The sequence below is a fragment of the Hevea brasiliensis genome, chromosome 15 (assembly GCF_030052815.1).
Source record: "Hevea brasiliensis isolate MT/VB/25A 57/8 chromosome 15, ASM3005281v1, whole genome shotgun sequence".
NCBI classification, from domain to species: Eukaryota; Viridiplantae; Streptophyta; class Magnoliopsida; order Malpighiales; family Euphorbiaceae; genus Hevea; species Hevea brasiliensis.
In genome coordinates, this window is record NC_079507.1 from 61,957,830 (window position 1) to 62,246,187 (window position 288,358).

General features: G+C 32.4%; 20 protein-coding genes, 4 long non-coding RNA genes, 3 other non-coding genes and 4 pseudogenes across 38 annotated transcripts in view; 12 read left to right on the forward strand and 19 right to left on the reverse strand.

Annotated features, from left to right (window-relative positions):
* Window positions 1-9,863: 9,863 nt before the first annotated feature.
* On the forward strand, window positions 9,864-18,485 carry LOC110638269 (probable LRR receptor-like serine/threonine-protein kinase At1g53430). Its single transcript, XM_058136905.1, has 24 exons — window positions 9,864-10,025; window positions 10,318-10,468; window positions 10,549-10,623; window positions 11,000-11,071; window positions 11,225-11,296; window positions 11,417-11,488; window positions 11,597-11,668; window positions 11,853-11,924; window positions 12,035-12,106; window positions 12,190-12,261; window positions 12,420-12,491; window positions 13,261-13,332; window positions 13,871-13,942; window positions 14,488-14,556; window positions 14,652-14,732; window positions 15,096-15,158; window positions 15,370-15,425; window positions 15,667-16,028; window positions 16,116-16,440; window positions 16,572-16,702; window positions 16,825-17,176; window positions 17,376-17,601; window positions 17,761-17,905; window positions 18,008-18,485. Exons 1-24 carry the CDS (start codon window positions 9,899-9,901, stop codon window positions 18,314-18,316), a joined length of 3,192 nt encoding a protein of 1,063 aa, XP_057992888.1. The 5' UTR covers window positions 9,864-9,898; the 3' UTR covers window positions 18,317-18,485.
* Window positions 18,486-35,066: 16,581 nt separating this feature from the next.
* Window positions 35,067-44,247, forward strand: LOC110638277 (phosphoribosylaminoimidazole carboxylase, chloroplastic). Of its 3 annotated transcripts, none has more exons than XM_021788780.2 (16): window positions 35,067-35,348; window positions 37,048-37,276; window positions 37,358-37,573; window positions 39,113-39,224; window positions 39,993-40,055; window positions 40,168-40,306; window positions 40,848-40,977; window positions 41,117-41,264; window positions 41,375-41,548; window positions 41,780-41,867; window positions 41,964-42,080; window positions 42,628-42,725; window positions 43,113-43,230; window positions 43,313-43,407; window positions 43,604-43,710; window positions 43,854-44,247. In XM_021788780.2, the coding sequence occupies exons 2-16, from the start codon at window positions 37,071-37,073 to the stop codon at window positions 43,945-43,947; spliced, it is 1,905 nt and encodes a 634-aa protein (XP_021644472.2). In that variant the 5' UTR covers window positions 35,067-35,348; window positions 37,048-37,070; the 3' UTR covers window positions 43,948-44,247. The 3 variants fall into 3 exon arrangements, with proteins under 3 accessions (XP_021644472.2, XP_021644473.2, XP_021644474.2); XM_021788781.2 differs by lacking the exon at window positions 35,067-35,348 and adding an exon at window positions 35,855-36,290; XM_021788782.2 differs by lacking the exons at window positions 35,067-35,348; window positions 37,048-37,276 and adding an exon at window positions 38,448-38,480 and having other exon boundaries at window positions 37,448-37,573.
* A 222-nt stretch (window positions 44,248-44,469) lies between these two features.
* On the reverse strand, window positions 44,470-46,594 carry LOC110638267 (MDIS1-interacting receptor like kinase 2). The gene is made up of 2 exons (XM_058136235.1): window positions 45,230-46,594; window positions 44,470-44,945 (listed from the first exon to the last, which is right to left on the reverse strand). The coding sequence occupies exons 1-2, from the start codon at window positions 46,425-46,427 to the stop codon at window positions 44,572-44,574; spliced, it is 1,572 nt and encodes a 523-aa protein (XP_057992218.1). The 5' UTR covers window positions 46,428-46,594; the 3' UTR covers window positions 44,470-44,571.
* A 10,061-nt stretch (window positions 46,595-56,655) lies between these two features.
* LOC110638283 (mitochondrial dicarboxylate/tricarboxylate transporter DTC) lies at window positions 56,656-61,547 on the forward strand. Its single transcript, XM_021788792.2, has 6 exons — window positions 56,656-56,908; window positions 57,172-57,255; window positions 57,729-57,790; window positions 58,033-58,394; window positions 60,719-60,933; window positions 61,072-61,547. The coding sequence occupies exons 1-6, from the start codon at window positions 56,789-56,791 to the stop codon at window positions 61,126-61,128; spliced, it is 900 nt and encodes a 299-aa protein (XP_021644484.2). The 5' UTR covers window positions 56,656-56,788; the 3' UTR covers window positions 61,129-61,547.
* Window positions 61,548-63,167: 1,620 nt separating this feature from the next.
* LOC110638266 (uncharacterized) lies at window positions 63,168-65,110 on the forward strand (annotated as a pseudogene).
* A 3,438-nt stretch (window positions 65,111-68,548) lies between these two features.
* On the forward strand, window positions 68,549-71,425 carry LOC110638270 (tubulin alpha-5 chain). The gene is made up of 5 exons (XM_021788768.2): window positions 68,549-68,855; window positions 69,333-69,547; window positions 69,643-69,842; window positions 70,202-70,710; window positions 70,913-71,425. Exons 1-5 carry the CDS (start codon window positions 68,743-68,745, stop codon window positions 71,223-71,225), a joined length of 1,350 nt encoding a protein of 449 aa, XP_021644460.2. The 5' UTR covers window positions 68,549-68,742; the 3' UTR covers window positions 71,226-71,425.
* Window positions 71,426-72,315: 890 nt separating this feature from the next.
* On the reverse strand, window positions 72,316-73,400 carry LOC110638291 (ethylene-responsive transcription factor ERN1-like). Its single transcript, XM_021788799.2, has one exon. It carries the CDS (start codon window positions 73,356-73,358, stop codon window positions 72,504-72,506), a length of 855 nt encoding a protein of 284 aa, XP_021644491.2. The 5' UTR covers window positions 73,359-73,400; the 3' UTR covers window positions 72,316-72,503.
* A 5,784-nt stretch (window positions 73,401-79,184) lies between these two features.
* LOC110638261 (uncharacterized) lies at window positions 79,185-93,743 on the reverse strand. Its single transcript, XM_021788759.2, has 20 exons — window positions 92,292-93,743; window positions 91,252-91,455; window positions 86,547-86,651; window positions 86,369-86,434; window positions 86,124-86,288; window positions 85,852-85,926; window positions 85,598-85,752; window positions 85,113-85,248; window positions 84,949-85,018; window positions 84,727-84,854; window positions 84,566-84,622; window positions 84,118-84,303; window positions 83,933-84,025; window positions 82,785-82,870; window positions 82,627-82,693; window positions 82,482-82,548; window positions 82,224-82,360; window positions 81,063-81,154; window positions 80,900-80,966; window positions 79,185-79,773 (listed from the first exon to the last, which is right to left on the reverse strand). The coding sequence occupies exons 1-20, from the start codon at window positions 93,519-93,521 to the stop codon at window positions 79,612-79,614; spliced, it is 3,348 nt and encodes a 1,115-aa protein (XP_021644451.2). The 5' UTR covers window positions 93,522-93,743; the 3' UTR covers window positions 79,185-79,611.
* A 9,853-nt stretch (window positions 93,744-103,596) lies between these two features.
* On the reverse strand, window positions 103,597-109,029 carry LOC110638287 (uncharacterized). The gene is made up of 3 exons (XR_009144134.1): window positions 108,752-109,029; window positions 104,652-105,314; window positions 103,597-104,130 (listed from the first exon to the last, which is right to left on the reverse strand). It is a non-coding gene; the product is annotated as an uncharacterized LOC110638287 (long non-coding RNA).
* On the forward strand, window positions 103,822-105,537 carry LOC110638285 (transcription repressor MYB5). The gene is made up of 2 exons (XM_021788794.2): window positions 103,822-104,141; window positions 104,582-105,537. Exons 1-2 carry the CDS (start codon window positions 103,822-103,824, stop codon window positions 105,276-105,278), a joined length of 1,017 nt encoding a protein of 338 aa, XP_021644486.2. The 3' UTR covers window positions 105,279-105,537.
* An 820-nt stretch (window positions 109,030-109,849) lies between the features above and the next one.
* LOC110638293 (uncharacterized) lies at window positions 109,850-113,129 on the reverse strand. Of its 4 annotated transcripts, none has more exons than XR_009144246.1 (5): window positions 112,790-113,129; window positions 111,970-112,199; window positions 111,657-111,847; window positions 111,067-111,177; window positions 109,850-110,205 (listed from the first exon to the last, which is right to left on the reverse strand). It is a non-coding gene; the product is annotated as an uncharacterized LOC110638293 (long non-coding RNA). The 4 variants fall into 4 exon arrangements; XR_009144245.1 differs by having other exon boundaries at window positions 109,850-110,607; XR_002491656.2 differs by having other exon boundaries at window positions 109,850-110,657.
* Window positions 113,130-113,916: 787 nt separating this feature from the next.
* Window positions 113,917-136,488, forward strand: LOC110638273 (uncharacterized). 2 transcript variants are annotated; one of them, XM_021788774.2, is made up of 7 exons: window positions 113,917-114,430; window positions 115,217-115,309; window positions 118,286-118,497; window positions 118,964-119,004; window positions 120,832-120,978; window positions 121,063-121,188; window positions 136,185-136,488. In XM_021788774.2, the coding sequence occupies exons 1-7, from the start codon at window positions 114,150-114,152 to the stop codon at window positions 136,272-136,274; spliced, it is 990 nt and encodes a 329-aa protein (XP_021644466.1). In that variant the 5' UTR covers window positions 113,917-114,149; the 3' UTR covers window positions 136,275-136,488. The 2 variants fall into 2 exon arrangements, with proteins under 2 accessions (XP_021644466.1, XP_057992034.1); XM_058136051.1 differs by lacking the exon at window positions 115,217-115,309.
* On the forward strand, window positions 132,770-132,877 carry LOC131174282 (small nucleolar RNA R71). Its single transcript, XR_009144530.1, has one exon. It is a non-coding gene; the product is annotated as a small nucleolar RNA R71 (small nucleolar RNA).
* A 2,532-nt stretch (window positions 136,489-139,020) lies between the features above and the next one.
* Window positions 139,021-142,434, forward strand: LOC110638276 (cytokinin riboside 5'-monophosphate phosphoribohydrolase LOG1). The gene is made up of 7 exons (XM_021788779.2): window positions 139,021-139,245; window positions 139,353-139,450; window positions 139,693-139,729; window positions 139,823-139,922; window positions 140,086-140,156; window positions 141,809-141,952; window positions 142,232-142,434. Exons 1-7 carry the CDS (start codon window positions 139,150-139,152, stop codon window positions 142,322-142,324), a joined length of 639 nt encoding a protein of 212 aa, XP_021644471.2. The 5' UTR covers window positions 139,021-139,149; the 3' UTR covers window positions 142,325-142,434.
* Window positions 142,401-146,699, reverse strand: LOC110638275 (uncharacterized). Of its 3 annotated transcripts, none has more exons than XM_021788775.2 (2): window positions 144,620-146,699; window positions 142,401-142,664 (listed from the first exon to the last, which is right to left on the reverse strand). In XM_021788775.2, the coding sequence occupies exon 1, from the start codon at window positions 146,298-146,300 to the stop codon at window positions 144,624-144,626; it is 1,677 nt and encodes a 558-aa protein (XP_021644467.2). In that variant the 5' UTR covers window positions 146,301-146,699; the 3' UTR covers window positions 142,401-142,664; window positions 144,620-144,623. The 3 variants fall into 3 exon arrangements, with proteins under 3 accessions (XP_021644467.2, XP_021644469.2, XP_021644468.2); XM_021788777.2 differs by lacking the exon at window positions 142,401-142,664 and adding an exon at window positions 142,932-142,948; XM_021788776.2 differs by lacking the exon at window positions 142,401-142,664 and having other exon boundaries at window positions 144,356-146,366; window positions 146,526-146,670.
* A 648-nt stretch (window positions 146,700-147,347) lies between these two features.
* Window positions 147,348-155,435, reverse strand: LOC110638284 (dihydroorotate dehydrogenase (quinone), mitochondrial). 3 transcript variants are annotated; one of them, XR_009144108.1, is made up of 14 exons: window positions 155,226-155,435; window positions 155,027-155,137; window positions 153,411-153,849; window positions 153,122-153,204; window positions 152,665-152,988; window positions 152,237-152,492; window positions 151,177-151,257; window positions 150,964-151,071; window positions 150,856-150,885; window positions 149,855-149,992; window positions 148,786-148,823; window positions 148,579-148,678; window positions 147,845-147,999; window positions 147,348-147,731 (listed from the first exon to the last, which is right to left on the reverse strand). XR_009144108.1 is itself a non-coding variant. In XM_058136050.1 (13 exons), exons 3-13 carry the CDS (start codon window positions 153,543-153,545, stop codon window positions 147,925-147,927), a joined length of 1,368 nt encoding a protein of 455 aa, XP_057992033.1. In that variant the 5' UTR covers window positions 153,546-153,849; window positions 155,032-155,137; window positions 155,226-155,434; the 3' UTR covers window positions 147,348-147,924. The 3 variants fall into 3 exon arrangements, 2 of the variants coding, with proteins under 2 accessions (XP_057992033.1, XP_057992032.1); XM_058136050.1 differs by having other exon boundaries at window positions 147,348-147,999; window positions 155,032-155,137; window positions 155,226-155,434; XM_058136049.1 differs by having other exon boundaries at window positions 147,348-147,999; window positions 155,226-155,434.
* Window positions 155,436-168,782: 13,347 nt separating this feature from the next.
* LOC110671516 (protochlorophyllide-dependent translocon component 52, chloroplastic) lies at window positions 168,783-173,626 on the reverse strand. Of its 2 annotated transcripts, none has more exons than XM_058136684.1 (7): window positions 173,004-173,626; window positions 172,728-172,915; window positions 170,606-170,696; window positions 170,288-170,497; window positions 169,977-170,177; window positions 169,675-169,859; window positions 168,783-169,142 (listed from the first exon to the last, which is right to left on the reverse strand). In XM_058136684.1, exons 1-7 carry the CDS (start codon window positions 173,559-173,561, stop codon window positions 168,887-168,889), a joined length of 1,689 nt encoding a protein of 562 aa, XP_057992667.1. In that variant the 5' UTR covers window positions 173,562-173,626; the 3' UTR covers window positions 168,783-168,886. The 2 variants fall into 2 exon arrangements, with proteins under 2 accessions (XP_057992667.1, XP_057992666.1); XM_058136683.1 differs by having other exon boundaries at window positions 169,977-170,180.
* A 688-nt stretch (window positions 173,627-174,314) lies between these two features.
* On the reverse strand, window positions 174,315-178,211 carry LOC110671525 (protochlorophyllide-dependent translocon component 52, chloroplastic-like). The gene is made up of 7 exons (XM_058136828.1): window positions 177,636-178,211; window positions 176,664-176,851; window positions 176,238-176,323; window positions 175,955-176,139; window positions 175,390-175,578; window positions 174,772-174,959; window positions 174,315-174,684 (listed from the first exon to the last, which is right to left on the reverse strand). Exons 1-7 carry the CDS (start codon window positions 178,164-178,166, stop codon window positions 174,429-174,431), a joined length of 1,623 nt encoding a protein of 540 aa, XP_057992811.1. The 5' UTR covers window positions 178,167-178,211; the 3' UTR covers window positions 174,315-174,428.
* A 2,599-nt stretch (window positions 178,212-180,810) lies between these two features.
* LOC110671517 (G-type lectin S-receptor-like serine/threonine-protein kinase SD3-1) lies at window positions 180,811-183,662 on the reverse strand. Its single transcript, XM_021833999.2, has one exon. The coding sequence runs from the start codon at window positions 183,465-183,467 to the stop codon at window positions 181,026-181,028; it is 2,442 nt and encodes an 813-aa protein (XP_021689691.2). The 5' UTR covers window positions 183,468-183,662; the 3' UTR covers window positions 180,811-181,025.
* Window positions 183,663-184,843: 1,181 nt separating this feature from the next.
* LOC131174081 (probable LRR receptor-like serine/threonine-protein kinase At3g47570) lies at window positions 184,844-187,667 on the reverse strand (annotated as a pseudogene).
* A 4,721-nt stretch (window positions 187,668-192,388) lies between these two features.
* LOC131174082 (putative receptor-like protein kinase At3g47110) lies at window positions 192,389-197,034 on the reverse strand. The gene is made up of 5 exons (XM_058137135.1): window positions 196,116-197,034; window positions 195,193-195,264; window positions 195,034-195,105; window positions 192,900-194,897; window positions 192,389-192,809 (listed from the first exon to the last, which is right to left on the reverse strand). Exons 1-5 carry the CDS (start codon window positions 197,032-197,034, stop codon window positions 192,460-192,462), a joined length of 3,411 nt encoding a protein of 1,136 aa, XP_057993118.1. The 3' UTR covers window positions 192,389-192,459.
* A 17,562-nt stretch (window positions 197,035-214,596) lies between these two features.
* LOC110671490 (receptor kinase-like protein Xa21) lies at window positions 214,597-228,264 on the reverse strand (annotated as a pseudogene).
* Window positions 217,942-218,049, reverse strand: LOC131174283 (small nucleolar RNA R71). Its single transcript, XR_009144531.1, has one exon. It is a non-coding gene; the product is annotated as a small nucleolar RNA R71 (small nucleolar RNA).
* Window positions 227,826-237,150, reverse strand: LOC110671489 (LRR receptor-like serine/threonine-protein kinase GSO1). Its single transcript, XM_058137136.1, has 3 exons — window positions 237,060-237,150; window positions 234,097-234,377; window positions 227,826-228,251 (listed from the first exon to the last, which is right to left on the reverse strand). Exons 1-3 carry the CDS (start codon window positions 237,148-237,150, stop codon window positions 227,826-227,828), a joined length of 798 nt encoding a protein of 265 aa, XP_057993119.1.
* Window positions 237,151-247,040: 9,890 nt separating this feature from the next.
* Window positions 247,041-247,148, forward strand: LOC131174201 (small nucleolar RNA R71). Its single transcript, XR_009144449.1, has one exon. It is a non-coding gene; the product is annotated as a small nucleolar RNA R71 (small nucleolar RNA).
* Window positions 247,149-260,323: 13,175 nt separating this feature from the next.
* Window positions 260,324-263,316, forward strand: LOC131173804 (uncharacterized). Its single transcript, XR_009144141.1, has 3 exons — window positions 260,324-260,511; window positions 262,702-262,742; window positions 262,871-263,316. It is a non-coding gene; the product is annotated as an uncharacterized LOC131173804 (long non-coding RNA).
* LOC110671967 (receptor kinase-like protein Xa21) lies at window positions 260,738-264,989 on the reverse strand. Its single transcript, XM_058136270.1, has 5 exons — window positions 264,018-264,989; window positions 263,838-263,909; window positions 263,573-263,647; window positions 261,282-263,276; window positions 260,738-261,192 (listed from the first exon to the last, which is right to left on the reverse strand). Exons 1-5 carry the CDS (start codon window positions 264,937-264,939, stop codon window positions 260,825-260,827), a joined length of 3,432 nt encoding a protein of 1,143 aa, XP_057992253.1. The 5' UTR covers window positions 264,940-264,989; the 3' UTR covers window positions 260,738-260,824.
* A 6,890-nt stretch (window positions 264,990-271,879) lies between these two features.
* Window positions 271,880-275,001, reverse strand: LOC110671964 (IQ domain-containing protein IQM2-like; annotated as a pseudogene).
* Window positions 275,002-278,703: 3,702 nt separating this feature from the next.
* On the forward strand, window positions 278,704-281,763 carry LOC131173772 (uncharacterized). The gene is made up of 3 exons (XR_009144092.1): window positions 278,704-278,913; window positions 281,104-281,144; window positions 281,273-281,763. It is a non-coding gene; the product is annotated as an uncharacterized LOC131173772 (long non-coding RNA).
* Window positions 279,135-283,531, reverse strand: LOC110671495 (receptor kinase-like protein Xa21). The gene is made up of 5 exons (XM_058135961.1): window positions 282,508-283,531; window positions 282,328-282,399; window positions 282,011-282,085; window positions 279,684-281,678; window positions 279,135-279,594 (listed from the first exon to the last, which is right to left on the reverse strand). The coding sequence occupies exons 1-5, from the start codon at window positions 283,427-283,429 to the stop codon at window positions 279,227-279,229; spliced, it is 3,432 nt and encodes a 1,143-aa protein (XP_057991944.1). The 5' UTR covers window positions 283,430-283,531; the 3' UTR covers window positions 279,135-279,226.
* A 3,379-nt stretch (window positions 283,532-286,910) lies between these two features.
* Window positions 286,911-288,358, reverse strand: part of LOC110671961 (IQ domain-containing protein IQM2) — a 3,867-nt gene continuing 2,419 nt past the window's right edge. The window contains exons 6-8 of the mRNA XM_021834604.2: window positions 288,275-288,358; window positions 288,051-288,152; window positions 286,911-287,940 (exon numbers count right to left, since the gene is read on the reverse strand). The exon at window positions 288,275-288,358 is cut by the window's right edge and continues 147 nt beyond it. Of these exons, the coding sequence (XP_021690296.2) occupies window positions 287,116-287,940; window positions 288,051-288,152; window positions 288,275-288,358 (1,011 nt within the window). The 3' untranslated portion in view covers window positions 286,911-287,115. The remainder of the gene's footprint in view (window positions 287,941-288,050; window positions 288,153-288,274) is intronic.

Genomic DNA, 288,358 nt, shown 5'->3' on the forward strand with positions numbered 1-288,358 from the left:
AGGGTTCCTCAGGTGTCCCTTCCATGGGTACTCCGGACAGTGGTAGCCAGGGTAATTACAGAGGAAAAAGTAGGAACAAGAAGAGTGGTTTTAGACACAAACTTCGAGGATTCAGACCAGGGTACGGATCCAACAGTGGTCACAGTTCAGGGTACAGCAGTTCTGGGTCTGGTTCAGGATCCTCCTTGGCACCTTGTGCACAGTGTGGAAGAGGACATTTAGGACCTTGTTTGATGGGTTCAGGAGTATGTTTCAGGTGTGGCCAACCGGGTCACTTTGCTAGAGAATGCCCCGTTTTCAGTGAGCCACAGATGGGGTCACAGGGTTCAGTTGCAAATGTTCCTCGCCAGTTGTATCCGGGTACTTCCAACATGGCAAGCAGTCAGTTCAGTGGCCAACAGGGCCGAAGACAAGGGGGACGTGGATTTGGAGGCATATCAGGAGGTAGAAGTCAGTATCAGGGTTCTGCCACTCAGGGTAGGGGTCAAGCTCGGGTTTTCACCCTGACCCACCAGGATGCTCAAGCTTTAAATGCAGTTGTGGCAGGTATTCTTCTGGTCTGTTCCTATGAGGCTCGTGTTTTAATAGATCCGGGTGCTACGCACTCATTTGTCTCCCCTGTGTTTGCCATGAGATTGGGTAGAAACCCTACAACTTTAGAGTGTCCTTTGTCGGTAGCTACCCCACTTAGTGATAACATAGAGGTAGATATGATTTTTCCGGGTAGCCCAGTGGTAGTGGATGGAAAGATCCTCCCAGCAGACTTGGTTCCTCTACCAGTAATGGATTTCGATGTAATCCTGGGGATGGATTGGTTGGCAACTCATTATGCCACCTTAGACTGCAGGAACAAAAAGGTGTATTTCCACATACCTGGTGTGGAAGAGTTTAGCTTTGATGGTGACAGGAGCGTGGCTCCATATAATTTGGTGTCAGCAATTAGTGCCAGAAAAATGTTGAGGCGTGGATGCCAAGGGTATTTGGCATTGGTGAGAGATACATCTGTAGAAGGTGTCAGCATGGAAAATGTTCCTGTTGTCAGAGAATTCATGGATGTCTTCCCTGAAGAGCTTCCAGGGTTGCCACCAGAAAGGGGAATAGAGTTCTGCATTGATGTTATTCCGGGTACAAACCCCATATCCATGCCACCTTACAGGATGGCACCAGCAGAATTGAAAGAGCTGAAGGAGCAACTACAGGAGCTTTTGGACAAGGGTTTCATACGTCCGAGCACTTCACCCTGGGGTGCTCCTGTTCTATTCGTGAGAAAGAAGGATGGGTCATTGAGGTTGTGTATTGACTATAGACAGCTGAACAAGGTGACTGTGAAGAACAAGTATCCACTTCCTCGGATCGATGATTTGTTTGATCAGCTCCAAGGAGCTAGATTCTTTTCCAAGATAGACCTGCGATCAGGCTACCATCAGTTGAGAATCAGGGATGAGGACGTGTCCAAAACGGCTTTCAGGACAAGATATGGTCATTATGAGTTCTTAGTAATGTCTTTTGGACTCACTAATGCACCAGCAGCCTTCATGGATTTGATGAACAGGGTGTTCAAGCCATTTTTGGACCGTTTTGTCATCGTATTCATAGATGACATTCTGGTATACTCTCGGACCGAGGAAGAACACGTGTGGCACTTGAGGATGGTGTTGCAGACCTTGAGGGAGCACCAGCTATATGCCAAATTTTCAAAATGTGAATTTTGGCTAGAAAGCATCTCATTCTTGGGACATGTGGTTTCTAGTGACGGTATTCAAGTGGATCCCAAGAAAATTGAAGCTGTAACTGATTGGCTTAGGCCTACAACAGTCACTGAGGTGCGAAGTTTTCTGGGTTTAGCTGGCTACTATAGGCGTTTTGTGCAAGATTTCTCCAGGATAGCGGCTCCCCTAACTAAGTTGACCAGGAAGAATGTTCCATTCATTTGGACAGATGACTGTGAGGTGAGTTTCCAGAAGCTTAAGGAGTGTCTAACCACTGCCCCTGTGTTGACACTACCTGTGAGTGGTGAAGGATACACCGTGTATTGTGACACCTCCAGAGTTGGCCTAGGGTGTGTCTTGATGCAGAATGAAAATGTAGTGGCTTATGCTTCAAGACAGCTGAAGAGGCATGAGCAGAACTACCCCACCCATGATTTGGAAATGGCGGCTGTAGTTTTTGCACTGAAAATCTGGAGACACTACCTGTATGGTGAAGTGTGCGAGATATACACCGACCATAAGAGTTTGAAGTACATCTTCCAACAGAGGGATTTAAACTTGAGACAGAGGAGATGGATGGAGCTTCTGAAAGACTATGATTGCACCATCCAGTACCACCCTGGGAAGGCCAATGTTGTGGCAGATGCTTTGAGCAGGAAATCTTCTGGCAGTTTAGCGCACATTTCAGCAGAGAAGAGACCGTTGATTCAGGAAGTACATGAGTTGATGGATCAAGGTTTAATCCTAGATCTTTCAGATGAGGGGGTATTGTTGGCTCATTTTTCAGTGAGGCCAGACTTGAGGCACAGAGTTAGAGTTTCCCAGCACAGAGACCAACAATTGATGAAAATCATAGAAAGAGTACAGCAAGGTGAAGGTGGTGAGTTTGGATTTGCCAATAATGGCGCCCTAGTGCAAGGTTCTAGGATATGTGTGCCCGATGTGGACAACCTCAGGAATGAAATCATGCGAGAGGCACACTACACACTGTACAGTGTCCACCCAGGTTCCACCAAGATGTACCATGATGTGAAAGATAGCTATTGGTGGAATGGCATGAAGAAAGACATAGCAGACTTTGTGTCCAAGTGCTTGACTTGTCAGAAGGTAAAGTTTGAACACCAGAGACCGTCAGGGAAGCTGCAAGAGCTCCCTATCCCAGAATGGAAGTGGGAAATGATCACTATGGATTTTGTGACTGGGTTGCCTCGTACCACGCTAGGATATGATTCGATATGGGTAATTGTAGACCGCTTGACCAATCAGCTCACTTCTTACCTGTGAAGACTACATATTCTATGGCACAGTATGCCCGGCTCTACATTCGAGAAATAGTCAGATTGCACGGAGTTCCGGCTTCCATAATATCTGATAGAGGGCCCCAGTTCACTTCTCGGTTTTGGAGAAAGTTGCAGGAGGCACTTGGCACACAGTTGAACTTCAGTACGACTTTCCACCCTCGCATGCACGGACACCGAAAGGACAATCCAAACATCGGAAGACATGCTTCGCATGAGTGTCTTGGATTTTGGAGGTCAATGGGATGAGCAACTAGCTTTGGTGGAGTTTGCCTACAACAACGATTATCACTCCAAAGATAGGATGGCACCCTATGAGGCACTTTATGGAAGAAAGTGTAGGTCTCCTCTGTTGGACAGAAATGGGGAAGCGAAGGTGCATGATGTAGACCTAGTGCAAGACACTTGAGGTAGTTCCTTTAATCGAGGAACGATCAAAACAGCTTTTCAAGAGGCGTAAGAGTTATGCACTGCAGACGGAGGGATGTGGAGTTTGCAGTGGGCGACTATGTATTCCTGAAGGTTTCTCCAATGAAGGGAGTCATGAGATTTGGAAAGAAGGGCAAGTTGGCACCTCGATATATCAGACCTTTTGAGGTTACGGATAGAGTTGGAGCAGTTGCCTACCGGTTGGAGCTACCACCCAACCTTTCTCACGTTCATCCCGTGTTTCACATCTCCATGCTCAGGAAATACATTCCCGATCCTTCTCATGTACTGCAGCCGGATGTGATAGAGCTAAAAGAGAACTTGACATTTGAGGAGCAACCTGTAGCCATAGTGGACTACCAAGTGAGACAGCTAAGATCCAAACAGATCCCTATGGTTAAGGTTTTGTGGAGGAGTCAGTCGGTGGAAGAGTGCACCTGGGAGTCAGAACGGGACATGCGTAGCAAGTACCCTTATTTGTTCAATGTATAATCATGTGCTTTATTCTGCCTTGTGTAAAATTCGAGGACGAATTTTCTGTAAGGGGGGAAGAATGTAACACCCCAAAAATTTTAAATTTTATTATTTTATGAGCATTTTTAGTATTTTAATTTTATTAAATTTTTGGAATTTTTTTTGAGATTTTTCGGATTTTAAAAATCGGGTTCGATTTTCCGAAAATATAAACTTTGATGATTTTTAAAAATTAATTTAAAGACCACGTGGCAAAACTAAAAATATATTTGGAGTCTACGTATTTTTCTGAGTTTTCTGGAATTTTTTCGGAATTTTTGGACCTCGTTTTCGGTCCCGAGGCAGAGTAAAAATTCAAAATTTTGTATTCTGGATCGAACCGGCCGAATCGAACCGGACCGAATTGGACTGGTCGAATCGGACCGGCCTTTTCCTTCTTCCCTTTTTCTTCCCCGCGCGCGTCGTTCCCTCTTCCTTTTCTCTCTCTTTTCTCTCTCTCCTCCCCGCCTGGCCACCACCTCCCCCGCAACCTCACCGATCGGCGCCACCCAGCCTCCTCACCGCCTCCCAAACGACCGGAACCGCGCGAATCCTCTCCCTCGCTTCCGGCCAAAATCCGGCCGATCCGGCCACCAATTGGACCGGGCCTTGTGTCTAAAATCATCTACTCGGCGAGAGCTTTCCATAGACACCAAGAACGCCGAAATCCATCGAGCGGTTTGTCCAATTTTTTGCTCGGGAAGTTTTTAGCCCATTTCGAATTTTGGGCTAAATTTCTCGAAAATCGTGAATCCCACGAGAAAACCGAGGGTACCAGCACGCTCCACTCGTTGAGAGCTTCACGGCGACATAAATTTCAAATTTTTTCGACACTGTTTTTCGGTGGGTCCCACGGAACTTCGCAGTGTTTTTCCGAGCATTTAATGAGCTTAGAAAATTCTGAAAAATTTATGTACTAACCCCCGTATTATGGGCTTCGTGTAGGTATCCTCGATTCGCGGAAATTCGGCGCTGACCGGTTCATAAATTCCTACGCATGCACTTCATCGAAAAGTCTCCGAATTGGACCAAGGTTTTGGTTAGCCCCCCCATTGTCAGACGTCCCGAGCGCGTTCCCGAAGTCGGAATCGGCAATGGTAAACCCGAACCTTGCTTTTTCGTAATTTTCTAGTGCTTAAATAGGATTAAAAATCCATAAAATATTCGTGGTAGCTTAGAAAATTATGATTCTTTTTACAATAGCTTAGTAATATTGCTAAGGACCGCGGGGCAAAGTTTTAGAATTTTTAGAGCTTATTTGGGCAGTTTTTGCAAAAATGATCAATTATAAGGACTAAATTGAAATATTACATACTGTGATGGATGATTGATTTGATGGGCCCAGGAGGGGCTGTGTGATATGATTGAGTTGTGGATATATGGATTGTAAATATAGAAGTGTGTTTTGAGCCATTTTGCAGGTTGGGTAGGTCCTAGGTATAGGGGAGACTCTGCCGGATTTTCGGCACGACTTAGGACGTATTGGTCTTTTTCTTTGTTTGTATTGAGTCAAATTTATTAAATGATTGTAATAAAATTGTCGTGAGCCGATGCCTTCTTCCTCCGCCCAGCCGCCACAGTGATTATCGTCAAGTCTGTGAGTAAAATATTAATTTTAATTGTAATTTCGCTATTATTATATGTTCAAGCATGCCCATGCATCACTTATATGCATATATTTATGTAGTTAAACTCTAGGCACGATTTATGTTGCATTGATAACTGTTAAAGTGTCATGATGTTGTTGTGGTAATTTAGAGCAGTGTGCGTGCGTTGGTGTGCGTGTGATGTGGTGTGGACTATGGACAGGACGGGTAGTCACGGCTTGAGTTCTTTGCTAGGACCCGATCTTCGAGGGGTAATCACGGCTTGAGTTCTTCGCTGGGACCCTCGATTTGGTTTATTAAGCGAAAGTCCGGCTTGAGTTCTTCACGCACTGAGTTGGATTTAAGAGAGTCAGATAGGGGATCAGCTCCCATATATTATGATTGATGCTACAGGGTGCGTGAGTGCTCCAAATTACCTTTTTGATGTTATGATGTGAAAATGTTGCTGCTGTTGCATTTCACTCCACAGGTTGCATTAGTACTAGATAGTTATAGAGATTATGGTTAAAATTGATATTTTACTCTCTGAGTCGAACGCTCACTCCTGTTCAAAAAATTTTACAGGCCACAGGAGGATATTTTTTGAGGTTAACCTGCTTTCTCCCTCGCAGGTCGATTACTAATGTTTGTATAAACTTGTTAAATCTTAGAATTTTCGCATGTGTTAGAAATGTTTATTTGATTTGGGTCTGTAAACTAAATTATTATTTTGGGACCTGTAAACTTAATATGCTATGCATGTTTGATGGATTGGATGAGGGAGCTGAGCTCCCATTTATTTTTATGCTGATGAGTATGTGGAGGGTGAGCTGAGCTCCCAATTGAGTATTTAATGTGTTTACAGGTCGGGTGAGTCGAAAACTCCCCATTGAAAAGTCCATTTTATGGCTGGACTCTGTCCGTTTGATTTCTTGAATTTGGGCCCAAATGGGCCTTAGAGTTGGGTTAATGAACAGTTAGGCTTACTACGGGCCTCAGGGGCTTTAGGCTGGCCCAGGTCCTAGTGCGGGTCCGGCCCATAGGTTGGGTCGTGATAGAGATTATGGTTAAAATTGATATTTTATTCTCTGAGTCGAACGCTCACTCCTGTTCAATATTTTTCCAGGCCACAGGAGGATATTTTTGAGGTTAACCTGCTTTTCTCCCTCGCAGGTCATTTATTTATGTTTGTGTAATTCTATAAACTCTTAGAATTTCCGCATGTGTTAGAATGTTTATTTGATTTGGGTCTGTAAACTAAATTATTATTTTGGACCTGTAAACTTAATATTCTATGCATGTTTGATGGATTGGATGAGGGAGCTGAGCTCCCATTTATTTTTATGCTGATGAGTATGTGGAAGGTGAGCTGAGCTCCCCAATTGAGTATTGACTGTGTTTACAGGTCGGGTGAGTCAAAAACTCCCCGTTGGTAGGTCCATTTTATGGCCGGACTCTGTCCGGTTGGTTTCTTGAAATTGGGCCCAAATGGGCCTTAGATTTGGGCTAATGAATAGTTAAGGCTTACTACGGGCCTCGGGGGCTTTAGGCTGGCCCAGGTCCTAGTGCCGATCCGGCCCATAGGTTGGGTCGTGACAAGGCCCATCAATAGCACAGAGGTGATGGTTGATTTCTGCCTAGAGATTTGCCTGTTCTTGTACGCAATGTCTTATTAAGTTGTTGAAATCCAATGAAATTTGTTGCTTCAATTTGTTATTATATATTGTGACAGAATGCTCTAGGTGGGAATGATTGAACAACTATTTTAAAGAATGGATTGAATGAGGTAAATTTGTTTGCTGCTTTTATAGCTCAAGTAGTCTTTGAATAAACTAAGACTTTCTGATGTTTCAATTACTCCTTCTTACCTGTTAAGATATTAATTAAAGAATTTTTTTTTATTTAAACTCGAGTTGATTTATCTTAAATGTATAATATATAGATCTATGTAAAAATTTTCCTTCTATTTTAAAAAATTTTTATTCTAAGAATCTATTTAGTATTACTGTTAAATTTATTCTTGAGAAAATCATTTTTTCAAATATACTAGTTAAAGAATATTAAAAAATAAATTTTAGTTATAAAAATATTAAAATAATAAAATAAATTTTTTTAAACTATTTTTTTATAATATTTAAAATAATATTTTTATTTAAAAAAATAATGCCAAACAAATCTTAAGAGTATTTTTTGAAAAGCATAGTGAGGTTGTCGTCACAAGCGTGATTCTAGCTCATTGACGTCACGATGTTATTGGATGCAAGTCGTGCTTGGCTGTTTAGGAAGAAAGTGAAGAAATATTTTGAGTGAATTAAAGCTAATCATATTTCATTGCTCACTTTAAATCTGAAAGTTAATTTACGATTAAAAACACACCGATGAAAATTCAAATGTGGAAAATGGGATTATCTTGTCGGGCAATCGTGGCAAAGCCTGAGCCCATACAACTGGGGATTGTGCAGTGTTAATTATTGTGATTTAAATCAGACAAAATTAATTAGATATAATTTTATCTGAATAACGACATGAAAAATTAATGCAGTCATTAGTCAGGAATGATGATAGTTGAGATATTGATAAAAATTATTTTATTTAAATTTTAATTTAATTAATAACATTAATATTTAAATTTAATTAAAATTTATTCAGATAAAATCGGATACCAAAGGAAAAAGTACTTTAACATCTATTGCGTTTTGTTCATTCAATTATTTACTAGTGGGAATACCACTGGAGAGAATATATATATATATAAAAACCTCGAACAAAAAAGATGGCAGCTCATGTGACACACATGCAACTTAAAAAACAAAAAGCTGAACTCAATGATTTACTCATTTGTTTCTATTAAAAAAAATGCAAAACTTTTCTTTCTATATTACTGAATAGATTGCCAAGCACTTGCATGTGAAAATTATTAAGGAAAATGCTAAATTATGACAATATTTATATAAGAGTTATATAATTAATGATTATAATATAATCATTATATAAGATAATTTTATTATAAAATTTCTCCATGAAATACCATATAAAATTTATTACATAGCACAATTTAATTAATAAACTTATATTTTGAAACAAAATAGATTTCAAAATGAAAAAAAAAAAACCTTTGTACTTTTTCACAATTACAACTCAAATTAAAAATTTTTATAACTACGCATTGTTAGTGACAACTTTTATTAGTGGCTAACAACTAATACTAACATTAAAATATAATTAATCTGTAAGCCAAAGTATAGGGTGTGATTCTTTGAAAAAAAAATATAGGGTTTAATTAATTGCAGTAATTTTTTAGTTCAAAGGGTAATTGTAAAAAATAATAACGTTCATATTTTTTTACCATTTCCACGGCTATAATTTTTGTAATAGAATAGGCCTATGCGACAGAAAGAGTTAAATGTTCTCGTTAATTTGTAATTATTATATTAAAATAATTTAATTTTAGTTTAAAAAACTCTATATTTAAGATTAATAACCACTATATCCAAACCTTAAAATTAATTTGATGAAATTTGAATTTTGTTAAAAAAAAAAAGAAAAAAGTAGTTTATAGTCAATTTATTTTATTGTGATAACAAAATAAATAAATAAACAATTTTAACATTCTAAAATTTGTATTTTGCTCCTACAATTTTAAGAATTGAATACAGTTGCTCCTAATTTTAATAGTTATATTGCCATGGATTTTCTAGATGTTGGATTTGACTGGATTGAAGGTCTCCTAAAACTCAAAAAACAAGTGAGGGCTAGTGGTAGTTAATAACCACTCTTACGCTCAAGTCAGTAATTAAATTATGAATTGAGTATTCAATATGATAAAAGTGATAGTGTTTTGTTTGCATACCTGTTTCTAAAATTTTACGTGATTGGGATGAAATTTTAGTCAGATTTTTACTAATTTTCTATTTAAATTGTAACGGTAATTATCCTCAGATTATACTAGGAATTATGAGTGATTGGTGATGTGTTCTTCATTTGGTCCGAATTCAAAGATAGTGTCGATCTCTTCGATTTATCCGATCTCACAAAACAAGTTGAAATGCTCTCAGAAATCTCCTCAGAGCTGATGGGTGAGCTCTGTCCGGTTCTAAGCTCAAATAGGTGAGTTATAACCGAGTCGATTTATTAGCCTTTTATATCAAATAGTTTAGCTTTTTCTAATCATATCACATCTCTTTCAGTATACTATTGCATTTCACATGTATAATTATTATTTAAAAAAAAAAAGAAAGTAAAGAAGAAAATGAAAGGCATTATTATTATTTTTTTGGCATGAGTCCTCAATTATTATCTTGTCTATTTATATGTGAGAGCTGTATAGAATTGCTTGGAAGGGGTAATTAAACTACAAAAGAGAATGGTTCTTGCTAAGGTTGTTTCCTTCCTCATCCTTCTTCTTTGTCTGTTTGGATCTGGGAATTCGGATGGAACGTTGTGTGACGATGTATCTGGGAATTCGGATGGAACGTTGTGTGACGATGAAGGTACTGAACTACTGATGGTCTATTCGATTTTTCTGCATTATTTTCCATTATCTTTAGGCTTTGAATATAAACACATGATAAATAGCAGAATACAGAGCAAAAATTTAAAGCCAAAAAGCCTATATAATAATAATAATAATTATTATTATTATTATTATAACGATCGATAAAGTCCTGAAACCATTTATAAGTCAAGGCTAGTTTTCACACTCCCTCAACATTGACATAGAATCTTGATTTTCCTTTTCATCTCTGGCTATTTGTGCTAATGTTGAAGTAAATCATTTTGCAGTGACTGCCCTTAACGCGGTGATATATAAATTGGGATTGGTGCCGACACCAACCGTTTCAACCGATTATTGTGCGCTGTATTCTGGTCGCCGTGCTTTCAGTATTTACATTGAATGCAACTGTAACGGAACAACTTGTCACATCACACAAATGTATGTTACTTTTTTTTTAATTTTATTAAATTTTTTTATAACATAAACAAAATAATTTTCTTTTGGCTTCTGGGTTGCAGAAGGACGGACAGCATAGATTTGAGTGGTGGAGGTATCCATGAAATGATCTCTAAACTCAAGTGCCTGAAGTCGCTGTGAGTATTTTATTCTTTTATATATTCTCAAATTCGTGAAACTTTGCTAAAATAAAATCTCTGTATTTTTTTTTTCTTTTGACTTAAATTGAGACTTAAAATCTAAGTCTATCTTTATTGAAGCGCACACATATTCTACTTTATTATAATATAATAGAAAAATAAAATAAGTATTTCTCTCAAATTTAAGCCTCATTTCATTCAAAATGGAGTAATTTCATTTGATTTTTTTAAGAAATTACTTTATAAAGAGATCTGACATGTTAGATGATGGCCATCTCTTATATGAATATGTGTGCACTGAAGCATTCGTGCACTTGTTGTTTATGGTCATTAATTCTGAATGATAATATACTAATAATTGTTGTATCATCAGAGATCTTGGAAGCAATCAATTGTCTGGTTCCATACCAGCTACCATAGGAGACTTGCAATATCTAGAAACACTGTAAGTCTATTGTCAATAAAATCTTTAAGCATATCAATTTTTAGTGATTGAAAATTTTGAAAGTAAAGTTTTTTGTAATATTGAATAGCTTCCTAAATTTGGGACTCAGTCCTTTTGCCTAAAGAGGACTCTCTTGTTTTCCCAACTTAACAGCAATTTGTACAAGAACTTACTCACAGGCCCAATACCTCCATCTTTAGGGAAATTGTCATCCCTCAAAGAGCTGTAAGTATCAGTCTCCTAAGTCATCAATTAATGAAATTCTGGTTGATTAATTATACAATTTTTTATTAATTTTTTGAAATTTTTAAATCATTTACAATTTGTTTTTTATTTTTATTTCAGTAGATTGTACAGGAACATGCTGTCAAATGAAATCCCTAAACAATTGAGCAACCTCTCTAAGCTGGAGACATTGTATAACCTCATCTAAATCTGCTTTCTTTACTAGTTTGCATGTTCTATTCATTTTGTTTTTGATAATTTTTCTTTTTTTTTTTTTCATTTTTAATTTGGTCTAAATAGGAGATTGGAACAAAATCAGCTCAGCGGTCATATTCCACCGGAGCTTGGAAACTTATTAAGCCTTAAGCAACTGTAAGTAAATCAATAATTTTGTAGGATTTTAAATCTCATTTAAATATTTTTATTTTATTTTATTTCATTATTAAAATTTGATTTAAAATGATTATTGGCTTCATTAGTCTATTAAACTTTATCTAATCAAGTATTTTTGTATATATAAAATTTATGCTGAAGTCAGCTTTGTTGATTTAATTAGAACATTGGATGAGAATCAACTGATCGGTACTCTTCCACCAGAACTTGGAAAGTTGGGATATCTTGTGGATTTGTAAGTTGATGACAAAGACAAAAAAAAAAAAAAAAATTGAAATGAAACAATTAATGTTTAAATTATAAAACATATATAAAGATACAAGAATGATTTTGTTATTGATGCAGTGATGTAAGGTCCAACTATCTAACTGGGGAATTGAACCAAAGTTTTGCAGGACTTCAGAATCTCCAATTTTTGTAAGCAAACTATGGGGTCTCTCTTTAATTATGTATGTATTATATATAATTTTTATTAAAGGGAAGTTTTCTGGTAAATGCAGTAAAGTGGCTGGGAACAATTTGACTGGTCGAATACCCAACTATATAGCAAAATGGACTGCACTCATTTACTTGTAAGCATATATATATATATATATATATATATATATATATATATATATATATATATATATATATATATATATATATATATATATATAAAGTAAAATTAGCACTAGTAACAATGGATTGCAAAATAATGTAACATAATGGATGATTGTGGAAATGGCAGGAATCTCATGGGAAATCAATTCGAAGGAGAGCTGCCTCGTGAAATTTTTAACATGAAAAGTCTTCAATATTTGTAAGTACAGTTCCATGCCATCTTCCATATATATGTTCTACATTTCTTCTGGGCTAATGGCCAATTAAATACTATATTTTGCATTTGTTAATTATATTTGACGTTTCAGTTTTATTAATTTAGTTTATATATATATATATTATTTCGTTTTAATTCACTATGAAAAAAATTATGGTATTAACGACGGATTGACAAATTCGTCATTAAATATATTACTAATAGGTTAATAAAGAATCAGCGACAGATTTATCACTTGTTAAAATTCATTAGCGACGAGATTTTTAACAACGAATGTAATCCATTACTAATTCATAATTAATTAAAAAAGTAACTTTTAACGACGGATTTTAGTTCGTCGCTGAAACTATGATTACTATATTACAACAAATCCATTATGAATCAATATTTCTACGACAAAATTTTAATTCGTCGCTATATCCATCTCTGAAACTTGTATTTTCCTCTGGTAATTCTGTATTCAATAAATTTAAATCATGTGTAATTGTTGATGTGATAATATAGCGTGCAAAGTAATTATTAATGTCATGAAAAATAATAGTAGAATATCCATAAAAATTACTATATCTAAATTTAATTATTATTTTCAATATTTTTTAAATTTAATTAAAATTTATTATAAATTATTCAAAACTCATCCCAACTGATTAATACATATTGCTAATTTAAATAATACATATGTATGGTGGCTTTAAAAGCAATACGTATACATCTTGTTTCAATATTTCTAAAATTTTATTTTTTGCCGCAGGTTGGTTAGTGACCTCAGCAACACCAGTTTCTCTTTCCCAAAAGAAGCAAAACTGTCATCCATATATCTTTTGTGAGTGCTTTGTTTCTTATCGCACATAATTCATTCTAAATTACATAAAATAAAAACAATTTTAAAATCAAGATGGAAAATTATTTTTATCAACTATATATTAATTATATTGCATAGTATTGTACAAATTACATATATACATACACATGTAAAATCTTTTATTATTTTCTACTCTTTTAGAATTCATTATTTAAATAATTATTTATTATTATGAGTTATATAGATGTAATAAATATGATTCAACAATAAATTAATATTCAAATTGTGAATAAGTTGTTGACATATAAATAAATAAATTTACAACTATAATTTTATTATATATATATTATTATAAGTTGAATATTTAATTAAATAAAAACAATTAATTTTGTAATTAATTTTTACAATCGACTGAAATCGGTTAGTTATAATTTTTAATAAAAAGGTATTTGAATGATATTATCTAGTGTTATGATTTTTTACTTCAAACAAAAATTTATGTTCACATTCATTTTAATTATATATATCCATCCAAAGTGAACTCTTGTTTTTTTTCCAGGGTATTGAGGAATTGCTCAATTAATGGTCCAATCCCAGAATATATTGGTAATTGGTTATCACTGGATCACCTGTGAGTTCATTTCCTCTTTGTCAATATTTATACAAAATAAATTTTTGGATATGTAATATCTCCTTGCAATTATATATATTTAAAATTAAAAAAAAAAGATAAAAAAACTTTTCAATAAATTATACACTTACTTCCTTAGCAGATATAATTATCTTATACTTTTCATTTGTCAAAAAATTTTTACTTACACCTGATTTATCATAAATTTAAAATATATACATATGAGACTCACATATTTAATAAGTGAATTCTACCATACGTCCTGTATATTGAATCTATGATAAATCAGGTTTAAGTAAGAAAAATCCTTATTTATATGTCTCTTATTTATTATTGCAAAAATGTTATCAATATTTTAATTTTGCACATATAGGTACTTCGTGTGGGCTTGTGCTCTGTATTTTTCATATGTTTTTATCAATTTATACATGTTATATTAATTATATAGACTATTTCTGATGGATATAATAATTAAGGACTATCTACAAGTAATTAATCAACTTTCTCTCTTTTGATTTTATTATTTACATTTTTTTTCCCTTCAGTGACTTGAGCTTTAACAACTTAGCTGGTGGGATTCCTGAATCATTCAAGAATCTAACATTAACAAAATTGTACGTTACTAAATCTATCATATTGAATAATTTTCATATCGTAAATATTTCAAACTATTGATTAGATATGTTATTGATTGATGGATTTTACTTAGGTTTCTGAACAGGAACAGGCTTACTGAAATACTTCCTCCCTGGATTTTCGATACCGTGTATAATTTTTCGGAAAGTACACTGTATGTTCCCATGATCTAATTAACGTTTCTTTATAATTATTTTTTTTAGAAATATATTTTTACGAAAATATATTACTTACTGTCTAGATGTATAAATTACACAATATAAAGTAATTTTTTTCTTATTTTTTTTTTATTGTAATTAAGAGTAAAATTTTCAGTCTCTTACTAATAATTAAATTTAAAATTATTTTTTTCTCATGCCATTGTCACATTGGTTTAAAATAGAGATTTTGTATTAAATATAAAACTTTATCATTTGTGGAAAAAAATATGCACTTTATGTCATTGGCTTATACCATGCATGTAAATACGTAAGTTGTCCTATCCTATTATGCCAAATTGCCAATTGTTATGATGTAGGGACTTGACGTATAACAATTTTTCAAAGATTGAAAAACCAAAAAATCTTCTGCAAGAGCTAAACATGTAAGCAATTTTTTTTTCCTACTTGTCTTTTTATATTGTTCCTTGTATCATAATTAATTCTTAAATTTCAACTAATTATCATTTTTTTTTAACTTGTTTTGCGTGTTGCTGCTGTGTGCTTAACTAGCGAGCCAAACTGGTACAGTAATATACTCTTTATTTAGTGTTAAAAATAATATGCCATGAATGATTACTTACAAATTTGCTTTTTGGTTTTTTCTAGGAATGATATATTTGCAGTGAGAGATTGTCAGGGCAAAAAGTGTAAGATTATCTGATAAACATTGAAAATCGTCATTACGTATTTGACCCTTTCAATAATTTAAAAGTGATTTAAGATTTCATTTTCGATTTCTGTGGTAATCTCTTCTTCTTCTTCTTCTTTTCCCACTTATTATTCTCATATATATTAGAAATCAAATTGCAACCTTAAGCATTTAGGTTCCACATAGATCTACAATAAATAATCCAAAAAGGGATTATACAGATGATCATTCCTTTGCAGACAATTCCCTGTTCATCAATTGTGGCGGTCCAAATTTAACAGTTGATGGGAATGAATACGACGGAGATCTTTCCATGACAAACTTTGCTAAAGATCCAAAAGGAAAGTGGGCGTATACATGTTCTGGCGATTTCTGGTCAACAACTAGCAATTCAAGTGATTACCATAAAAACATGACATGTGGAGTTTCTGAGAATTCTTTATACAGAACAGGTCGTCTTTGCCCTGTTGCTTTGTCATACTATGCGTTCTGTTTACAAGATGACCTGTACAATGTCACACTTCACTTTGCTGAAACTGTTTATACAAAGGAAGAAGATTATAGTATTATGGGAAAACGTGTTTTCGATGTGTATATTCAGGTAATTAATTTCTCTTTTAAGAACATTATTAGTTTAATTATATATCATCATAATTTTAAGCGAAGACCTACTTGTTTTAAATCACAGGGGAAGAGACAGCGAAAGGATTTTGACATAAAGAGATGGAGTGGGGGTCCAAATCAAGAACAGCCTGAAGTGTTTCCTTATACAAATGTGGAAGGCAATTTATTGCAGATACATTTATATTGGGCTGGCAAAGGATCTCTGGACAACCCACCTGCTCTTAATGGCCCACTTTTGTCAGCCATTTCTGTGATTCCAAGTAACCCTCCCAGTCCCAGGAAGAAATTAACTCCTGGGCAAATAGCAGGGATTACACTGGGCTCTGTTTTCACGCCCTTGCTTCTATTGGCTTTCCTCTGGAGATGGCTGCGAAACAAGGAGTTGGACGGTGAGATTATATGTTGCATAAAAAAAAAATAAAAATCATTTTGCATGATTTTATGATCTTGCATGGAGAATTATTGCTGCAATAGTGCAAGTTATGGATTAATTTACTCTTTTTTTTTCTCCTTTGAATAGAAATAATAAAAATAAATGTTCAAGGCAAAGTTGTCACCGTCACTCTCAGGCAGGTCATAAATGCTACTGGAAATTTTAACCCTAAGGCGAGGATTAGTGATTATGATGGACGTTTTGGAGAAGCATACAAGGTCAAAATTCTCTTATTTCTTGGTATTTAATTTGAGGGGGGAAAAAAAAGAATTCCATATAGCTCTTTCCAATTTCTAATGAAACAAATTTATAGTATTACATCAGTTCTTTGTGGATACAGGCTGAGTTGAAAGATCCGCAAATTATATTAGTGGTGAAAAGAATCTCTTCAAAATTTGAGAAGAAACCAAATGTTAAAATGCAAAAGGAAATTTTGAAACAGCAAAAGGAAAATTTGGAACAGCGCAAGGAAAAAGGAATTTCGAAACAGCAAAAGGAAGAGGAAATTTTGAAACAGCAAAAGGAAGAGGAAATTTTGAAACGGCAAAAGGAAGAAACACAAAAGGAAATTTTCAACTTGACAATTTATAGGCATGACAATCTTGTTCAATTACATCATCGCAGCTCTAAAGAAGGCCTGCATCTGCTAATATATGAATACATGGAAGGCTCGCTTCATCAATCCTTGTTTGGTAAGAGCTCTACGTGATTCCTTTCTGGCTATAGATTTCCGCTCAATATTAGGGAGTTTCTTTTCTTTCATTTCAGTAACTCAGTTTTTTAGTTTGGAATTCCTTCTAAATTGTTTATAGATATGGGATTTTATACTGACATAAATAAATAATCATTTTTAAGTTGATGATCATGAGAATTACTTGCTTGGATTTGCAGAATCTGAAACAAAACCAGTTTGGAAAGACAGATTAAATATCTGCCTGGGAATAGCAAAAGGTTTGAAGTATCTACATGAAGAAAATAAATTCAAAATTGTCCACGGGAATGTAACATCCAAAAATATCATGCTTGGTAAAAATTATACAGCTAAATTATCAGATTTTGGGCTGGCTGTGCTTTATGATGATGAGCCATTCTTGACCCTGGAAAGAAGACAGGATCTGTAAGTTGTCAGTTGGCAAGTTGGCGTATCAAATGTGCTTTACATGAGAAAGTGTACTAAATATTATAACCTATTATTAAACTCTTTAACTATGATTATGGACTTTATAATGTGTCACCACAACTTGATTTTGGACTAATCATGAATCTTTTATTATAGAGTTACCATGGCACCTGAATGTGCATATAAGCCCATAGCCATCGAAGCTGATGTTTATAGTTTTGGGCATGTCATGCTTGAACTTGTCAGTGGAAAACCCAGTGTACAATCAAGACCAAATGAGGATGTATTTTTGATGAACACTGTAAGTGAACTTTACAGATCATGCTCTCTAAATTTTTTATTATTATTATTATTATTATTATGATATGATTAGTTAGCTAGCTAATAATGATTGTGATTGCAGGCTGGTTCTTTAAAGAAACAGGGGAGGATTTTGGATTTGGTGGATGGTGATTCGCCAATGACAAGTGATGATAAGGACGAAGCCAAGAAAATTATAGAGTTGGCCATGAAATGCTTTAACATCGTTCCTGAAAATAGGCCTAAAATGTCTGAAATTGTTATTGAGCTTGAAGAAGTCAAGAATTGCTTGAAACCCATCCCAGAAAGTAGGTCTACAATGTCTAAAATTGTTGGTGAACTTGAAGAAACCATTCCAACGGAGGAGGAGACAGAATCCATACAAGAAAGTAGTTCCATGGTTGATTCTTAATTATTCCTTAGCAAATTTGGAGGTTGTTTTGTGCATATTTGAGTGCATAATCCAATGTGTATATCTTTTATATTGTTTGTGATTAGATGTGAGTAATATTTGGAAAACTTATTATCATGTCTGTGAATATTTTAGTGATTTGGCAATGTGGTAATTAACCTATTTACCTGTATAATTTGTTGCACATAGGGCTGAGTAGTTTTAGGTATGAATCGAAAAATCAAATCAAATCGAATTAATTCGATTTGATTAGTTTGGCTTTTAATTTAATTAGTTTGATTCAATTTTAAGTTTTTAATGATTTCAGTTATTTAATTCAGTTTATTTATTCTCATAAAAAAAAAATCAATCAAATCGAAATCCTAAACTATGTCATTTCAAGCATCTATTTATATTATCATAAATTGAATCTCTAAATCCTATTTCTCTTTTCCTTGGAGACACTTTGGTCACTAGCAATCGTCCTTCCTAATCTTGCTCTTTTTTTTTTTTTTCTTCTTCTTCGCACTCTTTGATCTTTCTAAATATAAAGGTTAAAGCTACATGTAATTTCTGTTTTTGGTCTTCATCACATTGTTCTCTTTGATCACTGCACCACGTCACTGATGCTCACCTTGACACATCAAACAAAGACCCAAACACATCCTCATCTTGACACCGTCCACAAGATTATTTGCCCATGCTCGCTTTGATGCCATCAGATATGGAGACCTATAAACTGTAATTTTTCAATGATTTTTGTTAGTGTTGTTGATTGAATTTGTTGATGTTGTTGATTTAATTTGTTGAGAATTTGAGCTAGGAGGAATTTGGGATTGAGGCAGGGGAATTGAACGACACCGTTCGGGGCTGGAAATTCAGGATTTTTTCAAACTGATGGTTTTGAATTAAATCAAACCAAATTGATTTAATTTAATTCTCTTAATTTGGTTTGATTTTAATTGAAATTTTACATTAAATTAGTTATTCGGTTTTCTAATTTTAGTTCAGAATTAAACTGACCAAATGCTATCTTCTAATTATATATATTATTGTCATTTCTATTTTTAAAATTTTATGATTTTAAAAATAATTTTAATATCACTATTAAATTTTAAAAAATTATTATGAATGCGTGTTGCTAAATTGAAACATGGGATCCGAATTGACTTCAAACATGAAATTGTAAGAATAATTTAGAAATCTAGTCAAAAAATAATTAAAAAAATGTATCAAACACTAAAAAGTTAAAATTAGTTGTTGGATGCTTTTAGGTCGAAGCCCTCAAGCGAACGCTTACTGAGAGTTTATTCGCTAAAATCTATGTAGATAAATGTATGAATAGAGGATAAATTTTTTAAATTGAAAAAAATATTTTATAAATATTAATTAATTATATAAATTAAAATTTTAATTTTTATAATTTTTTTTATTAAAAATAGAATTTACATAAATTCTTTTATAATTTTAATTTAGAATTAAAAATCCTAAACTCCTTTAAAAAAAAAATTAGAAATCCTAAACCAATAATAATCCCCAAAAACTCTGCAACCAATTTATTAAACTGTTTCATTAACAATCCATCAGTCCCATGATATAAGCATACTTATTTTATCTTGAGAATAAAATCAGAGCCATAATAGAGATAATAATCTTACACATCTCAATTCCATTTAAAAGTATATAGTCAAAACAATAATAAAATTATTAATTAACATATACTTATAATTTAATATGAGGTGAAATTAGGATTAATTTATTAAAATTAATTAGAACTCATTTAAAATTTTAAATAAATAAAAATCCAATTAAATTAGTGACTAAATAAAATTTAATGAATGATTTAATAATTAAATGTCAATAAATTAATAAATTATTTAAAATTACATGCAAGGTAAATAAAATCCAAGTTGACTAGGTTGAATAAAAAGGGCTAGTTTTTGACAGATATATGGTATAAATAATACATTATTAACTTAAATCAATTAAACATTTCATTAAACTCTTTTGAGTTAATTCTATTTTATATGAGGGAAGGGAAGAATTTATAAATTGGCAATAATATTTCTTAGTAAATATTAATCAATATTAATAATATAAATTAAAAATTTTGAACTATAGTAACAAATTAGCAAAAATTTCATTGAAAAAAAATATTTATTATGATGCAATAAAAAAATTTATTTTCTAATTAAGGCTTTGTCTCTTTAATTTAAAAATATTTTCTAACATTTGGAATACTCTAAGAAACAGAAAATATTTTCTTAATCAAAGAAATATTAAATCATTTTTAAAGAAAATGACTTCCGTTTTTTCAAAAGTGAAAGAGATTTTTCATTTTATAATCTTTGATAATTTAATTAAATATGAAAATATTTATACATATATAAAATAAACACATATCATTAATTTAATATTATAATTAAATAATAAAAAATATTTTCATGAAAAATAAAAAATATTTTCTATATATAAATTATTTTTCGTGAAACAAACGGAACCTAAGTTATATAAGTATTTACAAAATTTAAATTTGAATTGTATATTTAATATATATATATATAAGTGGGAGAAAAAATAATAGGATTACAAAAATACCCTTAATTTTTTATGTTATTTACAATATTGCTACTCAAATTTTAAACCTTAGCTAATGTTGTTAATAAAATAAATATAAAAAAAATTAACCTTAAATTAATTTGAAGAGAAATTAAACTGAAGCTTATCTTTTGATTAATGGCCTTGAGTGGTTTTTCACTTTCTTTAGTGTGTCTATGTAAGGAGGATGGCTTCAAAGTGCTAACATACGCACAACACACACACATACACGTATGGGTGACCTTTGAATGGATAAAAATATCTTTAATTTTTATATTATTTATAATATTGAAATTTTAACATAATAAAAAAGTAATTAAATGAAAAAAAATAAAAACTAAGAAACACATTACTAATGTTAAAAAAAGATAAAATTCAATACAAATAGTATTTTAATTTAATTATAATATAAAATATACTAATAAAAAAAATTAAATACTCCTAAAATTTTTAATCCCTAAACAATGCATTAGACTAGAGAGGAAAATCAATATTAAAACAATATGAAATTATGATGCAAATAGTTTTTTAATTTAATTATAATATATAAATATTTTAATAAAATAATAAATAATCCCAAATTTTTTATTCCCGATCGAACTAGTAGACTAGAGAGGAAAACCATAATCACCACTACCTAGAAAAAGAGCATCATGATATTTTTGATATATTTAGAAATATAGAAACACAGAGTTATTCAAATGAAAATCTAATATCGTTCATCTATCATTTATATTATAAAATAATTATTAAGTTACAACTAAATTATTTATTTAAACATTTTTAATTATTTATATCAAATTTTAAATTAGATTTTAACTATAAATATTTACAATAAACATAAATCTTTTTACTTGAATATTATACGATGAAAAGCAAATTCTTTTTTTATTTGAATTGAAATTAAACAATTGTGTTTATAAGTATGATATTTAATTAAATATATTCTATTTTAATTTGAATTTATTGTTATTTATAATACTGCTTCTATTTGGTTTACCTATAGTCTCATATTTAATTTTTTTATTATTTATATTATATTATAAAAAATAAATTTTAATTACAAATTTTTATAATAAACATAAATCATTTTGTCACGACCCAAATTATGGGCTGGACCGGCATTAGGGTCTGGGCCAGCCTAAAGCCCCCAAGGCCCGTAATAAGCCTAACTATTTCTTAACCCAATCCTAAGGCCCATATTGAGTCCAATTTCAAGAAATCAATCGGATTGAGTCCAGCCATAACATGGACCACCCAACGGGGAGTTTTTAACTCACCCGACCTCTAAGCACAATATATATCAATTTGGAGAGCTCAGCTCACCCTCCACATATTCATCATGTCATAAATCAAATGGGAGCTCAGCTCTCTCATCCAATCCAATCATACATGCATTTAATAGATTTACATATCTAATATGGCATTATATCACAGACCCAAATCAAATAAAATACTTCTAATACATGCGGAGTTCTAGAATTTAGTAAAATTATATAAAACACAACACATATTACTAAATGACCTGCGAAGGAGAGAGGCAAGTTAAAATTCAATAAGAAATCTCCTGTATCCTGAAAAAATAAGGTGAAGAGGAGTGAGCGCTCAACTCAGAGAGTAAAATACTAATTTTAAGTATAATTTCTATAACTATCTAAGGCTAGTGCCCCCCTAAGGGATGGAATGCAACACCTTCAAAGATTTTATACAAGTCACATCACAGATAATAAGAAAGTAATTTGGAGCACTCACATACCCATATAATATTAAATCAATATATATATATGGGAGCTGATCCCTTAAACAGCTCTCTTAAATCAAAACTCTGCCAGTGAGTACATCTCAAGTCGGATTTTCTCTTAATAGTTCAAATGCGAGGGCTAGCGAGATCAACTCGAGCCATGCCTACCCTGTCTTAACCACAATAGGATCGGGTCTCAGCGAGTCAAGCTCTAGCCGCGTCTACCCATCCTGCCCATATCCAATATCACCACACAGACACACTACATACACACACAGCTCCAAATTACCATAAAACAACATTCATATTTATTTCATCAATTAAAAATGCAATATATATAGTGTCTAGTACTTAACTACGTAAATATATATTTATAAATAATGCATGGGCATGCCTTGAATATGTATAGTATTGAAATTATAATTAAAATCAATATTTTACTCACATACATAAATCGAGATCACTGTGGTGGCTAGGCAGAGGAAGAAGGCTGTCCTGACTCACTTGACAATTACATTATAATTATTTAATATAATTGACTCAATGCAAGTTTAAAAAGAGCTAAAGACACCATAAGTTGTGTTGAAAATCCGATAGAGTTCCCCCTATACCTAGGACCTACCCAATCTGTAAAAGGGCTCAAAAATACACTTTTATATCCACAAGTCAGACAACCATATCTCAATCACATCACCTGGCCCTTTCTGGGCCCATCCAAATAGTCAACCACCATGATTTTGGAAAATTATAGTTTAGTCCCTACAATTAATCCTTTTGCAAAAACTACCTAAATGAACTTTAAAAATTCTAAAATTTTGCCACGCAGTTCTTAGCAATATTACTAAGCTAATACAAAAGGAATTATAATTTTCTAACCACCCACAAATATTTTATGGATTTTTAATCTAAACCCGAAACTAAATAATTAAGGAAACTTAGGGTTTAGGCTTACCTATGCCAATTTTGATACTGGAAACCTATATGAGACGTCTGACAATGGTGGGAACCCGAAACTAAATAATTAAGGAAACTTAGGGTTTAGGCTTACCTATGCTAATTTTGATACTGGAAACGTATATGAGACGTCTGACAATGGTGGGGTGACAATGGTGGGGTGACCCAATTCTGAAGTAGCTTTGGCTGCCTGTCTATCCGGCTCGAAAATGCAGACCTGATCGATAGTCGAATTTCCTCGAATTGAATGTACCTACTTGAAGCCCATAACACGGGGGTTAGTCTATAATTTTTACATAATTTATTAAGCTCATTTAATATCCAGAAAAATATTGTGAAATTCTGTGAGACTCACCAAAAAATGGTGTCAAAAAATTTTGAAATAAGTATTGCCGTGAAGCTCTCGTCGAGGGTATCACTCTAGTACTCTCAGATTTTTCATGGAGTTCACGGTTTGCGAGAAATTTAGCCCAAAAATCAAAATAGGATAAAACTTCTTGGGCAAAAATTTGACAAACCGCTCAATGGATTTGGGTGTTATTGGTGTCTATGGAAAGCTCTCAAGGTGTAGATGAGGTTTGGGACAAGACCTGATCCAATTGGTAGCCGGATCGGCCAGAATCGGCCCTGGAAGTTGGAACGTCGTGCATGCGCGTGCTAGGGAGAGTTTGGAGCGACTTTTTGGTGGCTTGGAGCGTCGGCCGGTGAGCTGGGACGGCTAAGGTGGTGCACCAATGATCAGGGAGTGCTGGGGTGGTGGTTGGCCGGCGAAGGGAGGAGGGAGGAGAGAGAAAATGAGGGAGAGAGGGAGGAGGTCAGTGAAGGAGCGGAAGCATGAAAATTGTTAGATTATAACATTGAATTCAAAAATTTTCTTCTAGGGTCTCATGCATGCAACATTCATTATATACCTAATTGATTTCAATGTTCAATTGCATATTAAAACACTTTTAATATGTATTAGGATCTACATTTGCCATTTAAGATTTTTTGAATTAACAAATTAATTCATTAGAACCCTAGATTAAAAGAATAACATGTGCACTAACTTTTTGATGCACTGTAGATGTAATTGGTGCTTTTGGGAAGCACCTAGGACCCCAATTGTTGTCCCTCTAGCTTGTCCACACCAAGATCACCAATGGGCAGCCCCTAAATCAGCTTCTCAAGCATTTCCAACCAATTGTAATTTAGGTTTTTGCCTTTAGAGAGGTTGTAGATGTATATAGGACACTAAAAATAATTTCTAGCAATTTTAATTCAAAGAATCTTGGATCATTCTCTTTGAATTGATGAGAGAAGATGAAGAAAGGAGAGAGAGCTATGGGTGGCGGCACACTTGAGAGAAAATGAGAAGAGTGGCTCATTTTTATTTTCTCATAATATCACTTTATATAATTAGGTCATCAGTTAAAACCCTTGCCACATGTCATCACCTGATTGCATCTTAATATTAATTGACCTAATCACATTAAGCCAAGTGTCAAAGCTAGATTTAATCTTGACTTTGATCACCTTGCATGATCGGAAGACAAATGGCAAACTTATATGGTGCCATGTGTCACCATCTCATGGTGCCACATGTCACCCTGTGAAATGACCAAATTACCCTTGTGTTTGAATTTTGAGTTCTCATTCCAAAATAATTATTTCTCCTCTTCTAATCAATTTATATCAAATATAAATTAATTAATTAATCTCTATTAATTAATTTCTCATAATTAAATTCATATTTAAATACTTTAAATATAATTTTAACTTATACTATACATCAAATAACCTAGATTTGATTTTAAGCCATGCTAGGGATTTTGCAATCTTATTGCAAACCAAACATATTTAATTAATCAATTAAACTCTTTAATTAATCAATTAAATCATATTTTGCTTGGTGATTATCTTGTGTATGTGTGTGACTTACTAGGCTCATCACTAATTGGCAATGAGATATGATATTAACTCTTAATATCATTAGAACTCTTTCTTACTATAAATGATTTCTCTAAATCATTTTAGGCATCTCATAGACCATGGTTGACACCTAGCATAGCATGCCATGGCCACCCAATCAGTAACAAGGAATACCTTTAAATGAACCTAAAATCATATATTACCATGCACTAGAATCTTTCTGTTACAAAATCTCAATTCGAGCTGGAGTCATGGTTTATGTCAAACTCCATTTGCTATGAATATTATGTTCTCTTTTAATTCCAATTCTTGATTAAAAAGATTTTCTCATCAGAAACTCTTTTCTGATTAAATCTATCTGTCCTGGCCAGGAACTTGAAACATCAAAAATAATTAAATGAACATAGGATTTTATCCCTATTTACTTAGGGTAACAGATTCCATCTTGATCAACACCTACCTCCATATTTAACTAGTAGGAGCCAATACATGCCCATGTAACCATACACAGTGCAAGTATGAAAGCAATATCAAACTCAAACCGCCTATATACAAGATAAATGTGCTATCACAGGTCAAAAGATTATATGCACTGATATGATTTATGACAATGCATTGACAAGAGTAAACTCCATGTGCTTATCATAAATGTCACTGGTTCGACCTACTTATCATGCATAAGTGCCTATCATGTTTGTTATATGGCATGAGACTCACCATTCCATCTTATTTACATCTCATATAAATACCTTAGGAACAAACATGATTACAATCTTTCTGGATAAGTCATGTCCTTATTGTGAAGTATCCTCGATTGTGAACCAATTTATGATACTTTGTGCTAGAAATGCTATCACTCATATTCTTAACAACTTAAGAATTGAATTTCTAACAAAATATCAATGGACCTTTTCTATTACACATAAATACATTATGTAAACGGAAAAGTGAAAATGCCTTTTTATTAATAAAACATGTACAATATACATACTAAATGATATGTTCTAGGGCATACTACTAACAATCTCCCACTAGCACTAGAGCCATTCATTACAGTATCTCAAACTCATCTTCTCAAGATGTCAGTCTAACTGAGCTTGTGACATTGCCTTAGTGAATGGATCAGCTGAATTTTTAGCTAATGCTATTTTTCTGCATGGCTATATCGCCTTGCCCAACTATCTCTCTGATAATGTGGTAGCTCCTTTCTATGTGTTTGGATTTCTGGTGAGACCGGGTTTCCTTAGCCTGTATGGTTGCTCTATTATTATCATAGTAGAGTGGAACTGCTGACTCAATGTAAGGAACTACTGCAAGTTATGTCACTAGCTTTTTTATCAAAATAGCTTCCTTTGCAGCATCTAATGTAGCAATATACTCAGCCTCTGTAGTAGAATCTGCAGTCGTATTTTATTTGAAACTCTTCCAACTGACTGCACATTTATTACAAATGAACACATACCCAGAGGTAGACTTTCTATCATCGATATTTGATTGGAAATCAGAATCAGTATAACCATCCAATTGCAATTCACCACCTCCATAAATCAATAATAAATCTTTAGTTATTTTCAAGTACTTAAGGATATTCTTGACATCTATCCAGTGTTTCAAACCTAGATTGGATTGAAATCTGCTAGTCAAACTAACAGCATATACGATATTCGACCTAGTACACAATATTGCATACATAAAACTTCCAATAGCCAAAGCATATGGAATCCTGGCCATTTTATCTCTTTCTTCAGGTGTTTTTGGAGACATCTCTTTAGAAAGGTGGATACCATGTCTCACCGGTAATAATCCTCTCTTGGAATCAAGCATGTTAAACCTCTTTAACACCTTTTTCAAGTATAGACTTTGGGATAAACCAATTATTCTTTTCGCTCTATCTCTATAGATGCGAATCCCAAGAATATAGGTTGCCTCCCCTAAGTCTTTCATGGAGAATGTATTTAACAACTATACATTTACAACTGTCAACATACCTGTGTCATTACCCATCAACAAAATGTCATCCACATATAAGACAAGAAAAGTGATAGCACTATCACTAACCTTCTTATGTATACATGGCTCATCCTTATTTTTGATAAAACCAAATGACTTAATGGCTTCATTAAAGCGGATGTTCCAACTCCTCGAAGCTTGTTTCAACTCATAAATAGATCGCTTTAGCTTGCATACTTTGGAACCATCTTGAGATTCAAAACCCCTAGGTCGTTCCATGAAAATGTTTTCTTCAATTTATACATTGAGAAAAGTTGTTTTAACATCCATCTACCAAATTTCATAATCATAGTATGCAGCTATCGGTAATAGAATCCTAATTGATTTAAGCATGGCAACAGGCGAGAAAATCTCTTCATAGTCGATTCCTTGCCTTTGGCGAAACTCTTTCGCTACTAGCCTTGCTTTATAGGTCTCTACCTTTCCATCAGAACCAATTTTCTTCTTAAAAACCTATTTGTTTCCTATAGGTACAATACCTTCAGGTGGGTCAACAAGATCTCAAACTTGATTCTTATACATAGAATCAATTTCGGATTTCATAGCATCTATCCATTTTGAAGAGTCTATATCTGATATAGCTTTTTTATAGGTAAGTAGATCATCTCCACGATCTACTTCTTCATGAGTAAACAACTCTTGTTATTCTTCATGAAGAAAACTATATCTCACTGGTGGGTGAGATATCCTAGTTGATCTGCGATGAACAGCTGTAGATGTTTCATCAATAGGTGTAGGTTGACTAGATGGATCTATATCCATCTGATCTATTGGTTGATTAGAATTCTCCAATTCTAACTCTATTTGCCTTCCTTTGCCTCCTTTTTGAACAAACTGTTGTTTAAGAAATGTGACATCTCTACTTACCATAACCTTTTGTGATATAGGTAAATAAAAATAATATCCAAAACTCTCTTTTGGATATCCAACAAATCGATATTTTTCTGATCTGATTTCCAATTTATCAGTGTTCAGCTTTTTGATATAAGCTGGACAACCCCAAATCTTAACATGCTTAAGACTTGATTTTCTTCCATGCCATATCTCATAAGGTGTGGAAGATACTGATTTTGATGGAATCCTATTCAGAATATGCAAAGCTGAGTCTAATGCAAATCCCCAAAATGAGATTGACATATCAGTATAGCTCATCATGCTACGTACCATATCTAATAGGATACGATTTCTCTTTTCAGATACACTATTCAGCTGTGGCGTTCTTGGAGGAGTCAGCTGGGAAACAATGTCATGCTCTTTCAAGTATTCATCAAATTCAGTACTCAAGTATTCACCTTCACGATCTGATTGAAGAGCTTTAATACTTTTTCCTGTTTGATTTTCTACTTCAGTTTTAAATTCTTTGAACTTTTCAAAGGATTCATGTTTGTATTTCATCAAATATAAATACCCAAACCTTGATTTATCATCAGTAAAGGTAATAAAGTAATGAAAACCACCTGTAGCCATTTCTTTAAATGGACCACATACATCACTATGTATTAGCTCCAAAATATTTTCAGCTCTTAGCCATTGTCTAACAAAGGGTGATCTAGTCATTTTGCCCTGAAGGCAGGATTCACAAGTTGGAGTAGGTTCAGAACCCAATGAGGATAGAATCTCCATTTTCTTCAGTTTTGTAATCATATCTTCTGCAACATGACCTAACCTTAAGTGCTAAATATATTTTGAACTTGAGTTAATTTTAAAACTTTTCTGAGGATTTAATCCAAAATCGTTTAGAGTGGAGAAAGCAAATCCATATAGCCGACCCCAAATTTTTGGGATAAAGGCTTAGTTGAATTGAGTTGATTTTCATCATGGCATTGCATTCTTTTAGATTGCTTGCATTCATTTTGTGTTTTTCATTATTATCCAAATAATAAAGACCATCATGCATATAACCTGAGCCAATATATTTATTTCCAAAATAAATATTGTAAACATCATCTGTGAACTGAAATTCATAACCATTTATAGTCAAACTATATATAGAAATGATGTTCTTAAAAGTATCCGGTACATATAAGATATTATTCAAACACAAAACATGCTCAGACATATAAAAAGATTTAGATCCTATGGCTAAAGATTCAACAGTTGAGCCATCGCCAATCCAGAGTCTAACATCTCGAGAACGCAAGCTGCTACTGTTTGCTAGTTCCTGCATATCATAAGAAATGTGAGAACTGACACCAGTATCTAAAACACAAGCTGTAGATGAACTATAAGCATCATCAACATCTAAATAACAAGATATAGGCATACCTTTTGAAAGTGTATCCTTCTTGTCCTTTAGAGAAGCAATATACTCTGAGCAGTTCCTTTTCCAGTGCCCATCCTTTTGGCAGTGGAAACACTTTCCTTTGCTTCCATCAGCTTTGGTCATCCCTTTCTGTTTAGCTATCTTCTTGGAAGGACCAGGAATTTGAGGTTTCTTTTTTTTATTGCCCTTCTTCTTGTTGGACTTTCTAGTAGAAGAAGATGCAATCAAAGCTACCTCTTTCCCTTTATTGCCCGACATATTCTTTTGGGCAATAACTAGCATGTTAAGTAGACCAGCCAAGGTGTATTCCTGCTTAGTCATATGAAAATTTGTCATAAAATTCCCAAATGACTCAGGAAGGGACTGAATAATCAAATCCGTTTGCAGTTGGAAATTCATGTTAAAGTCAAGATGTTCCAGCTGCTAAATAAGTCGAATCATCTTGTGGACATTATCCCCAACATTTTGTCCCTCAGACATTCTCATGCGAAATAGCTGCCCAGATATCTCATACCTGGCATTCCTGCTATGTTCACCATATAACTCTTATAGGTGAAGGAGGATCTCACTGCATATTGCATGTTCTCGTGTTGCTTCTGTAACTTATTACTCATAGAAGCAAGCATGTAACACTTGGCTCTCATATCATGCTCCTTCCACTTGTCCAAAGTTTCATGTTCCTCTTGAGTGGCCTCTGGAGGTAAGGGACCAGGAACCTGTGAGTCTAGAACATATCCTATATGTTCAAGGTTCAGGACAAGTTTCAAATTTCTTAGCCAATAAAAAAGATTAGGTCCTGTCAACCTATTGTGATCAAGTATGCTCGCAAGGATATTGGATGGTGGTAGTAGTGGTGTGCTCATTATTATCAGAAAATTAACTGCAGAAAATAACCAGATTAATTAGTAAATGTATAATGTATTTAACCAAAATGATTATGGTCTTTTAATCAAATTGGTTATCTCACTAACTTAACGAATCCTACACTTCCAAAGTAGAAAACGAAAATCCTAGTTGGATGGATTTCTAGTGGATGATTAAATTCTTATAATCTTATTGATCATCCTCAGGCACATCCATTATGAATGAGCGGAAGCATGAAAAATAAAAGTTTAGATCATTGAATTCAAAAATTTTTCTTCTAGGGTCACATGCATCATGCAAGATTCATTTTTATCTATTTGATTTCAATGATAAACAGCATATTAAAACACTTTTAATATATTTTTGGACCTACATTTGCCATTTAAGATTTTAGAATTAACAGATTAATTCATTAGAACCCTATATTAGATCAAGAATAAGTGCACTAACCTTTTGATGCACTGCAGTTGTGTTTGGCACCTTTGGGATGCGCCTAGGACAGCAGATGTTGTCCTTTTAGCTTGTCCACACCAAGATCACTAATGACAGCCCCTTGAACGGCTTCTCAAGCCTTTCTAATTAATTAAAAATTCAGGTTTTGCCTTTAGAGGTGTTATAGATGCATACAGGACACTAGAAACGATTTCTAGTATTTTTAATTTAAGAGAATGTTGGCAATTCTCTTTGAATTGATGAGAGATGAAGAAGATGAGAGGGGAAAGGCTCATAGGTGGTAGCGCCAAAGAGAGAATGAGCAGATTGTATTTTTTCTTTTCATTATTTCCCTTATATAGCTAGGTCATCACTTAAAACTCTTGCCACATGTCACCTTCTGATTAGCTTTTAGTTTAATTGACCCAATCACATTGTGTCAAGTGTCAAATTAAGATTTAATCTTATCTTTGATCATCTTACATGATTAAAAGACAATTGGCAAGCTTATATGTAGTGCTATGTGTCACCATCTCATGGTGCCACATGTCACCTTGTGAAATGACCAAAATACTCTTGTTTCTTAATTTTGAGTTCTCAACCCAAAATAATTATTTTCCTTCTTCTAATCAATTTATATCAAATATAAATTAATTAATTAATCTCTATTAATTAATTTCTCATAATTAAATTCATATTTAAACACTTTAAATATAAATTTAACTTATACTATACATCCATTAACCTAGATTTGGTTTCAAGCCATGCTAGGGACTTTACAATCTAATTGCAAACAAAACCTATTTAATTAATCAATTAAACTATTTAATTAGTTAATTAAATCATATTTAATTTGGTGATTACTTGTGTATGTGTGTGACTTACTAGGCTCATCACTAATTGGCAATGAGACATGATATCAACTCTTAATATCATCAGAACTCTTTCTTATTATAAATGATTTCTCTAAATCATTTTATGCACCTCATAGACCATGATTAACACCAAGCATAGCATGCCATGGTTACCCAATTAATAATAAAGTTTACCTTAAATGAACCTATAATCATATGTTACCATGCACTAGAATCTCTCTGTTACAAAATCCCAATTCGAGCTGGAGTCATGTTTTATGTCAAACCCCATTTGCCATGAATATTATGTTCTCTTTTAATTTCAGTTATTGATTAAAAAGATTTTTTAATCAGAAACTCTTTTCTGATTAAATATATCTGTCATGGCTAGGAACTTGAAACATCAAGAATAATTAAATGAACATAGAATTTTATCCTTATTTACTTAGGATAACAGATTCCATCTTGATTAACACCTACCTCTATATATAACTAGTAGGAGCAAACACATGCCCATATACCTATACATAGTACAAGTATGAAAGTAGTATCAAACTCAAACCACCTATATACAAATAGGGGTGTGCAAACGGTCGATTCGATTTCGAACAAAACCGAATCGATAAAATTGAAAATCAAAAATTAAAAATTGTAAAAACTGAACCAAATCGATTAATAAAAGAAAATCGAACCGATAAATATCGGTTCGGTTCAGTTTTAAACCGATCAAACTGAAATTTATAAAATTTTATATTTTTAACATTAAATCTAAATAATAAAACACAAAAAAATAGAAATCAAAACTAAAAAATCTTAAGGTTCGGTTCAGTTTTCTTTGATTTCAATTCGGTTCGATTCGATTTGGTTCGATTTTCTTTGATTTCCTATATATATTAATAATTTTGGTTCGGTTTAGTTCAATTTTTTAATGAAAATAATCGAACCGAACCGATTAATCGAAATTATCAAAATTATAAATCAAACTGAACCAATTGAATTTTAAAATCGAACCGATTGAACCGAATTGAATCGGTTTAGTTCGGTTTAAACCGAAAACTGCTCTCCCCTATATACAAGATAATTGTGCTATCTCAGATTTAAAGATTATATGCACTGATATGATTTATGACAATGCATTGACAAGAGTAAACTCCATGTGCTTATCATAAATGTCACTAGCTCGGCCTACTTATTATGCATAAGTGCCTATCATGTTTATTATATGGCATGAGACTCACCATTCTATCTTATTTACATCTCATATAAATAACTTGGGAACAAACATGATTACAATCTTTCTGAATAAGTCATGTCCTTATTGTGAAGTATCCTAGATTGTGAACCAATTTATGATACTTTATGCTATAAATATTGTCACTCATATTCTTAACAACTTAAGAATAGAATTTATAACAAAATATCAATGGACATTTTCTATTACACATAAATACATTATGTAAACGGAAAAGTAAAAATGTCTTTTTATTAATAAAACATGTACAAGATACATACTAAATGATATGCTCTAGGGCATACTACTAACAGTCAGGCGCGCGACGGAGAGGGAAGAAGAAAAAGATGAAGGCCAGTCCGATTTGATCGTTCAAATCCGGTTCAGTTCGATTGGGCTGGTCTAATTCAGAATGCCCAAATTAAATTTTTTCTCTGTACTGGGACGAAAAACGAGACCCAAAAATTTCAAAAAAATTTTAGAAAACTCAAAAAAATTTGTGGAGTCCAAATATATTTTTATTTTTGTCACTTGGTCTTTAAATTAATTTGTAAAAATTAGCAAAGTTTATTGACTTTGAAAAATCAAACCCAATTTATAAAATTTGAAAATTTTCAAATAAAATCTCAAAATTTAAATAAAATAAAATACTAATATTTATACATAAAATAAGTATTTTAAAAATTAAGGGTGTTACACATTTTTACTTTAATCCATAATAAAATTGTATGCATGGAAATAAGAATGGTAAATTTTAAACATATTTAAATTCGAATCAAATTAATGTGTTTATAAAATAATATTTATTTAAGTAAATTTTACTTTAATTTAAATTTAATTTTATTTCTAATAATATATTGATTTATAAATAACAATAATAATGTAATTAAATATGAAAGTAACTCTTATAATCTTTTCAATTATTATGATTTTAAACTCAATTAAATCTAAGAAGCAATATATATATATATAATCTTAAGATCCTGATGTAGATATCCTAAAATTATAGTTTGGATGAACAATATTTGATTTAAATTAAAATAATTGATCAAATCGAATTAATTTAAAATTTAGTTCAATTTTATAAAAACTTTATTTATTTTTTAAATTTTTATATATTTCAATTTATTTAGTTTGATTTTATTTCAAAAATAAAAATATTTTGATTAAATTAAACTGAATTCCCTAAAAATGTAGTAGGATTAATAAATTAAACATATATTTGATTTAATAGTTAAATATAACTGATAACTAATAATTATTATTAATAATTGATAGTTAATTATAGTTAATATATCCTAAATATTCAGTAAAATTATACATAACTTTACTGTTATATGTAAAATAATTAATAAAAGTATATACTATATTTTTTTTATTTTACTATTGAAGTAGACATATAATAACTAATTTATTATACAATATATTAAAAGTATAATAATTTTTTTAAGTATATATAAAAATAACATTATAATTATTATATTTATAATATTTTATATTATTTATTATAATTTAAATAATTTATTAATATAAAAAATTATTTAAAGATAAAAAATATTATAATTAATAAATTTTTTTTAAAATAATATAATTTAAAATTAAATTAATTATATAAATTATAGCTGATGAATGCCTATTAATTATTTAAAATTTATCAAATATTTGGATTCATTTATTTGAGTGTTAATTATTTATGAACCATTCACTCCTTCAAAACCTCTTTTGTAATTACTGTTGAATTTATTATTAAAAAAAATATTTTTTAAAATTATTAATAAAAAAATATTAAAAAATAATATAAAATTAAAATTAATAAATTTTAATAAGAATATCATTAAAATAACAAATTAATTTTTTTCCAACCTGATTTTTATTTATTTTTTTATTTTAGCTCAGTGGAAACGGTAACTGAAACATCGCCTCAGTCCCCACTTCCGTCACTGTCTGCTAGTGCTTCCCTAATCCTTTTCCTTTATTCTCTCATTTCGTCGAGCCTCCACGCCCCTTAAACCTCCTGCAATCTCATCCTCGACGGCCTCAAATCTCCTATTCTCCATCTTGGTCTGTTGCGTGTTTCTTCAACCCTCGACTGCCATTGAAGTTGAAGCCGTCTGTCTACATCGCTGTTGAAGCTATTCTCTCCTTCTCTGTTAAAGCACTGCTTTACTTCAATCCTCGATTGTTTGCTCTGTTTGGTGGGTATACTGTACAGATTTGAGGATCTATGTTTTCTTTGATTTGAGGATTTAATTCCTGTTTGCTTTAATCTGATTGCTTTGATTTCATCTGCCGATGGAAGTCGTTGTGTTTCTGATTGTGGTTATGTTTCTCTTTCTTTGCTTAAATTCCTGTTCGATTTCAATCCTTTGCAAGTTTGCATGCAATTTTACATTTTTAATGGGTAATGCAAAATGTCCACTGGTCCCGTCGAAACTCTTTTTCATGGTGAAGACAAGAAGCATGAAACAGCCTAATGGGCTGTTTGTTAGCCCTTTTTTGTTAACTTGTTGGTTTGAAGAGTTGAGAGGTTTCCGTCTTGCAAGCGTTGATGGACTGCGACGTAATCTCACATATTAATCAATTTAATTTTCTAATACGATCTTTTTCCCTTTTATATTTACATTTCGCTTACGGAATAATCTTTTCAATTAAACTAACTAATTAAGCCCAAACCAGGGAAATCGAACCGAACCGAACCGAACCAGACCGATGCCTTGTGGTTATAGCCATTCCAGCATTTTGTGCCGCCTCTCTTCGACTCCCTCTCCAGTCTCCACCCTCTCCAATCCAACCTTTTCGGCCTCTCCATCTCACTAGACACCAGTCACATCCCATCGTTTCTTCAATCGTCACACCAATCTGTTTTTCCTTTGAGCAGCCAAAAGCATAAAAGGGAGAGCGAAGGAAGAAAGCTTTATCTCAGCTAACTCATGCTCAAGCTACCTCCTTCATAGCTACTCTGTCATCTTTGGTGAACCCCGAACATTCTTCAACTTCAACGCCTCCAATGGTGGTTCTACACTTGTATTACTTTGCAATCTATTTAACTTCTTTAATCACGAAGAAGTGAAGAAGAAACTGGGGAGTAGTTTTCAATAGCAGTGGTCTTCAATTTCATTTTTTTTTTCTTAAGTTGAGTAAGTGGTGTTTCAACTACTCCGAAATTAGTAGCAGTGCTTTTCAATTTCATTTTTTTCGAGTCGGATAAGTTTTGAATTTTTCCCAATTTGATGCTTTCATTTTGTATTGTTGTTTTTGTTTTGATTTCATTTTATTTTCTATTTTTCTCAATTGGCCACTTGTCTGAAGGAAGTGGGAGCACCTCTTTAGCTTTGTGAAACAAAATGGATTTTAAATCCATGACTGTTTGTTTTGATTGTAGAGATGAGTTGTGGCATTTTTGGCTATAGTAAATGGAATTTTTGATTCTGGTGATTGAAGCTTGTTGTAGTGCAGTGCCTACTAGCAAATTTAAGGTTTATTTATTTCTTAAGCCCTAAAATCAATAGCAGTAGTCTTCAATTTCTTTTTTTTTTTTTTTTTGGGTAAGTGGGGTTTCAACCACTCCCAAATTATTAGCTGTGGTTTTCAATTTCTTTAGTTATTTTTTTTTGTTTGAGTTGGATAAGTTTTGAATCTGTCCCAATTTGATGCTTTAATTTTGTATTATTGTTTTTGTTTTGATTTCATTTTATTTTCATTTTTTCTCAATTGGCCACTTTGTGAAACAAAATGGATTTTAAATCCATGACTGTTTGTTCTGATTGTAGGTATGAGTTGTGGCATTTTTGGTTCTGTTAAATGGAATTTTTGGTTATGTTAAATGAAGTTTGTTGTAGTGCTGTGTCTATTAGCAAATTTACCATTTATTTATTTCTTAAATCCTAAAATCAGGTATCAATTGGAACATTCGCATAATGCTGCTGCAACAAACTTCTCCTATAATCAAAATTGTTGGTTCCAATTGCAGCTTCTTCAACAATTCTCCACGATCAACACCAAAATATCTCAGTTTTCTCATGGACAAAGAGAAGCCTCTACCTGTTCTTTCTTCTTCTTTGTTGCTGAAGCATCCAGTCTTCCATTGCCAAGCTTCGCATGAATCTCTTGAGACTTCTCTCAGGTCAGTAGCTGAAACGCTAAAAATTTTAAATCAGTTGCCATGCCATTGTAAATTTTAACAGTTATTTGTTATGGATTTTAGGAATGAAGAAATACCTGTCCATGGATTATCTAAAACGATTGTAGGTGTTTTAGGGGGCGGGCAATTGGGTCGAATGCTGTGTCAAGCAGCTTCCCAAATGGCCATTAAAGTAATGGTTTTGGATCCCCTTGTGAATTGCCCTGCTAGTTCCCTCGCTTATCATCACATGGTTGGGAGCTTTGATGATAGTGCTACGGTTCAGGAATTTGCCAAAAGGTTAAATCTTAACAATTTTTCTTTATATTTCAATCTATATTTTATTAATTGTGGGTGTTTTAAATCCATTTTCATGTAATTACTTTTAATTGTTATCGTTAACACTTTCTATGTCCTAGCACTAAAGGGGTAAAAACCTTTCCTGCTAAGGCCATTGACATTGTATCACTTAAAGACTTAGAACACAATAAAAGCACTGCTAAAAGGTTTTCGAAATACCCAAAAAACAAATTAAGAACCCCCTTCAGAAAAAATTAGTAGCATAAGTAGTCTAAATAAAATAAAAGTCCGCAAAAGCTAGCTAGCCCCAAAGACAAGATTCCCTCTAGAAAAGATTATTTGACATCACTAATTAGTCCTTTGCTTGAGTAGCTGCTTCAGTAGCTCCTTCGTCGAAGAGCCACTCCTCAGTCCTCCTCCTAGCCATTTTGTTGAAAGAATTCTGAGTAGTTGATGGTAAGTTAGGTCTATTTCTCATCCACCCTTTAAGCATGTTAGCTATGTTTTTAGTGCTTGATGCATAGGTGGATGCTAGTTTTGGACAAGAGTGGTCTGCACCAGAGTGTTTCGACTCAATTATTAAGCTGCTTTGTTTCTTTGGGGACATGGCCTCATGTAGAACTTGGCTGGCTGTGTGGATGTCAGTTTGAAGCCTTCTCTCCCATTGACTGTCTGTGAAACTGTTGATTATAACTCATCCTTAGAGTGAGCTTAATGGCCTGTAGTTTGGAGCTTTATGAGCTCCTTCTTCAAATGGGTATCCAATAGTTCTTAATGCCATTATTTGTTCTGTGTGGAAGGTATGCAGCCATGGCTGCCTATCTACAAGACTGCAACACTATCAATTAATGCTTCCCCATTAATTTCTTTTCAGGAACCAACTCAATCCAGCCCAACATAAACAATGGTACTTAGGTCATTTCAGTGTCACTATAATATTGATTTTATTGCATTAATTTCTACTAGTATGATTGGATAAGAAAGGGTAAATACATATGATTGAAAAAGCAAAATAAAGGTACATTTATAAAGCAACAAAATAAAGGTACATTGATATGTTGACTTTTACTTGTTGTCTAAAAGGGCTTGAAGGTGGATTATCTTCTCCTCATGGTCTGTAAAATTGCCACGCTTATTAACTGGCCTGAGACAATTAGTCCATCTAAACCTGCAACTCTTACTGCATCTAAGCAACCCTGAAAAGCCTCACAGAGAAAGACATACTAAGTAGAGATCCTGCATCAAAATAAAACTACTAAAGTCATTTCAACATGTTAATCCAAGTGACCCTTAATTTCAGTGAGTTTTAAAAGGTTTCTATTTTGTACCTTGAGTATATATACAACACTTGATTGTAAATAAAATTAAAAAAGGAAAAAAAAAGATACTGCAAGCATTAATTATTTTAAGTATCTATTTTGTATATTCACTATATTTCTATTTATGTTATTACGTGTGGGTTTGCAAAAGGTTAATTGTGTTTCTTTATTTATTTGGAGGTTATTTATTTACATATGCTAATTCCTTATTGGAAATTAGATGTGGAGTATTAACCATTGAGATTGAACATGTTGATGCTGCTACGCTAGAGAAGCTTGAGCAGCAAGGAGTTGATTGCCAACCGAAAGCCTCTACTATTCGAATTATCCAAGTATATCTCTTTTCATATCAATAGATTCCATCTTGCAAACTATGCTATTCTGTTAGTTATGAGCCATTTATTGTACTTTCTCAGGTGTTTGGATTTAACTTTTAGGTAGTGCTTATGGTTATGGAATGGCGCTATTCTTGATACTTGTCTTTAGCAAAACATGAGTTAATTTTGGTTTAGGACTGAATGATTTAACATGCACATTACTGCATTAGTTTTTTGATGGTTAAGTTTTATCTATTGAACCTTGCCTCTAATTTTACTTTGACATATAATAAACTGTTCTATTTTATGTTTGACACAATCTAGTCAAATGGTCTTGGAATATCATTGTCTATGTAGATCTTTTTGCTTTTTGTTGACTTACGGCTCAGTGCCTTGTTGGATGGTTGTGTTACCTCCTTCAAGACCTTGTTCCTCTATCATGCAATCCAATGATTGATAAGTACCCACAGTTATTGGTTTGTATCTTAGAGTATAGGACTCCTTGCAGTATCATTTTTTCCAAAGCAATACCTTCTTAATTCTTAAAATTCTATATTCTATTTATTTGGTGTCACACTCTTTATTTCTTGTTCTAGTGAAATTTTTAAGAAATCCTCTTTAGATGTGTATTCAATTCAGTTGGCAATTTGTTAGAAGTACTTGTTTTGGTCTTATTAATTTTATAAATATTGAGCCATTGTGTTTGTTTATTCATCTTAGGCTAACATGAATCTAGTTTCCTGATGAAACTTATTTAGTTGGACCATTGCTTCAATCTTACAGGATAAATATCTCCAAAAGGTTCATTTTTCTCAGCATGGAATTCCACTACCTGAGTTTATGCAGGTGGGAAATGATAAAGTTGTTCATGAGTATATCTCTGAAGGACATTACGTGATTGCATTTTTGTGGTCTATTAGTTGAAAATATTTTTATTCACTGGTAATGAAAATGACAGATAGGTGATCTAGAAGGTGCCAAAAGGGCAGGTGAATTGTTTGGCTATCCTCTTATGATTAAAAGTAAGAGGTTAGCTTATGATGGGCGTGGAAATGAAGTTGCTAAGAGTGAAGAAGACATTTCTTCTGCAGTAACCGGTAATATTTTTATTAGTGAAGATGCAAATATCCAAATTTTAGGGATGCTATATAAGTTATTTTCTCAATCGAGTGTTGAGCCATGCTAGACTATAATTTGCTTTTCTGGATGTTATTAGTTATTAGAATTTTTTTTAATCTAATTGATCGCCATTCTATATGTTGAGGACCCATCCATCCTAGAGCTGTGATTGGAGAGAGGGGTCCTTGCAATTTTACATAACACGCACTTATGGTTGTCTGATATTTAGATTGCAAAATTATACTAGGTGAAGCTATCAGATTCGGGGTATTGGAATTAAGTTGATGTCTGAACTCTGAATTAATTTTGGGAAAGGTCAATTTGTTTAAAGTTCATTGGGTGTTTCTACCTTTTTTTTAATGATGTAGACATCATCTTATTTTGAGCCACCAATACTCGCGCGTTATGCTTTTTCTATGTGGACATTAATCTTGATGAATCCTTTGCCTTTTTAGCATGATTTCATGGAGTTTCAATGTTTACTTTTTATCTAAAAGTTCATGATTTTTTTCGCTTCAGCTCTTGGAGGTTTTGATCGTGGTCTATATGTTGAGAAATGGGCACCCTTTGTAAAGGAACTAGCTGTCATTGTGGCAAGAGGAAGAGACAACACCATCTTGTGTTATCCTGTTGTTGAAACTATTCACAAGTAAGATATAAATCAGTGTTTTCATGCTCTGATCATAACTATTTGGATGTTGTGTTGCACAAGTGTAACTATTTGGTATTGATATGCTAATAATAACTCTGCATCCGTTTACAGCTGACTGACCATTCGAGTATTGTAGGGAAAACATATGTCACATAGTCAAGGCACCTGCCGATGTGCCATGGAAGATCAGGAAACTTGCCACTGATGTTTCTTATAAAGCTGTTAGTTCACTAGAAGGTGCTGGTGTGTTTGCAGTTGAGTTGTTTTTGACAAGTGACGGTCAGGTGATTCTCTCTTATTATTGATTCTGCGTAATGAAATTTCATTTTCATCCTAGTGTCAGCAACTTGCTGCAGCTGCTTAACTAATTTGTTATGTTTTCTCATTTTGATAGATTCTACTAAATGAAGTAGCTCCTAGACCTCATAATAGTGGTCATCACACAATTGAGTCCTGCTACACCTCACAATTTGAACAGCATCTGCGAGCTGTTGTGGGTCTTCCACTAGGTGATCCATCAATGAAGACTCCAGAAGCTATAATGTACAATTTATTGGGTGAAGATGAGGTGAGAATGGCTTTTGTTTCCATTTTCTTTTCCTGCCATATATATATGTAAAGAATTAAGAATCTGGGGCAGCTTTTGTGAGAAATTCAGTGTGGGCTGAGAGAGAGAGAGAGAGAGAGAGAGGAGTGTGTATGACAGTACAGTGTGCTTGGTGACATCAAAAGCTGGTGCACAGAAGGCACCCAGTTTCAGTCCAAAGTTCAAATATAATTCCAATATTTATGCTTGCAGGGAGAGCCTGGTTTCCACTTGGCTCATCAGCTTATTGGAAGGGCATTAAATGTGCAAGGGGCTACTGTTCATTGGTATGATAAGCCAGGTTAGTTTTTACTTAGTATTTAGTTCTTTACTCATGCCCACAATTAAAATTCTCAACTATGTCTCTGTTTCTTCATTGGTGATATTGATTTCACAGAAATGCGAAGGCAAAGAAAGATGGGGCATATCACTATTGTTGGTCCTTCTATGGGCATTGTGGAAGCACGGCTAAATTCAATGTTCAAAGAAGGAGGTTCTGATAGTCAATCTGCAGGTAAGTTTCCTTTGGTGACTTGGCAACATTTTCTCATTGCTGCATAGTATGATGGAACAATAAAAGAAAGCTGAACTTATGGCTTATTCTGCTCTGTCATTTGTGTGACTTTTCTTCACCCTCAATTTAAATTTTCTAGAAGGTGAATATAGATGTATTCACAAATGGGATGAGTTAGCATAGCATTTTATGCAGTGTTCTTAGCAAGTTGACTTCTGCTCAATCAAGTTAAATTTTTCTTCACCTTGTCTTGATGCAAATTTTCTAGAAGTTGCATATAGAAAAATTCACCATTCTAATCAATTATAAAATAATCACAAATCTAAACAGTTGTCTGCTCCATTTGGCTTCCGAACTGCTTGGAGATAGATATTTTTTAGTGTTGCTTGCATTCTATTTCTGGGACTCCATAAGCATGGTTCAACTACAATGTGTATATTTAAAAAGTTACTGTACTTCATTTGAATATTTAACCGCTAAATATATTTGCTTTAGGAAAATTTCATTTTATTCATCGACTATTTGCCCATGTTTTGCTAAAATGCAGTTACACCACGGGTTGGGATCCTTATGGGCTCTGATTCAGATCTTCCTGTAATGAAGGATGCTGCAAGGATTTTGAATATGTTTGGTGTGCCTTATGAGGTTTAGCTATTTAATACTACCTCCATTCATTTTGATCCGTGGCATTTGGGTTTTGCACGGTGATTAAGGAAATAATTGGATAACTTCATTTTTCTAAAAACATTCTAGTAATTGACTACATTACCCTTTATTTCACCTAGAAAATAGTATAAATATTTATTGTATTTAATAGAGATAAAGGGTAAAATTGAAAAAAAAAAGTTAACACTCGTTGATTTTCTAAATGCGATATATAATTTTGGACAAAAGAAAAACCCAAATGCGACAAATAAAACTGGACGGAGGGAGTAGTTCTCAATTTTTCTCTGGAATTCACTGGCACTGGACTTTTTTTTTTTTTTTTTTTTTTTAAACTTCATCATTAGTAATTACACTTGACCTTCATAGGTAAGAATTGTGTCAGCTCATCGAACTCCTGAGATGATGTTCTCCTATGCCTCGTCTGCTCGAGATCAAGGGGTTCAGATCATCATTGCTGGGGCTGGTGGTGCAGCCCACTTGCCAGGCTAGTTTCTATGCTGTATATAAATAGTATTGCCCCATCAACTGTCTTATTGATCTTAAGGAAGTACTGGTTTGACTTTTAGGGATGGTGGCTTCACTTACTCCTTTACCTGTTATTGGTGTCCCTGTACGTGGTTCCTCATTGGATGGAATGGATTCACTCTTGTCCATTGTGCAGGTACAACTTAATCCCTGTAATTTAACTAGTAGCATGTTTCTTCAATTGGATGTATTGAACTTAAGAAAAATCCATTTTCTTCTGGTCTTTATGTCTTAATTGCTATCTGAGATTTGGTGGGATTCTTTTCTTTTGTGACATTGTTCTCTGATTTGTCTGTGCCTTTTCATGACGCCTCCCATATATTATCATGCAGATGCCAAGGGGTGTTCCAGTCGCAACTGTAGCAATAAACAATGCTACAAATGCTGGTTTATTGGCTGTAAGGATGTTGGGAGTTGGTGATTCCGACCTATTAGCAAGGTCATCTCCCTCTCTATTTCTCTTTTTTCCTCTATTTTTGTGTCTTTTGTCAGAAATAATGTAAGATATGCATGATTTATGCAACAAAATGATATATTAATTGTAGTTTTCCTTTGTATGATAATCTCTTTTTGTATGTGCAGAATGAGCCAGTATCAAGAAGACACCAGGGATGAAGTATTAAAAAAGGCTGAGAAGCTACAATGTGATGGATGGGAATCTTATTTGAATCCTTGAGTACAATTTCACCACTTTCTGTATGCCTTTATTTTTTGAACTTAATAACATACATAGAAGAATCTGATATCAAAAGAGGATTAAGAGTCAAACATGTTGGGTACAACAACCTGTCCTAACCAAGTGTGATCGGTAGGGGAGCAGATTGTATTGGGGTGCAATTAGAAAGTCCATAGCAGATTGGAAAGGACAGAAAGGGGACATGGATCAAGTTTGGAGAGAGAACAAGTTTTGTAGCCTTATGAGATCATTAAATTTTTCCTTGATTGATCAATCAATTAAAGTTAATTCTTTGTATTTTCTTCATCTCCAAAATGCAAATGAAGATGACCGAATCTTTGATGGTATGAGAATATTATTTCATACTCCTAATCGAATAGATTAGGGGGGAAACTATTGCCCATAATTAATTGCTCAAACTAGAGATAATATCGGGAAAGGTGATCCAAACAAAATTTCATGTGAACAATCTTCCTTGTTTCCAAATAGTTGCATACTTATACTGAGGTATAGGGCCTAGAATATTAATTGAGCAAAGGTAACTTGATCAACAAGACCATTTATTATATGTTCGTGCAGTTACAAAGATGATAAAAATTTCAGACTGTTGGACGATTCGTGATTTTAGTAACCAAGCAGCTCTCCTATTGTAATATTGTGGTATTGTATCTGCAAAGATGGCCTCTGATTCTGAATTGATAGCTCCTGAGAAATATGTTGCATGGTTGGACGAGATTGTGGATTCAAATGCAAACATGATAATGCTAGTTTCATGATACAGACTATTTCTCTTGCCATTCGACTTCTTGGAGGTGTTAGTCGATTGTCCAACATTTCCTTCAATAATGATTGATGAACTGATGGCTCTGAAGCTGATGACGGCGATGAAAAAGATGAGATTAGATCGCCTGGATGACTTCCCATGATTGTTTCCAATGCTAACACTCCAAAGCTATATACATCACATTTTTCATTCACCTTCATCGTGAAAGCCAACTCTGCAAAGACAGATCAACTCATGCCCAATGTTTCCAAACTTTAAAATGAATGTTTTCCAGTGAAATTTTATCGAAAATAATTTCTTTACTTTTTAAATTAAGTTTCAAAATAATTGAATTAATTGTCAGTCTCATTTAAGGGCTAAACGTAACACTACTTTGTCATAGTTTCATATATTTTAGCTATTTAATTTGGCATTGGGATATGAAAGAATCATATAGATAATACTTTCTTCATATGAAAAATTAAAATAAAAAAAGAAGTTGAAAAAGGAAAGACAGACCTGGAGCTATATATCCCAATGTGCCTGCAACTGAGGTCCAATTAAATGAATCAGGCTTCAGAATCCTAGCAGTGCCAAAGTCAGACACGTGAGCCTCATATTCTGAGCCTAGCAGAACATTCTTGCTTGATATGTCACGATGAACTATAGGAGATGAGCATCCATGGTGCATATAAGACAAAGCATTAGCCACACATTTCACAACATTTACTCTCTTCATCCAGTCGAATGCCACTGCTTGTTCATCACTCTTCAGCAGAGTTTCAAGGCTCCCTTTTTCCAAGAACTCGTAAACCAACAGTGAGTGATAATTATTTGAGCAAAAACCGTGAAGCTTCACAATGTTGCGATGCCTTATTTCTGTTAAAGCTTGAATCTCACTCTCAAATGCTTTTGAATTGGCAATTTCACTTTCCAAATGCTGGTGAAGTTTCTTCACAGCGACAACCTTATCTCCTGGCAGCATAGCTCTGTAGACAGTTCCGGATCTCCCCACTCCAATGCAAAACTTGGAGTCGAATCCTTCTGTTGCTTCGACAATGCTTTGGTACACCATTTTCCCATCATAGCTCCATACTGCAAAAGGATTTTTATTTTCCGCCTCCTGTACCTTGTTGCCTCTTTCATACACTTTTGGGCAACATGTATATATAAAACCAGCAATGATGAATGTGAGAAACAGTGTGCATAAAACAGGAACCATAATTATAACAACAATTTTGCTGCCTCTTTTGTCATTTAGATTGTGGCTCTCTAATGTGGGACAGGCTTTCAAACCAGAGGCCCTTCCGCACAAATCTTTGTTATTTCTGAATGCCTCAAATGGAGCCTCATGAAGGGCTTTGACATTAGGAATGGGGCCTTCTAATTCATTGTTGGATAAGTCCACAGTTGTCAAGCTCAGCATAGCATCAAAAGCAACTGGAATTGAACCAGATATCTTGTTGTGGGAGAGATTCAAAATCTCTAGCCGCTGCAACTTCCCAAGTTGTTGTGGTATCCCTCCAATCAATGAATTTTGACTCAAATCAATAGATTGCAGTGAGAGTAAATTACCCATGTCAGGAGGAATTCTGCCAGAAAAATTGTTGCCGCTGAGATTCAAAAACAGCAAATTGAAGCAATCTCCAAGCTGTTTAGTTATTGATCCACTAGGATCATTTCTTGCAAAGTTGAGCTGTTGGAGTGTGGATAGCATTTTGATTTGAAACGGAATTTCACCTAACAGCTGATTATTGTTTAGAATAAGATCAAGTAGCAACTTCAAGTTTCCTAGTTCTTTTGGAATCTCCCCAGACAAATGATTTGATGAGAGGTCAAGCACACGGAGTTGAGTTGCATCTGCAAGCTGAAGTGGAATCTCACCAGAAATATTATTATTGGAAATGTTAGAAGAAAGAATACAAGTAATGAAGGAAATGATTGTGTATTTGTCTGTGTCTTATTTACAGAGATATTACATCAATTTATACATGAGAATATGTGCTAATTTAGACAAGAATAATAGTGGCTGTAATTATGCTATACAAATCTCCTATAATCATGCTAATTGCTGTAATTATGCTAACCCCCCCCCCCCTCAAACTCAAGGTGATAGCACATGTGCCAACTTGAGTTTGCTTAAGAGATCCTGAAAGCGAGCGGGAGGATGCGTTTTGGTGAATATATCAGCGGTTTAGCTGACAGAGGAGACAGGAATCAAACATATGGTGCCATAAGCAACATGATGACGTACAAAATGACAATCAATTTTGATGTATTTGGTACGCTCATGAAATACATCATTATGAGAAATCTGTATGGCACTTCTATTATCGCAATGAAGCATTGTGGCAGAAGAATGGGTGACACCCAAATCAATTAATAACCACCGTAACCAAAGTAATTCAGATGTAGCATCAGCAAGAGCACGATATTCAGATTCTGTGCTAGAACGTGCAACAACAGTTTGCTTTTTGCTACGCCAAGAGAAAAGAGAATTACCTAAGAAGAAACAATAACCAGTTGTAGAGCGATGATCTGTCAGATCACCAACCCAATCAGCATCAGAATAGCCAGATAATACTAGGGAGGAGGTAGCGGAAAAGTGCAAACCATGAAAAAGAGTGCCTTTGATATAACAAAGGATTCGAAGTACTGCAGAGAAATGAGTTGAGTGAGGAGCAGACATAAACTGGCTGACCAGATGAACAGCATATGAAATATCAGGTCGAGTAACTGTGAGATAAACAAGACTCCCGACAAGCTATCGATAAAAAGTAGGATCATTAACAGGAGTGCCATCAAGAGGTGTAAGTTTGCAATTGAGCTCCAATGGGGTTGATACTATTTTGCTATCAGTGATGCTTGCTCGAGAAAGTAAGTCAGATGCATATTTGGCTTGAGATAGATAATAGTCATCAGAATTTTGAGAAACTTCAAGACCCCAAAAATAGCTGAGAGAACCCAGGTCTTTCATTTCAAAATGCTGATTGAGATAATGTTGTAACTCTGAAATACCAGATGAATCATCTCCTGTTATTATCATATCATCAACATAAAGCAATAGAAGAACAATACCACTGTCAGTTCAGTGAGTGAATAATGCAGAATCATGTGGACTAGAAAGAAAACCAAGTTGAGCAAGAGTGGAACTAAATTTGGCAAACCAGGCCCTGGGAGCTTATTTTAATCCATATAAGGCTTGCCGAAGTTTGCAAACCTTATGAGGAGAATGATAACCAGGAGGAGGATGCATATAAACCTCTTCTGTTAAATCACCATGAAGAAAAGCATTTTTGACATCCATCTGAAAAAGTTTCCATTTACGAACTGCAGCAATAGCTAAGAGACTGCGAATAGATGTTAATCGGGCCACTGGAGCAAAAGTTTCTTCATAGTCGATACCATACTCTTGAGTGTACCCTTTGGCTACTAAGCGAGCTTTGTAGCATTCAATAGTTCCATCAGAACGAGTCTTGATTTTGTAAATCCATTTGCAACCAATAGGGGTCTTGTTTGGTGGAAGATCAACTAAATCCCAAGTATGAGTTTTCTCTAAAGCCTGAAGTTTGTTAGTCATAGCTTGCTGCCAAAGAGGGTCAGTACTTGCCTCACGATAAGAACGAGGCTCATGAAGGGTTGCAATAGTAGAGTAACAGTGAAAATCAGAAAGATAATGAGGAGTTTCTCTTACACGGGTAGAACGACGAAGAGTAGTGCTAGGAGGAGGTGCAGGCGTAGGTACTGGATCAACAACTGGTGCACATTCAACAGGGGCAGGTGTAGTTGGGCTAATATTTAGCACATCACAATCACCTGGATCAGGACTTGGAAATAGCTCTTTGGAGGAGTTAGTGAAAAATAGAGAGTCAGTATCGACAGAGTGATGAAATTTGGAAAGAGAAGAGAACATAGTATTGTCCCAAAAGGTAACATGATGAGAGTTGCGTAACTTATTAGAAACAGGATCCCAACAACGATACCCTTTGTGTTCAATGCCATAACCAAGAAAACAACATAGACGAGCACGGGGTTCTAATTTGGTATGTTCATGAGGTTGTAAAAGAATAAAAGAAACACATCCAAAAGGTTTAAGGATGGAATAGTCAGGAGGTTGTCCATACAATTTTTCAAAAGGAGATAAATTATGAAGAACCAAGGTAGGAAGATGGTTAATAATATAAATAGCATGAAGAGCTGCTTCTCCCCAAAATTTTTCTGGACATGAGGCAGAAAAAAGAAGAGTACGTACAGAATCAAGAATATGGCGATGCTTGCGTTCGGCTCGCCCATTCTGTTGAAAGGTGTGAGGATAAGAACGTTGAACAACGGTGCCTTGTTGACTAAGAAACTGAAGTAAAGAAGAATCTCGATATTCCATGGCATTGTCTGTTCGAAGAATTTTAATGTAACAAGAGAACTGAGTTTTAATCATTTTTGCAAATGTGATGTAAATTTGTGATAACTCAGATCGATATTTCAAAAAATATATCCAAGTAAACCGAGAATAATCATTAATAAATATCACAAAATAACGAAAATTATTTATTGAAGAAATAGGAGAAGGACCCCAAATGTCAGAATGAATTAAACAAAAAGAAGTATCTGAAGTAGTATTATTATGAGAATGATAATGCAGGTTATTTTGCAAGTTGATAATTTAAACAATTAAATGACTCAAACTTAGTAGATCCTAATAATCCATAAGAAATTAAAGGTTGAATTTTACTGGCAGAAGCATGACCAAGACGAAGATGCCATTGGTGAATGGAGGAATTAGGGATTGTAGCTGCAGACAAAAATCTCTGAGGAAGATGTAAAGATGCAAGCTCAAATAATCGACCCACTCTGCGACCCTTCCCAAGAATCTGTCCCGTTTGTGGATCCTGTAACTGGACACCATGTGGAGAAAAAATAACATTTAGTCCTTTTTCACACAACTGACCAATAGAAATAAGATTGAGTGCCAAATTAGGGATATAATAGGTGTCAGGGAGATGAAGATTTGAGGTAGACATATGACCAGTATGTGTGATGTTCATTTTAGTACCATTTGCAGTATGGATTGGTGGTAAGGAAGATACAGGTTTTGCAGAAGACAAGAATTTAAGATTAGTGGTCATATGATTACAACATGCAGAGTCAAAAAGCCAATAAGAATTACCCGGAGTGGCAAACATGGCAGCAGGAGAATTAGAAGAGATAACCTGTTTGAATAGTGCCTCAAGATCACTCATGGTGATGGCAGTAGAACCCTCAGTAGCAACAACAGCAGTGATAGAGGAAGATCCAGGCTTTGATACATTCTTGAATTTAGAATGCCCTTCTTTTGGTCTTGGAGGGCGTGTGGGACAATGTTCAAGAATATGACCGTAACCATGACAATATTTGCATTCTATAGTAGGACAATATGCAAGAGCATGACCAATTTGATTACAATTCTTACATAGTTGATTGCCAGATTTCTAATGTGAGGATCGAGTAGTTGCAAGAGCAGTTTCAAATTGAGAAGTTTTATCCAAACTGAGACGAGTCTCTTCAAAAATAATCTCTTGAATAGCAGTATCCAATGATGGGAGTGGATTTTGATGTAGCAGGGAGACTCGAACGGCCTCATATTCTGATCGAAGAGCCATTAGAACTTGAATGAGATGAAGATGATCTTCACTGATTTTGGCCTAAGATATTTGATTCCAAATGGGTTGGACCTGGGCAAGAAAATCATTCACAGATTGACCTGCTTCTTGTTTCAGATTATGAAGATTAGTCCACTACTGATAATAGTGGATAAGTCCAGTGGTCTGATATCGATTAGCTAAAAAATCCCAAATTTCTTTTGCAGAGTCATAATTAGCAAATTGGATGTGGATGGACGAGACAGAAGTATTGCGAAACCAGATGATGATCTGATGTTTTTTACTATCTCAATCCTCAATACGGTCAGCAAATTTTGTATCAGTTTCATCGTTTTCTCTTGTCGGCGTAGTGATATATCCGGTAACAATACGCCAAAGCTTGCGACCTATCAAAAAACTTTTCATTCCTTGAACCCAAAGATTATAGTTGGAACCAGTCAGAACTGTTGCAATAGGTTTTTAAATATCAGATTTCTCCATTGATAACAAGATGAGGAGGAAAAAAAAATGGTATAATAACAGGAATGAAAGAATGAACCAGAACAAGTTGTAGAGAGAGAAGAGAGACCCTAGAAACTAGAAATAAAAGTTTTATGGCTCTGATACCATGTTAGAAGAAAGAATACAAGTAATGAAGGAAAGGATTGTGTATTTGTCTATATCTTATTTACAGAGATATTACATCGATTTATACATGAGAATATGAGCTAATTTAGACAAGAATAATAATTTTTGTAATTATGCTAACACAAATCTCCTATAATCATGCAAATTGCTGTAATTATGTTACACAAAATCTCCTATAATCATGCTAATTGCTGTAATTATGCTAACAGAAAATTTTTAAGCTTGTTAAATTCCGACATTGCCCCCAATTCGGAGAAAGCTGACCAAAAAATTTGTTATTACTCAAATCAATGTAGTTGAGGTGAGGGTATACGCCAAAACCTTCTGCTATATTTCCAGTTAATTGATTTCTTTCAAGCCTGACTCTCAACAAGCTGGTGCAATTTTTAATGCTTTTCGGGATAGGACCTTTAAAATAATTGTCTTCAACTACAAGACATTCAAGTAATCCACCACTGCATATGTCCTCTGGTAGAGGGCCAGTGAAATCTATTTTCAGACAATTGCAAAGTTCTCAAACGTGTAATATTGTTCATCTGTGGGAGGAAGAGAACTAGAAAATTTATTGGTAAACATACTTAGGTCAACAAGAGATTTGAGTTGTCCTATTTCTGGAGGAATAGGTCCTGAAAGATTGTTGGCAGATCGGTCAAGACCTGTTAACTTTGTTAAATTTCTTATGGAAGCAGGGACTCTGCCAATTTGAAAATTTTCAGACAAATCAAGAATTTTGAGAGAACTTATCAATCCAACTTCTTCAGGGATGGATCCTGATAATCTGTTAGTATAAAGGTAAAGTTCAGTTATGCTACTCAAGTTTCCTATGGAAGCGGGGATTCTACCTGTGAGTTCATTGCATTGTAAACTAATGTAATTAAGATAACTAAGCAAACCGACCTCTTGAGGGATGGATCCGGAAATTTTGTTCTTATGAAGGCGAAGATAGGATAGCTTGCTTAAGTTTGCAATACCTAGAGGGATTGAGCCTGTGAAACTATTTATTGAGAAATCAATAAGCCGAAGTGATCTAAGCATGCCTAGTTCTTCTGGGATGCAACCACAAAAATTGTTGGCGCAAAGCCAAATGTTCCGTAAGTCGACCGAGTTTCTGATTTCAGATGGAACATTTCCAGAAAGAGAATTGAAGGATAAGTCGAGGAAAGCGAGTTTAGAAAGGTTACCAACGTGCACAGGTCGAGGATAAGGAGGTGAGGGAAGGCCGAGAAGTTGAGACCTTCAAGTGTACCCATTAAACCGTTACGAGAAAGGTTGAGGTTAGAAACACTTCCAAAAGCATTGCACATGATTCCAGTCCAAGTTGCAGGGATTGTTTCCAACCCAAGAAGATAAGAGAGTTTGGCTTTGGTTGTGGAGGCTGGCTTTCCATTTCAAAAGAGCTGTTGCTTCCTCCGCTTGGCTTGTGGCTTCAGCCGCAAAAGTCGCACAAAAAATAGAGACAGCCAAACGAGTCAAAAGCAGTAGCTCAAGAAAAGCAACACTGAGAGACAAGAATGAAAGGAGCTTGGGGGGCAATGCTTCTCTTAGAGAAGTCATTATCATTTCAGTCATATCGCAGGAAATAGATCAATATATTGACCGAGAACAAACATTGTTCCAATGCAATCTATTTATGGAACAATTATCAGAAATTTTTTCCGTCCAAAAATATTTTTTTTTTTTGCTTATTGATTGATTACCGCTTAGCAAGTAAAACAAAGACTTCTACTCTTCATGTCCATTTTTTTTTCTTATATTATTAATTGTGAGATAATAATATTTTTTTTCTTTGATTGATTCGAAGAAATTAAAATTAAATCTTATATGTGCATAATAATAATAATAATAATAATAATAATAATAATAATAATAATATATTTTTTACAATAGACGTGCAAAGCTAGGCAATTTGTCAAAATGTAATTACCATAACATCTTTTACGGTCTTCCACCTCCACATGTTCCCACCTTTCCTTTCCGCGGTTTTGAAGTTTGAAATTGTTTACACGTTTTAGAATAGTTACAATCTTCAAACTCCGCGCGATGCGGTGAATTTTTTTTTTTATATATATTTATCATGTTAATATAATTAATAAGTAAAAAAATATTTATATTAAAAATATATTTATTTTAAATTATTATAAATAAAATTATTATTGATTAATAATTATCAAAATCATTTAATAAATTCAATTAAAGTAGTGTTTATAGTAAAAAAAAATAAAAATAAAAATAAAAAAGATGTAAGAAATATTGGTAAAATTGATCAAAAATTTGTTGTTAAACTTTCTTTGTAATGAGATAGAAGTCTGATATTCTATAATATAATAATATATAAAGAAAATTAATTTTATTTTAAAATAAAATCATATCAAAATTGGTTTTATAATAATAATAATAAATTTAATGATTAAATTTTTAAATAATTCAAAAATAACTAAAATGACAATAAAAGAAAAATAAATACTAAAAAATAATCTGAATTCATATATAAATTGTTATTATTTTAAAAATTAAAATAAATAAATGTAAAATTGAAATAATTAAATAAAATATCTAAACAAATTAAATTTGAGGGAGATTCATACATTTCTTCTAATTTAAAATATTAAAGTCATTAAAAAAATAGGATAACATGTTAAAAGATTTCAAGATATATTATATAAAAATAAAAAAAAAATTAATTTTAAAAATAAATTAAAAATTATAAAAATAAAAAACTGAAATAATTATAATATTGTTATTAGAACACCGAATTACACTTTATTTTAAACAAAATTATTTCAGTGAAAATAATAATAATAATTTAAAATTAATTAGAATTAAAATAAAATTTTGAAATGTTTAAAATAATCTGAATATATATATATATATATATATATATATATATATATATATATATATATATATATTAAAGTAAAACTTAAAAGAAAATAAAACAGAGGACGATTATTTATTATCAAATTAAATTTATGTTTATCATTATTTATGTTTATAAAGTAAAATAAAAAAAAAAAAGTATAGTGTAGATGAACTTATGAAAATTTGGCTCACGCTGCTTTTCAAGCCATATGAGAATACGTAAAATTAGGGGAAACCAGATTTTGATTTAAATTAAAAATTTGAATTGAATCAAGTTAATTTGGTTTAAATGGTTCAATTTTAAAATTTAATTAATTTAGTTTGGTTTATAAATTTAATAATTTCGATTAATCAGTTTAGTTCGGTTATTTTTATAAAAAAAAAAATCAAATCAAAATTACTAATATATATAAAAGAAATCTTAAGATTTTTGAATTTTAATTTTTAAGTTTTTTTTTTATATTTTTATTATTGAGATTTAATATTAAAAATATAAAATTTTATAAAATTTAATTTGATCGATTTAAAATTAAATTAAATTAATATTTATCGATTTAATTTTTTCTTAATAATTGATTTATTTTTTTTTTAATTTTTTAATTTTTAATTTTATCAATTCAGTTTGATTCAAAATCGAATCAACCATTTATACAGTCCTACGTGAAATCATATAATTAGGCAAATTAGGAAGAAAAAGCAATTAAATTAAAAATTATAGGAAAGAAAAGAGTAGAAAGCAACTTTTACTGTTTCCTAAGGACAGTAAAAGTGGCGTGACTTTTAATATAGTATATTAATTATTTATTAATTTATTATTACTTTCTATAAGCCATGAAATAATTATGTCTAGTGAATTAAAAAATAATAACAATAATTATCTTCATTTTTCAAACTATACAGTGGCCATTTAGCAAATTTGAGCCTCCAATCTAGATCCACCAGATGGGATTAAAGGGCCCTTGCTGTTTGGGGTGGCCGTATGGAAAATCTGGACAAGGAGAAACAATTTCATTTTCAATAATGAGTCAATTGTGGTTAGCTCTCTGGTTGATGAGATTGTCAATTCACCCTCTAGATAATGTAAAATTTTCTATAAATCGTCCTAATTATATTAACATAAGATTTATCTATCACTTTAATAATTGAATCTTGAACAATTAAATTTAGAGAACGTATCTAATATAAAATTAATTTAAATCATATAACGTAATCATGCAGAGTTAATTTAAATCATATTAACTTTAATTGAATAAGTTGATTTTTCTTTCTCAATCGAATAAACTGATTTTTCTTTTTTGATTAATACATAAAATTTTAGTAATTAAAATTTTTTTCGAAATGACTCTAATATCTTTAATTTCTAAAATAATGTGTATAAATTTAATGGGTAAAGAGATGGTCAATTTGTATAATTTAATTTGGTATGACCTATCAAATAACCAATGTATCAAATAAATAAATATTTAATAAAACTATACTTTTTTAATCTCTTATATATATCAAATGTGAGACATTTATTGTTAAAAACAATTTTTTTTTTTTTAATCTTGTTATCTACATATCTAGTGAAAATGGATGTTACACTGTATTCATAAAAAGAAGCATTTATATTACATGGCCATGGCCAAGTTGCCCGGTAAAGGTTGCTGGCCATGGCCAAGTTGCCCGGTAAATTTTGCACTTGTTTAAGACAAGTATGCAAACCCTTTTCTCGGCCATACCTGCCCACCAACTTAACGGGTCAAATAAAATGCAGTCCTAATGGATTGGGAATGGAGGCCTTATAATTCAATTTCAGAAAAGCCCACACTTGTCAGGCCAAATTTGAATTATAAAAATATTAAACTAATAATATTTTTTTTATATTATTATTTTTTCAGTAATATATGAAATAATTTTTTAAAAATGATTTTGACCCTTTAACAATAATGTCAAATGGGCATAGACTGGAATTGAACCAGGCAGATTATTGTGGGACAGGTTCAAAAAATTTGGCAGCTGCAATTTTCCAAGTTGTGGTGGGGTACTGAAGTAAACGGATCCTGAAAGACGCTTGTCGTTACAATGAAATAAATTAAAAATCATTTGTGGATTTTGGCTATTGTGGAGTGGCGTTAGCTTAGCAACGAGACAACTTAATCTTGTTTTTATCATGAAAAAGATACGTAGAAAGGAGAATTTACGTTGTTGCCGAAATTAGGAGAAAATCTCGAGAGGGATGTGAGTGTAATTTGATGGAAAGTGAAAGAATAATATTGCAGTGCTGTTCTATTATCAGAATCTGCCGCAAACTTGGCGTTGCAAAGGTAAGCTGAGGTTCTCTAGAATCGGCCAACAACAGCTAACGCTCTTGAAATCATCGCTCTTCTGCTTTCTTGGTGTCGTAAAGGAAAGCTTAGCTTGGAATATTGGATACCTTTGAAGAGAGTTTTGCACTAAACGAAGGTCAAATTTGGTTGCACACTAACCAGCTTGGCACATCATAAATAAAAAGCAACTACCACAATGCCGGTAATTACTATACTATCCAATTTTAGTAATATAAATTATGAAAAACAAAATTAATGAAATATTTCAATATGTATTTTTTTTTTAATTGAAGTTTTATTAAATTTGAATGATAAAAGGAAGGGTAATATCGTCCACAAAAAAATCCACCACCCAAAATTTTGATACCCAGTCAAATTGAGTTGGTGTTGCATTTTAATTGAAACAAATCTGATGCCATACATCTTAAAATTAAAATATTTCCTTTTCGTCTCTTACAGGAAAGCACCACATATTTAAAAAAATAATAATAATAAAAAATAAAAAATTTAAGAGTTTATATTCATTCCTTTTCCTTCTCACGCGTCCTCGCCTCCCTCCACAGCTCACTCGAATTAAACCCTTCTCCCTCTCCCTCTATCTCTCTCTCTCTCTCAGTTCGTTGGAATCAAAAGAAGAAAGCACAGTAATGGGAGAAGAGAAGAAGCCTCAATCAGCTGGTGTTTGGCCTACCGTTAAGCCTTTCGTTAATGGTGGTGCCTCAGGTATGCTTGCCACCTGTGTCATCCAGCCCATCGATATGATTAAGGTATATTCTTATACCTGTTTGCAGGGATTTGTTTATGCATCTATATGGATTTGTTCTTGTATTTATAGACCGGTTCTGTGTTTTGCAATTATTTATGATTTAAAGTTTGTATCTTTTTTGAGCTGTAATGTGTCCTTTTGGTGGGTTTTAGATCTGGGATTTGATGGTTTTCTTTGGCGAGGATTTGTTTCGTTTTTGCTTTCAATTGGGTGAGTTTTCTTTGTGTTTTGATGGGTGGTGTTTTTTTCTGGGATTTGGTACAGGTGAGGATTCAATTGGGTCAAGGCTCAGCGGCTCAGGTGACAAAGAACATGCTAAAGGAGGAGGGTGTTGGTGCCTTTTACAAGGTATGCTTCTGTTAGTTAAAGTGAATTTTGAAAGTTGATGTTACGAACTTTTGATCTGGTTGAATGACTAAATTTAGATTTTGCCGTTATAAGATCTGTGTTAAAAGGCTTGATTTTTGCCGATGCTTGATTTGGGTTTGTGTATGTTTCTTGTGGAAAGTTTGAACTTGCCAATACTAACGCTTTAGAATATGCACAATTTGGGCCATTCAACGCCTAATTGAAATGTGTTAAGTAAACCAGGTCTAATTTTTTAAGTTCTGACCTTGTCTATCTTTTGGTGTAATGGGGTTGTCTATGGAATTATCAGTTAAAGAATAGATATGCAAATTGCTGTTCTTGGAATAGATTAGGTGACAATGACACAATGAAATTGTTGAATTTTTTCAATTTGAGATGTGGCCTGTTGTTCTGACCGAGGATTTGGACTTGCATTACTTATGTACTGTAACTAAATAACATATTTTTATCAGGGGCTGTCTGCTGGACTACTCAGGCAAGCTACGTATACAACTGCCCGACTTGGATCATTCAAGTAAGTGTTTGACAATATTTGATATTGAGCAAGCCACTTTTCACATCTACATTTCATTAAAATTTCAAACCTAACCTGTCATGGTGAAATCGGGGTGTATGTGTGTGTACTATGTGCATTGTTTTGAGTATTTCTTCTCCAACTCTTTCAAGTTGGTTTATCTTTGTGAAATTGTAATAATTGACCTGTTTCTGAATCTAACATTTGCTAATCTTGTTGGATTATTTCCTTGTTTTTCTTAGGATTTTGACCAACAAAGCAATTGAAGCCAATGATGGAAAGCCTCTTCCTCTATATCAGAAGGCTTTGTGTGGGCTAACAGCTGGTGCTATTGGAGCATGTGTTGGCAATCCAGCAGATTTAGCACTTATCCGTATGCAGGCTGATGCCACTTTGCCTGCGGCACAGCGCAGAAATTACACAAATGCATTCCATGCCCTTTACCGAATTGTTGCAGATGAAGGAGTTTTGGCACTCTGGAAAGGTGCAGGCCCTACTGTTGTGAGGGCAATGGCATTGAACATGGGGATGCTTGCCTCCTATGATCAAAGTGTTGAGTTTTTCAGGGATTCCCTTGGTTTTGGTGAAGCTGCTACGGTGCTAGGTAAGATTATTGCATAAATGTACATGTGGATTGATGTCATTTTCTTTTTTCTGTAACCATCGCATTGAACTCAACTTTGTTTCTATTGCTTAATCCTTGCAAAAATTTTGAGTTAGCCAAATGCATAGTTCTAGTCAGTGTTGTTAAAGGCACGCCTTGGGCACTAGGATCACAAGGCTCCAACCCTAACACATTTGTTGGAGAAAGGTAGGCATCCTTTTACAGGCTCTCATCTTATGCGCCTAGATGGCACTCTAGGTGCAAGGCTTAGAAAGGTACTCCTTTATTTCTATCTCCGACGAGCACTTCCATGGACAAAAGATGCTACCGCTAGACTCAGGATTTGCCAATCTACAAGAATCTGGTGTTGACACATTAGGAAGTTGCTGGAATTAGTTGAGTTGGGTTGATGCTAAAAAGTCATTGGAATCCCAATGAACTGTGGATTGTAGACCTCTCATATTTCCATTTTCAACACTCATGCTCCTTTAATCCTTCTCCTCATACCTTTTTTTCAATCTTTTCTCACTCTCTCTCATCTTTACTGCTTGTTGGACTTCTCTATTTGTAGTTTATCCGAAATTGTCCTCTTTTTCTTTTAACTCCACAAACAATGCTATATAGGTCCTTTGTTTTAGGATTTTTCTGAGATTGCTTCTTTGTTGTTTTTTCCCCCTTCGAAAAAGACAGTAACATGCTATTTAGGTAATCTATTTTGTGACTATTCTTTGTTTCTAGAAAAATGAAACACTAACATGTTATTTAGGTCCTTTGTGTCTTGGTCATCCAAGAATTTTTCCCCGCTCCCTTCTCTCTTTCTTCTTCTAATGACACTAATAGTGCTATTTGGGTTAGTTTGTGGATATAAAAAGTCTGGTGTCTGTTTCTAAATGTCTAAAATTTGGGTTTATTTTATTTTCTAACAAGTTCTTTTAGTGTTCTCTTAAAGAGGGAAAAAAATTATTACTGTTGAACTCTTTATTCATTTTATTTTTTTTATGCCTACAAATGCTTTGTTTATTGGTAATTTTGATAAGTTTGGTTAAATGGAGCTATATCTATGATTATTTTAAATTTTATCTTTTTGAGCCTCAACTCAGTCAGGCACATGCGTGCGCCTTGCACCAAGGCTTTTGGACCCCTTTGCATTTTTAATAACCATGGTTCCAGCAACAGCTAAGAGTGACTGAGAACTGATACATACAAGGCAGATTTTTTTAATGATTTTGAAAGTTTTTGAAGCATTTTTTCAATTAGATGAAGTTTTGAAGCATTTTTTCAAATAGATGAAGTTTTACTCTATTTATCTATGTGAATCATGTCCTTCATAAATGCTGATATTCCTTGAACCTTGAAGAAATTATACAATAAGCAGGGTCTGTTATATAGTTAAAATTTAATATTTGTATTTGTTTCAATTATTCATCCATTTCTCTATCACAATGAGAAATTACAAATGAGTTTCATATAATAAATGAACCAAATCTATTTCTTGAATCTTGTAGCTGTAGTTTAAAACATCTTTGTGATTGTTTACGTTGTAAGGTTGTACTATCGCATGGACCTCTTGGAGGAGATGCTTTCTAATCTGTGATTATTGGTTTGCAATTCTCTCTTTGTGCAACGTGTATTTGTAAGTTGTATGCTACAATCTCTAGTTTACCCAATTCCTTTTGGGGCTAATCTCTATGTAAAATTGTCATTTTCTATTGAGAAAGTTGCACTGTCTTCTGTCCTTGTATTAGAGATTTTGCTGTTGTACACACTAGTTGTGCAAGTGCCCATGCGAGTGTCAGGTGTTCATATTACTGAATGTTACTGTGAAATGACAGATGCCTTGTTGATGTATAATAAACTGCAAAGGCTAGAGTTGCCTGATGGTTGGATTGCGATCAGATTTTTTTCATAGTTCAGATAACTTAAAAATAATTCTTATAGTAATATGTGGGAGAATTTTTGTGATGTCTTAGCAATCAATTCAGGTAGAAGAGTTGGTCCTTGTGATCTTTGTTGTCCTGTTATGTTAGGACATTCTTTTCATGGAGTTCAAATTTTTGTTGTTAGTAGAGGTCATTGCTGGTAGCACAGGATGGAGAGGTCTCAGTTGATTATTCTTGTTAAATTTTAAAGCAAAATGCTAGAAGTTATATTGCTCTGCTGAATAAAATTACTCTTTAATTGTTACATTTCTCCTTTGAAACTCTAGTTTGGATTCCCCGAAGCAGAGTTTAATATTAACTATACCTTGCATGTATTTTGAAGTTTTAAATGTATGGCAGGGGTATGATAAAATGACTAACAACTTCTTTTGTCCTTCTCCTCAGGTGCAAGTTCCGTTTCAGGGTTCTTTGCTTCAGCCTGCAGTCTTCCTTTTGATTATGTTAAAACTCAAATTCAGAAAATGCAACCTGATGCTGAGGGAAAGTATCCCTACTCTGGTTCTTTAGACTGTGCCATGAAGACTCTCAAGTCGGGAGGACCATTCAAACTCTATACAGGATTCCCTGTCTATTGTGTTAGAATTGCTCCCCATGTCATGGTAATTATCTGTCTCTCTATCTTAGTGCTTGTGATGTGTGTGCATAGAAATACATGAGATAGGCATGGATGTGAGCTGATTGATTGAGCGAAGTGTATGCTTTCTAGAGTTCTGATTATTGGTTGTTTCCATTTGCAGATGACCTGGATATTTCTGAACCAGATCCAAAAGCTGGAGAAATCTGTGGGATTGTAGTCTTCAACAGAGGAGATTTTCAGTTGACTAAAGCTATTAAATAATGATACATTGCCTGTGTTGTAGTTTATGGTGGTTGTTCACACCCTCTCACATCCAACCAATTTATTTTGAAATTTTTACAGTGCATTGGAGTAGGATCTCAAAAATTTTATTGAACTTTTTATTTCTAGGGCAGTGGCAGATTTTGGATTTTTTTTTGAGTTCAACAAGAATTTCTCATTGAAAAGTTCTTTTGAAGAGAATATTGAAAGCTAAATAAGTTTTGTACTTGGATCTTAAAACAGTTGTATTACATTTAGCTTCTGTTGTTCCTGAAACGAAAGTTGCCATTCTTTCTTGGCTATTGTTGGCAAGTTGCCATTCTTTTAATACAAGTGCGAATTGCATGTGAGCTAGCAATGCTATTCTTTAACAAAGATGGCTAGTTTTTGTGGGTATTTCTTTTTCTTTCAACTTTTCTGTTGGTACGCATAACATATGTGAAAAGCAGTTTTTAATGTTACTTTCAGTAATTGAGAGTCATTTGTGCTTAAAATTGCATAAATTAAATTAAAATTTTTAAGTCATAACATAATATTTAATTAAAAAAATAAAGTTAATTAATAAAACTATTTTTTTTTACTTAATCAAATTTCATGTATTATCGTCTATAGAATGATTTGATTATCAAAATTAAAATAAAAAATATTAAGGCCTTGTTGTGTTTTGCTTATATAAGAATTTTTATTTTTAATTATATTTTATTGAGCTCTTTAGAATTTAGGCACACCAAAGATTTATTTAATATATCATAAATAAAAAAATTCATGATAAATTTGATAATAACAATTTAACAATATTAAAAAATTACACTGCTTAACTGGTAAAATTCTGAAATTCAGGATAAAAAAAGAGTTTGCTTTTCTCTAATTTTTTTTTTTTAATTTCCACAATATAAAAGAATTGCAATTTCTTAGATCACCGTTACTTCACTTTTTTTTCTTTTAAAAATAATTGTTATAATAATGTCTCAGTGTGCTTTTTAAAAAAAAAAAAAAAAAAAAAAAATATTAACTCAATATAGGGGCTCAGGGCTCAGATTTTTTTTTTTTTTGAAGTGATCATCAAATTAAAGGGGATGACCAACGTAATGCAAATTAAAAATAATTTTAATTTTCTTTTAAAAAAATTAAGGGTAGGTTAATCAGACAATGCCGTGTATAGGTATATATTTGCATTATATATATTCAATCAATTTTTAAAACTTTTTTAACCATCCATTGGACAGATTGTCTGATGAATATTAAAAAAAAATAAAAAAAAAATATTTTTAATACTAAATTCTTATTTAGACTTATCATGAATCTAAGATATAATAGCGAGACTCACATATTTATATTAATAAATCTAGATAAATTTTCCTCTTTCTATATATATATATGCTTTAGCAAAAACTCGTAATGGGAGCATGTTGTAATGAAACAGCCTGTCACAAAGTTAAATGTGTTGCTTGGTGTAATCATTTTTGTGATGGATAACATGTTTACAAGGAAAATATGAAAAATATATAGACTCTGGTAAGACTATATAGCTACTAATTTTCATATATATATATACCAGTAATAAGTACAAAGAAAAACAAGTTAAGGGAGTGCAATTTTTATTATCGAACTATATTGGAACCTCACTTCATCTTCTTCTTCTCTCTGCAGTAGAGCTAGCTACTGCCATGGCTGCTGCTCAAACTTATGCACTGAGCACCACAAAAAAATTCAAGCAACTTTCTCCATTAGAGGTTGCTGCTCGCAGTTTTGTTAACGTGTTTTTTTGATAATCATATTGATCTATATTGAATTGTAATAAAATTAAAAATTAAAACTAAAATCAATTTTATATATCTTCTATATATATATATATAGAAGATATATAAAATTGATTTATATATATATATATATAATTCCAGCCAGTCCTAAACTGGTAGGCCTCCTCTAGAAAAACCCAATTACACAATTTCTCTTATACGCCAAATGTCTTCCATCCCTTAGCTTTATACCAAAATGCTTGGAAGAAATGAGCAGGCAGCCTGTGATGCCCTTGCCAACAATCCAATCAACAAATCACTGCAATTGGCCTGTGCATCCCTCCTTGTGGTATTTGATGGTGAAATTTTTATTTTCCAGTTGTTGAAGCAATTAACATGATTCTTGGACGCTTTATCTCTGCTGGCTGTTTAACGTGAATTTCCCCATGTATAGCTTTGTCACTAATATTATATATGTACATTCTCTGTCTCTCTAGCTAGTCTTGGTTGCTTTGTGATGATTTCCAAGGTTATTAGAAGGATCCACAAGTATTACTTTTGAGAGAAGTAGCCCATATGTACTTTAAAAGTTGTTCTGCAAGTTCATGATCCTCAGTTTTACTGGAAGGTTATATGCTCTTTTGTTTGGTTTGCTGAAATTGTCCAAAGGAAAAAATTTGAGCTTGATAAATTGCTATTTTTTGTCAGGTAATGACTCGGGCAGATATAGGTCTCGCAGGTGCTTACATTGATGGAGATTTTTCTTTTGTTGATACTAATGAAGGTCTCCTGAATCTTATCCTGGTGAGTTAATTGAATCGACTTCGTACCAAATTCTTTAATTTTTTTTTTATTATTTTCCATCTTGATATGAGAGAACTTCCCTTGCCAATTTATGATGCAGCTGTTGATTGCCAATAGCAATGCAAACAAATCTGTCTCAAAATCGAATAAGAACAGGTAATACTGCGAGTGGAAGACATAATCACAGTAATTTATCTCTTGGATTAATAAGTATTTTATCTTGTGTTGGTTTTAAGGGCTGGTGGACACCAGTATTATTCACGACTAGTATTGCATCTGCAAAACTTTTTTACAAGCATGTTTTGAGGAAAAATACGCTTACACAAGCCCGCAAGAACATATGACTTGGTATGACATAATTACGCATTAATTTCCCAGCCTAATGGTGTCCTTGGAGGATTTCATAAAACTTGTCCTAAGGAATTGAAACATGTAGAATTGAAGTGAGCTTCCAATAAGGGTAGCCTGGTTGGTCTCCTCCCTTTTGTGGTAAGTGGGCATCTCCAGTTTGAATCCATCTTCGACAGTGAAATTATTGGATGGGAATCTTTCATGTCGAAGCTTATGTTATGTTTTGGTTTGTGTTTTCAGAGTAATGAAATGTTGGCTTGGTTCTCGGATGAAAGTATGCTTTACTCCTGTGCAGTATTTGAGGTGAGAAAAATATGAATGAAGTGATCTCATCCATAGTGAAGGATTTAGTTTTTACTGGAATTTTTTTGGTAGACAGAAGATGAAGACTTGCGAGCGGCACAGATGAGGAAAGTTCATGCTCTCGTAAAAAAAGTGAGCTCAACCCATTTTCATTTAATTAAATTTCAACTGAAAATTTATGAAATTTATACCTTTTTTTTTTTGTATCACCTTTAACCAATCTAGGCAAGATTTGATGAGATGCATCACATTCTTGAGATTAGATGTGGCTGGGGAACCTTAGCCATTGAAACTGTGAAACAAAGCGGATGTAAATACACTGGCATCACTCTGTCTGAGGAGCAGCTGAAATTTGCAGAAATGAGAGTGAAAGAAGCTGGTCTCCAGGTTCTTTTTCATTCCATAAATTTTTCTATGGAAATTCCTGGTGATTATTTGTTGTTGAGACGTTGTCATGGAAACAAAGAAATCTTGCCTCGTAACATATATATATATATTTTGGAACTTATTTCCGATTCCCATATCAGGACCACATCAGATTTCTACTTTGCGACTATCGTCAATTGCCTGAACATAAGGAGTGTGACAGAATCTTATCTTGGCGAGTTCCATTAGTTGATGGCCACAAAAATTGATACCTGACCTCATCAAGCATAACAAAACTATGAGTTCGAATGGAATTTTTCAGTGAAGTGAGAAGCTGTGCCACATTGAGACTCTGGAGAAAACATTTCCTCAAGAACCAGAGGTAAAAATAAAAAAATAAAAATCGTATGCTTTTCAGCTTTATGCAAAGATTCAATGAAAACTAAAGCATACTTTTGTTCTTAGCAAAATTGTTTCCATTGGATTCGACGAGAAGTTCATTAGGACGTGGGAAATATTACTCCGGCTCTTGTGCTTCAGCATTCAAGTCATATACGCTCGAGGATTACCAGGCAACACAAAATGTTTAATGTATATCAATACTATTTAATACGTTTCGTTTCGCATTCCACATTGAATTTTGAGGCTTTATATTGCTGAACACGGCACAGTTAAATATTAGAACGTTTACAAGATGTTAACCAATTCCCTGACAAACATTTCAACTTGATGTGATGATGCGGATTGTATTTTCTCGTTCTGGAAACATTCTGTCCTTTAGGCGATCTATACAAAAGGTTTCCATCAGCATTCCCAGGAGAGTGATCCAATAATGCCATCCAAGCTGTTGTCAAATTTGTTGCTGCTTCGCTTGTTCCCCGCTTTCCGTAGTAAAAGTTTTGTTCTTCTAAGCCACTATGATCCGTCTAGTAATCACACTCTGAATTATGAGAAACTGAAGGGTTAGAGACGACCTCTAATTAAATCCAATGGTGCTATTTGGCGTCCAGAATCATTACTAATCTTAATAAATATAATCATAAAGTTAATGATGGATATATGGATTTCTCTTGTGGAAAATCTCTAATTAGGCTAGTGCAATAGTTATAGATATACTCTAATCATTTATTATGATTGAACCCACATGAGATCTACCATGATTAAATAGTTATAATACAACAGTTGCACATATAACAAGTGTATTTTAAAATTTTAACCCATGAAAGATTGGCAGAGTGGTGATGCCTATTTGTGCTCCATGCTTAGACGCAGGTTTGAGTAGTAAAGTATCATTCATGGGGGAGTGCTTTAACATAATCGCACCTTTAGCCATAGGATATTAGTCCTATATCCAACCGTAAAACGGGGATACCCTAGCACCCTAATAATAACTAGTGACGTGTACAGTGTTCCTACCTCTGCTTCCTACATAGTCTTTCTGAGCACTGATTCAACATTAAGATGCTAATATTAACGATTTATTGTTATGAGTTTACAGAAAATGGCAAATGTGGTAAAGTTGATCAAATGATTTTTTATAGTATTAGCTAGCTAGGTTCTGTAAAACTGATTAGTTTGCTAAATTATATACATGTTTATGAAAAAAAATATAATGAATTAAAAAAAAAAATGCTCCGAGAGGTCAAAATTAAACCTTTTTATGATTGGATGCAATATGAATCATCCATCCTGCTTCGCTCTTTTTTGTCGTGCGGAGTATCTCTTTATTTGAGGCTTTTAAATATTCAGTAATTCTCTTAATATGAACCACTCTAACACAACAAATGCAGCTATTAGTCTTATAAAATGAAGATGGTTAATTAAGAAGACGGGCAATTATCTTGGGAAGGTATATATAGTGATAGAAGTGGGGATGTTATGGTGGTGGCAACGTTTAAGAATAGGAAAAGGAGAAGTTGGTGGAGTAGGGGACATTGGTCATGTTTTTCAGATTAATTATATGGTTTTCTTTGCCCTCAAAATCAAGTGAAAGTGATAAAACATGCAATGCAAAGTTGGAAGATTTTGTACGTTTAATTATATAATCCTATAATAAGCAAATGCTTATTTGTGTTAGGAAGAGAAGACAAATTGCCCAAGAATATGAGTTGGGTTCTCTCTGGTATTCATGTGCACTGACTTATAATTTTAATTTCTTTTATATATGTGATATATACGAAAGGAGGGTGATTGTATGATTGAACCTAGAAGCTCGTGGCTTTGCAGATATGAGGGGTTATATATATATATATATATATATATATATATATATATTCTGATGGAAGAGTTAGTTTTGTTAATAATAAATGTTGTAGGCAACTTTGCTGCTCCAACATCAGGCAAGGGAAGGATAGAATGCCAAAACCTCAGGATTTGGAGGTTCACGCCAGGATTTTGCACGTTTCATGTTTGCCCTTCTCTCTCTGTGCTTTCGGTTCTATGGGCTATGGCTGCTGGAGCCAGCTCAACTCAACTGAGTGTCCTACTGTTTAGCACATTATTTTGCCCGTTAGTGAGGCTCCCAAAATATGGAGGTCCCAGATTTTATTATTATTATTATCATTGAATTTGTGTATTTATTTATCTATGATCACTGGTTTGGATTAATTACGTTGACCCTTTACAATTAAATATAGAGAAAATTATTTTTTATATTTAAATATTTCAATAGAAAGAAAATTTATTTATTTTTTATTTAATAAAAGTTTGATAGATCTAGTAGTGAATCACACCGTAAAAAGATTACTCTTTTTATGTTATGAACTCTTTTTATATTATAAAAATAATTAATTTAAAAATAAGTAAATGGAGATATGACCTAGATTTTTTCAGTAATATATAAAACGATTTATACAAAAATATTTTTTTATCATTCATTTAGTGGAGAATATATATACATATATACAAATTCAGTTTAATAAAAAATGTCCAGTTACGTATCCTACCCCTTGAATTATACATAATAAGAGTATTAAGTTTTTTTTCGGCTCGGAGTTTGTTTAAGAATTAAAATTAAATTAAAATTTGAATATAATTTTAATTCGATTCTTTATTATTTGAGTTTTAGTTTAGTATGATTTTTGATTCTTTAATTTTAGTTCAATTTTATATTATTTTTGTTCAATCATCAATTTTTAAAATAATTTTATGTAATTATTTTCTTAAAAAGTTATATAATATTTAAGTTTTAAATCGAGATATTAATACATAATAATTATATAATATATATTTTAATTATTTATTAATTATATAATATTTAATTATAAATTATAAATATAATTAAGAATATATATATATAATTAAAAATTATAAAATAATTTAATGTTTTTATAATTAAAATTATTAAAAAATATATAAAAATAAAATATAATATTAAATTATATTTAATTTATAATTATATATTTATATATAAATATATATAATTATATTAAAAATATATAATATATTTTAAAAAATAAAAAATATATACATAAATTTAATTTTCAATTTAATTTTAATATAATTTTAATATAATTTTTAATAAAAAATTAAATTAAATTAAAATATTAAAATAAATTTAAATCGATATAATTTTTATTGATTTAATATGATTTTTTTAATCGATTTGATTTCCTAAAAGGATGCACAGCCCCAATGCATAGTTCCTAAGAAACTGTGAGAAACGGAAGGATTAAAATAGTATTTTCACAAAAGCCGGCAAGGAAATGTGGGACCCGAACAACGCTGGATACAATAGGTTTACACATTACAGGGTCCCACAATCTCTCTTTATCGGATTCCAAATAATTTATCAAATTGCATTCATTTCTTGTCTTTGGCTTTCAATAAAAAAGAGGAAAGTGGGAGCTGTGAGAGACAGAGACAAGGAAATATCTTTTTTTGTAATTTTTATTTTCCTTTTTCTCTTCTCTTCTATCGCAAGAAGAAGCAGAGAGATAGTCTATAGGCAGAGAAGAGATCGTTGTAGTTCATAGCTAAAGAAGCATCTGAGAGAAAGAGAGATAGAGATGAGAGAAATAATAAGCATACACATTGGACAAGCGGGAATTCAGGTGGGAAACTCATGCTGGGAGCTTTACTGCCTGGAGCATGGCATCAATCCAGATGGCATGATGCCCAGGTTAAATACCCTTTTCTTTTCTTCAAAATATTTTTCCCCTTTTATTTTAGCTTTTGATGCTTGATTATGGTGTATAATTGGTTGTTGAGGTTCTAAGATCTAGATGTGTTTCACTGTTCTATTTGTATTGTATCTATCTGTTTCTTAATATCTGTGCCTGTAATTCTGCGATCTGGTCTCTATTTATTTTTGGGTTTTCCTTTCCCCTTAATTGGTTTATATGTTTTCTTTTTTGCATTTAAGCCTTAAAGTGGAATTCTGATTGGATCGTGAAATTTCTTAACAATTTAAGCCTTAAAGTTTAGTTTCCCTCCCACCCATCTAATGAAATTTTATCCTGTAAGTTTTAGAGTTGATTCTATACAAGTTAGAAACTCACATTTTCTGACTATTGATTCGATTGATTCGTGTTTCTCTCTCTCTCTCTCTTGATTGTACTTCGTGTTGGGTGCTTATGAATGTATATATCTTATGCAGTGACACTTCAGTGGGTGTTGCACATGATGCTTTCAATACCTTCTTCAGTGAGACTGGTTCTGGCAAACATGTGCCCAGAGCTGTTTTTGTTGACTTGGAACCAACAGTCATTGATGAGGTTAGGACTGGACCTTATAGGCAACTTTTCCACCCTGAGCAGCTTATTTCCGGGAAGGAAGATGCTGCTAATAATTTTGCTAGAGGGCACTACACAGGTGAGTGAATTTGTTCCAAAATCCCACGTTATGTTTGTGGCTTTTCTATTTTTGCCAGTATTGTTGGAATGAGATTATGTGGTTGTGGCCTGTAGTTGGGAAGGAAATTGTGGATCTGTGCCTTGATCGAGTGAGGAAATTGGCTGATAACTGCACTGGCTTGCAAGGGTTTTTAGTGTTTAATGCTGTTGGCGGTGGAACTGGTTCTGGTCTGGGGTCTTTGTTGTTAGAACGCTTATCAGTAGATTATGGAAAGAAATCAAAGCTTGGATTCACCATTTATCCTTCTCCACAGGTACTTATAATACTCAAAATTTACCATTTCAATTCCTCATAAAGTGGCATTGGTTAGTTCTTTTTATGTGAGATTTCACTGGAAGCGAAATTATGAGAACAACTAGTCATATGCATTTCTAGTCCAATGCATTATTGATGGACAAAATACGGTTCAGTGTTCTGTTGGAGTCACCATAGTGTATGGAACTATGGATGCTCTTGCTATTTGTTTTAATGAAGGCTGCTTTGTTCAGTTTTGGATACAACGTTATTATTTCAAATTTAGTATTTTACACTTAAAGAAAACGTTAAAAAAATGGAGAGATAGAGAACTGAATTGTATGGACTCAGCGATAGCCAACTTCCTTTTGATTGCAGGTCTCAACTGCAGTTGTGGAGCCTTATAACAGTGTACTCTCTACACATTCCCTTCTTGAGCATACTGATGTTGCTGTGCTTCTGGACAATGAAGCTATATATGACATTTGTCGAAGATCCCTAGATATTGAAAGACCAACTTACACCAATTTGAATCGATTGATATCTCAAATTATATCATCTTTGACAACTTCATTAAGGTTCGATGGAGCCATTAATGTCGATGTTACTGAGTTCCAGACTAACCTTGTACCATATCCTCGCATCCACTTCATGCTTTCTTCATATGCTCCTGTCATCTCAGCCGAAAAAGCATACCATGAGCAGTTGTCAGTACCTGAGATCACAAATGCTGTATTTGAGCCTTCAAGCATGATGGCTAAGTGTGATCCTAGGCATGGGAAATACATGGCTTGTTGTTTGATGTACCGAGGAGATGTTGTTCCCAAGGATGTCAATGCTGCTGTTGCTACCATCAAAACTAAAAGGACTGTTCAATTTGTTGACTGGTAAGGAAATATGCTTGCAACTATCAAAAAGAAACTTCTCTTTTGATGTACTAATATTTTGGATTTCATTTTCTATAAATGATTTTTAACTTTCCCTTTTGCCCTTTTTCTTCTTGGTTGATGCCTGATTCTTGAAATCTTAAGCTATGTCTATAATCCTATATAAATTTGATCCAAAAAATTGTTTTACTTAATTTTACAGGTGTCCAACTGGCTTCAAATGTGGTATCAATTATCAGCCTCCAACTGTAGTACCTGGGGGTGACCTCGCCAGGGTGCAGCGTGCTGTTTGCATGATCAGCAATAACACAGCTGTGGCTGAGGTGTTCTCTCGCATTGACCACAAATTTGATCTCATGTATGCCAAGCGGGCATTTGTTCACTGGTATGTTGGTGAAGGCATGGAAGAAGGGGAATTCTCAGAAGCCCGTGAAGATCTAGCTGCCCTTGAGAAAGATTATGAGGAAGTTGGTGCTGAAGGTGGAGATGATGAAGAGGAAGGTGAAGATTATTGATAACTTGTTGAAGGAGCATATATATTTGGAGTTCAGTATGTGAGGATTTGCTACCATCCCTGTTATAATTAAATTGTTGTTTCTGATGTGTAGCACTGCTGCTGTAAAATTGTCAAAATTGTGTCTATGTTCTCATTAAATGTGTTTTTGTGGTATCAAGTCTGATATTTGAAAATAAAGAGTTTGTCATTTTCATGAGATATTTATGACCTGTATGCCACAGGAGTATGTCAATTCTTTTTCCAGCCACATCCTTTGGTACATAATATCATTAGTGGTTCTCTGTCAGAGTCTGCCAAACATTTCATATTGTCATCTTATTCCCTTCTAAAATGAAGGCTGTGGAAATTATCCATCTTTAGATGCTGAATGCCATGCCGTATAGCGTTAGGTGATTGGGACCGCATGTGTGTACTAATGAGAACTGTTATTTGTTAAGATGTGGTGGCAGCATAATTAATGGCCACAATCAAAATGTAATAGGGATGTTTGCTTTAGTTTGTAGATGTCACATAAGATTATTAGGCTGAATTGCCTTTGTTTTTATTAATTTTTACAAATGTCGAGGAAAAAAGACTTGATTACACAACATCTGAAGCTGATTAAATATCTCGAGGAATGATTCGCCTTGTTCAACTGCGAATCTGAATACTGTTCTGCATGCATTTACTGCTTCAACAACAAAATTGTGCGGTCCTCATAAAATTTAGGGGAAATTTAAAAAAAAAAATGTGATTTCATTTATCTTTTACTTTAAGGTTTGAGGTTTATTTTATGATAAAGTAATATAAAATTATTTTTTAAAAATATATCAGCAAATTTTAACGGAGAAGGAAAATCATTCTTTGTTAATGGAGTAAAACCTTAGGTGTCTCTTTGTTATAAAGTAAATTTCAAATGCTGATATGAAAATTTGTGAAAACACGAAATATTTTTTTTTTTATATATAATTTCTCCTAAAATTTAATGCATGGTTTGCATTGAGGTTGAAACTGCATTTTAAAGCACCCTTTCAATAGAGCAGCAAAGAAAATTTGGAACTTAATAGAGAAGGCAATATGTGAAGATGCCAAGCAACTGAGAAAAGAAATTTAGTGATTCAAACCATAAAGTTAATTTCACAAGCATGAAACAAAGTATTCTTATAAGAATTCTTATCAGTTTCCTTATAGCTTCATTAAAAGCGTTCATTAATTCGTCGAAAATAGCAGTCTACCGTTCTCTACCACCCTGCATCAAATATCAGAGAGAGAGAGAGAGAGAGAGAGAAAGAGAGGATCAACTAGGATAGAAGAGGTGGCTCAGAGTGGGAAGATCCCACGGAATTTCACTGGGATCATAATTAGCATTCATCAAGTACTCATTTACTCCAGTCATCGCATAAAGTGATGCTGATACCTGCCTTTCTACCTTCATTCTTTCAAATTCAGCTAGTTCCAACTCATGAACTGCATCAGGCAACAGACCAACATTTTTTGGCAACTCCATCCCTTCTTGCATCAATGGAAGCTGATCAAAGCCAGTTGGGAATGGCCATGAAGAATAATAGAATTGAGTTGAAACTGCCAGCTCAAGTCCCCCAGCGCAGCCGCTCATGCCTGGTCTGTATACATCATCAAACATCTGGTAATTTTCTTGCTTCACACCATTGCATAGTGAATCGAGATTGCTATTACCAGATTGAAAACTATCACTACTACTATTGAATAGAAAATTTTCGCTGCTGCTATTGATACTAACCATAGTGCTTGCTTTGATGGTGGTTTTTGAGGTGGTATTTGCAGGGCAGTTTTGTTTCAAACTCTTTTTTTGATTGAGGAGATTTCTAATTTTCATTGAGATATGAGAGTTTGTAAGGAAGTGAGTGGTGAAGTTAGTTCGAGTGTTGGAACCACGAAGCAAGCAAGCAGCTTCATCGTAAGCTCGAGCAGCCTCCTCTCCTGTATCGAAGGTTCCAAGCCACATTCTAATCTTGTGTTTAGTGTCTTTGATCTCTGCTACCCATTTCCCGGAAGGCCTTTGTCTGACCCCAACAAACTTGCTTTTGCAATTATTGGTTTTGCTTCTCTCTTTGAAATTGCTTTGTTTGTCGGGTGAGACCCCTTTAGGCTGCTTTTTGAGTTGGTATTCCATATTTGTAAAATGTTGAAGAAGGGATGTGAGTGTAGGAAAGACACAAGGGTGATTTATATGGTGAAAGACCAAGAATGACTCCACCAAGCAGTCCTAAGTTGTGCGAAGTGTCCCCCCAGTGAGGACATGGGAGCCATTTTCGAAAGAGTATAAAAGAAACAAGAGTCAAAGGTTAATGGTGTAAGCAATGAGTTGTTGTCCTCACCCTCGTTTAGTCAACGAAAAAGCAAAGGGAAAATCGTGAAAGCACGAAGGAAAGACACTTGGAGTCCTCCCATTCAAAGAATTCAAACCTTTCAAAAGCAAACCCCAATACCTGATGGAATCCAATCCTCAAACTCTTGGGCTTTTCATAGAATCTCCATTCGCGTTATCAAACAAACCAATCTTAATCTGCGTTGCCTTTCTTAAGCTTTGCATATAAATAATTGGAATGTCAAGATGTTATAATAAGCACGCAAATCTAAGACACACATGCAAATTTAACGTGGTTCAACCGTAAGGTCTATGTTCACAGGCAAGACAAGACAAAAAAGTTCTGCCATGATGAAAAGAGCAAGATAATCAATCAGAACTCTCAAACCCTAATACCAATGTGTTTCTCGAATATCTCATAATTCTATCTTAGTAGAATATTACAATATTTATACTGGTTTATATCACATGGGCATTGCCCCCATACCCCCAAGGAGATCAGTGATGGGTTTCGAGCCCGAGCCCTATTGGCTCGTGCCTCTACTACCAGCACAGATCTCACTTTTTATTTCAATTGAATCGCAGCACTAAACTTTCAGGTCGGGTCATAATTCGGGTCCATAAAAAATATATCAAAAATTCAAAGCCATAAAAATAACACAAGATTTCTAACATTATTTAGTGCATATGTTCGTTCGTTGACTTGCACTATGTTTAGTTTGGAAGAATACAATGGAAGGATAGAAAATGGTAAGAGAAAAAAAAAATCCCTCTTTGTTTGGGTTTGGTTGAGAAAAAGAGTAAAATTAATGAGTTTCGATTTTTAACTTAGTAGCGTAGAAACAATATTTGAAATAATAAAATTATAAATTTAATTAAATTCAATTAAAAAATAGAGAAAAAAATATATAAATCATCTGATGAATAAATTATGAATATATATATACAAAATTTATGTTTAAATACTTGATTAAAACAATAAATAATTCTAACTTTTTAAACTGGAGCTTTCCTTTAAATATGTAAAAGTTAAGAATTATTATATTATGAGAGATGGTGCATGTGCGCCTAGTACACCTAATAATTTTTCCGTTATATATTACTAAATGAGGGCAAACTTTTACTGTTCTTAAGAACAATAAAAAGTCCCTTTTACCCCTAGTTTTTTTTCTTTTCACGATGTATGTTGAAAGTAAATGAGGGCAACCTTTTATTGTTGTTAAGAACAGTAAAAAGTCCCTTTTACCCCTAGTGCAATTTCAATGTCAAATGATGATCAATATATATATATGTGTGTGTGTGTGTGTGTGTGTGTGTGTGTGTGTGTGTAAACAGGCCTGGGTTGTAAGTCCCTTCTTTGTAGCCAAGAGGGCGTATTTAGGGCAATGATTTTTTTGGCGATTACCTCACTTAACTCAAAAGATCAACCTAGAAAAATTCTTTAAGTATGAATCCAATTTTTTGTAGGATAATTTCTTCTTCAAACTCTTTTACCTCGTCTTCTAAGTAGAGAAAGATTGTTAATAGTGAAGAAATAATAGTCGAAAATTTTAAAAAATGTATAGATAATTGAGAAGTTCCAAAAGTATAAAAAGATCAAATCTATCAGACTATAAAACTTAATTTTTTCAAAACTGATTTCACAATCAAAACTGAAGAGAGAGATCTTCAAATTACAAAACCTTTTGAGATGATTTCTCTTCTGTCTCAAAAATCCTTACAAAAATACCGTGAAAAACAATACAAATACATCCATATAGGTTTAGTCCAAGTTGGAATTAAACCACTTACAAAAGAAGGATTGAATATCAAATTTTGCATAGTCTTTTGGCTTGAAAAATGCCCCATCAGAGTTCCAGAGAATTATGAATGAAATCTTTAATCCATATTCAAAATTTTGCATAGTCTATATAGATGATGTTCTTGTGTTCTCGGAGTCAATTCAACAACACTTCAAACACTTGAGAACATTTTTCTCTGTTACAAAACGAAATAGTCTTGCCGTTTCAAAATCAAAGATTTCTCTCTTCCAAACTAGGGTTAGGTTTCTAGGCCATTAGATATCCCAATGAACCATTACTCCAATAGAGAGAAGTCTAGAATTTTCAAACAAATTTCCTGACAAAATCTTGGATAAAACCCAGCTACAGAGATTCTTAGGTGGCTTGAATTATGTCTTAGATTTTTGTCCAAATATTAACCGTTTAGCAAAACCCTTGCATGATAGGTTAAAGAAAAATCATGTTCCATGTACAGATCATCACACTTAAGTGATCCGTCATATTAAATAACAGGTCCAAACCATTCCTTGTCTGCATTTAGCGGATCCATTAGCCCCTAAGGTAGTCGAAACAGACGCCTCAGAGTTAGGTTATGGTGAAATTTTAAAACAGATTCAAAATGGAAAAGAGCAAATAGTTCAATTCCATTCTGCACATTGGAATTATTGTCAAAAGAAATACTTTACCATCAAAAAAGAGATTCTTGCAATTGTCATGTGTATACAAAAATTTCATTCAAAGTGATTTATTAAATAAAAATTTTTTTCTTAGAATTGATTGCAAATCAGCCAAAGAAGTTTTGCAAAAAGATGTTCAAAATCTTGCATCAAAACAAATTTTTGCACGATGGCAAGCAATTTTAAGTATTTTTCATTTTGAAATTGAATTTATAAAAAGAGATACAAATTCCATCACAGACTTTCTAACCAGGGAGTTTCTTCAAAACAGGCCAATGCCTATAAAGAAAAATACAAAGGCTGGAGCCTCAGCCTCTACAAAATCAAAAATCTTCCCATTATCATATCAAAACAGGATTGACCATTGCCAACATTTCAATTACTGGGATTACCAACAGGCATGGTACAATACATTTCTCATACAAAACCACAAAAATAGTCATTCATGACTATTTTATTTCCAAAAAACATTTGATCCTTCCAAAAAACATTTGATCATTTCAAAACCCCTTCATGGTTTGCTCAGTGGTAGAAGTATTTTGGTGCACTATCTGAAATTCTTACACCAGAAATCTCAAAGAGTTTAAACCTTTTCAAAACCCATTACAAACCTTCACCCAAAGAGAAAATGTTTTCGCCTCTTCTCTTATTTTCTTCAAAATTGTTTTTACCCTAGGTTCTTATCTGATTTTTCAAATTTCAACCCCAAGATGGATTGAACTCTATTAACAGAAGATTCAAGGTCAAATGGTGGGATTCATTAAATGTCCCTGAAGCAATTACAAATCAAGGAATAAAAAATTGGCTTAAGGGGAAAAACCTCTTGCCACAAAATCTAGTACAAAACCAGTTATTTTTAGCCCAACGATCACATGCTATGGCTAGATTGGTGGGAGCTAAAAATGATGAAGAATATTTTGTAATAATGCAACAGTTATTGCAAAACAGAACAAACTCCTCTACAGCTGATTCTGATTCAGAACCCATAATTGATTTGGGGGATGATAATGAAAAAGGTTGTGGAACCTCTTCACAAATACAAAATCTATTATAAAAAAAAAAAAAGACCGGCAAAAGAAATTTATGACGGCAAAATTATCTATTTTACTTTTCATTTTCTTCATTATTGTTTGAATTTTCCTGCGTTTATCTTTACTTTTGTAATTTTGAATTTTTACTTTCTTTCTTACAAAAAATTTGACAAGATATTGTTCACTTGTCACTGTTTCACTTTTACTGTTCACATGTGAAGACAGCTGGAAGAACTGTTCAAAGCACTGTTCACCCGACAAGAAGAACTGTTCAGACACTGTTCACACGTGAAAAAGTAAGTGCTAGATATTGTTCAAGGTTTCAAAAATTACAAAACTGCCCCTGATCACTTCTATATAAGGAGGCACTTATCCAAGGCAAAATTCAAGCTTCTAAAATACAAGCTTTAAAGCTTCTTCAACCCAAGCTTCTTCACTTCAAGCTTCCTCAAGCTGCGAGAAACTCCGAAGAAGACTCTAAAGAAAGCTCACCCGAGGTGAAGAAATGAGCAAGAAGGTCGATTCACTTCCCATCCTGCCATACCTTACAAACCTACAAACCCTGTAACTTTCTTGTAGTAGATCTTAGGAAGCTCATGTGCTGAGCAATCTTTGTAAGTCCTACCTGGAATTACATCTCCAAAACTTTTGTACAAATCTTATAAAATTTATAAGATTTTGAAGTAAGTTTTCTTCAATTTCTTTTACAAAATTTCAAATTTATTTTGCATATATATGGTCGATTCAACCGCCTATCCTGCATAAATATATGTATATATATTCATAAGAGACTGGCTCTACCGCCTATTGAATAAATACATGTATATTCATATTTAAATTTTACGCTTATTTCTGATAAGTATATATATTCATAACGGACTAGCTCTGCTGCCTATTGAATATATATATTTAATCTTTAATTTACAAATTTAATTTTCGTTTCTGAAGATTTTCCTTTCTAGTGCATTTTGTTTATTTCTTTAATTATTTATATATTATTCAAGATTTAGATTGTGGTTTCTTCCCTGTTAGCTCATTCCCCTTTCGATCCCGGTACATCCTTGGTTATATATATATATATATATATATATATATATATATATATATATATATATATATATATATATATATATATATATATATATATATGTTTCCTATTTCAAATAAAATTGATAGAAAACAATTTCCAAACTTTACAAATAAAAAAAATTACATAATTGAGATTATATTTCTCGATGCATAAATAAATTTTTTTATCATAAATTTTATATTATATATGTAAATTGCTTTGTTAAATATTTAATAATTTTAAAATAATTTTATTTATAATAAAGTGTAAGTCACAGTTTAATAATAGTGTTATGATCATTTTAGTCTGTTGCAATTCTTCATTTGCATCGTCTTATTTTCTTAAAATTTTTTATTTTATTGTTAAAAATAAAATTTATTTTTTAATTTTTACATTATATATCTTAAAATTTTTTGATATGATTTTTTTTTTCTTTTTCAATTGAATTTTTAAAAAACAAGGAACGCTGAATGCCTTTAAATTTTTATTTAGATTTTTTATTTTATTAATTGAATGTTCAAATTTCTAGTTGTTTATTTCAATATTTAAATTAACTAAGTGTTTGTAAATAAATTGGATTTCTTTTACAATTTTTATTGTTTTGTTATTTACATTTTAATTGTTTTATAATTCACTTTTTTTAGAATGAATTTAATGCATATTTATTAAATTAGAAAATACAATGTAAAAATAAATGCTAGCTCTGTTCTGTAATTCTCAAAATAAATAACCTTAAATTGGTATATTTCACAAACATACTTACGAAGAGATCGAGGCTGCGCATTTCAAGACAAATTAATTCTGTCCTGTCCTGGGAAAGATCGATACACAGGACTACCGGCTACCCCACCATTATATCAAATATACTAGTCTATAGAATACCTAAAGTGTCACTTGTAAAGGGTCCCACTTATTTGACCACCAGGGTGAGACTCCTACTCTTTTAACCATGCTGTTCATTCCCATTTAAGATAAGATTGGACACAGCAATAAAGTGAGCATCATTCATGCAAACGGATGGATCAAATTACACGGTCCATTTATTTTCACCAACCACAGTGAGAAATCGCAAATATAATGAAAGAATCACGTTGAAAATTTCAATCCATACATTATCACAATCAAGAAAGCTTGTTATGAAACCTAAAACACAATACGACCAAAACTGCGACAAGAATTGCCCCGTTTACAACCCTCCAACCTCACGCACCAACCCAAAAAGTAAAAGCAAAAAAAAAAGACCACAAATGCCTACACTTTCTTTCTCTTCCTCATTGACTTGATTCCAACTATAAATAATATACACATTCTACAAAAAAGATTCATCTCAATCTCAATGACCGACTTTCACACTCAATCCAACTGATGCCAGGTTGCTGCAGAACATCGTGCAAAAACAAATGATGGAAACCATCTTATGGGAAAGAATGGGTAATAAATATACTTCCACACAGACTGAATGGAGACTGAATTTTGAGAAGGGCTTGCCAACGCCAGGCACTATGATGACAGAATGGATTGCAATGCCATCTGTTGCTGTGGATGCAACAATGACCAAGTGGAAGCCAATGTTGCTGGTGGTAAAGTCTGCTGAAGGTGTCTCAACAGGTTAACCATTCGGCTTGCAGTTTGTTCTGTTGCCAGATCCTTACCACATAGAACCTATAATAAAGGTAGTTTTCTTGATAAGAAAATACAATTTGCAGGCAGCTTTCACTTGCAATTGTACCACATCAATATTTTGGAATAAATAATTAATAGGAAAATTTAATCCAAAACAACGGGGGTCATGATTTAAAAAAGCAATTCCAGTCATTGAACCAGAAAATTAGCCACTAACCAGCAAATGAGAACTTGAAACAAAAATAATACGGGTGCTAGCTGTTACTTGGTCAAGCGCATTAAAATTCTAACTATAATTTTAGTACTATGGCTAATAGAGGAAAGAAACTTGAAATAGATATAGCGATGAAGTGTCCAACTGTAACTTTGCAGAATTTCCAAGTTATGCAAAGGTTTAAACTCTATATTTAATTGTGATTTGATTAAAAATAGGCTAATAAGCAGAAGGGGCAAAAAATAATACACAGCCACACTTAACCTGCAATCAAGGGGTCAAGCATTCAAGAAGAGATGAAGAGGGGAGGGGAGAGAGAGCATTGGTAAATTCATTAAACCTCCAATCAAAAGATCAAGAGTTCTAACCATGATAAACTGTGCAATTTTGAAAGATGATGCTACAGCTTAAGAAGCCACTACATCACCTGATTTAAATCTACTCCAGTCCACCAGCCAAACCTAGGTTGGTTTGACCAGCTCATGGTCAGAGTGTTAGGATCAATTGGTCTCTGGTCAAGACCATTTGTAGGTTTAGGAATACCCATATCAACTGCTAGAGACTAATTCGCAGCTGACCTTGTTAGACCAGCCAGTTTGATCCAGGCTTTAGAGTCTAGACTGCCGAAAAGAGAATTGACCACCAGTAACCATATAGTATAATAAAACCAATGAAAGTTTAGTAGAGTGATTCAAAACTTGGGTGCAAATGGACATCAAACTAGCTTGATTGCCAGATGACATATGGAAGATATAGGACATAACCATATGGTTAGTATGTCCACATTCTGGCGTACATTAGATCAGACATTGGGACAATGGAATCTCGTCACCCTGATAGAACCATAGATCACACATACATGAAGCCCTAGGATTATTTAAAAAAATAACAATTGCAATATTTTGACATTTAGGAATTGTACAGGTGTAAATCTACTCATGAATAACTAACCTCGGCAAATACCGAAACAATCTTAGGTAGATACTGATTGTTGGGGCCCAGAAGCTCACTGTCTGACCTGTAGATGGAAGCCAATATATGGGTTCATTACTAAAGAATAAACAAACTGAGGAAACAGATCAGAGGAAACAGCATAAAGAACCTATGTCCCTACCTCTCCACCATTGAACAAAGCTGTTCATGAACAACTTTTGCTTCAATCAAATCACCCTTTATTGGCAAACAGTTTAACCATGCAGGAACAACCTGCCAAACATGAAGGCAGTTACAAACCACAAGAGAACTGCTAAAAATACCAGCAAATTCCACAGTGAGAAACCGAAAAACAAATTTCCAGAAACTACTTCAATATATCATAAATCCAGCCAATTCTGGGTAATGATACTTCATTCACCAATGAATTTCTTTCAAATGTTCAATATTTTATCCACCTTAAATCAATGAAATTCCCATATTTTTGCAACCACAGCAAAATACAAGGGAATTAATTTTCCAGTTCTCAGTTTTTACATGGGGTAGATATCAAGGAAAATTATAAAGATCATAGATAACTGATTACACATGTTCACGTTCCACATACATTCTTTGACAGTCACAAGGAAAAGGTGAATTACAACTAGAAAGGGAAGTCAAAATACCTCTGACAGCCATAACTGTTAAGGACAAAAACAGAAACAATGCATCCGACAAGATGTTTAGATGTAACGCCTAATAATGACATTTGATGCATGAAATCATAGATAAAGTCATGTACGAATGCATACAGTAAAATAGTTAACAAGCTCTTTCCATCTCCCATTGAACAGGAGAGAAATTCTCCCATTGGTTTGGATTTATGGTTGCATTTGCACAGAAGTAAATGATTGACCAGCAACAGTTCCAATTTCTACAGACTGTTGTAGAGACATTATTAAGTAATGTTGTATTTGCATCCAATTTGTGAAATTGCATGGACGATTAGAAATTACTGAAGGATTTGTAAACTAGTAAACATTCAGATTCAAAATGCAAAATTTGTTAGCATTAGAAATTAGCTATATATCCAAGGTACAGCTGGAGCCTCAAGGTTCTCATGCAGATGCAACCATCAGCATCATGCCTCTTGTATGGAAGCAAATACAGACATTAAAAGAAATAATAGGGGGGGCACTAGTTGCATCAATGACAATGCAGGTGTAATGGTAGCCAGCTGCTACTGTGACATCATTCCCACTTTTTGATGTTCATCCACCAAGCATCTTGGGATAATTGGATATCCTCTAACACTCTAATATAATTTACAACATAAACAGATACAAAATAAATACTGAAGTACCTGCGCTGAATCAATACTTTCACGATGAAACTGGCAAATTTTCCCCAAAGCAGAAACAGCGTTATCATATGCCATGACATTTTCAGGTTGCTTAGCAGTAGGATGTCGTATCACAACATTTAGTCTCGAAAGAGCCTCTGACCAAAGCAAGTAACAAATGTTAGCGCACAAAAAACATCAAAAAGAAAAGTTCTCACTAGTAGAAAGTAGCAACTAGCAAGGAAATCAATAGCTCAAGGATGCGTGCAGGCAATTTACCTCCAACAAGAGGTTTAAATACAGATCCACCAAACTCTGCACAAACCCCAAGTCCATATACAGCTGCCTGAGAAATAGTCATAAAATATGATGAGAATATCAGCAACCAGAGACATATAATTGCCAGAGCTTAGTAAGTACAGACCTGTCGAACATCAGGATTATCATCATTGCAAGCCTCTAATACGAATGGAAGAAATGTATCATAGTATCTGTATCAACACATGGGAACAAAATGCATTAATAAATTGTTATTAATTACAACAATACTACTTCCACAATATGCATTGTAAAAGAGCTTACTTAAGTGCTGTCTCACGACATTGCTCTGCCACATCATCAAAAATGCAAATTGCAATCCTCCTCTCCTCAGCTGTCTTATCCTTGCCCTAAACAATGAAACATATCAGGGGTAACAGCTCAAGTATAAGATTTAAAAATAAATAAATAAGAAATAACAAAACATTTAACATAACTTAGGTCAATGAATAAAATTTAATCAGCATCTCTTAAGGTTTCAAATTCCGACTCATTTAACCTTTTCCAAAGCAGAATATGAGAGAGGAAAATTTTCCTTTGGAAAAGGAATAAACCACCACGAGACCCCTGAGCTTTGTGTATTTTGTCTATTGAGCCCCCTAGACTTCTATTACTCCACATGAAGCCCTTGAACATGTATGGATGTCTTTTTTAACAGCTCTTAAGCATGTAAATTTCACACATTGATAATTTCATCACAGACCAATTTAGTGCAGAAAAAGGAGTCTGACTAGACACTAGACAGTAAGAACTGTCACAAGAGCGCTGAACTTTGCATATTTTGACTATTCAGCACCTGCACTTTGTGTGTTTTGTCTATTAAGTCCCTGAATCAGACCCAATAGATCTTTAGGGGCTCAATAGACAAAACATGCAAATTCAGGTCCTTAGGATACTTTTTTCCTTGGGAAAATTGCAACAACAATTTTGCACACTAGAAATGCTCCTTAGGTAGTAAGAGCCAGAATTTGAAGACAATCAAATAACAATACTGACTTATAAAATGAACATGACTCAACTTGGCTGCTAAAGTTGTTAGTTAGTTAGATAGAAATCAGATAAACTTTCATGTCTAATTAAATTCTGTTCAGTTCCAAGATTATTGAAGAATTAAAGCCAACAAAGCATTCCAATATAAGGCAGCTCCAGTTGCTGATTTCATGCATGCAGGAAACAACAGCGCCAAAATTCACAAGCAGCATACCAACTAGGTGTGGCTTGTCATAACAAGTAAGAACTATGGATTCAATACCCTGGTCCTTTCCCTGAGAAACTCTTCTCCACACACCCCCCCCCCCCCCCCAAAATAATAATAATAAAAATAAAAATAAAATAAAAGAAAGAAAAATAATGTGAAACAAGCATAAGCTAGGACATCCATTTTATTGTTGTAATTTTGTTGTAGAACTTACCCACATAGGAGTTAGATAGGTTGATAGCTCATCAAAGAAGGGCAAGAAAGAGGCTTTAAATGTTTTTATCAAAGTTCCCAAGATTTCACCCACCTGGAAAAATAAACGGGCATTAAGGTAAAGAAAAATAAAATCCTACAGATCATAGACAAACTACTTCAAACTGGTCTGCCATATATACTAACTTGGTCAAAAACATCCTCCTCTTGCTCATTTTCCTCTTTAATCAACTCTCCCTCCTCAACATCAAAGTCTTCGGCTTTGGTTCTCTCTGCCCTCTCTCTTTTCCTACTAGAACTAGCTGTGATCACCTGTTTTATCTCATCTATGATAGATCGCACCTGACCTTCATCAACAAGTTGTCCAGATATCTGAAAGAGGAAACCAAAGAATTTGCCATATGTATTCAGAGACTTCACAATACAGGAGGGGCAAAAAATCACTTGATTCCTCAACAACATTTCTTATTTTATCTTAGCAAAAGAAACTGAAGATTCTAACAAATTACTTTTAAACCAATAATAATGTTCAGGTGCTATTTAATGTCAAATATTTCCAATTATTTATTACTGTAGTTAACCACATGAACCCCCAAAGTGACATAATAAAACCTCAACCTACAATATGCCGAACCTGTAAGCATTCATTTAGTGCATCCAACATATTTGCACAAATCTCGGTATCAGGCTCCTGCAAGTGAAATTGCAATTGAACTCCATCAACCACAATAAGCATTATGATAGCAGTAAAAATATGTGTTATGCTAATGCTGGACATACAGAAATTATAACAACCTTATGTAATGCTTCTACCAAAGCTGGAATAATATAGTCAGACAGCTGTTTTACATAGGACTCATTGCGACCTTGAGAGAACCCCTTCTCTACAGCTAATTTTGCAGAACGCAGTAGCTCTGGCATGGCTACAGAAACAGATCCAGTGTTTCAGTTATGATTTCCGATGCCCAACCGACAGCATGAAGGGAAAAAAAAAATAAATGTGAATTAATGTGATACCTGAAACAGCTGCTTTCCTGACCTCTTCATGGAAATAAAATTTCAGAAGAGGAACTAGGGTTGGGGCAACCTGAAAGGCAAATGCACCATTACATATTTACATTATTGTCAATATTGCAAGTAATGTTAAGGGGGAAGACACACTATGTTTCATTGAAACAAACCTGATCAATCCATGGAAAGAATCCTTCCTTAAGCTCATCTGCATAGCAACATAACATGTTACATGCAGTTGCTTTTTCTTCCAGGACACTAGTCTTGATCCCTATTCTTTTATCCCCAAGGGTGATAGTCTCCATGCTGTGACATGGCCACAACTCTTAGTGAAATGTTACAAGAGTTTTCATGCAAGACAACCATCAAACCATGTGTTTCAACGCACATACATAATTGTCTCTAAGCATGCTTGTGTGAGAGTGTAAAAACCTAAGAGAAGCCATTCATGCTACAAAAACTGGCAAACAAATTAAAAAAGTTTCTGTACAAATCAGCAGATCCATACTTGGCTGAAAATTTGACTCATGCAATTGGAAGTAGAGAAAAGAAAATCATAGAAGTCACATTTATATGCACACTAAAGCACATTAATGCATATGCATTTCCCATCAAAGGTTAATCAAGTTCTAGGGAAAAAAAAAAAAGTGAATACCTTTCATCATCTGAGTCATCAATATCATTATCTGAATCTGCAGATGTAATAGTTACATCTGGCTTGAGTTGAGCAGACTGAAGCAGCGGTGGCATGACAACTGTCATATAAGGAAGGAAATCTTGCCCCAAACATTTGCAAAGTCTGGCCCAAGCCTATAACATTATGAAGTAGTTATTATAAGATAATTTAAAAAAAAAAAAAAAAAAAAAAGAGCAACAAGCAGAACAATTTTTTTGGAGATAAAAGCATACTTGTAACATGTAACTTGTTGTTGGATCATCTGTCTCCATTTGCGATCCTTGCAAAGACATAAGGACTTCCATAACCTTGCAAAAGCAGAAATTAAAAACAAGAAGTCAAGCAAAAAATTAAGGAAAACCAAACAATTCCAGTATATGGTAGTAAGAATCCCACAGAAAAAACAAAGAAATCAAGGAAAAATCATCAACATCTTCTCACTTAGAGAAAATACTCCATGGAAGAAGGCTAATTAGAAAGACTCCCCTTACATAATTGTACATACCTGCTTAGCATCCTCTCTAAATTTATCCTTCCCAACTGCCATTCCAACCAGACTAATGCACTCCATGGATTTGGCACGAAGCATGCGATTGGATTTGTCTGTTGCATTCACTAAGATAGCCTTCAAGTATGGCATTACTGCATCATAGTATTTTTGGAAATGCTCCTGCAATACCAGATACTGTTAGATCAAGTCTAACACAACACAAAATAAAAACAACGCCATTGTTATTGTTATTCACTTACCTGGGATGAGTCGGCAACTGAGGCCAAAGCAGTCAAGGCTCCCTCTTGCACCATTTGTTTTCCATTCTGCAGTACATGGCATATACAATCAATATTAACAGAGAAGAATATCTGCTTCCATCAAAGCAAATTCAAGTAGATGATTAAAAATGTGTTATTAACACTTTCCTTGATATACCTGTAATAGTAAAAGCAATTTGCTCACTATACCGTCTAAGTAAGGCGTTAAAATCTCTGGAGTACAGTTCTCGCTAAAGTTGAGCACTGCTGAAGCAGCATGAGCCTGCCACAAAAGAGTACAATGAATAATCCATTGGTGCAGCACTAAGCATAATCTTCACCACAAACCAGCTATCATAAACTAAAATGTTGTATGGAGTTGACACAAGTGCGCATGCGCGCGCACACACACAGAGCAATCATATGGTAATGATAATAGTGAAAAGGATATTGCAGAATAGTTAGGAGAATAAGCAAAAAATGAATGGTGATCCTTAGAGCGTTCACAAATAAACTCCAGCCAGCATGAGCAATGATAAAGAAATTTACCAACAGGGAAAAATAAAGAAGAAAATAAATGAGTGGGGGAAAAAGGCATTTCACATTCAGTCCAAGGTCAACATTTGAACCTTGTGAAATGATTTTATGCTTCTTCATTCCTGTCATCTCAAACTTAACCTAAAATGAGCACAACATTTTTTAGTAACACATTGTGGTCTCCCAATGTGTAGTGATAAATATGCAAGGGTGTAGTGATATAAACGTTGGGGCGTCCTCTACTAACGACGCGCTACATCGGAGCCCGGGTGTAGTGATAAATATGCAAGGGTGTAGGGCGTTCACCGAAAGCGACGCGCCATGCCGGCGCCCGGGTGTGGTGTTAAGTGAGCAAGGGTTCCCACATCATGGACGGGTGTGGGTAAAGAAGTTAGTCCATAAGACAGATAATAGAACAAATAGTGGAACAGAACACAAGATAGACATAGAAAATAATAGAAGATATCATAGAAGGAGACCAATTAGGAAGGAGCAGGATAGGAGGAGGATCAGGGTTGGTACTTGGAATGTTGGATCACTTACAGGAAAATTAATGGAGCTTGTGGATACCTTGGAAAGGAGAAGGGTGAATATTGCTTGCATTCAGGAGACTAAATGGGTAGGAGAGAAAAGTAAGGAAGTGGGTAATTCAGGGTATAAATTGTGGTTTACCGGAAAGGAGAGAAACAAGAACGGAGTGGGTATAATCATAGACAGGACATTGAAAGACGCAGTAGTAGCTGTGAAAAGAGTAGGAGATAGAATTATACTAGTAAAGCTAGTACTAGACGGAGAAACAATAAATATAGTTAGTGCTTATGCCCCACAAATAGGACTAGACAGTGAGAGTAAACAAAGGTTTTGGGAAGATATGGATGATTTAATGCAAAGCATACCGAATGAAGAGAATGTTTTCATTGGTGGAGATTTGAATGGACATGTAGGAAGTGATAGGCAAGGTTATGAGAATGTTCATGGAGGTTTTGGTTTTGGCAGTCGAAATGAGGAGGGAAAAAGCATCCTGGATTTTGCTATGGCATACGACCTAATACTAGCAAATACCTACTTTATAAAAAGAGAGTCACATTTAGTGACTTTCAAAAGTGGGCAACATAGAAGCCAAATCGACTTCCTCTTAACCAGGAAGACAAATAGAGCTCTATGCAAGGATTGCAAGGTCATTCAAGGAGAGGCTTTAACAAGTCAACATCGGTTAGTGGTCTTGGATGTCAAGTTTAGGAACAATTCAAGTAAGGTCGGAAGAAATAGTGTAGCTCGAACAAAGTGGTGGAAGTTCAAAGGAGTAAAACAAGTGAAGTTCAAAATGAGCTTCTTGAGTCCAAGTATGGAAGCTAGATATGGAGGCCAATGATATGTGGATACAGATGGCATCAAAGATTAGAGAAGTAGCTAGAAAAGTACTTGGGGAGTCTAAAGGACATGGACCACCCTCAAAAGAGAGATGGTGGTGGAATGAGGAAGTACAAAAGGCAGTGAAGAGAAAAAGGGAATGGTATAAGAAATTACCTAAATGTGATAATAATGAGGCATATGAACAGTACAAGATAGCAAAGAAAGAGGCAAAAAAGGCAATTAGCCAAGCAAGAGCACAGGCCTTTGAAAAGTTATATGAGAAACTTGGAACTAAAGAAGGGGAGAAAGATATTTATAGATTAGCAAGGAGTAGAGAAAGGAAATGTCAAGATCTCAATCAAGTTAGGTGCATTAAGGATAAAGAAGGAAAAGTGTTGGTGAAAGATGAGGACATTAAAGAAATATAGAGAAATTATTTTAATGATCTCTTTAATAATAGTCAAAATGGAAATAGCGTGAATATAGATTATAGAACAATAGAAAAGAATGTAAATTATACTAGAAGGATTAGATCTTTAGAAGTAAAGGAAGCACTCAAGAGAATGAAAGTAGGTAAAGCCTGTGGACCCGATGAAATACCAATTGAAGTGTGGAAGTATTTGGGAGATATGGGAGTGGCATGGTTAACTAAATTATTTAATAAGATTCTAAACTCAAAGAAAATGCCTGATGAATGGAGGAAGAGTATTTTAGTACCTATTTTTAAAAATAAGGGAGACATACAGAGTTGCTCAAACTATAGGGGAATTAAACTCATGAGCCATACTATGAAGTTGTGGGAGAGAGTTGTGGAGCATCGACTATGTCATGATACTTCTATCTCTCCCAATCAGTTTGGTTTCATGCCCAGTCGTTCAACTATGGAAGCGATCTTTCTCATTAGAAGCTTGATGGAGAAATATAGAGATGGGAAGAAAGATCTACACATGGTTTTTATTGATTTGGAGAAGGTTTATGATAGTGTTCCAAGAGAGGTCTTATGGAATGCGTTAGAACAAAAGAGGGTATCTATTAGGTACATACAAGTATTGAAAGATATGTATGAAGGAGCAACTACTATTGTGCGCACAGTGGGAGGGGACACAAGAGATTTTCCGATCTCAATTGGATTACACAAAGGATCGACCATAAGCCCTTACCTTTTTACATTAGTTTTAGATGAACCGACTGAAACATATACAAGAGAGTATTCCTTGGTGCATGATGTTTGCGGATGATATTGTTCTGATAGATGAGACACGAGAAGGAGTCAATAGGAAGCTAGAACTTTGGAGAAGTACTCTAGAGTCAAAGGGTTTTAAGTTAAGTAGAACGAAGACAGAATACATGCATTGCAAGTTCGGTGAAGGCCAAGCGGTGATAGGGAAGGAGTTAGTTTGAATGGAGTGGCACTTGTCCCAAAGTAATCACTTTAAATATCTAGGCTCGATCCTTCAAGTAGATGGGGGATGTGATGTGGATTTTAGTAATAGGATTAAAGCCTGATGGTTGAAGTGGAGTCGTGCCACGGGTGTTTTATGTGTTCTTTAGATTCCCTATAAATTAAAATGAAAATTTTACCGTCTGACCATACGACCGGCTATGCTATATGGTAGTGAGTGTTGGGCACTGAAAGAGTCGTATGCATCTAAGATAAGAGTTGCAGAGATGAGAATGTTAAGGTGGATGAGTGGTCATACTAGACTAGATAAAGTCCGTAATGAAAGTATTAGAGAAAAGGTAGGAGTGGTGCCAATTGAAGATAAGTTGAGAGAAGGGAGATTGAGGTGGTTTGGTCATGTGAAGCGTAGACATACGGAGGCTCCAGTTAGACAAGTAGAACACATTAGGCTAGAGGATAGAAAGAAAAAAAGGAGTAGACTTAAATTGACTTGGAGGAGAGTAGTACAGCATGACTTAGAAGCATTACACATTTCTGAGGATTTAACCCAAAATCGTTCAGAGTGGAAAAAGCGAATCCATATAGCCGACCCCAAATTTTTGGGATAAAGGCTTAGTTGAGTTGAGTTGAGTTGAGTTGAGTATTGTGGTCTCCCAAATATATTACAATGGATATTCTTGAAATATGTATTTCAAGGGAAAATGCTCCGATGAAATATAAGACAGTAGACACACCAATCAAACGTAGAGACCACTTCACTCCATGTGGGAATGTCCACACAATTTTCTACCTAAAAAAATTACACAAATACAGCTAAACAAATTTAAAACACATATGTAAGTCCTTATTTATTATTGATGTTGATGCATCATCACATCCTATGTTTGAGAATTTTCTACGTCATCTTCGTATCCCTGTATTATGCACAACATTCCAAGTTGTACCTCAATCAGCCACTTTATACGATGATTTAATCTTTCTTTATTCCCAATGGAGGGGCAAATTATCAAATAAGACTCATAAGAGCTCCCACCTTCACAGACTTATGGTACAAACAATATCTGATATTCAATCATTTGTGCATGAGATAGATTTTAATATACTAAAACCTACTACAACACAATTTCCAACTTAGCTATACTACTAACAAGTTGGGATTACATCCAACAAGAAGAAAAGACTCACAAAAGCAGAACATCTGAACAGATGAATACACCAGATACCTATCAAACCTTTAAACAACAAGAAAATAGAATGCAATCGACATCTGTAAAGGAAGACAATGGTAATGGAATGTGGAATGATGAGAGAGAGACTGAGAGAGTCAAGATAAAGCCTAGAAAAAACATAATTGAGAAAATCATTTTTATTAACTTTATATTGTGCATGTTATATCGTGCATGTTAGTGAAGTGATTAAGATCATATGAGCACCAAGGAGACGCAACCAACAGTATTGTAATTTGTGAAAAAGGGCTTAATCATAATGAAACTTGTATAACATAAAACAAATTCTTTTCCATTCAAAACTTCCATGCCAAATACAGAATTGATAAGCCAGAAAATAACTCAAAGTGATAGCAGTAACTAACCTGCACTCGAGGATTCGGGAAATCATCCATTGCACTAGCAAGTGCTGGCAACACTCTTTGATGATATTGATTTTGCAAATCTGGACCCAAATCAGTAGACAACTGTCCAATTGCGTTAATAGCTGCCCATCTCACGCGAGGATGGGGATCATGGAATGAGTTTAGAACCATTAAGACCACTTGTTCCAGATTTTTTATCATTACCTACAGCAACATATACAAGTAAAAATCATGAACATCACCATGGAGTATCTATTTAATAAATAATAGAAAATAATAAATTTAATTATATTTAGCAAAATTATAATAATAATTTTAACTACATTTAACCAAAAATTGTATTACAGTAGCACTTAGAAACCTTGAGATTTTAAAGATTGATCAAATAAAACTAACAGGTAAAAATTTTTAACAGTTTGCCTAAGTTGTTCATATCAATAACCAATTTGCTCCCAGACAGCAAAAGGCAGATACGTGGAATAATGTTACTAAGCAAAAAGTATTTTCTCTAACTGGCAACGAAAACAAATGCATATAATAGTTGTTGTATGTTTGGTACATCATAAAAAGGAATGTAATGGAACAAAATTCTTATTCATCATGCTATTGTATTTGCCTTTTTACTATGCATTGAGCTTTGTTACGGTCCACAAAACATGATAGCAAGAAAATAAATTTACCAACTATGAAAGTATGCAACTAATTTTTTTTTTTTTTGTCCATAGTTTATTTGGTTTGCATGCCTCGCTTAAAGCTAAATGAAACAAAATATACATAGTGATCATGCAAGTATGCAAATCATTTTTTTTTGTCCATAGTTTATTTGGTTTGCATTGCAACAGAAAAGACTGAAATGCTATGAATCAAAGCTAACTAAGCATTTTACTTCCAATCTCAAAACAATTCTAGCAATAGCAAAAATACACTTAACATTAAGAATATGATTAGAAATTAATCTTAAAAGAATTCATATTCCAATTGCACCTCATGTAATTTAAATCAGGCAAACCACAAACACAAATGAATAACAATTTCTATACCTTGGAGCAACCCTCAGCAATTTGAGCAAGAGCAATGAGGGCAGCATGATGCTTCTGCCATTCTGGAGCAGCCAAATATGCAGGCAACTGCTCAGAAGCGACTGGAACAATAGTATTCCCACCCAATGAAATGGCCAGCCTATCCAAACACTCCTGTCCAACACTATAATTACTGGTCTCTCCCGCATCTTCGTCCTCAGTCTCCGCACTATGCCATGCAGGATCATCCTCAATATCCAATAACATCCTCATCAATATGGCGAACAACCTGCTTATAAACTGTGGCAACTTCCTCATCATCCCTGGCGCCCTCTCCCTAGCCTCAGCTAAAGTAATAACAAACTCAATAGCCAAATGCCGAGTCCCTTCTTCTAAACTCTCAGCCTCACCAATCTGCAACATGGAACCCACCACATCCACCAACTGTCGTCGCAGAAACCTTGGCTCTGTACCTGCCAACTCGATAAGAAGCTCCAAGGCCTCCTGCGCCGTAGCCTCATTCCCATTATTCAAAGCTTCAGTCAACGTCCTCATCATAGCCGGCAACAAATCCTGAAACCTATCCCGATCCGATGAGCTACTCAAGCACTGAATAAAATTGATAACCGCGTTCAAAGCGGCAATCTTCACATCAAAATTTGGGGACGATCCCAAACACTGCAAAAATACCGTGTGTAAATCCTTAATAAATGGAATTAAGGTCTCGCCAATATACTGTGACAATTGAGCAAAAATCAAGAACGCCGATTCCTGTAGTTTTGGAGAATCAGAAGAAACGCACTGAAACATAAAAGGCAAAAGCTCAGGCCAGCCATTCTCAGGCAAAATACCAGAGGCAAGCTCAGAAACAGTATCGCACAACTTCTTAATGATGGATTTAGTCTGCTCGTGCTGAATACAAGCCAAGAGAATAGATTTGATTGAAGACTGAGTGGCGAGCGAGAGACGAGGCCAGAGATAAGCATCGTCACGGGTAAGAAGCTTGCGGAGGAGGACGGCTGACATTGCCCGAGCCTCAGAGTGAGGAGAGAACTGAAGTAGTTGAGCGAGTTTGAGGGAAAGAGAATCGGGATCGGTCTGCTTGCAGAGGTTAAACGCAAGCTCAGCCTGCGATCGTTGTTCGTTGGAGGAAGACATGAGAGAAGAGATTAGGGTTTCAAAAGGGGCAGGGTCCTGGCCAAGTATGGCGGCGAGTTGAGCCTGTTGAAGTTGCTGAGTTGAATCGTCCATGGTAGACAGAATTAGGGTTTGGTGGCTCTTGGGGGATGAGTTTTGTAGTGAGGGAATAGAAGTCCCTCTCTTTTGGTTTGTATTTGGGTTTGAGAGAGACTGAGAGCGAAAGATGGGTAAGAGCAAGGAGAGAGGAAAGAGAGAGAGGTATTATAAGAAAGCAAACGTGAGAGATTTGATTAGGGCGAAGTAAGAGAGAGAAGAGAATAGGGATGGGTGGGAGATTAGCTGGAATTTGTGTGTAATGATTAATGGGGTTCACTTTATAGTTGGGGATTTTTCTTTCTTTTTTTTATTTTTCACATTGATTAATGAATTTTCGATTTCAAATTGAGCACATGATATGAAAAATATATTTTTTAAAAATTTAAGTATTTAAAATTTTTTTAACTTATAAATTTAGAATAATATAAAAAAAATGATATTATCATAAATTATTATGGTCACAAAAGATAATAAAAAATAATCTATAATTAATAATTCATATGTGATAAACAACGAATTAAGGAAATCTTAAATCAAATCTCCAATAAAATAAAATTTTATTTTATAAATAATATTTTTATATGCATAAAATTTAGGTTGTATATGATATTTTAATTTTGAAATAAATTGAAAGATTACATTATATTTTAAAAAAATTATTATAAAAATAAAATTAAATTTATATTTATTAGTTTATATTTTTTAATTCAATTATGATTCTTCATTGATAATCGAATTAACATCAAACTGATATTTTTTATATTTTAAAAATATATATTATAATATAAATAAAATTACATATATTTATATTAATTAACTATACATAACTTAATTTATCTTTAATAAGAAAAAATAATTTATCTTTAATTATAAGAGTATTTTTTTGATATTATCTTTTATCTTTCTCTTTTTTTTTTAAATAATTTTAACTATAAATATATTAAATTATATCACTTATATCATTTTTAGTTTTTAAGTATATATGTATATATCTTTTAGTTAATAACTGTATAATTAAAAAAATATATAGAAAATAATATAATATTATTGTTAAAGACTATATATAATATATTTTTATATCAATATTATTATTTAAATTTTAATATTAATATTTTTTATTGTTGTTTTATGTTAGAAAAATAAGATTATTTTTACTATTTTTAAATCAACACAAAAATATCATAATTTTAAGTGTAAAAATCAAGTTTCAAACTAAAATTAAAATTGATATAAAATTAAAACTAAAATTAAAATTAGAATCATACTAAAATTATTTAGAACTGCAATTTAATTTTAAATCTGATTTTTAAAATAAAAAACTAAAAATTTGGTTTCCATATCAACTATTATGTAAAATCATTCCGAAATTGAAACAGAACACCCTATTAGAACTAGTGTATGTTTAATTTATTTAAATATTTCTATAGTGTATTATTTTACATTGATTTGATATATTCAACAATTTTTTTTAACTGTAATTGAATGATTAAAAAACTAATTTTCGCAAAAATTATCATTCTAAATTTGTTATAAAAAAAATTATTTAATTATTTTAAAATTTTATATTTGAAATATGTTAAATATAATTTTAAATTAATTTTTACTACTATCTAATTAACCTATTTAATGAGATATTTTAAAAAAAATCAACAGTAATATCAAATAAATTATAAATCATATTAGAATACATCAAATTATAGTTAATATTCTATTGGATATAATTACATAAAACTAAATAATTAAAATTTTATAAAATTAAATTATTAAATATAAAAGCGTGAAGAATAGTTAAGTTTTAAATTTGAGTAAATAAATCAAAAAATTTTTAATTTTTTGAGGGTTAGTTTAAGAAAAAGTGAAATATTTCTCAATTTTAAAAAGCTGCTATAACTGTTAATTCAGTGTTCAAGTCCAGCTGAAATAATGAAACTGAATCAACTTGATTCCATTTTTGCTTCTCCATAGATTACTCTGTCATCGTTACTTTGACAGTTTCCACTCACTGCTCCGTGCTTTTTTGCATCGCCTCCGCCGTCCAAGCCTCTCCGTACAGTTGTCGGAGATAATTGTTATTTAATGACTAGGGATTTAAATATATTTTTCATAATTTGAGTAAAATAAATATATATATATATATATATATATATATATATATATATATATATATATATATATATATATATATCTTTATCATGTGAAGATCTATGTAATGTAGAAATTATATTATAATATTATTTTTAGATTGAATAAAATTTTTAATTAGATTATGATTGAAGTAATTAATATTATAAATAAAAATATTTATGAGATACTATTAGATTTTACCCTTATAAGTAAATTTGTACCTATTATAGATAAATATTCTTACCTATTATAGAGAAGCTTTTTCATTGAAAAGAGTAGCTTTTACCTAATAAATAATAGGCTTTTGCTTATTTAGGATAGTAATATTTCCCAATTTTATGGACAAAGAAATGGTTCGACCTGGGCATAATTCAATAGTAAGTGATCATATTATTTGTAGATACTATATTTTGGTTCAGTCAATAAATTCATCATTTGTAAAAAATGACAATTCTAGTTTAATTAATATGTAATTGGTTTACATCTGTTGAAATTTTAATGTTCGTCAATTTCATGAGGTTAGTTTCTGAATCGGGGTTCGATCCCAACATTATCCGATCTCGATAAAGGTTACAATTCTGTCATAGTCCAATCTCGGGATTGCCAGAACTCAATAATACTGGTTTTTAAGTTTCATTAAGCTCAATCCTTTTTAGTTTCTCGAAAGTTTGAGTGCCGATTATCCAATCTTCAATCTCATTCTTGTTTTAGTTTTAATTGAAGTTTGATTTCCTGGTTTAGGTCTAATTTTCGTCCACAAATAACCCAATCTCAACAATTGTTTTTATTTTGTTATATAGTCTGGTCCTCAAACCATCCGATCTCAATAAATTTCAATTTTATATACTTGCTTAAATTTCAATTTTGTTCTCGATTGAAGTTCGGTATTATATTTTATTTTCAATTTCTATGCTGTTAGTCTGATCTCTAAAGCTCATTACATATAATTGAACTTGTAATTTAATCCCAGTCACGTGATTATCCAATTTCGATAAGAAAATGAGAAAGATCAATCTTAAAGAAATATTTTATTAAACATATTTGATATTACATCACTCTGCGGGCGAGTCCTCCCTAGCCCGCTCATCAGTTACATTATTTGCATCCTCTCCCTTCGGCTCGCTCTCGCTCTCAGCCCCAACACCCGAAGCGAGCTTCTCGAGCTAGGTGAAGTCCTCTTCAGGATAGTGCTTAATAAGCTTGGCTAGGAGATCGTTATGGGCCTGCATATAGGCGTCGGCTTCCCTCTCCAAGGCTTCATTCTCCTTCGCTTTTATCTCCTCAGCAAACTTAACCAGGTCGGTAGCTTGACTGGCTTGGGCATCTTCAAGTTCCTTACATAGTCGAGTTGTTATCTCTTCAGAAGATTTTGCCTGTTGCTCTAATTCTATAATCCGAGCATTCGCAGTTGAGAGTTGGCTCTTAGAAGTCATGGCCTCCTAAACCGCCTTAGAGATCTCCCTCCTCAGAAAGTTGACCTTCTAACTGACCATGTGTTGGGTAGTAACCACTTCCAAGCTCAAGCTCATTGACTGGTTGAGGAGTTCATTGATGCTCTCCGGGGCCATTCAAGCTCAGTCTTCAGGGAAACAAATTGAAGCGCCGATGACTCGGGCCAGGTCTACGTTGCCTCGCATGTTGCGATTCCTCTCTAATGAGCTAATTAGTATTTGAGCACCTCGGGAGAGTGGTTGCCCAGAGAGACAGCTTACCTTGAGGATCTACTATCTAAAGCAGTAGAGATCAAAGGTTTAATAGTGGGTTGTTGTAACGCCCCCTCTCCAATCACTAGAGAAATTATCTATTTTGGCCCACTCCATCCTGAGCCTCAAGGTTTTGTCCCATAGGTGAAATAAAGAACTTTTTAAGAGGTCACCCATCCTAGGATTTCTCTCAAACGAGCACGCTTAATCTCAGAGTTCTTCTAACTCTCTAGACCATTCTACTAAAAGGCGCCTCTAGTGATTAGCTTCCCCCATTTCAATGTATGATTCGGTTCATTCCTACCCCCCATTTGGACAAGGGTACCAGGTAGCCTTGCCCTCTCAGAAGACTGCTCCAGTCGAGACCTTCCTTTTCTGCACGAGATGTTACAGGCCCACCAGCTTCAACCTGGTTCATCCTCGAACCACACATCTACTAGAGGGGGTCCGGCTTTGATACCATCTGTAATGCCGCTGCTCCAATCACTAAAGAAATTGTCCATTTTGGCCCAACCCATCCTGAGCCTCACGGTTTTGTCCCATAGGTGGAATGGAGAACTTCCCAGGAGGTCACCAATCCTAGAATTTCTCTCAAGCGAGCATGCTTAACCTCAGAGTTCTTCCAACTCTCTAGGCCATTCCACTAAAAGGTGCCTCTAGTGATTAACTTCCCCCATTTTAATGTATGGTTCAGTTCATTCCTGCCCCCCATTTGGACAAGGGCACCAGCAAGCCTTGCCCTTCCAAAGGACCGCTCCAGCCGAGACCTTCCCTTTCCACATGGGATGTTATAGTTGTTCCGGGGTAGGGACTAGCCCATCAACAGTAGGTTTTGCTTAAGCTCGGGCTGGGGAGTTCGCCCCTTCCACTTGGGCTCGTTTCTAGGCCTCGAGCTCGGCCTTTGTGGTAGTAACAGCAGCCTTCTTTTTCTCCAAAACTTTTTTAGCGAGCTCTTTTTTCCTCTTTTAAGCTGCCTTATCAGCATCGCCTCCTGCCATATCTGTATAGAAAAAAAAAAAAGTTAATGAGTTCATGATAATCATAGAACTTGAGACGAGAAGCTTTACCCTTCCCAGACCTGAGATCAGAAAGCTGGAGTGGAACGTCTTTTTGGGTGATCACGTTCATTATCCACCACTTAAGCTTAGCCTCAATAACGTCTGAGCACAGGTATTTGTGAGTGTTCACCTGACTCTTGGGCTCCTTCACCATAGCCTTCTCGACCTCGTTGAAATCGATTTTCTTTTCTAGCCTATCGGCCAAGTAATTCCAGCTCTGTGGGATGCCTTCGAAGCCACAGGGATCTCAACTCTGCAGGATAAAGAACTGATATTTCCAATTCTTCAACGAGGAGGAAAGATTAGCGAAGAGCCCACAGTTTGGCTTCGCCTGAAAAAACTAATATTCATCATTCTTTTATAGAGCGAGTTAATGTAGTTTGGCAAAGACTTTCACCATGGGCTCCAAGCCTTTAACTCAACATAAACCTTGGAAGGCCACTAGAGTTCACCATGAGTTCGGATGTAGTTGAGCCACGCAGACTCGATGGTATCTTAAGACATCCTTATAAAATTGATCTAAGGGAAATCGCAACCTAGCTTTGAACTGTTCTTCATAAGTCATAATCTGATCTCCCTCCTCGAAGTGATCATCCTAGAGATCCCCATGACATCTAATGAGCTCGATAGCATCAGTCGCGAGATTGTACTCCTAACTGATCTGTGCTAGCTCAGAGCGGTTAAGAACTGACACTATCTCATCGACCAGGAAAGCTTCTTTCCTTGGGATCGGAGCTTGTCCCTGGCTCAGCCTGGCAGGCTGGTTAGAGATTGGATGGACCGCTATTTCAATCTTAGGTCGCCCACTTGGTCCGACCTCTTCACCTTCATCGGAGGTCCATGAAATGTGTACTGATGGTAGGCTCCCCGCTCTCTAACCATCAGTGCTACTCATTTTCAGTTGAAGAAAGAAAATGTATGACGAAAAAAGATCAAATACTATAACTTCGATGAAAAATGTTACTAGAAATTAAGAACTAAGAGAGAACTCGTCGAAGATTTGAGAGAAGAGAGAGAATGCAGAAACACGAAATGTGAGAGTGACGGCCTTCCCCCCTATATATATATAGCCTTGAGCATTTAATGCTTATGAGACCCGAAGCGATACCTCAGTTAACAAGATATTTAATGTTTTCCTAATATTCAATGCACACTAAAAAAGACCGGATAAGGATAGATAATATAAAGGAGATTGGATGAAGGGCTTTTGAGTGACCACATAGATCGAATTGAAAGAATTTGAATAAAGGGTGATGTGAAGAGACCACAGGTTTCTAAGAGATCGAAGAAAGTAACTTCATAAAGGAAGACAGGACAGATCAAGAGAGATCGAATGAGGATGTTTTAAATGACTGAAGATCAGTTCAGATGGAGGGACCTGATAAAGAGATTAGAAACCACCAGATCGGAAGGACATCAAACTAAGATTGGGATAGAAAGGTTGTGTGAGGATTTCAGAGACATCACTTTGAATCCTAGCCCTTGATTTGCAATATTGAATTTTCACCATCAGATTTGAGTTAGTTAAAGCGATTGGGGTATGATTCAATCTTCACCATTAATCCTACTTGTAAGGATGAATTCGGGCCATTGATTCAGGGCAGTTAAAGCATTTTAGTAGGCTCCAGTTTCCATCGTTGATTTTATTTGTAAGGAAAAATCTCAGGCCCTCGGATTAAAGTAACAAATACAAATTTGGTACCTTTCAATCCCAACCCTTAATTTGATTTAAAAGGCATAACGCCCAACCATTGGATCAAAGAGGAAAAGGATGGAGAAGTCCTGGATTGATGGTTGCCCTTAAATCCTTGGTCACTTTAATTCTTGACCCTCGGATGTTGTCCTTTTAAATCCAGACCTTTCTCTTTTTTATCTTGAATCCTGGCCCTCGATTTTAAGGCCTCTGTTTCCTATAAATATCCAAAATGTTCACTATTGAAGGGGTCCTTTTTCCAAAAAGAGCTGAGAGAATATAAGGAGGAGGCTATAGAAACATTAGTTTTTTTAAAGAATCCTCATTGCAACATCAGCATCAAATAGCTCACTTTTTCCAAAGTGCCCTAACCCATCACTTCTAAAAAATCAATTTGATAGTGCTTTGGCTTCGTTATAAGCTTCATACATCAGAACTCACTTTATCCTGTCATTGCTAGAGCCCTTTCACAGGTAAAACTTTTAACGTCTACATGTTTCTTCTAAAGGGGATAGTTTGAGTCATATCCGTAATGTTACATAAGTTAGAATTAGAGCTCTATAAATATTTAGTTATGCCAAACTCTTAGGGAAATAAGGTTAAAATTTACTTATGCTTGTTTTGTAAATATTACTGTTATGTTATTGTGGTAGTAGAAAATATCATTTCTATCATTTTACTTTATATTAAAAGTATGTTTTTTTTTTTAAGAAGCGTAGGAACCATAGTTTGGGTTCGGATAAAATAATAAGTTGTATTAAAAATATGTTTCTTATTTCGAAATAGTTTAGGAATAATTGTTTGAGTTCGAATAAGATAATAGGTTATAGTTAGAGTTCGGATATAATAAATAGAGTGAAGAGAGTTCAGACATGATTGTAAGAGATTGAAAATAATAAAAGCGAGATGTGTGCGACAGGATGAGTTCGGATATTGTGTGGCTAGCAAATCTGAAAGATCAGAAATAACGAGTGTATAGCTGTCATTTACATGCTTGTATTTATGCATAACAAGGAGTTAGGGAATAGTATATTTTTCTCATTTTATAGCTTTTTTGTCATTTTATAGCTCAGGAAATAATGAGAGTTCGGAAGTAATGCTGTCCTGTATTTGTTAACATTTTGAAGGTGAATCTTTCTTTTTATAAAATATTGAGAGTTCGGGAGAGAACCCTTTCCTCGAACCCCCTTCCATGCTTATGAATTTTTTTTATATCCTCTATAAAAACTACAATCTCTTTATAAAAAATGAGAGCTCGAGAGAAAGTCATTTTCTTGAACCCCCTTTCATATTTATATAAAGCATCTTAACGTCTCTTAAAGTTCGGAGAAAAGTTTTTTCTATTTAATATTTCACTAAATTTATGATTTTTGTGCCAAAAGGGAGAGTCCTTCCTTTGATTTTTTTTTTAAATATATTTTTACAAATGTATTTCAATATTAGGTTCACATAAGAGTCGTTCCATGAACTCTAAATTTTTACACCAAGTTTTCTTATAGCTGAAATCCAATGGAGAGTCCTTGGAGTCATTACATTCTTAACCTTTCGAGCACAAGGGAGAGTCTTTTCTTAGATTATATTTTTCACTGAGGGAGAGTCCTTCCTCAAATTTAATAATTTAAGCTTCTACAATTTGACTCATAATCTATAAATTGCAAATTCATCGATCAATATGGATAAAAATTTTATGGTTGATATCGCTGATGATGTGACTTTGATTCATTAACTGAGAGTCCTCATTGATGAAGAAAACTCTCTAGGCTTTAATTAACACATTCTTTTTGAATTGAAGTCCCAATTAAAAGGAATAAAAATCTATACCCATATTGGTTCAATTATAAAAATTCACTTCACGCACCACACCCTCAATTGTTTGGATGCCAATGATGAGAGGAATGATGAGTGAGCCGAGAGTCTTCCTTACTTATTATGAATCTCTAAGAACCAAATAATGCCTCTTCGAAATTAGAGTCATAATTTTACAGAGGGAGGAATTTAATAATCATGACAAAAGACAGAGTCACAATTCACCAAGGGTCATCCCATCTACCTATGTTCTTGGGACAACCCGAAGGGTGAGACATCAAATGTTCCTATAGTAAATATGGGCAATAACTTTGTAACTTAAACCTCGAAATTATCGGTTATAAGTTATAAAGAGCTTATCCTTAAAGCCACATACCCTTGTTGAATGACGATATGGGTGCCTAACACCTTCCCTACGCGTATATAGACCCCGAACCTAATATCTCTGTCTTAGAAGTGGTAAATTTTTTTTTGACAACAAATGATTTCTTTAATTTTTCTCAAAATTAAAGTGGTGACTTCTCACTTTTCACTTAGGTGAGAGTCGTCCGACGATCGCAAAACTCTTGTGACATTATCGATTGGAGTTAAAGACACTCTTATGGTATATAGTGTAATTAAAGTTATAAATATTTTGGATTGCATCTAAATGAGATTGAAATAGGCTAATATATTTAATATAAATAGTTTATTGAAAATATTTTATTGGGTGTAATTTAATTGATGAATAGTTATTCTTTCGCTTGTAATTAATGATTATATTTTTTTAGCTTTTTGTAGTAGTTATTTTTCCTTTTTTTTTTTCCTTCTAAATCCCATCAAAATGTGAGCTTCTTGGATTCTTTTTTCTAATTTTTCAAAGTATGGCATAATAAAATAAAAACACGTATCCTCATATTCCTCGCCTAATTCAGCATGTACATATATATAAGTTTTTTTAGTTTTGAGTTGGAGCACAATAAAGCTAATAGTGGGTGGGGATTACAGTGGACCCAAATTAAAGATGAAATTTCCGAAGCGGTTTAAGTCCGGCTCCGGCCTGGCCCAAGGTCTACTCAAAAGTATGAGCTAGCTTTTTTTTTTTTTTTTTAAAGTATGAGCCGGTTTCCGGTGCGCCAAAACATGTTGCTACAGTGCAGAAGCATGGAAATGTGAGTGAGTGAGTGGCCGAGGGAATTGGTGGGCCCATATTCCTGCTATCCCTATCACACGCGCAATTCACGGAAAGTGTTGGTCAAATTATACTCCAAAATTCCTTTTTTTTTTGTTTTTAAATTTTATCTAAACACCAAAATAAAACTACTTCTTTGTTTCCCTTGTCCATGAGATTAATTTTGTTATTTTTAATACTTTTCATCAATAATATTATTTTTTATTAATTTAAAATTAAAAATTAAAAATTTATATTCTTAAATATAACTCTAATATTATTAAATAAAATATCATATCAATGATTTTACATTATGCATAAACAAGATGATTTTGCAAATAAATGTAAATTTATGTTATATAGAATTATAGGCATTATTAAAAATAAATAAAATTAAAAAAAATGTATAATCCAAATAAATTTATCATAAAAAGGAAACACTCTCTCTCCCCACCACTGTCAGACGACAATGAAGATGACGCTCACGGTGACGATTCTGATTAGGGGGAGACGGTAAACTGACACGTTTGGTTTTGTGGATAAAGTCACAATACCATCAAAAATGGCCACCAAACTTTTTAGGCGCGTGTTCTTCATTCTCTTTAACTGCTCGTGGGTATATCACCACAACACTCTTTATTACAATAAAGAAACAAAAAAGCCCCTCTCTTTATCAATTATCTTTGCCATACCCAATGCCAATCGCCAACAGAACATATACATAAACGATTTGGTTGGATTCATAGACCAGAGAAAGAAGAAGAAGCAGAATAAGAAGAAGATGAGGAACCCATCAACGGCTACTTCTGCAGGAGGAGGACCACAAGCAGCGACGACAACAGCGAAAACACCATGTTGCAGCAAGGTAGGGTTAAAGAGAGGGCCATGGACGCCTGAAGAAGATGAGCTTCTTGTCAACTACATCAAGAAAGAAGGGGAAGGTCGCTGGCGTACCTTGCCTAAAAGAGCTGGACTTCTCCGCTGCGGTAAGAGTTGCCGTCTCCGATGGATGAACTACCTCCGTCCTTCTGTAAAACGCGGCCAGATCGCTCCTGATGAAGAAGATCTCATTCTTCGCCTGCATCGCCTCCTGGGAAATAGGTATGCATATGTTAATGAATGAATAAAAATATGTTTTTTTTTTCTGTCTTTGTTTTAGATTATTCTTTGTTTGTGGATTGGGTTTTTAGGGTTTGGTCTGTGGATTTTGTCATTTCATGAGTTCAGTCCTGCGAGTTCTAGTGCTGATTTCTCTTGTCTTCGTCCAGATAGGTCTAGGGTTTCATCTTCGTCATCTCTATCTCATTAAAGAAATACCTAGGTCAGGAAACTATCTGGGTTTCTTCCTAATTTAGCTAAAAACCTATCTTCTCTAGTAAATATATTACCTATGATATGAATCTCAAGGACTTTTAACACCTCAGATGTAGATAATATGACTACTTAGAATTCATCAGGGTTTGTTTACAGTGCATCATTTTTCGTTGGAAATGCCCAACATAACTTAACTTGCACTGGTGTTTTATGTTTGTGTTATTTAGGTGGTCATTGATAGCTGGGAGAATTCCAGGGCGTACAGATAATGAGATCAAGAATTACTGGAACACTCACCTGAGCAAGAAGCTCATAAGCCAAGGAATCGATCCAAGAACCCACAAGCCACTCAAGCCTGAATCTGTTGATCATCACAAAGCTTCTTCATCTAAAGCAAATCGCAAAACATCAAGCTCTAAGAGTAATAATAACAATCCAGCTGGTGCAGCTGCTTCTTCTGGTGTGGAAGAAACAAACAGCGGGGGCAGTACTCAAATCATCAGCAACGAACAAAATTTATACATCGAAAACACTTCCTTGGATCATCACTACCACATTAACGGGAACAATAATAATGCAAGCCATGGATATTCAAGCTTGCTGAATTGTGGTGATGGTACTTGTGGGATGTATTTGAGAAGCAACGTTCAAGGGCTTAACAACGAAGAAGACGAAGATATCAATTACGGCACCGATGATGTCTTCTCTTCATTTCTCAATTCGATCATCAATGAGGAAGCTTTCACTAGTCAACAGCATCAGCAGATGCAGCAACAAGCCGACCTGATTGTGCCCAGTTCGGATCCTTTGGTTTCTATCAGTACTGCTTCAACGATAGGCGGTGGCTCTAGCTGGGAATCTGTGCTCATGTCCTCCACTTTTAACCGAAATGATCCCATCAAGAAGGTTAATGACCATCTCTAGTAGCAGCCAATATTCCAAATTAAGCACCTGCATTCGCTGAGACGCATGAAATTAATTTAAGTTGGTTAATTAGTTAACAAAGAATGCTAGGGGTTTGATCGGTTAATTATTTTATGTATGCTATTTAATTATATATAATCTACATATATATACATACATATTCTTGTTTGGTGTTTGTAAGCATATTAATTCCATTTCCAGAACAATGTATGGCGAAGACTTGTGTGCGAATGAATGTAATTTGTTATATTTATCATCATCGTTGCATCTCAGATTTCCATTGAAATTTCTCAGATTTAACTTGAAGGCTCATCAAGGATCAATATTTCCAGCAATTATTCAAAAGAAAATGGGTGTGTGTGTGTATATACATACAGATATATATATATATATATATATATTCATAATCTCTAATCAATTTCTTTCATGATCAAACTGATAAATTTGAAGAGGTTCCTTCAAATTATAGATTAAATGGATTCTAGCATTTTGATTTTACTATCGAATAGATTTTTTTTTATTAATAATAATACATAAATATGTAATATTACGAGAAATGCAAGTGATCTAATAGCATTGCATGATAATTTATTCAAACAAGTCAATTTTAAGAATTTACATATAATTTGCCTTAAGTGCTAATTCTCAAGTTCTTTGGACATGATTTTATTTATAGTTAGAAATTCAATGCATGGCTTTTCTTCTAGTACGGATAAAGTTCTTTACTGGAATGTTTTTTGGTATGTTGAGAAAGTTTTAAAGAGAGGAATTGTACTTATAATTTCTTGCATTATAAGATAAATAATTCGATTATTGGACTACTATGTATATAGCTAATGACAAGGCCTTTGATGGCTGTGGCTGAGAAATGTGATCAATTGAAAATCAACTACTCATGTTTTTAATGTTTAAGTAAAGTATTATATATGTTAGAAATAGATTTAATAGATTTCACCATATTCACAATAATTTTAACATTATTTATTGTTGCTATTGAATTCTATAATGTTTTCAAGATGATCATATCATGCTGTTAAAAATTTAAACATGTTGTTAGTAGTGATGTGTATAAACTCTCTAACCTAAAGTTTTTAACAATATTTTTACATTAATATACAATACTAATATAAATGATGTTGTATGTATTATTTATTATTTTATATGTTATCTTAATGTCTAGATATATTATCTTGATATTATATATGACTTTAATATCATATACAAAACGTTGTTAAAAAAAAAAAAAGTGATGTTATAACCTACATATCTAATCTTGCTACCTTTCGGTAGTGGTCGATGCTTTTGCATGGGAAGATATCTTTCCATGCATCTTTGTTCATTTTCTAACATCTCTTTGTCAATTTTCGACTGTTAAATAATAATTCAATAGAATTTTGTATTCCAGGCTACTTATACATACTCAAATGGTCTTGTCTATATGCATCAACAATAAACAGATATTCTAAATGCACCACAATATTAAAAAATTATTAGTCCAAATTCTTGATAAATTATGGTTTTATTCACAAGCAAATGTATCTCAAATATAAAGCAGCTCAATACTTGGAAGAACAATTTGTAAGAGAAATTTTTACTTAAATTTAATTTATCACGCATCCAAAATATACAACATATATTGTGAGTTCATATATAAAATAGGTATAATCTATATATTTGTGTTCTAAATTCATAATAGATTGGATTTAAGTAAACTTTTTCTCTCTAAATATTTTAGAATTACTTATGAAATAACTTGAAGGCTTCCCCTAGAAGAAGAATTATCTATCATGAAATCATGGGTAATCTGATTTTGGCTTGAGTTTTTCTATCTATCAGTATGGTGTTAATTAAGTTTTCACCATAATATATGGTGAGAGAGCGAAGTCAGTATGTGCATATCTCATGGCTTATTTGATATTTTATTAATTGATAAGAATCCTTTATGATATATCTATCTCATGATTATCAAAATTTTAAGGAAATATTTTTCCATATAACCAAAAGAAATATTCATCTGTTCTTTTAACTCGTTTCTCTTCCAACCAACCACCCAAGGGATTGTGATAAAGACAGAGGGTGGGCTCCTAGAGTATTAGTTAATATTGGGCTGCCATGAAAATCGAGTTTTTGGATTGGGCTTTGGTGGGTCAACACAACAAGCCGAACAAGTAAGCCCGAAGCTAAATCTTACTATATATATTTCTATTTTTCCATGGACCAACTCTCAATTGAATTTTTCAAAAATTTTATAAAGTGATTCTAAACTTCATTTAATTTTTTAAAAAATTTTCAACCATGATATTAAACGAGTCAAAGTCACAAAATTAAAAATTAAAATTAAATTCATAAAAAATTAATATAAAACATATTATATGTTGTTTAATAAATAATCTTGCCCATTAAATACTCATGATTCTTAGTTTTTTTTTTTTCTGAATAATTAAATTGAACCCATCTACGTGGTAATTTGATCAATATAATTAGTTTAATATACTGGAAGCATTAAATTTTAGCGTTCTCTTAAACACAAAATTTCATCTTTTTCGTATTAATAGATTGTGAAATTCATAATTTTATATAAAAAAAGTATATGATTTACGAGTACATAATTATTTCTCAATTCATTAAACACAAAAAATCTATTAAAACTTTGAAGGGAAGATTGATATGTGAGCCTCAACTCAAGACTGAAACTAACAGTCTTCCATTACAGTATCTGATTGGTAGATGGTTGACTTGTTGTCCAATTGCAGGGTAGGTTGGTTGACCATTTATTATTTCCATTTTAATTTTATGTACTTTTTGCTTAAATAATACGTGTACATATACAAGTACACTTACCCGTATTCCCCCTTAACTATTCAAGGAACTAGTACTCCAACCATAAAAATCAGAATTATATTAAAAAATTTTATAGAAATATTAATAAATCACTGAATATATTTGGATAATTAATTGAATTCTAGAAAAAATAATGAATATATTTTCTTTCCATAATATCCTATATTTTGTTAAAAGACTACAATTTAATATATTCTTTTTAGATAGAACATACAGAAAATGAATTTTTTTTTTAAGAGCTTGATCACTAAAGTTTTAATGAAATGGTATAGTTTTCACCAATTATCTGAACAAATTAATTAACAATCTTCCAAAGTTTAGTATAATTAACCAATAAAAAACTCATACATGAAAAGGAACTTTGAGCATCATCTGATAAAGTTATGCCTAATTGAAAACAAGCAACAAAGATACAAACCCAGAAATTAAATTTGCAGAAGAATGAAATCAATGGCCATGTATATATCATCATTATTCATTCACTAACAACCACATGAACAAGAAAAAACAGAGCATTTTCCCGTATTACACTCAAACAATAAAAGATATATACAAGAAAGAAGAAAAATAGGAAGAAATCAATACCAACATACAGCAATTGAAGAGTAGGTAAAAAATTGACGATGACTTACCCGGCAATCTTTGTATCGCGAACGTTGAACCGCAATGTTTCTGTCAGCTCCCTATATTATTGAAAATGCATATGCTGGAAACAGATGAAGCAAATAAAAAGGAGAAGGAAAGCTACAAAACAGAAGAAGAGAGTTATTTTTCTTTGTTTTTATGTATCAGAAGGATTGCAGAGAATTTGTTTTCACAATGTATGAGGAGGAGTGGAAGACAAGTGTAGGTTTCGGATTAAGAAGGGAAAGCAAAAAGGGTGTTGGTGTATTCGAAAAGGAATAACTGAATAAGGAAGAAAAAGAAATAATTTTTGACCGGTAGATTTGTTGAAGGATTACCGGCTGATCAAGTAAATAGTGGACCGACCAAACGTTCTAAGCTGAAGAGTTAGATTTTGTTAGACAGAACCACCTTTCTTTCCTACACTCACCCAATGCTCTTCTCTTCTGTGTCTGCCTATCATTCCAAAAGGGTATATCTTTCATTTTAATTATTTTTTTTTTAATTATTGAATCAAATTTTGTAACTCCACTTATATGAGCGTAGCAAAATATAGTTGCTCTTAAGCTCATATAAAAGATGAGGGTTGCGATAGATTGATAACTAACTTAAAATTTAATAATTTCTTATGATATAAATTTTTATGATTAGACTAAAATTTGAGCTCTTTGTTAGCGAGTGACAGTGTGATAACAATACTAATTCCAGCAAATGAGCTTCTTAAATGCCCAAGTATAATCTCTTACATATCATATTTATCATATTAATCCATACAAAAGGGTTGGATACAATTTTTTCTTGATGATCAAGAAATTAAGCATGTGACATGAGGTCTAGGCGCAACATGCGAAAGATTTGGCCTCAGTTCATTTGAAGCGGTAATAGGCTCATTTTATTATTCAATTCGATAACCATAATTAACATTGAAAAAAATCAGTTCCAGCGGTGGCAGGTGATTTTCTTTATTCTGTACGTAATGGATTCATTATTTACTGTGTGGCAGAAAGTAAGTATTTCCTCCTCTGTGCAATGCCACCATAACCATAATTAACATGAGGGAGCTTGAATATTGATTATGATGAATTTACATGAGTTATCATGATAAATGATTATAATTACATAGTTGTATTTTAAAATTTATCAAAGAGAGGAATTGTATTCACCAAATAAAGGCAAAATTCGCAATCCAAAACAATTTACTGCCCCCTAAAGAGAAAAAAAAAATCTATATTTTCACCTAAATATCAATTGCCTAGAAAACTTCAAAAGGGATTGATGGCGTAAATAAGCACGCACTTTTTCATTTGCTAAAAAATACTCAGAACTCCCATTGATAATCACGATTCCGAAAACTCAACTTCTTGAGTGCAAGGACGATGCGCTACAAAGGTGTTGTCATAGGATCCAGGGTTGAAACAAGTGATTCCTTTGTATTTGAACGCCTTCAGCTCACTTTTATCACCTAAAACAATATGTGAAATGCGTTAAATGAGTTTGGCTTCTTCTCACTGTCAAAATGATGTTAGTTTGAGGAAAACAGGATTTGATAATGGAAAAAGGACCAAAGAAAGATATCAGCAATAGTATATGTGGAGAGGGATAAAGATGGAGACAATGAACATAATTCCAGATAACCCGCTGAACAGTAAGAGGAACTGGGCAGAGACGACTTTGATGGGTTATAGTGGCAACCAGCTGTAAAAGAAGTCAAAACCCATTAATATGGTTGACCAATAACCCCAAAGTGATGAAATGCATCAGTAGAATGTATGAAAAACAAGGTTTAGAGGGGAGAAAAAAGAAAACATGTTCAAAAGGATCAGCAGTTTCCTCCGTAGATGGGGGCGAACATGACTGACGCATCCTATATAGCAGAACGAAAAAAATACAATTTCTTTAGTGTAGAACTTGACCCTGCATTTAAATAAGAAGCGTTTGCATAGAGTTAAAGCACACATTAAACCCTTACACATCATGGTTTCACTATTTCAAGTTGTAAAATGTTTTCAAAAAATCATGTTTAAGCCTTCATTATTAAATTGTCCCCAGAATTCAAAATAATGTAAATTCCAAAAGCCAATAAAAGAAAAGTAAGACTTTGCTGGGTATCCTTTGGAGTATAACAAGTTTATTTGCTTTCCAGAAGCCAATAAAAGAAAGTAAGACTTTGCTGAGCATAACAAGTTTATTTGTTTTAACTAATCAGTGATCAGACAGATTAACCAGCAAGGATTACTGAAAAATATGGCTTTTGGAATGTGCTTCAGAAGCTCTTCAGTTAGAGATTTTGGTAAAGTGCACCAAGATAGTACAGTTGATGCACCTGAAGTAGTCAAAGCATTGATCATCCTCATCTCATATAAAAAAGTAAAGCTATTTATGAAAAGGTGAACAGCATCTGAAAACCATTTAATATAACCTGCATCATCAAGACCTGGGAAAAACAAAAAAAGACAATGCTCTTTTAGCCTTGGATGTGCTGAAATCATTCTCCCTAGCTTTACAAACTGTAATCTAAAGTAGAGTTGTGCTTTATTGAGTTTATGAAAGCCACCATAATTTGCTGAAAAAAATGCGGATAAAAGTCCAAAATGCTAACAGCAAATTTATGTTCAACTTTCCCATTACTAATTATATATTGACCCATAAGAGGACAGATAGTCAGTTCAATACATTAATAATGGCATCCTAATCACAAATTTCCTTTTTCCCAAATTTTCTAGGAAACCATACAAGGATTATTACCTCACTATTTTGGGAACCTCCACTAAATGAAACTGTTATATAGATCCCACATGATAGAAAACAGAGAATTATCTAAACATTTTATGCATACACTTTCTATAAAAAACGATAACAAGTTTTCTTAGACAAGACAATATATATTTGAGAAGGAAAAAAAAATGGACATACTGATAAAACTGCTTCTTGATGGGAACAAAGTGAAATTTGGGGACTAAAATAGCATCAATCACGGGAATTGCGGAACTAGTAGAAACTATCTCGTTTGGGGTGCTCCACTGCATCCTCAGCTTCAAATAAACTGGTTATAACATGATGTATTGGCTCCTTGTCAATTATGAAAGATTTCACTCCCACTTTCTCTAAATCCATTAATTCAAATCAACAATCAGATTCCCAACTAATTTGATTTTATTTGATACAATTAATGTGATAATCATTTTAGACAAAAAAAATTAGAGAAATGCAGAAGGAGAATTCTCACGCGATTCATATTGAAGGTGACCTAGGAGGAGATCAACGGCCTCATCTTCAGCACCTTGGAAGCTGTTGACAAAGGAGAGGATCTCTTCAAAAGCATCAACTTTGAGCGTGTACCCTCTAATTTTGAATTTCTTTTGTATCTATTTCCTCACAATAGAGGCATTCATACTCTAGTTTTCATAGTGTAAGCACATTACAGAACAAGGGGATACCAAGGGCCTATGTGAGAACCTGAGGAATATGATGCACACATTTATTAGAAGCATCAATTTACAAAGAGAGACTACTGATATTAGTTCAAATGTTCAATATATAAGTAAAGAAAAGAGATCACGTAGAAAGAAAAACTTGGAATTCAAGAGGAGAAAACATGTGGAGATCACATATAGGAGCAAGTGCAGAGAATTGAATGCATAAACATTTAAGCGAGTAAATCCATCATTATAATTAACACTCTACAATTAAAGAAAATGGTAAATTTTATAACATGGAATTTCTAAAATAAGTATGGATGAACTACCATGTACTCCAACAACTTGTAGAATACAAAAGAACATTAAGAAAATTAACTCAAGAGGCAAAACTTGCAGTCACTAACTAAACTAATTGAAACCTATCTCAAGGTATATTCAGCAGCGTGAAAAGTTCCTAAATAGAACAACAAAACCCACTTAAGATCTCAAAGTCCTGAATCACTCAATGAAGCACAACAGTGAACTTCATATCAAATCCACTGATAACAATTACAAAGAGGATCCACAAATGAATCATCACATATAGTGAAAAACACGAGGAGGAGGAAAACAAACGAAAACGCTAACCTCAGTAGAGGGATTAGAGGGACTGAGGAGTCCAGATTCCGGCCCCATTTTGGCAAGGCCAAGCTGATAGTGATAGAGCTATGCGTGTGTCTTTCTCTGTAAACTGAGAATACAGCGGAATTAATCTTCTCCCCCTTGGGGAATGCTAAAGGCAAAGAAACTGTTAACTGCTCTTCTAGTCTTCTCTGATATTGTCACTTGGAAGGGAGGGAAGAAAGAGAGGGAAAGTGTGATAAATAGGAGGAAAAATTACAACGAAATCCCCAACCTACACAGATGTTTTTCAATTAAAACCCTAGAAAGTTTTCGTTTACAATCTTTTAAAGTCATCACAACTTCAACCATTTTCAACTTATATAATTATTTTATTTTAATTTATTTAAATAAAATAATTTTAATTTTAATTTTATTTAATTTTTTCTCATTCTTTTTCTTTCTCACCTTTATTATTAAATAGTTAATTATTATTATTATTAATAAAATCATATTATTTTATTTTAACTAAATTTATTAATAAAATGATTAATTAAATATATATTTTTAGTATTAATTAAAATTTAGTTTATAATAAACTAAAAAATAATAATAGGTTTTAAATTTTAAATTATATTTTTTCAATATTTAAATTTTTATATAAAAAATGAAAAATTAAAAAAATTATTTATTTATTTATTTTGATTACATTTAATTTAGTATTAATTTAAAAAAAATAAAATTTACTATAATAAAGTGGATGGACCTTTTCTAAAATAAAAATAAAAATAAAATATTTTATTTTAATAAATTAAAATTAAATTACTAAAATAAAATAATACTTTCTTCGTCCTATTTCAAGATTTTTATATAAGAATTAAATAAATAATTAGATGCCATTATTTTTATAAAAAAATATTAATAATAGATTAATAAATTATTAGGATGTGAAAATGTGTTAAAAAAAGTAAATATATTGAGAATAATAATATTAGGAAAGAATAATTAATTATTTTTTATTTTTAAAATAACAAATAAAATAAAATGAAATTATAAATCATCTATTGGTGGAAAATGTAATTTACCCCCAATCATTCTGTCAACGAACTGTTAGTTACTAACTAGAAATATTCATCCACGAAGCTCAACCATAAAATGGAGTGGAGTCAATCGGTTCGGGTCAGGAGATAAAGCTCAATGTCCAAAAAGATGGGTTCCACTCCGAGGCTTGCAAGTTGTAAGGGTCTGTAAGGTGGTGTATTATCATCCACGCAAGATGAACGGACTCTCGAGCTTGTCTTGGCTACGTGGTCGAAGAGCGGGCATAACATAACGCTCCATTGAAGCTTCTCTCACTCTCTCTGTAAGCTTTCTCTCTGCTCTGGCAATGTCAAGTACCAGCACAGCTATACTCTCCGTAACAAAGCCTGAATTTTCATGTCTATTCCCCCAAAGGAGAAATGGGCGGAATATAATACCATCACCAATCCTTCTTAGCAAAATCCACCTCCATGGTTTATCAATTTCTCGCGAAATTTCTAAACTTTCTGGCTTTAAATCAAATGGTTTTCGCGCATATTCCTTTTCAAGTGATTCAGTTGATAATCAAGTTGGAGTAGAGAAAAGTGCATCAAGCGACACAGCCAAAATGCCTGAAGTTCAAAGCAGGTATCCTTTTGTCATTCATGAGGCATTCTAAGGTACTTTGGGTTTTTTTTCTTGTTGTAAAAGGAAATCTTTTCTTTTGCTAAGAAACATGTGGGATTGAATCTTTTTTTTTAGTTAATTTCATGACTTTTTCGTTGGCTTAATGGGTGTGAATGGGTTTTTGTTGGTTTGCAATAAATTTGTTTGTGTGGTCATCATGAAGCAGGTTCTTTTAATCCTCCTTCCAGTTTGATTAATTTTGAATGCTATGTATATTGCGGGACTTGCAATGGTCGGCTTCATAGTGAAAAGAACTAGGATTGTTATAATCAGAACTTTAACTGTGTTTATACTTGATTGTACATATTCAAATGAAGTAGAAAGATCTTTGATTCACTGGACAAATAAAATGATCACAGTAGTTTTCTGGGTTGTTTATGCTGTTCCTCCTGTGAAAATGAAGAAGAAAATGACGTGCAGTATGAATGTACTCTGGTAAATTATAGGATGAGATTTTCAAGCCGTGATACTAATTGGGTTCAGCATTATGGTTTCTTCAGTGCTAATTTTATGCAATTTCTAACAAATTCCAACCCTAATTGGGTTTGAAAATTCTCCAATATAACTGAGAAGGCTTGCATTTAATCGGGAACTTTTTCTTCTTTAGCCAGACATGCCTAACTTCAAATACTTTTAAGAGAAAATAGTTTGGGTTATACACCATTTGTGTATATATATAATAGCCTTAATGATGGTGTCAGTTTGGTTATAATGATTTATTTTATGTGGTAACACTCTCTGTCGCAGTATATGGACCTGGAAGGGTTATTCAATCCGCTATCAGTATTCTGGGAACAGTGGCCCTGCTCTCGTTTTAGTTCATGGATTTGGAGCAAACAGGTCTACATCACTGATATTTTGCTTATTATTAGCAGACAAGTAATTGCCATAGGTATTAAACCTGTTAATTGCTCCTCATTGTCACGCTTCATTTATGAAAATTTCATTTTTCTCTGATAACTTTTCAAAATTTGAGGATGAGCCTTGGTTCAATGGTAAGTTTGCACCATTGTGATTTGGAAGTCACAGGTTCAAGCCATAGAAATAGCCTTATTGCCCTGCAAGGGTGAGGCTACATGCTTCTGACTCTTCCCTGAACCTGCAATGTCGGAAGCCTTTTGCTTGGACACCTTTTCAGAATTTCCAAATGTATTTCAATTGGGTTGCTATTACACATGTGCAATATGTTACACTGGAAGTTAAACTTTCCATTCATGTGTTGTTCAAGGATTTTAATGATGTCTGTCACTTTGGCAGTAATAAAAAAAATGGATTGGTGTCATCCTCTCTTTTTTTTTTTTTTTTTTTTTTTTACTAGTTTTGGATTCTTAAGTGTTGAGGCATCACTATGCATACTTACATCACTATATATAATCCTCTCATTGTATGCATACAAGGTGATGTGTGTTCATCTTGAAGATCTCTTAAACTAAGTGGATGTTTTAACCAGATTTTCTTCTGGACTGATCACTACAATAGCAATAGCTGTTGCATGTTACTTCTTGCTAGAGAGCAATATGTGTTATTTTTGTAAATTATTGGTTAGGCAGCAGAAACACTATTCTCTTTGTTGTTCAACGGTGTTTATAAAACAATTATTGTACCTTTGACATGCTTTATGGTAATTTCTCCTTGACATTTAACAGCTTAAATATTCTTGGTTCTAATAGTAAATAGTTTTATGTTTTCCATTGTCTAAGAAAACTTCAGTTTTCATTTTCCATGGAAAACAAGGGAAAACATTAGAAAATGTGTTCATTTGTCAATAATAGTAAATAGTTTTCTCATTAAAAAAATTTAAAAAATATTAATAACTTTCATAATTAAAAAAATAAATTATTAACCAATATATTCAAAAACTTATTTTACTTAATTTTTTTTGATACAATTAGCTCCGACTGAAACTCAAACTCAAGACCTCATAACCCTAGAGATTCCAGAACCATTGAGCTAATTGGTTACTTTTAAAAATCTTTTAATATGTGTCATTTATTTATTTTGTAATCATATGATTAATTTTTTTATTATTGAAAATAATATCTCCCTATTAGAGAAAAAGTAGGAGTGGTACCAATTGAGGATAAGTTGAGAGAAGGGAGATTGAGGTGGTTTGGTCATGTAAAGCGTAGACATACGCAGGCTCCAGTTAGACAAGTAGAGCACATTAGGTTAGAGGATAGAAAAAAAATGGGGTAGACCTAAATTGACTTGGAGGAGAGTAGTACAACATGACCTAGAAGCATTACAAATTTCTGAGGATTTAACCCAAAATCGTTTAGAGTGGAGAAAGCGAATCCATATAGCCGACCCCAAATTTTTGGGATAAAGGCTTAGTTGAGTTGAGTTGAAAATAATATTTCCCTAAATAATTATTCAATTTTAATTATGAAAAAGTTATAATATAATTTTGGCTATAGAAAAATCATTGTTTTTCATTTGGAGAACAGTTGGAAAATAGGTCTTTTGTTATAAAAAAAAAATTAGTAGAAACCTAATCTTAGTTGTATTTTGAAAAACTAGAAAACTAGTTTTTTAGTTCTTCATTTGGAAAACTAGTACATGTGAACACAAAATTTTCTTGTTTTCTTAGAAAACTACTCCAATTTTCCACAAGTGAATAGCCCCCTAAGTTGTTTATGTCGTTGAAACTTCATATTTTGAATTTTGATCTTGACATTGCAAATCCTTAACCAAAAGAGAATCTCTTTTGTTCTACTAGTTGCAATAGTTAAGAAGAGTGATCAAGACAATAAGAGAATAAAGAAAAAGCAAGAACACACAAGAAATTCAGTGTTTATGTTCATGGATATGGATGGCACAAAAGAAAGAAAACTAGGAGGTCATATAGTTTCCTCACAAACTGTCGCTCTACCACACAGATCCCTTTAGAATATGCACTCTACAGTTTTTGCATTATCTCTTATTGCTTTTAGGGTTACTCTATGTTTAGGACATGCCCTTATATCTCTTTTGTGCTTCTGAAGTATAAACTCATATGTACTGTATAGTAAATTTACCACAAAGTAATCCTTAAAGAAATCTTGCAACTTTGATTTGAAAACTTGAAGTTGTATGCTCAAGTGAGGAGTTGAATGCAGTTTATGTAGCCACAGCCTGAGAAATACTTTGAGCTATATTAATTGATAATCCTTGTTTTTGAAAATAGGCCTAATGATCTTATTTATCCTGAACTTTTTGTGTTTTTTCAATTCTATCTAGTGTTAAGAATTTTATCTATATAGGCCATATTCTTTTGAATGCTTCAATTTTATCTAGGGGCTGGGAAGAGTGTGCAATTGTTGAATATCAGTATGTCAGCATTTTGTATGACCTTAAAGAATAGCCTGACCTGGATTGATTTCTTTAAGTTAAATGTTAGTATGTCAGCATTTTGTATGGCCTTAAAGAAAGGAATAGGCCTGGTCTGGTGTTGTTAGAATTTGATTCTTGTCCTCTTTTGGATGCTTGGTGGAGTAATGTGCCTTCTATCCTTCATTTGAATAGGTTTGTAACAGTCTGATATCCATAATGTTGCGGATTATGGATAATAAAACATATGGCTGTCAGAAATATTTTTATTCTCAGGAACTGTGACAGAGTCAACTGTTTCAGCTGTCTGAATATGGAATGGTAGTGTCACTTTTGGTCTGTATACATTCTTTTAATGTTCTCTTGAAAGCTGAAAGGCATGATATTGTGATATATTTGCTGATGATAGTTTTATTTTATTTTATTTTTTTCTGATTCCTTTTTCTTTTTTAATGTACTTAATGTGTGATGTTCAGTATTTGTAACTCACATCTTGTATGTTTACAGCGACCATTGGAGGAAAAACATTCCTGTTCTTGCAAAATCTCATAGAGTATATTCAATTGATCTTATTGGTTATGGATACTCAGATAAACCTAATCCTCGTGAATTTGGAGATAACTCCTTCTATACATTTGAGACGTGGGCCACCCAGCTAAATGACTTTTGTGCTGATGTAATTAAAGACAAAGCATTCTTTATATGCAATTCAATTGGAGGTACCATTTTCTTAATGTTCTGGATTATGTAGATGTGTTCTAAGTTGTGACTTTCTGTGCCTAACTGATCTTCATCCTAGTATTTGATTGCAAATATATTGAAAAATGAACTGGTGTTTTATTTAACATAAGCCCATTTTGCCTATAACTCATAAACACCCACATTTATCTAGCTTGTGTTTCAGGCAACTAAATAGGACTTGTTTTCATAATATCTTTAATTATGATAATTAACCTTCAATGTCAGGATAATCTGATCTTTTTTTTTTTTTTAAATTATTTGATTAATTGCATTTAATTCGGAATAAGCTTGTATGAATCATAGAATTCTCACGTTGAGCTAAAATCATCTATCAATTAAATCAAATAGTGTCAGATATACTTGTATTTCAATATGCTTTTACAACCATGACTACAATTTTATTAGTTAGAGCACATAACAAAGGCATATTTGTGCTGTTTTTAGGTGTCAATGTGTTTTCCATGTATCCATCCAAGTTGATCCTGGTAGGCTCTTGTGTCTAATTCTTCTCTTTTTCCTTGGATGAGTTGATATAAAAGTAAAAATTCCTCAAGTTTGGAAAGCTTGGTTGGCTGTCTTTTCCTGACGCAATTTCTCAGCAGTTGTAAGAGAGGTGTATATCCTACTTTAGAGAAAAAAAATAGCAGTGGTGTTATCTTAAGATGCAGATAATGTTGATGTGGATTGATTGTTGTAGGATAAATGCTAGAGTACGAATTTTGGATGAGTTTGCTGGGAGATTCTTTGAAATTATGTGGTTGCTACGAGTTAATGCATCAGCACACTATCAACTTTTTATATTATTAACTATAAAAGAAGGCCTTGAAGTGCTAAAGATGTTACATTCTCAAATAGTTGTGGAATTCAAAGTGATCATAATAAATCACTTCTGCCATTTATAACGCTCTGGTGTAGGACTTGTTGGTCTTCAGGCAGCAGTTATGGAGCCACAGATCTGTCGAGGCATTGTCCTGTTAAATATATCTTTGCGTATGCTTCATATTAAAAAGCAGCCACAGTTTGGAAGACCACTTATCAGATCATTCCAGAGTTTGCTGAGGCAAAACTGAGATACTTTCTTTCTTTAATTTGCAGTCTTATGCGACTATTTAATTTAAGAATATCAAGCTATTATGCAGGAATACTGCTTTGGGCAAACTTTTTTACAAATCAGTTGCCACATCAGAGTCCGTGAGGAGCATTCTGTGCCAGGTTTTCTATGACAAATAAATAGTCCTGCTTCCTCTCTTATGCAACAGCATTTGGATTGCAAACATGGATTTAAATAAGGGCATCCAGGATGTGATGGGATTTTTTTTTTTTGTTTTGGTAATGTTAAGTGTTAACAGCTGTAATGGCTGTTTTATATTGGTACTGGCCATTATTTGGCCATTACCAGTAGAATAATGGCCATAATGGACATTAACACTATGAAAGGCAGGAAAAGGATCTGCCAGCTCCAGCAGACTCTTCTCCCCTACCCCCTACATTTTTCAGCCACCATTTTGACACTTTCTTCAGTCCAAAATCCTTCAAAATTTTCCCTACATGAAATTTCCACTGGATTTCACTTGGTAATGAGGCAAAAATCAAATAAAGAGGAGTATATATAGGGTCTTTTTCACACTTTTCTTGAAAGAGAGGATTTCATTTTGACCTTTTTGTTGTTGCTTTTGCAATTTTGTTGTTTACATTGGGTTGATGATATATTAATGATATTATCTACAAATATAATAAATTATTGCATTTCTTAATTTTAGTAAACTCCTTTATATCTATTAATTTAATTTTTTTTTTGTAATTTTTCCAAAAAAAAAAAGTGCTGAAATAGGTTACAACCATTTTGTAATGGCTGTGATGATCCCATTTTTGTTACACATGATCGTGACACAAATTGCAGCTATGACCATGTTATAAATCCATGATTGCAAAGGCAAAATACATAAAGAACGAGATGAAGTTTGGAGTAGAAATTTGTTAATACTTCTTTGTGTGTGGTTGTGATGATATCTTTTTTTCTTTTTAAATTTTTTTTCTTTATTAGGGGTGTGATTGTGTTGTTAATTTCTGACATCACAAATTGACTGGTATTGGGTAGTCATCGTGGTTTAAAATTTGGATATTGAAATGGAAAAATATTATGTACTGTATAAAGAAATAAAGATTAGTTGGGGAGTCACAACCAATGGCCTAAAAAATGTTGACTTATTATCATTATTGAAGAGTACGAAGAAGAAATGAAGAAAGAAAAAACAAATCTAGCTATGTGCTTTTTGGTGTTGAGTGTTGATATCTGATTTGTTGCACTGCAGTGTTATCATGACACTGCCCAGGTGACACAGGAACTTGTTCAGAAAATCCTTCTTCCAGGACTTGAGCCTGGTGCTGTGGACGTATTTCTTGATTTCATTTGTTACTCGGAAGGCCCTCTTCCTGAGGAACTACTGCCCCAGGTGAAGGTCAGTTTCTTAAACTCAACTCAACTCATGTATTAGTTCTTATTAACTTGTGCTTCATGTATTCTTGCTTCTTTTTTTTTACAGTGCCCTGTTTTGATAGCATGGGGTGACAAGGATCCTTGGGAACCAATTGAGCTTGGCAGGAACTATGCCAATTTTGATCCTGTTGAGGACTTTGTTGTCCTCCCTAATGTTGGCCACTGCCCACAGGTTTCTCTCTCTCTCTCTTTCTTTTTCTCCCTGTCTCTCTCTTGTGCATGCTTGCATACATTCACGCCATACATGCACTGCACTCTGTAAACATATTCTTAAGTGTTGTTTATATGCTGCATTTTGTGGATACTTTGGACTGGAATTTGTATGCAAGCATTTGCAAACCAATGCATCAATGATTTTATGGCCTGCCCTAGTACTAGTGAAGCTATCAAGGGGCTTCCAGGGGAAGCATGATCTGCCCAACAATTTTGAAGTTTGTTCATGTGGGTAAACAAGAAGGCTTAAGTTATAGGAATAAGCTTAGTAGCACTGGAAAATGATTAAATAATGCATAATTTCTGCAAAGAATTGTGTATTATTTCCCTTCAAGTTGAAAATATTATATTACCTTTGTATAATTCATATGAAGGAATAGAAAAAGAGTAAACCGATACTCTGTTATTATGTAATGGAGGATAACTTCTGGGTTCTTTTCCCCTTTATAACATGCTTGATTCTTATTTGGCACAACAGCCAACATGAGAGAGAGATGGAGATAATCTCATATATGTATGCATGAGAAAGAGATTCACATACTAAGTGTAACTTATGCACTCAGTTTTGTTTTTTTTCCCCCTTTTTTAGGTTATGATAAACAATCCATTGCATTTAGCACTTTATTCATGTGAATCATGCACATAAAATTTGAAGTTAATTGGATTTCAATAAGCGTTTCATTCGTATTGTGATAATTTTGTTAATAATTGTATCAAATAAAAGTACAGTTGTGGAGTGTAGATAAAAGCGTATAGATATACAATTAATTTAAAATTGGATGTGCATGATCCATGTGAGAACTGAATCCAATGGTTGGTTTATCAACACAAGTTGAGGAGCCATTTTAAAAGTTTCTGTAGGTATACATGTGAGAATGTGTGCGTGTAGTGTGTACGCATTTCTTTCTTTCTTTAAGGCAAACTATTGAAAATCTAAAATTTTTGTGTTTTTCAATTTTAGCCAATTTTATCAATTGTCTTGAACTTGACACTGGTAACAATTTTGGTTAGCTCATTGAAATTGGTGAAGAAGTCTTGATTCTAATAAGATATTTTCATATTTTTCATTTTCTCTTGCGCCTTTTTCTCTCTCCCCCCCCACTCACCTCCACTGCCATTGTTTATCCCCATTAAGGCTGGAGCAGCAGTTTTGGAGACAAAGGAATAGAGCCTTTTAGGCATGGGATCACTGCTGTTCTTACTGTTGTTATTGACTATGCAATTTTTTTTTTCAAAACATAATTCTGTTCTTCTTTTTCCTCTTTGATTATTATTATTGTTCTTTTTTTTGGTTCAAAGCAAAATACATAAGGTTATAATTTGATTGTAGCTGTAACATAAAATTTGTGCACTTATATTGTGCTCAAGAACAGTTGAGCTGGTAATTCAGCTTTGTACAAATTGAAAATATTAAGTTTGATAACCAAAATTAGTTGTCAAATCCCACATCATATAATGCATAACAAAAGGAAAATTTTAATGAAATTATAAGTGAGAAAAGGTGTATTGAACGTGTTATTGACCAACTACTGGCTATTTCTTTATAGGTATAAATATACAAAGTAATGGAAAAGAATAGTTGTTGATACTTGATTTAATTTCAAAATAAATATTGGGATTTTTTATATTTAATTAAAAAATTTAATAAAAAATATAACTTTTATCATCTTAGCTGCAACTTTGTTTTCTTAATTTTGTGTACAAATTTATAGTATATTTTGATGGAAAAAAAAAAGAAAAAAGCAAGAAAAAGTAATACAATAAGATAAAAGAACTAAACTTAAAAGAAAGAAAGCAAGCAAAAAGTATCTCTCTCTCTCTCTCAATAGGCTTGTTCAATGACCAGGCTAGGCTTGAACTTTTGTACCTTGACCTGAGCTCAGCTTGATCTAGAAAATCAATATTGGTTAATTGTTAAAGCCTGTCCCAATTACATACATACATAAAAAATAAATGTAACTTCTAATGAGGCAGGTCTGGTTAGGTTGAGCCTCAAATAAAGATAAGTTTCAAGCCCGACCAACTTTGGAAACATGCTTTAACCAATTTGCTCTTGGTTCATCCATGGGACAAAACTCCTTACCCATTTGCTTGTTGTGCAAATCCATAGTCTTGTTCCTACTCTCTCTGTACACATACCAAAACAATAAGAAGAAATGATAGATGAGGTATACTTTTTCAGGCCTGAACCCTATATGTTGGCATGTGGCAAGAAATTATTTATTTTTTAAAGCGTATTCTTCTTATTTTACCTAGTACAATTATTTTCACCGTTCAAAAGCTTTACTTTTCTACATTAGTTTAGAACTATAGATTTTTAGACCTTGTCTTTTCCCTTTATATCCTTTGCATTGGTTAAGCTCCTCATCTATGATTAATTGTCCTTTCTTCATTACTTATGTGGACCTTTATTTATAATTTATTTGGGTTGTTTGTTCGATATACTTGTGTATTTGTCAAGGATTCCATTTCCTCTAATTGGATAGTTATTATTTTTTATGTAAAAATCCACTAATATATTTTTTTTTATCTTTTTTTTGAATGGAATGTTTTTTTGTTATGTCATATTAGTCATTTGAGTATATTTTGTTTTATGAACTAGAATAGTAATTCTAGTGAATGACTTAGTAGCAACTAATTAGGAAAGGATTGATTGTTTGGGCATTCCTACATTTATTGTCCAAGTTGAATAAGGTCCCTTGAATTAGAAAATATTAATTTTATACATTAAATTTTTATCTAAACGTCACCATGAGCACCCAAGCTCTAGTGACAGTGAAGCCATAGCTTGCTGCCTCACGAAATGCATCCCTAAGATACATTGCATGTTGCATGCATCAAACGATAGTCTCTGAAGCAATTCTATAGTAAAGATTTACTAATTCAAGAATACATAAACTTCTCCAGCTCCAATTCTCTCTGTTTCATAAGAACATGGATATTTGAAGGATGAAGGTTGAATGTTTAAAGAACAAAGAAACTACCTGTATACATCTGTTTCAATAGCAAAAGAATAAGTTTTTGAGTAAAATGAAAGAGGTTGCAATGGAAAGTATAGGAAATTTTGTGATAGTTGTGAGCTTGAAATGAGTTGCGTTTCACACTTCCTCAGATGATTGGTCTACCAACTAAATGATGGACATAAGTATGCAAGGAAGTAGTACATTATAAGATTGAAATTAAAGAGTTTCAGACTTCCAAGACTTTTCAAAATGAGCAGTAGTTGATTTACTGCCCATTTAATTAACCCATAAGAAATATTGAAGTTTAGAATTAGTTATTTACTAAAAGTTTCTCATTTGAGTCAAACTAATATGCCAGACGCTCTAAGATGTGAAGGGCTTATGGAGCCTAGGAGTAGGGTGCATGCCAGCAAAGAAACACACCTTTGAGACAGAGAATGTCAATACCTCTCTTTTGAGTGTGGAAAACAATATTCTAGATTTCTTAGATTCCATTGAAAAAAATAAATAGGGAAAAAGAAATAGCTGATGAAAGGTGAAGAAAATGGAGGACAAGAGAGTGGAAGAGTAGAGGAGAGGGAGGATGGGAAAAAGGGAAAAAAGAAGAGAAAGAAGTCAGAGAGAGAGAGAGAGAGAGCGAGGATAATGCGGAAAAAATTCAAAAGTTAGAGGTCCCTAATTGAAGAATAGTGGAGAGACAAGACTAGTTGGAGGGACAATGGAAACCCTATTTGTTGTATTCTTCTCTTTTCTTTTCTTTTCTATTTTCCCCCCTTTTTTTTGGGTAGAATTCTCTTGCTCCTTTGGTGTTATTTTCAATTGAAAACATCAAAACACCTATACCCCTTGTTTGGATTCAATTGAGTTCTTTTTGGCTAATTCTCATATTTGGGATGAAATAATTCAATTCTTTTTAACTTAAAAATTTTTCATTTTAAAAATAGAACTCATGCATGATTGTGTGAGAATTCTTTTGAATTTTTTTCTTATAAATAATTTATTCCAAATGAACCCATAGATTCATGGTCTTGTTGTTTCTTTGTTGCTTCCATTTTAAATGGGTGTATTACATTACATTTACACCGGATCTTAATTTCCAATCTTATATCAATAGTTTTGATTATATAGATGGTGACGATCAAAATATAACAAAGGTAAATCTTTGTTGCACCTTGTGCCTGTAAAAAGGCATGTGCATCAGTTTCGTAGCTTGCTTGACCATGGTAGAGGCACTAGACCTAACATTTGTTGAGCCTTGAGCCTAGGACATGCCCTTTAACAACTATGGTCAAACCTATGTAGTGTGTTGATGTGTCCCTACCGCAAGTGCACGGGTCGTACAAGTAATATAGAAAAGATATCGTTCCCACGAGGAGTTGTGTTAATGATTGAATTTTTGATATAAAAAATGCTAACTAATTTGGACTATTTTTGAAATTAAAGTAATAAATTGATGGGTATTGGAGTATGAAATCTATATATGCAAAATTAATAATCTATTCAACTATGTAATGATTTAACTAAATTTGCATCAAATTAAAATAAAGCAAATTCAAATATGGCAATATTCAAAATGGCAAGTAACTAAATTCGATTAGAAATTAACAATGATAAAAAGCGATTAGGAGTTGGGATTTCATATTCAAGCTATTTTGGGATTTTCCCTAGCTAGCCCAATCCATGAAATTTATGGGTTTAAAGGAGATTAATTCTAAAATCCTTTGAAAACTCTTTCGAGTGAGACAAAGAGTGCCTTAATTAACTTAATCCTACTTTCGTGGAGTTAAAATTAATCAAGACCCATTAGGTTCTTTAATCAATCTATTAAAACCCTCTTAACCCTTAGTCTATTTCTAGATCTAAGTTAATTAAGTCCAATTTCTTGATTAACTATCACTTGGTTTTCTCCTTTCGGTGCTTCAACCAAGGATTAAGAACATAACTTAATGGGGCCCTTCATTAAGCATGTGAATAAGCACACAAGAAATGGATTAAACCTCATAAATTCATTAAATTGGGACTAACCCAGTTCAAATCCACAAAAATAACTAAAATATTACATCCCTTACTCCAGAATCAAAAGTAAACTACTCACTATCCATAATGCTTACAAGATATGATGAGTTTAAATGGAAATAAAGCTTTAATCTAAGCTAAGAAGTAAGAAATTAAACACTAGAAATGTAGAAAAATGTAAGGGAAGAAAGAAATCTGCAAATCTTGGTTGAGAATGGTGTGGAAGGTGAAAGTGACTCCTCAAATTCTGCCTCTCTTCTCCTTTCCTTTTCTGCTCCTTGTCTCTCCCCTCTAAAATGAGAAAATGGGACTATTTATAGCATTTTTCTGACATGGAGCCCTAAAATAGTATGTTCTAGGAGGAATTGATTGAGGGAATCTTACATGACTCATTAATGAACTCTTTATGGGATTGCATAAGTGGACTGCATAAGTTATGCAGTCCCTTATGCGATTTTAAACTGGTTCTGAGTCACTTATGCGAAACTGCATGACTTGGTGCATAGGTTATGCACAATTCCGTGAAGGTGCATAAGGGAGGCGAGAATGTGCATAAGCTATGCTGTCTCCTTATGCACATTTCAGCTGGTTCTGGAACAGTGATCTTTCTCCTTATGCAGATCTGCATAGCTTATGCGGCAAGTTATGCACAATTTGGTCAATGCATATTTCAGCTTGAAAACTTGTTTTTGACATCTTTGGCTGTAGAAGACACTCCTCAATGGCAAAATTCTCTTCAGTCCTTCAAAAACATCATTTTTCCTACAAAACAAAGTAAAAATTACAAATTAATCCAAAATTGACAATTATGGAAAACTAACTAAATAACTAATGAAATTAGCTAAAAGTGACTAATAATCAAATAAAATAGCTATGAAATTAAACCTAAATGATTATGCAAAATGTATGCATCAAATACCCCCAAACTCAAGCTTTTGCTTGTCCTCAAGCAAACTTTAAAATGAAATGCAAAAAATTTTTAGGGGTGCCTTATCCAAAGAACTATGAAAATCACCTATTAAAGTAACTTAACACACCTTCAGCCATACCAGCAATCCATATACCCATCCTTCAAAATGCAAAGAATCTAATGCTTATCCAAGCTTTCACCGCTTAGCCATCAAGTCAATTATCATTCAAAATCCCCAAACCAACAAATCAAAAGAGATAGTCATGCTCAAAAAGAATTCTAGGACAATTGATAACCAAAGTATCTCAACATGGAATGATAGAATTGAATGAATAGATGAATAGTTTTCCAATCCCATAGGCAAATTCCCTACTCCTATCTCCACTAATGTAGCAAGTACTATCAAGAGATCAAAGGTCTTTTTAGGGATGTAATGAGGCCATGGGGTTTAAAATGAGGCTAAGAAGAAAGATGGGTAAAAAGTATTCAAAGCATGAGAATATTTTCAATTTTTAAACATAAGGTACACTTCTTATTTTATTATAATTTTTTTTTCTTCTTTTTTTTTTTTTTGTATATGGAGGAGAGAAGTACACAATGAGAATTGTCAAGTGCTAGCATAGTTTACAAAACACATAAAAATGGAGGGACATTTTGATACTTTAGACTTGTATTTTGCATTTTCTTTTGATGATTGTCCCTAAAAATGCCACCCCCAAACTCATTTCTTTTAATACTTTGGGTGGATTTCTTTCATTTTGAATGGCAATAGTGAAAAACACATATACTAGCACTTTTACAAGATGACAAGCACTTCTTCTCCCTTTTTTTGTATATTTTTTTCTTTTTTTTTATTTTTATTTTTATTTTTTTTTAGAAAGTGTACCTAATATTCAATATTATTCTCATGAAAAGGGTTGGAGTGTTTGGTTCATTGGCTAGGTAGCAATAAGGATTTCAAGAAAAATTAGGGATAAAAAGGCTCAAAGGGGTTTTCAAAGGTCAATTTTAATTAGGAAAAAGGGTCAAAGGTTTAAAATGAGAAGGTTTAAATCAAAGAATGCCTAATCATCTCTCTTTTCAAGTATAAGCTGATATTTCGCCTTGAAAGGTTTAGAAAATTTGTTCTAGGATTGGTGAGACATCATTTGACTACCTTATATCCAATAACTCCCTCTAAACACTCCAATCTCTAAAGGACTAGTTGGGTGGCTTTTTGGCTAAGAAGATATAGGCAAGGGATAGACACTTCAAAACTTTGCACCTCTTAGGAAACTTTCAATCCACAAACCCAACTAAAGGTAAGTCAAATCACTCTCATAGGCAACTTTTCAATACTCAAGGGATTTGGCAAAAGATTTTAATGCATGATGCATGATTCCTAAAAATGAGCAATGCATTAACTAAATGGAAGAAGTCTATTTGTGTGCAAAGTGTATAATTTCTAAGTGATATATAATGTGTGTGTAAATGTGTTATGTATATGTATGTATGGATGTATATGTAAAATATTTACAATATATGTAAATGAAATGGGATGAGATGTTCCTATACTCAAAATGTAAAAAAAATGAAGCAAAAATCAAAATGAATGTGCACCCCCAAACTCAAAATTAGACATTGTCCTCAATGTCTCAAGTAGTGCATTATCAAAATTCAAAGTAAAGAGAATTACCAGGAATTGTGAAATTTAAGAGCAAAAGGAAAGAGTTACCTGGTATAGAGCAGATGAGAATTCAAGATAAAGGGATGCATAAGAGGCTGTACAAGTTATGCAGAGTAAAGTGCTGTCCAAAACATGTGCATAAGTAGGGTGCATAAGCCGTGCGGTTCTGCATGAGTGGCAATAAGGGTTGCATAGGCTATGTAAAATATTTGCATAAATATATATATATATATATATATATATATATATATATATATATATATATATATATTTTTTTTTTTTTTTGGTCATGCGGAAGTGCATAAGTTATGCACTCTCCTTATGCAAGTCTCGGCAGGTATTGAAATCTTGGGTTGGTGGTCATGCAGTTGTGCATAGGTCATGCAGCTTCCTTATGCAAGTTTCGGTGACCCTTGAAATTTTGAGGAGCGAAGTCATGCTTATGCACTCCCCTTATGCATCTCTCGGCAGAAGTGGTTGTTCAGAAAATCGGGTCATGCAGAAGTGCATAGGTTATGCACTCTGCTCATGCACTGTTCGGCAATTTTTGGAATTTTGGGTTGGTGGTCATGCAGATATGCATAAGTCATGCACTCTGCTTATGCACTCTTCGGTGGGTTTTGAGTTTCAGAGAATTAGGTCATGCAGTTGTGCATAAGTTATGCACTCTGCTTATGCAGGTCTCGGCAACTTTGGTTTTTCTGGGTTTCTGGTCATGCAGAAGTGCATAGGTTATGCACTCTGCTTATACACCCCTCGGCAAGTTTGAATTTTTGGAGTTCTTGGTTATGCGGAAGTGCATAACTTATGCACCTTCCTTATGCACCCCTCGGCAAGTTTGATTTTTCTGGGTTTCTGGTCATGCAGAAGTGCATAGGTTATGCACTCTGCTTATGCACCCCTCGGCAGAATTGGAAATTCAGAGTTTTTGGTTATGCAGAAGTGCATAGGTTATGCACTTTGCTTATGCAGACTTCGGCAGAGAGAGAAAATGCAGAATTTGAAGTTGTGCAAATGTGCATAAGTCATGCACTCACCTTATGCAAGTTTTGACAGATATGAAATTTGACAAAATGAGGTTATGCAGAAGTGCATAAGCTATGCACTCTCCTTATGCACTTGCAATAAAGGTGGAAAATGGCAAGAATTGTGGTTATGCAGGATTGCATAAGCTATGCAGTTGCTTATGCACAAGTTAGCAAGATCAAGAATGCAATAGAACATGGATTGCAAGTGTGAAAAATACCCTAGAATGAGGAAATATAATTCCATGAAGCATAAACCATGAGAAGTTTCACAAAAAACACATCAATATATACAAAGTATATCAAAAAGGCATCACACAAGCATGTAAAAATGGATCCTACATAAAAGACCTTTGAGAACTATGCCATTTTAAGACAAATTCTGCAAATCAACATTTAGCACATAAAACTCCATAAAATTTGCATGAAGTTGCATCTAACCACAAATGATGAAATGAAGTCTCCAAGTTTTGCCAAGAAAATGCAGCATTTTTACCTTGAATCCTACAACCCAAAGAAGCTCAAAACTGCAAAAATGACTCACTTACCACCATATTAAGATTAAAATCACACATACTTAAAAGTCTCACACCCAACCTCACCAAAAACACAAGCCATCTGCTGCAAACACCCTCTTTGCTGCAGAATTTCTTCTTCCTCTCTGCATAAACCAGATTGCAGCTCAAGGACAGAATCTATCTGCTGCAGACTTTTCCTTTTCTGCAGATTGCATTTTTCCTCTGCAATAACCAGATTGCAGCTCCCAATAGTTCACCAGCCTTTCTTCATTGATATACATCTACAAGGGACAAGATTTAATAATGTCAAAAATTGAATTTGAGGAAATTTAAGATAAAAACAAAATTAATGAAAATGAAAGTAAATCAACAAAAGCAAAATAAAAGGACTTGGGATGCCTCCCAAGAGCGCTAATTTATAGTCCTTAGCTAGACTCTTTTCATGTTTCATGGTGGCTGAAATTGGAATTTGTTGCCTCTGTTTCCAATAGGTGCTTCAATGAATCTATACTTCATTTTCTTTCCATCACATGAGAAGATCCTTGTTGCTTTGTCTAAAAATCCGACCATTTCTTTCTTGACAACCTTTGGTGCATCTTTTTCTTTGAGAGATGGTTGTTTTACTTCACTTTTCTCCACTTGCTCAACTTGAAAGATTGGTGCCATAGGACAAGGTGGATTACTATTCAAATCTTGTGCAAATGCAGCCTCTTTTGGATTTTCATCATTGATACTCCCTTCATGGATAAGACAACTTTCAAGAGAAGCCTTCGGATAGCTCTTTCTAAAGTGCTCTTTTACTAACTCATCAACTATATCAATTCTCAAACAAGAGTCTACATCTTCATGCTGCTTCTTCTTATCATTGCCAATGTTGAAGACTAAATGATCCTCTCCGACTCTGAGAGTAAGCTTTTCACCTTTCACGTCAATCAAAGCACCAGCTGTAGCTAGGAAAGGCCTCCCCAAAATGATTGGGATATTAGAATCCTCTTCCATGTCCAAGATGACAAAGTCAACAGGTATATAGAATTTCCCGACCTTCAGAGGCACATTCTCCAAAATCCCTTCAGGATACTTAATTGATCTGTCAGCTAACTGAAGAGAAATGTGGGTTGGCTTAAGATCTCCCATATTGAGCTTCTCATAAATGGAGAGGGGCATAAGGCTAACACTAGCCCCTAAATCACATAAAGCTTTTCTGAACATGATTCCCCAATGTGGCATGGAATTAAAAACTCCTGGATCCTTGAGCGTTGGAGGAAGTTTCCTTTGGAGGATAGCTTTGCATTCCTCGATTAAGGCTCTGATCTCATAATCTTCAAGTCTTCTTTTGTTTGAGAGAATTTCTTTCAAAAACTTAGCATAAGAAGGCATTTGGGAAAGAGCATCGATAAAGGGCACATTTATATATAGCTTCTTCAAAACCTCTAAGAACTTCCCAAATTGCTTATCAAGCTTGGCTTTTTGAAATCTCTGTGGAAAGGGAAGCTGTGGCTTGTAAGGCTCTGGAGGTATATATTTCTCTTCTTTCTCTCCAACCTCCTCTTTACCTTTTCTTGCACTCCCTTTTTCACTCTTTTGTTTTCATCTCCCTCAAAATCTTCCTCATTTTCTCTCTTTTCAACTTTTTCACTCTTCTCATTATGCACTATTTTACCACTCCTCAGTGTGATGGCATGACATTGCTCCCTTGGATTTTCTGTTTGACTAGGAAGTTTCCCCATAGAATTGGTACTTGATGAGCATGCTTGTTGTGCAATCTGATTTTCCAGCATCCTATTGTGTGTTTGCATTTGTTCCAGCCTTGCTTTCATCTCTCTCAACTCTTCATCACGCTTAATTTGATTAGCAAGAATTTGTTGTAATAAAGCCTCTGTGGTGGAACTTTGTTCTTGCTGTCTTGGTAAAGGTGCAGTATTTGCATTCTTTTGCTGAAAACTAGGTGGTGGTTGCCTAGGTTGTTGGTATTGATGCTCTTGTTGTTGTGATGGAAAGTTCTGAGTTGAAGCTTGATTTTGCTGATTCTCCCATGAAAAATTGGGATGATTCCTCCAAGCATATGAAGGATAATCTACTCCACAGCTCATTGTTCCTTCTGCATAAGTAACTTGTTGAGAACTTCCAGAGCATGATGATGATGTTTCTAGCATACTTAAATCCTCCATTTTCTTAGCAAGGACATTAGTGAGTGCATCAAATTTGGCATTGATCATGTTGAATGGATCAAGCTCATACATTCCAGCAACTTGCCTTTTTTGAGTTGGAGTTGACCCTCTTGGACTACTCCATAGATGACTGTTCTTTGCTATTTTCTCTAATAACTCATAAGCTTCATCTTCATGCTTAATGATGAATTCCCCTCCAGTTTGAGCATCAATGATTCCTCTGATAGCAGGAGTGACATTTGTGTAAAAATTCTGGTTTATCATCCATTTAGGAATGGCATGATGTGGACATTGTCTCTCCAACTCCTTCCATCTCATCCATGACTCATAAAGAGTCTCATCTTCTCTTGGTCTAAAAGCAATCATTTGATTCCTCAACTCTTGAGTTTTTCCAGGTGGAAAGTATTGGGCAAGAAATACATCAGTGAGCTGCTCCCAATTTGTAATTGAGTTGTGAGGTAAAGAATCAAGCCAATCCAATGCTCTATCTTTCAAAGAGAATGGAAACAATTTTAGCCTTGCTGCATCATCAGATACTCCAGGTTGTTTTTGCATGTCACAAATCATAGCAAACTTCTTAAGATGAGTATGAGGATTTTCTGAAAGATGACCTCCAAATTGAGAATTCTGAATCATTTGTAGTACTCCAAAATCCATCTTATAACTATTTGCATCAATTCTTGGTCTTGCTATACTCTCTCTTAAGTCATCAAAATGAGGAAATGCATGATCCATCATACTTCCCTTAGGAACATTAGCATTTACAACTTCTTCACCATGAGCTGCATTTTCATTGTTTCGATTATTTCCAGCATTACCACCACCAATTCCAACTCTTTCTTCAGCCATTTCTTGTTCAGTTTCAGCTGCTCTCAATGCTTCTTTTCTTCTTCTAGTTTCTTTCTTATTGGCTCTACAAAACTTCTCAATTTCAGTATTAAATAATATGGATGTATCACTTGTGCTTCTAGCTCTTCTCATAAAAGATTAAGAGTACCTAAAAAAAAACAAACAAACACAAAATGAAAAGATAACAGAGATAAAACTAAAAAACAACTAAAATAATCAAGAATTCAATCTTAAACAAACAACTCCCCGGCAACGGCGCCAAAAACTTGATGTGTCCCTACCGCAAGTGCACGGGTCGTACAAGTAATATAGAAAAGATATCGTTCCCACGAGGAGTTGTGTTAATGATTGAATTTTTGATATAAAAAATGCTAACTAATTTGGACTATTTTTGAAATTAAAGTAATAAATTGATGGGTATTGGAGTATGAAATCTATATATGCAAAATTAATAATCTATTCAACTATGTAATGATTTAACTAAATTTGCATCAAATTAAAATAAAGCAAATTCAAATATGGCAATATTCAAAATGGCAAGTAACTAAATTCGATTAGAAATTAACAATGATAAAAAGGCGATTCCGGAGTTCGGGATTTCATATTCAAGCTATTTTGGGATTTTCCCTAGCTAGCCCAATCCATGAAATTTATGGGTTTAAAGGAGATTAATTCTAAAATCCTTTGAAAACTCTTTCGAGTGAGACAAAGAGTGCCTTAATTAACTTAATCCTACTTTCGTGGAGTTAAAATTAATCAAGACCCATTAGGTTCTTTAATCAATCTATTAAAACCCTCTTAACCCTTAGTCTATTTCTAGATCTAAGTTAATTAAGTCCAATTTCTTGATTAACTATCACTTGGTTTTCTCCTTTCGGTGCTTCAACCAAGGATTAAGAACATAACTTAATGGGGCCCTTCATTAAGCATGTGAATAAGCACACAAGAAATGGATTAAACCTCATAAATTCATTAAATTGGGACTAACCCAGTTCAAATCCACAAAAATAACTAAAATATTACATCCCTTACTCCAGAATCAAAAGTAAACTACTCACTATCCATAATGCTTACAAGATATGATGAGTTTAAATGGAAATAAAGCTTTAATCTAAGCTAAGAAGTAAGAAATTAAACACTAGAAATGTAGAAAAATGTAAGGGAAGAAAGAAATCTGCAAATCTTGGTTGAGAATGGTGTGGAAGGTGAAAGTGACTCCTCAAATTCTGCCTCTCTTCTCCTTTCCTTTTCTGCTCCTTGTCTCTCCTCTAAAATGAGAAAATGGGACTATTTATAGCATTTTTCTGACATGGAGCCCTAAAATGGTATGTTCTAGGAGGAATTATTTGAGGGAATCTTCTGCCAGCTCATTAATGAACTCTTTATGGGACTGCATAAGTGGACTGCATAAGTTATGCAGTCCCTTATGCAGTTTTCGGCTGGTTCTGAGTCACTTATGCGAAACTGCATGACTTGGTGCATAGGTTATGCACAATTCCGTGAAGGTGCATAAGGGAGGCGAGAATGTGCATAAGCTATGCAGTCTCCTTATGCACATTTCGGCTGGTTCTGGAACAGTGATCTTTCTCCTTATGCAGATCTGCATAGCTTATGCGGCAAGTTATGCACAATTTGGTCAATGCATATTTCAGCTTGAAAACTTGTTTTTGACATCTTTGGCTGTAGAAGACACTCCTCAATGGCAAAATTCTCTTCAGTCCTTCAAAAACACCATTTTTCCTACAAAACAAAGTAAAAATTACAAATTAATCCAAAATTGACAATTATGGAAAACTAACTAAATAACTAATGAAATTAGCTAAAAGTGACTAATAATCAAATAAAATAGCTATGAAATTAAACCTAAATGATTATGCAAAATGTATGCATCATGTGTCTCTAGTTACTTTTGGGTATCATAAGTTCAAGTATTTTAATTAAATAGCTTGAATAAATGACTAATCCATATGTCTTGATTCATTTTTTAAAAGAAAAGATGCTTGCGGATTTAGCCCCCACCTTGTTAACCAAGGTTCTAGTCCTAAGGCTATATCACAAGAGGTATTTTCTTTACTTGTAAATTTCCAAGTCTCAATGAGAGAGAGAGAGAGAGAGAGAGGCTCATGGATGAAAAAGTAGTTCACATTTGGATTCTAATGCTTACGCTTCAAATCCTTAGGAGTATCAATTCATGTGTGTGTGTGTTTGTGACTTTGTGTATATTAATGACTTGTGTGATTGCTCCTAAATAAATCTTGACCATGAATGGCAATCATTATGTTTTATATGGGGAAATGTAGTTTTGTACCGAGTACCTTTACTGCATACAATGTAAAAGGTGTCTGAAAGTGATAGTGATCAAACTTATATTATTGTGTGGGGAAAAGTATTTTTGTACTGGGAACATGTACCATGTACCACATCAATGGTCTTTCGAATTACCTTGGCTTGGTCCCACCAAAGGTAAATGTCTCATTCTTCTAGTCCAGTGCTGGACCTTAAGGCCTCTTCTCTACCGTTCAGACTCTCAATGAATGCTCTGCTTACTCGGTTTCCATATTAAGAGAAGTCTTCTAGACAACATAATCATTTTTTAGTGGTCTTGAGAATCTTATGGACTATTGGACTTGTTAATTGGTATTGGTTTTTTTCTTTTATTTATTTTTTTTATATGCATGTTGAAATTTGTGCAAACTGCAATGACGTTGGAGTCTGGTGTTGTTTGATTGCTACTGGATTCAAAATGGGATACAATCACATTAATTAACCACTGATGATTCATCATGTTGGTCTTAATGATAATAATATCTGACATCGTTTATTTGTTGATTTGCTTGAAGGACGAAGCTCCTCATCTTGTGAACCCGATTGTTGAGTCATTTGTGGCACGTAATTCTACAGCCAGAGCTACTGTTTCTACTGTGACCTGATCCATTGGAAGGTCAATCTCATTGTTGCTCCTAAACCTGCCTTGGACCCATGATTTCCTTTCCAAAGGCCATCATTAATTCAACAGAATTTCTTTTGGTTTGATATCTTGGATTTGTCCAAACATTATTTTTCTGTAATTTAACATTAGCAGACCCCTGTATTTAATGTCAAATTAAGTTTCTCATTGAGCAGGTCTTGCTTGTTCATATCAAATCAATGGAGCATTTCTGGATCTTTGCAATGAGACAATGGTCATCTTTGAGGTCTGCTTCTCTAATCAACTAATGGGAAGACTACAGGTTGCACCCCTCTGTGGAGAGTTAATGGTTAAAAGTCAGCAAGTAGAGGGCTGTAGTACAGTGATCGTTTCATGTCATGAACACATGAAATGTCTTAAAATATTATTGGTTAGGGTGAACAAGAACAAAACGATCTGGTCATTCGTTTCGAGATTCCACGGACTTGGCTGCATCTGCGTGACCTCTCAATTGATTAAGGTCACCAAAAACAAAACTATCTTTTCATTATTAAGGTCACCAAAAACAAAACTCTCTTTTCACTCATTTCTTGGATTCCATTATGAATTCGTCCTTTATTTTAACTTGAACAGCTTCTTCTGAGACCAAAAGAAAAAAAAAACCTCGTAGGGCAAGTTCATTTTTCAAGGTTTCAAAATGACAAGTGCTTTGAATAATCCTTCACTGCTTGTCATCATAAACAAAATAATCATATTCATTTCCTAGATTCCGTATAGGTCTAGGGACTGTGCTGTGTGTTTATGAAGAACTGCTTCTTTTAGGGAATTGTGGTGGATCAGAAGATGATTTATTGTCCATGTTGTGGTTTTGGTGCCTGAAACCAATCTTCTGACCTATGCTCGCAGTTTATAATTATATATTTTTTTTTAAAAGATAAGATTTCATTAAACGCCTAACCAGGCAACAGAGATGATACAATCATAGCCTGTTGAAAATGATTACAGAGGAACGAGTGATCATGAAGCACAGTTGATGCACGAACATAAGCTATATCATTCACTTGCCTACAAACAAAAGAAAAAGAAACTTCTTCTGGCCTTTGCGAGAGAAATTTGATGTCATCAATAACAGCCGAAATCTTCAGAGGACACGGGGCCTCTTTCATCAGTGCTTGAATTACAATAAGAGAGTCTCCTTCAATGATGGTTCTAAAAATTTGTGTCCACTGCAAACAATTTGTAATTATGAAAATAGGGATGATTGTTTATTTGCTTTCCTTGTGATTGTGAAACATTCTAATAAATTGTGGTAGAGATCATCATTTTGTTGGTTTAGATCTTAAATTGAAGATTTCCTCCAGCATTGTCATTTCATGGGTTCATGTCCCTAAAAAAGCTTTCTTAAACTGGTTTTGAATTGCTATTTGCAAGTGAGAGGGAAATTCTTTAGCTTTTCGACAAAATTATAGCATTTTAACAAAAGTCATCTCAAGGAAAATGAAGGAGCAAAGTTAATATTTGAAGGGTACATATTAATGCCAACCTAATTGTGTAATTAAATATTTTGTTTTAACGTTAAATTAATTAATTAATTAAAATTTTTAATTTGAAATTTCTTCCTTCATTTAAATAAAAAAGGGTGAGATATAATTACTTTAGACTTAATTTTAAAGTACTCATAAAACCCTCTTTGGATCATTCACCAAATGTTACTATTTACATATATGTGAAGAAATTATTTAAGTTCTAAAACCATATATTTAGCCATATTTTCTTTCTTATACATGTTCTTTATAGCTAATTAAACTAAGACCAAATCCACAACAAAAGGGAAAATGGCTTAGGCTTTAAAAAAAAAAAAAAAATCTTTGTGGTATTTTATGGATCAACAATAACATAGCAATTCTATTGATGGCATGATTAATTAATTATCAATTAAGCAACACAAGATGATCAATAGCATATAATTATCTTTTCAATTAATCAACGGTGGCCTTAATGTGTGGCCCCTACACCATCATCATCTTTGATGCACGCTTGTACCCATTTTAATACTATAATAAAGCCTTTCTTATTCACATTTAAATACAATTTAACATGATAATATATATATATATATATATATATATATATATATATATATATATATATATATATATATATATATATATAATGATTGCAAATTAATTACTACAATGAATATTGAATTTAACAACACTAAATTTAACATCATTAGAAATTTATGTTAAAAGTAATATATTATTAGCATTCACATGCTGCCAATTGCCAAATGTTTATGGCAGTGCTGTTAAAATTTTTTAGTTGGTATTTGCTGCTAATTACATATATTTTTAATTTTTTTAGCAGTAATAAAAATATATTATATATATTTTTTGTTAATTTAATGGAGATATAATAATGGGCGTTCAACAATTTTCTTATAAATAAAAAGAGTTATCAATGTGAATAAAATAAGGTTGCCATTATTTAGGATAAAACCTAAAAGGCCTCCCAATAATGGGAGCCAAAGATATGGATGATTGGGATTCTTCCAGCAAGACTATGCTACGCGTTTGGATGAAGGGCTTGACTAAAGAAATGCCTTAGGGTTTTTCAATAAAATATGGATTGGTGCAAAGAAAGTATACTGTCCAGCCAACATGATGGGATATCGCCCAATTACAAGGACAATAGCCAAAAAAACCTGCATTATTTTGCATTATATGGGCCATGAAACATCATTTATTGCGTGTCATTCAACTCCTATGCACACAAGAGTTTTTTTTTTTTTTTCTTGTCTTTTAAACTATATAATTAGTTAATTAATATTATATATGTAGTACACGTTGTGTGCAGACTTCTAGAGGACTTGGCTCCAATGTTGAACAGAAAAATTAATGGGTAAGTTCAAAAGGGTTTGTGTCTTCTGTGGAAGTAATTTAGGGAATAAAAAGATCTTCAGTGATGCAGCTATTGATCTTGGAAGACAACTGGTTAGTTTCTTTCTTTCTCTCAAGATTGAGCATGTGCACACTCATCATATGCCAGGTGAATTCTGGAGCTTTTAGAGGATTTATGAAAATGGTATAAATTTTTGCAGGTGGAGAGGAAGGTGGATTTAGTATATGGAGGAGGGAGCTTTGGGTTGATGGGTCTGGTCTCTCGGACAGTTCATAATGGTGGATGTCATGTTCTAGGGTAAGCTAGAAGACCATAATGGGAAACATATGTTATATGGAATGACCCTTTGCCTGATCTGAGGGTAAACTTTGTTTTTTTTAATATATATATATATATATATGAGGGTAAAGCAAAATCATTACATATCTCTCTCCATAAGTTAATTTACATTAATTCTGTTTTGTTTTTTTAATTATGCTGGTTTATCATATTTCATGCCTTCAATTTTGTTTGTTCTTTTTTCCTTTTTAATTTGCTAGGGTTATCCCAACAGCTCTTATCCCACTAGAGCCAGAGGTATGAATCTCCCCCATATATTACTACCACTGTCTTCTCCCTTCTCTCTCAGTCTCCCTCCTACATGCATGTGTACCAATGATTTGCTCTCAGATTTCAGAACATACAGTCGGAGAAGTGTTGACTGTATCAGATATGCACGAAAGAAAGGCTGAGATGGCTAAGAGAGCTGATGCTTTCATAGCTCTCCCTGGTCTCTCTCTCTCTCTCTGTCTCTCTCTCTCTCTCTCTCTCTCTCTATATATATATATATATATATTATATCTTTTGCTTAATTATTTCTCGACTCTATTGACTCATATACTTACGTTTTTTTCTTTTTTGGTCATTTTGGGTTAATTAATTAATGAAATAAGGAGGGTATGGAACTTTGGAAGAGTTGCTTGAGATGATAACATGGTCTCAGCTTGGAATCCATGATAAACCAGTTAAGTTGTAGCCTCCCTTTCTCTCTTTCTCTTCCAATGTCTATATGTTTATCTTGTTATAATTATATGCAACTTTAACATAACATAAAATATGTATAGAAGGCTTAAAAATTATAATATGATGTTGGATATCGTCAGCTAATATATAAGTTTTTGATTAGTTATATATACGTATTTTTCCTAATATCATAGACTATGCTTTATATATACATTCATCATTTCTGTATATGTATTATTCAGAAGGTTTTTTATTCAATAATTATTCTTTAAAGGAGGATTTTTTCTTTTAATATACTAATTATTTTCATCATTAACAAGTTGAAGCACATGTAGAGGAAAAAAAAAAAAAGGTACTGGTAAAGAAGAAATATTTTATTGGATTAATAATGAAAAAAGAAATTGTATAGTTTTCTATCTAATAGATTAACAAGGGACACTCTTTATATATATATTTTTTTGTATATTTTTTACAGGAACTTTTATTTAAACTCGGTTCATCATTGATTCTAAGATAATCAGTGGATCATAAGGTCTAAACAAAAAAATCTATTTTTCACTATAAATTCTTTTTTTTTTTAAATAAAAACTCTTAAATTTATATACTATGCATATTCATAAATTTCATATTTGGAAGTCATATTTTATATTTTTGGGAGATAGTTTCTTACAAATTTTCTCTCAAAAACATTAGAAAAGAGAATCTTATTGAATGAATAATGGAAGAAACTTTATTCAACTATTTTGTCCAAAAGATTAACAAGAGACTATTTACATATTACCATATCTTATATTACTAATTAATGAATAAAAATATCCCTCAATGAATAATTATACCCACAATCACATGATTATGCAACTAACTGTTAAAAAAATCTGAAATCATTAACAAACAAATAAATATATAATTTGTCAGCTCATAACTCCATCATTATACAGTCATTTCAAAATGATGGATTTCAATTTTTTTTTTAAATCTCAATTTTCTAATTTATTTTCCAATTGGAAAATGCAAAAAAAAACATATATTTATATTATGTACCTGTTAAGAAAACTGTGACAGGGATGGCCATGACTTACATTTAATTAAAGCAAACTAATCATATTATATCAATTCAACGTATTTCTTTGTATTTGTATTTTTAAAACAATTAATTTGTTTGTGTTAATATATATATATATATATATATATATATATATATATATATATATATATATATATATATATATATATATATATATATATATATGATTGATCACATGAAAATCAATTGATGGTACCCCTAAACATGAGGTCTTGTGCTGTTAGCCAACTACGTGTTACTCACCTGGTTTTAAAATAGCAAGAATTTAAGTGTTTTTTTTTTCTTTTTTTTGTTTTCCGTTTTACAGAGAACACACAAGACAGACACAGAGACAGTACAACTTTTGATAAATCCATGAAAAGAATTTAAGTGTTACTGATATTATATTTGGAATTTCTTAGTAATATTTCCAGTAAGTTCGTTTCATGTGTAAACCACCTTATGCACATAAAATTTACCTTTCACATTTCGTTATCTGGTCACCTTCCATATATGCATTGTTGACCAACCCTCCTTCCCCCATCTCTCTCTTTCTCCAAAAGTCTCTAAAACTGGGTTAAAAAAAACAGGTCGGTCTCTTAAATATAGATGGGTATTATGATAGCTTGCTTGGATTGTTTGACAAAGGTGTAGAAGATGGATTCATCAATCCTTGCGCGAGGAACATTGTCATTTCTGCAAAGAATGCTGGGGAATTAATCCAAAGGATGGAGGTACTAATTTTTCACTTTAGTCTCATAATCCTTTTTCATTGATTTTTTTTTTTAAAAAATTACGTAAATAATGACAGACGCATCTTTTGATAAAACCATAACAATTTTATCAAAAGCATGTTTAAGTCTTATATCCCACACACAAACGTTGTCCACAAACCATATGAAATTCCAAAGTAGCAATGCCATTTTTTTTATTGATTAAGCTCCTATTGAAGTTAAAACTTGGCGTCATATGCCAATTTTCTTATATCAACTCCTCTTTTGAATCTGTTGCAGGATTATGTACTTCGACACGATGAAGTGGCACCAAGTAGTCATTGCTGGATAATAGAGAAAGCAATGCAAATCTGTAGCTGTTTTCTCTCTTGATATATTTGTATGGTGTGTGCAAGCCAAAAAAGGGTGAAAATACACAACATTCTATGTAGTAAATAGGCATTAATGCTATTTATGGAAGCAAACTTTGTTAATGGGAGCCATATTCTGATTTCACACGGTAGGTGTATTGATAGTTGGTGTGTGAACTAACTGCGTCTGCAAATGGTGATCTTGATTGAGCCTTGAAGCAGAGGAAATCCTTCCAATAATATCCACATCTTAATCAAGCTCAAAAAGTTAAAAAAGGAAAATGTTTTCATTTCTTTTTCTATTCAAAAACAACTCCAGCTTGAACGTCATTGATATGTCTGGCACACAGATTTTAATGCACCTGCAAGATGAAAGAAAACAAAAACAGAAAGGGAAAGTCCTTTCAGTGCAGAAAAGGGAAAACTGGAAGAACACAGCTGCAGCCGGTAGGTTGCTTGTATGGCATTCGTCCACAGCTATAGCAATGCACATTTATTGTTGATTCAATTTGAAAAAAAAAAAAAAAAGTGCACTCGGAGAGCATACACAAAATGGAAGGAACGAAATTGATCCATTCCTCCTATGTTGGACCACCGACCAACTACATAATTGCTATCTTGGCCAGACAACCAGCATATGAAAACTCTACTGACATCAAAAAATTTGCGCAAAAGAGATGAAAGATTGTAAAGATCTAGTTCAGAGATTCACATTATAAAATTAAAATATATATATATATATATATATATATATATATATATATATATATCTTCAATTCAAATGAAAAGGACCAAAAAAAAAAAATCAACGCAATGAACCTAGCATGAACAGGGAGCAGAGGCATTTTAATGAATTCTGAAGAGTAATGTGATTGTCTTATACCACATATGGTGTACCACAATTGTCAATGCATCTTAAAGTATGGAGGCTCAGCATTCGGTTTAAACCGAACCGAATCGAATCTAATCAAATTAATCGAATTACCATATTTTAAAAACCGAACCAAAATGAATAAAAAATCGAATCAAATCGAACTACTATATTTCGGTTTGATTCGGTTCGAACCGATCGATTTTTGAGTTTTAATGAATTTTTTAATTTAGACTTGATTTTCAAATTATTTGGTTTAATTTTAATCTTGATTTTAACTTAATAACCATTAATCATTGAAATTAAACAGTTTATATATATATAATTATATATAATTCATAAATTCCTATAAAAATAATCAATTTAAAAATCAATAAAGCAATTCAGTTCGGTTCAGTTCAATCAATTTTTTTTTCTTTAAAATCGAACCGAACTGAACCGAAATAACCAAAATTCTTAAAATGCAAAATCGAATCGAACTGAATTAAGGCGGTTCAATTAGATTTATTCAGTTCAAACCAAATAGTGCTCACCCCTATCAATAAGCCAGGCTCTTAATGCCGGTAAAATTATTATAGAAGACTATTCGTCATAGAATTGTGGTTTGTGAGGAGTGTCAAGCGTGTTTAAGAAAGGTTAACAGTTCAGTGACCCACAAAAGGGACTCATCTTTTTCAGGTCTCAATGGAGATGCCTTTCTCTTGATGAGGCATACTAAGAAATTCTCAAAGATTCTTTTATTAATTTTATCTCACATTTCTAGTTCTCTTGCTACATACGACATTTTCCTGCTTAATTCTCCTATTTTTTACATAAAATTGTTCTAAACCAAAGGGAAGTAAACAACATAAAAGGGGAAAGCCTTCAGTGAAAATGAAATTGTGCATGTTGTTGTAAGAGACAAATATGAAATAACTGATCAATTCTAATCACCACCTTCAGAGAACAGCACTTACTGTACATTTTGTAGCTTTTCAAGGTCTTCCCTGATCGTTGAAAATTTAGATATAAAAATCTCAATTTCAGAAGGGCGAGGGAAATCATATGTAATCTTAATTTAATTTTTCTCACTAAATTATGTTCACAAGTAACCGGGCCATTGATAGAACATTAATGAACTTTGAAAAGAAATCATAAGAGAAAACAGAATGAAGTACATGAAAGCATAATTTAAGTATATGATACAAGAGTAAAGAGATCAGAAATAAAAATAGACCACATTTGTTCACTTCAAACAAGATGATAAGAGCATAGAACAAAAATGCAAATTTATATTACAGATATAGGTTTCTCTCATGACCAACTGGAATTGCCAATCAATAGAATAAAGGAACAAGGACATACACAAACTAGCCAAAAACGAGTTCAGCAATATAATTCTGTAACTGAACCAAGAATACAAGTGATGTGAATCAATTTACGAAAAAGTAAGAAGTGGCATCCAACCTTGTCAGCATGTATTGACCCCATCCTTGCAGTCACTGGTCAAATTATAAAATGTTTCCACACGTGTCTTTGCCCTGTAAAGAACTTCAGTGTCCACTGCAACTCTCATGTATCCATCAAACTCAACTGGCCATCCATGATTTAAAAGCATTGTCTCATTGTACCAATCACTTGTATTTCCCCACAATGCCTTGTAATCATCAAGCAAATGAACCTTAAAGTGAGATCTTAATTTATCAAAGTAGTTGTAGAATGGCTCATTGGTTGCAATATACAGATTCCTCCAAGGTTGAATAATCCCTTGAAGCTTTGCAACGAGTGCATCGGGAGAAGTATCAGCATCCAAATGAGGCCAAAGTTCCTTATTTTGTGCCTTCTCTCCTCGAACCACATGAACTGCATCAAAATCCCAGTCCATTTGCCCACTGATCTCTGTAACTATATTCATCAATCTCTTTGATTTCCAAAGTGCATGCCATGGCCTCTGAATGTACTTTGCTGCTTGTCCTTCACACACTCTGTACCAATAATTTTCTGGCTCGGGAGCATCAAACTGCCTCCATATAATTGTGCTCTTATCTTTCTTCAGTTGCACTGGCATCACCTTATGGGTCACAACCTTCCTGACTGGCACTTTCTTCTTATGGGCACGATCCCATTTCTTCCAATCTCTCAAAAACTCACTCTCTTCTACAATTGATGCCATCTCCTTAAGATGTTCAAAATCAAAATAATACCGAAAATCCTTCCCCTCCTCATCCTTACCACTTGGATTATAACTACCCGCCAAGCATATGCTCAAATCCATCACAAATGTCCTGTTCAAATACATAGCCTCCCCTAATCCACACAAGAAACTCCACATGTAATGGTTCATTCCCTTACAATAATCCCCTCCTCTTGAGTAATACAAGTACCTCCCTTTCCTAAAATTCATTTCAGATCCCAAAGTTGGGATTGTGTCGTTTATCTCCTCATCACGAACTGATGGTGCAATTTTTGGACTTTTTCCACCACTCTTAGTAGCATTAACTTTAATCCTTTGCCTCCTTGCATTAATGCCTGAATGCCAACCACTTGCGTGCACAATTTTATAAGTACAGTTTTCCCCATTTCCAAACTTAAACCTCCTAAAGTCCCTATACTTTCTCCATGACTTTTCTTTCTTGTTTCTAAACTTCCATGCCACATCACACTCATCTGGCTTTGACCCATTAACAGGAGTTTGATATTCCAAAAACACTATAGACTTGAACCATTTCAAATTAAACTTCTCAACTGTTATCAGAACCCTCGGGTCTGAGCAATTCACAATCTGCAAATTCTCACAACCAGATGACTTGAGGGTCATGTTGGTGACCTTCTCCTCAGATTTCTCAATCACTTGCTCAGTGATTGGTTCAATCGCTAAAGCAGGTGGTACAGCAGGGGCTGACACAGTTTGTAAATCCTCACCAGTTTTGAGGATAGAATTGTCATTTTTGAAGGTGGCATTTTCGCTCTGAGTAAAGAGTTTAGTAAGGGCAGGAGCTGATTCCAGCCATGGATCTGGAGGTTGGTAAGTGATAGCAATAACTGTGAATATCAAAACCGAGAATACGAAAACTGAGAAACATAGGTTGCTTATTAGCTTTATCAGGTTTTGCCCTATAGGCTCAGTGGCTGGGTTAGTCTCTTTCATGGATTCTTTCTTTTGTTTAACCTTTAAGAACCAAATTCTGAAATCCACCCAGATCTTGAATTCAATCTAGAAAACAAATAGAACCCAACACAGGTTTACTTATAAAAAATTCATTCATGGGTACTTTTCATTTCTTCAAGAGCCAATGCTGAAATCTTGAAATGAGCCAAGAAACTAGAGTAAAATCTAGGAAAAGAAAGAGAAAAGGACAAGAATTTAACTTACTCGGAATTGAAATGAAACTGTAGATAGATGAGATCTAATGGAATTGAGCAGAATTTGAAGAGAGACTCTAATGTTAACGTGTAGAGACGAAAGAGCGGAATGGAATGGCTTTGGGTAGAAGTGAAGCAAAAGGTACGTGAAAAAAAATTGTCTCAACTGGAAGTGAAGAAGGGTGAGTTGTAGCCAGCAGTGCTGCAGTGGGCTCTGGTTAACGAAAAATCATGGTAGTTGCCACGTCACAATCATGGCTGATGATGATTATAATTTACAACAATAGCATTTTGATAACTAATTATTTAAATAAAAATTCGTTTAAATATTAATTTAAAATGTATTTTTAAGTATATCCATAGGTAAATTTTAAATTATAAATTTTAATAATTATTAAATTTATCAATAAATTTTGAAATTTTTTAGGATTTTTTTTTCTAGTTAATTTTTTTTTTAATTTTTTGTGTGAGTGAATTAAGAAAGCCTAACCTCTTGAAAAATAAGTTGAAAACAACTATATATTAATTGTTCCTACCTTTTTATGGGGAAAATAAACTCTCATGACAAACACAAAACCAAATCAAAATCCAAAATTTGAAAGTAGCAATTGTTGGAAGGTTGCCATCAAACCAAAATTGAAAATGACAGCAGAACTGTAAAACAATGACTTGTGAGTCTACCCAACAGAAACTGGATACCAGTTTTCAATCCAATTGTGTTCAAATTAAGTATAGCTGTTTATGTCAAATTAAATTTGTTGAATATTAATGTATATTATCTTGAATTGTATACCAACAATGACTCATATTTAAATAAATATTAAATAATTAATTTGTAAAACATAGAAGTTATAAGAATAACATAAATTATCATAATATTCTATTTTTTTAAACATAACTCCTTATGACCTAAACCCTGCTAATAACAATGCATGAACCCTTGGTCAGCCTGTTCAAAACTCTAGTCTTCACATGAGGGGAAAAAAATTCAAAACCATAACAATTACTCCTTTCAATGCATTTTTTTTTTTTATCAAAGCATGCCCTGTACAATTATTCTCGTCAGTACACCAGTGGATATTCCACTGATATCAAATCATGCCTTCTGCAATTATCCTGATCTCTGGAAAATGAACCTACTTTTACCATTATTTCCCATTCAATCACTTCCAAAAATGGCTCTCCTATTTGACGAAGTCAACATCTCTCCTCCAGCCTAAACACGGAAACATAAATAGAAACAGAGATCTTGAGGGGCCAAGCCCAAACAAATCTTTAGCCACCAGGTAATTTATTGCTCCATAAATGAAATAAAGACAGCTGCAAGACCTTTTGTGTGGTGTGCACCCTATGTTGTATAAGCTGTTTTCCCAATCATTCTTATTAAGACATGGAGACACAGATGGTATTTATCTATAATCTGCACCAACTGCTTCAAGGATAGACTTGAAACCATCCCTCCGTAAACATTCAGCCAGTTCAGCCTGCAGCAAATTCACAAGATGAAACACAAGCTACAAGAATAAATCTACCAAGACACAAAATGAAGGATCCACATTTTGCCCATTAAAATATATGGCAGTAAAACTTGGACAAATAAATTTCATGCTGGATAACTGCAATGCTAGTTGTGTTAATGCATCTAAATTTTAGTTTCAAAAAATCTACTGTGTTGCAAAACTTGAGCAGAACAGTTGACGAACACAAAGGCTTCAGCTTAAATTGAGGAAGTTCATAAAATTTACAGTGCTGCACACTAGAAATTTCTACCTAAGCTGAAATGGATGCTAAAAATTTCTGCTTATGCAGCTCATTTCTGTTTGGAAATAAGGAAGTTTCAGGCATGCACTCATGTGTTTTAGATTTTCCACATTCTAGAACGGCCAAGTGATGAAAAGAAATAGTCTATTTTCACCTTGGACAGTAATCAGCATTCGTTGGCCCAGTAAAAAAAATAAAACACACACACACACACACACACACTAGAACAAAACTTAATCCAGATTCTCCAGTCCTGCTACAAGACCAAAATTCACGTCACATCTGCTTCTTATATTTAGTACCTTTAACTGAGGAATTAGTGCAGGTCCACCATAGGCAAATGCTGTATAAAGCTGAACAAGAGTAGCTCCACCTCGTATTTTCTTGTATGCATCCTCACCACTGAATCAATGGTTTATAAACAAAGTTCAGAACAATTAATTCATAAAACTGTTGTCACATTCATGACCAGATGATGGCAATGATGCAGATGTAATTTAAGATTTTACCTGCTAATACCCCCACAACCTATTAAAGGAATCTTTCCCTGAGAACAATAAAAATACACACTGTCAAGAAAATATTTGTAATGTTAGTTATTAACTACTACAGCAGAAAGAATATTATAGCCACTTTCCAAAATGTATCCAACCATTGTACTCATAAGATATTTGCATTTTTCACAACAATTTGAGGTGAATTCTTCAAAGGCTTTAAAGTAGAATGGCTAAGGGCAAAGACGAAGAGAATAAATAAGAAAGAACTATATATATGTGTGTGTGTGTGTGTGTGTGGTGGGGGGGTGGGGTTGGGGGAACAACCCCAAACCAACCCTTTTTTACTTCATTCTACGCAATAATGTAATACAACACCCATATACAGGCACCAAACCATTACAAAACAGAAAATGAAATGTTCAAATTCTATAATGATAATTTTCCAAAAAATACTAAATATCAAACCAAATGTTAATTCTAAGTTACATAAAAAAAGTTCAAAATAATTTACTCTCCAAAATTTTAAAAAAAAAATCTAAAATATAATAATTCTAAAATTTGGGTGTCATCCTCTATTACTTTATGCATAAAATTAAAAGGTTCCATGGTGGATGACAGAAGAAAAGGAATCTAATGAACAGTTAGGAGGAGAATCTGTCTATTGGTGCATGTGTATCTAGATGGGTTTATGTGTAAGTATGCATATAGAATACATGCATGAATGTGTGTGTGTGTATGTGTGTGTGTGTGTGTGTGTGTGTGTGTGTGTGTTTCCATATATGTGTGTTTGCCTGAACAAACTTGGGCATCTCTATCATCAGGATTATTTATTGGAAGAGAAAAAAGGTGAGGCAAATTCTTTGGCTATTTTGAAACATTAAGAACTAGGAAGTATCGAAATTTGAACACATTTGACCACAAGAACAAAACAGCAAAACAACTGAGAGTTCCACCCATGGTTGACTATTGACTAGTTTCAGTAATCCAGCCACAAAATAATCAATCCATTATTATGTTGATACCAAAGCTTGAGGAATAAGAACTTAACAAATAAGAGTCATAACAAGAACAGACAGCATACCCTTGTCAAAATATACATCTCTTTTAACACATCGGTAGATAGATCGAATAGAGGCTTGCCACTTAAACCACCTGCTTCCTCAGTCACTGGGTAGTTCCTTACTGAGTCTGGCCTTGATATGGTTGTATTTGATATAATCTATCCACAAAGCAGACAAATTAATAGCTGAGTCAATTAGAAAACAATAAGGTTGTATTTCACACTATCCTTACTCCACAATCACTAAGTTGAAATTGAAATAGCAAACAATAAAATACACTGGCATTGTGACTATGTTAACCTTAAGTCCATTATTGATAAGACTGGATACAATACATATATTATTTTCTTTTTAGCATAATGTTCTGGGATATCAAAGAAATAAATTTATTCTACTGAATTCAGTCAAGGATAAGAATTTCAGGGAACGAATTTATATATAGCATGCTTAATGATGTGCATCATTGAGTGGAGCCAGCACTTTCGACACATGCAGATAGCTTAATTTCATTGATAGTTATTGTCAATCGCAATAACCTGATAGTCATCTAAATGCCCACTCTTAAAATCCACATGTAGTCCCTTCTTGACATGCAAACTGACCAAAGGAAGAAAGTGATATGCAACAGAGAGAAGATGGGGCATACAGACTACAGACAGAGAAGAAGATGGGCAATACATGACATTAAGACATTAAGATGGAACTTTAACCTCTATACTACATGCCACGGAATATACCACGTTTTGCATGCCATGGACTATACCACGTTTTGCCTACCAAAAATATGAGATTTCCATGCAAAGCTACTAGAAATTTCAAAACAAGGAACTACTAACCCATGTAACATGCATTAAAACCCTATCAACCATACTAGCTATCAGCATACATATGGATATAATTGAAAATATTAACCAGAAATGCTTAGCCCATTTGAGAGAATCAAGATTTCCAAAGACCAAAGCATCAACACTTAGAGATATAGACAAAAGTGGATTTTATTCTTGATGGGAAAAAAATGTACCAGTCCATCCAAACGGAGTGCAAGAGCAACCTACATACACATAGAAGAATTATAAGAATGCAATATGTGGAAATAAAGAAAGATATAAAAATAAGAGCATTTACGCACTGCTGCAATGTCTTCAAGGTCTTCCTTGGACAAGTCAGGTGCAATCTTCACAAGCAAAGGAGGTGGGCCTTCCTCGCCCCATTGCATTTCATCACGAGCAGCTTGAACCTAGATGAAAAGAACGAGTCATAAACTTGATTTAGCATCAGATCATAAGATAAAATTAAAACAAGGAAGCAGGAAGTTCATGCTCAGAACTTTACATCTTCATACCTTCTTCACAAGGTCCTTTAATTGTTTTCTTCCCTGGAGCATACGCAATCCAGGAGTATTGGGCGATGAAACATTAATAACCTAAAAGAGAAGCAAAACATATATTATCAAGTCAAACAGCGTATAATTCCTTTCCATCTGAAAAAAAAAAATGCTGAAAAGAACCAGGCCTTGAAACATTGGTATTGATGTTTTAAAAGAAAATGAAAAACATGATAAAAGAGGGTAGCAGAGGACATCACTTGTAAATGCTTATCTTTGATTGTAGGAAGGGGGTATTTTAGTAATTTTTAGCTCTGCTGGAATGGGCTGTGCTAATAAGTCTAGCCAATCAAATAAAATATGGATATACAATCTTAAGTTAGGAATCTGTCTTATAGGAGTGAACTACACATGCAACTAAATTTAATTTCAGTCTATCAAAAAAGATATGCTTGTAATGAGTTATTAAACATTTTTTTCATAGAATAAAATTTTTGAGTTAAGATTTTGTATTGCAATTCTAACCACTGACCTTATAAAGTGAGAGGCTTCTTTACAAAATTGAGCCCTAGATCCTATTATTATAAGACTAGTAATTCTAATCTATTTGCCTAACTTCATCTGCAACTGCAAAGATAAATCAAGTATGCATTTTATATTTGAGCTCCAATTTATTTAAATCCACCAAACACCTAAAACCTAACCACAAATCAACGAAGATCCTTCCCTAGACATACTCTATGAATAACTTTATAAAAGAAATTCAATTGTTAGACAAACGGGCATCTCCTTTTAACGGTTCTAGACTTCATTAATAGTAATTTGCCTCCTACTGTACCACTAGTAATCAATATGCATATGAATAGATAAATCCATTTAACTTCCCACTTTAGGCATAGCTATGTTTGAAAAGTGTCTTGTGCGATAGTTAAGTTTAAATGGAGAATTGCAAATAAGATTGCCTAGTTCCTATATAAATTTTACCAATAGCATTCATAGAAGGGACGTAAAATACGATGGAGAAAAGGAAAATTACAAAATGCCCTGCACAAGAAAAAATGAACAGTAAAAAGTCTACCAAGTAATCAGCATACTGGGACAACGTATGAACCCCTTGTACATAATCTGCGGCAGCATCTTCACTGGTCTTGTTCTTTCCAAGATTAACCCCAAGAATGCCAGGTCCAGCTTTGCCTCCATGTTTCATGCCATCACTTGGGGAAGATGAAGTGCTTGAAGTTTCATCCAACATTCTCTTTCCATGCTGTGCACCCAATCTCTTTGCAACAACAACAATGCCTTCACTATTAAATCCACAGCGATTGATAATCGCACTGGCCGTAAAGATCAGACAAGAGTAAAAATCAGAGCTAAAAACAATTTCAAGACTCTATACTACTAAAATTAGAAACCATTACTTTCACAATTCTAAGAACCAAATTTAGAAATTTCATAAATCCAAGCACCTCCTAACACTGGCAAAATAATAAGAAGCAGCATTCTCACCCTTCCTTACGCAATCTGAAAATCCGTGGTTTTGGATTACCCTCTTGTGGAACAGGGGTAACAGAGCCAACCTCTACAAAGCCAAAACCTAATCCAAGCAAGCCTTCAATAGCCTCAGCATTTTTATCAAAGCCAGCAGCAAGACCTATAGGGTTGGAGAACTTCCTTCCCCATACATCCAATTCTAAAATAGATGGGTCAGACCTCTTCTCCCTCGGAACCCAACCACGAGCAGCAGCTGATACAGCGAATCTATGAGCAACCTCAGCATCTAGGAGGGCAAAAAATGGATTCACTAGTTTTGTTGCATTGAATAGCCAACCACTGCAATTAATAGATTATTAAGAATAAGTTCATATCCAAGTATAAAGAAAAGAAAGCATTTAGGGTAAACTTCAGATAGAACCAAAAAAATATATAAATTATATACATAGAATCAGAGATTTGAAGGGAGTACCAGAAAGTTGCTTCATCCACAGTACTTACGTAAGCTCCTCCAGCAATGACGAATCCTATGGTGAGTCCCGTCAAAAGCCTTCCCTAAAGTTGAAAGTAAGAAAAGATTAGAGAATCAAATAGTCAAAAATGACAGAGAATGTGCAATCCAAGATCATCTCATAATTTCAGTGATTCAATCACTGAAACTTTCATTATCTATTTTTCACAAATAAAGTAAACATTAGAAGATGAAATTGCAATATCAGGCCCTTTCTTGGTTTCTAATAAAGGAGGGAGCGTGTACTTACTTTTCTGGAGAAGTGAGGGATTTTAGGAGGAGCTTCTGCAACAGAAGAACAGTGTCTAACACCTCCAACAGGACTTGAAATTAACCTTTTGTACAAAACATCTCTCAATAATCGCCTTGTAGCCCTTACAGCCATAATCAAGAACAACCCAATCTAGTAAAATGTGTCAGACAAAGGCTTTGTGCTTTTTTTCTCAGTCAAAACTTGAAAGAAAGGACAGGAGAAGCTTTTGCTAGAAGGAGAGAGGAACAGAGGAGCTGCTGTTGGTGTCCCAGAATCCCAGGAACCCCTATTAGTTGCACCCTTTGTTCTTTGCGAGGGAATGCCCTTGTCTTATCGTTGTGAGTGAGATTACCATAAAATGGATCACAGCCAAATCCATATGTCTGCCATTTTCCAGGTCTATCACAACTTTTCAGTTGGGCTGATCTAGCTTGACCTAGGTTAAAAAATATAAGACCCATCAGAACTCAGACCAAGTTGCGACGGATGTAACCTCGGGTACTCACAAATTTGAACTACCCAAATCCAAATGAGTTTAACATCTCGACCAGCCGAACCCATCCCTAACTCAATTAGAATTCACCCCCTTGCTATCCATCCACTTTCCCAAATCCAATTGCTATGCCCACATACCACTAGAACCCACCCCAACCAATTTATTTTTTTATTTCTTTTTTTACTCAAATTCAATCAAACGATGTAAGCAATATACTTACTTAAAGCCAAAACAAACTTTTAAAAAAATCTATAAAACTAAGAAAATTCAAGACTCTATGAAATCAAATAAATAATTAATTATAATTAGAATGCAACACAATCTAATTCATCAAATAAATCATGAAAGAATTCATAAAACACAAAATCTCTACATATAATTACACCATAAACAAAACTAGTTCATACAACCCATCATTTGTAGTTCAAAAATTCAACAAAGTTTACATATATTCTGCCAGACAATACAAGCTAATTGCAAATTTTTTTTCATGCAACAACAAAGCCCAAATTGAAACACAATACTAACACATATTATGTAATCTCTCGCTTTTTATCTTCCCAACCTAATCTTTTCAAGCAATGTCTTAGTTCCACTTAATATTTCCTTCTGTCTCAGTTTCATTTAATATTTCCTTCTCTTTTGCCTTTTTCATTTTTGGGTTTCTTTTCTACCTGTTAACATATCCTCCCTGCCATTATAAATGATATTTCTTATAAATTACAATATTAGGTTCTTTAGAATTTTAGCAGTTCTATTTTATATCAAAATGAGAACGTGTATGCTAAATATTTTCAGTAAAAAATTCAGTTGCCATCACAGAGAATATGTTTGTGAACTTCAAAAAATTATAGGAACAAAAAAAAATTCAAGATATTTAGATCTAGACTTTTAACACTAGGGATTACAGCCACATCAAAATATCAAAATATGTGAATTTTATGCAGTAGCTTTAGAACTTCAGCAGTTGGATTTGACATCGCAAGTAAAGCCAATGCCTAGTTCATCTCCGTTCAATGACTTACCGAACAAATAAATACAGAATCAATTTAAGTCATGGAGGAAGCTAAGTCATCTCAAATCAAAAAAAGGGATAACTTTTAACTGGAAAACTCACCTGACCAAGAAGTATTAGTCGAAGCGACTTGGACAAAGAGAGAAAGGTGGGCAGCTAATTAGAATTGCTTTCCTCCTCCAGTTCAGTCACAGCAGTCTGCCTCGATGATGGCTTCAAAGTGGTGAACGACAGCGTCAGCCACAGTAAGGAAGAACATCAATGGTAAACGACAGCAATGGTGAGGTGAGGGAGAACATACCCGATCGACGTCAATGGCTTCGAAGTGGAGAAGAAAGCGAGGGCGACAGTGAATGATGATGAAGGAGAACGGCGGCGGTGGCTAATAGGTGTTCTGACGCAGTGTCTTCGTACTTCCTCGTATCCACTTGATACGAGATTTGAAGTAAAGCACCAAATCAAAACCAATGTGATCAAGCAAACGACGTAGTTTTGGATGGTTAGAGCCTTGAGAGAACTTCCGGGAACTTTCTTTCCTTTTCTAAATTCAGGTTAACTTTGCTTAAACTTAACGGAGAAAATTCATAATATATATGGGAGTTTATTATCTTAAACAGGCTTTATCATGAGTTTAGATAAAATTCTCCCATATACATTCATTTACTCATTGTAGTTTAAATTTTTTTATATATATTTTTTAATTTTTTATATAATATAATAATATTATTTTATATTATCTGTAATAGCAAATTAAATTTAATTATTTATTAAAATTATAAAAAATAAAATTTAATAAATATATTACTCTAATCAATTGAAATATTACAAATAAAACACAAGAAATAAAATTTTTAATATATATTACTTTAGTAATTAAAATATTATAATTAAAATACTATAAATATGATATAGGAATATGAATATTCTGATTTTATAAATTAAAATTTATTATTTATTAAAAGTTATTTTCAAAATAGTTTTAATTTTTTTAATAAAATTATTATAGTCTATTTAAAATAAAGATTGAAAGGTAAAAATAAATAAAGTTATTATAGACTATTTAAAATAAAAATTGTAAAGTAAAAAAATATGTGTTTTATTACTTGACTTTATCTTATTGCAATAAAAATTTTAGAACTAACAATTTTTTATAAAATCATTTTTTGTATTTTTTAAATAACAAAAATAATTAGCTATAATTATAAAAATTTTAAAAAATATATTTTTTAATATTAAGCCTTTAAACTATATATTATCATTTACCATTAACAAAATTGTTTATGAGCTAGGAATTTGATATATATAAATATTTTTTAAAATAAGATTTACAATAAGACTAAGATTTTAATATATTAATTATTATTTATCATAAATTAAAATTTTATAAGATAATTTGATTATTTTGTAGATTATTCCATTCATATTTTATTAGAAAAAGAATTCAACACTATAAGTAAAAAAATTAGGTTCATTATTGAATGAATTTTTATTATTTATTAATTTACATATAATATATTATATGTAATTTAAATTAAAAATTATAAAATATTGAAGTATTTAATATATATATATATATATATATATATATATATATATATATATATATATATATATATATATATATATATATATATGAGGTAAATATATTGATGAAAAGTTAAATTATATAATTTAAAAATATATAGTTATAATTATATATCATATATTAATTTTATTCTTTAATATAATTCTAAATACTTATATTTTTATATAATTAAATTAGGTTAAAAAACAGAAAAAAAAAAATAAAAATCTTTATGTCAATCATCAATTTTAGTCAAAACTTTTAATTATATTAATTTAATTATAAATTTTTCCAAACATTTTCAATTTTAATAATAAATTTAATTAAAAATAATTAATTCACTAATTAAAAAAACAATTCAAAATTTTTTATTTATTATTAATTTTAGCTGCTTCTTTTAATTTTATTAATATATTCAATAATTTTAATAATTTTATTAATTTAACAAATTTCACATTGATAAAAAAAATAAATGAATAATATATCTCACATTATTATCTAAATTTTTTTTTCTTTGTTTCTTTTTACTTTTAACTTTAATTCACATATTTCCTACCATTTTATCTAAACTTTAAGGAAAAAAAAAAGAAAAAAATCAAATATTAAAATAAAATATGAATAAATAATAATAAATATAATTATAATTTTTAAAATAATAGATAAATTAATTGAAATAATATTTTTTATCAATTTGAGAATAATTGTTAAAATTGATGTAAAAATAAAAAGATTGGCTAATATTAATAATTTATGTAAATATTTAAATTACTTTTATCAATTAAATAATCCAATTAGGCTAATTGCTAAAATTGAAATTAATATCAAAATTTGAGATTAAATTGATAAAATTAAAAGGTTTGGTTAAAATTAAAGAAATTTATAAAGGTTTTTATTTTTTTAGTCATTTAACCATTAAATAATAATATAGAATTATATAAATAGATAAAAAGTATTTAACTTTGATATTATTATTTTCTATTATATTTTAATATAAAATTAAAATTTATTTTCATTTTAAACAATTATTTATCAAAATAATGAATATTTTTTTATGAATAGTTTTTAAAATTTTTAATATATTTATAAATTATAACATTTTATTGGGTAAATAATAAAATTAATTTGAAAATAGAGTAATCAATGAAAAAATTCTAAGCAATTTTTTAATTTTATTTAAAATTTTAGTTGATTTTATTAAAATTATAAAATTAGTGCTAGTTTTATTCTATTTACTTAAATTAGTCAAAATTGAAATACAACTAAAATAATTTTTCAATAGAAATTATTTTTTAAATTATTGTATTGCATAATTATTTGAGAATATAAAATTATTTATTTTTATTATTAATAAAAATAAAATAAATGAAATTTGTTTATATGTAAAAATAAATTTTAAGTTTGATTAAAGTTATATTTTTTTCAATATAAATAATTAAAAAAAGTTATCAATTTATAACTAATAATGTGGTTTATCTATTTGAATTAGATCAAAAATCATATTCTTAATTTTAATATGTAGTTAATGCTAAATTTTTATTTAATTTTTTAATTATATTAATTATATAGTTAATTTTAACAATAATTATATATATTTATTAATTTTATTAAAATAAATTAACAATTTTCAATAATACTTATAGGATTAAGAATTATAATATATTTTTTAGTATAAGTAGATTATTATTAAAATAATATTAGAATTTTAATTTGTATTAATTGTTGTAATATTGAAAAATGAAATTATTAATCATTTAGTGGCAAACATTTCGTCACTAAAAATTATTAGTAACAATATAAAATATTGTAGAATTTGCATTATAAAGAATTTAACGACATATTTTCTATCATTAAAAGATTAGGGATGATAATGTTAAGAGGCATTAATTGCTAAAATTATTGGTGATTATTTGTTTGTCTCTAATAGTATTAGTGATAAATTTATATGAATTAGATTATGTTATTATATTTAATATACATTATTGGTTATGAATTATTTATTTGTCATTATAAATACATTTTTTATTTTTTTTAAATAATAGATAGATTAATAATAATTTTTGTGTTTTATTTATAAATTTCTTATTTTAGTTAATTATATTTTATAAAATTTTATATTTAATTGAAGTTAGGTATAAGTAGATTAAGAATTTTAAACTTATATAAATGCTAAAATTTAAAATTTAAAATTTATATAAAATTTAAAATTAATTAATTTTAAGAATAAAAAGTAATTTAGACAAAGTTAATGTTCTCCCTTTCTCTCATATATTTATATATAATATACATAGATCATGCTACTAAATACACCAGATTCCTGTCTATTAGTAGCCTCCAAGAATTGGGTTTTGAGAGAGAGAGAGAGAGAGCAGAAGTCCAATTAAAAAGCATGTAATAGCATTCCATGGGAGCGTACTTGGGAGTTAAGTGTCCTCCTCCCTGAAAATATAATTAGAATTTTAAAATCTAATAACAATGAATTTATTGAAATATAAATTAAAATTGAGTGATTATAAATTGAAGCATGACAATCATATTAAAATGGATGATGAATTAAACAATTAATCAACATGAAAATAAATTATTTTTAAATAAGGTTTTAATTTTTTTTTCCTTACTTTCACAGTCGCATATGTTAGACTGAAATTGCCATTTTCAAACTTTCTTGTGTATCCGTACAACAAATTTAAGCAAAACATTGTTAATTAGATATATTTCAATACAATCATTATCCTTAATAATAATGATAATTACCCTGCAGTTTCATTTTGAACAGACCAAACTCTCCAGCTCTCAACCAGGTCCCAGCCAATGTCCATGTCATGATCACCACTGTCAATCATGAGAAAATAAAGCTCGTAATAACCAGGATGGAATGATAAAAGCAGTATAAATTCTTAAATAGTCCCCAAAAATAATCTAAAGAATAGAGTAAATATTAATAATAAACTCTTAAAAACTATCAATGAAGCCTCGATATAATGGTAAACTAATTAAAAAATGAATCTGATCAGTCAGTTAGCTCATGATTATACCTGTGATGTTGGTGTTAACTGAGATTTTTGTGATATGAAGCCAACACTCTTCAAATCTTTATCGTAATTTACACTATCCACTGTTGTATTACACGGTTGCCATCGGGTGGCCGTTGTTCCCTGTTAATCATCAAAGATTATTATTATTATTATTATTGATGAGAATACACTTCATTACCTCCTGAACTTGAAGAGCTTTCTTCACACCCCCAAGATTCACCCAGATGTTGGCCACCTCGTGATTATATTTCTAATAAAAAGCAAACAAAATTGATCTTACTAACCATTTTACGATACCCGATAAGCTTTAGCTGCCTGGTATTGGAATCGTTTCGACTTGGAGCCCTGCAAAACTAAAACTTAAACAGTTTATGTTGAAAGTACCCGGCACCATGGCATGGGAGGAGCATCAGAAGATGAATGAAGATTTGTATCACCAGATGGTATGATTGAATATCTGCAGGCTGGGTCCAAAATGTGTGCTGTATTTATATTGCCGATTAGCTGCAACAACATTCAATTAATTGAGTGTTTTAAATATAATTATTAATGCAATTATATATGTAATCAATTAATTAATTAATTATAGCAATTATAATTTATATTGCGAAATAATGATATTTACCATTTAATAGAATACATAATTTTAAAATTATATATAATTTTTTAATAGAACTAAATGGGATGGAGTATAGGTACATACCTTATGAATAAATTTATTGAGGTTGGATGCAAAGATGAAGTTGTTTGTGTTGTTATCTTGGGTAGTTGGGTCAGAAACCCAGTGCCAATAGGTCCATCTAAATATAATATGTTCATGAACTACAAAACCATCACATTAAAAAAAAAAAAAAAACATTCATGTTTTGCTGCAAATAATCAATAGCCTCTATTTGCCATAAAATCAAATTATGCATATCACCTTTGGTCCGAGCGTACTCATTATCAATAAGTTGTGGCAATGTTCCATCAAATTTGTAGCTCAAATCAAAATTCAAGGGACCTAACATAACAATCAATTTGTCATTATGGTGGGCACTATTCGGTTTGAATCGAATAAATCAAATTAAACTATCTTAATTCGATAATTCAGTTTAATTTTTAAGATAATTCAGTTCAATTCAGTTTTACATTATAAAAATTTCGATTATTTCAGTTCGGTTTGATTTTGGAGAGAAAAAAAAACTGATTAAACTAAACCGAAATGAATTATTTTATTAATTTTTAAATTGATTTATTTTTATAGATAATTTATGAATTATATGTAATTTTATATATATTAATTATTTAATTTCATTGATTAATGACTATTAAATTTAAATGAATATTAAAATCATATCAAATAACTTGAAAATAAAGTCTAAATTTTAAAACCCATTAAAACTCAAAAATTGATTGGTTCGAACGGAATCAAAACGAAATAGAATAGTTCGATTTGATTCAATTTTCATTCATATCAATTTAATTTCTAAAATATAATAATTTTATTAATCTAATTTTAATAGTTGAGAATAGAATCGAATAACCAGCCTTATTTGCCATCTATTTATTTTCTTTTTTTTTTATATAATTTTTTTTAATATAAAAACTGAAACACCATTCTCATAGAAGAAGGCCCATAGACTACAGCAACCAGGACCCCCACTAATCCAAAACAAGATTGGGTCAGTTGAAGGACCTCTCCGAGACTCCACAAAATAGTAAAATAGTTGCGGCTTCTCCTCATTCACACCCACACACCTACACAAACAATAATTATTTTTTTAATGCTATATTTTAATACAATAAAAAATTATTAGATATAAATATACCTCAATTCAACTCAACTCAACTAAGTCTTTATTTAAAAAATTTGGGATCGGCTATATGGATTCGTTTTCTCCACTCTAAACGATTTTGGGTTAAATCCTCAGAAATGTGTAATGCTTATAGGTCATATTGTACTACTATTCTCAAAGTCAATTTAGGTCTAATCATTCTTTTCTTTCTATCCTCTAACCTAATGTGCTCTACTTATCTAACTGGAGCCTACGTATGTCTACGCTTCACATGACCAAACCATCTAAATCTCCATTCTCTCAACTTATCCTCAATTGGCACCACTCCTACCTTTTCTCTAATACTCTCATTATGGACTTTATCTAGTATAGTATGACCACTCATCCATCTTAATATTCTCATCTCTGCAACTCTTATCTTAGACGCATATAACTCCTTCAGTGCCCAACACTCACTACCATATAACATAGCCGGTCGTATGTCTGTAAGGTAAAATTTTCCTTTCAACTTATTGGGAATCTTGCGATCACATAAAACTCCCGTGGCACGTCTCCACTTCAACCATCCGGCTTTAATCCTATGACTAACATCCTTCTCACATCCCCCATCTACTTGAAGGACTGAGCCGAGATATTTAAAATGATTACTTTGAGATAGTACCACTCCATCCAAACGAACTCCTTCCCTATCACCAGTTTTGCCTTCACTAAACTTGCAATACATGTATTCTGTCTTCGTTTCACTTAACTTAAAGCCCTTTAACTCTAGAAAAACTTCTCCAAAGCTCTAGTTTTCTATTGACTCCTTCTCGCGTTTTATTTATCAGAACAATATCATCCGCAAACATCATGTACTAAGGAATACTCTCTTGTATATATTTCGTCAATTCATGTAAAACTAATGTAAAAAGGTAAGAGCTTATAGCTGATCCTTGGTGTAATCCAATTGAGATCGAAAAATCTCTTGTGTTCCCTCCCACTGTGCGCACAATAGTAGTTGCTCCTTCATACATATCTTTCAACATTTGTATGTACTTAATAGATACCCTCTTTTGTTCTAACACACTCCATAAGACATCTCTTAGAACACTATCATAAGCCTTTTCTAAATCAATAAAAATTATGTATAGATCTTTTTTCACATCTCTATATTTCTCCATCAAGCTTATAATGAAAAAGATCACTTCCATAGTTGAACGACCGGGCATGAAGCCAAATTGATTGAGAGAGATAGAAGTATCATGACTTAATCGATGCTTCACAACTCTCTCTCACAACTTCATAGTATGACTCATGAGTTTAATTCCCCTATAGTTTGAGCAACTCTGTATGTCTCCCTTATTTTTAAAAATAGGTACTAAAATACTTCTCCTCCATTCATCAGGCATTTTTTTTTAGTTTAGAATCTTATTAAATAATTTAGTTAACCATGCCACTCCCATATCTCCCAAACACTTCCACACTTCAATTGGTATTCCATTAGGTCCACAGGCTTTACCCACTTTCATTCTCTTAAGTACTTCCTTTACTTCTAAAGATCTAATCCTTCTAGTATAATTCACATTCTTTTCTATTATTCTATAGTCTATATTCACGCTATTACCGTTTTGACTATTATTAAAGAGATCGTTAAAATAATTTCTCCATCTTTCTTTAATGTCCTCATCTTTCACTAACACTTTTTCTTCTTTATCCTTAATGCGCCTAACTTGATTGAGATCTTGACATTTCCTTTCTCTCCTCCTTGCTAATCTATAAATATCTTTCTCTCATTCTTTAGTTCCAAGTTTCTCATATAACTTTTCAAAGGCCTGTGCTTTTGCTTGACTAACTGCCTTTTTTGCCTCTTTCTTTGCTATCTTGTACTGTTCATATGCCTCATTATTATCACATTTAGGTAATTTCTTATACCATTCCCTTTTTCTCTTCACTGCCTTTTGTACTTCCCCATTCCACCACCATCTCTCTTTTGAGGGTGGTCCATGTCCTTTAGATTCTCAAAGTACTTTTCTAGCTACTTCTCTAATCTTTGATGTCATCTGTATCCACATATCAATGGCCTCCATATCCAGCTTCCATGCTTCGAACTCGAGAAGCTCATTTTTGAACTTCACTTGCTTTACTCATTTGAACTCCCACCACTTTGTTCGAGCTACACTATTTCTTCTGACCTTACTTGAATTATTTCTAAACTTGACATCCAAGATGTCACGACCCAACCTATGGGCCGGACCGGCACTAGGACCTGGGCCAGCCTAAAGCCCCCGAGGCCCGTGGTAAGCCTAACTATTCCTTAACCCAAATCTAAGGCCCATTTGGGCCCAATTTCAAGAAATCAACAGGACAGAGTCCGGCCATAAAGTGGACCTTTCAATGGGGAGTTTTTGACTCACCCGACCTGTAAACAAAATATATAATTAATTGGGGAGCTCAGCTCACCCTCCACATACTCAAATGTCATAAAAATAAATGGGAGCTCAGCTCCCTCATCCAATCCATCAAACATGCATAAAATAATAAATTTACAGGTCCAAAATAACAATTTACATTACAGACCCAAATCAAATAAATATTTCTAACACATGCTGAAATTCTAAGAGTTAATAGGTTTATACAAATATTAATAAACGACTTGCAAGCGAGAAAAGCAGGTTAACCTCAAAAATATCCTCTGTGGCCTGGAAAAATATTGAACAGGAGTGAGCGTTCGACTCAGAGAGTAAAATATCAATTTTAACCATAATCTCTATAACCATCTAAAGCTAATGCACCTTGTAGAGTGAAATGCAACGTCAGTAATATTTTCACATCATAACAGCAAAAAGGTAATTTGGAGCACTCACACACCCAGTAATATCAATCATAATATATGTAAGCTGATCCCCTCTACAGCTCTCTTAAATCCAACCTGTGCCAGCAAAGAACTAAAGCCGGACTTTCGCTTAATAAACCAAATCGGGGCCCCAGCGAAGAACTCAAGCCGTGACTACTCCGAAGGACCGGGTCCCAGTGAAGATCTCAAGCCGTGACTACCCGTCCTATCCATAGCCAACACCACATCACAAGCACGCCAACGCACGCACACTGCTCCAAATTACCACAACAACATCCATGGCACTTTAACAGTTGTGAATGCAACATAAAATGTGCCTAGAGTTTAACTACATAGATATATACATATAAGTGATGTATGAAAATGCTTGAACATATAATAATAGTGAAATTACAATTAAAATTAATATTTTACTTATAGACTTGACAGCGGTCAATGTTACGGCTGGGCGGAGGAAGAAGGCTGTCCCGACTCACCTGACAATTTTTATTACAATCATTTAATAAATTTAACTCAATACAAACTAAGAAAAGACCAAATACGTCATAAGTCGTGTCGAAAATCCGGCAGAGTCTCCCCTATACCTAGGACCTACCCAACCTGCAAAAGGGCCCAAAACGCACTTCTATATTCACAATTCATACACTCACAACTCAATCACATCACACAGCCCCTCCTGCACCCATCCAAACAGTCCTCAATCACAATATGTAAATTTATAGTTTAATCCTTATAATTGATCATTTTTGCAAAAACTACCCAAATAAGCTCTAAAAATTCTAAAACTTTGCCCCGGGTCCTTAGCAACATTACTAGGCTATTGCAAAAAGAATCATAATTTTCTGAGCTATTACGAATATTTTATGAATTTTTAATCCCATTTAAGCACTAGAAAATTATGAAAAAGCAAGGTTCGGGTTTATCTATGCCGATTCCGACTCTGGAGACGCGCTCGGGACATTTGACAATGGTGGGGTAGCCAAAATCTCGATCTAATTCGGAGACCCTTTTCGGTAGCCAGTCTGTTTGGTCGGAAATTCACAGACCCGGACAACTGTCGAATTTCCGTGAATTGAAGATATCTACACGAAGCCCACAACATGGGGGCTAGTACATAAATTTTATGAAATTTTCTAAGCTCATTTAATGCTCGGACAAACACTACGAAGTTTCGTGGGACCCACCAAAAAACGGTGTCTGAAAATTTTTAAATTTATATTCCCGCAAAGCTCTCGATGAGTGGAGCGCTTTGGTACTCTCAGTTTTCTCGTGGGGTTTACGGTTTGTGAAAAATCTGGCCCAAAAGTCAAAATGGGCTAAAACTTCCCGGACAAAAATTAGACAAACCGCTCAATGGATTTTGGTATTCTTGGTATCTATGGAAAGCTCTCGAGGTGTAGATGGGTTTAGACACAAGACCCGGCCCAATCAGTGGCCGGATCGCCAGAGAAGGCAGCGGTCTTGCAGCGTCGCCGTCGCCACAGCGTTGCTTGCGGCGAGTAGGAGGTGAGAGGAGAGAGAAAATGGGAGAGAGGAAGAGAGAGGTCAGGACGCACGCGGGGGAAAGAAAAAGGAAGAAGGAGTTGGTCCGATTCGACCGATCCGATCCGGTCCGGTTCGATTCGGCCAGTTCGATTCAGGATACAAAATTTTGAATTTTTACTCTGCCTTGGGACCGAAAATGAGGCCCAAAAATTTTGAAAAAATTCTAGAAAACTCAGAAAAATTTGTAGACTCTAAAAATATTTTTAGTTTTGCCACGTGGTCTTTAAATTAATTTTTAAAAATCATCGAAGTTTTTATTTTCAAAAAATCGAACTCAATTTCAAAAATTCGAAAAATTTCGAATAATTTCCTAAAATTCAAATAAAATAAAATATCAATAATTACCCAAAAATAATAAATTTAAAAAAATTAGGGGTGTTATACAAGACCACTAACCGATGTTGACTTGTTAAAGTCTCTCCTTGAATGACCTTGTAATCCTTGCATAGAGCTCTATTTGTCTTCCTGGTTAAGAGAAAGTCGATTTGGCTTATATGTTGCCCACTTTTGAAAGTCACTAAATGTGACTCTCTTTTTATGAAGTAGGTATTTGCTAATATTAGGTCGTATGCCATAGCAAAATCCATTTCGACTGCCAAACCAAAATCTCCATGAATATTCTCATAACATTGTCTATCACTTCCTACATGTCCATTCAAATCTCCACCAATGAAAACATTCTCTTTATTCGGTATGCTTTGCATTAAATCATCCATATCTTTCTAAAACCTTTGTTTACTCTCACTATCTAGTCCTATTTGTGGGGCATGAGCACTAACTACATTTATTGTTTCTCCTTCTAGCACTAGCTTTACTAGTATAATTCTATCTCATACTCTTTTCACAGTTATTACAGCGTCTTTCAATGTCCTGTCTATGATTATGCCTACTCCATTCTTGTTTCTCTCATTTCCGGTAAACCACAGTTTGTATCATGAATTACCCACTTTCTTGCTTTTCTTTTCTACTCATTTAGTCTCCTGAATGCAATTAATATTCACCATTCTCCTTTCTAAGGTATCCACAAGCTCCATTAATTTTCCTATAAGTGATCCAATATTCCAAGTACCAACATTGATCTTCCTCGTATCCTGTTCCTTCCTAATTGATCTCCTTCTATGATATCTTCTATTGTTTTCTATATCTACCTTGTGTTCTGTTCCATTATCTGTTCTACTATATGTCCTATGGACTAACTTCTTTACCCACACCCATCCATGATGTGGGAACCCTTGCTCACTTAACACCACACCCGGGCGCTGGCATGGCACGTCGCTTTCGGTGAACGCCCTACACTCTTGCATGTTTCTTACTACACCCTGGCTCCGATATAGTGCGTCGTAAGTAGATAACGCCCCAACGTTTATATCATTTGAATTCATATCATAAGGTGTGACTAAATTTTTACGCTGGTTGTCACCTACTGCAACCTTCATCCTTTATCCGGGCTTGAGACCGGCGAAGTGCAAACTACTTAAGCAGAGTTATTAGATATAAATATATATTCTAATTAATTTACTTTCACTGCATTCTATTATTTTTTACTACTTCCAAAAAGGAGTAAAAGTTATTTTTTTTCCCTATCACTATCTTATTAAACTTTTTTAATTATTTTATTGATGAATAGTTAATATTGCTTTAGATCAAATAATTACATTAAAATATTAAAAATTAGGTGTACATCAAAACATAAATTGAATAAGAAAATATTTTCTAGCAAAACAAACATGAATCAATAGCTAATATATATATATATATATATATATATATATATATATATATATATATATATATATGAAAAGAAAACTAACTAACCCAGTTTCAAGAGAGAATGGAAGATTGCCCTTATAACCAGGTAGCAGCAGCAGCAGCCACCAAAACCAAGAAAATGCAAAAACGCAAACTCATGAAGAAAATGCTTCGCTTAATTTGTTTTGTTGGGTAATTGATATGACATCGTCTTCACAAGAAGCATTGTATAGAAATATCATCTCATAACAAAACAAATTATATCAATTGGCTTAAGCTTCTTAAAAAAAAAAAAATAAAGTCGTGATAAATTAAAAAAAAAAAAACAATGGGTGTCATTTTTTATTTTTTATTTTTAAATCAATGAGTCGTAGATTCGAGTGGTACGATTTTATAGTTGTATATATGTGTGTGTGATTGATATCATATGTTACAGAACGTTTTCTTCCTTTAAATGATAATTTTCATATTTTTAAGTGTTACAAATCAAATCAATTGATTTTTGAATGTATAATGGACTTTTATTTATTCTATGGACTTTTATATAATATAATGTAATATATAATTTATGAAATTTATAATACATAAGACCCAACAAAATAAATTTAAATTAATAAATTAAATAAATATTTAAATTCAGTTCAGCTTAATTCATACTTTAACGTAATTCGATTAACATTAAATTTTAATTATTTTAATTTAAATTAATCAACCAACTAGTTTCATGTTTAGCACGAGGCATGCAACATGACAGCGATGGCATTAGTCTCTCACCTTGTCTGGCAGGCATTGAAGTTTTAAGCCCACAGGCAATGAGCATCTAGTCGCCGATTAAGCATTCTGAAGTAGTACGACGAAAATTAATTGTAAAATCATCAGACTTAAAGCAAGACGGCGACGTATGTCTATCTTTCGCCGGCTTTGAGTTGAGCCCCATCCCCAGGTTTTGACTTCATTTATGTGTCTGGTAATAAATTCAGGCGATGGTCCATTTTTCTCCTGCTAAATGCGCATAAAGGCCCCTGTACTTCTGCTAAATATGCAATTGAGCCCTTCATGTTCTATTTTATTCAACTTAATGCACAATTTTTATTTTATGTTCAATTGAATCATTTGAGCAATAAAATACAATTATAAAATACTTTCATACATCCAAAATAAATGCATTTTATTGGCTTCACTGCCACAGTTTTGGGCTCAACTAATCAGCTTTCTAAAACCTTTGTGCCAAGAAAGGGTGGCCATTTCCCTGCTTCACAGATTAGGTTCAGTGGAATTTGGTCTGACTTTACTAAATTATCAAAATCCAGTTGGTTTCTATTAAAAAACTTTAGGGTCTTATCCAACTTACATAGTATTTTAGAAAAAATATTATTTTAAATAGCATTTTTTGAAAATTTGTTTGACCATCTGGGTGTAATACAAGAGTTCCCAATGTTGAGGACTGTGTGAAACAATGATTCAGAGAAGGGCATGGTTGTAGTCATGAAAATGAAAATTCTTGTAAATGAAGTGAGCCAGCCATCTTGAAGCTGCAAAGAATAGTACTGCCATCAAGACAAGTGTAGTTCTAGTAACTGCAGACATCCCAGTTTGCTTGGTTGCAGCAACAATTCCGATTGAAACAATGGACACGACCTGCAGAACAACCTCAAGTGCATTGAGACCCTTGTATGCAACGCGGCAACTGCTGCAGTTCACTACATGTGACCAATACCTGAAAAACCAGATGCAGAAACTTCAAATGTGCTCAATCTACTTGTTCATGAACCAAGTTCTTTCTATTTAAATGAAACATTTTTACAGAAGTTCATTTTTCTGATCATAAAGTGTCAACTTGATGCATACTTTTCCTATGTCTGTAAAAAGATCCAAGTTTCATTTCTTTTCCAGCAATTGTCACCAATTCAACACAATAATGTCACCAAATGGGGACAGCCTAATGGTATGAAAGTTCGGACCTCTAGTGTGAGGTCTCAAGCTCAAATCTTGATTTCAGGGGTGAGGGAAATGGAAAGAGCTATTCCACATTCTATAGCTAATCTCACGGACTATAAAGGAAAAATTTTACAATAAAGCTCCGATATTAGTACACCGACACCAAGCATAAAAATCTTTTTGTTGAATCTATTAAGAAGGCAATTTTTGCAAAAAATATCTTCCTTACGACACTGCAAAAGAAGCTGTTATCTCATTCAAAAGCCAAAAAATGGTTAAAAGTTGAAGCTCTAAGTCTACTCAGTAATTACCTGTCCATTAGTTGCTCTTTTGAAGGAGATGGGGGAAGTCCACTGAACTTTTCTCCCCAGTTAATTTGACCATCTGAGTATTTCTTTAACCACTTTCTGAAAGCAACCACTTGAGCATCTGACTTTGTTGGCACAAAACAAGCCTTTTGCCAATTGGACGAGCCAGCATCCATTATCTTACGTTCCTACAGAAAACAAGCTAGCCAAATGGATTAAAAGATAATTTTATATTCCATCAATTCATCCATTGAGTTGCTGACTCTTGCAACAGACAAATATTTTTACTACAGCGATACTATTACCTCTATGTGAAGAAGATATAAATCTGAATCGAGAACCAGATTTTGTCTCACATGAAACACCCATCTTGGAATGATTTTGTCAATCCAAACTCCAAAATTTCTTGGGAATATAAATATCAATCTGCTTCTACCAGGACTAACTGGAACACAGTAAAAAACAAGAAGCCCTCTTTGTTGTGGCACATTTGAATTTGATGATGGCTGCTGAACCAACCAACAGGATTGGAAGTAAAGACACAGACAAATAAATCTGAAGTTGCATATGATAAAATCTAAAATGGGAAAAAAATGGAGTTGAAAGAATGTCTTACCATATTGTTTCCAGCTGATGACACTGATTCATTACCTTGATCTGATACATTACCTGGATTCACGGAAGTGGGAAGACTAACAGCAGAATAATATGTACAAGGTGCCATAAATCTGCTATTCCCACCGTATCGAGTAGCTTGAAAACCATTTTTGTCCAACTTTTCAATGCTGATATCAATTGGTGCTCCTCCTTCTCTATCAAGCTTAACTGTGAAATAACATAGTGTCAATTATATAAAACAAAATGTTGCATATAACTATAAACCAAAATGGAATACAATGCCAAACAAAAGGTAGAATTAATTTAGAAGTTCTTATCTGTTCTTGGATGGTGGATTTGGCAGCAGTTTAAAATGTGCATAAGGGACATGAGAAGGGTCCATTAGATTTTCAATCAAGATTTCATACCTGAAAATGACCATTTAGTTTACATCTGAATGAATTGGGTGCAGATTGATAGAAATAGAGAAGAGATTTCCATGTGTCCTTGAAGTTGATGCATGCATTTTAGATCATCATTTAGGAGTAATTTTTGCACATAATTTACCCTTGTTCATAGCCATTATTATAGATATTAGTATATATTTAGTCAATTTTACAATTTTCACGTTTCTTAGTTTAATTTTTGAATTTATTTGCTTTGTAGGTTAAATCTGGAGAAATTTGATGAATTTTGATCAGAATAGCCATTTGGAGGAGATTAAAGTCGAAATGCAAAAATTTTGAAGTTGAGTTAAAAATGGCCGAGAGCGACACAACCTGCAGCACAACCAAATTAGCTTATGTCGAAGGTTGTGTCGATCGTCAGATATTCACACCGAGAACGACACAACCCGCGACACAACCGACTCGGCTTATGTCGTTTTTACTGGAAAATTGTTGACGTGGCATTTCCGTTACTCCAGCTTTTTACCTCACCTTTTCTGGATCCTTCCCCCTTTTACCCATTCTAGAACAGTCCCCTTGCCTATATAAAGTGCCCTTTATCACTTTCTTTCCATAGAGAGCAAGGAAGGCATTTTTAGAAAGATAGAAAGAGGGAAAGGGAGGAGCATCTTCTGCATCTTCTTCCAGCAGCAGCAAGGATCACGTTTCTGCACTTTTCTGCAGAGATCCTGCTGCAAATCTGCTGGGTTTTTCTACCCCTTTAAGCTTACATTTCCATTATTTCTTCATTTCTTCATTTGGGTTTATGTTTAAACAATGATTTGTGAGTAGTTTATTGAGATTCTAGAGATGGGTTTGTAAATATTGATTTGTTTTGTGGTTTTGAACTGATTTAGCCATTTAAATGAAGATTGTTATATTTTGATTTATTGCTTGTGTGCTTATTTCCTTGCTTGATGAATGGGCCCTCATTAAGTTAAGTTTTAATCCTTAATAGATGGACTGAAAAGTGAATATTGGGGATGGATAATCTTGCAATAAACTTTATTTTCTTGGTGTTAGAAATAAGCTAAGAAGATTAAGGGGAACTTTCCAAAAATCAATTAGAGCATTAATTGGGTTTTTGTTAGATTTGAAATACCGTGAAAACAGGGTTTGATTTAATGAAAACCAATTTTGAGATGCTTGAAAAAGGTTTCAAAAATTTAAGAATTGATTTCCCTCAAAATTGCAATTCTCATGTGTTTGGCTAAATTAGGGAAAAATCACATGCAAACAATATTGAAAATCCAATCTCTAGAATCAATTTAATTTTCATTGAATTTAGATTTAAATCCTCCAAATCTCATAAATAGCAATTTAAATTTAATTCCAATTTAAATCCAATATCTAGAATTACTTTATTTATTTTTTTTTTTTTAGATTTAATTCTTCTTAATTTCATAAATAGAAATTTCAAATTAATTTTTGGTAATCTAGTTTAATTAATTTTAGTTAATTGTTTGATTTAGCATTAATTCCTTAAATACCAATTTTAATCCCAAATTTCATTTTACATCTTTAATTTTTGTCTTAATTTTAATTTTTAGATTTTATTTTTAATATCTTTTAATTTTTGTCATTCTAATTTGCTTATACTTTTATTTCCAATTTAAGCACAATTCCCTGTGGGATCGATATCAATTTTTAAAACTATACTACTGTGACCCGTGCACTTGCGGACACACCGTATCAAGTTTTTTAGTCAGATTTTGTAGTACATTTGTGGAAATTCTAAGCAAAAGATAACAGAAGCAATTAATTTGCCATTTGCAGAAGACAACTTCTATCCTATTCTTTCCGCAGATAATAGCCATTGCAACTATAAAACTAATACAATTAAACAACTGTCTTGGATCTTTAAATTATATGTGCCTAGGATTACTTATGTCATGCAGTCAATTTGAGTAGTATATGCATACAGGAACATAGAAATCAGTCCTAATCTCTGTTATAAAAGAATGATAATTTGACTAGGAAAGAATCAGGAGTGACATATCATATCTTGCATACCCAAAAGGAAAGTCTCTATTTGCCATTGGTTTGACGTATGATGGATCATCCAGTTCTGGAATATATGGGGGTTTTTTCTTTGAAAGGATATCTTTGTATTCAGGATTGCTGTTTGGCCAAAACCACAATATGCCATTCTGCACGGTACATGGATAAGCAGCAACACATGCTTTCTTGAATGTATGGACCTGGATAAATGATAATGACATGGAGATCGGTTAAAAATCAGCAATCAAGGCACTGAAAAATAAATAGGGAAAAATTAAGGTGTCATACCGGAGGGCCATCTGGGGGTGCCTGAGGAATAAATTTGCAGTCCCCAGAGCCATTGAAACACCAACCATGGTACACACATTGCAATCTCCCCCACTGATCAATCCTTCCTTCAGATAATGGTGCCAATCTATGAGGACATGTATCATCAAACACTTTCCATGAACCCTCATTCCTATCCCACCACACAACCACATCAAAACCTATCACTCTCTTTGCATGTGGCACTCTCTTGTCTAGATCACATACTGGCATAACTGGATACCACTGAGAAAACCAATCAAATTTCTCTTCTTGGCTATCAGTTTCAAGCAGAGGATCTGTTGGGTCTATGGGTTCTGTTGAAACTGTAGATGATGATAATGTGGTGAAAAGCTTTGATCTTGATGTGTTTCTTTTAATTGATTTGAGAAATGAAGTGGGTATTGGACAGAACTGAAAATTCAAGAATTGGGTTTTGTGGAGTGTGGTTGGTGTTGATGGGATTTGAAGTGAAGGGATCAAGGAACCTTTGAGAGCTTCCATTTTATTGCTTGTGGAAGTGAGAACTGAAAAATGCATTTCAGTTCTGCAATTATTCTTCGAGTGGATAAGTTTGCTACATTTTTTGTGGTAAAAAACAGAATAAGCGAACTCCAGTACGGAGCAATTAATTTATGATTATTTTTTTCTGGAACATTTGCATTTTTTTTCTTGACCTTCAAATTTCTTAATTTTCAACTATAACCTGAATTTTCAAAGATCTTCAACAATTTTCCATTGGGTTTTAATTTTCATGATAAATAGGGGGATGAGAATTTGCATTTGTATGATTCAAGTCCTAGCTAGCATTAACTCTTAAGTGGTTTAGAATTTGGGTATTTGATAACTAGTCGCTTGGAATTGTGATAGTTGCGTAGAATTTTGGTACCTTGATATTAGTTCCTTCCATTCCAATTACAATTTAATTAGGCGTTGATATGCGTATTGCAGATTTATCTTTATTATTTTTAAAATTTTTATTTTGGTGCATCCAAGCATGCACTTATTTCTCCTCCTGGAAGATGATATTATCTTATTAAAATACAATAGAACAATAAATTAGAAATTTATTCTATTATATTCCATTATGATCTACAAAACCTGCATTTGATGTTCCTTTTTCTTTTTTTCTGTCTCACGGGTTCATTTTGACGATGTTCTTTATGACCAAATTGTCTCCTTGACACAGGATGTTTTTCAGTAAGGTTAAACAAAATTGATTCTTGAACTTTTGCTTGTGTACAAACTACAATGCAGCAGCCTCCATTGTTGCGCTGTCATTTGGCCTAAAACTGCAGAATTTCACCCATTGGAATTGATTTCAAATCTGTACTATATATACATAGATGTGTCATACCAACATTTGCCTAATACAGTACTTTCAATGCCTAGTTGTAAGTAAATATTTCAGCGAAGAGCATGATTATAGTCATGGTAATGGAAGGTTTTGTAGATGAAGTGAGACAACCATCTTGAAGCTGCAAAGCATACTACTGCCATTGTAACCAGTGTAGTTCTAGCAGCCGCTGAGATGACACTTTCTTTGGCTGCAGCAACAATACCAATTGAAACTAGGGAAATTACTTGCAGAATGACCTCAAGAGCACTAAGAACCTTATGTGCTGAATTGCAGCTGCGACAGTTTACGACATGGGACCAGTACCTGAAAATTTATTTCCAAATTTATAAAAAGAATTAAGTTCATGCAAATGAATATGTAAAACTTGACTCTAGTTGTATAAGTCATTACCTGTCCATCAGCTGTTCTCTAGGAGGAGTTGGTGGAAGAGCCCCACTATACTTTCCTCTCCAATCAACTTGACCACCAGCATACTTGTTCAACCATCTTCTGAAACCGACCACAAGGGCATCTGACTTGGTTGGCACAAAACAAGCCTTTTGCCAATTGGCAGGGCCAACATCCATGATCTTACGCTCCTGCAATTAGAATTCAGAAGTCACTTGATATGATACAGACTAAAGAATATGGTATACCAAAACTGAAATATCTTAGTTTAACAGTTTCCAAAATAAAGCTTAAATACTTTAAAGTAAACAGAAGAGACAAAAAACCTTCGCATTATAAATATGTTAAAAAATTCCAATGGACTGATGAATAATTGAACAGAGAATGCACACTAGACAGGGTAATGCCACATTGTAAAGTTGCAAGACCATTCAAATATATGTTCATCCAGGATTTACCAAAAGATGGAAAAGGAAAGGTCGTAAACAAGACATCCTATTTTGACTTTTTCAATAAACTGAATCTATGAGTTTTTCATAATAATATATGCTCCCAGAATCAATCAACTCACAAGATGCAAAAGAAAATTATCTTCTCTTAACATAAGAAGATTGGAATCACCTCCACATGAAGAAGATACAAATCAGAATCCAGAATCAGGTTTTGTCCCACATGAAACACCCATCGTGGAACAATTTTATCAATCCAAACTCCAAAGTTTCTTGGAAAGACCCATATCAATCTGCTATTGCCAGGACTAACTGGGATGCAAATAAAAATTAAAGCCATCCTCCGATGCGTTGACAGTTGCTGCCCACAGAAATTTTGTATGGACAAAGATAAGAACATGAAAGCAAATAAAAGTAAGGAAAGTCCGGTTATCTTTTACAAGACTAATGTAACAACCTATTTATATACTCATATCATAACAGACAGGCATTATCCATAATATCACAGAGTCTGCTCAGCTACAAATATTTAAAAGAGAAATTCTCTGCAGAATTAATTTCTGGTGACTTCTTGTTACATTTATTTTTCATGCATAAAATTACTGATTGCTATGGATTTAGCAGGTTATTAGACTTCAGAAATTAAAAACTTCTATGTTTCTGTCATTTTTCTAGTGAAGTGGAATGCTATCATCCCATGTTTTTATTATAATGATGCACATCAACATAATGCTCACCTTTTTGGTATGAGGTGAAGACACAGTTCCATTACCTTGATCTGCCACAGGTTCAGTATAAGCATAAAATATACATGGTGCTATAAATTTACTACTGCCCCAATCCATCTTTCCAGTGAAACCATCTCGGTCTAGTTTCTTGACACTCAAATCAATGGGTCTTCCTCCTTCTCTATCAACCTTCACTGTCAAGGAATTTTAGTTTGAGTCATAAAAACTCTACGCATAAAGAGAAAGGAATATAATGACTTAAAGTAAGGCTTATCCAAAAGTTGTTATCCACCTTGGGGTTTTCTTGTTCGCATTATTCCATAATGTGCATAGGGGACATGAGCGGGATCCATAAGATTTTCAACCAAGACATCATACCTGAAAATGCAAATACAGTTTAGAGAAATGCAGCAAAAATTAGTTTAATTTACCTTACTTAGATGTATTCATAAATTTTCTTTCAAAGAGAGAAGGAACAAGTTCATGCCAATATCCAGTTGAGAAATATTCCCATCTTGAAATAGATATCAGGTCAACTATAAGAAATATTATGTGGAAGCTAAGTCTTTTTCAGTGTTACATGTGCCTCACACTCTATGGGATAAATGGCATATAGGCTGAAGTACATTCAGTATGACAGAAAGAAACATAGATTAATAGATTATGTGTTCGAGCAGAAATTTAGATGTACATAAGCTCAGATGATATTTTCACTTACCCATACGGAATATCTCTATTTCCCATTAACTTTGTGAATGATGGATCATCCAGTTCTGGGATAGAGGGAGGTTTTTTCTTCATAATTATATCTTTGTATTGAGGATCAGTGTTAGGCCAAAACCACACAATATCATGATGCACTGTACTAGGATAAACTGCTACACATGCTTTCTTGAATGTGTGTACCTGCATTATTTGATGGAAATGACAATTAAAATCCATATTTGACAAGGTGCTGAGAATGTATAATAAAATAATAATAAACCAATGCTGCAAGAAGAAGAAATGAAAAGAGCTATACCCTAAACAATCTTCCTTAATGGTTACTTTATCTATGTAAACATTAGGGGACACAATTTAATTCAAAAATAGCATTGTCTGTATCATCACAAATTGACAATGACTATCTACTATTTTACTAAATGGATTACTATATTTGTTAATTTCCAGTAGGATTATCATAGTTTCATTTTGTAGGCCTTCTTTTAGCATTTTCAATGTTTTAGCAAATTAAACGAATTGCACCTGTGCTGTGCTCCGAGGTTAACAATTTTTTTTTTTTCAGTTCAAGTTAGTACAGTAGCTTGGCCGGTGGCCTACTCAATTGAAAGTAAAATTGATCATGCTTAAAAGTTCAATCAATTACAGATACATGGACAACAAAAGGCAACCTATAATGCTTCAATCTTAATGGACTAATGCTGTATTTGATCACCTAGGAAACAAGTAGAATCTTGAATTTCACCAATCACCATAGATGCACAAAACCTTTTAACATTTATCTCCTCTATGATAGTCTAACATATAACCAAGAAAAAGAATAACTGAAACCCAAAAAAGCAAAATGTGTGTGATGCTATTATTGGAAAAAAAAGTCACATCAAAAATAGTTTTAGGCCATGAGAAAAATGAACGGAGACTAAAGTAAAGGATTTCTTACAGGAGGAGACTAAAGTTAAGGATTTCTTACAGGAGGACCATCTAGTGGTGCTTGGGGGATGAACTTGCAGTCTCCAGAGCCATTGAAGCACCAACCATGGTAAACACACTGCAACCTCCCCCACTGATCAATTCTTCCTTCAGATAATGGGGCCAATCTATGAGGACAAGTATCATCAAATACCTTCCAGGCACTCTCATTCCTATCCCACCAAACCACCACATCAAGGCCCATCACCTTCTTTGCATGTGGCACCCTCTTGTCCAGATCACAAACTGGCATAACTGGATACCACTGAGAATACCAATCAAACTTCTCTCCATGGGAAGCAGCTTCAAACTCTGGCTCAGGTGGTTGAATGGATTCTGTTGAAACAGAGGATGGTGATGATGTGGTGGTGAAAAGCTTGAATTTTGATATGTTCGTATGAATTCTTGAGAAAGATGAAGTTGGTAATGTATTAAACTGGGAATTCAAGAATTTGGGTTTGGTGAATTGGGTTCTGTCGAGTGAAGCTGGGACGTGAAATGATGGAATAGAGGAGGTTCTAATGGTTTCCATGGCTGACTGTTTTAGCGCTGAAGCCAGAGGATAGGGCGAAAGGAAGAGAGTAAAAAGGACATGAGGCTGGAAATGCAACTTATTACTAAGGTAGTCACTCACTGAACTTGAGGCTCTAAATAAACTATATATATGCGTGTATATATATATATATATATATATATATATATATATATATATATATATATATATATATATATATATGAAATTAATTATAATATCTTTATTTCTTGGACAATATTTTAAAAATACTTTTCAAAGAATTTTTAACCATCCATAATAATTTTTTTGGATAAATTTTCAATATAGTTAACATACTTTCTTTAATAATTTTGATTTTTATTATTTATTAATTTCTGTGAGATAAAGGAAATATAGACCTTTTCATAATACGTTGAATTTTTTTTCAGGGACTTTTTTTATTCCTACATTGCATTCTATAAGCATCCTTTCAAAAAGTGAAAAAATTGTGAGAATTTTTTGAAATAACTTTTTTAAAAAATTAAAAAATAGAATTTCATATGAATATGTCTTATTTTTTAAATGAAAATATTGGAAAATGAATTTTACAATTTTTAAAATTTAATTTATATTTGAAAATAACTTTATTGCATGTTCATTCTTAAAAAATAATTTTTATTTTTTTTAACAATTTTTTTATTTTTATAAAATGTAATAAAAAATATAGATAATTTGTTCTCCTATTAATAAGACAAAAATAATTTTTTAATTCAAAATTTTAATATAGATATTTATACCTTTTATAATTAAAAATAAATCATTATGAAATATATTCAGAAAATTATTTACTTTTAAATCTTTTAATTTGTATTACGCATGTATTTTATAATAATATATATTTTTTTATCATTGTAAATATGCATTTTTAAATAAATATTTATTTTTTTTATAGAAAAATTATAAGAAAGTTATTATTTTTTATTTTGAAAATTGAATTTTTTTTTATAATGAAAAACAATAAAAATTAATATTCATGCTTTTCAATTACTTTTTAAATTGGAAATATTAACTTTTCTATAACAATAATTATATTACACTTTTTTATAATTAACGAATAATTGTTGGTAAAAATATTAATTTAAAACAATAAAAGTAATTATGCTATTATAAAATAAATAGATAAAAAAATTTTAAAGTACAATAAACTTTTAAATATATTTTATAATGATTTACTTTAATAATGAAAGATGTGTATTTTTTAATTTTTAAATTACAATTTTTACTACTAAAAAATTTTTATATTTTTCAAAAATTTTTTAATTTTCTATAAAAATAAAAATTTAACTTTTGTAAAAAAATAAAAAAATTATTTTACACAAATAAATATGCTCAATTTTTTTTTGCAATTTAAAAAATAATAATTATTATAATTCTCACAAAGAGAAAATTATTTAAAAAAAAGAATCTAGTAATTTTCCCAACACTTGGCAATATTATAGTTGTTGAACTTTCAAATAAAATTAATTTATACCTATAAAAAAAATCAAAAGATGAGGTACTAAAATATTCTTGTGACGTAATTAAATACCAAATGAAAGACTAAAACTTATAAAAATTTAGTTTTGATGTTAGACGACTTGCAAATATTTATTTTTGCGAACTTCAAATTCTAGATGTGCAATTATATGCTTAAGCAATGATATCGAGCTCTACATCAATTGGATATTAGAAAAAATGTTTCATACACAACTTGATATATTCTTTTTTGACGAGTTGTCCTGAAGTTAAATCCAATTCATTTTATCAACACATTGTTTTGTTAATTAATAATTAAATTTGAATGAAATGACTAAAGTACTATTGTTATTAATATTAAAAACCAATTTAGTTTGGCTTTAAAAAATAGAGAATAAGAGGGCGATTGGTTTGAGTAATTTAACTTTTGATTTAAAATATATTTTTTAACTTATTAGTCAAATTAAAAATAAGTAATTAAATTGTTTTGTAAAATTATTTAAAAATAACTTTTAAATAATTTAAGTGTTTGATTAAAAGGTAATTAAAATTAATTTAATTTATTAAAATTATAAAAAATGATATGTAATTAAATGTTGTAGTTGTTAAAATGAAGATAATGTTGATATTTTAAAAAATTATTAGGATAATATAATATTTTATTTAGTTAAAAAGTAATTTTAAAATAAGTAGATAAGTAAGGAAGATATCTTTATTTATGACTTTTGACTTATTTTAAATTTTTTTTTTTTAACTTATAAGCCAAACTAAATGCTGTTTAATTATAACTAAATGCTATTTAGTTATAAGTTTCTACTTGTAAGTAGATTTGATCGACTTATAAGTCAAACCAAACACCTTACAAAATAGTTTATTGTTTTGTCTCTCTTCTTTATTCCTAAATAAAATAAATCACATTTACAAGAACTTTATGTAATAAATCAAGACAGTAAGATACATTTTCAATTCAAACTTTCAATCACAATTAGAATGCAAGACTAGCATGATTGTGAAGCGCATGCCGTGTAGGAAAATAAAAACTCATTCAAGACTCGAGAATTATACAAGAAAAAGACGACATCTGTTAAGGATCTGCAAACTAATATCCCTTTCCTCATTACTCTCATCCGCACAAGAAACTTGAGCAATAACATCTAGATAGTCAAAATAGTTCTAAGCGATGGATTAGCCATTTCACAATGAAGGCCAGTCTTTACATTAAAGATTTAATACATATTATAGAAATTCATGCATATCTGGGGTACAATTTTACAAAAAAATTTGAACTCCCATGTGCATCGGACAATTTTGCTTAGACCTTGCTATGCAGAAAATAAAACTAGTTAAAATTTGCATATCTTTCTAATCAAAGTTAACTTCAGTCTAGTAGCCTACTTGAATCTCACTTAAAGCAGCTTCATCCATCTGATCTTGTCTAAGAGTGAAAGAGAATGGAGGCCTATCTACAGAAAGTGTACCTTCTAATACCTTAACCACTTCAACAATAGAAGGTCGCAGAAATGGTTGATTTTGCATGCACCACAAGGCAATCCTCATTACTCTTGATATTCCTTCAGAATCCGTGCAATCCTCCAAGTTCAGTTTTTCATCCATACTGTCAGTTAAATGTTGCAGACTGTTACTCAAAATATCTCTTCTATGTGTCACAATTTGCAACAGCATCTCCCCAAACATGTAGATATCTCTCTCTGCTGGCGACTCCGAAGAGGAAGCTGCCTCCTTTTGGAGTAAGCTTCTAAGTCCAAAATCAGTGAGCTTAGGGGCCAACTTCTCATCAAGCAAGACATTTTCGAGCTTCAAGTTCCCATGAGCTACACATACCTGACACTCTGAGTGCAAATAAGCAAGGGCTCTTGCAACTCCAAGAGCAATGTCAAACCTCTGTTGCCAATTCCCATCATTCTGGCCTTGCTCCATGTTGAAGAGCCAATTATCTAGAGAGCCATTGTGAACATAGTCGTATAATAAAAACCTGTGATTTGCCTCAAAACAGAAACCCTTTAATGACACAAGATTCCGGTGGTGCATTTCCCCTAAGGTAGAGACTGCCACTCGGAAATCCTTCTCATTTGCAGTTGCATCATTCAGCTTCTTAGCAATAACTGGCCTTTTGTTAGGAAGTACACCCTTATAAACAGTGGGGCCGAGTTGATCTGCAAAATTGCCAGTTAGCTCTTTTATCTCTTCAAAGGATAACCTGATAAGTACACTGTAATGAGCATTCATTTGAGCATCCTTGCTAAAGGGAATTCTTGCCTGAGCCTTAATTTTCCGTCTACGGTACACAAACCAAAACACAAATGTCTCAAAGGTCAGCAAACCTGAGACTGTAACGAAAACTATCAAGGCAACAGCTCCCACAAACTTCTTGTTGTCCCCTTCACGGTCAATGAATCCTTTAGACAATGTAGGAATTGGCTTGGGGTTAAAATGAGGATCAGATTGTTGAGCTGAAACAGCCTGAGGGACCAAACACACTTTTAAGAATGAAGTAGCAGGAACAGAAGGGTTCCTATACCCACTAATAAAGCTAGTTCGTTTGATTGTACATATACCTGAACCATCATTTTTTGAAGTTGCTGCAATGCAGGTAGGGTCATTAGAGCAGTATTCTTTGCACTTTTTCTCATTTAGCATCATATGAACATCTTGAGGTGGATAAAGCCCATATAAAACTGACTGCTTCATATCCAGCATGCTTGTATTCATCTTGCAGTTGCTCAAATCCACCATCTTCTTGCATCCAAAACCACCTGAATCCATTGTGACAAGGGAAGCTCCCCAGTTCGATGAATCCTGGTAAAGACAATCACAGACAGGTCCTGTTGAATTAAACCCGCATAATCCATACAAACCACAAGAACCGAACACATCACATTGGTTACCAACTGCTTGCCACGCTATTTTCCAATCATGAAGCACATTGTCCCATGAATATATTCTCAAGTTCCCGTCAGAATCCATCCTAAGATGCCTCAAAGTGACAGAAGGGTCTTTGAAATCATTGCTTGATGTCGACCAAACAGTTCTATTAGTACCATCTATTAGCCTCAAAAACCCATCTGCATCAAATCTTGCTTCCTTAATAGTAATACTACTAGAAAAGCTCAAATGACTCCTCCAATATGTCACATTGTTCTCCCACACAAGGGCAAGCTCTCCAGAGCGCCGAATCACAAAGTTATAGTAACTAGAAATTGACTTCGTTGAAGGAGCTCTTAGTGTTTGAGGAAAAAGCAGAGACTGGCCAGGAAGGAGAGTGCTCGTTGGGCTATGAAAACTTTCCCACAGCACTCTATCTCCATTGCCCACAAGAACTAAGTTCCCATTATTTAAAAGAGTAGCCTTTTTAACACCTAAACTAGAAGTGCTACTGCTCCAAACAATTAAACCACTAGGGTTTTCAAACAAAACCAGCCTTCCATCCATAGAAAGTTTGATTGTGGAGTTCATAGACACTCTAAGACCACCACCAACAGCCCATACAGGTATATTTACAGTTTTATCCCCTAAATTATACCTGACACCCACAAGAAATCCATCATCATCTTTCTGACAACACTCCAAGAATCCAAATGCGAAGACACCATTTTGAGACACCCAAGTCCTAGTTCTATCAAACCCAGAAATCTCAAAACCAAGAGGCGCTGATAACATAGCCGGCTCATCACAAAAGCCACAAGAAACAAAACACAGAGACAAAACAACAGCCAAAACAGAGCTAAACCGGAATCGGTTTGGCTTACCTTGAAAATGCTTGATGGGTATCTCAAAATCCGGCTCTCTAGGCGAGGCCACCCACATTTCAGCCGCAAAAGCTTAGAACGCAGTCTCACAAGGTCGCAGCAGTTAGGTACTCAGGTGGGTTAGAAGTGTCTGAATTTGAATCTTGAATAGTCATCATCAACCTACAACTTTTTGTGGACTTTGGAGATTTCTGTAGCGTTTTCTGTCACCATATGTTTGGTTTGCTGCTTCTGAAGATTGGTTCGCCAAAGTTTTAACTTATTTGTAATTAAAAAAAAAAGGTTCTATATTAAAATGAATTTTTTTATTTTTTTTTTACTGTATGATATGAAAAGAAAATTAATATCTATATGTAGGTTAAATTTAAAATTTTAATATTTATACAAGTAAAATTAATTGACAAATAAGCATATTTCACGTAAATTACTAATGCCTCATTACAATTGCGATTGCTTCTTTTATCATTTCAATTTTCATTTAATTTATTTCTAAAAAAATTTCACTTTTTTCTTTTGAAAAGTATTTTTTTTATTTAAAAAAAAAAGCTTTCTTCAGTCAGTGTTTTTTTTCTCTTCTAATAGACAAACATAGTGGGCTTTCAATTTCATGCCTTGGGTGTCATTATAGTGGGCTTTCAGGGGGAAGGGATTTGGGCTTCAAAAACTTAAACCTAGGTTTCAGAAAACAATACTTGGCATTGGACGAAGGAATGGGGTGGGTTCTTAATTGTTACAACTTTCGTGACAATCACGGGTCTACCTAAATTGTTAAGTTATTTGGTTTTGAATGGAAGGGTTACTTCTGAGCTACTTGCTTAGCTAAAGGATTAGATGCTGCTATCAAATGAAATGTTGGCCGTGTAACGGTGTTTTATACGTGTTTTTGCCAAGTTGGCCTCTTTACATCGATTTCTCAAGAAGAACCTGTTTTTATGGAAGATGTCCCTCCACAGATTGAGGATCTCCTGTTCCAAGGATGTGACAGGCATGAGTTTTTTCTAAATGAATTTAACTTTATAATAAACGATATTTTATTCAAACATAATCTCTTTAATCGGAATATTTTTGCAAGTGTAGAAATTCTGGGAATTATTTTTGGGCAACCCCAATTTTGAAGAAATTTGATTATCAAGTCCTTGGTAAACCGGCTAGAAATTGAGTTCTGATGCTAATGAGTGTATACAGCACTTGGGTTACGCCAATGCTCTCATGAGGAACTTCTACACAGCATTCCACAGCCAGCCCCAAATGAATGACAAACAGTCTTTCTTATCTGCAAAATTTTCTTCCCCTTTCAGCAAATTAGCATCTGCTATTTCAACTACTGCATCAGGTAATGCTCCCTTTATATATTCCTTCAAGCTCAGTCATCCACCAAACATGTCATCAGTCGGCTTCTATCTCGTAAATGTTTCCATTAACAGTATTCCAAAGCTATGCACATCTCCTTTTGCCGAAACAATGCCTTCCGATCCATACTCTATACATCAGATTGAAGTATGTCATTAGAAAGTTGAAATTGCCCAATATAGGATTACATAAAAAGGACAAAAAAAATTCTAGAACATTAACAGGTGCCATATCACCAATACTGGCCAAGGTTCTTGTTTGTGTCATAGAATCTCCTCACCTTAGAGCTTGGCGATGCCAAAATCAGCTACATGAGCAACCATATTTGCATCTAGCAGGACATTGCTAGGCTTCAAATCACAATGAACAATAGATCTAGACAAGCCATGATGAAGATATTCCAATGCTGATGCAACATCTATCATTATGTCTAGCCTTTGACGGATATCCAAGCAATAGTTATGAGAGTACAACAAATTCTCCAAACTCCCATTTGGCATGTAATCCAATATTAATGCTTTGAAGTCATGGTTAGAGCAACAACTTACAATTTTGACAAGATTTCGAAGGCGGATATTGCTCATTACCTCGCATTCTGCATCAAAGCTCTTGAATGCTCCTTCTAGTTGCGAGTTGAAAACTTTTACAACAACATCCATCCCATCACCAAGTCTTCCTTTATATACAGTACCAAAACCCCTTGTACCAAGTAGGTTGCTACTGCAGAATCCATCTGTCGCCTTTTCAAGTTCCTGGAAGGAAATTCTTCTCCATGTTGCCACAATCACGAGATCTGGATCAACCACAGTTTCTATCTTAACTGTTGCCTTCTGACATCTTAATGAGACAAGTATGACAACAATTATCAATATCATAGCAGGGAGAATATATAAGAGTACTTTCTTGGTGGTAGTCTTTGATCTTCCATGACTACTAATTTTACATGGTGTCAATTGCAACAGGGGAGAACCACAAAGTTCATCATTTCCCGAAAATGTCTGAGATGAAAAATTTACAAAAACTCCTTCTGTGGGAACTTCCTTGTAATTTGTTGAAAGACAGATTTAGGTATGTGAGATACTTTAGTCCCTCTAGGGACTTGGGAATTGTTCCAGACAGGTTGTTATTGGCCAAATCCAAGGCTTCCAGGCTTGTCAAGTTTCCAAATGACTCAGGAATAGGGCCTTCGAAATTGTTTTGCCTTAAGCAGAGGTTCATCAGGTTTTGGAGGCCTCCAATGGAATCTGGGATACTATCGGAGAAGTGATTACTGGATAATAAGTCTACTTGTATTACAACTTTCAACTTTTCAATACTTAGTGGTAGGTGGCCACTAAGTAAATTTGATGACAAGTTCAATTTTAAGACATCTTTTAGGTTCCATAAGGTAGAGGGTATTGTTGAAATAAAATTGTTGGAATCTAATTGCAGAGATCTTAGTGAACTAACATCCCCCAGGCAAGCTGGTAGAGCTCCAGAGAGGTTGTTTCTGCTCAAAATTAATTCTCCCAAGCTACTCATTTGGCAAATATCATTGGGCAACGAACCATTCAACTTATTTCCTTGAAGATGCAAAACTTGGAGCTTCTGCAATCTACCTAATGTAGCTGGAATTGATCCTACCAATTCATTGTTTTGCAGCTTTAAGATTGTCAAGTTGCTCAGTTGGCCTACTTCTCTTGGTATGTTGCCTTTGATGTTACAACTTTGTGCATCAAAATAGTGTAAAGCAGAGAAATTACTGATTGAAATCGGAACGAGTGCCGTTGAGTGGATTGCCTGCTAATGCTAGTCTTGTTAATGCTTTGCAACTTGTCAAAAAAGAGAGAATGCTCAATTCCGGAACTGAAGATTCATCGGTAAAAAGATTATCTGGTATGTAAAGCACTTCCAGATTCCTTAAGTTGCCAAGACTATTAGGGATAGGTCCAGAGAAGGAGTTTGCGCCCAATGCCACAATAGTGAGCTTAGAACAATTGGAGATAGAACTAGGAAGTTGTCCACTAAACTGGTTGCTCCATATGTGTTTTTCTTCCAGATTCGGAAGACCATGGCCAAATTCTGAGGGAAGTCTGCCTGAGAAGCGGTTTGATTCAAGTCCTATAATTCTTAAAGCTGTCATTTTGAATAAAGGAGATGGGATAGTCCCTGTTAAGCTATTATACTTAAGGTTCAAGTACTCAAGATTTCGGAGTTCGCCAATCTCAGATGGTATTGTACCTGCCAAAATATGAAAACAAATTCTCTCAATTATGAAGTCTTTTATCTTTATAATGCCGTCAAATAGTTGAGATAATTTCTTGAAATGTGAATTTTGTATAAGAAAAAACAATCTAATCATCTGCATATGGTTATAATTATCTACCTGTTAAGCCAAGTTCATCGAAAGATAAGATCCCCAATGAACTACAATTAAATAGACTTATTGAAATGCTAACATAAAAGGTGAAAAATTTAAATGGAGCCTTTGAGGCCATTGTTTCCCAAATCAAGGATCTGAAGTGCGACAAGAGACCTATTTCCGCCGGTATTTCACCTGCAAAATGTGAAATAGAGGCTCAATTACTCAACAGATGATTAAAATTTTCAAGTTTGAAGACTCGTATAAATTCATAATTATTTGGTTCATCCTATGATTGTGAATAAACTACTTTGTTGATATTGCAATTAGACATTGTCATTTGTCACCTATTAGTTTTTAATAGCAAGAAAATAAGGAAAAGGGTATTCAACCACGAGGATACTAGTCCAATTCCTAACTCTATTATTTTTAAGAAGAAAAGTTTCAAGACTTTCTGAAAATGTAAAATTCTATTTTCTACAAATACAAACGTTCTAATGACCTGTATAATTACTTTAAAAAAGGTAATTAATTAAATATCATACCTGTCAAGCCATCTGCTTGCATGGATAAGACCGACAACGAAGCAAGTTTGAATAGACTTTTTGGAATGGACCCTGCAAATATATTGAAGACCGGATTAATTAAGTCGATGAGTATTCATCTATGGAAGAATTTTTCGAAGCAATAAATAATTTTGATGGATTTTGTTGGTTATTAATTAATAGACCTATTCGTGAGTTTGAGGACTCAAAATAATCAAGGGTGATTTAAAAGTTGTAATTGAGGTTATGTCAACCACAAAAAACATCAGGGGCAAGAAGAGAACCTATTTCCACCGGTATTTCACCTGTACTTGCAAAATTGTTTAATAGAAGTTCAATTATTCGAGAAATCACGAAGACCTTAATCCTTTGTTTGGATGGAGGGAAATGAAGAGATAAAAAAAAAAATGCATTTCTCTAATTTCTCTTGTTTGAACATTAAGAGAAAGAGAAAGAAGAAGAATAGAGGAGAAATTTCATTTCTCAAATCTCTTAATTGACTTAAAATATTTGTCTTCAAATTAGAGAGAAATGGAGGGGAAATATTATTTATTAGGAATATTCGGCTCCAGTTCAGTTCGGGATTTGCTTAGGAATAGGAATCAAACCGGAATTTCGAAATTTCAGTACGATTCCAGTTTGGTTCTTCATTATTTCGATTTCAGTTTGGTACAGTTCTCAGTTCTTTAGTTCTGGTTCGGTTAAGTATTATTCCAATTCCATTTTCGATTCTTAAAATAATTTTATGTAATTATTTCCTTAAAAAGTCATAATTGAACTAACATTTAAGTTTTGAATTGAGTTATTAATATATAATATATCATATAATATATCTTTTAGCTATATCTAAATTATATAATCTTCAATTATAAGGTGCATATATAACTTACGATTAAATATATTATATAATATAATAGTATATCATATAATATACATTTTAACAATTTATTAATCATATAATATTTAACTATAACATACAAATATAATTAAGAATTAATATATATATATATATATATATATATATATATATATATTAATATAAGGTAATAGTATATTTATAATTAAGAATGATAAGGTAATTTAATGTATTTATAACTAAAATTATTAAGAAAATATAGAAAAATGAAATGTAATATTAAGTTATATTTAGTTAATAATTATATATACATATATAAGTATATATAATTATATTGAAAGTATATAATACATCTTCAAAAAAAATAGAAAAGCATATATATAAATTCGGTTCTCGGTTCGGTATTGTTTCAGTATAATTCTGGTTCGATTCTTAGTGAAGAACCAGAATCGAACCAAAGTATCAAAATAAATTCGATTCAGTACAGTTCCTATCGGTTTGATACAGTTCTTCAGTTTGGTTTGGTTCCCCCAAGAACCGTGCACAACCCTATTATTTATATTAAAATTACTTAGTAGAGGAAAATGAGATATAATTAAGTAGGGCTGTGCATGATTTTTGGGGGAATCGAACTGAATAGAAGAACTGTACAGAACCGATAGGAATCGTACTGAACCGAATTTATTTTGATAATTTAATTCGGTTCTGGTTCTTCACTAAGAACCGAAATAGAATCGTACTGAAAACGTACCGAACTAGAATCGAATCGAGAACCAAATTTATATATATATTTTTTTTAAAGATGTATTATATATTTTTAATATAATTATATGTACTTATGTATGTATATATAATTATGAACTAAATATAACTTAATATTACATTTCATTTTTTTTATATTTTCTTAATAATTTTAGTTATAAATACATTAAATTACCTTATCATTCTTAATTATAAATATACAATTATCTTATATTAATATATATATATATATTAATTCTTAATTATATTTGTATCTTATAGTTAAATATTATATGATTAATAAATAGTTAAAATGTATATTATATGATATACTATTATATTATATAATATATTTAATCCTAAGTTATATATGTACCTTATAATTAAAGATTATATAATTTAAGTATAGCTAAAAGATATATTATATGATATATTATGTATTAATAATTCAATTCAAAACTTAAATGTTAATTTAAGTGTGACTTTTTAAGAAAATAATTATAAATTATTTTAAAAACTGTGAACCAAATTAAAATCGTATCGAATCGAAATCGAAGAATCGAGAATTATATCAAATTGAAACCGAAATAATAAAGAATCAAACTGAAATCGTACTGAAATTTCAAAATTTTAATTTAATTTCGATTTTTAGATAAATCTTAAACTGAATACCCCTGTAATTAGGCGTACAGGCAAAAGGTAAGAGATAGTTTACCTGTCAAGTTATTGATAGACAGATAAAGCTCCTGAAGCAATGTAAGATTTTCCAAGACTTGATGGGATGTTTCCGCTGAATTTGTTTTTACTAAGATATATATGAACCAGCTCTCTGCATTTCCATAAAACTGAAGGAATCTGCATGATTTTTTAGAATTAAAATTTAAATCGAATTAAAATTAAAGTATAAAAAATTAGACTGAATTAAAAAAAATAAAAATAAAAAATTAAACCAAATTAAAATATTAAATATTTAAATGGAACTAAAACGTATAAGAATGAAATCGAAATTAAAATTAGAATGAAATTGAACCTGCTCGCCCTTCTTTCTATCAACAGAAAATTACTACTTATTGAAGTAGAAATAATTAAATTATAAATTAATAAAGATGTAATAAAAAAATCCAAATAATTTAATTGATAATTTGATTCACGCAATATATTAAACTTACAAAAAATTACATTGATTATTTTTCCTTAATAAGATATTTTATATAATCGTAATCCTCTATTTGGAATCTAGAATTTATGGTTAAGGTCATCGATGTCAAAAAGTTTATGGTCATCGTCTCAATGAAAATTTGAGAAAGAGGGAAAAAGAATGGTGGTGGCTCATGGAAACTTTGCTTCAACCAGCTTATCTTCCAACTTTTTAAAATTAAGAAAAGACCCATGATTAGTATGCATTCACATTGAAAATTGTAGTTCAAAGTTGCTTCCAACACGTTACACTTTTTTATCTTTCTTTCTCCACATTCACATTGAAAATTTTACTTCAAAGTTTCTTTCTAGTCGATACACTTTTTTTCTTTTTCTTTCCTTTCTCCGCATGTAGAAACTTTCTATTGTAAATTTGGTCTTATTATTGGTAGGAATGAAATCGAGAAATAGATAAAAAGAAATAAATACATAATTTTACTTGGTTCGATTTATTGTTTATATTCAGATAGAAAAATATATTATCAAATTCCTCCACTCTCTTTGACATGTAGATGCAACTCTTCCATGTTAGGCATTTTGATTATGTTTCGCAGACTCTTCTGCACTTCATGATTTCAAGAAGATACTCACAAATTAATTAATGGTGAAACCTTTGGAAAAAAAAAATAAAATAAAAGAAAACCTTTGAAATTAGTCTAGATTTTCTATTAGGCTCTGTATATTTTGGAAGAATTTGTTATTAACCCAGTAACAATATAATTTCCTTAAGAACAATATTGTAATCGCATTAAAAGACTGCTCTTTTTATTACTAACACAAATTATTGTAATATTACGGTTGCTAAAGTCGATTCTAATGGAATGAGAGTGACAAATTAAATTTAGAAATTTAAAGCGTAATAAAAAATGAGTGAAATTTATTTAATAAATTAAAAAAATCATAAAAAATCAATTTTTTGATTGTAGAAGAACCCATGAAGATCAGATGGCCAATTCAAAAAAAACATAACTAACGTTTTTTTTTTTTTTTAATACAATTCGAATCCAAAATTTTACAATTTTTAAAACGACTATAATACAACAAACACTTATTTTTGACTCATAAAAAAGAAATTATATAATGAAATTACGGTTTTATATAAGCATTCTATATAAAATAATGAATTAATAGTATTTTTTTTCTGAAGAATTAATAATGCTTAATATGTAATTAATAATAAATGTTTATATTAAATCATCGATTTATTTTATAATTTCTTTAAAACTGGACGACAGCTAAAAAAAGAATTGATAATAAGCTAAACTTGACTAATAGTAATTAAGACCATGACTGAGTTTAGTCAAGTTTAATTCTTACAACTTGTGGCATTAGTTGAAGGAATGGATGGGTTCTCAATTCTTACAACTTTTGCAATATTTGCGAGTCTACCTAAATTAACAAGTTATTTGATTTTGAGTGAAAGGGTTCACATCTGAGCTACTTGCTTAGCTAAAGAATTAACTCAGATGCTGCTATTATATGAAAACTTGGACGTGCAACACAACATTGTTTTATACATGGCGTGGCCAAGTTGGCACCTTTATATCTGAGAAAGAACCTATTTTGATGGAAGAGGTTCCTCACAGGTTCAGGATATTCTTTTCCAGGATGTAACAGCGTTTTTTAGTATCTGTTTTGTCTTAGATTTCAAGATCAAAATTGTTTTTCAAAAAAAAAGCAAGATGTTGAACAGTTAGAAAAATATAATTTTATTATTTTAATAACTAAAATTTATTTAAATTAATTTTAAATTATTTTTTAATACTATATAAATAATATCTTTAAAAAAAAAGTTTTTTTCGGCAATATCAAACATATCTTAATATTTTTGCTGAGAGCCAAATATAAGTTTTTTCAAAATGATTTAACTTTATAACAAACAAAATATTTTATTATAACAGAATCTCTTTTGTGAGACTATTTTTGGAAGTATACAAATATTTCTGGAAACATAAATATGGGTTTTTTGAAATTCTGGGAATTATTATCGGGCAACCCTAATTTTGAAGAAATTTAAACATCAAGTCCTCGGTAAACCAGCTAGGAATTGATTTCTGATCCTAATGAGCGTTGACAGCACTTGGGTTATGCCAATTCTTTCATCAGGTACTTCACAGCATTCCACAGCCAATCCCAAAATGAATGATATACAGTCTTTCTTATCTGCAAAATTTTCTTCCCCTGTCAGCAAATTAGCATCTGCTATTTTAACTACTGCATCAGGTGATGCTTCCCTTATATATTCCTTCAAGCTCACTCTTCCACCAAACATGTCATCAGTGGGCTTCTTTCTCGTAAATGTTTCCATTAACAGTATTCCAAAGCTATAAACATCTCCTTTTGTTGAAACAATGCCTTCCGATCCATACTCTACGCATCAGATTGAAGTATGTAATTAGAATGTTGAAATTGCACAATATAGGATTACATAAAAAGAACCAAAAAATTCTAGAACATTACCAGGTGCCATATACCCAATAGTGGCCAAAGTTCTTGTTTGTGTCATAGAATCTCCTTCACCTAAGAGCTTGGCGATGCCAAAATCAGCCACATAAGCAACCATATTTGCATCTAGCAGGACATTGCTAGGCTTCAAATCACAATGAACAATAGGTCTAGAGAAGCCATGATGGAGATATTCCAATGCTGATGCAACATCTATCATTATGTCTAGCCTTTGACGAATATCCAAACAATAGTTATGAGAGTACAACAACTTCTCCAAGCTCCCATTTGGCATGTAATCCAATACCAATGCTTTGAAGTCAAGGTTAGAGCAACAACTTATAATTTTGACAAGATTTCGATGGCGTATATTGCTCATTACCTCACATTCTGCATCAAAACTCTTGAATGCTCCTTCTAGTTGCAAATTGAAAACCTTTATAGCAACATCCATCCCATCACCAAGTCTTCCTTTATACACAATACTATACCCCCCTGTACCAAGTAAGTTGCTATTGCAGAATCCATCTGTCGCCTTTTCAAGTTCCTGGAAGGAAATTCTTCTCCATGTCGCCGCAATCGCGAGATCTGGATTAGTCACAGTTTCCAACTTAGCTGTTGCCTTCTGACATCTAAATGAGACAAGTATTACAACTGTTGTCAATATCATAGCAGGAAGAATATATATGAGTACTTTCTTGGTGGTAGCCTTTGATCTTCCATGACCACTAATTTTACATGGTGTCAATTGCAACAGGGGAGAACCACAAAGTTCATCATTTCCCAAAAATGACTGAGCCGAAAATTTTACAAAAGCTCCTGCTGTGGGAACTTCTCCTTGTAATTTGTTGAAAGACAGATTTAGAAATGTGAGGTACTTCAGTCCCTCTAGGGACTTGGGAATTGTTCCAGACAGGTTGTTATTGGCCAAATCCAAGGCTTCCAGGCTTATCAAGTTTCCAAATGACGCAGAAATAGGGCCTCCGAAATTGTTTTGTCTTAATGATAGGTTCATCAGGTTTTGGAGGGCTCCAATGGAAACTGGGATGCTACCGGATAAGTGATTACTTGATAAGTCCACTTGTGTTACAACCTTCAAATTTCCAATACTTAGTGGCAGGTGGCCACTAAGTGAATTTGACGACAAGTTCAATTTTAAGATATCTTTTAGGTTCCATAAAGTAGAGGGTATTGTTGAAATAAAATTGTTGGAATCTAATTGCAGATATCTTAGTGAACTGACATCCCCCAGGCAAGCCGGCAGAGTTCCAGAGAGGTTGTTTCGGCTCAAAATTAAGTCTCCCAAGCTACTCATTTGGCAAATATCATTTGGCAATGAACCATTCAACTTATTTCCTTGAAGATGCAAAACTTGGAGCTTCTGCAATCTACCTAGTGTAGCTGGAACTGATCCTATCAATTCATTGTTTTGCAGTTCTAAGGTTATCAGGTTGCTCAGTTGGCCTACTTCTCTTGGTATGTTGCCTTTGATGTTACAACTTTGTGCACTAAAGTAGTGTAGAGCAGAGAAATTACCGATAGAAATCGGAAGAGTGCCGTTGAGTGGATTGCCTGCTAATACTAGTCTTATTAATGCTTTGCAACTTGTCAAAGAAGAGAGAAAGCTCAATTCCGGAACTGAAGATTCATCGGTAAAAAGATTATCATTTATGTGAAGGCATTCCAGATTCATTAAGTTGCCAAGATTATCAGGGATAGGTCCAGAGAAGGAGTTTATGCCCAAATCTATAACAGTGAGCTTGGAACAATTAGAGATGGAACTAGGAAGTTGTCCAGTAAGCTGGTTGCTCCATAGGTATATTTCTTCCAGATTCGGAAGACCATGGCCAAATTCTGATGGAAGTTGTCCACTAAACTGGTTGCTCCATAGGTGTATCACTCTTAGAGTTGTCATATTGAATAAAGTAGATGGGATAGTCCCTGTTAAGCTATTAAACTGGAGGTTCAAGTACCCAAGATTTCGGAGTTCACCAATCTCAGATGGCATTGTACCTGCCGAAATATGAAAAAAAAATGCTCTAAATTAAGAAGTCTTTTATCTTTAAAATCCCGTGAAATAGTTGAGATAATTTCTCGAAATGTGAATTTTGTATCAGCAAGAAAAAGGAAAAACACTCTAATTATCTACCTGTTAAGCCAATATCATCCAAAGATAAGCTCTGTAATGAACTACAATTAAATAGATTTATTGGAATTGTTCCTGAAATTAAGAAGTCAGTGAGTTAATCGGGGTGCTAGCAAACCATTTTGAAATGCTAACATAAAAAGTGAAACATGCAAATGGAACCTTTGAGGCCATTGTTTCCCAAATTAAGATTCTGAAGTGCAACAAGAGAGCCTATTTCCTCTGGTATTTCGCCTGCAAAAATGTGTAATAGAGGTTCAATTACTCAACAGATGATTAAAATTTTCAAGTTTAATGTTTGAATGAATTTAATCACAAAAAAAAAAAAAAAATTAACATATATTTTGATGGGAGACCCCACTATTTGTTGCATCCATAATTAATGAATTTTAATTCAATGATATTTAAATTGTCCCTAAAAAATGAAATGGCTTGTAAATTTGACAGTTCAATAGAAGCTGAATTTGACTATCTGCATAATTTGATTTAACATCAATCCATTCGAGTTAGTGCATTCAATACACATTTTAACTCAAAAATTATATTAATAAAAATAATATTTTTATTAAAAAGTTAATATTTTATCCGCACAAAAAAATTTGAAATGGCCTATAAATTTAAAGGGAGGTTCAATATGACTATTAGCATAATTTGATTTAAAGTCGTTTCACTTGAGTTAACCTAATTTATTCACATTTTAATTCAAAATTTAAATTAATAAAAATAATACCTTTAATAAAATAATTAATATTTTGATCCCAAATAACTAGTAACTCGTAAATAAACTCCATTCTTTAATCAAACCACAATTCGAAATAACTTATTCTAAATTTGCCGGAAAAAAACACGAGACACAAATGACCCGTAACCCAAAATCAAAAGCAAAATTTTTCTATGAACGAATTTTTATACTTGACAAATTGAATTTTTTTTTTTTGTCTCCAATAAAAATCAATCAAAAGCAAAATTTAGTAACAATTAGAATAATTTACCGAAATTTGAAGGATAGTAGCTATTAATTAGTAACTATATGAATGATGAATTAAATGGTGCTATATATGATGACAATAAGATGTGTTTGGCACCTGACAATTTATTGGAAGATAAATAAAGCTTCTGAAGCAATGTCAGATTTCCAAGACTTGTTGGGATGTTTCCGCTGAATTTGTTGCTAGCCAGAGATATATGAAGCAGTGCTTTACATTGCCCTAAACTTGAAGGAATCTGGCCAACCAGTTGATTTTTATTGACGATCAATCTCTGAAGATTTGGAAGACTTTTACACATATCATCTGGAAGATTACCAAAGAGCCTATTCGACCCCAAATTTATCGATATCAAGGAAGAGATGTTAAAAATGGCCCCTGGCACTGAACCTGAAATTTCCTGGTTACCATACAAGTTGAGTATCTCCAGGTTGGCTAAATTGCCAATCTCCTCAGGAATATTGCCTTGTAGACTATTATTCATTAGCGACAATATTTTTAGCGTCCAAGTGTTGAATAAGGAAGTTGGGATAGTACCTGAGAAATTGTTTGCATACAGATATAGTTCTACAAGTTCTGGTAATAAGCCGAGCCAATATGGGATCTCTTCACTGAAATTGTTCAATCCCAAGTTCATGTGTCTCAATCGACGAAGATGAACCAGCTCCGTTGGCAGAGAGCCATGGAAACTATTGTTGGCGAGACTTAGCACAGAGATGAAGGACAGATTCCCTATGTGTGGAGGGATGGTGCCTGTAAGACCCATGAAAGAAAGATTCAGAGCTGCGACTCTGTGATTGGTGACGCCACACAAGACACCAATCCAGCTGCATACAGAGGCATTAGTAGACCAGTTGGTAGCCAAATAATTTTGAGGGTCGAGAGTGATATGTTGTTTCAGAGCAAGAAGAGCTTGTTGATCTGTGCTGAGGTCGAGTGTTGCTGCAGAAGATGAGCAACACAAGATGATGTGAAGTGATAAAGCAGCAATAATGCCATAGAAACAAGTTCTTGCCATTAATTTATGCGTGAGGTTGACGAGAAAATGCAAGTTTCTTGTGGTTTAATTCCAAGGAAAATTTGCAATGCTTGAAAGAATAAATAAACGTTTCATCGTAAGTGATCAGTTAGAAAAATTATACTGTGAAAGTTGTTGTATTACAGTGAGTTTCACATTGGTTCTATCATAATCAACTATTGGGATAAAACTTTGGTAAGTACATGGATTTTGACTTGCATTTTGATAAAAGACTTATGATGTAACAACCCAAATAATTGTAAAAATAAATAATATAATTTTTTAGTATCCTTGTTATTATTTTATTGTTATTATCAAATTTAACATTAAATGGAAATTTGAATTAATATTATTTTAGTATGAATATTATCAATATTATATTTAAAATTATTATAAATTATAAACTCTTAAGTATTATTTTACTTTTTTTTTTATTTTGTTTAAATGCTATTTTTAAATATAGTACTTTATTTTAGTATTGAAATATTAATATTTTAATATGTTAATTAGTAAATAGTCCCAATTGAAATCAGATTTTGTTTGATTTACAATTCTGCCCTCTTCAAAATCCCAAGTTACTGTTCACAGGAATAATGACTTTGGGTTAGAATGGTCATTATATCTTTTTTTTTTTTTTTTTCCCTTTCCTTTTAATTTTCCCTACTTCTTTTCTTCACTGGCTCAAAGCTAAACACCATGAATTGCATAAATGTTCCTCTACTCTTTATTTTAATTTTTTTTTCTGTCTCTATTCACTCTGATGTCTCTCTCTTTTTTTATTTTCTTTTTTTTTTTATGCATTTACCCCATGGCTTTTTTTTTCTTGTCTTTTCTTTTATTTATTACCCTTTACTTTTTTTTCTTTAATTTTTTAAAATTTTCCTTACAAATTTATTTTTAATATTATTCTCTTTTAATACAAGAGTGTCAATCTATAACTTCACCTCGCACCACATTCCACTTTCAAATATCTTTTTCATTTAGGGTTTTTTTTTTATATCATTTTAATTTAACAATAATTACAATATTATTCCTGCAAGTTCTTTTTTTTCTGTTACCAAAATTTTTTTTAAAAATTGTTTATTCCATCTGTACAAGAGCGCCAATCACTTATTTACATTTTTTTTAGTTTTAATTTATTTTAATTCAACGGCTTAAGTATAATTTATATAGGAAAATTATAGAATTTCATTTTTGTAAAAAAAAAATATAAAATATTCTTAGAGTATGTGAAAATTATGCTCTCTTATAAAAATATGAATCCTCTTTATAATATATAGAATAAATCACACATAATTGTATAATAAAATTCATGTACACCAAAAGCATCTAATAAACTCTCATTTATATAATTATTTAATTTTTTTATATTATTTTTTATTTTAATTTAATAGTTTGTTAACATATTTAACTATTTAATTATTATATTTACGTTTATTATTATTATTTTTAAATCGTATCCTGACTTTGTTAACATAAGCTCGATTAATTTTTAAAAATTTTTTAACATAACTAATTGAAGTTCCTACATGTAAACAACTCCCTTCAGCCTAATTAGTAGTCTCAGAAAGAATTATGAGGATTTGAAAGCGAGGAAATTATAGGACCCATAGTATAAATGCGCCGAATAATGGCCAAGCAAAAGTGTGAAATAGAAGAGGGGAAAAGCAAAAAAATCAAAGCTTTGCTACGGACGCGACATGTTTTCATCATTTCTAAAATTGAAGTTCAAAAAAGTAATGAATAATCTCTCCAAAACTATAGTAATTTGAAGTAATGAAGAAGGCAAAGACTGTATATGTATGCCCTGAATTCCATGCAATGATAATCGTGACCTCTCAATCTGCTTTAATCTTCCCACTAAATTCACGCCTGCGTGTTGCTGCAAGTCAATAAAAATATAATATTTTTTTAAAGATGTAAATTCAAATTACTTGTAAATGGTTAATTTATTGTGTAAGAGCTACCTACTTGTAAATCATTGATACCTAAGAGCAACCATCAGAGGGTGAGAATTTTATCTCTGAGTCTTTTATCTAGTGGCTCTAACAAAGAAAATAAAAAAAGAAAAGCATTTAGCAAAGAATCCTGAACATATATCATGGCAGTAAATGTTTATTTGTAAAATTCTCATCCTCTGATGGTTGCTCTTACATTTGCAGTGAATAATTACATAATTACTCGAATAATTCATCAAAAAGTGAGAATTGAAACTCAAGCATTTACCACCAGAACATCATCCATAGGTATATGTGTGGATTATGATTGAACTAGGCTTCCCTATGTGAGTGCGTGTGTATTGCCTGCATGTGTAGCCATACTTATATATTTATATGTTTGTGTGGCACGCATAGCTCCAAATTATCCCTTTGTGCATAAATTGATAGTATGCATGCGTTATGAGTTCAGTGATGCATTACTCAAGGTTGGATTAGTTATAGAAATTATATTTATGCTTAATATCTAAACTCTCTTAGTCGAATGCTTATTTCTGTTCAATATTTTCTCAAATTACAGAAAGAGCATTTTTGTTTCAAAGTCTAACTTGCATTTTTTTCGCTGGGCATAATATTATTTAGTTAGAAATTTTTATTTATTTATTTTAATCTTAAAACTCTATTGTAACACTAATTAATATCGTATAAATTGATAATGATAAATGGATTAAGTATGTTGAATATCAGGGTTGAGCTAAGCTCTCAAAATTATTGTGCTTTTGTTGGGTTGAGTTGGAATTACTAAATTATGTTTTAATATTTTTATAATATTTTATTTCTTATTTTGGGACTTTAGTTTAGTCTTGGTTATGGGTTAATAAACAGTAAAACTTATTACAAGTTTTAAGAATCTTATATTGGGCATTGCATTTTTTTTTTTTGCAGGGTATAATATTGTTTTGTTATAAATTTTTATTTATTTATTTTAATCTTAGAACTCAATTGTGACACTAATTAATATGGCATAAATTGCTAATGATAAAAGGATTTAGTATGTTGGATATGAGAATTGAGCAAAATTCCGAAAATTATTGTGCTTTTGTTTGGTTGAGTTGGAATCACTAAATTATATTTTAATATTTTTATAATATTTTATTTCTTATTTTGGGACTTTAGTTTAGTCTTGGTCATTGGTGAATGAATAGTAAAATTTACTACAAGTTTTAAGGGTCTAATATTGGGTCAAATTCTAGTATCAGTCCAACTATAGAATCGGATTGTGACATATAATAAGTCCTGTAAGAATTTCACATTGAAATTTTTAGTTCAAAGATTGCTTTCAATTTGTAAGATTTTATTTTCTCCTCTCCTACTATGGCCCTGCCCCGGTTGTTGGGTGCAAATCAAATCCAAGAATTGAATCGTATTAAATATGAACAAAAAAGTCGTTAAGTAGAAATCAAAACGTTTGCTTTCAATTTGTAAGATTTCATTTTCTCCTTTCCCACTATGGCCCTGCGCGCGGTTGTTGGGTGCAAATCAAATCCAGGAATCGAATCATATTAAATATGAACAAAAAAGTCATTAATGTAGAAATCAGAACGTATGAAGTGAATTTATTTTACTTTTTTTATTCGGTTATAGCTTTTCATCAAGAACAGTATTAATCATACCAAATTGAAGAATATATATATATATATATATATATATATATATATATATATATATATATATATATATATATATATATTCTAAAATTTGTAACTATATTATATAATTTTAATAAAATTATATATTTGTATACAATTAAAATTGTATTATATTTACACTAATTAATAATTATAAATCATATACAACTTAATATTATTTTTTATTTTTTTATTTTTTTTTCAATAATTTTAGTTATAAATAAATTAAATTACTTTATAGTCTTTAATTATAAATGTATTAAAATATTATAACATATGAATTCAAAATTTTACAATTCTGAAAACAATTCAATATATACAAACACTTATTTTTTTAATTGATATATAAGAGAAAATTATATAATAAAATTATGGTTTTATATAAGCAGTCTATATAAAATAATGAATTAATAATATTTAAAATATACTTAATAGTAAATATTTACATTAAATCACTGATTTATTATTATATAATTTCTTTAAAACTGAATGACAGTGAAAAAATTTTTGATCAGAAAGTTAAACTTGACTACAGTAATTAAGACTAATGACCAAGTTTTAGTCAAGTTTATGGTCATCGGTGGCAAAAAAGTTACGGTGATCATCTGAATGAAAATCTAAGAAAAAGAAAAAGAATCATAGTGGTTCATGGAGACTTTGTTCACCTATATATGTCGGTATGACCAACCAGCTTATCCTCCAACTTTTACATAATGGTAATAATAATAACTTCCATTTGAAGAAAGCAAGATCCACGATTAGTATGCGTTCACGTTGAAAATTGTAGTTCAAAATTGCTTTCAACTCGTTAATTGAATGTTTTTATTTTTCCTTTCTTTCTCCACGTTCACATTGAAAATTTTAATCCTCCAACTTTTGCCACCATTTTCATACTCGTTTTTATCGAACTATTGGTTCTGATACCACTTGTTAGAGATTTTGGAATTCTAAAATGCCTAGAAACACACTTATGAGACTGACACTACATGTAACTCAAAATGGGTCTATGAATTCTTCCTATTTATATATCTCTTACTCATCTCATTTTTTTTTCTGATGTAAGAACTCTACACTTACATATTTCTAATGGGTCTAATTATTGCTAGGAATGAAATCGAGAAATAGATTAAAAAAAATAAATACACAAATGATACATAATTTACTTGATTCAATTTATTGTTTATATTCACGAGCGTAGGTAGAGAAAATATATTATCAAAGTAGAATATGCAAATTATAAATATTTAGGGTGAAAGCTTGCAAACCTAATGATTTCATTTAAACCCCGAATATTTACGTATTTTAATATACATATTCATGCTTTTCGAGGGACAAATCAATCATTCTCAAAGAAGAAATGTTGAAAATGGTCCATGGTACTGAACCTGAAATCTGCTTGTTTCCATACAAGATAAGTGTCTCCAGGTTGGCTAATTTGCCAATCTCCTCAGCAGTATTAATTTCCTTCTAGAATATCGTTCATCGGCCACAAAGTTGTTAGCGTTAAGATGTTGCACAAAGACGGTGGGATGGTGCCTGAAAATCTGTTTCCCGTTTAGATACAACTATTCAAGTTTTGGCAATGAGTCAAGATGCTCTCTCTCCATCAATTTTTTTTGTAATTATATCCCTTTGTTTGATTCTTAATTGTGTAGGAGAAATGAAAATAAATTAAACAGGAAAAGTAAAAAATAAATAAAATAAAATAAATTTAATTTACTTTATAAATAAAATAAAATAAAATAAATTTAATTTACTTTATATTGTTTAGAAAAATTATAAAATAGGAGAAAAACCATTTCTTCTAAAAGAAAGAAAATTAACCATTATACTATATTTTCTTCTTACCTTTATTACCCATTTCTTTTTATTTTTTTTTATTTTGAAGATAAATATTTTGGATTAATTATAAAGAGTTCGAAAAATAAAATTTCTCTTTTTTTCTCTATTTTATTTATATCTAAACAAGAAAATTTAACGAAATTATTTTTTTTTTTCCTTTTCCCTCCTTTTCATTCCTCTTGATGTAAACAAAGGGTAAAACAACGGAGCATTATCAATAGGCTATCTCATATATTATGTTATAACTAGTATTATATTTTGATGGGATACTTCACCACATCTTGCATTCACAATCAATCAATTTTAATTATAATGTCTTGAATTTAACAAGTAAATGAAAAAAGCGAACATAGGCACACATGAATCTTAAATTTTTTTTTAAATAAATCTGAGTCACTTACTGCTAAACTAACAAGTTGTTTTTTAATTGGATAATCAATAAATGAATCTGTTTGGGTTGAAAATAATTTGGTTGGCTAACAGCTTAAGAAGCGTAGGTATGCCAGATATTGAGTATATTAATTGCGTATTTTTCTAACTTCTCCAAAATGGTTGTGAGAACTTGATTAGACTGAACATAGCTTCATCAAAATCTCACTTAAACTGAATAATTAAAGCAACTGAAAATTATATTGATTGCTGAAAATTTAAGTACAAGGCTTGAAAAATAAATATAAGGCTAGGAAAATTAAAAAAAAAAAGGATAAAATTAAAGATAAATAAACTACTGGAGTCCGTTACTGTTTGATTGATTGAGTAGTTGGGCCTTTTCACGTTGCAGTATATCTGACTTTTATAATTTTACCTGCAAGTAGCCGGAAGACTTTGAACAACACTCTGTCATGTTCTGTGGTTGCCTGTAGTCACCTGCCCACTCCCTGGAATAGCTTGTAATTGTTATAAATTGTTGTCAACTTCCTTATCTCAAATAATTATCTAGCAACCACCACTAATTCATTTATTAATTATCTCAAGCCATAAATTAATTAAATTAATAAAATAAAATTAATTAAATTAATTCTTAGGCCTATAAACAATTAATAAATAAAATAATAATTTTTTTATGTAAACAATTGCCCTGTGCACTTGGATTGGCTGATTAAGCCATTCTGGGAAGACAAGAGCTTATTTTAGCTCACTCTTTTGTTGTTCAAAATTCAAAAATAATCAATTATCACCTGTAATCTTCCTGAAAATTTGAAATTCAAGCTAACTCTATTCAATAAGAATTTAATTTCCACTGGGACTCAAATTATCATTCCCATAGACTTCTTATCACTGCAAATCTCTTAATTACTGCATAGCTATGTCTCTAATCAAATCCTATTAACTTAATTATCACTTAAAGAAACCCATTTCTCTCTCTCCTTCCTTTCTCTTCCTTTTCTTTCTCTCTTCTCTCTTCCCTTTGCACGCTACTCCTTCCTTCTCTTCTCTCTTTTCTTTTCCTTCTTCCTCACCCGATTCTTCTTGTGCGATTGCTGACGTTTCATTCTTTGATCGAGAGTCGACTCTCCTTCGGCTTTCCATTCACAGCCGCACAATTCCCTGTCCGAGACATGCTTCCTTCTATCGTGACTTTCGGTCCCATTGGCCATTGTTCATCGGTGCACCACTCTACCATTACACAAGTCCAATTCATTCAACCACCATACACCCATCAACACATCTCCTTACCGCTGACATCAATTCCTTATCGATTCTCCTTCATCCGTCTTGCACCATATTGCACCTAGTTCACGATATTCTCCTTACTATTCTTGCTTGAATTGGTAATTTTGAGATTCTTGATGTTCAATGATGGTTGAGAATGTGATTGGGCCATGTTGATTGCTTCTAGAATTGGTAATTTTGCAGTTATCTACTCAAGTGCTTGTAGAATGTTAATTGGTATCTATAGTATTATTAGTTGGTACCTGTAAAATGTTAGTCGGTACTTGCAAATGTGTTGGTTGGTACCTGCAATTGGTGCTTGATGTGTAGGTCGGTAATTGGTACCTGCCAATTGTCAATTTTATATTTAAACTTGTATGTCAATACCTGCATTTCTTACTTGACTTTTGTTACTTAGGAATGCTCATTATATCCCTTGTATTTGTAGATATGCATTTCTTACGTGACTTTTATTGCTTCGGAATACTCATTATATCCCTTGTATTTATAGATATGACATCAAACCCTCCTTTTGGTTCACAAGTACCGACTGGTACCCGAGTACCTGCCCAGATACTTGTCACCTCACAGGTACCAACAGCTCCGTAGGTACCATTGACGGTAACATAGGTTTCTTCTATCATGTTAGTGGTGCTTCCTCGTCAAGTGTCGGTATCAAATACTAGGGAGATATCTATTCAGCCTTGTTCTAGAACCACTTATTGACTCCTAGCTTCCCCAAGAATTTTTCTGTATACATGTAAATACTTAGATATTTGTTGAACAATAAGCCTGTTTTTCGGCTTTTATTTATAAATGAAAGTGGCCACAAGGCCTATTTGTTACATTATTCCTTTATTTATTTATTTACATTATTATTTGTTATAGTAATGTTGAATGAAATGAGACCATGGTCCCGCGCCAAAAATTGTTTGCTAATTTTGGCGAAGAACAGTGAAAATTGGTGTTGAGATGAGAAATTATAGGCGAAGAATAATGTCTTTAGCATCAAAAAATTGAACAAGGAAGTCGGGACAGTACCTGAGAAATTGTTTGTTTTCAAATGTAGTTCTTCAAGCTCTAGTGATAAGCCAAGCCAAGCCAAGATGGGATTTCTTCACTGAAATTGTTTAATCCGAAGTTGTTATGTCTCAGTCGACGAAGATGAGCCAGTTCCGTTGGCAGAGAGTCATGGAAACTATTGTTGGCGAGACTTAGCTCAGAGAGGAAAGACAGGTTCGCTCTGTGTGGAGGGATAGTGCCTGTAACGCAGGACCCATGAAAGAAAGGTTCAGAGCTATGACTCTGTTATTGGTGAGGCAACAAGAGACACCAATCCAGCTACATATAGAGGTATTGGTGGACCAGTTGGTAGCCAAATGATTAATTTTGAGCGTTGAGAGTGATATGTTGTTTCAGAGTAAGAAGAACTTGTTGATCTGCGCTGAGGTCGAGTGTTGCTGCAGAAGCTAAGCAACACGAGAAGATTGAAAGTGATAAAGCTATCATAATGCCATAGAGAAAACAAGTTCTTGTTTTTGCCATTAATTTATGCATGAGGTTGGTGAGAAAATGAAAGATTCTTGTGGTTTAATTCAAGGGAAAATAAAATTTACAGTGCTTGAAAGAATAAATAAAGGTTTCATCGAAAGTGATCAAAAGAGACTGAGTGCATATGGACAAATAAATAGATTAAAGGTTGCATATTCTTAAAGGTTTTGTGGGACCATCCGTGCAGCAAAATTGAAACTATAGTTGATAAATAGAAATAATACATCAGGAAGCATATATATATGAACAATAACATTATGAAATTTAATTTTATATAATATAAGGTATTGGTAAACCAACAAGTTGAAATGGAAAGAAGAAAACAAAGTTCTTGTGATTAATTTAGAAGCTAAGATTGATGAAATATTCATAGAAAAATTGCAAATGTTTTGAGGGAAATAAATTAAAGAGAGATATTATTAAGTGAAGAAGTGAATGCTACTTCTGTAACGGGAGACCGAAGGGTGCAAACTATATACGGAAAAACTTTTATTAAGGCTTGTTTGGTAATATTAATTATTATAATAGTTGTTAACTGTTAGCTGTTAAATATTAGTGGTTAGTTATTTATATAGTGATTTAAAATAAAAGTATTCGGTAAAAAAATTGGTGTATTAACTGTTAGATATAAAAGCAGTAATATTGTCTTATTGCTTTTAGTCAAAATGCTTACTCAATAATTAGGTGGGATAACTTTTGATGAAATACTTTCTTAACCTCTAAACGCTATTATAAATATTATAACACCAAATAATATAAATAAAAGAAGAAGTGTTTTGATACTAAATATCCAATCAAGTATAGTTTTTGAATCGTCAAAATCAAAACTAAAAAAATGCGGCTTAATAGTGGTACTAAACTAATATTGAGGACTCTGAAATTATAATTTTGATCTCCTATTAGAATTAAATAATAAAAAATAATTTTAAAAAAATTTGAATCAAAGCTGAATGTATCAATTCAGTTATATCTTTTGCTTGATATTTTTTTTCATTTTTAATTGGAGATCTAGTTTTTCAATTTGATTACTATATTTTATCTAGTAAATTTTTTTAAAAAAATGAAAAATAATATAATAATATTAAAATTATTTTTATAAGATTACTTTTTTTTATCACTACAACAAATTTAGGCTTTAACAGCATGCCTTATATGCTGTTAAAAATTTAAATCATATTATTAATAAGAATTATCAGCAAGTATACAGTGATGTCTATAACTCCATAACCTAAAGTTTTTAACACTTTTATACTAATTTACAGTGCTATTATAAATAATATTGTATATATTATTTATTACTTTATATGCTATATTGATATCAAAATACGTTACTTGATATTATTTATCATTTTAACATCATTTATAAAATGATGTTAAAAAAGTATTGTTAAAACCTATATTTGTTGTAGTGTATTATTGCACTCATCTCATTAAGTATTTTAGGGTAATTTTGCACCCATTTTGCTTATAATTAAGTACTTTTTATGTTTTTAGCTTATTTCTTAATTTTAGTTAATTTATATTTAACTTTTTGTAAATTTGATGTTTTTAATAGGTTTTGTGGCAACTTTAAGGTCAATGATGCATTAGGAGATGGTATGAAGAAAATTGGAACCTTTAAGTATGGAGAAGAGTTGAAGAAATTATGCTTTAGAAATTAAGTTTGCCAAGATTTGCTTAAGATATTGCTTGAGATATTGTTTATGGTATGTCACATTGCTTAACCTGTGACATAGGGCAAGTCGCAATTAAAGCGCAGCTTAATTCTAGCATCTTTAGAGTTTTGAACATAAAACCTATTGAGATTGCATGAGAAGTTGCTTAAGATTCTGCTTAGGGTATATCAAGGTGCTTAAGATGTGGCTCTGGTAAAGCTGGAAGTCTAGCATAAGCGAAAAAATTATTGCTACACAAAACTAGCCGAGATTTGCTTAAGATGTTGCTTAACCTGTGCAAACAGGCAATCCAGAACCTAGAATTTGCTTAAGATGTTGCTTAGAGTAAGCAACTTCATCAGCAAGCAACTCAAAGCGTGAAAAACTCTGCTGAGGGTTTTGGGACCATATAAAAGCATTTTTTTTTTCTAGTTTTTGCCCTAATAAGTAAGAAGTAAGAAGAGGAGAAAACTCACAAAAATAGAAAAGGAGGAGAAACTTTAATCCTGGATAAAGGAGCTACTGCCACCATTTTTCAAAACTCCAAAATTTCGAGATTTTGAGTTCTACCTTAGTTTTTCTATTTCTACTCCCTTATCATGTTTTTCTTTACTTTTTCATCATTTGCTCTTGTAAATATCAACAAAAGTGAGTAGAATTTTTAGATTTCAGAGTTGAAAATCATGTTTTAGATTAATTTGTGGATTTGGACAGGTTTATTCTAAATTTTATATAAATATGAATTTTAATTCTTATCCTTGTGTGCCTATTTTACTTGCCTAATGTTGGTACCCATTAGATATTGTCTTAATATTTGATTAAAAAATCGAAAGGTGAAAATCATTGATAGATAATCAAGAATTAGAACTTAAAATCACTTAGATTTAAAAATAAACTAGGAATTTAAGAGGATTCATTGATTGGTTACAAAACTTAATGGGTTTTAATTGAATCAAATATCGTACGAAAGTAGGTTTGGTTTTTTTAAAATACACTTTGGTTTGTTTGAAAAAGATATCAAAGGACTTTAGGATCAATCACCTTCAAACTCTATTTTCTCTTAAAATTGGATTAACCAAGACCAACCCCAATTAATTTATGCATAAACCCTAACTCTGAAATCATTTTTACTATTAATTAGTCTTTGATATTATTATCTATTTTTAATTTTGTTTAATTGCATTTGGATTAAGAATTTATTTGCTTTGCTCTTTACTTATGTTGTTTAGATTAACCAATTTTACTAAGTTTATTTACATTTATAATTTACTTCCATTATCATTAGCCCAAAACGCAAATATTCATGAGAATGATACTTGACTTATCAGTTTATTACTTGATATGGCTCATATACTTGTGGATACCCTACATCATGTACATAAAATCTCGTAAGACTTTTTTTTTTTTTAAGTTTCAAAAGAATCTCAAAATACATCTATTTTTTTTTTTTATTTACAGTGGAATGGAAAGGCATTACTTTTTTTTAGTTATAAGTTGAAGAGAAAACATTTTAGGGCGTAGGAGCCCAGTAGCTTCGGTAAGTGGAAAATTCTGTATATATTCAGGAATTCCAACTTGGAGTCTGCTTTCCACTGGTCGTTATTTTTTTTTTAACATTTATTTCATTAGATGAAATGAAGGATTCCAAGGTCAAGTCCACAAAAGTTTACTGTAAAATTTCTTCCAAGCTCAAGCCCAAAAGATAAAAATCCTAGGGACACATCTGGACCACCTGAGCCCATCTTTATTAATAGCCCATCACTCTTCATCACCATCTACTTTCACCGGCCACTATGAGGACACTGCTGGTCAATATCAACAAGCAAAGGACAATAACAACATTACCATCACAGGCACTCTTAAGCACCCACTCAGACTAAGATCTCCCTGACTCAACGCTAAAGATCCAAATAAAAACAAAGAAGAAATTGCAGCAAAAGAACACTAGAAAACCGGGACTTGGACCCTCGTCGGACGAATCGGAAACAAGACTTGGCAAACAAGCCATTCATATTTGCCCTGTAAGACGAGTGACTCATCTCTGAACCACTCCTCCAACTGCCTGCCGATCTGCTTCTTGAAACTTCTACACAACCTGTAGGAGAGGCTTACTACAACATGCAAATAGCCCCACTAAAACTCTTAAAAATCGAAGTAAAATTCTCATCTATGTAGAGGGGAACTACAAATCTATTTATGGAGACTAAAAGAGAACTAAGAAACTAAAGGGAAAAAAAAAAAACCTAAAGACGTAGAAGGAAGAGGTTCGGCGGCCGGCCAGGTAAATCCCCCTGGGACTAATATTAGAGTAGGAACTTTTTAGAAAGAGGAGAGTATTCTGAGTTAGAGGGAAATTGTTAATGAAATAAAATTTGACATTGCTTCCCACTAGTCCATGTCCCATTGAAAGAAGAGGACAAATAGAAAATAAATCATCATCCGACTTGTCTTTTTATATATATATATATATATATATATATATATATATAAAATTAATTTTTCACTTAAATTTTAGATCCCACGTATCGTCATAAAATTAATTATAATTTTTGTATAATTAAAAATATTAAAATTAACCTACAATAAAATTGTAAAATTTTTTAGGTTTCATTCAAAAAGATTTTTTTTTTCAAAGTTTATAATTATAATTAATTTTAAAAATTATTTATTTTTGCAATATGTGATAAAAGTTGGGTCTTAATCGACTAACACGTCAACTGACTAACAGAAAGAAGTCAACTGACTGAGAGAAAGAAATCAACAATAAAAATCATACCACATTAATGGATTTAGACCTAATTTTAATGGTGGGCTAAAAAATCCAAGAACCTTTCAAATTAGGTTAAAATTATTAAATTTAAAATAATTAACTAAAATTGAGAAAAGCTGAAAATATTTAAATTTTTTGACAATTAAGCTAATTTTTATTAAAATTTTATAAATATAAACTATGTTTTTTTTTTAATTTGTTAAAAACAATGTAATTAGTTGAAGCTTAGAAAAAAAAAAAAAAAACTCACTCTATCAAATTGGGTGACAAACATTGATTTGTTAGTAACATTTCACATTGAAGTTTCTAGTTCACAATAAATAATTTTATTGTTTTAGTTTGATTGTGAATCTTTATTAAGAATGGTACTGAATTCATACTAAATTGAAGAAACACATATACTATTCAATTTTTATCTATCACACACTTGAACTATCATCTAAACCTAATATACTTAAACTTAGAAAACTTGTTATAACTAAACACAAAAACAATGAAAGAATTGTGAGCAACACGCGCTTGACATGTCAATTGCCTGCCAAATGGTGAAAATTTAATGGTCCTTCTAATTATGATATTGGTCATAGCTGGATCTTGATTATTCCAAGCAATCTCATCGTTCCCGCTCCATGCATGCACGAACTTTGTCCTCCAAGTTTATCGCCTCTCTCTCCCTCTCTCATCTTTTCACCAGTTGGCACTATTCTTGATCCCTTGGGCATAGTTGGCGTGTGCTGGTCCTGTAGGTGGCCTCATTATTGATAAAGCAGTAGTTTGTGTGGTTGTTGAACAAAATAGGGAAAGGGGTTGGAAAATGGGAAAATGGGTTTAAGGGGCCCTCAAATCCATAGTCAATCAAGCTATTCACTTGCCCCAACGTAGGCCTTTTGTAGAGAATAATAGATGTGGATCAAAAGAGCTTTTGTTCCATGGTTCAAGCACAATCGCGCACGCACAGCAGCAGTCCGCTATTGGATGCCATCGTCTCTTGCTCGAACTGGCCTGATGACTATAACACAGTCACCTCCAAAAGTATAGACTGGGTAAACAATCAAGGAAGGGTTTTGATGAAGCATCCAGGGATGGGTTATTTGCATCATACCTTTCCCTGGTGGCAGTAATTCTTCACCGACTATTAGTACTTTCTATATCAATGTGGGTTATGAAGTCAAGGAGGCATTAAGAGTGCAAACGGAAGTTCAAAGTAAATTATTTCTGCAAGTTGAGGCAAAGAAGCATTTGCAAATTTTCCAGGATGCAGAGTAAAGGTATTTAGCGTTCTTGAGGATGAATGGCAAATTGACCAACAATAGAAGCACTTCCCATATTTTTTTGATAGAATATATGAATTAATTATAATGGAAGCTCCAAATACAGATCACTCAATATAACTATTAATATGTCTTCTTTGGTATTACAAAAACAAAGCAACAAAGGTAAGGCAATCTTATATAAGAAGAAATATGCAATAAGATTATTCATATAATTTTGCATTTTACCTCATTCAACTTACCTCTGTAATGCCTTAAAATGATTTCTTAACATTCTGAAGAACATCAAAACCAGAATAAGCAGAACTATCAAGAATTGTAGTTTCCAAGTTGCAGCAAAATTCAGTTGATGCTCCAGTTTCGACATAGGCAATGAACCTTGGAGACATAAATGCAGCAACTATATGAATTTGGTTGCATCTAGTTTATTCTGGGATTCATGATATAGCCCAACATAAAATAAGCATAGAAATATTCATTATCTGGGCCATTAGAAAATGCAGTGAAAAGCCTTTCTGGATCACCACCATCTTTAAACATCTCATACGCTTCCCGCATGACAGGTCGTGGATCTCTGCCAACCTCAAGAAATCGCTGCCTTGCCTCATCAACTCCACACAACTGAGCTTCACAAAGAAAGCACCATATTAACCCCTTTGTCATTTGGATTTTGTGCCACATCTAATCGAAACTGTTCTGCTCCTTCAAATCTATCGAGATAGTAAAGAGATTGTCTCCTCTGCCAAAGATAAGCCTTTTGACAAAGAAAGCACATCCATATTTGTCTACAAGCAAACTGGCAATGATGAAAATGATGATGCCTCATCAATAGAACGTGTTGTTTTTTTAAGCGTTTTTGAGGATCAAGAAATGGCAAGGTTGTTACCTAATTGCAACCATACTTTCCATGCGGAGTGTACAGAAAAATGGTTAACTTCACAGTGTACAGGTAAATGGTTAACTTCGCAACCTACTTGCCCCATTTGCCGCACAGAGCCTGAGCTAAGAATTCAGCTGGTGACCCTTGAGGGTCCAACCGATGGTGCAGCAACAGCTCCGCCTTTGGAGCCGGTGAATTCTACATTAACTGTGTGAGTAGAGGGGACGTCTGAGGGTGCAAATCATCTTTTAGCAATAAGCCGGTTGGTGGTTCCATTTCTCGGTTGAGTTCTTTTTGAAGGATATTTAGCAGGGAAAGATCATCAAGAAGTCTTCGATCTATAAAGGATGGAGATTTTGGCCAAAATAGTGTTGTTTTTATGCAGCTGAGGTGCCAGCTAAGCAAACAAGCTCCTCTTCACTTGCTGTTTAGCGTGTGTAAATTACTTTCCTGTTCACTGTGCAATTTTGTGTTGATATGATATCTTTTCTAATTTGAGGTGTGTGATGGATCACAAAAATTGTTCAAGTGTTTAATAGGTAAAAATATATATTAGATGTCTGAAGATGTATTTGGCTTATATTTGGCTTATATATATATATATATATATATATATAAATTTTATTTTAATACAATTATATATTTATATTAAATTAACATATTGTAATGTATGTGTGTATATACATACATATATTAATTAATAATTATACACTATATATAATTTAATATTATCTTTTATTATTTAATTTTTTAATAATTTAAGTTAGAGAATTTTATGGTTATTTGATTACATACTAAGTATAATTACTTTTACGATAGATAAGATAATTTCACATAAATTCACTGCTCATCTTATTAGATTTTTGTAAAATAATTTTCTTTTCCATAAATTAGTTAATTACAAAAATTTTATTAATTTAACTAAAAACAATAAAGTTTCCTTAAATAAAAAAAGCACATATAATATTTTTTTTAAAAAAAATCTAAAAGATGAATTATGTATAGTAAATTTTATTTTAAAATTATAGAACAAGTTTAGGTTTATTAAATATTATTTATTAAATTTTTAAAAAATATTATATTTGTTATTTTAAATGAGGTTTTTTTTCGTTAAGTTAATAAAATTTTTATAATTAACTACTTTACATAAAAAAATAATCATTTTATAAAACTCTAATAAGATAAGCTAGAAATTTACGTAAAATTATTTTATTTTCTGTAATAAAATAATTACACTTTGTATGAAACTAAGTAATCATAAAATACACAATTTAAGTTATAAATGAATTAAGACCAAAAAAGTTATAAATGAATTAAATCACCTATAGCTCTTAATTATAACTGTATTAGTAAATTATATAATCCAATAAATGAATTAAATCATCCTACGCTGATTGAGGACTAGGTATATATTATATGCTGATATGCTATAACCATGTTTTCTTTGGAGAATATGTTTATATACTGTTAGAGTCAAGTGTAATTAAAATTAGGAAATATAATTAATTTAGAAAGTTTAGTAAAGTTTAAATTATAAAATTTAATAATTAGAGTTCTAAAAAGATTAGGTTTTAATGGCTTATGTATATGTGTAGTTGGTTGGCGATTATATAGGTGTATTGTAGAGAGCTCATGAAGTAGAGAGTTGTTGGTTGGCCATTATAAAGATGTATTATAGAGAACTCATAAAGTGGAGAGGAGTATTGAATTCTGTGAGTTTTATTGGAATGATTTTGAAAATAATAAAAATAATTAGTGTGTATAATTATTTTTTTTATAGTGAATTTATTGGTAGAATAAATTTACATTAAAACATATTAAATTTTATATTTTTTATTTTATGTGAGTGTGATTTTCACAATATATACTTTTACCCCCCTACATTAGTTAATTAGATGGGAATCTAATCTTCTGCCAGTGATTCGCTTTTCTGTTCTTCTTTCAAATATTAGTGTTATTATCAAAGTAATCATAATAATATTAAATAGCATATTTTCTTTTTCATAAATAAACAAATTTTAAAGATACCTATAGAAGTTAACCTCTTATAATAATCAACATTTTAAAGATATTTATATTAATAATATAATTGTATTATCCTTTGCCGCGCTAATAATATAATAGTATTATAGTATTAGAGGGCTCTTCTTAAAAAAAAAAATAATAACTGGTTGGCCGCAGCAATGTGCAGGCTTGCCTCTAGTATCCCATTCAAATTCATCGAGAAATAAACAAATTCAAAGATTTCAATTTATTTTAAGATTATTTCGAGAGTTTGAGACGTCTTCTAATCCATTTTAAAATGACATACAGTCCTATCGTCCAATCTCATTAGTCTTTGCTAAAGTAGCTAAGAATTGAGTTCTGATGGTAACGAGTGTTGACAGCACTTGGGTTATGCCATTTCTCTCATCAGGAACTTCAACACAGCATTCCACAGACAATCCCAAAATGAATGATACACCGTCTTTCTTATCTGCAAAATTTTCTTCCCCTGTCAGCAAATTAGCATCTGCTATTTCAACTACTGCATCAGGTAATGCTTCCTTTATATATTCCTTCAAGCTCATTCTTCCACCAAACATGTCATCAGTCGGCTTCTTTCTCTTAAATGTTTCCATCAACAGTATTCCAAAGCTATAAACATCTCCTTTCATTGAAACAATGCCTTCTGATCCATACTCTACACATCAGATTGAAGTATGTCATTAAGAAGTTGAAATTACACAATATAGGATTACATAAAAAGAACAAAAAATTCTACAACATTACCAGGTGCCATATTCCCAATAGTGGCCAAGGTTCTTGTTTGTGTCATAGAATCTCCTTCACCTAAGAGCTTGGCGATGCCAAAATCAGCTACATGAGCAACCATATTTGCATCTAGCAGGACATTGCTGGGCTTCAAATCACAATGAACAATAGGTCTAGAGAAGCCATGACGAAGATATTCCAATGCTGATGCAACATCTATCATTATGTCGAGCCTTTGCAGGATATCCAAACAATAGTTATGAGAGTACAACAACTTTTCCAAGCTCCCATTTGGCATGTAATCCAACACCAATGTCTTCAAGTCAATGTTAGAGCAACAACTTATAATTTTGACAAGATTGCGATGGCGGATATTGCTCATTACCTCACACTCTGCATCAAAACTCTTGAATGCTCCATCAAGTTGCAAATTGAAAACCTTTCTAGCAACATCCATCCCATCACTAAGTCTTCCTTTATATACAGTACCAGAACCCCCTGTACCAAGTAGGTTGCTACTGCAGAATCCATCCGTCGCCTGATACATACATTTTGCATAGTCATTTAGGTTTAATTTCATAGCCATTTTATTTGATTATTAGTCACTTTTAGCTATTTTCATTAGTTATTTAGATAGTTTTTCATAATTGCCAATTTTGGATTAATTTGTAATTTTACTTTGTTTTGTAGGAAAAATGGTATTTTTGAGGGACTAAAAAAGAAATTTTGCCATTGAAGAGTGATTTCTCCAACCAAAGATGTCTAAAACAAGTTTCAAAGTTGAAGTATGCATTGGCCAAATTGCGCATAACTTGCCGCATAAGTTGTGCAGTTCTGCACAAGGAGAAGAAACAATGTCCCAAACCTACCGAAATCTGCATAAGTTGCCGCATAACTTATGCAGATTCGTGCCTTGCTTATGCGACCTCATGGAAAACTGCATAACTTATGCAGTCTTGCACCCTACTCATGCAGTTTCGCACAGAGAGCCCAGGAACCAGCCGAAAACTGCATAAGGGACTGCATAACTTATGCAGTCCACTTATGTAGTTCAATAAAGTCTTCATAATGAGCTGGCAGAAGATTTCCTCATAAAAATACACCTCAAACACACCATTTTAGGGCTACTTGTCAGAGAAAAAGATATAAATAGGCCCTTATCCCATTTTAGAGAGGGGAGGAAAAAGAAAAGAAAAGGAGCAGCAGCTGAAGAGTCAAAAAGGGGAGCTAAAACGTCACCCCCTCCATTTCCAGACAGATTTGGAGTTTTCTTTCTTTTCTTGCATATTTCCTACCTTTCTTGTATTGGGTTTCTTTAGTTTTAGTTTATTTTCATGATTTATTTCCTCTTTTACTTAGAATTTCTTGTGTTAAACATGGATTGTGAGTAGTTTCCTTTGATTCTGGAGTAAGGGATGTAATATTTTAGTTATTTTTGTGGATTTGAACTGGGTTAGTCTCAATTTAATGAAATTTATGAGTTTTAATCCATTTCTTGTGTGCTTATTCACATGCTTAATGAAGGGCCCCATTAAGTTATGTTCTTAATCCTTGGTTGAAGCACCGAAAGGAGAAAACCAAGTGATAGTTAATCAAGAAATTGGACTTAATTAACTTAGATCTAGAAATAGACTAAGGGTTAAGAGGGTTTTAATAGATTGATTAAAGAACCTAATGGGTCTTGGTTAATTTTAACTCCACGAAAGTAGGATTAAGTTAATTAAGGCACTCTTTGTCTCACTCGAAAGAGTTTTCAAAGGATTTTAGAATTAATCTCCTTTAAACCCATAAATTTCATGGATTGGGCTAGCTAGGGAAAATCCCAAAATGACTTAAATATGAACCCTTAACTCCAGAATCGTCTTTTATCAATTATTGCTTGGAATTTTACTTTTGAGTATTTAGTTTAATCTCATTTTATTAATTTTCATTATTAATATTATCAATTTCTTTATTTTGCGAATTATTAAATTAGTCATTGTTTGAATTTAGTTTTGCATTTTCATACCTTATGCTTCAAATTCCTAAATTTCTTTTATTAATTTGATTAAAATAAAATTTTTACATATTTTATTTTACATCAAAAATTTAATTGAAAACACAACTCTCCGTGGGAACGATATCTTTTTCTATACTACTTGAACGACCCGTGCACTTGCGGTTGGGACACATTAAGTTTTTGGCTTCGTTGCCGGGGAGTTGTTTGTTTAATATTGAATTCTTGATTATTTTAGTTGTTTATAGTTTTATCTTTGTTATCTTTTCATTTTGTGTTTGTTTGTTCTTTTTAGGTACTCTTAATCTTTTATGAGAAGAGCTAGAAGCACAAGTGACACATCCTTATTGTTTAATCCTGAAATTGAGAAATTTTGTAGAGCCAACAAGAAAGAAACCAGAAAAAGGAAAGAAGCCTTAAGAGAAACTGAAATTGAAGCAGACATGGCTGATGAAAGAATTAGAATTGGTGGTGGCAGTGCTGGAAATGATCGAAACAATGAACATGTAGCCCAAGTTGAAGAGGTTGTAAATGCTAATGTGCCTAGAGAAAGTATGATGGATCATGCATTTCCTCGTTTTGATGATTTGAGAGAGAGCATAGCAAGACCAAGAATTGATGCAAATAGCTATAAGATGGATTTTGGGGTTCTTCAAATAATTCAAAATTCCCAATTCGGGGGTCATCCTTCAGAAAATCCTCATACTCATCTTAAGAATTTTGTTATGATCTGTGACATGCAAAAGCAACCAGGAGTGTCTGATGATGCAGCAAGGCTAAAATTGTTTCCATTCTCTTTGAAAGATAGAGCATTGGATTGGCTTGATTCTTTACCTCACAACTCAATTACAAATTGGGAGCAGCTCACTGATGCATTTCTTGCCCAATACTTTCCACCTGGAAAAACTCAAGAGTTGAGGAATCAAATGATTGCTTTTAGACCAAGAGAAGATGAGACTCTTTATGAGTCATGGATGAGATGGAAGGAGTTGGAGAGACAATGTCCACATCATGCCATTCCTAAATGGATGATAAACCAGAATTTTTACACAAATGTCACTCCTGCTATCAGAGGAATCATTGATGCTCAAACTGGAGGGGAATTCATCATTAAGCATGAAGATGAAGCTTATGAGTTGTTAGAGAAAATAGCAAAGAACAATCATCTATGGAGTAGTCCAAGAGGGTCAACTCCAACTCAAAAATGGCAAGTTGGTGGAATGTATGAGCTTGATCCATTCAACATGATCAATGCCAAATTTAATGCACTCACTAATGTCCTTGCTAAGAAAATGGAGGATTTAAGTATGCTAGTCAGTTCATCATCATGCTCTGGAAGTTCTCAACAAGTCACTTATGCAGAAGGAACAATGAGCTGTGGAGTAGATTATCCTTCATATGCTTGGATCCCAATTTTTCATAGGAGAATCAGCAAAATCAAGCTTCAACTCAGAACTTTTCACCACAACAATAAGGGCATCAATACCAACAACCTAGGCAACCACCACCTAGTTTTCAGCAAAAGAATGCAAATCCTGCACCTCTACCAAAACAGCAAGAACAAAGTTCTACCACGGAAGCTTTATTACAACAAATTCTTGCTAACCAAACTAAGCATGATGAAGAGATGAGAGAGATGAAAGCAAGGCTGGAACAAATGTAAACACACAATAGGATGCTGGAAAATCAGATTGCACAACAAGCATGCTCATCAAGTACCAATTCTATGGGGAAACTTCCTAGTCAAACAGAAAATCCAAGGGAGCAATGTCATGCCATCACACTAAGGAGTGGTAAAATAGTGCATAATGAGAAGAGTGAAAAAGTTGAGAAGAGAGATAATGAGGAAGATTTTGAGGGAGATGAAAAACAAGAGAGTGAAAAAGAGAGTGCAAGAAAAGGTAAAAAGGAGGTTTAAGAGAAAGAAGAGAAATACATACCTCCAGAGCCTTACAAGCCACAGCTTCCCTTTCCACAGAGATTTCAAAAAGCCAAGCTTGATAAGCAATTTGGGAATTTCTTAGAGGTTTTGAAGAAGCTATATATAAATGTGCCTTTTATTGATGCTCTTTCCCAAATGCCTTCTTATGCTAAGTTTTTAAAAGAAATTCTCTCAAACAAAAGAAGACTTGAAGATTATGAGACTGTAGCCTTAACTGAGGAATGCAGTGCTATCCTCCAAAGGAAACTTCCTCCAAAGCTCAAAGATCCAGGGAGTTTTTCAATTCCATGCCACATTGGGGAATCATGTTCTGTAAAAGCTTTATGTGATTTAGGAGCTAGTATAAGCCTTATGCCCCTCTCCATCTATGAGAAGCTTAACATGGGAGATCTTAAGCCAACCCACATTTCTCTTCAGTTGGCAGACAGATCAATTAAGTATCCAGAAGGGATCTTGGAAAATATACCACTGAAGGTTGGAAAATTTTACATCCCAGTTGACTTTGTCATTTTGGACATGAAAGAGGATTCTCATATCCCAATCATTTTGGGGAGGCATTTCCTGGCTACAGTTGGTGCTTCGATTAACGTGAAAGGTGAAAAGCTTACTCTTAGAGTCGGAGAGGATCAGTTAGTCTTCAATATTAGCAATGACAAAAAGAAGCAACATGAAGATGTAGACTCTTGTTTGAGAATTGATATAGTTGATGAGTTAGCAAAAGAGCACTTTAGAAAGAGCTATCCAAAGGCTTCTCTTAAAAGTTGTCTTGTCCATGAAGGGACTATCAATGATGAAAATCCAAAAGAGGCTGTATTTGCACAACATTTGAAGAGTAATCCACCTTGTCATATGGCACCAATCTTTCAACTTGAGAAAGTGGAGAAAAGTGAGGTCAAACAACCATCTCTCAAAGAAAAAGATGCACCAAAGGTCGTCAAGAAAGAAATGGTATTTTTAGACAAAGCAACAAGGATCTTCTTATGTGATGGAAAAAAAATGAAGTATAGATTCATTGAAGCACCTATTGGAAATAGAGGCAATAAATTCCAATTCCAGCCACCATGAAGCATGACAAGGGTCAAGCTAAGGACCATAAATTGGCGCTCTTGGGAGGCACCCCAAGTTTCTTTATTCTATTTTTATTAAGTTTATTCTATTTGCATTATTTTTGTTTTAACTATCCCTCAAATTCAATTTTGACATTGTTGAATTTTTCCTTTTGTAGATGCATTTTGAAGGACTAGAGGCTATTGCACTGTTGGGAAGTTATTCTTACTTGATGTTTTAATTGTTTACTTCCCCAAAACTGATTTGTTTTAGTTGCCTTTGTTGCAGATTCTTGTAGCTTGTGCAAAGAAGTTTTTGTGAGCTAATTCTACAGCATATGCTATCAACTATTTCTTATTGGCTAAGGTTGGGTGTATTATCTTCATATATCTATGTCTTTAATATTGGTATTATGGTGAGTGGTTCATTTTTGTGGTTGTGAGCTCAATTGGGCTGTGTTATTCAATTTTATGGTGCTAGATTGGAAAAACTAAGCATGCATGATTTGTTTTTGTGGATAAATGCAACTTTCTGATTGTACTGCAGTGGTATTGGTTCATGCTAAGCTTAAAATGTGATTAATGTCAAGCTGCAGGTTTTGAGTTGAAATGATATTGCTCACAAGTTTTTATGTAGAAATTTTTGCTATCATGAACTTGAATGTGCAACTAATTTGGATTTGCATATGTTGATGAATTTTTATGTTAACTTTTAATGATTCATGCAATTTTTTGGCTAAAAATTCTCATTTTTAATGAAGTTTAAACATTAAAAATCATTTTCCCTTGCAATTTCCAAATTTGCAAAGTGATTTTATCAACTTTTGTTTCTGCTGAATTGTGCATAGGCAAACTGCACAACTTGTGCAGTTTTTATACTTCATTTTTGTCCTGTTTCTCATTTCTGCCGAAACCTGCACAACTTAGTGCATAACTTATGCACTTTCGCATCACTTAACTTCCTGTCATTTCATTTTTGCCGAAATTTGCATAAGGACCTGTATAACTTGTGCACCATCACCTCCATCCCAGCCACCACCTCAACAGTAGCACCCCCATCCAGTTCAGCAGCAGACCCTTTAGACAAGGGCAAAGCCATAAAAATAGATTGATTCTTGATCTATTCTTGTTTAGCTTCTAGTAGTTTCCCTTTATATACAGTGTTTACATTTTTATAGTTGCTAGAACAAATTTAACTTGCTTTGATTTAGTTTGCTGAACAAATTGAACAGATGGTAACTTTGGCTTTTCACTGTTGCTTTACGATTGTGAGCTCCAATTTTGCATACTAGTGTACATTCCTTCTTGACCCACAATTCTTTTCATTTTTTCTATTATATAATGCACTCTGATTTTTAGTCCTTTGCACAACTTGTGCGATTATTTATGCAACTCATTTCAAGGTTTTGTATCTTTGCATAACTTGTGCGGCTGGTTATACTTGTATATATTTACATACCTCTGCTGGTGTTTGCACATTTTCCTTGATATATCATTATCTTGCAACTGTTCAATATCTTGCATGTTTGTGAAACTCCTTACGCAAATGTTGCATAGCACTTTGTGCAGTCCCTTATGCAACTCATGCCATACTGCACAGCTTATGCACTCTCCTTATGCACCTGTTCTGTACAGCATTTATTGTGCATAACTTGTGCAGCTTTCTTATGCATCACCATCATCTCTTGAATTCACAATTTAGCTGCTAAATCACTGTCCTATGCCAGGTAACCTTTCACATTTGCTTTTCATTTCACTAATACCTGGTTATTCATTTTTAACTTGAATTTCACTATGCACTACCTTAGACATTGAGGACAATGTCCAATTTTGAGTTTGGGGGTATGCATTAATGTTTTAATTTTGATTTTTGCAAAAAGTTTTCACATTTTAATATAGGAAATAGTACAAAAAAAAAAAAAACATTTCATTCCATTTCATTAGCATACACATACATTGTAATTAGATTGCATACATTATATTGTACATATATACATACATTACACATTATCTAGGAATCATACCATGTAGATATTACAAATAGATTTGTTTTATTTAGTTAATGCATTGCTCAATTTTTTTTTTTTAGGAATCATGCATTTATAAAATAAAATTTTTGCCAAGTCCTTTGAGTTATAGGAAGTTGCTTATAAGAGTGATTTGACTTACCTTTAGTTGGGTTTGTGGATTGAAAGTTTCCTAAGAGGTGCAAAGTTTTGAAGTGCTTGTCGTTTGCCTATATCTTCTTAGCCAAAAAGGCATGCAACTAGTCATTTGGAGATGGAAGTGTTTAGAGAGAGCTATAGGATAAAAAGTAGTCAAGTAGTGTCTCACCAATCCTAGAACAAATTTTTTAAACCTTTCGAGGCGAAATACCAGCTTATACTTGAAAAGAGAGATGATTAGGCATTCTTTGATTTAAACCTTCTCATTTTAAACCTTTGGCCTTTTTTCTAATTAAAATTAACCCTTGCAAACCCCTTTGAGCCTTTTTATTCCTAATTTTTCTTGAAACCCTTATTGCTACCTAGCCAATGAACCAAACACTCCAACCCTTTTCATGAGGATAATTGAATATTAGGTACACTTTATACTCTGATATAAAAAAAGAAGAAGAAAAATATATATATATATATATTAATGAAAGGGAGAAGAAATGCTTGTCATCTTGTAAAAGTGCTAGTATATGTGCTTTTCACTATTGTCATTCAAATTGAAAGAAATCCACCCAAAGTAATTAAAGGAAATGAGTTTGGGGGTGGCATTTTTAGGGATAATCATCAAGAGAAAATACAAGATACAAGTTTAAAGTATCAAAGTGTCCCTCCATTTTTATGTATTTTGTAAAATATGCTAGCACTTGACAATTCTCATTGTGTATTTCTCTCCTCCATATATATATATATATATATATATATATATATATATATATATATATATATATATATATATATATACAAAAAATAATAATAATAATAAAATAAGAAGTGTACCTTATGTTTTCAAGATTGAAAATATTCTCATGCTTTGAATCATTTTTCCCCTTTTTCTTCTTAGCCTCATTTTGAACCCCATGGCCCCATTACATCCCTAAAAAGACCTTTGATGTCTTAATAGTACTTGCTACATTAGTGGAGATAGGAGTAGGGAATTTGCCTATGGGATTGGAAAATTATCCATCCATTCATTCAATTCCATCATTCTATATAGAGACACTTTGACTATTGATTGTTCTAGAATTCCTTTTGAGCATGACTCTCTCTTTTGATTGGTTGGTTTAGGAATTTTGGCTGATATTTGACTTGATGGCTAAGCGGTGAAAGTTTGGATAAGCATTAAATTCTTTGCATTTTTGAAGGATGGGTATATGGATTGTTGGTATGGCTAAAGGTATGTTAAGTTACTTTAATAAGTGATTTTCATAGCTCTTTGGACAAGGCACCCCTAAAAATTGCATTATATTTTAAAGTTTGCTTGAGGACAAGCAAAAACTTGAGTTTGGGGATATTTGATACATACATTTTGCATAGTCATTTAGGTTTAATTTCATAGCCATTTTATTTGATTATTAGTCACTTTTAGCTAATTTCATTAGTTATTTAGATAGTTTTTCATAATTGCCAATTTTGGATTAATTTGTAATTTTACTTTGTTTTGTAGGAAAAATGGTATTTTTGAGGGACTAAAAAAGAAATTTTGCCATTGAGCAGTGATTTCTACGGCCAAAGATGTCAAAAACAAGTTTCAAAGTTAAAGTATGCATTGGCCAAATTGCGCATAACTTGCCGCATAAGTTGTGCAGTTCTGCACAAGGAGAAGAAACAATATCCCAAACTGCGAAATGCATAAGTTGCCGCATAACTTATGCGATTCTTCTGCCTTTCTTATGCGACCTCACGAAGCGCATAACTTATGCGGTCTTGCACCCTGCTCATGCGGTTCGCATGAAGAGCCCAGAACCGGTAAGCGCATAAGGGACTGCATAACTTATGCAGTCCACTTATGCAGTTTCATAAAGTCTTCATAATGAGCTGGTAGAAGATTCCCTCATAAAAACACACCTCAAACACACCATTTTAGGGCTACTTGTCAGAGAAAAAGATATAAATAGGCCCTTATCCCATTTTAGAGAGGGGAGGAAAAAGAAAAGAAAAGGAGCAGCAGCTGAAGAGTCAAAAAGGGGAGCTAAAACGTCACCCCCTCCATTTCCAGACAGATTTGGAGTTTTCTTTCTTTTCTTGCATATTTTCTACCTTTCTTGTATTGGGTTTCTTTAGTTTTAGTTTATTTTCATGATCTATTTCCTCTTTTACTTAGAATTTCTTATGTTAAACATGGATTGTGAGTAGTTTCCTTTGATTCTGGAGTAAGGGATGTAATATTTTAGTTATTTTTGTGGATTTGAACTGGGTTAATCCCAATTTAATGAAATTTTTGAGGTTTAATCTATTTCTTGTGTGCTTATTCACATGCTTAATGAAGGGCCCCATTAAGTTATGTTCTTAATCCTTGGTTGAAGCACCGAAAGGAGAAAATCAAGTGATAGTTAATCAAGAAATTGGACTTAATTAACTTAGATCTAGAAATAGACTAAGAGTTAAGAGAGTTTTAATAGATTGATTAAAGAACCTAATGGGTCTTGGTTAATTTTAACTCCACGAAAGTAGGATTAAGTTAATTAAGGCACTCTTTGTCTCACTCGAAAGAGTTTTCAAAGGATTTTAGAATTAATCTCCTTTAAACCCATAAATTTCATGGATTGGGCTAGCTAGGGAAAATCCCAAAATGACTTAAATATGAACCATTAACTCCAAAATCGTCTTTCATCAATTATTACTTGGAATTTTACTTTTGAGTGTTTAGTTTAATCTCATTTTATTAATTTTCATTATTAATATTATCAATTTCTTTATTTTGCGAATTATTAAATTAGTCATTGTTTGAATTTGGTTTTGCATTTTCATACCTTATGCTTCAAATTCCTAAATTTCTTTTATTAATTTGATTAAAATACAATTTTTACATATTTTATTTTACATTAAAAATTCAATTGAAAACACAACTCTCCGTGGGAACGATATCTTTTTTTATACTACTTGAACAACCCGTGCACTTGTGGTTGGGACACATCATCGCCTTTTCAAGTTCCTGGAAGGAAATTCTTCTCCAAGTTGTCACAATCACGAGATCTGGATCAGCCACAGTTTCCATCTTAACTGTTGCCTTCTATCATCTTAATGAGACAAGTATGACAACAATTATCAATATCATATCAGGAAGAATATATAAGAGTACTTTCTTGGGGGTAGTCTTTGATCTTCCATGACTTCTAATTTTACATGGTGTCAATTGCAACAGGGGAGAACCGCAAAGTTCATCATTTCCAAAAAATGATTGAGATGAAAAATTTATAAAAACTCCTTCTGTGGGAACTTATCCTTGTAATTTGTTGAAAGACAGATTTAGATATGTGAGGTACTTTAGCCTCACTAGGGACTTGGGAATTGTTCCAGACAGGTTATTATTGCCAAATCCAAGGCTTCCAGGCTTATCAAGTTTCCAAATGACTCGGGAATAGGGCCTTCGAAAATGTTTTGCCCTAAGGAGAGGTTCATCAGGTTTTGGAGGCCTCCAATGGAAACTGGGATGCTACCGGATAAGTGATTACTTGATAAGTCCACTTGTGTTACAACATTCAAATTTCCCATACTTAGTGGTAGGTGGCCACTAAGTGAATTTGATGATAAGTTCAAATCTAAGACATCTTGTAGGTTCCATAAGGTAGAGGGTATTGTTGAAATAAAATTGTTGGAATCTAATTGCAGAGATCTTAGTGAACTAAAATCCCCCAGGCAAGCTGGCAGAGCTCCAGAGAGGTTGTTTCGGCTCAAAATTAATTCTCCCAAGCTACTCATTTGGCAAATATCATTTGGCAATGAACCAATCAACTTATTTCCATGGAGAAACAAAACTTGGAGCTTCTGCAATCTACCTATTGTAACTGGAACTGATCCTATCAATTCATTGTTTTGCAGGATAAAGGTTGTCAGGTTGCTCAATTGGCCTAGTTCTCTTGGTATGTTGCCTTTGATGTTACAACTTTCTGCATTGAAGTAGCGTATAGCAGAGAAATTACCGATTGAAGTTGGAAGAGTGCCGTTGAGTGGATTGCCTGCTAATACTAGTCTGGTTAATGCTTTGCAACTTGTTAGAGCAGAGAGAAAGCATAATTCCGGAACTGAAGATTCACCGGTAAAAAGATTATCCTCTCTGTTGAGCCGTTCCAGATGCATTAAGTTGCCAAGACTATTAGGGATAGGCCCAAAGGAGTTTGTGGACAATTCGACAATAGTGAGCTTGGAACAATTAGAGATGGAACTTGGAAATTGTCCACTAAACTGATTGTTCCATAGGTATATTTCTTCCAGATTAGGAAGACCATGGCCAAATTCTGAGGGAAGTCTGCCTGAGAAGCGGTTTGAATGAAGTACTATAATTCTTAGAGCTGTCATATTGAATAAAGTAGATGGGATAGTCCCTGTTAAGCTATTATACTGAAGGTATAAGTACTCAAGATTTCGGAGTTCACCAATCTCAGATGGTATTGTACCTGCCAAAATATGAAAACAAATGCTCTCAATTAAGAACTTTTTATCTTTAAGATGACTTGAAATGGTTTCTCGAAATGTGAATTTTGGATAAGAAAAATACAATCTAATCATCTGCCTATGGTTATAATTATCCACCTGTTAAGCCAATTTCACTCAAAGATAAGCTCTGCAATGAACTACAATTAAATAGACTTATTGGAATGGTTCCTGCAATTAAGAAGTCAGCGTGTTAATCGGCTACAGGCAAACTATTTTGAAATGCTAACATAAAAAGTGAAACATGTAAATAGAACCTTTGCGGCTATTGATATCCAAAATAAAGTTCTGAAGTGCAACAAGAGACCCTATTTCCTCTGGTATTTCGCCGGCAAAATGTGTAATAGAGAAAATAAAGAAAATAAAACTTTGAGACTATTGATATCCAAATTAAACTTTGTTGATATTGCAATTAGATATCATCACCAACTAGTTTTAAATTGCAAAGAAAATAAAGAAAAGGGTTTTCAACCAAAAGGATACTAGTCCAATTGCTAACTGTATTATTTTTAACAAGAAAAGTTTCAAGAATTCGGAAAATATAAACTTCTATTTTCTACAAATATAAACATTCTAATGACCTGTATAATTAACATACAAATGCTAATTAAGATATCATATACCTGTTAGGTCATTTGCATTCATGGCTAAGTCCCACGATGAAGTACAATTGAACAGATTTTTTGGAATAGTCCCTGCAAATTTATTGAAGACTGGATTAGGTTAAGTCAATGAGTATTCATCCATGGAAGAAATTTTCAAAGCAATAAATTATTTTGACGGATTTTATCGGTTAGTAATTGATAGACCTATTCATGAGTTTGAGGAATCGCAAAATAATCATGATGATTTAAAGTTGTAACTGAGGTCATGCCCCCAACCACAAATACATATATATATATATATATATATATATATATATATATATATATATACACACCAATTGTGAAAGATGGGAGTGGAACCGGTGAAGCTATTGTGATCCACCCAAAATCGCTCAAGTGCAAGAAGAGAACCAATTTCCACCGGTATTTCACCTGTACTTGCAAAAATGTTTAATAGAAGTTCAATTACCTGATAAATCATGAAGACCTTAAGAGACAGTTTGCTTTCACAAGGAGAGGCACTTTTTTGTCTCTCGCGGAAGGATCTCTTAATACTAGTTTTTGCCTGTCAAGTTATTGAAAGACAGATAAAGCTGCTGAAGAAATGCAAGATTTCCTATACTTGTTCGGATGTTTCCGAAGAATTTGTTATTATCCAAAGAGCATTTCCATAAACCAAGTGGAATCTGACCCTCCAGTTGATTATGATGAAGAACGAGTCTCCGAAGATTTAAAAGATTTTGACAGATATCATCTGGGAGGCTACCAGATAGCCTATTGAAGGACAAATCAATCATTCTCAAAGAAGAAATGTTGAAAATGGTCCACGGCACTGAACCTGAAATCTGCTTGTTTCCATACAAGATGAGTGTCTCCAGGTTGGCTAATTTGCCGATCTCCTCAGGAACGTTTCCTTCTGGATTATCGTTCTTCAGCCACAAAGTTGTTAGTGTCGAGATGTTGCACAAAGACGATGGTACCTGAAAATTTGTTTCCCGTTGGACGCAACTATTCAAGTTTTGGTAATGAGCCTACTCAATATGCTCTCTCCACGGAAAAAAAAAATGCTCTCTCCATCAAAATTACTTTTTTTATTATAACCCTTTGTTTGGATGTTAATTGTAGGGAAAGTGGAAAACAATTAAATAAAAAAATAAAAAAAATAAAAGTAATTTAATTTACTTTATATTATTTAAAAAATTATAAAAATATAAAAAAATATAATTTATCTCTTAATTAAAAAAATAGAAAATATTTATTTTTTTATGTTGTAAAAATACATTTAAGTATTTTAATATAAATAATACACATTGATCTCCATTTTACTCTAGAGAAATATTTTGGGTTAATTATAAGGAGTTGAGAAATGAAAATTTTCTTTTTTTCTCTCTCTTTTATTTGTGTCCAAACAAAAAAGTTTTAAAAAATTAATTTTCTTTTGTTTTCTCGAACTTCATAAACGCGGTATTATCGATAGGCTATCTCATATATTATGTTTGTAACTAGTATTCACATTTACTTTGATATGATACTTCACCATATATTACATTCATAATCAATCAATTTTAATTATAATGTCTCGAATTTAAGAAGCATATGAAAAAAGCAAATATGAAGGAGCACATTACTCCTATCCCAAATTAATGTAGGATCTTAAAATCTATTTTTTGTTCTCTCATTTTTTGTTTTCTTGGATTCATTCCTTCAGTCTCTATACTAAGCTCCCTCCCTTTGCTTACAATCATGCAGGCTCCAAATCAGTGCTGTTTTTTTGCTCCCTATTTACTGATTTTCTGTTTCAATTATGTGCAATTGTGTATTCAATTTCTTACATGCTAATCATGTAACGACCCAGCCCAGCCCAGTCAGTATTGTCCGCTTTGGCCCGTGGGCCTCACGGATTTGTCCCTTGGGAGGTTTCGCTCCCAAAAGCGACCGATTTAGGGTGACCCCACATATATGGCCCGAATTCCCTTCTCCCATTTCCGATGTGGGACGGGCGGCACTGCGGCGTTACGTCGCCATCCCCACGATCCGTTACAACCCACGACCTTGGCGTCCTCGCACCCACTCGTCTTGGAGGAGTCAGGCTCGATACCAATTATAACGACCAGCGATCGGTATTGTCGCTTTGGCGTGGGCCTCACGGATTGTCCTTAGGTTTCGCTCCCAAAGCGGCGCTCTGAAACAAACAACGTAAAGTGAGAACAAAGCATGAATATTCTAATGGCTAAAGAAAATCGATCTAAATCAAATATGGATTTCGTTCTCTATTTAATTTGGTGGTTTTTCGTTTAATTTTCAGGTCAATTTGGTATTATTGGTTTTCTTTGCTAGGATTTTTGGGTAATAATGGCTGTTAGGACTCGCCCAATGGATTGGTTCTGAGTGTGCATTGCTTCTTTTAGAGGTTGGGTTAGTTCTCTTCACCAAATTGCGGATAACCTTACCTAAGTTTGTATATAAATATTGCAGCATCTCCTCCAATTTTTCTTTTGTCTTTGACATTAATACATTCATAACCGCAACACTAAAAAATGAATTTAATTAACTCATGTGTTTTTTTTTTTTCCTTGCACTATTTGCTATGATGAAGATAGTTGTTGAGTTTGCATTTTTATCTGTTGATTTATTTTGCATCCTATGTTGCTTAACTACGTACTGAGCTCTATTCTTGCTTCTCAAAGGGGAAAAAAGTGAAAAGAAAAATAAAAAGATGATACAAGCTTAGCCTGACTAATTAATCTTTTGCTAATTTGTAATGGTCAAGAATGAGGAAATTTATTTTGATCATGACTTACACCTAAATGTTATTTATAAAGAGATAGAGAGGCTTTTTCCCCCCTCTTTGTTTACTCACTTATTGTCATTTAATTCTGTTGGATCTTTTAGCTCACGGTAATTCTTTTTCTTCTTTTGTTCTACAGCACCTATTGTAATCAGGGGTGTTTTTCCAAGGTATGTATTTCTACCAAAACAACTATTTTTCATTTTATACATGGGTTAGAAAGAGCATTTCCTAAAGAAAGGTATTTAGAGATTCATTAATATCGCATAACTGAAAATAGCTGGAAGTTGTTGATGTATGCCATATTAATTAACTACCATAATGCGCATGATATTAATGAATAATTTATAATTTTTATTTTTTAATTAAATTTTTAATTACATTCTCAATAAGATAAATTATTATTATTAAATTAATTTTCAATTAAAATTTCTCTCTTATTTAATTTAATTTGAAAAAAATTTTATCTATTATAATAATAAATTTTTAATTAATTTATGGTGTAATTAATTAAAATACCTATTTAATTCTTTTTATACATATATTAATAGTAGTTTCTATGATTAATTCAATTACAATATAATAAAATTACTTTATTCAAAAAATAATTTAAATTTCATGCAATTTTTATATTTTATCTCATAATTTGTGTATCTAGATTACAGAAAATATATTAGATTAATGAAAAAATAATGTTATTTAAAAAATATAAAAATATAATTTTTTATTATTATATAATAAAAAAATATATTAAATTACTAATAATGAATTCAACTATTTAATTTTAATAATAGTGAAAATATATAACATTATTATTAATTAAAAATAACATTTTATTATATTATTTTTTAAAAATATTATATCTTTAAATTAGTGTAAATTTTTTTTATTAATTTGATATATTTTTTATAAAATAATTCTTTTACAAAAATGGTTATCATTTTACATAAATTTATGATATAAGATAAATATATTTCATAAAAATTAAAATTTTAAAATATCATTATTTTTTTATTAATATAATAAATATTAAAAGTGTATACTATTTTTCAAAATATAGATTTCATAATTTTAATATTGTAACTTTATTTTTTTTAATCATCTTTACTTATAGTTAAATTTTCGATATAATCATATTTGCATTCTATTTTTAAAATTTTACTTTTATATAAAATATAGTTGAGAGATAATTTATGCATAAAAATTAAGATATCTAATTAATTTATGCATAAAAATTTAGATATCTACTTAAAATTTGAAAATATTTCTACTGAAAATTAATTATAATAAAATATAAATAATTAAAATATTAATATTAATTATAATTACATTCGATATATCTCGGCTCAATCTTTCAAGTAGATGGGAGATGTGAGGAGGATGTTAGTCATAGAATTAAAGCCGGATGGTTGAAGTGGAGACGTGCTACAAGAGTTTTATGTGATCGCAAGATTCCCAATAAGTTGAAAGGAAAATTTTACCGTACAGCCATATGACCGGCTATGTTATATGGTAGTGAGTGTTGGACACTAAAGGAGTCGTATGCATCTAAGATAAGAGTTGCAGATATGAGAATGTTAAGGTGGATGAGTGGCCATACTAGGCTAGATAAAGTCCGTAATGAGAGTATTAGAGAAAAGGTAGGAATGGTGCCAATTGAGGATAAGTTGAGAGAAGGGAGATTGAGGTGGTTTGGTCATGTGAAGCGTAGGCATACGGAGGCTTCAGTTAGACAAGTAGAGCACATTAGGTTAGAGGATAGAAAGAAAAAAATGGGTAGACCTAAATTGACCTAGAGGAGAGTAGTACAATATGATCTACAAGCATTACACATTTCTGAGAATTTAACCAAAAATCGTTTAGAGTGGAGAAAGCGAATCTATATAGCCGACCCCAAATTTTTGGGATAAAGGTTTAGTTGAGTTGATTATTAGTTATAATTACATTCGATATATAATTATAATGAAATAAAATATTAAAAAGTTTAAGAAAGATTAAATAAGAAATTTATAAAAAATTATTAATTAAATAAATATTAATTAAATATATTTAAATAAATAAATTTTGAGAATGATAACTAATAATTTTTGAAAGAAATAATAAAAAAAAGAGTAAATTAAAAAAAGATTTGAGAGAACTTAAGTAAAATGAAAATACTTGGTGAGAGGAGGGTGGTTGATATGTATTAAATATCTCATGTATCATATTATATTAATGGACAAATAAATGGAAACCATTTAAATAAAAATTTAATTTTATAATTAAATATTATTTAATTGAAAAACGGCAACAAAAGCATTTAAATTTAAATTTTCTAACAATAAAATATTTCTCATTTATTTAATCATTTCAATTCAATGCATATACGTTAGCCATAATAATAATAATAATAATAATAATAATAAGCATTAATTAATCATAGGAAAGTGAAATAAAAAAGAATATTAAATTATTAATATAAAAATTAATACATACTAATTATAAATAAGTCAAATCTATATATTTTATTTTTATAATTTTTTATATAAAATACACTTTTTGTCTTTCAAATTTTAATAAAGATTTTATAATAATAATAATAATAATAAATATAAAATATAATAAAAATATTTATTAAAGATATGAAATAATTTAAGGTTAATTAAATTATATGATAGTTGATTATGAGATTACAGATTAATGTCTAATTTTTTTTAGGTTAGTGGCGACCACAAACATTTTATTATTATTATTGTTGTTGTTGTTATTGTTATTGTTGTTGTTGTTAAATTATTTTTTATTTTAAACTATTATTATTATTATTATTATAGAGAGTGATATGTGATAAATAATATTTTTACATAAATAAATTTATAAAAATAATAATATAAATAATTTTTAAATATTATATTTAATCACAAAAAAATTTAATTTTTAAATCAAATTTTAAAGAAAATAATAATTTAAATCATAAATATTAAAATAAAATTATAAATAAAATTGATAATTAAAAGAAAAATAAAAAAAAATTATTATTATTATGAAAGGAAGTTATTAATGAGAAAGTGAAATGTAATAAATTTTTTTAAAAAAATATCATATCACGTGTCATTTATTTACAAATGACACTATACTTTATATATATATATATATATATATATATATTTTTTTTTTCTTCTAAGAGACAAGGGTGGTGGGCTTTCAATTTCAGGTCCTTGGATGTGATTATAGTGGGCTTTTAGGAGTGGGGATATATGCGTTTCGAAAGCTTAAAAATCGCATTGAGGTTTCAAAAAACAACACTGGGCATTGGTAGAAGGAATGGATGGGTTCTCAATTCTTACAACTTTTTGTAATATTTACGAGTCTACCCAAATTAACAAGTTATTTGGTTTTGAGTGAAAGGGTTCACATCTGAGCTACTTGCTTAGCTAAAGAATTAACTCAGATGCTGCTATTATATGGAAACTTGGACGTGCAACTCAACAGTATTTTACACATGGTGTGGCCAAGTTGGCCCCTTTACATCTGGGAAAAAACCTATTTTGATGGAAGAGGTCCCTCGCAGATTCAGGATCTCCTTTTCCGGGATGTAACAGTGTTTTTTAGTATCTGTTTTGTCTTAGATTTTAAGATCAAAATTGTTTTTCAAAAAAAATGCAGGATGTTGAACGGCTAGAAAAATATAGTTTTATTATTTTAATATTTTAATAACTAAAATTTATGAAAATTAATTTTAAACTATATTTTAATATTATCCAACCAACATCTTTAAAAAAATGTTTTTTTGGGCAATACCAATGAGAGCTAAATATAAGTTTTTTTAAAATGATTTAACTTTATAACAAACAAAATATTTTATAATAACAGAATCTCTTTTGTGGGACTACTTTTGGAAGTATACAAATATTTCTGGTAACATAAATATGGGTTTCTTGAAATTCTGGGAATTATTATTGGGCAATCCTAATTTTGAAGAAATTTAAACATCAAGTCCTTGGTAAACCAGCTAGGAATTGATTTCTGATGCTAATGAGCGTTGACAGCACTTGGGTTACGCCAATTCTTTCATCAGGTACTTCACAGCATTCCACAGCCAATCCCAAAATGAATGATATATAGTCTTTCTTATCTACAAAATTTTCTTCCCCTCTCAGCAAATTAGCATCTGCTATTTTAACTACTGCATCAGGTGATGCTTCCTTTATATATTCCTTCAAGCTCATTCTTCCACCAAACATGTCATCAGTCGGCTTCTTTCCCGTAAATGTTTCCATTAACAGTATTCCAAAGCTATAAACATCTCCTTTTGTTGAAACAATGCCTTCCGATCCATACTCTACGCATCAGACTGTAGTATGTTATTAGAATGTTGAAATTGCACAATATAGGATTACATAAAAAGATTCTAATCAATTTTCAATGTCTAATTGCATACCAAAACGCATTTTAGCATGCATTAAATTTCATTTGCCATTAAAGATTGTGAATTAACATTTAATTCAATTAAACCCTAACTAAAAGAGAGATTTTTAGGTACTAACCTCTTGATGCACAATTGATGCAAATCCAAGATGTTCTTAGGACCCCAAATGTTGTCCCTCTAGTTTGTCCACCACAAGCACACACCAAAGTTGTAATGATAGCCCCTAGATTGGCTTCTCAAGCCTTGTCAACCAATTTTGAGACGGGATTTATGCTTTATGAAGGTTGTATGAATGTATTGAGAGTTAGAAATACTTTCTAATAATTTTAATTCAAGAGAAAATCATAGTTTTTCCCTTGAATCAATTGAGAAATTGAAGAGGAGAGGGAGAGAGCATGTTGCCATCCAACATAAGAGAAAAAAGAGAGGTGGCTGATTTTTCTTTTTAACTTTTCTTTACATACTTAGGTCAAACCCTAACTCCCTTACCACATGTCATCACAAGATCCCATCTTGTTATTATTTGATTTAATCCTATGAAGCCAAGTGTCAAGCTCCATTTAAATCATGATATGTGGTCTTTCATCATAGGAAGACAAGTGGTAAGATCATATGGTGCCATGTGTCAGCATCTCATGGTGCCATATGTCACCATATGAAAAGACCAATTTGCCCTTACTTTTTAATTTGAGTTCTCAACCCAAAATTATAATTTCTCCTCTTTAAATCAATTTATATCAAATATAAATTAATTAATTAATTAATCTCCATTAATTAATTTCTCATAATTAAATTCATATTTAATCAAATTAAGTATAAATTTAATTTATACTATACATCTAATAACCTAGATTTGGTTTCAAGTCATGCTAGGGACTTTACAATCTTATTGCAAACCAAACCTCTTTAATTAATTAATTAAACTCTTTAATTAATCAATTAAATCACATTTTAAATGGTGATTAGCTTGTGTAGATGTGTGACTTACTAGGCTCATTACTTATTGGAAATGAGAAATGATATTAACTCTTAATATCATTAGAACTCTTTCTTACCATAAATAATTTCTCTAAATCATTTCAGGCATCTCATAGACCATGGTTGACACCTAGCATAGTATGTCATGGCCACCCAATCAGTAATAAGGAATACCTTAAATGAACCTTTAATCATATATTACCATGCACTAGAATCTCTCTATTACAAAATCCCAATTCGAGCTGGAGTCATGGTTAATGTCAAACCCCATTTGCTATGAATATTATGTTCTCTTTTAGTTACAGTTCTTGATTAATTAGATTTTCTTATCAGAAACTCTTTTCTGACTAAATCTGTCTGTCTTGGCCAAGAACTTCAAACATCAAGAATAATTAAATGAACATAGGATTTTATCCCTATTTACTTAGGATAATGGATTCCATCTTGATCAACACTTATCTCCATATATAACTAATAGGAGCCAACACATGCCCATATACCGATACACAGTATAAGTTTGAAAGCAGTATCAAACTCAAATCACCTATATACAAGATAACTGTGTTATCTCAGGTCTAAAGATTATGTGCACTAATATGATATATGACAATGTATTGACAAGAGTAAACTCCATGTGCTTGTCATATGCGTCACTGGTTCGGCTTACTTATCATGTATAAGTGCCTATTATGTTTGTTATGTGGCATGAGACTCACCACTCCATCTTATTTATATCTCATATAAATACTTTGGGAACAAACATGATTACAATCTTTCTGGATAAATCATGTCCTTTGTGAAGTATCCTCAATTGTGAACCAATTTATGATACTTTGTGCTAGAAATACTGTCACTCATATTCTTAACAACTTAAGAATAGAATTTCTAACAAAATATCAATGGACATTTTCTATTACACATAAATATATTATGTAAACGGAAAAGTGAAATTGCCTTTTATTAATAAGATATGTACAAGATACATGCAAAATGATATGCTCTAGGGCATACTACTAACAGAAGAAACCTGGTAGAAGAAGTGAAAAAAACGTGAAGGAAGAAGAAGAGTAAAATTTGGGTCCAGAAATGGAGGGTGGCGGCTCCTTTTCCTCCTTTCCTTATTTTTCCAATCTTTCTCCTTACAGCAAAAAATGAGGTAAGAATGGTTTTTATATCCTCTGACAAATGCCCTAAAAATGGTGTGTATGAGGTCACTGTATGTGTAAAAATATTCCTCCTTTAGCCAATTAATGAGAAAGTGCACAGGCTGTGTAGTGCTTATGCAAGATCTTGTGCACATTTCGGTAAGCTCCAGAGATTTTCGGTGAAGGTGCACAAGCTGTGCAAGTTTCGGCTATTTTTACAATTATTCGTGAAGGTTCACAGGTGAGCTGCATAGGTTGTGCAGGTGGTTGTGCAAGTTTTAACAAGTCCAGTGATCTTCCGTGAAGGTGCACAAGCGAGCTGCATGGGCTGTGTAGGAAGTTGTGCAAGTTTGGGTAAGTTAAACCTTTCTCCCGTGAAGATGCACAAGTTGTGCAGGTAGCTGTGACTTTCGGCAATTCTCAATTATTCTCCCAGTTTCTCACATATGTATGTACATAGGTTGCACAGTACCTTGTGCAACTTTCGGCAAGTCCAAAATTTCTTTCAATTTCTGTACAAAAGCTGCAAAGGCTATGTAGCATCCTGTGTAGATTTCGGCCATCTTTAAATCCTTTAATTTTTAGGCTTCATTTTTGGCACTTTTAGACCTGAAAATTACTCCTTGTACAATTATCTTTTAGTTTCTTAAAAATACCATTTTATCCACAAAATAAAAATAAAATTATAAATTAATCCAAAAATTGACAATTATGAAAAATTAACTAAATAACTAATAAAATTAACTAAAATGACTACCAAACGAATAAAATGACTATGAAATTCAACCTAAATGACTATATAAAATGCATGTATTAAATACCCCCAAACTCGAATCTCTACTTATCCTTAAGCAAACCTTAAAATATAATGCAAATTTTGGAGTGCCTTGTCCAAGGGGTTATAAAAATTACCTACTAGAACAATCTAACTCACCTCTAGCCATACCAACAATCCATAAACCCATCTTTCAAGATACAAAGAATCTAATACTTACCCAGGCTTTCGCCGTTTAGCCTCAAGTCAATTAATCATCCAAAAATCCTAAACTAACCAATCAAAAGAGAAAGTCATACTAAAAAAGAACTATAGAATAATCAATAGCCAAAGTGCTTCTATATAGAATGATGGAATTTGATGAATGAATGAATAAATTTTCAATCCCAGAGGCAAACTTTCTATCCCTATCTCCACTAATGTAGCAAGTACTATCAAGAAATCAAAGGTCTTTAGGGATGTAATGGGGCTATGAGGCTCAAAATGAGGCTAATAAGAAAAAAGGTAAAAGAGATTCAAAGCATGAGAATATTTTCAATCTTGAAAACATAAGATACACTTTTATTTATTATCTTTTTTAGAGAGGAGAAAAATACACAATGAGAATTTTCAAGTGCTAGCATATTTTACAAAGTCCACAAAATGAAGGGACTACTTTGATATTTTAAGTTTGTATCTCGTATCTTCTCTTGATAATTATTCCTAAAAATACCACCCCTAAACTCATTTTCTTTAATTACTTTGGGTGGATTTCCTTCAATTTGAATGACAATAATGAAAAATACATATATACTAGCACTTTTACATAAGATAGACATCTTTTCTCCCTTTTATTTTATTTTATTTTTGGTACACTATATCAAATATTATGCATAATTATTCTCATGAAAGGGGTGGCAGTGTTTGGCTCATTGGCTAGGTATCAATAAGGGTTTTCAAGAAAATTTAGGTATAGTGTAGGCTCAAAAGGATTTACAAGGGTTAATTTTTAATGAAAGAAGGGTCAAAAGTTTAAAATAAGAGGGTTTTAATCAAAGAATGCCTAATTATTTGTCTTTGAAGTACAAGCTTTGTCTTTGAAGTACAAGCTGGTATTTCACCTTTAAAGATTTTAAAAATTTATTCTAGGATTGGTTAGATATCATTTGACTACTTTTTATCGTATAGCTCTTCTCTAAATACTCTAATCTCTAAATGACTAATTGGGTGACTTTTTAGCTAAGAAGATATAGACAAAGGTAAATACTTTAAAACTTTGTACATATTCGGAAACTTTCAATCCTTCATCCCAATTAAAGGTAGGCTAAATTACTCTACTAACTAACTCTTATTACTCAAGAGACTTGGCAAAATTTTATTTCATGAATGCATGGTTCCTAAAATTGAGCAATGCATTAACTAAATATTATAAACTATATGCAGTATCTGTGGTATAATTTCTAAATGATTTGTAATGTATATGTGTATGTGCAATATATTTATAGTGTAAGTATGCAAATAAAATGAAATGAAATATGCCTATACTAAGATGAGAAAAACTTTTTGCAAAAAAATCAAAATTAATGCATTAATGCACACCCTCAAACTCAAAATTGGACATTGTCCTCAATGTCTAAAGTAGCGCACAATGAATCTTAAAATTTAAGATAAATAATAAAGCACTGCTGAAAGTAGCATTTAAAATATAAGACAGATATGTAGCAACTTAGGTGAAAATTTAAAAGAAAATTCACATTGCATAAGCAAACTGCATAGGCTATGTAGGATATATGTCTGTTAAACTAGTTGCATAAGCAACTACAGAGCCTATGCAGTGAACAAAAATCTACAGCAGAGGTAAGCAATGCGGGAACAACTAAAAATAACTGCATTCAAAAAGAAATATAGACAAATATGCACAAATGGAAATTGAGAGCATATAAAGACATTCAAAAACTAGATTCAATATCCTTTCAATTATGACTCAAGAAAGCAGAAATTCAAGCAAATCAAACTGAATTTGTTCCAACAATTGCAAAAAATATAAAACATTGAATGAAAATAAAGACTACTAGAAGTATGCTAAAGGAAGATAGAAATCAATCTAAATCTATAGTTTTGCCCTTATCATAAGGGCCTACTACAAAACTTGATCATGGTTGCTATTGCTGAGGTGGTTGTGGTTGCGCTGGCTGTGATGGAGGTGGAGGTAACATGCCCAGGAAAGGCATAAGCTGCTTCATCATCCCTTCGAGCTTGTGCTTTTTTCCCTTGTCTCTAAGATAAGATCAAAAAAGTGATCATTGTGGTCCCTCAGGTTGTCAATCCCAAATTCTAGCTTCCTATCTATAGCATAAATGTTATTACTAAGCCTCTCCAAGTAGGTAAACAAAGCTGTGGTGTTGAATGGTGGAGGATCAGTGGAAGAAGAAGGTCCAACTGCAGATGGCTCTGGCTTTGCAGTTTCATATGGAGCCAAACTTACTCCAATCTTAAATAGGTATGAGGCATCAAAATGAAGGGTATCTGTAATGACAGGTAGGGGATTCCCATCTAGGTCAAAACTAAAATGTTTGGCTATCACAGTTATCAGTCTTCCTATAACAATAGCGCCTGTGGATTCACTAGCAGTGTGTTATACATGTTCACAAAAGAAGTAGCCAGGAGCTATTTTGACCTTATAGAAAGCACACCATAGGATAAAAAGGTTTGAATTCCCTACAGTACCAGCATTAGCCCTCAGCCCAAAATGGTGCAAGTAATTAGCTTATGGATAAACCTAAGGGTTGGGTTTTTGAGAGGCTTTAGATCTGCCAGCATGAAAATTTGGGATTGGTTGGTGATAATTTTCCAAAATTGAGCATCATTCCAAGAGCCTTTATCCTGTACCTTTGTGCTCTTATAAGGAACCCAAAACATACTATCAACAGCAAAGCCAAGTAGGTCATGAAATTAGTCTAATGTGAATTCCATATTCTGCCCAATACACCTAAATCTCATGGTAGGCTTATAGTCTCTTTCATGCAATTTCAAAGTGGCAAAAAATGATGAAATAAATTTCAAAATTAGGGTTGGGTAGACTAGTTCTTGTTTATTAACACATTCAATCCTACCCATTCCCTCAAGATAGGCAAACACAGTATCAAATAGCCCAGTAGATTTAAGTAATGCCTTAGAAATATATCTAGTAGCGTAATTTCCCTATCATACAAGCGTTTAAAATTGACCTTATGTGTTTCATCAATAAGTGGCCAAGGCAATTTTCGTTGTACCTGCTTAGTTGCTAGAGAGGATTTCTGCTTGCTTGAAGAGGAAGATTTCACTTGTTGAATGGGAGGGGCAGCACTAGTGGTCTTGGATTTTTGAGCAACAGTTCTGGGTTTCTTTGATGGAGGTCTAGAAGTTGGAGTTTCTATTGGTGGATCTTTTCTTTTTGTGGATGGGGGAGAAGAAGAATTTGGGCAAGTGCTTTTGAAACGTCTCTTCCTTTGGTAAGTGGTTGGCATATAAGTGTATTGTGAAGGAGGAGATTTGAGGTCTGGTAATTGAATGGCGAGAGGAATAACCCAAAGGGGAGAGTCATGAGCAGAAGGAGGGGGTGGGGTTTCCATGGAGATTATTGATTTAGATAGGTAAGGGAAAAAGAAAAGAGATGAAGAATGTGGGTTGGGTGCGGCAAAAATATAGGAAAAGAAAGAAGAGTGGCCAAGAAAAATGGGGAAAAGAAGCATCATGGTGAGTGGCAGTGAGAAAGAAGGAGAGAGAAGTTAGGGTTATGCATATTCAATATGCACAGGCTATGCATGAAAGTGCATAGGGTAGGCGTGAGAGTGCACAAGCTATGCAGGACCCTGTGCAAGTTTCAGCACAAATATAAAATGCAACAAATGGAGTAGCGTGATATTGCAATGGCTATGCACTAAGCTATGTAAATTTCGGCAGATAAGAAATAAAAAAGTCCAAAATGATATCTTGAAACTGCACAGCTTATGTAACAAGTTATGCACAATTTGGCAGGAATTAAAATATGACAAAACAATATTATCAACCTGAAAATGCAAGGGAAAATAATTTTTGATTTTGAAACTTAATTAAAATGAAGAATTTCAACCAGGAAAGGCATGAATCATTCAAATTAACACAAAAAATGTACTAACACCATGCAAATCCAAATTAAATGTACAAATCAAATTCTTGGACAATAATTTCTGCATAAGGGCCTGTGAACAGTATCAACTTAATTAAAACCTATAAAGTGACATTTTAACACATCAAAAGCTTAGTAAGAACTTGTACCAATGCATTACAATTAGAAAAGTATACTCACCAACAAAAACAGAACACTCACTCACAATTTTTAATATATTAAAAAATGAATCGCACACATCAATTAGTTCCAAACCACAAAAATGGACCAATCGCCATAAAATCAATATAATATAATATAATATATATATATATATATATATATATATATATATATATATATATATATATATAAAAGTAAGGTGCAATACCTCAACTAGTAAGAGACAATTGATAGCAAAAAACTGCAAAACTACTACACATATGTTGAAAAATTTTCTGCACTAGATATCAAGAAAATTAATTTGCAATGAAAGAGTTTAAAATAAATCAACCTAGGGAGAGTGAATAGTAAAATAATAAGTAAGAATTACTCCCAATAGTGCAACAACCTCTTTCCTTTCTCAAAGTGCATCTACAAAACAGAAAATTTCAATAATGTTAAAATTGAATTTGGGGAAGATTTAAAACAAAACAAAAACAATGCAAATAAAATGAACTCAACAAAAACAAAATAAAGAAACTTCGGGTGCCTCCCAAGAGCGCTAATTTATGGTCTTTAGCTTGACCCTTGATTCATTTTTTCTAAGAATAAGGTGTGGGATCGGAGAACTTGTAATAGCTTGTTCCGTCAATTAGTTCTCCAGTAATGTAGTGTTTCAATCTATGTCCATTGACTTTAAAATTCTCTGATTTCTCACTCCAAATTTCAACTACTCCATGAGGGAAAATCCTATAAATTCTTTACGGACCAGTCCATTTTGACTTAAGTTTCCCAAGGAATAATTTCAATCTAGAATTAAACAATAAAACAGAGTCACCTTCTTTTGAATTCCTTCCTCCTAATATGCCTATCATGCCAAGCCTTGGTTATTTCTTTATAAATGCAGGCATTTTCATAGACATCCATTCTTAACTCCTCAAGCTCATTAAGTTGTAGGAGCCTCTTTTTACCAGCTTGCTTCATATCAAAATTCAAGGTTTGAATGATCCAATATGCCTTGTGCTCTAGCTCTACGGGTAAATGACAAGATTTTCCATACACCAACATAAAAGGTGTAGTGGCTGTAAGAGTCTTGTAAGCAGTTCTGTATGCCCATAAAGCATCATCTAATTTGGTAAATCAATCTTTCCTAGAATTATTTGCTATTTTCTCTATAATATAATTAAGCTCCCTATTAGAAATCTCAACTTGACCAAAAGTTTGGAGGCAATATGGAGTAGCTACCTTGTGTACCACACCATACTTCCTCATCAAGGTCTTAAATTGCCTATTACAAAAATGAGTGCCCCCATCACTAATAATAGCCCATGGAGCTCCAAACCTACTCAAAATAAATTTTCTCAAGAATTTCATTACAACCTTGGCATAATTAGTTAGAGTTGTAATAGCTTCTACCCATTTTGATACATAGTCAACTCCGACTAAAATGTATCTATTACCATGGGAAGGTGGAAATGGGCCCATAAAATCTATTCCCCACACATCAAATAACTCCACCTCTAGGATACCGTTCTGGGGCATTTCATCTCTCTTTCATAGATTTTCACTTCTTTGGCATTTATCACACCTTAACACAAATACTTTCACATCCTTAAATAGATTTGGCCAAAAGAAACCAGCTTGTAGAATTTTACTAGCTGTTTTAGAAACTCCAAAGTGTCGTCCATAATTTGATGCATGGAAATGATGCATGACACTTTCAATCTGCTCATCAGAAATACATCTTCTTATCAATCCATCACTACATCTTCTGAATAGCAAGGGTTCATCCCATGTATAAAATTTTTCCTCTTGTAAAAACCTTTTCCTTTGCTGCTATTTCATTCCTAAAGGTAATACTCTACAAGATAAATAATTTACCAAGTTAGTATACCATGGTAATTTAGCAACAAGAGAGAAAAATTATTTATTCAAGAAAAATTCATTAATAGGGATTGCATCCAGCTCCTCATTGTCCACTCTTAATCTGCTTAGGTTATCTGCAACCATATTCTCAGCTCATTTCTTATCTCTAATTTCCAAATCAAACTCTTACAGCAGCAAAATCCACCTAATTAGCCTAGGTTTAGCTTCCTTTTTATGAAGCAAATATCTAATTGCCGAATGATCTCAAAATACAACCACTTTTGAATTTATGATATATGGTCTAAAATTTTCCAATGTAAAAACAACTGCTAGGAATTCCTTTTCAGTAGTTGCATAATTAATCTGGGTTTCTTTTAGTATTCTACTAGCATAATAAATAGCATAAGCCTTTTTATCTTTCCTTTGACTAAGAACTGCTCCAATTGCATAGTCATTAGCATCACACATGATTTCAAAGGGAAGATTCTAATCAGGTAGTTGTGTGATTAGTGCAGTGGATAGAGCCTCCTTTAACCCGCAAAAGGCATCAAGACACTCTTGGCCAATACAAATGGTGCATCATGACTTAATAAATTAGACAAAGGTTTAGCTATTTTAAAAAAATCCTTAATGAAGCGCTCCAGCATGTCTAAAAAAACTTTGAACTCCTTTGACATTGGTGGGAGGAGGTATCTTTTCTATCACCTCAACCTTGGCTTTATCAACCTCTATTCCCCTGTTAGACACCAAATGCCCAAGTACTATCCCTTCCAAAACCATGAAATAACACTTTTCCTAGTTCAAAACTAAGTCAATGTATGCACAACGCTGTAAAACTTTAGAAAGATTAGCCAAGCAAATATCAAATAAAGATCCATAAATAGAAAAGTCATCCATAAAAACCTCCATTATATCCTCAATAAGATCCGAGAATATTGTCATCATACACCTTTGAAAAATGGCTAGTGCATTGCATAAACCAAATGATATTCTTCTATAGGCAAAGGTTCCATATGGACAAATGTAAGTAGTTTTCTCTTAATCATTTGGATGGATAGGAATTTGGAAAAACCCTGAATATCCATCCAAATAGCAAAAATGTGAATGTCTGGCAAGTCTTTCTAACATTTGATCAATGAAATGAAGGGGAAAATGATATTTTCTAGTGGCATTATTCAATTTTTTGTAATCTATGCACATTCGCCAACCAGACACTGTTTTGGTGGGAATTAATTTATTATTTTTATTTTTAACTACTATTATTCTACCTTTTTTAGGGACCGCATGCACTGGACTAACCCATGTACTATTTGAGATGGGATATATAATACTCACATCAAGCAACTTTAAAATCTCCTTTTTAATCACTTCTTTCATATTTGGGTTCAACCTCCTCTGATGTTTAATAAATGATTTGCAATTTTCCTCTAATATGATTCTATGCATGCAGAAGTTAGGGTTTATTCCCTTGATGTCATCTATTGTGTATCCTAAAACCTTCCTAAATTGCCTTAAAACTCTCAATAACTTATCAACCTCTAAAATACTCAAATTTGCATTAACAATCACTGGATAAGTTTCACTGGGGCCAAGAAATGCATATCTTAGCTGAGAAGGAAGTTGTCTGAGTTCTACATTAGGTACATCTTCTTCCTAGAGTAATGGTGCTTAATCTCACCTCTTTCCACTTGTATAACTTGAAAAACTGATGCTGAGATGAATGGTGGACTACTCTCGAAGTGTTGAGCAAATGCAGCCACATGAGGATTGCCATTGTCTATGCTGCCTCTATAAACTGAGTAATTTTTAAGGGGATCTTCCTAAAATGCTCCTCTACAAGCTCATCAATAATATCAATTCTCAAATAAGAATCAGCTTCATAGTGATGTTTCTTCATGGTATTGTTAATGTTGAAAACTAACTGATCTTCTCAAACTCTAAGAGTCAACTTTTCACCCTTGACATCAATTAATGCTCTGCTGTATCAAGAAGAGGCCTTCCCAAAATAATTGGGATGTTAGAATCCTCCTCCATGTCCAAAATGACAAAATCAATCGGTATGTAGAACTTTCCAACCTTTAAAGGCACATTCTCTAAAATTCCTTTTGGATATTTAATTGATTTATCTGCTAACTAAAGAGAAATGTGGGTTAGTTTAAGATCTCCCATTTTGAGCTTTTCATATATGGAGAGGAGTATAAGGTTAACACTAGCCCTTAAATCACAAAGAGCTTTAGTAGAACATGATTCCCCAATCTGATATGAAATTGAAAAACTTCTTGTATCCTTTTGCTTAGGAGGAAGCTTCTTTTGGAGTATAGCACTACACTCTTTTGTTAAAGCTATAGTCTCATGATCTTCAAGTCTTTTCTTATTTGAGAGAATTTCTTTTAAGAATTTTGCATCAGAGGGCAGTTGTGGAAGGGCATCAGTAAAAGGTACATTGATGTATAGCTTTTTGAAAACTTCTAAGAACTTCCCAAATTACTTGTCAAGTATAGCTTCTTGAAATCTTTGTGGAAAGGGAAGTTGAGGCTTATAGGGCTCTAGAGGTATACACTTCTCTTTTTTCTCTTCACTCTTCTCCTTACTTTCTCTTGAACTCTCTTCCTTTTCACTCTCTTATTTTTCACTTTCCTCAACATCTTTCTCATTTTCTCTCTTGTCACTCTTTTCACTATTCTCATTATGTATTACCTTCCCACTCCTTAATGTGATAGCTTGACAATGTTCCCTTGGGTTTTCTGATTGACTTGGAGGCTTTCCCATAGACTTTATTCCTGAAGAGCTCACTTGCTGTGCAATCTGGTTTTCTAGCATTCTACTATGTGTTTGCATCTATTCCAGTCTTGCTTTCACTTCTCTCATCTCTTCATCACGCTTGGTTTGGTTAGCAAGAATTTGTTCTAACAAAGATTTTATGGTAGAACCTTGCTCTTGCTGTTTAGGTGGAGGTGTAGGATTTGTATTCCTTTGTTGAAAATTAGGCAATGGTTGCCTATTCTACTGATATGGATTTCCTTGCTATTGTGGTTGAAAATTTTGAGTTGGAACTTGGTTTTGCTAACTTCCCTATGAAAAATTGGGATGATTCCTGTAAGCTGAATTATATGTTTGAGAATAAGGATTGCCCATCTGCTTGTTTTCATAATTCCCTACATATGCAGCTTGATTACCATAATCTGCTCCACAGCTTAGTTCCTTCTGCATAAGCAATCTGTTGAGGATTTCTGGAGGATGATGAAGTGACCAACATAATTAAATCATCCATCTTCCTTGCTAACACATTTGTAAGTGCGTTAAATTTGGAATTGATAATGTTGAATGGATCAAGATCATACATTTCAGCAGCTTGCCTCTTTTGATTGGAGCTGGCCCTCTTGGACTACTTCAACGATGAGTGTTCTTTACAATTTTCTCTAGAAGCTCATAAGCTTCATCCTCATGCTTAATGATGAATTCACCTCCAGTTTGAGCATCAATAATCCCTCTGATAGTAAGAGTAACATTTGCATAAAAATTTTGGTTAATCATCCATTTTAAGAATGGCATGATGTGGGCATTGCCTCTCTAACTCCTTCCATCTCATCCATGACTCATAGAGGGTCTCATCTTCTCTTGGCCTAAAAGCTGTCATTTGATTCCTTAATTCTAAGGTTTTTCCAAGAAATGCATCAGTGAGCTGCTCCCAATTTGTAATTGAGTTATGAGATAGAGAATCAAGCCAATACAAAGCCCTATCTTTCAAAGAAAATGGAAATAGTTTGAGTCTTGCTACATTGTCTGATACTCTAGGTTGTTTTTGCATATCGCAATCATGGCAAATTTCTTAAGATCGGTGTGTGGGTTTTCTGAAGGATGACCCCCAAATTGAGAATTCTAAATTATCTGAAGCACCCCAAAATCCATCTTGTAACTGTTTGCATCAATCTTAGGTCTCGCTATGCTTTCTCTCAAGTCATTGAAACGGGGGAATGCATGATCCATCATACTTTCCCTTGGTACATTAGCATTAACTACTTCTTCCTCACGAGCTTCATTTGCATTATTTAGATTGTTTGCACCATTACCACCACCAATTTGAATTCTTTCTTCAGCCATTTCTATCTCAACTTCAGCTGCTCTCAGAGCTTCTTTTCTTCTTCTAGTTTCTTTCTTATTAGCTCTACAAAATTTCTCAATTTCAGGATTGAATAAAAGAGATGTGTCACTTGTGTTTTTGGCTCTTCTCATAAAAGATCAAAAAGTACCCAAAAAAAAAAACAATCAAACACAAAGTGAAAAGATATTAAAAATAAAAATCTAAAAATAACTAAAACAACCAAAAATTCAATCTTAAACAAACAACTCCCAGACAATGGTGCCAAAAACTTGATATGGCCTAACCGCAAGTGCATAGCATTCAAGTACTATAGAAAAGATATTGTTTCCTTGAAGAGTTGTATTGTAAATTGAATTTCTGATATAAAAATTTACTATCTAGAGTAAATTTAGACTTACAATTAATTAAATGAAGAGACTAGGAATTAAAGGGTATACTTGTAAATTCAATAAAGAAAATGCTTGAATAGAAAATTTCACTAAAATTATAAGCAATAAATTGATCTAAATGCAATATGGCAAGAATAAAAATAACAAGCAATTAAAATCAATTAATAATCAACAATGATAAATAAAAAAAAATTCTGGAGTTATGGGGTTCATATTTAAGCTATTTTGGGATTTTGATTGGTTAGCTAAACATATGAAAATTATTTGTTTCAAGGAGATTAATTCTCAAATCTTTTAAAACCTCTTTCGAGTAAGACAAAATGTGCCTTAATTAATTTAATCCTACTTTCATGGAGCTAAAATTAACCAAGACTCATTAGGTTTTTTAATCAATCTATTAATCCTCTTAACCCTTAGTCTATTTTTAGATCTAAGTTTATTAAGTTCAATTTCTTGATTATCCATTACTGGATTTTCTCCTTTTGGTGCTTCACCAAGGATTAAGAATACAATTTAATAGGATTATACACTAAGCATGTCATTAAGCACACAAGAAATGGATAAAACTTCATAATAACCATAAAATCTGGACTAACCAGCTCAAATCCACAAAATATCTTAAATGTTACATACCCAACTCCAGAATCTTTAAAATACTACTCACTATTCATGTTTAGTACAAGAGATTCTAAGAAAAAGAGAAAATAAATCATGAAAATAAACTAAGACTGAAGAAACCCGGTAGAAGAAGTGTAGAATGTGAAGGAAGAAGAAGAAGAGTAAAATTTCGGTCCAGAAATGGAGGGTGGCGACTCCTTTTCCTCCTTTCCTTCTTTTTCCAATCTTTCTCCTTACAACAAAAGATGAGGTAAGAGTGGTCTTTATATCCTTTGACAAATGCCCTAAAATTGGTGCGTATGAAATTACTACACGTGTGAAAATATTCCTCTTTTAGCTAATTAATGAGAAAGTGCACAAGTTGTGCAGTGCTTGTGCAGGATCTTGTGCACATTTTGGCAAGCTCTAGAGATTTTTCGTAAAGGTGTATAGGCAATGTAGGTTTTGGCATGTTTTTGCAATTATTCGTAAAGGTGCACAAGCGAGTTGCATGGGCCGTGCAGGAGGTTGTGCAAGTTTCGATAAGTTAAAGCTTTCTTCCGTGAAGATGCACAAGTTGTGCAACTTTCGACAATTCTCGATTATTCTTTCAGGTTTCGCATAAGCATGTGCATAGGTTGTGCAGTACCCTGTGCAACTTTTAGCAAGTCTAAAATTTCTTCTAATTTCTGTACAAAAGCTGCACAGGCTGTGTAACATCCTGTGTAGATTTCAGTCATCTTCAAATTCTTCAATTTTTAGGCTTCATTTTTTGCACTTTTGGACTTGAAAATTATTTGTCACTTGCATAGTTACCTTTTAGTCCCTCAAAAACACCATTTTATCTACAAAATAAAAATAAAATTATAAATTAATCTAAAAATTAATAATTACGAAAATTACTAAATAACTAATAAAATTAATTAAAAATGACTATCAAACGAATAGAATGACTATGAAATTCAACTTAAATGACTATATAACATGCATGTATCACTTTCAACTTGTTAACTTTTTTTTTTTTTTTCGCATGAAGAAACTTTCTATTGGCCTGGTTTACCCAGTGACCATTACTTTCTAGTGGATTCACAACACAAAGCTTATCTCTAAGCTTTTTGCTTTGTACAAGATTAATACTATCGGTTGGTTTGATTTCGTTTGAAAATGAATAAAATCGAATAAACTAAACTTAATGAGAGACAAAATCAATTTCAACTTTGCTATTAAAGAGATGAAATCAAATTAAACTAATTCAATTCAGTTTAATTCATTGGTTCTCGGCTAAAAATCAACTAGAAGGGAAGAAATACATAATTGAACAGGAAATGAAAAGACACACCCAAATGTTCAACAAAATAAACACAGTGCAAGGACATCAAGTCTTTCCTAAACTAGCTGAGAATTGAGTTCTGATAGTAATGAGTGTTGACAGTACAGCACTTGCGTTATGCCATTTTTTTTTTAATTTTCTGATTATGCCAATTCTCTCATTAGGAAATTCAACCCAACATTCCCTAGCCAATCCCAAAATGAATGATATACTTAACTGCAAAATTTCCTTCTCGTCAGCAAATTAGCCTCTGCTATTTCAACTATCGCATCAAGTAATAGCATGAGTTGTGATTTTATTATTATATGATGTTAAAGATATATAAGTAATTTTAATATAAACAATATCTAGTTTTTTTATTTTAATTTAAATTGAAGAGAAATATTTTGTGTTAATGAAGGGAAATTAAAAAAAAAAATATTACTTCTCCTTATTTCTCCTCATTTTTCTCATTTATTTGTTATCCAAAAAAAAATTGAGAAAAAATTTTTTTTTTCATTTCTCTCAATCGAAACAAAGGGTTAGTGTATGTAAATACAATGTTATATTTATAATTTTTAATAAAATTTACAACTTGTAATTTAACTATTGAATTTTAAAAATAATATATATTTTTTATGTTAAAAAATTTTACTTTTTTTAGTTAAGTTCATAAAATTTTCATAATTAACTATTTTAATAAAAAATTACAGTTTTACAATGAATTATAAAATTATGTTAATCAACTTATTTTTAACAATAAAATAATTTTACTTTGTATTAACTAGAGAAAAAACCAAGTCAAATTTAAAATTTTAATTTTCTAATAGATACAATATATAATTATTTAAAATCGAGTTGGAAAAATGAGTGAAAAATAAGCATATTTAACATAAAATACTAATACCTCATTTCAATTGTGAATGTTGCTTTTATCATTTTAATTTTCATTTAATTTATTTCTCAAAATTCATTTAATTTTTTCTTTTAAAAAGTATTTTTTATTTTAGAAAAAAAAAAAGCTATCTTCAATATATTAATTTTTGTTCTTCTAATAGACAAATGTAGTGGGTTTCAATTTCAGGTCCTTGGGTATCATTATAGTGGGCTTTCACGGGTGGGGATTTGGGCTTCAAAAACTTAAAAATTGCATTGAGGTTTCAACAAACAACTCTGGGCATTGCTTGAAGGAATAGGTGGATTCTCAATTCTGGCAACTTTTGTAATACATTGACGAGTCTACCTAAATTATTAAGTTATTTGGTTTTGAGTGAAAGGGTTCACATCTGAGCTACTTGCTTAGCTAAAGAATTAACTCAGATGCTGCTATTATATGGAAACTTGGACAAGTAACAGTGTTTTATACATGGCTTGGCCAAGTTGGCCTCCTCACGCTGAGAAAGAACCTATTTTTATGGAAGAGGTCCCTCCACAGATTTAGAAACTCCTTTTCCGTGATGTAATAGTGTTTTTTAGTGTCTGTTTTGTATTTATCAAAATTAATTTTAAATTATTTGTTAATAATCTAACTAATATATTTGCCAAATAGACGTTTAATCATTTTTCTTGGGAGCTAAATATAAGTTTGTTAAAAATGAATTAATTTTATAACAAACAAAATATTTTATTTTAACAGAATCTCTCTAGTGGGACTATTTTTGGAAGTATACAAATATTTCTGCTAACTTAAATATTGATCTTTTGAAATTCTGGGAATTATTATTGGGCAACCGTAATTTTGAAGAAATTTGAACATTTAGTCTTTGGTAAACCAGCTAGGAATTGAATTCTGATGCTAATGAGTGTTGACAGCACTTGGGTTATGCCAATTCTTTCATCAGGAACTTCAACACAGCATTCCACGGCCAATCCCAAAATGGATGATATACAGTCTTTCTTATCCGCAAAATTTTCTTCCCCTGTCAGCAAATTAGCATCTGCTATTTCCTTTATATACTCCTTCAAGCTCATTCTTCCACCAAACACGTCATCAGTGGGTTTCTTTCTCGTAAATGTTTCCATCAGTGGGTTTCTTTCAACTTAAAAATGTAACATAAAATCCCTTTAACTTTCAAATTTTACACAGTAAAATCCCTCTAACCTCTAATTGTCAGTTTTTCAGTTAGATGCTGACCTGAACAGTTCTAGCGTGGAGCTTAATCAATATTTATCTTTTCTCTCTCAAATTATATCTAAATTGAATTCTTTTTCTCACTGTAAACAGAATGATTTTTCAAGTGCAGAGACAATAATTTTACAATTTGAATAAGAGAGGAGAGAGAAATATTGACTAAGAGCCATGTGGGAGCTGTTCATATCAGTTTTCAACTGAAAAATCAGTAATTGTTAGAGGAATTTTACTGTGCAAAATTTGAAAGTTTAGGAGGGTTTTATGTTACGTTTTAAAGTTTAAAGACTGTAGTGTTACAACCATATAAATTCAGCTATAGTTATTAAAATTTACCCAAATCCAAGGCTTCCAGGCTTATCAAGTTTCCAAATGACTCAGGAATAGGGCCTCGGAAGTTGTTTTGTCCTAAGAGAGGTTCATCAGGTTTTGGAGGCCTCCAATGGAATCTGGGATGCTACCAGATAAGTGATTACTTGATAAGTCTACTTGTATTACAACCTTAAAATTTCCAATACTTAGTGGTAGGTGGCCACTAAGTGAGCTTGATGACAAGTTCAATTTTAAGACATCCATAAGGTTGAGGGTATTGTTGAAATAAAATTGTAGGCATCTAATTGCAGAGATCTTAGTGAACTAACATCCCCCAGGCAAGCTGGTAGAGTTCCAGAGAGGTTGTTACGGCTCAAAATTAATTCTCCCAAGATACTCATTTGGCAATGAACCATTCAACTTATTTCCTTGAAGATGCAAAACTTGGAGCTTCTGCAATCTACCCAGTGTAGCTGGAACTGATCCTATCAATTCATTTTTTTGCAGCATTAAGGTTATCAGGTTGCTCAGTTGGCCCACTTCTCTCAGTATGTTGCCTTTGATGTTACAACTTTCTGCATTGAAGTAGCGCATAGCAGAGAAATTACCGATTGAAACCGGAAGAGTGCCGTTGAGTGGATTGCCTGCTAATATTAGTCTTGTTAATGCTTTGCAACTTGTCAAAAGAGAGAGAGCTCAATTCCGGAACTGAAGATTCATCGGTTAAAAGATTATCTGCTACGTTAAGCCGTTTCAGGTTCATTAAATTGCCAGGACTATTGGGGATTGGTCCAGGGAAGGAGGTTGTGCTCAATGATACAATAGTGAGCCTGGAACAATTAGAGATGGAACTAGGAAGTTGTCCACTAAACTGGTTGCTCCATGGGTATATTCGTACAATTATCAGCTCTCAACATTTCCATAAACCTTGTGGAATCTGACCCTCCAGTTGATTATGATGAAGAACAAGTCTCTGTAGATTTGGATGATTTTGACAGATATCATCTGGGAGGCTGCCAGATAGCTTATTGAAGGACATCAATCATTCTCAAAGAAGAAATGTTGAAAATGGTCCATGGCACTGAACCTGAAATCTGCTTGTTTCCATTCAAGATGAGTGTCTCCATGTTGGCTAATTTGCCAATCTCCTCAGGAATGTTTCCCTCTAGATTATGGTTCATCAGCCACAAAGTTGCAAGCGTTGAGATGTTGCACAAAGACGGTGGGATGGTGCCTGAAAATTTGTTTCCCGTTAGATGCAACTCTTCAAGTTTTGGCAATGAGCCCATTCAATATGCTCTCTTCATCAAAATTACTTTTTTTTTTTTTATCATAACTTTTATGGAAAATGAAGAAAAATTAAATAAGAAAAGTAAAAAGAAAAGATATGAAAATAAAATAAAAATAATTTAATTTACATTGTATTATTTGAATACATTAAAAAATATGAAAGAAATAGAATTTCTCCCTTAAATAAAAAAATAAAAAATATCTATTATACTTTTTTTCTTATGTTTATTATATTGTAAAAATATATTTAAGTATTTTAATATAAATAATATACATTTATCTCCATTTTACTCTAATTTATTTGGAAAGAAATATTTTGAGTTAATTATAAGGAATTGAGTTTTTTTTTATTCTTTTATTTGTGTGCAAACAAAATAAAATTTTAAAAATTAATTTTTTTTTTTGTCTTAATTCACGAACGTGGTATTATGGATAGGCTATCTCATATATTATGTTTGTAACTAGTATTCACATATAGTTTCATAGGATACTTCACCATATATTACATTCATAATTATTGTGCATCGCAAAAGCATATAAACTGTAAAAAAAATAAAGCAAACACATAAAACAATAATATTTACATGGTTCACTCTCTCAAGTTACATATACAGGCATGCCATCTTCCACTATTTTCAAATAATGAATCATCATTAAAAACTTAAACTATTCTATCCATAAACCCCATTATACCCAAGAGAATTCATATAACATCAAAATGCTCATAGTAAATATATTAATTAATTCTTCTCAGTTTCCTCTAAACATATTCTAATATATTTACTATTATAATATTACACTATGAAGGATGTCTTTAACTATATGGGCAAGAGCCCTCTCATAAATGGACAATAATTCATTCCTTTTGAATTCTATGCTCTTTCTTAATCTTAAGCCAAAATCTCTTCCCTCCATGGGATTGTCATGGGCAGGAGCTCCTCATCAATGGGCAAAGTTAAATATTTAGCAATTATCAAAACCCCTCTATAGGAGTGGCCATGATTCAGGAATCACTGGTTTAGGTTTAGTGAAATCTTGAACCTGAACTAAACCGCTAGGGGACAATTTGGAAGACGGTTCCTGAATCGACAGTTCCGGTTCGAGCCCCGATTTAAAATAGTTTAAAAGGTGCTTCGAAAAAGGACGGCTCAAGACGGTTTAGAGGATGGTTTGAGACAGTTAAGGGCAATTTAAGGGTAACTTAGACGAAAAAAAATTAAAAAAAAATTTATTGATTCAGAATTTAAGTTATATTTGTAAAAATATTTTAATTTTTATTGATTCAGAATTTAAGTTATATTTGTAAAAATATTTTAATTTTTCTTAGAAATCTTTCAATCAAAATAAAATAAGAAACAAGAGAATGAAAATAATTTATTTTTAAGAAAAATTTAATAAGTAAAGACTTTAACTTGATTAAAAAACTAGAGATGAAATTAAATTTTTTTTCAAAAAATTAGAAAAAAGTATATGAACTTAATTTTACCTATGCATCCCTTTAGGATTTAGAGGAATCAAAATTTCTAGTTCTATTGCTTATCTTTTTTAAAAAATTATGTGATAATTAATAACTAAAAAAGTATAAAAGAGAAAAAAAAATAAATGATATTGAAAATTTTATTGAAGATATAAAATAATAATAGAGTAATTGAGATAGTATTGAAAATTTCAGTGAATATATAAAATAATAAAATAGAGAAATTGAGCTAGTAGTGAAAATTAAAAGGAATGTAGAAAACAATTGTTTAGAAAATTTGATAGAAATTAAAAAGTATTAAGAATTAAAGAGAATGTAAAAAATAATTGTGTAGAGAATTAATGATATATATAAATAAATTATGAGTGGGGTGAGATATTTATATTAAAATCAAAGTAAACATGTACTTGTACACCCTACTTCCTACCACTGTAAAATTAGTATTTATCGAATTAGAAATAATTAAATTATAAATTAATAAAGATGTAAGAAAAAAAATTCAAAATAATTTAATTGATAATTTGATTCACACAATATGTTGCACTTACAAAATTTATATTTTTATTTCATAATTAAATATTTTATTTGTTCCTTAAAAAAGCTAAATTTTTTACTTTTTCATTTTTCAATGTGATTTTTCTAAATTTTCATATAAAATAAAAATAAAGTGGTCAAATTTTTGAAAGAGGCAAACATTTTTTAAAAAAGAGAAATAAATTTATTTTTCTCAAAATTATAATGTGTTAGTTTTTAAGTTTAGCTGGAAGTAAGGAGGGATTATAACGTAACTTTGTTAATATAGTTATGGGTAGAGAGAAAATATAAGAAAGATAAATCATATATAGAAAATAAAGATGTTGAGGTGAGTGTGAGTCCATTTCATTTTCTCGTATGAACCATAGCCAAAACATTGATAAATTAAAGTGAATTTACTGTTCTTAAAGTCAATGTCCAATGGAATTAGAGTGGCAAATTAAATTTGGAGATTTAATGAGCAATAGTGATTAGAGGGGATTAGGGAGGGCAATGAATTGAGTATTTGTAAGCGATCCGATGAACTTTAATAGTATAAATTTAGTTAGTATATAATCAAATTTGAGATGAGTTTGATTTGAAGAATAATACTAGTCAAAGATTTAAATTTTGCATATTAGGTATCAATTATCTGAACTCTTCATATAAATAATTAATTAAATATAAAATATATATTTTTTATAATAATATTTATAAATTTTTATATATTTATTTTAAATAAATAAAATTTAAATATTTTATAGAATTATTAAATTTTTTAAAATATAAATTGTCATTAAAAAATTATATAAATTATTAATTAAAATATATAAAATTAAACGAGTTATAATATTTTTCTGATAATAATAATCAAGTTTTGAATGAGTTCAAATACTTGATAATAAATTTTAATTAAGTTTAAAACAGATTCAGATATTTATTAATCGGATTCAAATATAATGATTTTGACGGATATTCTACTTGTTACATCTTATAAAATATGAGTGAAGTTTGTTTAATAAATAAAAAATATATATATATTTTTTAAACGTTAAAGAACCCATGAAGGTCTGTTCTGTTCCATTGTCATTCCTAGCATCTTTACATATTGAAAGTATGGCTAATTATAACTATCACATGTATTAGATTTGGTCTTCATATCATAAATGAAAATCTAGCATACCTTGAAACAAAATTTAGCCAAAATTTGTGAAGAATTTTATAACTATTCAAAGACAATTAACGAATTTAATAAAGAAACAAAACCGAACTTCGATTTTATTTGATTTAACTCATTAATATCAATTTCGGGCTAAAATTAATGGAAAGTGAAGAAACATATAATTAAAAAAGAAAATGAAAACACATACTCAAACTCCGTTTGTTTTATTAAAAAAAAAATTGAAAAATATTTTTTACATTTTCTAGTGTTTAGAATACTTAAAAAAATTGATCAATAGAAAATATTTTTCTGATTAAATGAAAAACTAAATCATTTTTAAATAAAATAATATTTATTTAAAAAAAAATAATTTTTCGTTTTTTAAATTTTAATAATCTTATTAAATTATGAATATACTTATATATAAATGAAATAAATATATATCATTAATTTAATATTACAACCAAATAACGAATAATATTTTCATGAAAAATATTTTATTAAAAAATATTATTTACAGAAAATATTTTCTATATATAAATTATTTTCTGTAAAATAAACGAAGCATCAAATATTCAACAAAATAAACACCAAAATGTTATGAAACATGGGTCATTGAAAGATTCAAAACCGATGACCACCTACAATTGGCTAGACTCTAAGCCGCCTCCACCACCACGAAGCCCTCTTCACCACCATTTTCACAACTCTCTCTCTTGGCCTCCCGATGCAAAACTCACCCTCGATTAAATTCGACATTTTATAGTGTTTGATTCAAATTATTTCAAACTTATAATTAATTTGAAATGGATTAGGATTCATTAAAAAAATAAATTATATTAGTTAGCATGATATAATTTAAAATGTAAAACTAAATTAAATTTCATGTAATTTATATTGATATAATAAATAAAAGAGGGGAGAAAATGGAGAAAGAAGAGAGAGGGTTTGTGTATATGAGAAATAGGCGAGTATTGTAATGTTAAAAATATTAGGCCTTATTGAATTCAAATAGCCTGTACTCTCTTAAGTGAAGTAATTTAACTAAATTAGTCAAGCAAGTTACTTATCAAGAAGTGGAAGAATTAAGAGTTTTAATTTTTCAAGAAGTCAATGACAATGGTTATTCAAATAAGCTAAATTTTAGTACTCATTGAAATTTATGAGTTGAATTATCCCAACCAAATAAAACTTTATTATATTATTTTAATGGAATTTATCATATTTGATAGAAATTAATTTTAATTATTATATGAAATTAAATTTTAATTTAATAGAAGTTAATCTTAATTATAATTAATTATGTAAAATCAAATTTTTAAAATTGAAAAAAAAAATTATTTTCAAGCTAAAAACATACAACATAAAATTCAATTTAATCCCGCAAACTTTTGCCATATTCATTTTATCAAACATATACCTTTGCCTTGGATTGGCCTTCCACAGGCAATTTACCAAAAGACGGCGACCGGAAAAAAATTATCAAAAAGGGACTGACTTTAAAATTATTTATTAAAAATGGTGTTTTAACTGACGTGAATGAGTGAGAGAGCTGATCGCTAGCATAGATAGCAATCAATAAATTAAAAAATAAAAAAATATATATAATTACTGAAAAAGCAGTTGGACACAACTTAAAATAGTATTTGACTATTAGATACTACTCTAAGAAGCGTTCAGCTACTTTTTTATTCTTAAAAATATGTATTAATTATTTTAAGGTCTTTAAAAAAAATTTTAATTATAAAATTATCCATATATTTTATAAAATAATCTTAAATATTATAACTATTTATAAATAAGCCCTTATATTTTTATAATTAATAAACATAGAAGGATTAATTTGTAAAATTAAAAAATTAACATTTCTTGTATATAAAAAATTGGAAAATTGTACACAATTTTATAATTATATAACATAAAAAATTTAAAAATACTTTATAAGTAAATGAGCATTAATATTTATTTGGAAAATTAACAAAATTAGTATAGTAAATAAATTATATTAAATATTTTATAAATATTTGAAAAATAGCATTATTTATTATTTATTAATTTTAAAAAATATTAAATTGTGATAAATATTATTAATATTAATTAATAAAAAAGATATGAATAAATAATTGTTGAAATAAATTAATTAAAGATAAATAAAATAATAAAAGTAATGTGCGTGTATATATATATATATATATATATATATATATATATATATATATATATATATATATATATTCTTTAATTTTATCAAGTTTGGACAAAATCACAATCTTATGGGAAGTTTAAATTATATAACAATTAAAATTTGCATTAAAATCTTGATATTAAGGACAGCTCAATGAAGTCTCACAATCACAAAGAATTCTCACAATCACAAAAGATTGAATTATATTATAAATTTTAATATATATAAATTTAATGAAATCTGATTTAAAGAAAAATAAAATGCAAGATTCTTGGTTAAGTTTCGGGTGAATTTTTATAAATCTCTAGGTTTTCACTCTAAAAGGTGGCAATTTAGAAAGAAAAATAATATAAGTAATATATAAATATTTTAGTGAAAATTTATTTAATTAGTAAGAATATAAAGGATAAAATAAATAAAATAAATTAAAAAATATAATCAAGTATCATAATTCGATTGTCTAGTTATCAATTTTTTCTTCCCATGTAATTCATTGATTAATAATTATTAAAAGCTATTTATTATATACTAATTGCCAAAATTTTATGTTATTAAATATTGAAACTATATTTAAAATATGTATACATTATTTTTATTATTTTGTTTATTTTTATTTTTTTAATTTCATATTTCACAAATATTAATTTAATATTTATGAATTATTTTATTTATTTTTAAATAATATATTTCAACAATTGTTTATTCATATTAATAATATTTATTATAATTTAACATTTTGTTAAATTAATAAATACTAAATAACACTAATTTTTAAATATTTATAAAATATTTAATATAATTTATTCACTCTACTTATTTTATTAATTTACTAAATAAATATTACTGCTTTTTTACGCATAAATAATATTAATATTTTTAAATTTTTTTATATTATATAGTTATTAATTTTATATACAAGTTTTAAATTTTTTATATACAATAAATAATAACTTTTTAATTTTACAAATTAATCTTTATATCTTTATTAATTATAAAAATATAAGGACTTATTTATAAATAGTCATAATATTTAAGATTATTTTATAAAATTTATAAATAATTTTACAATTGAAAATATTTTTTAAAGATCTTAAAATAATTAATACATATTTTTAAAAATAAAAAAAAATAATTTAACACTTTTTAAAATAACTTCTAATAAAACAAAATACTATTTTAAATAATATCTAACTATTTTTTCAATAATTATAATTTTTTTTATTTTTTATTTACTGATTACTACCTATGCTAGAATTCATCACTCTCTTTTCTTCACGATAACTAAAACACCTCTTTTAATAAATAATTTTGAAATCATCCCTTCTGATATATATATATATATATATATATATATATAATTTTTTTTTTTTTTTTTCAGTCGCCACCCTTGGTAAATTGCCCGTCTTCCACAAGTATCTCTCAAACTCAGATTTCCCATCTCACTTGCCTTTTTCCAATCTTCGACTTGCTCGTCCTCACCGCTTCCGAGATCCTTCACAAGGAGCCCAATTGTTCCTCTTCGTCTTCAATGGTGATTATGTCAGCTTGGAAGGTAACTCTTACGCTGCTTCTCTATTTAATCCAAGAATTCATTAATTGTTCCCATATTAGAAAACTCTGCTATATGGTTTGTTGTCCTGCCGCCTTTGAATAAGAGGGATATGAGGAAGATTATGGAGGTACTTTTTGAGATATCTTTTTAATTCACTTCTGTAATCGATGTAAATGATTCCAAAACCAACAGTATAGCCCATATCCCATTCAAATTCGTCAAGAAATTAACAAATTCAAGGATTTCAATTTATTTTTAGATTATTTTGAGGGTCTAAGACTTCTTCTAATCCATTGTACAATGACGTAGAATTCTATTGTCCAATCTCATTAATCTTTGCTAAACTGGCTAAGAATTGAGTTCTGATGGTAATGAGTGTTGACAGCACTTGGGTTATGCCATTTCTCTCATCAGGAACTTCAACACAGCATTCCACGGCCAATCCCAAAATGAATGATAAACAGTCTTTCTTAGCTGCAAAATTTTCTTCCCCTGTCAGCAAATTAGCATCTGCTATTTCAGCTACTGCATCAGGTAATGCTTGCTTTATATATTCCTTCAAGCTCATTCTTCCACCAAACATGTCATCAGTGGGTTTCTTTCTCGTAAATGTTTCCATCAACAGTATTCCAAAGCTATAAACATCTCCTTTTGTTGAAACAATGCCTTCCGATCCATACTCTACACATCAGATTGAAGTATGTCATTCAGAAGTTGAAATTACACAATATAGGATTACATAAAAAGAACAAAAAATTCTACAACATTACCAGGTGCCATATACCCAATAGTGGCCAATGTTCTTGTTTGTGTCATAGAATCTCCTTCACCTAAGAGCTTGGCAATGCCAAAATCAGCTACATGAGCAACCATATTTGCATCTAGCAGGACATTGCTAGGCTTCAAATCACAATGAACAATAGGTCTAGAGAAGCCATGATGAAGATATTCCAATGCCGATGCAACATCTATCATTATGTCGAGCCTTTGAAGGATATCCAAACAATAGTTATGAGAGTACAACAACTTCTCCAAGCTCCCATTTGGCATGTAATCCAATACCAATGCTTTGAAGTCATTGTTAGAGCAACAACTTATAATTTTGACAAGATTTCGATGGCGAATATTGCTCATTACCTCGCATTCTGCATCAAAACTACTGAATGCTCTTTCTAGTTGCAAATTGAAAACCTTTATAGCAACATCCATCCCGTCACTAAGTCTTCCTTTATATACAGTACCAGAACCCCCTCTACCAAGTAAGTTGCTATCACAAAATCCATCTGTAGCTTGTTGAAGTTCTTGGAAGGATATTCTTCTCCATGTTGCCGCAATCTCAAGATATGGATCAGCCACAGTTACCAACTTAACTTTTGTCTTTCTACATCTTAATGAGACAAGTATGACGACTATTGTCAATATGATAGCAGGAAGAAGATATACGAGTACTTGCTTGGTGGCAGACTTCGATCTTCCCTGATTACTGATTTTGCATGGCGTCAATTGCAAGAAGGGAGAACCACAAAGGGCATCATTTCCTAAAAAAGACATAGCTGAGAAGTTTACAAAAGTTCCTGCTGTGGGAACTTCTCCTTCCAATTTGTTGAAAGACAGGTTTAGATATTTGAGGTACTTGAGTCCCTCTAGGGACTTGGGAATTGTTCCTGACAAGTTGTTATTGGCCAAATCCAATGCTTCCAGGCTTATCAAGTTTCCAAATGATTCGGGAATAGGGCCTTCAAAATTGTTGTGTCTTAAGGAGAGTTTCATCAGGCTTTGGAGGCCTCCAAGGGAATCTGGGATGATACCGGATAAATGATTACTTGATAAGTCTACTTGTGTTACAACCTTCAAATTTCCAATACTTAGTGGTAGGTGGCCACTAAGTGAATTTGATGACAAGTTCAAATCCAAGACATCTTTTAGGTTCCATAACGTAGAGGGTATTGTTGAAATAAAATTGTTGGAATCTAATCGCAGAGATCTTAGTGAATTAACATCCCCGAGGCAGGCTGGTAGAGTTCCAGAGATGTTGTTTCGACTCAAAATTAATTCTCCCAAGCTATTCATTTGGCAAATATCATTTGGCAAGGAGCCATTCAACTTATTTCCTTGAAGATACAAAACTTGAAGCTTCTTCAATCTACCAATTGTGTCTGGAATTGATCCTATCAATTCATTGTTTTGCAGGAGGAAGGTTGTGAGGTTGCTCATATGGCCTACTTCTCTTGGTATGCTACCTTTGATATTACAAGTTTCCACATTGAAATATCGTATAGCAGAAAAATTACCAATTGAAGTAGGAAGAGTGCCATTAAGTGGATTGCCTACTAAGACTAGTCTTGTTAATCCTCTGCAGTTTGCCAAAGAAGAGAGAAAGCTCAATTCAGAAGCTGAAGATTCACCAGTGAAAAGATTAGCGGCTAGATTGAGGCGCTGCAGATTCCTTAAGTTACCGAGAGTGTTTGGAATAGGTCCAGAAAAGAAGTTTGAGCTCATTTCTGCAATAGTGAGCTTGGAAGCATTAGAGAAGGAAGCAGGAAGTGGTCCACTAATCTGATTCCTAGTTAGGTAAATTTCCTCCAGATTAGAAGCATGGCCAAAGTTCAATGGAAGTTTGCCTGAGAATCGATTTACATTTAACACCAAGAGTCGTACAGTTGTTATATTGAACAAGGACGATGGGATGGTGCCTGAAAAGTTATTATAGCGGACGACGAAGGACTTAAGTTTACGGAGTTTACCAATCTCACTTGGTATTGGACCTGCAAGATTGAAATAAAATTAAAGTATGTGTCTGCAAAACTATGTTCGTCAAATTAAGTAAAACTAAAAATCCTAGCTAATAATTAACAGGTCATCTTTTTAAACAAGTGATAGTACCAAAATTGAAATAAAATTTAAGTATTAGACCAAAAGTGAAATGAAGTTGAAGTGATAAGTATATACTTGCTCCATTTTTGTTCCATGTAACTTAATTGAGATCCTAAGAAAGCAGAAATTATAAAGAATTCAATGATTATTGTTGAAATCAACGCCAAATGCAGTGAGTACATCATACCTGTTAAGTAATCATTTGCACCAAGAGATAAGTAGAACAACGAAGTACAATTAAATAGACTTTTTGGAATGGGTCCTGCAAATAAAAAAAAAAAAAAGTGACATTTCTGGCTCTTCTATCTGTGGGTGTATATGAAATAATGCTATTTCCAGCTTTAAATTAAAAAGAATGAGAAATTAATATAAATTAATTTTATTATGTATAATTTTAATAGATTTTTATTCTGTTTCTACCATAGAAAAACAGGGCATATATAAAATGGAACCTGAGAGGAAATTGTCACGCAACTCAAGCAGCTCAACCGAGAGAAGAGAACCAAGTTCCTCTGGTATTTCTCCTGCAAAATTGTTCGCAAGTACTTAAGAGTTGTATTGCTGTAATCAATTAATGGTGGTATGTAGAATCATGAAGTTTATAAAAGCAACAACATACATAAATATAATACCTGTCAAATTATTGAAGCCTAGAGAAAACTCCTGAACCAATGTCAGATTTCCAAGACTTCTTGGGATGTTTCCTGTGAAAGCGTTTTTATTCAGATACACACGAAGCAGCTTTCCACATTGCCCTATACTTGACGGAATTTGGCCAACCAGTTGATTGTGATGAGCAATCAGCACCTGAAGATTTGGAAGATTTTTACACATATCATCTGGGAGACTACCAGATATCATATTGTTCGCCAGATCAATAGTTTTCAAAGAAGAAATGTTGAAAATGGTCCATGGCAATGAACCTGAAATCTTCTTGTTACCGTTCAGGTTGAGTGTCTCCAGGTTGGCTAAATTGCCAATTTCCTCAGAAATATTTCCTTGTAGATTATTGTTCATTAGCTGCAAAGTTTTCAACGTCGAAATGTTGTACAAGGAAGCTGGGATAGTGCCGAAGAAATTGTTATCGTCCAGATATAATTCTTCAAGTTTCGGTTGTGAGCCGAGCCAAGATGGGATCTCTTGGCTGAAATTATTTGATCTGAAGTTGATGTATCTCAGTAGAGGAAGATGAACCAGCTCGGTTGGCAGAGGGCCATGGAAACTATTGTTGGCGAGACTTATCTCAGAAAGGAAAGAAAGGTTCCCTACATGTGGAGGGATCTTGCCTGTAAGACCCATGAGAGAAAGGTTCAGAGAAGTGACTCTGAAGTTGGTGGTGAGGCCACAAGAGACACCAATCCAGCTGCATACAGAGGTATTGGCAGACCAGTTGGTAGCCAAATAATTTAGAGGGTCGAGCGTGATATGTTGTTTGAATGCAAGAAGAGCATCTCGATCGGAGCTGATATCGAGCGTTGCTGCAGAGGCTGAGCAAGAGAAGAAAAGGTGAAGTGATAAAACTGCAATGCCAAAGAGAAAACAAGTTATCGCCATTAATTTAGATTCCAAGGCTGTTTTGATATTTGTTCATAGGAAAATTGGTGAAGTTGAAGGAAACTAAAAAGAGGCATTATTGGCAAGGAAACGCCCCATATTGTACTTGTCTAGTTGATTTGATTGAGCCATTTTTGTTCGTATAGGACAATAATTGTTTCCAAGTTGGTGGACCCAGCAATCAGCCTTCACTAGGTAATCACGCCCCCGCTAACTCTCCTTTTTTTTTTCTTTTTTTAACTAAAATTTAATTTGAAACTAATGCCTCCATAAATTTTGATTCGAAAAATTATATATATATATATATATATATATATTAATTATAAATATTTTAAATAATTTTATATAATTTTAATATAAATATTTAATTTAATGATCATTAAATTTATTCTCATATAAAATTTAATTTATATTAGATGCTTTTATTTAAAAAAATATTACTATTAATAATAATAATTCTCTTTTTTATTTATTTTTAATAAATTTTAATTTATTTTTAATAACATATTTTGTTTAATCCTTTTATTTATTTTATTTTGTAAAATTTTATATTTTTTCTTTATATAAAGTTAATTTCTCTGTATGATTATCATCTTTCTTTTTCATTTATACTATTGGTTTCATACTTTTAATGAATGTTCATAATTTCCCAAAATTATTATAAATATAACTCTATTAAGAAAATTGAAATGTTAGTAGAATTCAAGAATAGTACAAAATAGATTTTATGTATTATTTTAAGAGATTTATTTTATTTATAAAATTAAATTATAATTTTTTTAAATACTAATATTATAAAAAAAATAAACAACCTATGAATTTTAATTCAATAGTACCGGAGTAATCTCCATGACTGTAAAGCATCGAGTTCAAGCCTCAATTTAAATAAATTATATGAAGAAAAAAAATAAAAATGTTGATAGTAAAATTAATTTAATTAAAAAATTAACAATATGATAATCCTAGTGATAATTATCTTGCAATTACATTATTGAAGATTCATTTTCATCAACTTTCATAGGGTTTTAGATAGCTTGGATTTTCTCTATATTCAAGAATTCCAATTTGGAGGCTGCAGCTTCCATTTTTAGTGTTGGTATTCTTGAAGGAGAAAATCAATACAAGAGAATCATTAGTATAACAGCAACTTGGTCCATCAACCATGCTTAAATAATTGGGTTTCTTTCAATGCCTAATATTCAAATCTAGATATCAAATATCTCTCTCTCTCTCTCTCTCTCTTTTGTCCATCATTGAATAAAAGAATACAACCTGTTCACCTTCCAAGAAAGAACCAGCAACTTGTCCTTAAATTTCTTATCCTCAACGCACCAATAGTAAGCTTAAATGTCTAAATCAAATGCTTCTATTATTTTTTATTTTATTTTAAAGACTGTTTTATATGTATATATATGTATGAATAATGCATGCAAATGACGGGTCACCTAAAGAAGACTGATCGACATTCAGCCATCGCTGTCAACTATCCACAAATGGAAAAGGTCATAATCGGTGGCTCTAAAGCTGTCAACGATTTCATAACGGTGCAGAATAAATAATAGAAATATGGTGAATAATAAATCAATGTTTTCAATCCTTAAAGATAAAGATCAAGACTTAATGGTTTAAAGTTTAAATGGATCAATTGATATATTGTTAGATTTAAATAATATTAATATTTCAATATTTATAACTATTCCCTTCAATAATATCTCTGTTAATAATTAAATTTAAATTCTCTTTTTTCATAGTGTAGTGAGCTTTATCATTACTCTTCAAATATTACCTTCAACTATTTTAAGTATCTCCGAAATCGCCATCAAAGCATCCCAAAAGCCGTCAACTTTTTTGGATTACATAACATTATTGAAAACAAAATCATTTTCAACCCATAGGGTACTAATTAGCTCTCGTTATCTACATATAAAAGAATTCCATCTTGAGTCTGCCTTTATCATAGACATATCGCAGAGTCCATATCATATCTTAGGAAAAGAAAGCAATAAAAAATCAATAAAACAGCAACTTGTTCACCTACCAAACTTCAAATTGGCAACTTGTAGTTGTCCTCCAAATTGTACCCATCCCTTTCTCAGCCATATGGCATTGATCAAAAGTCAAAATTCCATTTGTTAGTTGTAATTATTAAAATTAATGCAAATCACTTGTTTTGTGATATCCCTTATCCGTCTATAGTGTAGCCGAGCAAAGCGTGTCACACTCGGTGCCGGAGCACATTAACTTATTTTATTTTATTCCTTTAATCATTTTAAACTCATTATCTTTTAATATCAATTATTTTTCTAAGGAGAAATCAACAGAGTTTTCCCTATTTTAATACTGTTTGGCGTGTCTTACTATTTACCTGCTTGAAAATTTAACAATATTTTCAAAATAAAATCTCATTCATACTAATCATAATCATCTGATCAGTTCAAATATTATCTATATAATTCAATTTCATATTCATTTCCATACATTATAGTTCATGCTTCATTAACATATCAAAATTCTCATATTTCCATTAATTTACACAATTTGCAAATTAATTGAATAAATTCACAATTTACATGATATACAAATTAATTACATATGAACTAATCAATTTATTAATTTATATCATATAAATATTACTTACAAATTCTTAATTTACATTACAACATACGAAATATTTATAATATATAAAATACATAACATGACTTATATGAGCCCTATCTACATGCATTGCTGAGGAGGTGACAACCTTTGACACTCTGCAGATCTTGACTCCAAAAGTCCCAATCAAACGTCCACTAGGTTTTAGCTTCAGTACCTGCGCGAGGGAAATAAATCTATCGCGCTAAACATTACTGCTTAGTGTTGCGATAATATAACAAAGAAAATAATATACAATATACACATGGAAATAAAACATAATTCATTATAACATTTATTTAAATTATAATTCTATTACTAATCTTTTTTATCTTTTAATTCAATACTTTCTAGGTTATCTCTCTCAGAGTCATTTCATAATAGATAGATTTTTAACACTAGTTCAGTTTATTTCAATTCTTTCTGCTAAATAACTAATCTAATTTATTTTAGGTCTTCTTACTCATTTATTTAATTTTAAATATTTTTAATTGCTAATATTCTTAACTCATTTCAATAAATTTCACTGCCCAAGTAACCTATGACAAGCTGACTAAACTGGAAAATGGGTTGTTGGCACTGGACAATACAGTATCTCGGGCCATCATACCATGGGACTCGTAAGCTCAGTACATCAACCACGTATGCAATCAGTATGACTAAAAGTCATGATAACATATCAGTATGAATAAAAGGCATGATAATAAGTAATCGAGCATAAAAGTCATGAATGCGGGTATAAAGTCATAAATACAGGCATAAAACATTACGCAGTACTACTAAAACAATACCCTATTGGCATGCCAATCTATTAAATCTGACACACATGTTTAGGCAATACATGGGCAGACTAGTACCATTAAATGTTCTTATGTTTTATTATTTCATTATATTTTCTATTTATATTTTATAACATTTTAATTCTAGTTAAGATGGAAGCATAATTTCTAAATCACAATTATACATAGTTTATGCACTCATCATAATTTATGCATTCCTATTGATCACAATTCACATCAATGATTTTCATATACCATTGTACTTAAAACATTCTTCAATGTTTTAGGGTCACTCAAATTCAAAAGTCACAATTCACAACAACGGTTTTCATAAACCATTATACTCAAAACATTCTTCTTGTTTCTCATATGCCATTAATTATGCAAGGTATTAATTTTTATTATTATTTCTTATGTCTTTGGGGTTACTATTCACACATTACTATTCACTCAAATTGTTGACTTTTTTATACATATACAAATGTTTGATACACAATTATACCATATTTTGGGTTCTAAATTTGTTGGCATTGATTGCCAATTGCAATTCAAAGCCTCCTAAAAGTATTTTCAAAAATTCAGTTTTTGTGTCCTATGTTTACTGTTCGATTGGTCTAAACTACAGTGAGAATTTGGCAAACTTTTCTTCATCAAAGTTGTTCCTTTATGTGTCTTCTTTAATTCTCTTTTTGAATCACTCAATTTAAAATTTTTTAGCTCAAGTTATGCTAATTTCTTTTGGGCTAGCCAGATGGCTTCTACCCAGAATTTCTGGGCAGAATTGGTTCTGGCAGTTTTGGTACTCTGACTTTGGCTAGTATTTCGGATGGGTTAAGTTTAGAATCTGAGTTGGTGTTCTTCATAAAAGTTGTTCTAAATTGTCTAAGCTTTCTATTGATTTAAAACTCATGTCAATTGGATATTTCTATACTGAGTTATGACCATTTGAACAAAAACTATTTATTTAGTTATTTTCTAGAGACAGCTTGTGTGTTACCCGGATTGAGGTAATTTTTAGGTCAACTTAAGTTAGTTTTCTGGGTAAGGTTTCTTCATGAAAAATGTGGCTTAAGGTCTTAAATTTCATCTTCAATTGGCCTCACACCAATTGGAGCTGTCTAACTATACTTATGTTTGTTTAAACACACTAGACTCATAGATCCAGAATTCCCTGCACAAGAACAACACTCCCAATTTTCAATTCCACCCAATTTCCAAACTTCAATTCACATTTATAGCATTTCTAGTAGTCAATAATCAACCTCAACATCATCAAAATTAAAGTCACAACACAAATTTCCCAATTTTAGCAAACCCTAAATCAACTTGCATAAACTTTAAATTCCAAGAGAATTTCTAGCACTAACCTTATTATTCTAGCTCTAAGCAACCTTAAATCAGCTCAACACTTAATTCACCTCTTTGAAGCTGCCAACCAGATTTTCCTTTCACTTTTCTTCCCACTTTCCTTGGGTTTTATGGCTGGCTAAGGAAGTTTGTCAAGGCTGCCAACTATTTTTATGAAAGAAGGTAATGGTTTGGAAGCTTGAAATGGTGTTTTAATAATAGGAAGATAAAAGAATTTTTAGAGGAAAATGGAGAAGAGAGTGCTGGCGGGAGAATGGCTAGAGAAGAAGGTGGCTTTTTCATTTTTTTGACTAATTTATGTCATTTTTATTTATTTATTAAATGGTTGTCTCATGGTGATTGGTGGAGAGTTTTTAATGACATCATAATGATGTCATAATTTGAGTTTTATTTCATTTTCTTTTCTTTTCTTTTCTACTCATTTTTAATTTAATTTTTAGCAATATTTATTTACATTTTAGGTTATATAATTCACATAGTTAAATAAACATATCGGTCAAAAATCGTCTCTGAAAGTGAAATGACCAAAATGTCATTCGTTTTGCTTAACGGACTAAAATTATCTGTATCAATCTTAAAAATTCTCATAGCCTTTTCTTGACATTCTAATGCTACCTAGGACACCGTAACTCTTTTCTGATGTCCTTTATTTCATGGGATTTCCCTCGGGTTTAGGGCTACTAGCTGTGAAGACAGTAATTTCCCGTTTGGTCACCCATCACCGAGGCACTGGCTCATTTAACTTCATCGTATTTTATTTCTAAAATTTTTTCTTAATTTTTCTTACCATTATTTAGGTTATTTATGACTACTCACTCTAGTTTACATATAGTTTCAGTTATTCTAGCTGTCCGGTTAGATATTGGTCACCGGAACAGTCGAATGCACAGACTAACTAAAGTGAGGGTGTTACATGTTTCATTAATTAAATAATTTTTACAAAAAAAATTAAAATATAAATTAGTTTAATCTATGAGAGTTGAAGTAGAGGATCACGAATTGTTTATTGGGCTTTTTTTTTTAATCTTTTGTTTGTTCTAGCCCTTTTTGGGTTGTGAGACCCATGTGCCTTTCTTTCTTCATTATCAATTCCTCTTTAACAAAATTTCACATGATAGATGACAGACAAAGAAAAGAGAGTATGTTGAAGATTCTTGGCGTTAACTTCTGAATAATTGCTTTTACTAAATTACTATTGTATTTTCTCTACTTGTCAATGAATATAGTTTTGTTGTAATGAAAATTACTTGAATTGCAAAGAAGTTTAATAGCGTTCTTGAGGTGCTTACTGTGATTATTTTAATTGATAGTCTATTTTTCAGTTGCACAAGATTTTATCCAAATGAGAGTGGCATCAAGAGTAAAATTATGCCCTTGGTATATCTCAAAAGCTTGGAATATCTTGCATTAAGAAATGTCTTGGATTTCTATTCCAAAAATAGTTCTTCTGTTATATACTTGAGGCAGAAAAATAAGGGATCTGTAGTTTGCATAGACTATACATTATGCATCAGAACAGCATTTTCCATATACATTCTGCTGTACAAGCAAAAATGATTTTCTACTTCAGTATGCATGGTTATACAAGCTAGGATGTCAAATTTTCTGAGCATAGAAAAGAAGATGCATACAAATCCAAGAAAGAAAGCACCTCCTAAATTGTTTGCAATCTCATTTAGTTTGCAAAGATAAAAGAAAATGGCAGCTAAAACTCAGTTATATATGGTTTAGACCAAAATTTCTTATTCTTCCTGCTGCCATTTCCCTGTGGAAACTTACTTGTGCCTTGGCTTGAAGATGTGGACTAGTTGAGGCTCACAGGTTCACACTACTGAGCTTGCTTTGAGGGATTTGACTTATAAATAGCTGAGTAAGAGAACTCCTCCAGATAGATGCGACCATTTACTTCCTCTTACGAATTTAGAGCATAAACAATCAATTCTTGAAAAATATCTTTTTATAATTCTCTGTTTATATTGTTCATAGATCAAGATCCTCCTAGGAGAATTCTTTGTTATTTCATAGGCATCCACAGTAGTCATCATCTAAATTTCTTTGTTCCCTTGAAATTAAAACAGTTCAAAGGGTATTGACTTAAGACTGTTCAAATGCAACTGGAATTTCCAGATAGTATAAAATGATCTTGCTGCTATATCCAATTCCAGAAAATGAAAGAATATCTTATTTTGTATTAAGGGGTTTCAAATCCCCATAAGATTTTACAGGTACATCTCATATTGTACAAGATGAACTAAAAGGAAAAAATGTATAAAATGATTTTGACATGGTAGAAAACAAAAAGAATGACAATGAATCCCTATATCATCTTTTCTATTCACAAAAAAGAATAAATCAATTAGAAACAAATTCTCACTAATGGCAAATTGTCTATTTCTAGCATTGATGTCCTGCATTGGTAGATCGGACAGTGTTCTAGAGTGAGGAAGGCTTCCATACATCAGATTCCCCTTTTTAAGCATTGGTAGATCAAAGGTCACAGCTGTTTCCCCACCAAATCCAGTTGGTGGGGAGGCTTTTTGGCGGAACAAACGGATACTTTTTGAGTGGAAAATCCTTCTTGGAGACAAGTTTACTTGCTCCAAAGCTCGGAACTGGAGCCCTGAGGGATAGTCCCTAACACAGCCTATACGTGGCCCTGCTCGTGTTGTCCATTTGCAAGACAACTGTCTACCCAACTGAAATGACTTTGTTCCCTTCTTTGAATTAATCCTTTGGAGGATTGCTTCTTTGGGGATGTCTTCTACATCATTATCTTCATCTTCATCAAACTTTTTCTTTGGAACCTTGTCACCCTGTTCTATGGTGAACCTTTCATTTGCAGATTCATAACATCTTTTAACAGAGAGTCTGCAGACACATTGTTGCCACTTGGTCCAGCAGCTGGATTTTCTCTCACTAAGCCGTCAAACCATTCATCCCTCTTTGGAATTTCAAGATTGGTCAACTTCCTACTGAAGCTGTGGAGCCGTCCTGGCTGCTGTTCTTCCACTACCACAGAAGTCTCATCTTCCATCAAATCAGTGCTCTCTGGTGCTAAGTTTCGGCATTGATTTCTTCAACATCAAGGTTATTCACAGTTTCGATCAAGTCATCTTCAGATGAGTGGCTTCTAATATGTCTACTGCTTCTTAGGTTATCAAGCAAGCCTTCTTCCTCTTCCACTGGATTTGTCTGAAATATCAGAAATAGAAATATCATCAACATATGATCTTCTAGTTTACATCTCTGATATTCAGAACTTAAATCATTAAAATAGAATAAAAATGCTTTTATATCTTTGTCTTTACCTTTACATCAGTGATATCCACATTGTTTTCTCGGAGGAATGAAAGGAAGTCCTTAAAATTTTCTTCTGTAGGCCGATAATGTCCACTGTGAGGCCAAACTGCCTGTTCAAAAAACAGAAAGATCTCAGTGTTAATTCACCATTAAAATTTGAGGACTTCTAAAATCACTATAAAATGGCTACTATATAATATAAATGCAATGAACTATCATGTCATAGCTATACCTTAAGAATGTCACTTTCAATGATTAATCTACCAGCAGCAGTTGCGACTCCTCCAGCCAAGAAGCTTGAATGCTGGAATGTACCTTTCTTTTTCTTGCCAACATACAAGGTCTTAGATGTACTAAGGACAAAAATCCACTTGGCATCATCAGTGGTATGCAGGAGCTCCCCTGTCTGCTTGTAAATGAACTTCTCATCTTCCACAACAACTTCATTGGCCTTCCTTTCCATCTGCAACAGTAAATATTTCCTTCAGTTAAATATTCAAGTTAAATAAAGGAAAAAAAAAGGTTAGCCCATTAAAATATATCAAAACTCACTGGACCAAGATATTTGATGCACTGTTGTTGAAGTTTTGATCGAGGACACTTTTCAATAATATTTACTTCCTTGCCTTCTCCTATATCTAGCCTGCATTTCAGAGACAGCATATTTAAGTTCAATTTTAAATCCATGATGTCCAGAATCAAAATTTTATTTGTCGAGGGAAGACGCTCTAGATTAAGGAAATTACCAGTGAAAAAAAGGTTCTCTGCTCTTAGAATGAAGCCATTTTACATAATAGAAGTGTAGATTATGTCCATATCGATGCCGTGGATCAATCTGTTTTTTTCACAAAAGACAATATAGATTTCAAGTTAGCAAGAGTGAATAGGGAATAACGAGCTACTAACTTCATTTGCATAATTCTTTAAATCTTACTTACCGCTTCAAGCCAGTGTTGTAAAGCAAGTTTTTGAGCTTTGTCATTTTTTGATAAACCTATTTCAACCTTGGCAGCTCTTGTTCTTGCTCTTGACCAACGCGAAATGGCAGTTTCATGTTTTTCAATATCAAAGAATGATATAGAACTGTGCTTGAGTTCAGCAAAATCTAAAAGTTTCCACCTATAACAAGAAGTAATTGCATTTAGACATTATAACACACCGCTAAATTTTCATAAAAAAGGTAAGGATTAGCATTTCATCAGATACATACCAGCTCTGCTCAACAAGAACTGCACAATCTGCAAGCTTTCTCCTGGTTCTGAAACTTTGGTACACTTTCTGCAATTTTACAGCAGCTTGGTGTTTGGGGTTGGCAGGATCAAAATTTGGTGATTTTTGGACCGTTCCTACATCACTATCTAAGTTTTGGGACTGAACATCCTTCGATTTGCTATTTGTACTGACTGATGTTACTGCAGCATCATTTTCTTTCTCCAATGAAAGATCTTTATTAGACATCCTATTTTCCAATTGTTCCTTCTTAAAGCTAACAGATCTTTCCACTAACATCCTCTCAGAACCCAAAGATTTGATCTTGGGCTCCAAATCTTGACTACCAAAATTAACGGATTGCGCAGACTTTTTCTCTTCATCATCTCCAAAGAAAATAGATTTTGCAGTAACAAATTCTAAGGCTTTCTCCAAATCACTGTATTCAGCAAACAAGCAGGAATAAGAAATTCCCATTCGAGAAGGAAAAAGGTTTGTGGCAACCTATATGGTCTGGATTCCTGCCAAAAAAATAAAAGAACAAAAATGTTAAAACTCATTACTGTTGATGCATTAACATAGTAAATATTTCTATGGAAGAACTACACAAACTCTTGTCACTAAAACTACAAGCTGTAAATATATTCAAAATGAGACAAAATGTATAAATATTTCTCATAGATATCAATCTCAGATTGCAAGTTATGAAAATACAACATTTATGTGCGAGAATACAATTTAATATTGCAGAGAAAAAGGCACAGGAATCTGCAAAAACATGGATTAATGTTGTATCTTATAAAAGATGAGTGAAGTTTGTTTAATAAATAAAAAAATATATATATTTTTGAAACGTTAAAGAACCCATGAAGGTCTGTTCTGTTCCATTATCATTCCTAGCATCTTTACATATTGAAAGTATGGCTAATTATAACTATCACATGTATTAGATTTGGTCTTCATATCATAAATGAAAATCTAGTATACCTTGAAACAAAATCTAGCCAAAATTTGAGAAGAATTTTATAACTATTCAAAGACAATTGATGAATTTAATAAAGAAACAAAATCGAACTTCGATTTTATTCGATTTGACTCATTAATATCAATTTCGGACTAAAATGAATGGAAAGTGAAGAAACATATAATTAAAAAAGAAAATGAAAAGGCATACTCAAACTCTGTTTGTTTTATGAAAAATATTTTTCTGAAAAATATTTTTTATATTTTCTTGTGTTTGGATTATTCAAAAAAATTGATCAATAGAAAATATTTTTCTGATTAAATGAAAAACTAAGTCATTTTTTCATTTTTAAAAAAAGGAAGTCATTTTTTATTTTTTAAATTTTAATAATCTTATTAAAATATGATTATACTTATATATAAATGAAATAAATATATATTATTAATTTAATATTACAATCAAATAATGTAAAATATTTTTACTAAAAATATTTTATTAAAAAATATTTTTTATAAAAAATATTTTCTATATATAAATTATTTTTTGTGAAATAAATGAAGCATCAAATATTCAACAAAATAAACACCAAAATGTTATGAAACATGGGTCATTGAAAGATTCAAAACCGATGACCACCTATAATTGGCTAGACTCTAAGCCGCCTCCACCACCACGAAGGCCTCTTCACCACCATTTTCACAACCCGCTTTCTTGGCCTCCCGATGCAAAACTCACCCTCGATTAAATTCGACATTTTATAGTGTTTGATTCAAATTATTACAAACTTATAATTAATTTGAAATGGATTAGGATTCATTAAAAAAATAAATTATATTAGTTAGCATGATATAATTTAAAATGTAAAACTAAATTAAATTTTATGTAATTTATATTGATATAATAAATAAAAGAGGGGAGAAAATGGAGAAAGAAGAGAGAGGGTTTGTGTTTATGAGAAATGTGCGAGTATTATAATCTTAAAAATATTAGGCCTTATTGAATTCAAATAGCCTGTACTCTCTTAAGTGAAGTAATTTAACTAAATTAGTCCAGCAAGTTACTTATCAAGAAGTGGAAGAATTAAGAGTCTTAATTTTTCAAGAAGTCAATGACAATGGTTATTCAAATAAGCTAAATTTTAGTACTCATTGAAATTTATGAGTTGAATTATCCCAACCAAATAAAACTTTATTATATTATTTTAATGGAATTTATCATATTTGATAGAAATTAATTTTAATTATTATATGAAATTAAATTTTAATTTAATAGAAGTTAATCTTAATTATAATTAATTATGTAAAATCAAATTTTTAAAATTGAAAAAAAAAATTATTTTCAAGCTAAAAACATACAACATAAAATTCAATTTAATCCCGCAAACTTTTGCCATATTCATTTTATCAAACATATACCTTTGCCTTGGATTGGCCTTCCACAGGCAATTTACCAAAAGACGGCGACCGGAAAAAAATTATCAAAAAGGGACTGACTTTAAAATTATTTATTAAAAATGGTGTTTTAACTGACGTGAATGAGTGAGAGAGCTGATCGCTAGCATAGATAGCAATCAATAAATTAAAAAATAAAAAAATATATATAATTACTGAAAAAGCAGTTGGACACAACTTAAAATAGTATTTGACTATTAGATACTACTCTAAGAAGCGTTCAGCTACTTTTTTATTCTTAAAAATATGTATTAATTATTTTAAGGTCTTTAAAAAAAATTTTAATTATAAAATTATCCATATATTTTATAAAATAATCTTAAATATTATAACTATTTACAAATAAGCCCTTATATTTTTATAATTAATAAACATAGAAGGATTAATTTGTAAAATTAAAAAATTAACATTTCTTGTATATAAAAAATTGGAAAATTGTACACAATTTTATAATTATATAACATAAAAAATTTAAAAATACTTTATAAGTAAATGAGCATTAATATTTATTTAGAAAATTAACAAAATTAGTATAGTAAATAAATTATATTAAATATTTTATAAATATTTGAAAAATAGCATTATTTATTATTTATTAATTTTAAAAAATATTAAATTGTGATAAATATTATTAATATTAATTAATAAAAAATATATGAATAAATAATTGTTGAAATAAATTAATTAAAGATAAATAAAATAATAAAAGTAATGTATATATATATATATATATTATTTCTTTAATTTATAATTTATTAAGTTTGGACAAAATCACAATCTTATGGCGAGTTTAAATTATATAATAATTAGAATTTGCATTAAAATCTTGAGATTAAGGGCAGCTAAATGAAGTCTCACAATCACAAAGTATTCTCACAATCACAAAAAATTGAATTATCTTATAAATTTTAATATATATAGATTTAATGAAATCTGATTTAAAAAAAAAATAAAATGAAAGATTCTCAGTTAAGTTTCAGGTGAATTTTTGTAAATCTCTAGGTTTTCACTCTAAAAGGTGGCAATTTAGAAAAAAAATATATAAGTAATATATAAATATTTTTAGTGAAAATCTATTTAATTAGTAAGAATATAAAGGATAAAATAAACAAAATAAATTAAAAAATATAATCAAGTATCATAATTCGATTGTCTAATTATCAATTTTTTCTTCTCAAATAATTCATTGATTAATAATTATTAAAAACTATTTATTATATACTAATTGTCAAAATTTTATGTTATTAAATATTAAAATTTATTTAAAATATGTATACATTATTTTTATTATTTTATTTATTTTGATTTTTTTAATTTCATATTTTACAAATATTAATTTAATATTTATGAATTATTTTATTTATTTTTAAATAATTTATTTCAACAATTATTTATTCATATTTTTTATTAATTCATATTAATAATATTTATTATAATTTAATATTTTGTTAAATTAATAAATACTAAATAACACTAATTTTTAAATATTTATAAAATATTAAATATAATTTATTCACTCTACTTATTTTATTAATTTACTAAATAAATATTACTGCTTTTTTACGCATAAATAATATTAATATTTTTAAATTTTTTTATATTATATAGTTATTAATTTTATATACAAGTTTTAAATTTTTTATATACAATAAATAATAACTTTTTAATTTTATAAATTAATCTTTATATCTTTATTAATTAAAAAAATATAAGGACTTATTTATAAATAGTCATAATATTTAAGATTATTTTGTAAAATTTATGAATAATTTTACAATTGAAAAAATTTTTTAAAGTTTTTAAAATAATTAATACATATTTTTAAAGATAAAAAAATAATTTAACACTTCTTAAAATAACTTCTAATAGAACGAAATACTATTTTAAATAACATCTAACTATTTTTTCAATAATTATAATTTTTTTTATTTTTTATTTACTGATTACTACCTATGCTAAAAATCATCACTCTCTTTTCTTCACGATAGCTAAAACACCTCTTATAATAAATAATTTTGAAATCATCCCTTCTGATATATATATATATATATATATATATATATATATTTTTTTTTTTTTTTTTTTTTTTTTTTTTCGCCACCCTTTGGTAAATTGCCCGTCTTCCACAAGTATCTCTCAAACTCAGATTTCCCATCTCGCTTGCCTTTTTCCAATCTTCGACTTGCTCGTCCTCACCGCTTCCGAGATCCTTCACAAGGAGCCCAATTGTTCCTCTTCGTCTTCAATGGTGATTATGTCAGCTTGGAAGGTAACTCTTACGCTGCTTCTCTATTTAATCCAAGAATTCATTAATTGTTCCCATATTGGAAAACTCTGCTATATGGTTTGTTGTCCTGGCGCCTTTGAATAAGAGGGATATGAGGAAGATTATGGAGGAACTTCTTGAGATATCTGTTTAATTCACTTCTGTAATCGATGTAAATGATTCCAAAACCAACAGTATAGCCTATATCCCACTCAAATTCATCAAGAAATTAACAAATTCAAGGATTTCAATTTATTTTTAGATTATTTTGAGGGTCTAAGACTTCTTCTAATCCATTGTACAATGACGTAGAATTCTATTTTCCAATCTCATTAGTCTTTGCTAAACTGGCTAAGAATTGAGTTCTGATGGTAATGAGTTTTGATAGCACTTGGGTTATGCCATTTCTCTCATCAGGAACTTCAACACAGCATTCCACAGCCAATCCCAAAATGAATGATAAACAGTCTTTCTTATCTGCAAAATTTTCTTCCCCTGTCAGCAAATTAACATCTGCTATTTCAGCTACTGCATCAGGTAATGCTTGCTTTATATATTCCTTCAAGCTCATTCTTCCACCAAACATGTCATCAGTGGGTTTCTTTCTCGTAAATGTTTCCATCAACAGTATTCCAAAGCTATAAACATCTCCTTTTGTTGAAACAATGCCTTCCGATCCATACTCTACACATCAGATTGAAGTACGTCATTCAGAAGTTGAAATTACATAATATAGGATTACATAAAAAGAACAAAAAATTCTACAACATTACCAGGTGCCATATACCCAATAGTGGCCAATGTTCTTGTTTGTGTCATAGAATCTCCTTCACCTAAGAGCTTGGCAATGCCAAAATCAGCTACATGAGCAACCATATTTGCATCTAGCAGGACATTGCTAGGCTTCAAATCACAATGAACAATAGGTCTAGAGAAGCCATGATGAAGATATTCCAATGCCAAGGCAACATCTATCATTATGTCGAGCCTTTGAAGGATATCCAAACAATAGTTATGAGAGTACAACAACTTCTCCAAGCTCCCATTTGGCATGTAATCCAATACCAATGCTTTGAAGTCATTGTTAGAGCAACAACTTATAATTTTGACAAGATTTCGATGGCGGATATTGCTCATTACCTCGCATTCTGCATCAAAACTATTGAATGCTCTTTCTAGTTGCAAATTGAAAACCTTTATAGCAACTTCCATCCCGTCACTAAGTCTTCCTTTATATACAGTACCAGAACCCCCTCTACCAAGTAAGTTGCTATCACAAAATCCATCTGTGGCTTGTTGAAGTTCTTGGAAGGATATTCTTCTCCATGTTGCCACAATCTCAAGATATGGATCAGCCACAGTTACCAACTTAACTTTTGTCTTTCTACATCTTAATGAGACAAGTATGACAACTATTGTCAATATGATAGCAGGAAGAAGATATACGAGTACTTGCTTGGTGGCAGACTTCGATCTTCCCTGATTACTGATTTTGCATGGCGTCAATTGCAAGAAGGGAGAACCACAAAGGGCATTATTTCCCAAAAAAGACATAGCTGAGAAGTTTACAAAAGTTCCTGCTGTGGGAACTTCTCCTTCCAATTTGTTGAAAGACAGGTTTAGGTATTTGAGGTACTTGAGTCCCTCTAGGGACTTGGGAATTGTTCCTGACAAGTTGTTATTGGCCAAATCCAATGCTTCCAGGCTTATCAAGTTTCCAAATGATTCGGGAATAGGGCCTTCAAAATTGTTGTGTCTTAAGGAGAGTTTCATCAGGCTTTGGAGGCCTCCAAGGGAATCTGGGATGATACCGGATAAATGATTACTTGATAAGTCTACTTGTGTTACTACCTTCAAATTTCCAATACTTAGTGGTAGGTGGCCACTAAGTGAATTTGATGACAAGTTCAAATCCAAGACATCTTTTAGGTTCCATAATGTAGAGGGTATTGTTGAAATAAAATTGTTGGAATCTAATCGCAGAGATCTTAGTGAATTAACATCCCCGAGGCAGGCTGGTAGAGTTCCATAGATGTTGTTTCGACTCAAAATTAATTCTCCCAAGCTATTCATTTGGCAAATATCATTTGGCAAGGAACCATTCAACTTATTTCCTTGAAGATACAAAACTTGAAGCTTCTGCAATCTACCAATTGTATCTGGAATTGATCCTATCAATTCATTGTTTTGCAGGAGTAAGGTTGTGAGGTTGCTTATATGGCCTACTTCTCTTGGTATGCTACCTTTGATATTACAAGTTTCCACATTGAAATATCGTATAGCAGAAAAATTACCAATTGAAGTAGGAAGAGTGCCATTAAGTGGATTGCCTACTAAGACTAGTCTTGTTAATCCTTTGCAGTTTGCCAAAGAAGAGAGAAAGCTCAATTCAGAAGCTGAAGATTCACCAGTGAAAAGATTAGCGGCTAGATTGAGGCGCTGCAGATTCCTTAAGTTACCGAGAGTGTTTGGAATAGGTCCAGAAAAGAAGTTTGAGCTCATTTCTGCAATAGTGAGCTTGGAAGCATTAGAGAAGGAAGCAGGAAGTGGTCCACTAATCTGATTCCTAGTTAGGTAAATTTCCTCCAGATTAGAAGCATGGCCAAAGTTCAATGGAAGTTTGCCTGAGAATCGATTTACATTTAACAGCAAGAGTCGTACAGTTGTTATATTGAACAAAGACGATGGGATGGTGCCTGAAAAGTTATTATAGCGGACGATGAAGGACATAAGTTTACGGAGTTTACCAATCTCACTTGGTATTGGACCTGCAAAGATTGAAATAAAATTAAAGTATATGTCTGCAAAACTATGTTCGTGAAATTAAGTAAAACTAAAAATCCTGGCTAATAATTAACAGGTCCTCTTTTTAAACAAGTGATAGTACCAAAATTGAAATAAAATTTAAGTATTAGACCTAATTAACATACTCAATTATGTAATACTAAATAACGTGAGTGAAATGAAGTTGAAGTGATAATTATATACTTGCTCCATTTTTGTTCCATGTCACTTAATTGAGATCCTAAGAAAGCAGAAATTATGAAGACTTCAATGATTATTGTTGAAATCAACCCCAATAGCAGTGAGTACATCATACCTTTTAAGTAATCATTTGCACCAAGAGATAAGTAGAACAACGAAGTACAATTAAATAGACTTTTTGGAATGGGTCCTGCAAATTAAAAAGTACAATTAAATAGACTTTTTGGAATGGGTCCTGCAAATAAAAAAGGAAAAAAAAAAAAGGTGACATTTCTGGCTTTTCTATCTGTGGGTGTATATGAAATAATGCTATTTCCAGCTTTAAATTAAAAAGAATGAGAAATTAATATAAATTAATTTTATTATGTATAATTTTAATAGATTTTTATTCTGTTTCTGCCATTGAAAAACAGGGCATATATAAAATGGAACCTGAGAGGAAATTGTCACGCAACACAAGCTGCTCAACCGAGAGAAGAGAACCAAGTTCCTCTGGTATTTCTCCTGCAAAATTGTTCGCAAGTACTTAAGAGTTGTATTGCTGTAATCAATTAATGGTGGTATGTAGAATCATGAAGTTCATAAAAGCAACAACATATATAAATATAGTACCTGTCAAATTATTGAAGCCTAGAGAAAGCTCCTGAACCAATGTCAGATTTCCAAGACTTATTGGGATGTTTCCTGTGAAAGCGTTTTTATTCAGATACACACGAAGCAGCTTTCCACATTGCCCTATACTTGATGGAATTTGGCCAACCAGTTGATTGTGATGAGCAATCAGCGCCTGAAGATTTGGAAGATTTTTACACATATCATCTGGGAGACCACCAGATATCATATTGTTCGCCAGATCAATAGTTTTCAAAGAAGAAATGTTGAAAATGGTCCATGGCAATGAACCTGAAATCTTCTTGTTACCGTTCAGGTTGAGTGTCTCCAGGTTGGCTAAATTGCCAATTTCCTCAGAAATATTTCCTTGTAGATTATTGTTCATTAGCTGCAAAGTTTTCAACGTCGAAATGTTGTACAAGGAAGCTGGGATAGTGCCTAAGAAATTGTTATCGTCCAGATATAATTCTTCAAGTTTCGGTTGTGAGCCGAGCCAAGATGGGATCTCTTGGCTGAAATTATTTGATCTGAAGTTGATGTATCTCAGTAGAGGAAGATGAACCAGCTCGGTTGGCAGAGGGCCATGGAAACTATTGTTGGCGAGACTTATCTCAGAAAGGAAAGAAAGGTTCCCTATATGTGGAGGGATAGTGCCTGTAAGACCCATGAGGGAAAGGTTCAGAGAAGTGACTCTGAAGTTGGTGGTGAGGCCACAAGAGACACCAATCCAGCTGCATACAGAGGTATTGGCAGACCAGTTGGTAGCCAAATAATTTAGAGGGTCGAGCGTGATATGTTGTTTGAATGCAAGAAGAGCATCTCGATCGGAGTTGATATCGAGTGTTGCTGCAGAGGCAGAGCAAGAGAAGAAAAGGTGAAGTGATAAAGCTGCAATGCCAAAGAGAAAACAAGTTATCGCCATTAATTTAGATTCCAAGGCTGTTTTGATATTTGTTCATAGGAAAATTGGTGAAGTTGGAGGGAACTAAAAAGAGGCATTATTGGCAAGTAAAGGCCCCATATTGTGCTTGTCTAGTTGATTTGATTGAGCAATTTTTGTACGTATAGGACAATAATTGTTTCCAAGTTGGTGGACCCAGCAATCAGCATTCACTAGGTAATCACGCCGACCCAGCAATCAGCATTCACTAGGTAATCACGCCCCCGCTAACTCTCCCTTTTCTTAACTAAAATTTAATTTGAAACTAATGCCTCTATAAATTTTGATTCGAAAAATTATATATATATTAATTATAAATATTTTAAATAATTTTATATAATTTTAATATAAATATTTAATTTAATGATCATTGAATTTATTCTCATATAAAATTAAATTTATATTAGATGCTTTTATTTAAAAAAATATTGCTATTAATAATAATAATTCTCTTTTTTATTTATTTTTAATAAATTTTAATTTATTTTTAATGACATATTTGGTTTAATCCTTTTATTTATTTTATTTTGTAAAATTTTATATTTTTTCTTTATATAAAGTTAATTTCTCTGTATGATTATCATCTTTCTTTTTCATTGATACTATTGGTTTCATACTATTGTGAAATACTTTTAATGAATGAACATAATTTCCCAAAATTATTATAAATATAACTCTATTAAGAAAATTGAAATGTTAGTCGAATTCAAGAATAGTACAAAATAGATTTTATGTATTATTTTAAGAGATTTATTTTATTTATAAAATTAAATTACAATTTTTTTAAATACTATATTATAAAAAAATAAAATTTTAATTTAATGGTATTAGAGTAATCTTCATGCTTTAGCCTCAATTTAAATAAATTATATGAAGAAAAAAAAATGTTGATAGTAAAATTAATTTAATTAAAAAATTAACAATATGATAATCCTAGTGATAATTATCTTGCAATTACATTATTGAAGAGTCATTTTCATCAACTTTCTTATGATTTTAGATAGCTTGGATTTTCTCGATATTCAAGAATTCCAATTTGGAGGCTGCAGCTTCCATTTTTAGTGTTGGTGTTCTTGAAGGAGAAAATCAATACAAGAGAATCATTAGTATAACAGCAACTTGGTCCATCAACCATGCTTATATAATTGGTTTCTTTCATTATAACGTATAAAATTATTTCTTCTTTTTCTCAATGCCTAATATTCAAATCTAGATCTCAAATATCTCTCTCTCTCTTCTTTTTTTTTTTTTTTTTTCCATCATTGAATAAAAGAATACAACCTGTTCACCTTCCAAGCAAGAACCAGCAACTTGTCCTTAAATTTCTTATCCTCAACGCACCAATAGTAGGCTTAAATGTCCGAATCAAATGCTTCTATTATTTTTTTATTTTATTTCAAAGACTGTTTTATATATATATATATATATATATATATATATATATATATATATATATATATATATATATGAATAATGCATGCAAATGATGGGTCACCTAAAGAAGACTGATCGAGATTCAGCCATCGCTGTCAACTATCCACAAATGGAAAAGGTCATAATGGGTGGCTCTAAAGCTGTCAACGATTTCATAACGGTGCAGAATAAATAATAGAAATATGGTGAATAATAAATCAATGTTTTCAATCCTTAAAGACAAAGATCAAGACTTAATGGTTTAAAGTTTAAATGGATCAATTGATATATTATTAGATTTAAATAATATTAATATTTCAGTATTTATAACTATTCCCTTCAACAATATCTCTGTTAATAATTAAATTTAAATTCTCTTTTTTCAGAGTGTAGTGAGTTTTATCATTACACTTCAAACATTACCTTCAACTATTTTAAGTATCTTTGAAATCGCCATCAAAGCATCCCAAAAGCCATCAACTTTTTTGGACTACATAACGTTATTGAAAACAAAATCATTTTCAACCCATAGGGTACTAATTAGCTCTCGTTGTCTACATATAAAAGAATTCCATCTTGAGTCTGCCTTTATCATAGACATATCGCACAGTCCATACCATATCTTAGCAAAAGAAAGCAATAGAAAATCAATAAAACAGAAACTTGTTCACCTACCAAACTTAAAATTGGCAACTTTTAGTTGTCCTCCAAATTGTACCCATCCCATTCTCAGCCATAGGGTATTGATCAAAAGTCAAAATTCCATTTGTTAGTTGTAATTATTAAAATTAATGCAAATCACTTGTTTCATTAATTAAATAATTTTTACAAAAAAAATTAAAATATAAATTAGTTTAATCTATGAGAGTTGAAGTAGAGGATCAGGAATTGTTTATTGGGCTTTATTTTTTAATCTTTTTGTTTGGGCTAGCCCTTTTTGGGTTGTGAGACCCATTTACCTTTCTTTCTTCATTATCAATTCCTCTTTAACAAAATTTCACATGATAGATGACAGACAAAGAAAAGAAAGTATGTTGAAGATTCTTGGCGTTAACATCTGAATAATTGCTTTTAAAAATTACTATTGTATTTTCTCTACTTGTCAATGAATATAGTTTTGTTGTAATGAAAATTACTTGAATTGCAAAGAAGTTTAATGGCGTTCTTGAGGTGCTTACTGTGATTATTTTAATTGATAGTCTATTTTTCAGTTGCACAAGATTTTATCCAAATGAGAGTGGCATCAAGAGTAAAATTATGCCCTTGGTATATCTCAAAAGCTTGGAATATCTTGCATTAAGAAATGTCTTGGATTTCTATTCCAAAAATAGTTCTTCTGTTATATACTTGAGGCAGAAAAATAAGGGATCTGTAGTTTGCATAGACTATGCATTATGCATCAGAAAAGCATTTTCCATATACATTCTGCTGTACAAGCAAAAATGATTTTCTACTTCAATATGCATGGTTATACAAGCTAGGATGTCAAATTTTCTGAGCATAGAAAAGAAGATGCATACAAATCCAAGAAAGAAAGCACCTCCTAAATTGTTTGCAATCTCATTTAGTTTGCAAAGATAAAAGAAAATGGCAGCTAAAACTCAGTTATATATGGTTTAGACCAAAATTTCTTATTCTTCCTGCTGCCATTTCCCTGTGGAAACTTACTTGTGCCTTGGCTTGGAGATGTGGACTAGTTGAGGCTCACAGGTTCACACTACCGAGCTTGCTTTGAGGGATTTGACTTGTAAATAGCTGAGTAAGAGAACTCCTCTAGATAGATGCGACTTCATTTACTTCCTCTTACGAATTTAGAGCATAAACAATCAATTCTTGAAAAATATCTTTTCATAATTCTCTGTTTATATTGTTCATAGATCAAGATCCTCCTAGGAGAATTCTTTGTTATTTCATAGGCATCCACCGTAGTCATCATCTAAATTTTTTTGTTCCCTTGAAATTAAAACAGTTCAAAGGGTATTGACTTAAGACTGTTCAAATGCAACTGGAATTTCCAGATAGTATAAAATGATCTTGCTGCTATATCCAATTCCAGAAAATGAAAGAATATCTTATTTTGTATTAAGGGGTTTCAAATCCCCATAAGATTTTACAGGTATCATCTCATATTGTACAAGATGAACTAAAAGGGAAAAATGTATAAAATGATTTTGCCATGGTAGAAAACAAAAAGAATGACAATGAATCCCTATATCATCTTTTCTATTCACAAAAAAGAATAAATCAATTAGAAACTAATTCTCACTAATGGCAATTTGTTTACTGCTAGCATTGATGTCCTGCATTGGTAGATCGGACAGTGTTCTAGAGTGAGGAAGGCTTCCATACATTAGATTCCCCTTTTTAAGCATTGGTAGATCAAAGGTCACAGCTGTTTCCCCACCAAATCCAGTTGGTGGGGAGGCTTTTTGGCAGAACAAACTGATACTTTTTGAGTGGAAAATCCTTCTTGGAGACAAGTTTACTTGCTCCAAAGCTTGGAACTGGAGCCCTGAGGGATAGTCCCTAACACAGCCTATACGTGGCCCTGCTCCTGTTGTCCATTTGCAAGACAACTGTCTACCCAACTGAAATGACTTTGTTCCCTTCTTTGAATTAATCCTTTGGAGGATTGCTTCTTTGGGGATGTCTTCTACATCATAATCTTCATCTTCATCAAACTTTTTCTTTGGAACCTTGTCACCCTGTTCTATAGTGAACCTCTCATTTGCAGATTCATAACCATCTTTTAACAGAGAGTCTGCAGACACATTGTTGCCACTTGGTCCAGCAGTTGGATTTTCACTCACTAAGCCGTCAAACCATTCATCCCTCTTCGGAATTTCAAGATTGGTCAACTTCCTACTCAAGTTGTGGACTGGCTGCTGTTCTTCCACTACCACAGAAGTCTCATCTTCCATCAAATCAGTGCTCTCTCGTGCTAAGTTTTCGGCATTGATTTCTTCAACATCAAGGTTATTCACAGTTTCGATCAAGTCATCTTCAGATGAGTGGCTTCTAATATGTCTACTGCTTCTTAGGTTATCAAGCAAGCCTTCGTCCTCTTCCACTGGATTTGTCTGAAATATCAGAAATAGAAATATCATCAACATATGATCTTCTAGTTTACATCTCTGATATTCAGAACTTAAATCATTAAAATAGAATAAAAGTGCTTTTATATCTTTACCTTTACATCAGTGATATCCACATTGTTTTCTCGGAGGAATGAAAGGAAGTCCTTAAAATTTTCTTCTGTAGGCCGATAATGTCCACTGTGAGGCCAAACTGCCTGTTCAAAATACAGAAAGAACTCAGTGTTAACACACCATTAAAATTTGAGGACTTCTAAAATCACTATAAAATGGCTACTATATAATATAAATGCAATGAACTATCATGTCATAGCTATACCTTAAGAATGCCACTTTCAATGATTAATCTACCAGCAGCAGTTGCGACTCCTCCAGCCAAGAAGCTTGAATGCTGGAATGTACC

Coding starts and splice junctions, on each gene's coding strand:
- LOC110638269 (XM_058136905.1), top strand. CDS start 9,899: ATGGTTCTTGCTAAGGTTGTTTCCTTCCTCATCCTTCTTCTTTGTCTG. Junction 10,469..10,548: donor ACTTGTCACATCACACAAAT/GTATGTTACTTT, acceptor TCTGGGTTGCAG/AAGGACGGACAGCATAGATT. Junction 11,489..11,596: donor CTCTCTAAGCTGGAGACATT/GTATAACCTCAT, acceptor TGGTCTAAATAG/GAGATTGGAACAAAATCAGC.
- LOC110638277 (XM_021788780.2), top strand. CDS start 37,071: ATGCTGCTGCAACAAACTTCTCCTATAATCAAAATTGTTGGTTCCAAT. Junction 42,081..42,627: donor TTCTGATAGTCAATCTGCAG/GTAAGTTTCCTT, acceptor GCTAAAATGCAG/TTACACCACGGGTTGGGATC. Junction 43,408..43,603: donor CACTCTTGTCCATTGTGCAG/GTACAACTTAAT, acceptor ATTATCATGCAG/ATGCCAAGGGGTGTTCCAGT.
- LOC110638267 (XM_058136235.1), bottom strand. CDS start 46,427: ATGCTATCCACACTCCAACAGCTCAACTTTGCAAGAAATGATCCTAGT. Junction 44,946..45,229: donor ATTGGGATATATAGCTCCAG/GTCTGTCTTTCC, acceptor CTGTCTTTGCAG/AGTTGGCTTTCACGATGAAG.
- LOC110638283 (XM_021788792.2), top strand. CDS start 56,789: ATGGGAGAAGAGAAGAAGCCTCAATCAGCTGGTGTTTGGCCTACCGTT. Junction 57,791..58,032: donor GCCCGACTTGGATCATTCAA/GTAAGTGTTTGA, acceptor TGTTTTTCTTAG/GATTTTGACCAACAAAGCAA. Junction 58,395..60,718: donor TGAAGCTGCTACGGTGCTAG/GTAAGATTATTG, acceptor CCTTCTCCTCAG/GTGCAAGTTCCGTTTCAGGG.
- LOC110638270 (XM_021788768.2), top strand. CDS start 68,743: ATGAGAGAAATAATAAGCATACACATTGGACAAGCGGGAATTCAGGTG. Junction 68,856..69,332: donor CCAGATGGCATGATGCCCAG/GTTAAATACCCT, acceptor TATCTTATGCAG/TGACACTTCAGTGGGTGTTG. Junction 70,711..70,912: donor ACTGTTCAATTTGTTGACTG/GTAAGGAAATAT, acceptor TTAATTTTACAG/GTGTCCAACTGGCTTCAAAT.
- LOC110638291 (XM_021788799.2), bottom strand. CDS start 73,358: ATGGAATACCAACTCAAAAAGCAGCCTAAAGGGGTCTCACCCGACAAA.
- LOC110638261 (XM_021788759.2), bottom strand. CDS start 93,521: ATGGACGATTCAACTCAGCAACTTCAACAGGCTCAACTCGCCGCCATA. Junction 85,249..85,597: donor GATGACTCAGATGATGAAAG/GTATTCACTTTT, acceptor GCCATGTCACAG/CATGGAGACTATCACCCTTG. Junction 80,967..81,062: donor CTTTGTTCAATGGTGGAGAG/GTAGGGACATAG, acceptor TTCCATCTACAG/GTCAGACAGTGAGCTTCTGG.
- LOC110638285 (XM_021788794.2), top strand. CDS start 103,822: ATGAGGAACCCATCAACGGCTACTTCTGCAGGAGGAGGACCACAAGCA. Junction 104,142..104,581: donor CATCGCCTCCTGGGAAATAG/GTATGCATATGT, acceptor TGTGTTATTTAG/GTGGTCATTGATAGCTGGGA.
- LOC110638273 (XM_021788774.2), top strand. CDS start 114,150: ATGTCAAGTACCAGCACAGCTATACTCTCCGTAACAAAGCCTGAATTT. Junction 118,498..118,963: donor TATATGCAATTCAATTGGAG/GTACCATTTTCT, acceptor TGCTGTTTTTAG/GTGTCAATGTGTTTTCCATG. Junction 119,005..120,831: donor ATCCATCCAAGTTGATCCTG/GTAGGCTCTTGT, acceptor GTTGCACTGCAG/TGTTATCATGACACTGCCCA.
- LOC110638276 (XM_021788779.2), top strand. CDS start 139,150: ATGGGTAAGTTCAAAAGGGTTTGTGTCTTCTGTGGAAGTAATTTAGGG. Junction 139,451..139,692: donor GGTGGATGTCATGTTCTAGG/GTAAGCTAGAAG, acceptor TTAATTTGCTAG/GGTTATCCCAACAGCTCTTA. Junction 140,157..141,808: donor TTGGAATCCATGATAAACCA/GTTAAGTTGTAG, acceptor TAAAAAAAACAG/GTCGGTCTCTTAAATATAGA.
- LOC110638275 (XM_021788775.2), bottom strand. CDS start 146,300: ATGAAAGAGACTAACCCAGCCACTGAGCCTATAGGGCAAAACCTGATA.
- LOC110638284 (XM_058136050.1), bottom strand. CDS start 153,545: ATGGCTGTAAGGGCTACAAGGCGATTATTGAGAGATGTTTTGTACAAA. Junction 152,493..152,664: donor TTCAGATTGCGTAAGGAAGG/GTGAGAATGCTG, acceptor CTTTACGGCCAG/TGCGATTATCAATCGCTGTG. Junction 151,072..151,176: donor TAAAGGACCTTGTGAAGAAG/GTATGAAGATGT, acceptor CTTTTCATCTAG/GTTCAAGCTGCTCGTGATGA.
- LOC110671516 (XM_058136683.1), bottom strand. CDS start 173,561: ATGCATTTTTCAGTTCTCACTTCCACAAGCAATAAAATGGAAGCTCTC. Junction 170,697..172,727: donor AATAGAGACTTTCCTTTTGG/GTATGCAAGATA, acceptor GGTCATTTTCAG/GTATGAAATCTTGATTGAAA. Junction 170,498..170,605: donor ATCCACCATCCAAGAACAGA/TAAGAACTTCTA, acceptor TGTTATTTCACA/GTTAAGCTTGATAGAGAAGG.
- LOC110671525 (XM_058136828.1), bottom strand. CDS start 178,166: ATGGAAACCATTAGAACCTCCTCTATTCCATCATTTCACGTCCCAGCT. Junction 176,324..176,663: donor AATAGAGATATTCCGTATGG/GTAAGTGAAAAT, acceptor TTGCATTTTCAG/GTATGATGTCTTGGTTGAAA. Junction 174,960..175,389: donor TGTATCTTCTTCATGTGGAG/GTGATTCCAATC, acceptor TTCTAATTGCAG/GAGCGTAAGATCATGGATGT.
- LOC110671517 (XM_021833999.2), bottom strand. CDS start 183,467: ATGTGGGTGGCCTCGCCTAGAGAGCCGGATTTTGAGATACCCATCAAG.
- LOC131174082 (XM_058137135.1), bottom strand. CDS start 197,034: ATGGCAAGAACTTGTTTCTATGGCATTATTGCTGCTTTATCACTTCAC. Junction 195,106..195,192: donor GGGAAACAATGGCCTCAAAG/GTTCCATTTGCA, acceptor TCTTAATTTCAG/GAACAATTCCAATAAATCTA. Junction 192,810..192,899: donor TATTGGGTATATGGCACCTG/GTAATGTTCTAG, acceptor TCTGATGCGTAG/AGTATGGATCGGAAGGCATT.
- LOC110671489 (XM_058137136.1), bottom strand. CDS start 237,150: ATGGCCGAAATCTACACAGGATGCTACATAGCCTTTGCAGCTTTTGTA. Junction 234,378..237,059: donor CTTGCCGAAAGTTGCACAAG/GTACTGTGCAAC, acceptor TCTGATGCGTAG/AGTATGGATCGGAAGGCATT. Junction 228,252..234,096: donor TACCTGATGAAAGAATTGGC/GTAACCCAAGTG, acceptor ACAAATTTTCAG/GTACCATCGTCTTTGTGCAA.
- LOC110671967 (XM_058136270.1), bottom strand. CDS start 264,939: ATGGCGATAACTTGTTTTCTCTTTGGCATTGCAGTTTTATCACTTCAC. Junction 263,910..264,017: donor AGGCTTCAATAATTTGACAG/GTATTATATTTA, acceptor ACAATTTTGCAG/GAGAAATACCAGAGGAACTT. Junction 261,193..261,281: donor TATTGGGTATATGGCACCTG/GTAATGTTGTAG, acceptor TCTGATGTGTAG/AGTATGGATCGGAAGGCATT.
- LOC110671495 (XM_058135961.1), bottom strand. CDS start 283,429: ATGGCGATAACTTGTTTTCTCTTTGGCATTGCAGCTTTATCACTTCAC. Junction 281,679..282,010: donor TGCAAATGATTACTTAAAAG/GTATGATGTACT, acceptor CAATCTTTGCAG/GTCCAATACCAAGTGAGATT. Junction 279,595..279,683: donor TATTGGGTATATGGCACCTG/GTAATGTTGTAG, acceptor TCTGATGTGTAG/AGTATGGATCGGAAGGCATT.